General features: G+C 45.3%; 1 protein-coding gene, 1 long non-coding RNA gene and 1 pseudogene across 3 annotated transcripts; 2 read left to right on the plus strand and 1 right to left on the minus strand.

The window, feature by feature from the left end:
• Nucleotides 1-45,231: 45,231 nt before the first annotated feature.
• Nucleotides 45,232-53,226, plus strand: LOC309871147. Its single transcript, XR_014315060.1, has 3 exons — nucleotides 45,232-45,548; nucleotides 45,877-45,992; nucleotides 53,163-53,226. It is a non-coding gene; the product is annotated as an uncharacterized lncRNA (long non-coding RNA).
• A 2,491-nt stretch (nucleotides 53,227-55,717) lies between these two features.
• TGFA (transforming growth factor alpha) lies at nucleotides 55,718-163,721 on the plus strand. The gene is made up of 6 exons (XM_082746589.1): nucleotides 55,718-56,280; nucleotides 93,499-93,552; nucleotides 143,458-143,575; nucleotides 154,910-155,059; nucleotides 157,950-158,059; nucleotides 159,964-163,721. Exons 1-6 carry the CDS (start codon nucleotides 56,241-56,243, stop codon nucleotides 159,969-159,971), a joined length of 480 nt encoding a protein of 159 aa, XP_082602715.1. The 5' UTR covers nucleotides 55,718-56,240; the 3' UTR covers nucleotides 159,972-163,721.
• LOC309870704 (mortality factor 4-like protein 1 pseudogene) lies at nucleotides 66,928-68,245 on the minus strand (annotated as a pseudogene). Its single transcript has one exon. The product of its transcript is annotated as a mortality factor 4-like protein 1 pseudogene (transcript).
• Nucleotides 163,722-250,215: the final 86,494 nt, after the last annotated feature.

Raw genomic sequence — 250,215 nt, forward strand, 5'->3', positions numbered from 1 at the left:
GCTATTATTCAGGAGTGTTTGACACATAATTCGTGCTTCATCGATGTCATCCCCCCTGTTCTCCAGGAGTACTAATGATAGCTTTAAAAAAGAAGTTTTCTTCAATTTGCATTTGTTCCACTTCCTCTAGATTCTAGAGGGTGGGGTGGGGCAGAGGGAGAGAAGAGAATCTTAAGCAGGCCCCACACCCAGCACACAGCCTGACATAGGGCCCAATCTCCCAACCCTGAGATCATGACCTGAGCCAAAATCAAGAGTCAGACAGACTGAGCCACCCCAGGTACCTCTAGATTCGCTTTCATTGTTTATTTGTCGGGTCTCTTTATTCCACACCAGAGAAATTTCTCAATGTCTGACAAGCCTTGGCTGTCTACTCTTGACTAAGATTGGGCTCTAAAAAATCGACTAACTGGATGTCCTGACCATGTGCAGGCCTTGGCCGACTAGAGCTTGTCCTGGTCTAAAGGGTTGTGTGCTGGGCCCCTCCAACTCAGTCTCATTCTTCTTGGACTGGCCAGAATCCCCCAAGAAGAGCCTACACGTCCAACCTCTACCCCCGCCCCAGAAGCCTATTTTCTGGGCAGCACACAGGCCTCTGCTTCCCTCTTTGCAGAAAAGCTTTCAGTCTGATGCCGGGTGGGGAAAAGGGCAGCCACAGGGAGTATGGAGTAAGGAAGAAATCTAATTACTCCTTGACAGCTCTCCACCTCCACCCCACCCCCGGCTTCTTGTTTGAGCCCCTCCTTTACCCCTTGTTCTGAAGGTGCTCAATGTGACCCATTTCTGAGCCCTTCAGAGGTTCTGTGGAGGAGTCAGGTGTGATGCTCAGGTTCTCCGTGGACAGCTTAACATTCAGCTTCGTTGGCTCTGCTAATTCACCTCCCATTCACCCCTTGCTTTCCAGCTTCACAATTTTGTAGCTCTTGTCTCCTGTTCTTCCTATCATCATGAGTTTACGTTCTATTTTGTTTTAAAGTTTCTTTACTGGGGAGAAATGTTAGACATATATTCTATTCAGTCAAGCACCTGGACCCAGAGGGTCTCAAAGCTAATTATCCAAACCCAATGACAGCTGACATTTAGGATTTATTGTGATGCAGGCAGTCATCTAAATACTCCCATGTACTAACTCATTGAATTTTCATACCAGCTCTAAGAGATAAGTACTATCCTTATCAAATGGGGAAACGAGGCACAGAGCTGTCATGTAAGGCCTCACAGTCAGTAAGTGATGAAGCTGGGATTCAAGCCCCTATATTTGGTTCCAAATCTGTACATGGTCTCACTTGAAAATGTTACTATATTTACTCTAAGACTTAGTTACCAAAAGACAAAGCCGGATCTGCTCCAACTAGTTAAATTAGATCTTTGTTCATTCTGCCTGTTACTATCAGGCACTGTGGACCATTCTCGTGTGATTTTCACCACATTCTTATGTGGTAGGTATTTAGGGGCATGCTATCCGTAGGAGAACAGCAGGGCAGAGAGATGTTAGGCTATCTGCTGAGATCTCTTGTAGTAACTGGAAGAGACAAAGATTCCAATTCAAGATCACATGGCTTCAAAGCCAAAGAGGGCTTTGGGGCATGCTCAGAATTTTGGAAAGTATTTGTCAATACCAGAGACTAGAGCATATGCCATCACTCCCTTTCCACATGTCCAAATATTTAACAAAATACTTATGGTTCATTGCTTTGGTTTTCTTCTTCAATTACGTGCATGTTGGACCTCTTCTGTCTGCATCTCCGATCTCAATTTTCTCTATAATCCTTAACATTTTAAATGTTAGGAGGTTCCAAGGTGGGATTAAATGTACTTGCATGAGGGACAGTGAAGGAGCTGGGCAAGGTCTGGAGGGTTATCAGACCGTGACGCAGGTGGGATGCTAAGTGACGGAGAGAGGTTGAGAAGGTGGGATAGAGTGTCCTAGACAGCCACTGAGTCAAAGGAAAGGTTTGGCAGAGACACCAAAGAGTCCCCAGTCTCCCAGAAGCAGGTTCGCCTCAGTGTCTCCATTACAGTCCGTCACCGGCTGACAAATGAGTTACAGATTTGAAGCACAAAAGTGGGTCCATCTCAATTATAGTCCCCATGATTGGAGACCTGCTGGATGTCTTTTCCCCGAAACCATACCTCATTTGCTTTGGATTTCTGAAAACAGTTTATTTCAGCCTCACGCTTTTTATAAGATTTTATTTATTTATTCGAGAGAGAGAGCGAGTGAGCAAGGTGGAGGGAGAGGGAGAGAGAATCTGAAGCAGACTCCACACTGAGCACAGAGCCTGCTGGGGGCTCCCTTCCAGGCCCCTGAGATCATGAGCTGAGCGGAAACCAAGAGTTGGTCACTGAACAGACTCAGCCATCCAGGCACCCGTCAGCTTCACATTTGATTAGAATTCTAGATTCAAAATAATTTTTCCTTAGAACTTTCAAGGAATTGGATCCATTGTCTTCTAAAATTCAGTGGTTGATAAGAAGCCTGATGACAATCGGATTTCTGATTTTTTAAAAAGACTTATTTGAGAGAAAGAGTATGAGCAGGGGGAGGGGCAGAGGGTGAATCCTCAAGCAGATTCCCTGCTAAGTATGGAGCTCTACACAGGGCTTGATCTTAGGACCCTAAGATCATGACCTGAGCTGAAATCGAGTTAGCCACTCAACTAACTGAGACTCCTAGGAGCCCTTGATTTCTGATTGTTAAAGAATGTCTCTTTGCAGGGCACCTGGGTGGCTCAGTGGGTTAAAGCCTCTGCCTTCGGCTCAGGTCACCATCTCAGGGTCCTGGGATCAGGATCATCGGGCTGTCTGCTTGGCGGGGAGCCTGCTTCCTCCTCTCTCTCTGCCTGCTTCTCTGCCTACTTGTCGTCTCCATCTGTCAAACAAATAAATAAAATCTTAAAAAAAAAATGTCTCTTTGCCTCCCCCTCTCTCCGACCTGTCCCTCCCTCTCCCTTCCCACCCGCTACCCCCAATCCCCTGTCCTACTCCCTCTCTCGGCTTTAGGATATACCCTCTCTTCAGAATGTAGAAATTTGTTGAAGATGTGTGTGACAATATTATTTGAACTTTTAAAATCTGAAAATTATGTTTCTTTTGAGCCTTGGGGAAGTAAATATATTATTTTTTTGATCCACTTTCTCTGTTTTTCCTCTGGAAGGCCTATGGGTCAGGTAATTGACTTCTGGATTGACACTTTCAGGCCTTTTATCTTTTCTCTCAGGTTTCCAGATCTTGGCATTATGTTCTGGGAAATTGCTTGGATTTCATCTTCCAACTGTTCTATTAACCTTTTTCTAAATTTTCTAATAGTTTCTTTTTAATAGCACCCTGCTCTTCTTTTTATTCATATCCACACATCTCAAAAACTCTGAGGACATTAATTAGAGGGTTGCTTTTATGTTTTCTTCTCTTCTCTGCGTTAACCTGTTTCTTCTGGAGTGATTTTGTTTGTGTGTCTTTGTTGTTCCAGATTCAGGTGTCTGTCTTCTAGCTGGTGATTGTCAGTTCCCCCTTAATAATGGGAAACAGTGTTGCTTTTCTCGCAGAGTGGCTGTGGGCTTCCTTGCTTACTTGGGGGTGCGGCTGTTTTTCTGCCTGGGTCTCTGCTAGGAGTGGGTGTGCTGGCTGGACGCTTGGCGGGGTTGGCAGGGCTCAGCTGTGAGTGTGCTGTTCTTTTGGATTAGCATGTAGATCACCAGACCTAAGCTGGGGGTTCCCAGATGCCCTCATGGAGAGCTTTGCTCACCAGCACTGAGACCCCGCCTGAAGTCTTAGTTGGTCCCTGGAAGTAAATTCAGTATATTTAGAGGTCTATAGTTTCGGGCCTGAAGGAAAATGCTAGGCTTCCCAAAATTGACCTCTTGGCAAAAGGGCTAAAAAGTTTTGCTGCCTTGTGATCTCAGCTTTCTGATGGCTTCTAGAAAAACAGTGATTGCGCAATAGGTTAGGATGGGTGACAACTGTCCCCCTTCCTGTATCCTAAGCAGAAGTGGCTTTTCCACAGATAGCACTTGAAATTCATGACTGCGCTTCCTTTACTGCAGCTGGGCAGGTCCTACTCCGGTCCCCCCACCCTGGGTGTAATCATTCTGTCCTTCTCTAAAAGACTGTTTCAAACTTTTCCCTCTTCCTCCTGAAAACTCACTCTCAGCTGATGCATTTGCTTCCCATTTCACTGGTAAATTCAAAAGAAACCTTCTGCCAACTCCTACTGTGACATCTCACCTCCCAGGCTCTTCACTCTGCCTTCTCCCCTGTTAACAGGGTCAGCGGCTCAATCCCAGCAGATCACCTGGGGGTCAGGTCCCATCCTCGCTCATCTGCTGCAGGTGTCACCCCTGCCTCCTCCCTCCCTTCTCATCAATTTCCCCCCTGCCTTAAGGCCCTTTTAAACTTTTCCAGGTATACTCTATATCAGGGCCTGCATTTGTGTGTTTTACTTGCTCACAATGGTTATGTGGGACTTCACTGCCATTTTAAAAATGGAAGCAGGCCTAATAACGTTCCTTGAACTTTTCAAAGTTTCTCCATTCCTCCTCCCCAGACTCCTGGAAGTTGGCATGCAAGTCGCGGGAAATCTTCCTTGTTGCCAGCAGAGGGCACTCTCACCGCGCCCACACTCTTTCCAGGAAGTGTAGGCTGGAGTCCCGGGGAGCTTTGGTTTGGGAAACGTTTACCCAGGGTTTCTGATTATCACTGTTCCCCAACAGGCACCTGCTTGACTGGCATTTCCTGGCACAGAACCATCTTAGCATATTTCTCAGTCGGCTGAGTTTGGCTTGAAGGGAGGTTTCAGTAAATTCATTACTTCACACCGTCAGGTAAGTTCCAGTTTTCTTAGTTTGGAAACCAACCGAAGCCAAGTGATGAAAATAAACATAATCTTGAGTAACTCTACATGGATATTGCTGTTATACTAATAGGGTGTTAATTAGTAAAGAGTGCTTAACCTTTTTGCTGCCAACCTAAACAAGTGGGCTTTGTTTTTGGCTGTGGGCCCTACAAACTGCATCTCAAAGTGATTTGCAAACATTAATTAAATACTTCGGTGCACATCCAAGGAGTAGGTATCTTCGAGCCCTTTTCCAAAATGTAAAAAACAGATGCCCTAAGCCAATCTATGATTTACTTAAGGCAAGCACTGCACTGGGGCTGGATTTAGAATTCTGTAAATGGTTCCAAGACTCTCCGTACCTATTTCCCCGGAACTCTCTGGCAAGTCATCACCTTCCAGCAGATATGGCCCCTTCTTTGCCAGCAACTACAGCGTCTGCTGGATATTGCAAGGTGGTGCTGTCTTGTGCCCTGTGCACCTGTCCCGATGGATACAGTGTAACCTGTCACCTCCCTGTCTCCTAACTTCTGTTCTAGAAAATGTGATACTTGAGAGATGGTTCATACCATTTGATGGACAGACAAAATGGGCGTTTCATGGCAACTACTACACTTTAAGTCCATCCCTCACAGTCAGTGTCTGAAGAGGGAGGTTTTGTCTTTTTATCATTGTGGTCTCCAGGTTTAGGACCATAGGGTTTGGAGGACTCAAACCTGGGAAACGCTTAAGCTCTGTGAGGAGGAAGGGGCTCCCTCCCTGGTTCTTCTATTCTTTGAGACCAAGTAGCATGGGGGGGTGGGGTAAGGAGGAAAGCAAGGAGGGTCCCCCCGCATTCCATGTTGGTGAGCACAAGATGAACTATGCTCTGCCCTGTCTGAGGGGCAATGGCTCACAGGGAGGCTGGGCCAGTTTCACAGAGAAGAAGGTGGAATCCTGTCCCATGCCCAGAGGCCAGACCGACTGTTGGGAGGGAGCCCTGCAGAGTATCGGGCTCAGCACTTCCTTTCTGTCTCTCTGGGCACGAGCTGGAGTTACAAACCTGGAAGCTGTAACACAGCCCGAGCTTTCCTGCCTGGCTTCCAGAAGGGATGTCAGCCTGACCTGTCCAGCTGGGACAGGCATCTAAAAACAGGCTAATTATGCCAGTCTGCTGAGTTACTAGAATATCCCCCCAAACAAGTTTCATACCAGATGAGTAGGATGGACTCAGAATGTGGCGGGCCATATGTAGCTCATACCTGGCTCCTCCCCCAGGAGGATCCTCTTCTTTTAGTTAACTAGGGAAGTGGGGGGGTTCATGGACACCTTGACCTCCAGCTGATGCTTAGCAAGGGTGGCCTAACTGGGATAAGAGATTTCACCTGCACAGAGAGCCGAGCAGTGTAACAAGTGGATTTATTCCAGGAATGAAAGGTAAGTTCAACATACAAAAACTAATCAATGTGATACACCAGAGTAGTAGAATAAAGAGGGGGTATCTCACATGATTATCTCAGTAGATGCAGACAAAGCATTTGACAAAATCCAACACTCTCCATGATAAAACATTCAACAGTCTAGGAACAGACAGGAACTTCCTCAAGCTGGTAAAGAGCATCTTTGAAAATTCCATAGCTCACAACGTATTTAATGGAGAAAGTCTGAAAGCTTTCCCACTGAGATCAGGAAGAAGGCAAGGATGTTTGTTCTCCTCATTTCTATTCACGAGTGTTCTGGAAGCTGTAGGAAGGGCAATGAGATGAGAAAAAAAAATCGATAAAATGTATCCAGCTTGGACAGGAGGAAGTAAGACTGTATTTGCCAATGACACGGTAGTGCCCTTGAAGGGGAGGTGTGGATTGGTCCTTGGCCATCCTCCAGCCCCATGGCTCTGCTGTGGGGCACCTTGTCCATGAGTTCTCCACGTGCTCTTGCTCCCCAGCTGCATCGGCTACTGAGGTGAGGGTCTAACGACCTTTACCCTCCTTGTCCCAAGGCCTGGGCCTATTTGGGTCAGCCCTCCTGCCTACCTCCCTGCGCCACACTAGGGGCACACGCCCCCTGAGAAACTGTTCTCAGGTCCACCCACCAAGATGCCTCATGAGCCGGGGACCTAGCCCTTCTGAGATGTCATGTTGCAGATGGGTTTTCCAACCTCCCAGATTACACCTGGGGGGCCCAGGCCCCAGCTTTCTGGAGAGTGAGCTATTCAAGGCAGGAGGTGGAAAGAAGGCTCTGGGCAGAGACTGAAGACATGGGCACACAGAGTAGCGACTTACAAGGAATGAATATGCTAAGGGATTATTCCCATTATTGGAGAGGGTTGGGAAGGACATTATCTAAGTAAGGAGGGAAGAAGCAGGGAAGAAATAAGAGAGCTGCTGACAGGTGCAGGTGTAAACGTTTCCGTTGGCGGGGAGGAGGCTGGTTGAGGAACGGCCGGCTTGAGGGAGTCCCAAGCAGCCGTCAGTAACCTGGAGCCTTGGTTGGGGGGATCCCACCCAGGCTGCAGGGCACGGTCACTATGGTCTGCACAGAGAGCGTGTTGGAGACCACATGCCCCAGGGACGAGCACCAGGCCCTGGAGATGAGGGAAGGAGGTCCGGCAGCTTCATAGACACTTACTCTCTGAGAAAACGAGCCGCATTTCTGAAGAAAAGCTTACAACATGCCACCCACTCATGGTTATTAATAGAAAGTGGTTTTAGACTTCCATCTCCCTACCGCGGACGGCACAGGAAGTCCATCTGAAAAGCCGTCAGGGGCCTCCTCATGAGCCGGGGGATTGCACGGCGCCATGAAAACCGCTTCCACTCGGCCCAGATTTCTCGAGGACACCCTTATTTTCAGCACCTGCATCCGGTCAGACGTCCCAGAACTGTGATTCCTTCCATAAAAGTCATCGGTTAAATGTGCACGTGAGCAAGCTGTCCTTAGTCATTACTCCGTTGATTGGTACGTAGGTGCAAGTTAGAAACAGGCCTGGTCAGTCCTGATTTTTTTTTTTTAAGATTTGATTTATTTATTTAGATTTTAAACTAAAGACTGTAGTCAGAGATACAGAAGGACACTACATAATTCTTAAAGGGACTATCCACCAAGATGATCTAACAATTGTAAATATCTATGCCCCCAATATGGGAGCAGCCAATTACATAAGAAAACTGTTAATCAAGATAAAGAGTCATATTGATATGAATACATTAATAGTAGGAGATCTTAACACACCTCTCTCAGAAATAGATCATCGAAGCAGAAAATCAATAAAGAAACAAGAGCATTGAATGACACATTGGACCAGATGGACCTCATAGATATACACAGAACATTCCACCCTAAAACAACAGAATACTCATTCTCCTCAAGTGCACATGGAACCTTATTTATCAGAAAGTGAGAGAGCACAGGCAGAGGAATAGCAGGCAGAGGGAGAACAGCCTCCATGTTGAGCAGAGAGCCCGATGGGGGACTCCATCCCAGGACCCTGGGATCGTGACCTGAGCCAAAGGCAGATGCTTAACCCACTGAGTCACCCAGGCGCCCCTTGTGCTTACTTCAGATTCAGGAAAGCCCCCCGCTTCCCCTCCCAGCTGTATATAGGACATAGTGACTGAGGCCCCGTCTGCTGGGTCCCACCTGGGTCAGGGCAGGGACAAATGTTAAAACGGGCACTACAGGCAGTGAACACCGGAAGTTCAAAGACGACGAGCTGCGCCCAGTCCCAAACGGGCCAAAGTGGAAAACATCTCTCCCACCAGGCAAATACCCGCTTGCTCTCTGAGGCCATTCAGTCTTGAGCTGCAAATCTTTATGATGTCTAAACAGGCACGGGGAGCAGAAGGAAATACCAGAACACATTACTTTGTGGACTTTCTGTGTGTAATGGGAAGCGTATTCATAGGCTTCCTCAGATTGTGTGGCCATAGGTAATCTCTCTAACTTGCTTGTCTCCCCACTCGCCCCTCAGTAGAAGGAAGCTTGGATCCATTCCACAAGTGTTGTGAAGATTAAGGAAGGCCCGTTCGAGAACATGACCACAGCAGGTGTTAAATAAGTGCCCATTCTTATTCCTTCATTAGTGCGAGGAAGCTGCAGGACAAGCTAATTTAGGACTAATCGAGGACTGGGCGTCCTGCCAGGGGTAAAGCAGACCACCCCGGGGCTCCGTGCATTCCTGGGTTCATCGGATGACCAGTCTCGGGTTCATCTAAATAGGCTTCGGTCACCCAGCGGAGCCTCCAGCTTGAAAATGCAGTTTGTCTCCCTCTCCCTCCACCACCTCGGGCTCTCTTGGCAACCTCGTGAATAATGCATGCCCAACTCAGAAAGCTTATCTTCATGGTCCCGCCAGCCTCAGCCAATGCTGCTGCAGAAAGAGGCCCATCCATCTTCTCTGCATAGAAACTGTCCTGGCCCGGAACACAGCCTGCCTTCTCTGGGCCTGGGCCTTTCACCTCCCAGGCTGACGTCAGTCCCGTTCTCCTGGGGGCTCCGCACAGACTGAACAGGGGTTCTGCACTGCGTCCCCACCCTGGCGTTTTCAATGGCCATCGTGTGGGGAGCAAGACAGCGGATGTGTCCGTGGCACCAGCTGTCCCTGATGCCATGGCCTGAGAACCCTCGGGTCACCGAGCCAAGTGCTGAGTTGGCGGGGGTTCCTACAGCCCCAGCCGCGGGGCCTCCACGTGGCATAAAGAGGAGCATTGTCTGGGTGGCAGAAGAGATGCTGAGATGAATAAGGCTGGTAGCAAGACTGCTTATTATTACCTGACCTCAGTTGGTTCTGTGCCCAAACAGCAAAATAGACGCAATTCATGGAATTCTTTTCTTTCTTTTTACAATAATTACACAGCACAAGCCATACAAGCCTGCCACCAGTGGTATTTGCAAATAGATGTCCTACAGACCAAATTTCACATTCACGTTTTTTTTTTCCCTGCGTTGAGAGACCATCACTAAAATATCTTATTCGTTTCTTTCTTTTTTCCATGTGTCCAACCTGAGCTGAGTCTTCAGACCTAGCTGTTGACCCTTCCTCGTGTCCATGGTCCACATCTTTTCTCTTTCCAAGTCCTCAGAACTGTCTCTCCGGTCCCTGTTCCATCCGCCCCCTTGCGGTTGAGCCGGCAGAAGAGACCACTTTATCAGAATAATTGGGGGAGGGGGAGCCAGTAAACAATTTCCTTTTATCTTTTCCTACCTACAAACTTATTCATTTCCTGCCCCCTCCCCTTTCCCTCCATCCCTCCAGACTCAGAGCACCAGGTGTCTGGACTTGGACCCAAAGCCAACCTTTCCTCTATGTTCCTGACTTGTTGTTTGCTCCTTGCCTTTGGGACCTCGGTCCACTAGCCGGCTCTTCCCTTTCCCATATCTTCAGGCATCCCCTCGCTACTGACTCTTTCCCTTCATCCTGGACAAATGCTGATGGCTTTCCCACCTTACAAAGTACTAGGAGACCCCACCAGCTAGCTCCTTCCCTTTCAGAAGCACATCTACGCTTGCTGTCCCTCCTCCCCTGCTCCCTCCCCTTAATCCTCTGTATTTGAGCTCCTGCCTTGGATCTTGCTGCAGATGCTCTGGAAAGGTGATGAGCCTTCTGGAAGGCGAAATCAAGAAGCTCTGGCCTTTTCCCATTGTGCCCTTTTCAGCAGAATTTGATGCACTGATCACTTCTGTCTTCGAAGTTTCCTTCTTGTTGTTTCCAAGACAACGCTCCTCTCTCCGCCTGCCTCTAATTGCTCCCCTTCAGGGTTCCCTTCTTGGCATGCTGCTCTTCCCTCTCTGTTCTCACCACGTGATCTCCCTCTCTCATCATTTTACTACCATCTTGTGCTGAGGCCACTCAAGCAAAGAGCACGGGCCTTGGCTTCTCTGCTGTCCTTCCTCACATGGGTGGGTGTAATTGCTTGACAGGGGTCTCCACCTGGAGGATCTGTGAGCATCTCAAACCCAACACAACTAAAATCCATCTTCCATTTCCCCTTTCCCAGACCTGCTCCTCCTCCTGTGTTCCCAATCTTATAACATATTAACTTTTTTAAAAATCCCAAGCTGTCGGGATGCCTGGGTGACCCAACCCGTTAAGCATCCAACTCTTGATTTCAGCCCAGGTCATGATCTCGGCCCAGGTCATGATCTCAGGATTGTGAGATGGAGTCTTGCGGCCAGCCCCATTTCAGGCCCCCTGCTGGGAATGGAGTCTGCTTAAGATTCTCTCTTGGCATCTCTCCCTGCCCTTCCCCACCTTGTGCACCTGCTCGCTCACTCTCTCTCTCTCCCTTTCAAAAAAAAAAAAAAATCCCCAAGCTCTAAACCCAACAGTCTAGACTTCTTCCTTTCTTTCATTTCCCACTTTCCAATAATCACCTATGTTAATGTTATCTCCTGAATATTCCTAGAATTTGTTCTTTCTCTCCATCCATCCAACTACTATCTCTTTTTAATAACTTTTCAATTTATTAGATTCCATTTGGGTCTCGTTCAAATGCCTCTGCCACATACCCTCTAGAACAGTTTGCATAAAAGAAATATTGTTTTGCTTCCATGTAGGACAGGAACAAATAAATTAAAGTTTTAAAATTCCTGCCTGATTTCTGCTTCTAGGCAGATCGAGTAGATGCACTTTTCCTTATTCCTCCTGCTAAGTACAACTAAAACCCCTGAATATTATTTGGAAAGCCAATGTAAAAAAGATGCTGAAAGGTATAGAGAGATAAGCAAGCTGGGGACTTTGAACCCAGGGAACCTCCACAGTGATGTCAGAGAAAATCAGCTAAAACAGAAGATCTAAATAAGACCCAGAGTTCCCTATGGTGAGTGCTGTGATGTGTGTAAACCTGGCGATTCACAGACCTGTACCGCTGGGGCTAATAATACATCATATGTTAATTAAAAATTAAATTAAAATAAATAAATTTTTTAAAAAAGATCCAGAGTTCCAAAACACAATATAAAAATATCCAGGTTTTAACTGAAAATCACTCATCTGATTTTTCAAGAACCAGGAAGAAGATCTCAAACTGATTAAAAAAAAAAAAATTATGTCAATCTCAAGACTTCAGAGATGGTAGGATTGTTTAACAGAGATTTTAAAGCACCCATGATAAAAATGTCCCAATAAGAAATTATGAATATGCTTCAAGCATATGGAAAAAAAAAAAAAAGACGTAGCAAAGAAAGAGAAGATAGAGTCAGGTGGAAATTGTAGAACTGAAAAATATAATAACTGAAATAAAACCCCCAATGGATGGTCCTAATAGCAGAATGGAAGGACAGAGGAAAAAATTAGTGATCTGGAACATACAAGAGTAGACTCTGGCAACTCTGAATAAAAGAGAGAAAATGAACTGGAAAAAAAAAAGGCAGAATCTCAGGAAGTTGTGGAGCTACAACAAAAGGTGTATCATTCATATTATTAGAATCTTAGAAGCAGAGAAGGAAGAGGGCAGGACAGAAAAACCAGCTGAAGAAATAAAGGCTGAAAAGTCCCCAAATCTGGCGACACATAAACCCATAGGTTTGAGAAACTAAGTGAATTCTGAACAGGATAAGCCCAAAGAAATCCAGACCAAGACACATCCTAACTAAAAACCAAATGTTTTCCCACCAAGACTGGCAACAGGGCAGAGCTCTCTGTTCCACTAATGGTTAGCATGTTCTCCAAGTTCTAGTTGATGCAACAGAATTAAAAAAGGAAATAAAAGCATACAGATTGGAAAAGAGAAAATAAATGTGACCCTGTTGGCAGATGACTTGATTGTCCATATAGATAATCCCAAGGAATATTGAAAAAAAAAATGTTAAACCTCCTTAGAACTAATAAGTGAATCCAGCAAGATCATAGGGTATAAGATAAACATACAAAGATTGTATTTCTGTATACCAGCAATGAACACATGGACACTGAAATTCAAAATGCACTACAATTGAGAATCACTAAGAAGAAGAAAAGACATACTTAGATATAAATCAAACAAAACACGCACAAGGCTTCTGTGCTGAACAGTGCACCATACTGATGAAAGAAATCAAAGAAGATCTAAAATAGGAGAAGGGACATAATGTGTTTATGGAATAAAACACTCAACATAGTAAAGATGTTGATTCTTTCCAAGTTGATATACTAGCATAACAGGATTCCTATCAAAATCTCAGCAGGAGTTTTAAAAATATAGACAAGATTACTCTAAGATTTGTATGGAAAGGCAAAGGAACTAGAATAGCTCAAGCAATTTGGAAGAAAAAAAAAGAAAGTGGGAGGAATTAGTCTACCCAATTTTGAGACTTCTGTAGTTATAGTAACCAAGACAGTATTGGTACTGATGAAAGGCTAGACATGTAGATCAATGAAACAGAACAGAGAACACAGAAATAGAGCCACATGAATTCGCCCAGTCCATTTCTGACAAAGTGAAAAAAGCAATTTAAGAATAGCTTTTTAACAAATGATGCTGGAACAATTGGATATAATAAGAAAAACAAAAAGAACTTTTATCTAACTCTCACATCTTGCATAAAAAATAACTCAAAACTGGGGGTGCCTGGATGGCTCAGTGGGTTAAGCCTCTGCCTTCGGCTCAGGTCATGATCTCAGGGTCCTGGAATTGAGCCCCACATCGGGCTCTCTGCCCAGTGGGGAGCCTGCTTCCTCCTCTCTCTCTGCATGCCTCTCTGCCTACTTGTGATCTCTCTCTCTCTCTCTGTCAAATAAATAAATAAATAAAATCTTTTTTAAAAATTAACTCAAAACTGGATCATGAACTTAAATCTAAAATCTGAAACTGTAAAAAAGAGAGGAAAAAAAAAAACAGGGAAAATCTTTGAGCTCTAGGGCAAGGCAAATTCTTAGATTTGACCCCAAAAGCACAACCTATAAAAGGAAAAGTTGATAAATTTGACTTTACCAAAATTAAAAATGCTTGCTCTATGAAAGACCCTGTCAAATGGGTGAAAAGACAAGCTACAGGGTGGGAGAAAATATTTTTAAACCACGTATCTGACAAAAGGCAAGTATCTAAAATAAAAAACTCAACAGTAAGAAAAGCAAAAATTCAGTTAGAAAATGACATGGAGAAACATTTCATTGAAGAGGATGTACAAAGGGTAAATAACACATAAAGAGGGGCATCTGGGTGGCTCAGTGGATTAAAGCCTCTGCCTTCGGCTCAGGTCATGATTCCAGGGTCCTGGGATCGAGCCCCACATCGGGCTCTCTGCTCAGCGGGGAGCCTGCTTCCTCCTTTCTCTCTCTGCCTGTCTCTCTGCCTACTTGTGATCTCTGTCTGTCAAATAAATAAATAAAATCTTTAAAAAAAATTTTTAAAAGGACACATAATGTTGCTCAGTATCCTTAGCCATCCTGGAAATGCAAATTCAAACCACAATGAGATACCGCTACATACCTATCACAATGGCAGGAATTAAAAAGTAAACAAACTTCCCTTCGCCCCCCCCCAAAACGGTAACACCACCAAATGCTGGTGAAGATGCTGAGAAGCTGGACACATTGCTGATGGGAATGGAAAATGATACGGCTACTCTGGGAAAATGTTTGGCAGCTTCTTTAAAAATTAAACATGCAACTACCCTATGACCCAACAATTGCCCTTCGGGGTATTTATCCCAGAGAAATGATGACTTCTGTTCATACAAAAACTAGCACACAAATATTTATAGCTGCTTTATTTGTAATAGCCCCAAACTAGAACCCACCCAGGCAAGTTTCAAGGGTTGAATGGGTAAACAAACCTCAGCATGCCCTACTGTGGGATACTACACTCTGGTGGTGTCCCCCCAGATTCATAAAATCTTAACTCCCAAAGGGGATGGGGCCTGGGGGGGTCCTCAAATCAGAAGGGTGATGGGTTTCCTAAAAGAGGCTCCAGAGAATTAGGCTAAGTGAAAGAAACCCATCCCCAAGCATTACACACCGTGTAAGTCCATCTCTTTCACAGTCTAGAAATGACACAGAAAAAAGGGACAGATCAGTGGTGACTGGCAGCTGCAGAGAGGCCTGGCAGGGAATGGATGGGGCTCTAAAAGGTGAACAGGAAGGATCCCTGCAGCGTTGGAAATGTATCTTGACCGTATCCATCACGATATTGTGGTGATAAAATCGCTCTAGGGTCTGCCACCTCGGGGAGGACGGTTTCATCTTGTTGGCCAAGGAGGTGGATGTGATGAAACCCAGGACAGAGGGAGAGAGGAAACGAGAGAGCAAGACAGAAAGACAGACAGCTACAGATGAAGGGACAGAGAAAGGGAGGGAAACACCAGAGAGATTTAGATCTGGAGCACTTGTCTTAAGAAACTGAGGAGAACTCAAAGTTCAGGGAGTAGAAAAGTTTTTAGAAAAGATTTCAGAGGGTATTTTGTATGGCATGCTAAGTAATCTTGTCTTCCAGATCTAGAAGAAAACTTTAGTAAATACCTGCATTACTTATCAATTTGGGGGGGGGGGATTTTGTGTTTATTTGCATATAACACCCTAGCAATGGTCCAGGCAGCCTGGAATGTTCAGATCATAGCTGGTGGTTTGTCTGGGTTTTTATCCCCCTGGAACGCTGACCAGAAGAAGCTTTCACAATGACCATCCAGTAGCTATGCTCAAGGGAGCCGAGGTAGGCTGGACAGGAGCTGTGCAATCCTTGGAAAGTCCTTCAGGAAGAGGGAAATTCTGAAATCAGAATAGGAACCATGGGGGGAAGGCATGGACTTTTAGGGCCCCGACGCGTGAAATGGGGAATCACACTTAGCATGGCTTTATGTAAGCGAGGCTGAGAGGTTTGAAGGTCAGAAGGCGCAGGCTGGGAATTAGTGTATAAACACACATTTTCTGCAGATCCTGAGATCTCTCATGGATGAGGAGGTCGGGGCAGACATGACTGGACATGTTCCGAGCCCCTGTCTGGCCTCGGGAGGGCAGAAGGTCACGGAGGGACCGGGGATCAAGCCGACCACCTGCTGTACCACAGGAGGCCAGTCTGTGGTCAGCCGAGGCTCCCGGCGCCGCAGGGGAGGTGGGCCCGAGGCTGGCAGGCCGCACTGGAGGCCGAGAGGGTGTGCGAGCCCTGCCCTGATAATTACCTGTGGGCACAAAGCCACAGAGACCAGCTCCGTGGCAGAATGCCTGCCAGCCCTAGAAGGCTCTAGGGCAGAGCGGAGATGTGCCAGAATTCAGATGAGCTCCTCGCGCGGTGTGGTGCGTCCCGGGGAAAGGAAGTTGGGAATGGGGCGTGTGGTCAGGGCCCACAGCCTTCCGCGGCCACAGTTCACCCAAGGCCCCAGCTGAGCCCCCTGGGGTAAGGCAGGACCAGCTGGCTCAGATAACAGGAACAATTAATGGTCAGGCTCCTGGGTGAAGGGAGATTTCCTCAGGAAGCTGGATTTCTTGCTGTGGGGGAATCCAATTCAGGGAGAAGACAAAGCAGCCCCCCTCGGGGAAGGCGAGGAGCTGCGGGTGGGCTGGGGCCCGAAGAGGGACGCGGGCCTGGGCCCCGGCGGTGCCAGGCAGGTATGATTCAGCCTGCTGAGGTCAGGCCCTGACGGGACAGGTTTGGTGGGTGGGGAGGAACCGATGGCCCTGGTAGATTGCTTTAGGTGAGAAAACACAGAGAGGAAAAAAGATTTCTGGGGTGGTGGAAGAGGAGGAGAGACCGATTCCAAGGAGAACTTTGGGAATTACCGCAGGGTTCCACGCTGTGTAGCCACCAACTCCCTCCTCCTCGTCCTCAGTTAGCCTCCCACTGTACACTATGTCACATTGCCCTTTCCAACAGGGTAGCAGTTCTCCTATGGAAGCTCGTCAAGACTCTAGAAATTTCTTTCTTTCTTTTTTTTTTAAATACCACTTTTAATTATTGAAATAGTCTCACTCCAATACTGAAAACCCCAGGCTACAGCTGTGGCCCCAGCAGCTTGGAGCTGGGGGGTCTGGGAGGACGGTCAACTCTCCTATGCCTCCCATCAGGTCCCATGCATCAGCTCTGAGGGGAGACAAGGAAGAGGTCCCTCTAGTGGTTGCTCTGTGGATGGTGTTACTTTTCTAGGTAACACTGCCAAGTCCCTAGTGGCCTCTGAGGGTCAGATAGCCAAATGCTGTCCTCTCTTGGGCCAGTAAGACCTCCCCCATGCATTTCCCCAACTCGGGTTGTGTTCCTCAGAAAATGCCTCTGGGATTTGTCACCTAAAAGAGTGCTCAAGCCTAACCACCTCCGCGTACCTCTTCTGGTGTCTACTGAAGTGTGGGGAACCTTCTTTTTTTGCTGAGCCAAACAACAGGGGTGCAACTGTCCTGTGGCCACCCTTAGGCCATCTCTCTACCACCCCTTTCTCCAGGCTCCAGCAGAGTGAGAATGTCTGTGGGACCAAAGACTCAACAGATCCCAGAAAGAGAGAGTCACCAGGTCCCAAGTTGGTGGAGTTGGGGATGATCCATGTTCTCTTGGATCACCCCTTTTTAGTGTGAGGGGCTCCGTTGACCCCTCCAGCCTCAGCTGTATTGGCTCCAGCTTGCATTTCATGCCATTGTTATAGCAAAGGGCTTCTATTTATGTGGGGTCCCATATTTCAGGGTTCTTGTGCCTCCCACCCCCCCAGAAAATACTCTCTGCTTGAAATCAGGTCAGTCTTTAGTCCTTTCCCATGCAGAGTGGGCTAAGCATCACTTCCCGCTGCTCTGATCCCACCTGTGGACATACATGTTTCTAGCGTATCCCATGGTATTAAGATAGCGCCTCTAAGGACCTAACTCTTTACATCAGAAGATACATTTCTTGAAGGCAGAAATTGGCTGTTTGATTTCCATATATTGTGATGTATGCCATGCCTGTAACAACTTCTGATTCATGAAGGCAGTCAGTACATGTTTGGTGACAAGTCCGAGGTGAAGAGAAAGATGGACTAAATCTCTCGTCTTTCATCATGAGGGGCGTGAACAATAGACGCTTCAGTGGGGGGAATGTCAGCTTCTGACACCTTCCTAGGTTCAGGGAGAGAGAAGTGAGACCAGTCTTTCTCAACTGAGCTAGAAAAGCCAAATATTGTCCCCCTAGACCCCTGGTGACTAGAGCCCCAGTGGGTGGCCTATATTCAACTAAAAGGAAGACCCACCAGCAGAAAGGAGCCCAGAGGAAAGGAAGTCAGGACAGGGAGGCTGGTTCCCTGGGGCTCTGGTAGCAGCAGCGGTAGCTTCCCCACCCTGGGTAGGAAGTCGGACTCTGTAACCCAGTGGAGGCCACCAACCTCCACTCCTCCAGCTTCCCCTAAAGCTGCAATAAGCACCCAAGTTTCTGCCTTAACTCCCTTTCCACTCGAAAGACATGAGATGGTTTCTATGTCCTCCACAGAAATCTGAGTAATGTATATTGTTTCCAAAAGGCAGGCCTAAGATAAAGTGACCCATAAAACTGTGCTCTAAAAGGATGACAAAGATATGAACACAAAACAAACCCAAGCAAAAACTAAAGGATGGAAATATTAATGTCCATCATGTGTTGGCTCATGCATATTTATGTTCTGCATAAAATAGCATCTAAATTCTAAAAAATAAAAATCTTAGAAATCAAGAAGAAATCAATAGGACTATAATCCAAGTGGTAACATTTATCATTTCTCTTATGCACTTTGATTAATCAAGTGGACCCACAAGTGAAGGAATTAATATAATCAACAAGCTTTTCAACATTTATAGTCTACAGAAACCTAACTCATATTCCTATAAAATAGCCATTGGACATTTATAAAGTAAGGTAATTTGTTAGGTCATAAAGAAATTCCAATAAATTCCTTGATGTAAACTCTCTTTGACCATAATCCAGCAAAACAAAGAATTACCAAGAAAAATAGTAAATAATAGAATCCAAATACCAGGAAATTAAGCAATATTCTTCTAAATAACCCTTGGGTCACAAAGGAAATAAAACATGTAATTAAATAGTGTTTTGAAAAATAACCATAATAATAACACCAGGTTTCAAAACTTCTGGCTTGCGACAAAGTCATACTGAAAAAAAAAATCATTCTAGAATGCTATTATTATTTTTTAAAAAGAATAATGAAATATTCTTTTAATAATGAATAATAATGAAAATAATGAATTAACTATTTATCTAAAGAAGGAAAGTTCTGTTGTTGTTGTTGTTTGTTTCCTGTGTAATTAGAGTGGGTGGTTTCATCTCTTCATTTACCTGCCTCTATCTGACAGCCTTCACTCTATATTCCTTTTTTCCCAACTTCATTGAAGTGTAATTAACAAATAAAAATTGTATATATTCAAGATATGCAACTTGATGCTTTGATTTATGATTCTATTGTGAAATGACCACCACAATCAATCACCTCATATAGTTACCATTTGTTCTTTTCTATTCTTTGTGTGTGTGTGTGTGTATCTGTGTGTGTGTTTCAAGTGTCCTAGCAGGTTTCAAGCATGTGGTACAATATTGTTAACTATAGTGCGGTCCTTTCTTTAGCTTTGCAGAACTTATTCATCTTGCATAACTGAAACTTTGTAGCCTTTGAACTTCACCTCCCCAATTTCCTCTCCTCCCAGCCCCCATTCTACTCTTTGCTTCTGTGTTTGACTATTTTAGACTAAGAAGGAAAGTATTTTTTAATATAAAATAAATGTAAAGCTATTAAAAAGTATATAATGAAAGCAGAAATTAATTCATTGAAAAACAGAAAAGTATCATTGATAATTCAATCCAATCTGGTTTCTTTAAAACAAAAACAAATTAGACAATGTCTAAAAGGTTAGTTAAAAAAAGAAAAAGAGAGAGAGAGAGAAACTATCCTAGCTGGATTGAGGATCTTTATGAAATGGGCTGATTTTCAAAGGAGAATGTGTAAGTAACCAAAATTGACTAAATAGGAGGTAGAAAGCCTGATTACACTACTAATCCTTAGGGAAATTTAAAAGTCATAGAAGAAAACCTCGAGGCACCATGTTTGGACGATCATTTGGACACCCCTTGGGCATTACTTGGAATCCTGTAGGCCTTAGTTGTCCCAGTGTAGGATGCCACTGGGACCCTGCCTGATGAGCCAGAGTAAGAAGCAGTTCATGTCTTTTGGGTCAATGCTTGACCAAAGCTGAGGGGAGCAAGTGGTTAAATGCTTCCCCATTTCTTTTCATAGGAGCCAGGCTCTGAGCAACATGTCAGAAAGTTCAGACTGTCCATTGGGATTGAGCATCCTGGAGCAGTAAGTCAATTTGATAACATATCCTTGTTCTGACTCTCCTTCTTTTCCTGATTCATTTCCTTATACTTCCCTCACTCCTATCCCAATCCCAGGTCTACACTCCCAGATGAACAATCATGTTTGAGCCTTGGTCTCAGGCTCTGCTTTTTTTTTTTTTTTCTTTTCTTTTCCAATTTGCTTTCGATTTCATTTTCTGTTTGAAAATCTTAGTTTTTACATAGCATATTTAATTCACTTACATTTAGTGTAATTATTAATACATTTGCATTTACATCAACTTAATACATACATATTTGTTCTTTTTAAAGATTTTATACTTTTTAGAGAAATTCTAGGTTTACAATAAATTGAGAGAAAGGCACAGAGATTCCCTATATACCCCTACCCCCAGGTATACCTAGCATTCGTCTATTATTCATGTCACTCACTAGAGTGTACATTCATTACAATTGATGCCCCTATATTGACACACTATGATCTCCTAAAGCCCTTTATTCACCTTGGGGTTCATTCTACGGGTTTTGGCAAATGTATATAATGATGTGATCCCATCCTTATAACATCATACAGTGTTTTCACTACCTTGAATATGTTCTGTGCTCCATCTATTCATCTCTCTCTTATCCACCCTCCCAACTTCTGACAACTACTTAACTTTTTATAGTCTCCATAGTTTTGTCTTCTCCAGAATTTCTTAAAGTTGGAGTTATAAAATACATAGACTTTTCCAGTTGGTTTCTTTCACTTAGTAATAGGCATTTGAGTTTTCTCTGTCTTTTCATGGCCTGGCAGATCATTCATTTTTAGCACTGAATATTCCATTGTCTGGATGTTCATTCACCTGCTGAAGGACTTCTTGGTTGCTTCCAACTTTTGGCAATTATGAATTAAGCTGCTATAAATGTCTGTGTGCAGGTTGTTGTGTGGACATAGGTTTTCAGAACCTCTAAGTAAATACTAAGGAGTGTGATTGCTGGATCATATGGTAAGACTATGTTTAGTTTTATAAGACACTGCCAAACTGTCTTCTACAGTTGCTGTGCTTCATTGCATTCTCACCAGCAATATCTTAGAGTTCCTGTTGCTCCACATCCTTGCCAGCATTTGGGGTGGTCTGTGTTCCAGATATTGGTCATTCTACTAGATGTACTAGTATCTCATTGCTGTTTTGATTTTCATTTCCCTGAAGACATGCAGTGTGGAGCATCCTGCCGTATGCTTACTTGCCATCAGTATATCTTCTTGGAGGTGTCTGTTAAGGTCTTTGTCCCATTTTTAAAAATTGGGTTGCTATCTTATTCTTTTAAGTGTTAAGGGTTCTTTGTATATTTTAGATAACATTTCCTTATCAGATGTATCTTTTGCAAATACTTTCCCCAAGTCTGTAGTTTATCTTCTCATTCTCTTGACATTGTCTTTAGCAGCACAGAAGTTTTTGATTTTAATAAAATCCCTTTTGTCAACTGTTTATTTCAGGGACCAGGCCTTTGGTGTTATATCTAGAAGGTCCTCACCAGACCAAAGGTCAACCAGGTTTTCTTCCATCATCTTCTAAGAGTTTTATAGTTTTGCATTTTATGTGTAGGCCTATGATCCATTTTCAGTTAATTTTTGTGAAAGTTCTGTGTCTTGGGGGGTGCGGTTTGCATGTGGACATTCAGTTGTTCCAGCACCATTTGTTGAAGACACTATCTTTGCTCCATTGTATTGCTTTTCCTTTTTTGTCAAAGATCAGTTGGCTCTATTCATGGGAATCCATTTCTGGGCTCTCTATTCTATTCTCTTGGTCTATTTGCCTTTTCTTTTGCCAATACCACACTGTCTTGATTGCTGTAGCTGAATATTGGGTGGTGTCAGTCCTCCCACTTTATTCTTCTTCAATATTGTATTGGCTATTCTGGGTCTTTTACCTCTCCATAAAAATTTTAGAATCACTTTGTCAAAATCCACAAAATAACTTGCTGGGATTTTGATTGGGATTGCCTTGAATTTATAGATGAATTTTGGAGGAACAAACCTCTTAACAATATTGAGTCTTCATACCTATGAACATGGACTATCTCTTCATTTATCTAGTTATTCTTTGATTTCATTCATCAGAGTTTTGTAGTTTTCCTCATATAGATCATGTATGTATTTTGTTAGATTTATACCAAACCATTTAATTTGTGGTGGTGCCAATGTAAATGGCATTGTGTTTTAAATTTCACATCCCACAATTCATTACTAATATCTAGGAATGTAATTGACTTTTGTATATTATATTATGTTTGTGTTTTATATACTTGTATCCTGCAACCAGGCTATAATCACTTATCAGTTCCAGGAGGGGTTTTTTTCATCAACTCTTTTTGGATTTTCTATATACAGAGTCATGTTATCTGTGAACAAAGATAATTTTTCTTCTTCCTTCATAATATGTATACCTTTCATCTTATTTTGACTGTTGCATTAGCACGGACTTCCAGATGATGTTGAAAGGAGAAGTAAGAAGGGACATCCTTGTCTTTTTTTAATGCATAAAATTTTTTTTTTAATTTATTTGAGAGAGAGAGAGAGAGAGCACAAGCTCGGGGAGAGGCAGAGGGAGAGAGAAACAGGCTTCCCACTGAGCAGGGAGACTGATTCAGGGTTTGAACCCAGGACCCCAAGATCATGACCTGAGCCAATGGTAGATGCTTAACCAACTGAGCCACCCAGGTGTCCCGGGACATCCTTGTCTTGTATCCAATCTTCGTAGGAAAGGTTACAAACTCTTAATACACATTGACATCAAAATTACTAAGTCTCTCCCTTATGGTTGACTTGGATAAGGCACAGATGAAAAGTGAAGTGTTGGGTTTTGAGGGGCAGTGCTTGAATTATGGGAGGCAATTGCAAGGATAAGGATTTTGGAGTTGTTTAATTTTTTTTTTAATTTCATTGAAAGTCTTGAAAAAAGAAAATGATAGAATCAGGAGGGTCAATTCTCAACACACAAAGCATGCTGTATAAGCCAAACTGTTTCTATAGAAGCCTTTAGTGAGACCCCCTCCCCCACAATTCCAGCAGCTCTGGGACACACCATGTCAAAAACCTGGCCCAGGATCTAATTGTAAAGCTATCAGAATAGAAAAGGAAATAATACACATCCATAATAGGTGTCACATGTTAGAGTCAGGGTCCTGATACAAAAAAGAATCAATTTGTGAGGCAAGGCACAAGGACATTTTGATGTATGACTCTAATGATTTAAAACCCCCAGATTCCCCTGAATTGTCTGCACCAGGAGAATAGCTATCTCCCCGTTATCAAGGAGGGTAATTTCCCCTTGCCTGGAGACTCTGAAAAGACTTCAGCTGAAGCAGGTACCTTGCAATGTCGACCCTCATCACTCCTAATCATCCACAGGTTGACGACCTGCCTGTGACCAGCCTGAGGTTGTAAATACGGTTTGTGCTCTGGGAGAAATTATAGGACCTAACTCATAGGGTATTGGCAGGAACCAGGAAGCACATCTGGGAATAGGCTTTGAAGATTTGAGATGTGGGGATGTAAAAATATAAGGCTGCATAGGGAGAAATACATTTAGGAGAGACATTCACCAGTGAGTTGAATGTAATATTCCAAAAGGGCAGACTCAAACAATCTGGTAGAGTTATGTCAGGCCTTTAAGAAAAAAATACTGGGGGCACCTGGGTGGCTCAGTGGATTAAAGCCTCTGCCTTCGGCTCAGGTCATGGTCTCAGGGTCCTGGGATCGAACCCCTCATCAGGCTCTCTGCTTGGTGGGGAGCCTGCTTCCTCCCTCTCTCTCTGCCTGCTTCTCTGCCTACTTCTGATCTCTGTCAAATAAATAAATAAAATTTAAAGAAAAAAATATTGAAGGAAAAAGTTGTTGTTGTTGTTGTTTTTAACTGCTCCAGAAAGGGATGCCTGGGTAGCATAGTAGGTTAAGCATCTGCCTTTGACTCAAGTCATGATCCCGGAGTCCTGAGATGGAGCCCCATGTAGGGCTCCCTGCTCAGCAGGGAATCTGCTTCTCCCTGACCCTCTGCTCCCCTCCCCCCACTCATTCTCTCTCTCTCAAATCATAAGTAAAATCTTAAAAAATAAATGAATAAATTGCTCCAAGGAATACAAAGCTATAAAGGCTTTCTGATATAGAAACTAAACTCAACTTCTAAAATAAAGCTAACATAGCCCTAAAGGCAAAAGTGATAACAAAAATTACAAACCAATTTCCATTATCAGTACAAGAAGGGAGATTCTTAAATAAAATTTTAGCAAATCTTCTTGAACAGTATATTTTTAAAATATACCACACAGTATCCGGATAAGTGTTTATTCCGGAGTCCAGGGGAACAATCAGAAAGAGAATATATTCAGAAGGAAAATGTGTTCTTATGTGATGATACTGTACCAAACTCTGTCCGCAGGATTTGTCTGTCATCTTTTGGAATAAATTCTTGTTCTTCTTTCTATGAAAGAATATTTGAACTGAAAGGAGAGTGCTTAAATATGTTTTAAAACATATATTAAAAAGTCAATGGTTTTACTATGTATCAGTAATGACTAGCTCAAAATATCCAATGGAAAGAAAAGTTCCCAGTGACCACAGTTACAGGAACTATAAAATATCTAAAAATAAATTTCATGTGAAATAAGCAGCAAATAATTTACACTTAGACAATATAATATACAACTAAACAGTATATTACAATAAATAACATTAATTGAGATAACCATGGGACAATAAAAGCTTGATAGAAAAAAAAGATTTAGGGAAAACATTAAAAAGTCCAGAAACAGACAAAAATGTACATAACATTCTAGTCTATGGTAAAGGTGATCCTTCAAACCAATTAAATAAAGGATAAAATTTTCAATTAATGGAAAAATGGCTAACCATTTATAAAAATATGAAGTTCCTACCTCACACAATAAATCAGCATCACAACCATAGAGTAAAGATGTAAATGTAAAAAATGAAATTATAAAAACCCTTAATGAAAATAAAGAAATAGCTATATAGATTTTAGGGTTGGGAAGTACTTTCTAAGACTGAAATTATAAAAGAACTAGATCACTAAATTTTGGCAACATAAAAAAATAAAAAAATTCTTAAGATTAACAAGCAAATAACAATTTTCGTAGGAAATATTTACAATTTGTAAAGGAAGCAAAGATTCTATATCCATAATATATGTAATGCTTTTATAAATTAATAGGAAAAAATAAATGGCGAGAGAGAAAAAGGAAAAAAAAAACAGGAGCCTGAAATTCACAAAAGAAGACCAAAAAATGATACATGAAAAAAATGATCAGGGACAATAATGACCAGGAGGTGTGGGGTGCCTGGGTGACTCAGTTGGTTAAGCATCTGAGTCTTGATTTTGGCTCAGGTCACGATCTCAGGGTCGTGAGGTCAAGCCCTGCAGTAGGCTCTGTACTCAGTGCTCAATCCACTTGATATTCTCTCCCTCTCCTGCCCCTACCCCTGCTTGTGTGCATGCGCACACGCTCTCTCTCTCTCAAAAAAAAAATCTTTTTTTAAAATAGCCAGGAAATTCAAATTTTAAAAAATGATATATCGTTGTATACCTACCAATTTGATAAATATTGAATAATGAAAATAATAACTACAATTACAGAAGATGTAGGAAGTGAGTCTCCTGCTAGTTTGAGTATAATAGGGAACAAAGTTTTTGAAGGAGAATTTGGAAATGTATATCAAAACTCCAAATAATGTTTATATATTTTTGAACCAGAAATTCAACATCTGGTGTCCATTCAAAGGCATTTATATTAAAAATATGCACTTTGACTTCAAAAAAAGGCTTTGACCTCAAAAATCTCATTGCCAATAGCAAAAGCAATAGAAGCAATCTAAATCTACAATACAGAATAGATTAAATTTATTAATATATTGTTGTATGCAATCCTATGCAAGCATTAGGAATAATGTTTTACAGCCATCCTTAGTGACCTGGAAAAACTAAAATATATCATTAAATCAGAAATCAGTTTACTAAGCATGTGTACCACATTTTTGTTTTTATAAAATAAAATATAAGAAGACACACGTAAATAGTGGTTAACACTGGCTTGTGGGATTCCCATTTAATTTATATGACCTTTTGTGACTCTCTGCCTTTTCTAATGGGCAACATAGCACTTTCATAATTTTTTAATAAAACCATAAAGCCTGTAATAAACAAACATAAGAACATAAAAATGACTATAAAGTCATACCCCAGATGTGGCTTGTTAGCTGCCCAGGACAAAAGTGGCAATAGGAAATCAAAAATGGAGATATTATTCTTGCATTAATTACTATTATTATGGAGGCACAATTGCAGTCTGTCGGTTGCCGAGTTCCTGTTATTACCTGAGTCTAAGTCTTCAGGGAGTCTCTATGCCCTGCTGGTCTCTTTCATCAGCAAATCTCAGAGCGGTACACAAACATCCCCTTCCGGGTGAATGAGACATGTGGCAAAGACCATCCTGGCTTCTAGATGGACAAACAGAGCCCTGGAGGGGAAAGGGGGTTTTCTCATCACAACAGTGGAACCCCTGAGCCTCCGAGCTGGAAATTCCCCTAGGAGGCCTCTGTCAGCCCAGTGCACTGCAGAGTCCTGGTCCCCTTCCTCGGCAGAGTGCTGTGCCTGAACCCAGGCTCTGGGAGCGCACCACCTCACAAAAAATGTTCTTTCTTTTATTGGCCTTGCTAAAAGTCTGAAGGCCTTTCCTGATATCAAGGCAAAATCTGCATCCCTGGAATTTTCTTTTCTCTCCTTTCTTTTTTCTTTCTTTCTTTTTTTTTTTTTTTTTTTTTTCATCCCTGGAATTTTCACCCACTCACGATCTTGGTCAGAGAAAACAGGTTTTCTCGAGTTGTTCTATGTGGCTTTGGGCTTTGCTGGGCTTCCCAGCCATTGACCATCCTGCAGGAGAAATTACTCTTGGCATCTCTAATAGCTTTCTGTGCTCTGCTTTTTTGTTTGTTTTTTGGTTTTTTTTTTCTTTTTTTAATTTAACAGCTTTTGTGTTAAAAATCCACATGCTATAATAGAGCAATTCAGTGATTTTGGGTAAATTTACCCAGTTTTACCTATTTTACTATTACCACACTCTAATTTTAGAACATTCCCATCACCCCAAAAAGAAATCCTATACCTCTTGGCTCACTGCCCTGTGCTCTCTCCTACCTATCTGTCCCCTAGGTTTCTATTTATACAGGGACCTACACCTAGGGCATTTCTTGATTATATTTGAGACTAGCATTTGCCTCCATACCTTTTTTCTTTTTTTTAAACTATTTACCACAGTGTTCCCTGTTTTTTTCAGGTCCCATTCTAAGGAATGCGAGCTAACCCAGGTTTAGAAACTGCAGCGGGCTTAAGGTTAAAAAAAAAAAAAAAAAAAAAAAAAAAAAAGTGCCCTCGCCATGCCTAGATGCTAGTGTGCTAGGCTATCTCCACCAACGCTTGGCAGGCATCTTTTGAGGAAGATAGTGCGCTCCTGATTGAGCACTGGGTGTGACGTAGTTCAGCTGAGCTTGCGTCATCAACGCCCAGGAGAGGCCAGGCCCCACCGTCCACCTTTGAACTGTGCAGATACGATGGTTCGCAGAGCCCTTGCTTCACACTGACCTTGCAGTGGCCGGCACCGAGGATCCGAGAGTGCCGTCAGTCCTCTGAGGCGCCGAACTGGGAGGGTGCTGGACCTCCCAAGTGGAAGCCTTTTATACAGCAACTGGAGGCCAAGAAAAGCCTCCCCACGTCCGGATCCTCGGTGTTTGGGGATGCCGTGGGAGCGAAGAGACTTTTGCGAAGATGTAACTGTCCATGTGGGTTCTGCAATGGAGATGCGTGCCCCGTTGCTGAGTGCGTAAGGCAAAGCAAGGAGCCACGGAAGGAAAGACTCGGCCCTGAGGAGTTCTTTCCACGTTGACTCTAACCAGGAGTAGAAGTCTTCAACTGTGAACATACATCTGTAGTGTACTGTTCCGGCCATATGTTCCTAATTAATTCTGTCGTGCCCCCACCCCCACTTTCATGTTAATATCATCAAGCTAATCCCTTAATCAGCTCCCCACTCCGGTCTGCCCCCGCAAACAGTTTTGGGTTATGTTTCCTAATCCTCGTTCTTCAAGGGAGCCTGCAGCCATTATGTTTAAACTAAACCGAGATGTTCAAGGTCTCTTTCCCTCCCAGCTTGGAGAAATGTTTCATCCCAACTACCGACACCCAACCTATTTCTCCAAAAATGCTTCACTCCCTGAAGTCTCAAATCACTATTTCAGGGGATGTATTGAAGGTGAGTGGTGAGGAAAACCTCTAAAAAGTGGAAATAAAGCCCTGGAAAGGAGTTAAATTTCCCTGGGGTTTACATCTGAATCTAAAGTTTCACCAGCCTCTCCGGCCAGCTCTAGCCGTCCTCTTCCACCTAAGAGAAGAGAAAAAAAAATTTTAAACGTTTGTGAAGTTCACAGTCTAGAGGCCTAGGCTCACTAAAAGCCTAGGACCTAATCCCAGGATTACAGAACATTTCCCCTCCCCCAACACCTGATGACCACATTAGGAAAGGCAGGTCTTTTTACCTGGTACATTGTGTCCTGCTATCAAGAAAAAATTACAAGGCATAACAAAAGGCACAAAAACACTATTTGAAGTGATAGAGCAAACATCAGAACCGGACTGGGAGGGATGTTGGAATTATCAGGCCAACAATTTAAAACAAATAAGATTAGCATGCTAAGAACTCTAGTGGTTAAAGTAGACAGCATTCAAGAACCTAAGAATAATGTAAGCAAGAAGGTGGAAATCTTCCAAAAGAACCAAAAAGCAAAAAGAAAACTAGAAATAAAACACTGTATAGAAATGAGGGCTGCCTTTGATAGGCTTAGTGGTGAGCCCTGGATATAGCTACGGAGAGAATCTTGGAGCTGGGGACTATCTCAATAGAATCCTTCAAGACTAAGAAGCAAAGGGAAGAAAGGCTGAAGAAACAGAGCAAAACACCCAAGAACATGGCTCCATCACAGAAGGTGTAACATACATGTAATGAGACCAGAAGGAGAAGACAGAGAGGTACAGAAGGAATATTTGAAACAATAATGACAGATTTTTCTCCCCAAATTAATGGCAGATTCAGAAAGCTTGGAGAACACCAAGTAAAATAAATGCCAAAAAGATTATGCCTGGGCATATCATTTACAAATTACAGAAAAAGTGAAGTTAAAGAAAAAATCACGAAGAAGCTAGAGGTAAAAACCAAATCATCTTCTGTCTCTTCAGAAACCATGCAAGCAAAAAGAAAGTGGAGTGAAATATTTAAAGTGTTGCAGAATTCTGTACCACGTGAGATTGTCCCTCAGACATGAAGGAGAAATAAAGACTTTTTCAGACAAACTAAACTTGAGGGAATTTTTTGCCAGTAGACTTGCTTTGCAGTAAATGTTAAAAGAAGTTCTTTAGGGAGAAGGAAAAGAATAAGTCAGAAACTCAGACCTCCATAAAGAAAGGAAGAGCTTCAAAGAAGATTTAAGTGAAGATAAAAAGAATAAAACATAAGGGTTTGAGGAAGACGAGTAGGTTGGTCAGCCATCTATGATTTGCAGAAGATACATTAAGTGTGGCTCTGCTTTCTAAGAGAAGCCAATTTGTTTCAGAGTTCAGTGTTTGGAAAATGTGAACAGTGAAAGGGAGGAGCAGGGAAAGGGGAAAAGAAGAGATAGAGGGAGGAGGATGAATCCCTGCTTAATGAAAAGAGTTAGAAAATCCCCTTAGGTGCCCCCATGTAACTGCTTATTATCATTTAGAGTCTTGCCACATTGTCTACAGGACAGTATAGCCCACCTTTAGAATATCAAACCACTGAAGAGCCTGGGTGTTGCAGTTGGTTGGGCGTCCAACTATTGGTTTCTGCTCAGGTCGTGATCTCAGGGTCCTGATCTCAGCATCATGAGATCGAGCCCCACGTCAGGCTCAGCACAGAGTCTGCTTGGGTCCTCCCATTTGTGCTCTCTCTCAAATAAATAATAAAATCTTTTTTTAAATCTAACTATTTATGACTCCCCAGGGTTTCCAATACCTGGCTTGTGGCTCTGCTTTCCAAAGACAAATCTAAAGACGCACATAAACTGGGGAAGTTTTTAAGAAGCTGCAGCTCTGTCTTCTGATTTGGAGGCTGCAGATTCTCCTCTTCACCAAGAAATCTGCACCCAGCATTGCTGAATTGGCTTTGATTACAGGAAGGGACATTGTGAGGCTTAGTCTTCCCCTTGGATGGCTAGGCTTCATTTTAGAGATAAAACTATGCTGCAGGCTTTAAATATTGGCTTAAAGTTTGGCAGAAAATGTATTATTCTGTAGGCTGATTAAGAAGGGAAAATATAGGGGCACCTGGGTGGCTCAGTGGATTAAGCCTCTGCCTTCAGCTTGGGTCTGATATCAGGGTCCTGGAATCAAGCCCCGCAACGGGCTCTCTGCTCAGCAGGGAGCCTGCCTCCTCCTCTTTCTCTGCCTGCCTCTCTGCCTACTTGTCATCTCTGTCTGTCAAATAAATAAATAAAATCTTTTAAAAAAAAAGAAGGGGAAATATATATATATATTTACAAGCATATATACAGTAAGCATATATATATATTTACAAATATATATATACTATGCATATACTTTCTTTTGTTGGCATAGAAACAGAGATGGATAGTGAGAAAGTTGTGTTCAAGTGTGACATGAGGATAAAGATCAACCTTATGGAGTTGAAGTAGACCCTTTAAGCAGGAGTATAAGGTGTCCTTGAGAGGGACCCCATCACGGGACTCACTGGATGGACATTCCCTGATCCCCGCCAATGAATAAATGAATAAAATATTCAAAGGAAAGTACTAAAGGTGTATTCAGAGATCATTTATAACAGGAAAGAACACACTGAAGCTCTTATAGAGTAGACTAATTCAATCCATGGTCTACTAGCAACAAAACCAGTGGGCTATGCATATTGAGAATTGTGGTTGAAAGATGACCAGAGAGGGAGACAAACCAGACAAACCATGAGACTCTTAATCTCAGGAAACAAACTGAGGTTGCTGGAGGGGAGGGGGTGGGAGGGATGGGGCGGCTGGGTGATGGACATTGGGGAGGGCATGTGTTATGGTGAGCACTGTGAATGGTGTAAGACTGATGAATCACAGACCCATACCCCTGAAAAAAAGAATACATTATATGCTAATAAAAGAAAAGAAAAAGAAAAAGAATTGTGATTGAAAGTGACAAGATATAAAGGAGAAATAAGAATTGTCAATGAAGGGGAGCCTGGGTGGCTCAGTGGGTTAAGCCTCTGCCTTCAGCTCAGGTCATGATCTTGGGGTCCTGGGATCGAGCCCTGCATCGGGCTCTCTGCTCAGCGGGAGCCTGCTTCCTCCCCTCTCACTCTCTCTCTGCCTGCCTCTCTGCCTACTAGTGATCTCTGTCTGTCAAATAAATACAAAGAAATAAATAAAACCTTAAAAAAAAAAAAAAAAGAACTGTCAATGAGGGCACCTGGGTGGCTCCATCAGTTGGGCTTTCAACTCTTGATTTCAGCTTGGGTCACAATCTCAGGGTTGTGAGATCTGCCCAGATCAGGTTCATCAGGTTCTGCGCTCAGAGGGGAGTTGGCTTGGGATTCTCTCCTTCTCTCTCTGCTCCACTTGTGCTCTCTCTCCCTTTCTCTCTCTCAAAAAAGAAGGAACTCTCCATGAATATATTAAGAAATGATCAACCTCACTAATATATGAAGAAATGCAAATTAAGAGTTGTCAAAGGTGAAAAAAATAGTGAAAAAGTTGTTTGCAGGGTGCTGATGACAATATGGAAAGGGATTATTCATGTTTCAGGTGGAAACACAACCTCCATGGTGGCCAAATCATCATTTGGGTCATCCTTAATTACAAGTCACAGTCATACTCAGGAAATCCTAGCATTGCCCTTGGTACCCAAACCAGGCTTCCAAAGCCAGAGACAGCAAGGCTGAAACTGGATAACACCCACAGACATGCCCATTCTGACCACCACAGGCTGCTGGAGGTCCTCTGACCTTGACCTTGACCATCATGGTTTTTTCTTAAAAGGGAAGAAGTCTGAGAAAGGGAAAGAAATGTTTTAAAATAGACTAATAATACTATTTTCCCCAACTTGTTTATTTGATGAGCCCAGGTCTTATAACAAGGGTCTGTAGCCTCTATGGGTGACTTCCCAGAGGATATTTTTTAAGCTCAGATCTATTGCTCTGACCTAACTCACCAACATCACATTAGTTAAAAACTGGATACTGTTATTTTTCTAGATCACATTTCAATGTGCTACAGAGCAGTAGAGCAATTCCTGTGAATGTTGAGGTTAACACAATTGTGGTCTGAAGCATGGGTGGAGACCCAGATGGATACAATCTGTTATTTACAGCTGTGTGATTGAAACGAAACCACCAAATCCTAAAAGCTTTAATTACGGAAATGGTAATTTGCCTTTTCCTGCTTGTTTTCAGTATAAGTAGGACAAAATCTCAGCTAATAAGCAGACCTCTTGTTTCATGAAGGTTTAAAATTCATACTTTCGGCCAGACTAGTATATTCAGCCACTTATTTAACATCTTAGATATCAGCTCTTAAGCTTAGCTTGTCCAAAACTGACATTCCCCCAAGAATCATGTTCTAGTTCCTGAGCAACTAGAACAATGCCTGGTACATAATTGTCATTGTCTTCTGCATGTCAGCAAATGGCTTTTCCAAACTCCCAGTTGCCCAGGCCAAAAAGCTCTTTCTCTCACACGTTCCCCAGCTAATCTTGTCATTCCTCTCTATCATCAATATTTTTCCAAAATTCAAGCCCTTCTCACCAATTTGACGGGTATCACCCTGTTCCAAGGAAACTTCTTACACCTGCACTATTGCAAGAGCCTTCTGCCTGATTTTCCTGTGTGTACTTCTGTGCACCCAGCTTGTTCTCAACCTCACAGCCAAAGTAACCAGGTGATGGGCATGAAGAAGGACACGTGTTGGGATGAGCACTGGGTGTTACACGCAAATGACGATTCGTTGAACACTACAACCAAAACTTAGGATGTACTATATGCTGCCTAACTAAACATAATAATAATTTAAAATCCTTTTCAAATATCAATCAGGTCATGTCACCCCTCTGCCTAACACCCCCAGCAGCTCCCATCAACTCATGTAAACAATGAGCAAAGTCCTTAAAATGGCCCACAGGGACCTATACACCCCGCCCCACAATCAGTTACTTCTCTACTCCTCCCACTGCTTCCTTTTGCCTTCCTGTTGCTCCCCATAAAGGGTAACATCCTCTTGCATCAGGGCCTTTGCACTTACTTTCCCTTACCCCAGACCACTCTATCCCAAATGTCTGCAAAGCTTACTCCCTCACCTCCTCTGGACCTTTGCTCACCTCTTAGTGAAATCTTCCCTGACTACACTTTTTAAAAGGGCTACTCACCCCCCCCCCCCGTTCTCTCTCCTTCTTCCCTGTTTCATTTTAGCCCCATAGTACTTGTCACCATCACATATTTTCTATTCTATTCGTTTATCATCTATTTTCCCAATAGAATGTGAGCTACATGAGGCCAGAATTTTATGTAGGTTTTTTCTGGTGCTGTGTAGTGAACAGCAGAAGAGTGTCTGGTGTTTAAGTACTTGACACTGATGAACAAATAAATGAGTGCTAGAGATTTGTCATGTCCACGGAAGGAGGTGAGTTCAGGAGCCTCCTAGGTTGCCCTCTTGGACTGGAACTTCCACGAAAAAGCTTCTTGACATGTGGCTTAGCAATGATTTTTTGGATATGACACCAGAAGAATAGGCAACAAAAGCAAATAAAGAAGTGGGACAATATGGAAAAAAAAAAAAAACCAACTCTGCACTGCAAAGGAAATCATCAGTAAAATGAAAAGACAACCTAAAGAATGGGAGAAAATATTAGCAACTGCATCTCTGATAAGGGGTTAATATCCAAAATACACAATGAACCCTTCAACTCAATAACAAAGAAGACAAATAATCAGATTTTTTAAATGGGCAATGGATCTGAATGGGCATTTCTCCAAAGAAGACATACAAATGGTCCACAGGCACATAAAAAGGGGCTCGGCCTCCCTGATCATCGGAGAAATGGACATCAAAACCATAATGACCTAACACCTCGCTCCTGCCAGGATGCCTCTTATTAATTAAAAAAAAAAAAAAAAAAAAAGCTAAGTGTTTGTGAGGTTGTGGGGAATTGCAAAGTGGTACACAGACGTTCTGGAATACAGCATAGAGGTCCCTCAAAGAATTAAAAAATAGAGCTGCCGTATGATGTGGCAATCTCACTTCTGGGTGTTTATCCACAGGAATAGAAATCATGACCTTGAGGGGATCTCTGCCCTCCCGTGCTCCCTGCAGCAGCATTCAGAATTGCTAAGGTATGGAAACAGCCTGAAGTCTAGTGACAGATAGATAGGAAAGAAAATGTGGGAGATTCATACTGCTGTGGACGGAGTGTACCCAGCCCTCCACAAATTCATAGATTGAAATCCTAACCCCCAGGATGATGGCATCAGGACGTGCAGCCTTCCGGACATGAGCTCCCTTTTCCCTTCTGCCATGTGAGGACGCAGTGAAAATAGACCAACTATGCATCAGGAAATGGATCCTAACCGGACACTGGGTCTGTCAGTACCTTGATCTCTGACTTCCCAGCCTCCACAACGTGGAAAACAAATTTCTGTCATTTATAAACTCCCTGTCTATGCTATTTTGTTACACCTGCCTAAGCAAGCGCGCGCGCACGCACACACACACACACACGGTGGAATATTACTCCCCCATAAAAAAAGAAGCAAAGTCTGCCTTTTTTGACAGCGTGGATAGATCTGGAAGACACTGAGTGAAATGAGCCAGACACAGAAAGACGAACACAGTATGACTTCACTTACATGGACAATAGGAAAACTCATAGCAGCAGGGAGTAGAATGGCGATTTCCAGGGGCTCCGGGGAGGTCATAGTCTGAGAGCCCAAAGCTTCCCTTATGCAAGACAAATAAGAGATTTACTACACAGCATTGTACCTACGATAACGATAATATATTTTATACTTGAAATTTGCTAAGAAAGTAAGTCTTCTGTTAAGTGTTCTTACCACATACACACATCATCATCATCAATCACCATCACCATCACCAAAAAGGACATGGGAGAAAACCTTGGGAGATGGTGGACATGTCTGTGGCCCTGATGATGACGATGGTCTCTTGGTTTGTACTTATGCCAAACTCAAGCTGTATACTTTAAAGATGCACAGCTTTTTATGTGTCAATCATACCTCAATAAAATTTTTTTTAATGTAGGACATAAAACAATGATTTTATTATTTCCTTTTGCTCCTGGGAGCCAGGAACACAGGAAGGACTTCGCTCTATGCTTCTGGGATTCCATGCAGTTGTAGTTGGGTATGATGGCTGGAGCTCAGACACCTGGGACCCGGAGCCATGGAGGAGCTGAGCAGGTAGTCACCCAGTCTTTGCTTCGCATAATCGAAGGGCCTCTCTGTGTGATATCTTGACATAGGCTAGTTTGGGCCTCACACCAGGGCACCTCCTTGCCGCTGGAATGCTTACATGGCAACTGAAATCTAAAAGAGTAAGTATCCCAATAATCCAGGTCGAAGTTGCACTGCCACTTCTGATCTGCTTAGAGAGTCGTGCAGCCCACAAACCCATCTAGAGTCAAAGAAAGAGAAATTAGTCTCCATGTACTGATGGGGCAGTAGCAAAAGTCACAGTAGGAGATTGTGTAAGATTTGCTTTGGGATTGCAGTCCTATTTGGAGAGAACTGATACTTAAACACTATTGTGTGTTTTGATCGGTGAACGTGGTATATTTCTCCATTAATTTTGGTCTTTAATTTTTTTTTCTTTTCAGTATTTTGTAGTTTTCAGTGGAGAAATCTTGAAGATCTTCTGTTACACTTATTTCTATCTAAGTGTTTGATAATTATACTATTGTGCATATTAATTTTACTTCACTTTTGCAAGTGGGAGATGGTGTGGGAAAGGGCAGATGGAGAGGGAGAGAGAGAATCTTAAGCAGGCTCCACACTTGGGCTGAAGCCCAACACGGGACTTGACCTCACGACAATAAGATCATGACCTGAGCCAAAATCAAGAGTCTCACGCTTAACCAACTGAACCACCCAGGCACCCAATTTTACTTCATTTTATTTTTTTTTAATTTTACTTTATTTTTTCAGTATTCCAAGATTCATTTTAAATTATGTATTGCTAGTACCTAGAAATAAACTGATTTTTATATTGATCTTATATTCGGCATTCTTGTTGAAAGTCACTTATTAATTCTAATTGTACATTATATTGAATGTTATACATATGCAATCATGCCCTTAACAAAGAAATTTTGCTTTTTTCCAAGCTGTACACTCCACCCCTGCCCTCTAGACTTCAGAGACTATGTTGAATAGAAATGGTGACAGTGGACATCCCTGCCATGTTTTCAGTTTCACAGAGAAAACATTTGTTATTTCACCATTAGTTATAATAGAAGCTATAAGTTTTCTGGGATACACTTTAACCAGATTAAAGACATTCTCTTCTATTCTCAGTTTGCTGAGAATTTTATCATTAATCCATGTTCAATTTTACCAACTTATTTTTCTTCATCTGTCAAAACAATCGTTTTTTTCTCTTTTCTGTTAATACATGTAATTACATTGTTTTTTGCAATGCTAAATCAAACTTACATTCCTGGAATACATCCCAATTTGTCATGATGTAACGTCTTTTAAAAATGCATTTTCTGGGGGCACCTGGGTGGCTCAGTGGGTTAAGCCGCTGCCTTCAGCTCAGGTCATGATCTCAGGGTCCTGGGATCGAGTCCCACATCGGGCTCTCTGCTCAGCTGGGAGCCTGCTTCCTCCTCTCTCTCTCTGCCTGCCTCTCTGTCTACTTGTGATCTCTCTCTGTCAAATAAATAAAATCTTTAAAAAAAAAAAATAATAAATAAATAAATAAAAATAAAAATGCATTTTCTGGGTTCTGTATGCTAAAATTTTATTTAGAAGTTTTTATCTCTTTTGATGAGAGTTGCTGCCCTGTAACTGGTGTAATTATGAATAGTCCCCCACTTCCACTCTAAATAGGATAAAGTGATCACCCTAATAAATTCGACATCTTCTTGGATTTTATTGAAGTTGTAATCTTCCTGAAATTTTCTTCTGGTTCTACCAGAGATTGTTTCCAGGATCTTTAGAATTCTATCTACTTTTCCTTAATCTGTAGGATTCTTTACGTATGCCCCATTTTCAGGTATAAACAGTCGGATTTTTTTTTTCTCTCTCTCATCTTGAACCAAGACGGGCTTTCTGGACTCCATGTTGGTCATCAGTGAGCCCAAGTGTGTTGCCCTTGGCCTCACACTCAGTACACTGTGCAATGAGCATCTCCTTTTCAGACTTGGAGTACAAGCTTCTGTGCACAGTGTCCAGACCCAATTTCAGCTTCTAGCAGGCAAGCAGCTAACATGGTTCCATTCTCCTGAGGTAGCACCTTCCTCCACCTAACTCTCTATTCCTCTGGCCCAAGGAGTCATCTGCAAACTCACAGTGGATGGTGTATACTGCTATTAGTGATCTTCCTGTCCCCACCCCTGCCCTTAGTGCTTCACTTGTAAATATTGCACCTCCCAGGATATAATACAAAATTGCTGTTTCTCCTTCCTCCCACCCCTCCCCCACACACTTCCTGACCAGTTACTTCCTGGGAGGAGCTACTTCCAAATAGATGTGGTATCAGCATCTCGGAAAGCAGCCCTTCCATGGCACGTGAGTATCCACCTCATGTACTACTTGGTATAGACCTTGGATCTCTGCGTCTTTAACAAAAAGTAGGGCGATTGGTTTCCTATCGACCTCTATTGCATGAGATTTTACTTGGATAGGTTTATACTGATCCAATGTCTTCCACTTTAGAATTAATAGAAATTCTTCCTAAATCTAGTAAAGCCATTGATTGGGTCCAAGTTTCTAGTATTTTTTTGAGTTCTTGCCTTCCTCTTTGTTTTCATAAACGTCACTAAAAAAATTAAAAAGTTGAGAAAGACTCATACACTGCTAGCTAAATGACATTTAAAGCTAGAAGTCATTTCTTTGTGGCTACCTATTTTTATATGTGTGTCATCAGGGAGAGAGGCAAGTTTCCCGAAATCTGTGAAATAAGACTGTTTGGTTTTGGTTGGGCATGAATGGCGTGAAGAAATAGAGTCCAGACCTCAGAGAATGTTGTTATCATGTCACGTTTCATGAGCTGTTTTTACAGGAACGGATTTTGTCTATACACATCAGATGTCGCTGCACTGATTACAGCATGAAGAGACCCCCTCTTTCCTACCTCTCCTTCCCCGGGAGATACTTTTCTAACCACTGGACCATGGCCTTTCTCATCAGTTGAAACCTCATAGAATGGAGACCTCCATGCAGTATGTTTTCTGCAAAGTGAAAACTCCACTGTCTTCCGCTTGCTTCTCAAGTCTCCTTCTTGAGTTTATCCTTTTACAGACATTTGATCATGTGGTAGAAAGTTGGAAGAACATAATAGAAAGGGGTGGTCTGGCAGGACCCATCAGAGGTAGAAGGTGAGCCCTTGATAAACATACCGAATGCAAAGGGGCTGAGGCCCACTCTTAGTAAAATTTTCTTTATTCTTCTTACCTTAAAAAAAATATATCCAAACACCAAAAAACCTTTTTTCAATATTTGTCATTTTAGACTTGCAGGGCTGAATGTTGGGTGGTGGGAGCTTTATGATTTTGCCTTGGTAGAACTTTCCGATAAGAGCATTTGTTATTATCAGAAGAGCAAGGAATTTTTCAAAGATTAATTCATTTTTCCGTGGAGTGAATATTTGTTGAGAGTCAACCACATTGCAGACTGTGCTAGGTATATAAGTTTCCAACAGGGGAAGGGAGACATAAAACTGACAGTTTTGGAAGTTCTTCTGTAATTATAATTGAGTATGAGTATAATGGTTTTGAATTTAGATAAAAGATCCCTTTACTTTTTCGAAGTCAGATTAAATATTGCTTAGGATTCCACTTGCCCAGGTTGATGAGGTTCACTCTGGTGAGTCCCGCTACCCTAGAGCGGATGCCATCCAGGAAAACGGGGTGGGGCCCCATTGCTCGGGCTGGATGGCTTTCCCTTTGGCTGCCCCTTATCCTGATTCATGTATCCCTGCAGTGGCAGCTCATTCTTCTGGAGGTTCCACTCTACCTAAGCGTGACCACAAAAGCCCACTGAAGGACCCATGTTGACAGACTTAGTGCCTCCAGCCCCAACTCCTCATGGTTCCAATGCCCACTTTGGCTCCCACTCACATCCGGGATGGCCATGGCCTCCACAACCTTCTGGAGATGCTTCTACTTAACAACCTAGGATACTTGCAAGCCCAAGAGAACATAGTTGGGGGGGAAGGGTTAGCACAGAAGGGCATCCATTTCTGCATTCTGGGGTCAGATAAAACACCCTTGAGAAGCCTGCAGGGTATTATCAGAGTTCATGGGTGGCCCTGACCGTGTCTGAGGAATCAGAGGAGGTTGCCTGGAGGAAATGGCATTTAGGCTGAGCCAGGAAAGGGAGGAGGAGTGAACTAGGAAAGTTTTAGACTCAGTAGTTGGGAAGGGTGTGTGGGTGGGTGTGTGGGTGGGTGTGAGAGAGAAAGAGAGTGTGTGTGTGTGTGTTCTGAGAATATAGTTAAGGGTAAGAAGTTAATTATTGAATTTGAAGGATGACTTTTTGATTGTGATCATAGCTTGGTGAGTAGGACTAGTTCAACTAAACCTCATGTTTAGATATGTTTTACCTTCCTGGGACTTTTGGAGACATTCCCGAGGAAACTGGTGGTGGTTCTTACTTCCCAGCTGAATTGAGCAAGAGGCAAGGAATTCAGAGATGTCTCCCAGATTTTAGGTTGTTCAGAATGCTCTACAGAGGTAAATCATTAGACATGTTCCAGACTTTTCTTTGTTCTGGTTTTGATTTCTTTCAAATCATTCACCACCACCATACATGTGAGAACGTGTTCGGTGGTAAGATTCCTGTGTGTGAAGCTCCGCGCAGGTAGAACCCCTCCCAGAGGGAGGCATGCTCCTCATTCCTCATGCCCTTAGTCACTTGTTTCTCGAGTAGCTTCTTTGGCTCTCATGTTTTAAAAGGTTTTTTGTGATTTTTTTTTAATTGTTCCTCTCTCTCTCTCTCTTTTTTTTTTTCTTTTTACAAGTTTTTAAAAATAAAAAATGGGCAAAACCAGCTTTCTTTTTCAGAATCAAAATGCAAAACAAATGGAAAAATTGTGGCATTTAACCTTTCCCAGCTCGAGCCCCCACAAATAATTCAGCCAAGTCTCACATTTTCTTTCTTCTTTTTTCCTTTTTTCTAGTTTACACTCTGTCTTCTCTAACCGGGTTCCAAGTTTTCTCTTCCTTCCCAGTTTTGCCAATCCCATTGTTATCTAAAAAGAAAAAGCTTTTTTTTTTTTTTTTTTTTTTTTTAAAGAAAAAGCTTCCTCTGTTACCAGAAAACCGTAGAGTGGATGAAGTGAGCTATGAGAGTCGAACACAATTCGTGAGGGTCACAGGGTCCTCACGTGAATCTGGTTGCTAACATTTCTATTATTTTGTGACAGTGATGCCCAACTGTTTTATCTGTGGAAAATGGGGGAATTCCTTTCTTTTTCACGCAGGTGTTACATAAAAGGGCAGTCTCATCAGCTGAACTGGCAGGGAAAATCCAAAGAGGCCAAGAAAGTTCTGAGATCTGAAAAATTGATGTCACAAGAGGACATTGTCTTTAATTCCTCTTTGCTGAGGGTCCTGGGGCTGGTCACGCCATCTCCTGGAGAGATGGCCTTCTCAGAGAGAAGCAGTGACTTCCGTTTAGCTGATGGGAAGTGTCATGGGGGCAAATGTTTCCTGAGCCTACTCTGTGCCATGTCCTGGATTTGGAGTTCAGGGGCCAGAGCTCAGAAGCTTGCCATGTCCCTCCCTGGTTGTGTGACCCTAGACAAATCACTCAGGTCTCTCTGGGTCTCACAAGGCTATATCAGTAGTTTCACCATTTGATTTTGAGGTAACGATCAAATGAGATAATGATTCAGAAGTTCTTTGTAAGCAGTGCCATGAGAGAGAAGTGTTGGTTATCTACCTCGGTGTGATCCAACAGCAATATCATAGAACCTGTCCCTCCTAGGAGGTCCTGTCCAGGGGAATTCCAAGGTCTCATCCAACTGGAGAAGCAGGTCACTTGGCAGATCCCTGTCTGGCATGGGAAGCCTTTGATAGCCAGCAGGCCAGATCTTAGTGATACTTAAGTCAAGGATCAGGCAAGAGCACTGTAGGCAGCCATGCTCGCTTAGATCAGGATGCAGTTTCAAGACACAGAGAGAAGTAGGGTCACCGGTAGGCACCCACTTCCGCTGAGCTGTTTACTATTCTATCTGCAAACATGTGCCATCAAGTTTATATGAACGCCCACCATAAAAAAGATATCAAAAACCAGAAGTCCAATTATATGAGAGTAAGAAATAAAATGACAGCCTAGAGAATCTTTTAGACCAAGATTGAGGTCCAAAGGTGGTGGTTGTCATTGTGGTTAATGAAGAATGACGTACACACTGAAAGGGGGGAAAAAGGAAGTGGATCCCATCTGGACAAAGGCCAACTCAATGTTGATTAAAATGAATAAGTAAAATGTTAACACACTGTCCTAAAACTCAGGATGAAATCTCAAACCTTACTTGTTAGGATTAAATAAACCATCATTAGAATGCTTAGTTTCTCACGTTGCTGGTGAACAGAGAGAGACTGCAAGGGGTGGCAGAGTGAGGGAAGGAGGGAAAGGAGAGGCCGGCAGGAGGGTGGAGAGCTGGGCAGGTAAGACGCAGGCCAAGGCAGCAGGAAAGCAAGCTGAAATAGGGGAGAGGGGAGAGGAAAGAGAAAGTTCTATAGTTAGGCAGGGGACAGAGAAACTGTACTTGTCACTTTCCAGGTGGACCTCCAGATAACTTATTACTGACTTTGGCTTTCTGGTTATTTCTCAGAGCAGTCACTTCTGTTCTCAGCTACCTGTTTTAGGAAGAAATGCTTGTTTCTATTGGAATTCTGAAAAGCGTGTGATATGTGACGGAATGGCCTTAAGTATTAGGAGTTTTCTTCGTGTGATCTTAGGTAGGTCTTAAAGTCCATTATATCTTAGTTACATCTTAAATTCCTTATGCTATACCTGACAAATCTTAGTTATATCTTAAAGTTGGCTTACCTTTCTTCCATGTCCCTGCTGGGGGCCAGTCACAACTCAGTGGCTAACGAGGAGTAGATTGTGCATCTCGCCGGATCGCTAGCTCTTCCCCTGCTTCCAGTCAGGGCCTCAGGGGCTGATCTCTGGCGAGCTTCCCCCAGGAGAGCTGATTGAGGAAGTCTCTGGATCTGGAATGTGACAAGCAGCTGTCCCTTCAGATATTTGCCTCTGATGTTGGTAACTGAGCAAAGGAGGGTCACATGGATATCAGTTAGTGTCTCACCTTTCCTCTTCCCATACTGTTCATTTGCACACCACACACAACTGGTGGTATCACCTCTCGTTGCCCCTCTCCATCTCACCCCTCTGGAAGAGGACTCTGAGGGCAGGGTCACATGTGGGGTGTGCAGAAGCCCCTCAGCTTGGGTTCTCATCCACCCCCCTCGACTATTACAGATATGAAGGGAGTTACTCAAAACCAAGCCAGCATCAGGCAGAACGCCACTGTCCCTTCGGGCTGGGCTCTGCTGGGGTTCCGAGGACTCTCTGTGCTGAGTGTTGTGATTATCTTCATCTGACAGGCCAGAAAATTGACAAGTAGAGAAGTCCAGAAAGTTGTCCCATTAGTACTGGAGCTGGGATCTCAACCTAGAACCTGCGAACGTCCATGAAATTTGGACTCCATCGCCGTGGCCTTCAAAAGCCCATTCCCTGTAGTCTCAGACAGTCTTTTGATGTAGAACCACCTCGGGTTTTATGACGGAAATACTCCTTTTCCTGGTAAAACTTCCATCTTCGGTAGGTCTAATTTTCTAAGAGATGGGGATTTGAATGAGTATCTGATAGGAAAAGAGTGTTCCAGTGTGTGGGAGGTTAGGCGGAAGGGAGGGAAGACAAGGCGTGGCCATGAATATGTGGGTGCTTCCAGCCTAGAATGGGCTTCTTGCAAAAGGTCAAAGGTCACTTGTGCCAGCCAACCGAGGTACTGGGAATGCCCCATTTCCTGGGAAATGAATGGACAATTCAGGGGCCTAGTCAGTCACTACTACTTCTTAGCTTTTAAGCCATAAATCTAAAACAAACAAACAAACAAGGGAAGCTCTTTAAGACTCCCTCAGCAATCTACTCTGATTGATTTTTATTCAGGGAAGATGCCAAAAATCCCCAATCCACTACAATTTGTTTTTTTGTAAGAAACTGAAAAGAAGGAAAACTCAAATGTTTTTGCTGTCCTTCACTTGAACGTTTCTAATCCAAAGTAAACAGGGGACCTCTGTCCTTTGTGTCGGACGGTGGCAGACACAGAGCCCTTGTTCAGGGAGCAAGCGCGGTACGGGCCCATCACAGACCCAGCGCACACTGAGGCCTGTGTCCCCGAGGGAGAGATGGGGCCCCGTGCCTGCGGCTGCTGGTGCAGCAGCGCAAACAGTTGGTGTTCAGACTTCTCTCTCCCAACCCAGTGATCATCTTTACCCTGACAAGAAAAGAGAAACCCTCTCATGGCTCTTTCTCCGCCACCCTGAATCCCACCAAACTGCCCTCACTGCCTTTCTCACTGAAGGAAATCAGTTTGTTCATTGTGGGATGTTTAAATCGGTATGGAGAAGAACAGACAAAGAGTCACTCCCTTTAACCACCAGCCCTAAGGCTTAGGCATGTAGTGTCTCAAGAGCCTCTGTTTCTCTATGCACATGTATTAACATGCTTACAGGAAGGGGCGGCATTCGGAGCATACTGGACGTTAGTTAGGGATGTATTGTAAAGAGTCCCCTAAAACATGGCAATTGGATTAAAAAATTAAATGTAGAAGGTGGTGGAACAAATGTAGAGGCGTATTTATTTCAGCTGTTGTTAACCCGGGGTCCATGCGTAAGCTTCAGAGTGTCCGTAAAGGCATATAATAATATGCACAGTTTGGCATATGAATGTAGGTAGACGTGGGTGTGAATATAGTTATAAACAGGGCTGTATGGGAAGTGTGGGGAAGATGCTTTGTAGTTTCCATCAGAATCTCTGACGTCTATGTGACCCCCAAACCAAGGATTTATATTAACCTGGTTTGGGGGGAAATTGCTAATATAGGAGACTGCCTACCACACAAAGGGTGAGAGTGTTAATGTGTTAAACTTTTCTGTAGGGCAGTCTGGGTACCTGAGTGTGAGTGTGTGAGTGTGTGTGTGTTTTAAAATACACACAGCATATTATGAACCTAAAATAATGCAAAACAGTGTAAATTGGTGGACAGAGATAGACAAATTAGTAATACAGAATATAAAGCCTGGGGTGGGTAGGGCCAGGAATAGAACATTTCTGTGCAATGGTGAAGGAATTAGTGCAAACCAGTACAAAAAGAATGGGGAAAGTTAATGAGAACCCAAAACCTTAAGGTTCTTCACCACCAAATCAGACTGTATGGAGAATGTTAATTAATATCCTTTTTTGCTTCCTGCCTGCTAATAGGAATGCTTCTAAAGTTTTCAAATGAAGGATTTCATCTGTGCCCATTTGGCACAGGTATTTCTTTTTTTTTTTTTTTTTTTCTTTTTTCTTTCTTTCTTTTTTTTTTTTTTTCACGTGCACCAGCCTCACCCCTGCAGGGAGCATGGGACAGGTGCCTGCTGAAGGACTGGCCTTGCCCAGCGCCCAGGACCCTGAGGTGGCCGAGGGATGCCCACGGGCTGGCCCCATGGCAAGGCTGGCCTGGCTGAGTAAGGCTGCCTGCTCCTCCAAAACCCTCTTCCCCCAACCAGAGCCGCCACGGACTGGCCACGGGCACCGCGCTCTGGCCAGATGATGACTCTCAGGGCCTTGGGGGCCAGCCAGATGACAGGAGACAGAGGAGCTTGGGCATGGCAACTGTGCCGTTGTCACCCGTTCAGGCTTCCCAGGTCACCCGTTCAGGCTTCCCAGGTCCTTCACCCAGTGCTCGTCCCTGTCCTGGTCGTAGTTGATGACGGCGTGCTGCTTGTCCACGCTGCGGGACTGCAGCATGAACTCACACTCATCCGGCCCCACGAAGATGAGCTCTCACGGGAGCCGGTGGCGGGTGCCGCTGCTGCTCACCAGGAACCAGGATGTGACGCTCATCTTGGCACCGGCCAGGCCCCTGTGGCCCTCCGCTCCCCGCCCTGCGCTAGGCTGGGGGACCCGCCCCCGCGGGTCAAGCGGAACCTGGGGCCGGAGCAGCCCGGAGTCCCGCGGCACAGGTATTTCTTATGCTCATGAAGTAGCCTATTTCTAGTTAACGAAGAACTTCTCCCACAACTATATATTTTATCTTTGATTTTAAAATGTGAAAAATGTGTAATTGTATGTGGGATGTACATTAACTAGACTTACTGTGATCATTTTGGACTGTATGCAAATATTGTAGCATTGTATATTATATATTATATATAAATATATATTATATATTAAAATTAATATATGTCCATTATATCTCAATTTAAAATGTAATTATTTACACTGATAAAATATTACCTGAATTACCAGAACAAATGCTACTTGGTCATAATAAATTGTTTTTGTTTTTAGGTAGGCTCCAAGCCCAACCTGGAGCCCAACACAGGGCTTGAGCTCACAACCTGAGATCAAGTATCAGATGCTTAACTGACTGAGCCAACCAGGTGCTCTGGTCATAGCAAATTATTGTAAGTAATGTTTTGGTGTGTGTGTGTGTTTTTTTTTAATAGGACTTTATTTATTTATTTATTTTTTAATTTTTAATTTCTTTTCAGCATAACAGTATTCATTGTTTTTGCACCACACCCAGTGCTCCATGCAATCCATGCCCTCTCCAATACCCACCACCTGGTTCCCCCAACCTCCCACCCCACGCGCCTTCAAAACCCTCAGATTGTTTTTCAGAGTCCATAGTCTCTCATGGTAAGTAATGTTTTGGATTTGACTTGCTCGCATTTTATTTACCTTTTCTCATCTCTGCTCTCAACTCAGATCTGTCTTTAGTTTCCCCACCCCCTCTTTTTGTTTATTTTTACTACTTTTGTTAGTCTGAGGTATCAGGGTTACTTTAGTTTGGAAGACTGGTTGTGGGGGGTGCCTGGGTCGTGCAGTTGGTTAAGTGACCGGCTCTTGGTTTCAGTTCAGGTCCTGATATCAGGGTCTTTTTTTTTTTTTTAATTTTTTATAAACATATATTTTTATCCCCAGGGGTACAGGTCTGTGAATCACCAGCTTTACACACTTCACAGCACTCACCAAAGCACATACCCTCCCGGTATTTACCCTAAAGATACAAACGTAGTGATATCAGGGTCTTTAAATCAAGTCCCATGTTGGGCTCTGCAATCAGCATGGCGTCAGGTTAAGACTGTCTCTCCCTCTCCCTTGGCCCCTGTCCCCATTTCTCTCTAAAATAAATAAATTTTGGAAGGGGGAGGAAAGAAAGAAAGGGGTACCTGGGTGGATTAGTCTTTAAGTGTCTGCTTTCAGCTCAGGTCATGATCCCAGGGTCCTGGGTTTGAGTGCCACATCTGGCTCCCTGCTCAGTGAGGAGCCTGCTTCTCCCTCTCCGCCGCTCCCCCTGCTTGTGTTCTCTCTCCCTCTTAAATAAATAAATAAATAAAATCTTGAAAGAAAGAGATAGGGAGAGAGGAAGGAAAGAATGGAGGGAGGGAAGGAAGAAAGGAAGGAAGGAAGGAAGGAGGAAAGAAATAAAGACTAAATTGGGACACTTTCCATCCTCTTTTATGTTCTGGACCATTTTAAACAACAAGGACATTAAATTCCTTGAGGGCTAAAAGAAATATACTTTATAACGTGGAACAGGCACCATTCATCGAGTAATTATTTAACAACGTTTCCCTTTCTTCCCTGATTATTAGTCTTTTCAAGTTTCTACTTCTTCTTAAGCCAATTTGGCATGTAGATCTTCCTAGAAAAGTGAATCATTTAAATGAGATTTTTCAAATTCATTGAGTTATACTCTATTCTTATAATTAAGAAATCTTTTCTGCATATGTTCTATCCCATTTTTAATTCCCAACTCTTTATGACTAGTCTTACCATGCTTTTACTATTTTTTCTCAAAAATGCTTTTGCATTTTGATTTTTGTTTTTCCTAATTTATTAATTTGTACCTTAATTGTGACCCTGTATTTCTGCCTTCCTTAGGTTTTACTTTTTTTAATTTCTATTTTAGTCAAATTGTTATTTCATTTAGTTTATTTCTTAATAGTAAAAGAAAATTTATGGCTATAAATTTTTCTTTGCATAGCTTTGCCTGAATCCCAAACATTTTGATTTTGTTTCATCACTTACTTTGTAACACAATTTTAATCTTCTCTTGGATCCCAGAGCAGTTTAGGAATAAATTTCATTTCCAAGTGATTGTATGTAAAATGTCCTTTTGTTATTAACTTCTACTTTAATTGTATTACAGTTAATGATTGTAGTCTAAACAGTTTTTTCTTCTTGGAATTTATTAAGGTTTCATTTGAGGGTCAGGATACAATCAATTCTTAAATATCTTTGAAGAATAGTTGAAAGGAATGTATTTATATTTGCAGAATAGGAAATTTTGATGGATACAGTAAATTAATTTTTTGGATAAATTACTCAAATGCATCATGACCTCACCTCGTTTTTACCCTTTTGAGGTGTCACAGACAGAAAGAAATGTTCACATTTCATAATGCGTATCCGTTATCTATGGCTGCATAAAAAACCACTCCAACATTTATGGTTGAAAACAATGACATTTTATTATTTCTCCTGATTCTGTGAGTTGGCTGGTTTCCCTCTTACAGCTGAATTCAAATGGTGGACCAGATGGGGTTAGGTTAAGGAATGGTGGCTTGTTTCTCTTCCATGTGCTTTCCCATCCTCTAGTAGACTAGCTTGCCTGTCTTCTACCCATGATGGCAGAAAAATTCCAGGGAAGCAAACCCTAAGGCACCAGCATTTTAAAATCTCTGCTTGTACCATCCTCTTTACTAAAGTCCCACTGAACCAAGCTAGACACGTGGCCAAACCCGGGTTTGGTATGGAAGGGGACTACCCAAGGCCAGGAGTAACGGGAAATGTGCTTCAGTGGGGGCCATTAATATCACAGTCTGCCACACACATGAATTGTAATTTGTCTTTGTAGCTCCCGTATATTTCTAGTAGTTTTGATTAAGATAATCCTGTTTAGAGACTCTTTTTTTTTATTTTTTTGGCTGCAAATTTTCGTTTTCTTAGTATTACCTCATTGGATTTCTTTTGGTTTGCATTTACAGGCAATTGTTTTTGCTTTTTACATCACTGTTGAGTATGTTTCTTAAAAGCCTGTAGCTGGATTTTGTCTTTTAAAAGGTGAGTTAGGGATGCCTGGGTGGTTTGGCGGGTTAAAACCTCTGCCTTCGGCTCAGGTCATGATCCCAGGGTCCTGGGATTGAGCCCTGTATCGGGCTCTCTGCTCAGCAGGGAGCCTGCTTCTCCGCCTCTCTCTGCCTGCTTCTCTGCCTATTTATGATTTCTACCTGTCAAATAAATAAATAAAATCTTTAAAAAAAAAAAAGGTGAGTTAAAACTATTAGTGTTTAATGGGAACACAGACACATGTGTGCTTCCTTCTACAGAACATCTGATCATATATAAGCTTTCTGGTTTTCACATTTCTTGCTAACTCAATCTCTCTCTCTCTCTACCTCTTCTCCCGTTTTTCCTCTAGAAGTTTGGATGCTACGCATTCTATTTTTATTCTATTACTAGTTACCTTTAATTTTTTAATGAATCTGTGTATCTATCAAAGAAGAATTTTACAGTAGCTCTTCAATGAAAGAGGACAAAATAAGCACATTTTTATTTCCCCTTCTCCTATGCCACCCTGGCCTCCCAGTTTCTGTAATAACCTGGCCTTTAGATTTAGATGATTATTATGACTTAATCACAACTCCTAACCAATGCATATATGTTTTCTTTCAAGAATTATCTTTGTGTGGTACAGTTGGTTGAGCCTTGAGTCTTGATTTTGGCTTAGGTCATGATCTCAGGATCGTGAGATCGAGTCCCACAACTGGTTCAGCACAGAGTCTGCTTGAGACTCTCTATGCCCCCCACCAATAAATAAATAAATATTTTTTGAAAAGAATTATCTTCAATAGTTTTATTAAATTTCCAACCATAACTTCAACTTCACATATCAGACTCCATTCCAGTGGCTCGGACATTAAGGGCATTTAATTATATAGCACAAGAAGGAGGGATGTGGGAGACAGGTCCAGGTTGGTCCAGCAGCCCTTACATGTCAAGGTGCTGTGTGTGCATCTCTCAGATTCTCTTGACCTTCTCCTTGTGGTCACAAGATGGGTGTCATACTCCAGATACTTCATCTCTAAACAACCGTCTTCAAGGCAAGAAGAGAGGTCACCTCATTGCCTTTTTTTTTTTTTTTAGGTTTTTTTTTTTTTTTTTAAGATTTTATTTATTTGACAGACAGAGATCACAAGCAGGCAGAGAGGCAGGCAGAGAGAGAGGAGCAAGCATGCTCCCTGCTGAGCAGAAAGCCCGATGCGGGGCTTGATCCCAGGACCCTGAGATCATGACCTGAGCCGAAGGCAGAGGCTTTAGCCCACTGAGCCACCCAGGCGTCCCCTCACTGCCTTTCTTTATCAGGAAGCAATTCTCCCCCAAGAAGACTGACAGGAGACTTTCCCTGACATTTCTTTTTGGGAGCCCCCCCCCCCCAAAAAAGGAGCAGAGCGAGAAGGAGAGAGAATCTTGAGCAGGCTCCATGCCTACCACAGAGCCTGATGTGAGACTCGATCTCATGACCGAGATCATGACCTGAACCAAAATCAAGAGTCAGACACTTACTGACTGAGCCACGCAGGCACCTCATCTCTGACATATCACTGTTCAGAACTCGATCACATATCCAGCCCTAGGCCAGACATCAACAATGGACGGTGAATTGTCTTGCTTCATCCTCTGCATCTGGGCATGTTGTCAATCACACAAAATTGGGATTCTGTTAGTAGAAAGGGAAGGAAAATGGGCATCCTCCTGGTATCCAACAGTGTGTGGCACAATGTATTAAAAATCAGGCATTGGGCCCATTAAGTTCTGATTTCATCATTCACTCCTATGTCTTTTAGACTATTTCTCTTGCATTATCGAGTTTATTTGCTTTGCTGGAACACTTTCTGTGGAATCTTTTTTTTTTCCCCCTCAGTTGGGTGGCAACTGAATGGTTTATGTTTTTAAAGCTGCTTGTCTAAGATATCTTGGTAAGAAACAGAAATTTTTGTCACAGTCACTTCCTCCCCAAAATCCCATGCATATTGCTTTGTTGTCTTTGGCATTTATATAGCAAACAAAAGATTTTTTTTTCCCCCCTGAGGTAAGCTGAATTCTTCTGAGTGGCTTCACAAAGCAGAGAACACTTTACTTGTTCATTGTTGAATCCCTAGTGCCTAACTCAGTGCCTGGAACATAACAGGCTTGTCATGGAATGAATGGATGGAAGAAAACAATTAAGAGCCAGTTGTCTTTGGAGACTTTCAAAAGAGCAGTTTTGCCGTCATATTAAAGAGTTTCTTTCCCCCGGCATGTAACTACATCAAGCTAGCTGGGAGCCACTTTGGCTGGCCTCACCACTGCTCCCATGGTGATGTTCTTGTCCGTGCCAGGCATCAAATCTGAAGCCCCTCAGTGGGCCCCTTGCCCTGGGTGCACCCCCATACCTGGGCCCTTTCTGGGTGCTTCAAGAGGGAGGAGATGGCCCCTTCCAACTTTCCTGGGATTAATTTTGCACACACTCTTTGTCACAGCCAACTTTGGGAGCATTACTGGGTTCTGGTGGGAGTCTCTCCCTAGAGAGACTGTTCTCGTCTGTGAAGGAATTGAAGGTTGTCAAACCCTTCTCTCAAACTGGTTTCATCTGCATTAAGTCTCATAGAAATTCCTTGAAGTGTCTGGTATGTGGGTGTACTCCTTGTTCAGTTTTGAACAATGACAGATTTCCCCCTATCATTATTTTCCTTTGGCTGTTTCAATGGGAGTTGGGAAGAAAGGCAGGATGAGAAGTTCAATTTGAGGGTTTAAATGTCACAGAATGGCAGTCTTTCCTTGCACCTATCGTAGGCTCTTTAGACCAAGTCCCCTCCACCTTATAGACCTATGGGAGGTATACGCCCCTCCTATCATCACTAACCACTCCCATCCAGGGTTCGAGGACAGGTTCTCCTCTATCAGCTCTAAGCCTTGCTGGGCACCCTATGAAAAAGATTTTTAATATCTTGGCTTTGTCTTTCTCAGTCTCAAATCTTATCTCTCAGATCTCTTCTGTCCTTTGGCTCTGAGCTTAGGGGGAATTTCTTGAGTTTATCAGGCAGATTGAACCATCATTGAAAAATACATCACTTAGTCTCCTTTGTACAACTCTTCTTTGGATTCCTCCTTCCTCAGTTCCTTGTGTTTTCTTTTCCCTGTCTCCCTGTTGCCTCTCTGGATCATCTCCACCCAATTTCCTCCAACATTGTTAGTTTTACTTGCCTAAGGATTTCTAGGCATATGATTTCGGACTTTCCCCTCCACACTCCTAAGAATTCTGGGGACCATCTTCTCAGAAACGTATGGCTGCTGGGGGGACAGCAGCAAAGGCAAGATTGAAGGCATAGCTTTTCTGCCTCCAAGCATGTTTGATGGGATAGTTTGACATCAGCTGAGCTGAATCCTCTGGGTACCTCTACTGCTTCCTGGTCATCTAGGCAGTTCACAGGCTACATGAGAAAATGATGTCTTTAGTCACAGCCAGCCGGTAACTTCCAGTCTTAGATACTGACCAGTGCCTCGGTGTCTTGGCCCTGCGTGTACCACCCATGGAAGCATCAACCTCCAGACTTCACTAGTGGGCATTAGGGCCATGCTGTGATATTCCTTGGGGAGGAAAGAGTCAAGCTTAGTATGCAACTCAGTGTGCATTCCAAAGGTAGAGAGCTGGGGGTGGGGGGTGGGAAACATTAAGCAGAAGGTCAAACCACTCTTTGGACAACATTGGCCATGAAAATCACCCAGGTAGCTGAGGGACAAAGCCAATGCACGTCATAGATTCACACTCCGCCCATTGTGTTGATGAAAACTGTAAAAATGGATTCAGCACAAGGTTTCCTATTTTTCTTTTGACTAAAGGTAAGGAATATACTAATAGCTGAGGTCGTAGACGGGCCTGATACTCAGACAATACCTTACATTGGCTTAGATTTCTGTTCCTAAATCCCTTGACACAGTAAAATCTCTTCACTCTGTCTAAAGAATTCTCCAGAGTTCTTTATAAACACACACACTCACTCTCTCTCTCTCTCCTTCTCTCTCTCTCTCACACACACACACACACACACATACACACACCATCTGACCTTTGCTATCCTATTGGGCCAGGCACCCTTTTCTGGTTTCCCTCTGAGCACCCCATCTGCTGCTATCACTGAGGAAGGTCCCAGAGCCACCTGAAGCCAACTCTGGTCATTGCTCCGGAAGCTTGTCTGCAGGGACTGCCGTCCCATCAGTGCTGCGGCCCAGAGCTGTACTCCCTCCCTAAGAATGCCCGGGCCATTTACTCACTAATATTGTGGGCGATTGCCAAGCTCAACAGTAAGCTCAGCTGGCTTGAATCATTCAGGGAAGACTCTTGCTTGTGGGCCCACAATCTCTTCCCAGATGAATCAGGAAAGAGGGGGAGGCTGATTACAGTGAAGAAGGGGACTCTTTAAACATATGCTCTGTAATAAGTATGTAGAAGAAAGGAAAGGGAAAACTGACGGTGGGATTTTACCAGCCGCTGAGTAAAGCACAACACAGTTCTTTTGTTTGCATAGGGAGGAGAGACTGTCATTGGCTTAAGACAGAAGGGACAGTCCTTGAGCTCAAGGCCAGCTGAAGCAAGTGTGTGCAAAGGCAGCCCAGGCGTATTCCTAGTGGGACGGCCATATATTCATCAGGCAGCACATGGACACAGAATCAGGACCTTCGGCAGCCTGGTGAGACAGATGCCGTGCCTACAGGTGAAGAATGCTGGAACGTCACATGGCTCAGAGAGCGATGTATTCCATACGGCTAAAATACAAAAATATCACACCGTCTTTTAGGAAAAAATGATTTCTTGACTTTAAATCACATCCTCCCCATTGCTCTTACATCACAGGTTGAGAAACCAAATTCAGAACTCCTGAGGAACCTGTGAAGCTAACCCCATAGGAAGGCACGCTCACACATGCACACGCACCGTAGACATAAGCAAAAGAAGTGGTGTGGAAATGATAAAATATGGATCATGCTAGGAAATTGAGAGAGGGGCAGGGTGTGTCCACTGAGAGACTTTCCCTCAACAATGGCTGTAAGTTTTGATAACAAATACGGTGCTAAGCCTGCAGATATGTTCCTGTATCTAATCCTCACGTCGACCCAATGAGTTAGGTATTATCCTTATTAAAAATGTGGACACTGAGGCAGCTTGGCAGAGAAGCCAACACATGAGCTCATTTTGCTTTCAGATTTGGGCTCTGCCACTTGCAAGCTTTGTGACTCTGGGTATTTACTAAATTCTCTCGGTCTCAATTATTTTCAAATAAAGGGAAGATGGACTCTATTTCATAAGGTTGTTGTGAGGACTGGATGAGACATGGAAGATGCCCAAGGCAGAATATTCACGTTTTAGGATATTAGGTTTCCTCCCAGCTCTATAAATAAATGTTCAGAAATGATCTCAATTCAGTCTACAGAAAAATGTTTAAATGCTTTGTAAGAAAATGCTGATTATCTGTTTGACACGAATGAATTGGAAGGTTTATAAAACCGTAGATGTGGATCTTGAACATGTTGGCAGAGAATTAAGAATTTCAAAGCACTAGATGTACTTTGATTGGAGTACTCTTTAGTTTACAAGATATCGAATTATCTCTTGATTAAAAAGATTTCACAGTCCTGAAGGGGACAAGCTCATTGGTTTGATTCTACTACTACTTCCCCCCACCCACAACTCTGTGTGTGCACAGCAGGCAGAGAAGGGAAGACTGCTGAACTGACTCTTGCCAGCCTGAGCAGCTAGCTCTCCACCATTGTGAACTTGATGAGTGCCTCCCGGCAGGGAACAAGAGGATGGGTCCATTTTCCAGTCCTAGCTGGGGGTCCTAGAAAACGGGAGAAGGGCACTGAAAACTGATTCCTTCCCTACTGTGACCAAGGCAGGCTAGTCTAGGAAGGAGATCAAAGGGCCACCAGAACAGGTCAATACCAGCCTGAAGGAGGTGGGCACTGAAGGGAGTCAGGGACCACTTACTAAAGAGAATGTGTGTATTTACTGTGTGCAGGCATGGTGTGGACACAGGAAAAGATGTACTCCAGAACTTACCACACAGCCCTCACTGCAGATGATTAAGGGTTGAAAGAACAGCAAGTATCCTCTGACAAATGTATTGAAAGGAATGGTTTCCCAAAGTAAATTTAGGGTGTTTTCAAAATCCTTTTCTACACTGGTGTTTCCTGCCAAATGTTGAGGCCAGCCGCCTGATGCCTCCTTTTCCAAACTAGGCCCCTCAGCTCCTATGAAACATACTTAACAGAAGTCAACCCTGAAAGTCTGAGTTTTAGGCCAAGAAAACAGCAAGAGATTTCCCCCCACCTCAACTGCCCAGCCACCCACCCAAGGAAAGTGGGTCTAACCTAAGCAGCCAGGCGGGAGGGGTCAAGAGAAAAGATTTAGTCCCTCAGCTTGGGACATCTGGAAAATAAGATGGGTTACTGCTTCTTGAGGGCATACAGTCCTCTAAGAACCATCCTCAGGGGACTTTGGGATAGTCCCCAAGAAACCTATGGGTCTTCCATTCTCCACCCAGAAGATCTTCCCTCCATGCCCTCCACTTGTCCAAATGCCGGCACCAGGGGCCAGTTCCCAGCCACAAATCCTTAAAGAGCCGCCTAGGTGGCTCCAGCCCATACATCCCTCTCTCTGGCCCCCTTGCAGCAAGCTACCCGTTCTTGGCCCCAGCTGCCTGTGGCGGGGTGCGGGGGGGTGGGGGGTGGGGGTGGACTGGGGTGGTACTAATGGTGGATAACCAGGTACCTTTAGAGACCCATGGTCATTATTCATCCCAGGCCGGATATATGAAAGCCCGGGGATCTTAACAATGTGCCCTGGAGGCCGGCATTCCTATCATCGAGAATTCTTCATCGGGATAAGGGTGCGGGTAGGAAACCTAGCTGAACAAATTCTCTTGATTCTGGAGAGCCCTCTCCTAGGGCCAAGTCCTGGCAGGCGGCGGGCGAAGCTTGCCGGTCCCGTTCCGGGCTGCGTCCCCAGTCCCCGGCCGGGAGAGCCCCCAGCAGCCGTCCGCGCAGGTGCCGGACGTCCGCGCGGCTCCGCTCCCCCGCGCAGAGCCTGGAAGCGACCACCGCGTCCGCACTCTCGAGCTGCGCGGCGGCCGCACGGCGCGGCTACTCTGAGGCTAAGTCGGGCGCTTCCTGCCTTCCCGGCCGCCCGGGTGCCGGGCTCGCGCGGCGGGGCTCCGAGATTCCCCCGCTCGGCTCGCCCCGCCCCGCCCGCCGCCGCCCGCGCCCTGCACCGTGCGCGCGGCGTCCCCGCCCCCAGCCCCACACCCCCACCCACTGTGGCCGTAGGGGGGCACCCCCACCGGGGCGGGAGGGTGGTCCGCGGTGGCCCGGTCGCCGAGTGGCGGAGAGGTGACGGTAACCGCCTTCCCATTTCCGCCCGGCCGGCCGCTCAGCGGGGTGAGTGCGGCAGAGAGCGCTCGGTCCTGCCTCCGCCCGCCCGCGCCGGGGGCTGGCCTTGCCTCGCCGGCGCCTTTTTCCCCCGCAGCGCGGCGCCGCTTCGCCACTCGGGCACCGCAGGTAGGGCAGGAGGCTGGAGCGCCTGCTGCCCGCCGCCCGCCGCCCGTAAGATGGTCCCCTCGGCTGGACAGCTCGCCTTGTTCGCGCTGGGTACGTACGCTGCCTGCTGCGCGCCCCGAGCCACCTGCCCTCGGCGACACCCCGCTTTCCCCTGGCCCCTCCATTGCTCTTTTCCCGGGGGTTTTCTGCGTCCGCCTAGGAGAGTCGAGGGAGGCTCCTGCTTTTCAAGGGTTGGGGGCTGTGCGGGGGCAAGAGGGAGTCACGAGGGCTTCCTAAATATTTGGGGAGCCCCTTCCGAAGGGGGGGACCGTGGAGCGCCCAGGCTTTCCCTGGGGAGTGGCCGCCCGGGCCGTGCGTGAGAACGCCGGCCGGGGAAGGGGAAGCGGTGTGTGAACGGGCTTGAACTTTAATCCGCCGCGGCTGTGTGTTCTTCCACTTGCTCACACCTACCTGCATACCTGGCAGTATCCCACCAAGCCCGTCTACGCGGACGGCGGTGAGCGTAGACGCGATGGGAGCGGCGGGCGTCAGCCCCTAAGGCGGGACCCTGCCCGCTTCCCAGTCGTACCCCCTGCCTAGCCGTGAGCCCCAGTGACGGGCAGATGGTCACAATCAGCAGAGGCGCCCTCAATCTTCTAACTTGAGGAGCTCTCGAGCTTTGGGGTATGTTTTGGATTTTTGTGCGGATTAATTGTTCTTTTAATTAACTTCCCTGGGAGAAGTGGTTGAAGTGTCAGCCGAGGGCAGGAGCGAAACCCTAGACGGAGAGTTGCCAGTTTCCTTTGAGTTTGTTCTTGGAAGGGAACGAGAGATGGGGGAAGGGAGGGGACGTTTAACCCGGCGAACCTGGGTCCTGTCTGTGGAGCCCTTGAGTTTTTCCGCGGTGAAGTTCACAGGTCTGCGTGTAAGTGGTGAGGGGTGCAGCGCCGTGCGCTGGCCGGCCGGCCGGCTCTCGCCCCTCGCGGCGCCCGGCCTCTGCGGTGTTGAGACAGCCGGTTAATAGCCCAGGTGTCCAGGTTTATTGGTGCAGCTCCCTGAAATGAATTCCTCAGTCAGTGTCCTCTGAGTTTACCCCTGTAAAGCAAGTAGCTCCTACCTGGAGAATTTATTGGAGCCTGAGAAGAGCTGTGGAACCCTCCCAACCCACCTGCACCCCTAATGCCCAGCCCCACAGCCTCACCCAGTTTCAGGGGGCTTGCAGAGCCGCCTGTAATCCTGCGCCTGAAACGCTGAGAAAGAGAAAACGGGGGTGGGGGGTAGGGGGTGCGGTGGCAGTAGTGGAACCCAGTGCTCTGGGCTGTACCCTCCCTCACCTGAAACTCACCAACAGGTGGCATGATTCTGGGCGGCTCCCCCCTTCCCAAAACCCTTTTAGGTTTTTTGTATTGATGGTTGTTCTGATTTTATATATATATGTGTATATATATATATATATATATATATATATATAATTTTTTTTTGAAGCAACAAAACGTGACCAATACATCAGAAGCCTTCCGTTTGTGGGTGCCTCTGCGATGTGTTTTGCAAATTCTGGCAGTAATGGTCATAATAGCTAATGCTCTCTGAGTACTTACTCTGTGCCCGGAACTGTTCTAAATGCTTTAGATGATTTCATTAACTTTTCTCACCAACCTGATGAAGAAGGTATCATCTTCATTTTACAGAGGAGGAAAAGGAAGCACACAGGCCCACCATTAGTAAGTAGTTGGGTCAGGATTATTAGAGTGTGGAAGAATTGAGGGTTTGAAATGTCACCTGTCGTCACCATAGTCTCCTCTCCAGATCTGGGGACTTTTCATGAAGGAGAGATTATATGGAATGCCCAAGAACTTGTTAAATTGGGTTTTCTGGTGGACTCCGAGGATCTCAAGGAGGCCTTAGGTTATTAGCTGAAAATTAGAGATGGGAAATGATAAAGGTGTGCAAATTTGAGAACACCTTTGAAAGTTGCCCTGCCCCCCCATACTGCACTTGCCCATGAAGACTGCAAGCATTCATCATGTTATTTTTCCTTTTTGCCGAAGAGTTGAACCTTATCTTTGCTTCCTTCCTTGAGAAAAAGATGTATAAACCTAAAAAGGTTGATCAGTGTGTAAAAAAGCTGCTCATACAATTCCAAAATAGAAGCAGTTGAAAAAAGAAAAAAGGAAAAGGCAGGATACCCATTTTTTTGTTTTGTATTTCTTAAAAAAAAAAAAAAAAAGCCGTTCGTTCTGATCATTGACTACAACTTCTGCCTCCGACCTCATTTTCTGCTAGATTACTAAACAGCACTCATCAGTGCCACATGCATCTTTAATTTGCACATTTCCTCCAGTGCTGCTTCCCTCTCTAATTTTTCTTAAATTAGTTGAAGGCAGTTCTAGGCAAATCAGCAAATCGAAAAAACCAAGATCTCTCCCCTCCCCAGCTTTCGTAGGGACAGTCTGAAAAGGAGTGGGTTGTTTGTAGTCTCAGCTGATGTTCCTGATTACTTGAACCTGAGCGTTGATTGATGTGTTGGCAGAGAGCAGGCGGAGACTGTTGCTTAAAAGGCAACACTGGAAACGTCATCCAGGTTCCTGTGGTGGCTGCCCTCCATGTCGGACTTCCGTCACTGGCCAGGCACACCTCACAGGGGCTTGTCACCTCCAGTCCCACATCCTCCTTTGTGAGCAGGGAGCAAGATGTGTGCTCTTGGGCAAGTTACTTAGCTTTTCCGTGCCTTGTTTTCCTCATCTGTAAAATGTTGCTGTGAATAGGGTGGTTAAGTATATTTAATGAACATAGAACGGTGCCTGTCTTGTAGTAGGAGTTGAAAAAAATCTTAGGGCCATCATCCATCACCATTGTCGTTATAAAATTGGACCCCTTAGAGTTCCAGATGTCCTAGCAGGTTGTATCCATTCTGCAGCTGGGAGCTTTCAGCTCTCCACCCTTCCTAAGCCAGGAAATACCACCTAACCTAGAAACCTACTTAACGATTTTAGTGAGTCTCATTGGGCAAATACCAATTCAAGCAAGTTTAGAATCGGGGGGGGGGGGGGGGACATCATGAATTTCTAAATTTTTGATGCAAAACATTTGCCTTTCCTCCAAAGGAAAGGGAGCCCCCCTATGGCAACAGTACGTTCAGTGGTCAGTTTATTGAGGTCACCACTAAGTTTCAGTTTTCTCGGTGAGAATAATAAAACTGCACCTACCTCACAGGTTGTTACGAGAATCAGATGAGATAGTAAATACAGAAGCTGTTTATAAACTATACAAATAAAGAATGACACAGAAAATGAAATTGATTTTATAATCCAGAAATAAACATTATTATGTTTATGGTAGCTCCCAGAAATAGGACTGTGTGTAGCTTAAAAAATGGTCCTAGGACACTCAAGTGTCATTAAGGATGGGTAGAGATGAAGCCCCTTTCCCTGTGGATTTGGGGCCGAGGGACCAGTAGGGGGCAGGAGCTAAGACAATCTTCCAGAGTAGACCGCGTAGGTTTGCCCAGGACACATGTTTTCCTTATTGGGCAGCCATAATTAGGGAAAGTTCACTTAGAACATAGGCTGTTAAGGTGTATATGGAAGCCTTAGAGACTAAGTTTCCCATATTTGCTTTTCCAAAACTTGGTTTCCTAGGATAAAGAGATCTTTCTGTAAATATTCAATGTCCCCTGCAAAGGGGACCTTTCTTACAGGAGTAAATGATGCTTCCTGTTTCTATGGTAACATAGGAAAACTAGCTGACTTTTCCATTAGACCTATCTCTAAGGGCCTTTTGAAAGTGTGTTTGAACAAAGTCCTACTCTTCAGGCTGCCCACCGAAAGGGATGGGCCGTGGGAAGTGGGGCGTGGGTCAGCCAAGACAGGACGAGCCTGACACGCCCAACTGGGCATCTTGTGCTTGGTTTCACATGTAAAAACCGCTGTAGGACCTTCCACAGCAGTGTCCTAGAACCACGGCCACCTGGAGGGCTTGGTACACCAGGTTGTCCTGCAGGAGGTGGGAGGGTTTGTGTGTCTGACAGGTGTCTAGGTGTCACTTATGCCGCTGGTGGAGAGGGAAGAGAGGGACACTTGGAGGACCATCGCTCTTCAGCCAGTTGATGTTCGGGCAGCTTCTGGCTTAGCCAACTGCGTTTCATCTAGTCTGTCCTGACATTTCTGAATGCTGCTGTGGGTTTATGAGCCATTATTAAAAGGTGCTCCTGCAGCCTGTCTTGTTGACCAGAGCAGAGCAAGAACTCTTGCTGAGATCTCTTAATTGTCATTAAGTGTTCTTGACCTTTGGCCCTGGAAAACGTGATGGTCCTTTCTTATTAGGCTTAAGTAGACCAACACTAAGCATGTCACACTTTCTTTGGGGGGGGTTGCCAAAAATTGACCGTTGTTTTGCTGCCATTTCAACAATTTTTAATGACCTCAATTTAAAGTATGAATTGAATTCTGTGCTAAAGGCTAACCTGGTTAAGATTGCATCTAGGGCCACCTGGATGGCTCAGTCGGTTAAGGGTCCAACTCCTGATTTGGGTGGGCTCAGGTGGAGATCCTTGGGGTAGTGAGATGGAGCCTCCATTAAGCTCTGTGCTCAGGACAGAGCTGGCTTGAGATTCTCCCTCTCCCCCTTTTCCCACTCACTCTCTCTTGCTCTCTAAATAAATAAAATATTTTATGATTGCATCTAAATAGAGAATTCGAGTACTTTTACCGTGACTTCTGGTTTTGTTATGCTTTTTTTTTCTCCTTGTGAAATGTCAAGTATAAAAATTTTTCATGAAAATCAGGAAAGCCTAAAATCCAGGCTACCAGAACCATCTCTTAGGAGCTCTTCAAGTACAAGGCACATTCCCTTTAGATGAGCTCTAAAAATCTGGATAGTCTTGGGGGTGCCTGGTTGGCTCAGTTGGTTAAGCGACAGACTTTTGATTTTGGCTCGGGTCATGAGCTCAAGGTGCTGGGATCGAGCCCCACATAAAGACCTGGCTCTTTGCTCAGTAGGGGGGTCTGCTTTAAATCTTTTCCTTCTGCCCCTCCCTTCCCACGCCCCACTCACACGTGCTCACACTCTCTCTCATAAATAAATCTTTAAAGATATATATCTGAGTAGTCTTTTCACACATTATGAATTGGGTGTACTGAATATGACTTGAATATGGAAGTTTGTTGAAATGGAATTTTATGTCTTTATGAGTGCCTTTTGTGTTTTCCCTTTAAGTCAAAGGAAACAAATTTCACATGGAGTCTTTCCCCAGTCAAGGGAATTCTGTGCTCAGCATTTTTGCTTTTAATTTGTTGTTGTTGTTGGGAGCGGGGTTTCCTTCCCTACCTTGAAAAGCTTTCAGTTTCCCCCACCTTAGTCTTTGTATTTCTCAAGTATTTGTGGAGAGATGGTTAAGGACTTCCTCAAGAAGGGATGTACATATAAACTACTTATTTGTAACAAGCTTGTATGATGCCTTGCCTTCTTTGGCTTCAGTCTTTGAATGTGTTAGCTTTTCTGGCTGGGAACCTTAGCAGTAGAGTTCGGGTCCCTCCAAGTCCTGCCTTGGATTGATATTGGTTGGTGCTTGTCTTCTCTACTAGGTGGAGGGTTCCTTAGAGACAGAGATCCTGGGTCTTCGTCTCTTCCCTTGGCCTATTCAGAGAACGGGTAGAGCCTCAGAGGAGACCACTAAGCACTTGATGATCCCCTTGGGGTATCTGGTCCTGGATTCTCCGAACTGTAGACTCAGTTGGCAAACATTTGGCCACATAGTTAACATGCATTCTGGAAGAATCTTCATTGTGATAATCAAGGGTTGCAGGTAAATTCTAACAACACAGATGCAACTAGTCTTCAGAATAATTGTTATTTTAAAAAAAGATTAGGATTTAAGTGTTTTTAATGATCACAAAAATATTTTTTTTCCTCTAGACCATTTGGAAAATTCTAGAAAGCATAAGAGAAAAAGTGTTGCGATGACCTATAGTTCTACCACCCAATGATAACCATGATTAACATTTTGTCATACAGACTGTGGATGAATGTATAGGTAGATATTCTTTGAAAGCAGCTGTGATTTCTGATGGACTCACACCATTTAACTTATTCATTTTTGCAACTTGACAACCTTTATAATAAACATTTTTATGTTATTAAACATTCATTCTTAGTGTCATTGCATCATTCTTAGTGGCTGGCAAGTAATCTCTTGACTATATTTACTACAACCCATTTTGAAACCCTTTTGACCATATAAATTTTTCCCATTTTTCATCGTTATGAAGAATCCACACACTTTGTTGAGAATGTAAGTTGACATACCTTTTTGGGAAGTCAGTATGGCAGTAGCTATCACTTTTAAGTGTGGGCATAACTTGGGTCATTAGTTCCACTTTTTGATATAGATCCTACCTAAATACTTGCCTGTATGAGCAAAGAAAAAATGTAAAGGATGGTGATTGTTGATTTTGTTTGGAACAGTAACAAGTTGCCAGTACCTACTGTTGTAATTATTTAAGAAGATTCCTTAAATAAGTTATATATAACAATACATTGGTTTACTATGTATCTATTTAAAAGAATAAAGGTTTCATGATATCTTAAATTTGGAAAGGCATAGAACTGTATGTATTACACAGTGCTTTGGTTTGAATCTGTTAACTTTTTTATAACAAGCCTGTATTAAATTTATAATGCCTAAAGTCAAGGAAGATAAATGGTACAACAGATACTTTTGTGCATAAGTGTTTGGCACATCTTTAGGATAAATTCCTAGCAATTGGCCTTTTTTCCCACAAGCAGTATATGAATGCCATTTTCTTGATTCTTCCCTAACACTTGAAGTTAGTTTTAAGACTTTGCCAAGTTGATTGGGGGGAAAAAAGACCTCAGCATAATCCTCGTATTTAACATTTTCAGGATGATTCGATTTGTTTGTTGGCCGTGTCCTCTTCTTTGCATCTTAACTTTTGTAATTTTTTTCCTGTTTATTCTTTTCTTAGAGCTTTATCACACTTTATATAGAAAGGATATTAATATTAATATTAATATTTTTGTAAGTCTTTTACTGTTTTGTTTATGGTGTGTTTGACATCCTGCACATTTTTATTTTTATGTAGCAGAAACTAGAAAAATAAATCTTTCCCCATAAGCTTTCTACCTTCACTTATGCAGTTAGGACAGCCTTCCCCAGCCTAAGATAGGGCAAATACTTATTTTTTTTCTCCTGGTCTCCTGTATCATGTTGAACTATTCTACCCAGAACTTTTCTTGTGTATGGTATGAGGTACGACTCACATTTCATTAAAAAAAAAAAAAAAAAAAAAGATGGTTAATAGTTTCAATTGCTGTTTATGGAATAAACTGTTCTGTCTGTTGGGGCGTGAAATTCCATTTTTATCACATGCTAAATTCTTATAAGTAATTGAGACTGTAGAATTTTATTTTGGTTGTATTATTTTGTATTTTTGTGCTTATTGTGCATTTGTTCACTCATGTATCCTGCAAATATTTATTGAGCACTTACTCTGTGCAGAGACTGCTTCTAGATGCTGGGGAATCAGCCAAGAATAAGACACAGAGCTTGTGTTTTAGCGAATTCTGCATTTCCCACTGCTCTCTATACTAACTGGTTGCTGCTAGCATTTAAAGCTTTTTTAAATATACCTTTATTTTGTAACGGTTTTTGTTAATTCTAATAGTCCTTCAGTTTATTCTCTTAGGTGCACAGGTCCGTGACCATGCAATCTTGAATAATGATAGCTCTGCCTCCTTCCTTTTAATGTCTTTATCTTTTATTACATCTTCTTACCAATGACTGGAACTTCAGGAACACTTTTTTTTTTTTTTTAAAGATTTTATTTTATTTGACAGAGAGAGATCACAAGTAGGCAGAGAGGCAGGCAGAGAGAGAGAGAGGAGGAAGCAGGCTCCCCGCTGAGCAGAGAGCCCGATATGGGACTCGATCCCAGGACCCTGAGATCATGACCTGAGCCGAAGGCAGCGGCTTAACCCACTGAGCCACCCAGGCGCCCCAGGAACACTTTTTAAAAGGTGGTAGATATCCTTGTATTTTTCTTGACTTACTGATAGGGTTTGTAGCATTTAACAGTTAAGTAGGAGGATGACTTGGTCATATATACACGTGAGAATGTCTTTATCTACATATCTACAAAGATGTATATATGTGTATCTACACACATGAACTATCACGTTAATAAAAGGTACTAGTCTTCATAACTTACTAAAAGATTTGGCATTTTTGCTTTGTTTTTTGTTTTGTTTTGTTTTTTAACGCAAGGAAGATAATACAAGTTGTGGGTTTTGTTTTTTTCCAAATGTTTTCAGGACTTTGATCAAGTCAATGATGTTAATGCCATCCTTAAATTCCCAGAATGAATCCCTCATGGCTCTGTGGTATTATTCTCTGGGCACACTGCTAGACTGGATCCCTTCTGAAGTGTTTGGGGCCTTGGTTTCTTTTTTAGGATTTGATATCCGCATCATGTCTCCTTCATACAATACCTTTTAAAAGCTTCCATCTGTTTCATGCTCTTGAGTAGCTAAAATATCATGGAATTAAGTGGCTCTGTGAAGGCTTGAAAGAAATTGCTAGTGGTCAGTTTAATTAAGTTCTCCTCCTCTTGTGTCATTTTTTGGTAATTATTTTCCTCACAATCTATGCATTTCAGATTTTGAAATTTTTAGCATGGATTTTATAAATAATCTCCTTTCAACCTAAAAGCTTTTTGGTTTTGGGGGGTTAGTTTGTTTGTTTTGGTTTGGGTTTTTTTTACGCATCTATGGCCCTGGTTAATGTGACCAAACAGAGAAGTGAGTAAGCACCTGGGCCCCCAAAATAAAATACATTTTCAGGTTTGTTTTTGTTAACAATACTTTGGGGGAAAACAACAACAACAAACCCTTCTTTTTAATCTTAAGTCAAATTCAAATGAAGGCTTCATTTTAGTATTGTTCCCAGGAGCCCAGGGAAATTTCACCCACTTATTTGCCTAACTGCGTGTGATGAAGCTGCCATAGTAATACCATTTCTGGTTTGGGTGATGCATGGCAGTATAATTTCTAGCAAAGGCTACTGACTAGCTTCCTGTTGGTTCCTTAAGCTTTAAGAAGTTTAAAAACCTCCGAATACACTATTGGGTCCATTCGATGTGACAAGAGTGTTCAAAGCAAGACAACCAGTGCTCCTGTGGAAGATTTTTGCTGTTGTTGGCTCATTTGCTTTGGGGTGATTTTTTTGTTTTTGTTTTTAAGATCAGAACTTGGAGGTGGAAATATTGGATTCTTACAGAGACCGTATCTTCAGCTTGAGTTCTTTAGGGCCTTTGATCTGAGTCTGAATGAGGTCAGTAAACAATTCTCCTGGGCACGTAAAGGATAGATGCGCCTTTCCTGCTCTTTCGTCCTCTCTCGCTGGGTCAGAGGCGTTCGCCGGGTAATTGCTGTACTTCCAAGACGTGCAGATTAACTGGCTAAATGGTACACGTCATGTAGTGACACAAAAGCAGCCGAAGCTGATAAATGAGAGGTTTGCAATTACACACTCTGTTCCCCTCCCTCTGCCAGGCCTTGGGACCCAGCAGGGCAAAAACAAATGCAACATAACTTTTCATGATGGAAAGAAGCAGCATAAGGCTTGTCACTGTTACCATGGCAGGGGCGAGGAGGGACTCTAAGCTGTGGAGGGGCCTAACCTGCTCACCTCCCTAGGTCAGAGCTCAGCTGGCAACTCCGGGCTTGAACACTTCTTGCCTTGGAACAGTGTCTGGGTTATTATTTTTGCACTGGAGGAGCATACCATCGGGCCGGTTTGTATGCTGTACACACTCCCTGCCAGCACATTTAAACAATGACAGAAGTTTTTTGCACATAGCAGACCTTGGGTGTTATAATTAGTGTTTCAGGGGATGAATCATAGGCCCCTGAACTGGAATGAAAGCAAGCTTGGGGCCCAAACATTGTTTAGGGAGGTGAGGTGAACTCCTCAGGCACACAGATGGGGAATCCTTCTGGATCTGGACTCCCTCTAAACTTCAGCAGCCACTCCCCTGCCATGCACAGAAAACCCCAAAACAAACATACTTCTGGGGCAGACCACTTAGGGTTCATAGAACACAGGCACATTCTAGTCCCCACCTCCCCTCGTGGGCCATGCTAGAGACACGCCTTCTCTGCCAGCCTTGGTTAAATCCCACTCACTCCTTTTTTTTTTTTTTTTTAAGATTTTATTTATTTGCTTGACAGAGAGAGATCACAAGTAGGCAGAGAGAGAGAGGAGGAAGCAGGCTCCCTGCTGAGCAGAGAGCCCGATGTGGGACTCGATCCCAGGACCCTGAGATCATGACCTGAGCCAAAGGCAGTGGCTTAACCAACTGAGCCACCCAGGCGCCCCCACTCACTCCTTTTCCAAAGTCAAATCAAAATCAAAATTTACGAACAGAAGAATAAAAAAGCACCCCCAAGTTTGATTCCCAGAGTCAAAGTTTAACTAGCAAGTATCTGACCAGGTCTCTTTCTCTATATGAATATAGATATTATTTTTTTAATATTTTTTTTTATTTTTTATAAATATATAATGTATTATTAGCCCCAGGGGTACAGGTCTGTGAATCACCAGGTTTACACACTTCACAGCACTCACCATAACACATACCCTCCCCAATGTCCATAATCCCACCCCAATGTCCATAATCCCACCACCCTCTCCCTATACCCCTTCCCCCACAACTCTTAGTTTGTTTTGTGAGATTAAGAGTCTTTTTTTTTTTTGAGCTGTAACCCCTTTTATTTTTCTCTGTTTAAGGTCAAACAGAAAACAAACATCAACTCTGTTGTACACTAACATTTTCAAAGTGCATCATTTGTACAAGAGAAGGACTAAACAAACTGTGTTTACAGAGATCCAGACGAAGTGCGGGCCGCCGGCCTCACACGGCCTTCCGGTGGTACTCGGGGGGCGCCACTTCATAATCGCTGGCACTAAACAAGGAGGCCGAATTCTTTGCCAGGTATTTCAGGAAATCATGAAGATAATTTAGCAACAACGCAAGGCTCTTTTCATCCAGAGGAGTATAGGCCAGCATCGCTCCAATCCGCACAAATAATCTCAGTAGATGCGGTGCCCCGTACACCTGGGCCATGGGCGCGTCCGGGTGGTCGGCAAGGATCTCGGCATACTGTGGTCTCTCAAATTTGTACAGGAGCTGAGTGCCCAACATCACGTTAAAGTACTCCTTTATCCCGGCCACAGCCTCATTAACAGCATACTCCTTATTATCTGTGTTTCCTCGAGATTTCTTGTAATTCGCATAATCCTCTAGAATAGAATCCACATTCTTCTTGGCAGGAAGATAAAAGAGCTGTTTTTGTCGGGTAATTAGGTCCCAGTCATCGACAAGCCACGGTTTTAGCTCCTCGGGAATCTTCACTTTCACTTCAACTCTGTTCATGAAGGTTTCCTGGCTCTCCACGGTGGGGTCCACGCGGGCCCTCTCCTTGCGAGGTGGCGGCGGGGTCTCACTGGTGCTGCCGCCATCCCCATTTCCGGGTGCTTTCTGTTTGTTCTTTTTGGTTTTCACTTCAACATTCTTCTGTTGCAGACCAGACGTCTTCTTTCCAGGGGCAGCCCCTCTCATCTTCCCCTCTGCATACTGCTCCCTTTGGTTGGCTTTTTGGAGTTCCCGCTGTTTCTGCAGATTGGCATCCACGTATTTGAGCACTCTGCTTTCTGGAACCCATTCATCCCAATTTTTATTCCAACCACTGTAATGTATAAAGTATTTCACTTGTTTGTCCTTTATGGCAACCTTTACACACTTCGCTTCATAAAGAAGAGGCCCGCGAAAGCACAGCACTCGCTCACCCTCCTGGAATTTGGGCTTCGGGTCCTGCTTCGGCGCCATTTATAAGTGATTCGCCGCTGCCTCCTCCTTCTCCCACCACCCCCGACTACCGCCCCCTACGCTCTACCCCACCCAGCGCCGCGTCAGACGCGCCGTCAGGCTCCACCAGCTTTACATCCTGGGCCCGATTTGCCAGCGCCCGCAGACCTCACCGCGCCGCGACCGCGCAGCCGCCGCCGCAGCCAACGGCCCGAGATTAAGAGTCTCTTATGGTTTGTCTCCCTCCCAACCCCAACTTGTTTCATTTATTCTTTTCCTACCTCCAAGCCCCCCCCCCCCACATTGCATCTCCACTTCCTCGTATAAGGGAGATCATATGATAGTTGTCTTTCTCCGATTGGCTTATTTCGCTAAGCACGATACCCTCTAGTTCCATCCACATCATCACAAATGGCAGGATTTCATTTCTTTTGAGGGCTGCATAGAATTCCATTGTGTATATATACCACTTCTTCTTTATCCATTCATCTGTGGATGGACATCTAGGTTCTTTCCATAGTTTGGCTATTGTAGACATTGCTGCTATAAACATTCAGGTGCACATGGCCCTTTGGACGAGGACCACTACATTTGTATCTTCAGGGTAAATACCCAGTAGGGCAATTGCTGGGTCATAGGATAGCTCTATTTTCAACTTTTTGAGGAAACTCCATGCTGTTTTCCAGAGTGGTTTCACCAGCTTGCATTCCTACCAACAGCGTAGGAGGGTTCCCCTTTCTCCACATCCTCGCCAGCATCTGTCATAGCCTGACTTGTTAATTTTAGCCATTTTGACTGGTGTGAGGTGGTATCTCATTGTGGTTTTGATTTGTATTCCCCTGATGCCTAGTGATGTTGAGCACTTTTTCATGTGTCTTTTGGCCATCTGGATGTCTTCTTTGCAGAAATGTCTGTTCATGTCCACTGCCCATTTCTTGATTGGATCATTTGTTCTTTGGGTGTTGAGTTTGATAAGCTCTTTACAGATTTTTGGATACTAACCCTTTATCTGATATGTCATTTGCAAAGGATATAGATATTCTTATACCCACTTTTCCCTTCAAATAAAAAGGCATTTTTTTTAAGATTTTATTTATTTGACAGAGATTACAAGTAGGCATAGAGGCAGGCAGAGAGAGGAAGGGAAGCAGGCTCCGCCATTGAGCAGAGAGCCTAATGCAGAGCTCGATCCCAGGACCCTGGGATCATGACCTGAGACAAAGGCAGAGGCTTAACCCACTGAACCACCCAGGCACCCTTCCCTTTCTACTTTTATGTTGTTACTTTTCCAAGTTGAATTTCAGTTCTTGGGGAATGTATTTTGGTGTAAGATGTGAGGTAAGACTCTAACTTGCCTTTTTGCTAAATATGGGTCCAGTAGCTCCATGTGTGTTTGTTTAACAGTTTATTCTCTAATCACTGATAGCAAATCCTACTTTTGTCACTTGATACAACTTAGGAGTCCTTCAGTCTACCTGTGGAGGTTTTGTTCCACTCCATTCATTTGAGGCTCATTCTATAGCGAACCATTCTTCTGAGCTGGGAAGCATCATTGCCCCAAGAAGTGGATGCAGAAAACATTGAAACTGGGAAAGGAGACATTGGATTACAATGGATGTCCCTTCATGTTCACATCTCCCTTTCATGACAAGACTTCTACTTCTGTCCCACCTGAGCATATTGGAGGAAGAAACGTGGGTGGTGGTAGAGAGGATACTTACTGTGTTTGAATCCCGGGGAGAAAGGATGACGACCTCATTCCTCAGCTTGGCTGAAGACTGATCGACATTGGGTCTCACTGTCCTGAAAGGCATGGCGTGTGCTTGCTTCGGCAGCCCGTATACTGAAAGGCATGGCAAACCTGCCTGTGTGCTCCTATTGTTTCTGGAACTTTGCACTTTTCATGAATTGGGGGTCATGAGGCAGGCCTGCAGTCCTCCATGTGATGTTCTGGTTAACCAAAACTGTGTATTTGCATGTCTCCTTTTCAAATGGGAGTACTGTGGGATACGCAGTGATATGCTCAGAGCCTGGCGTATATGGGTACATCTCCCTGGAATAAGGAATAATTAAAGAATCAAAAAGGAATTTAACTGGCAAGTCATATTATTTTATATATTAAAACAAATTCAGCTCTACTAGTTGATAGAATGCAAGATTGAAATAACAAAATTAATTTTCAGGATAGAAAGATAAGTTGTGATTCTTTTTTCCATTTGGAATATTTCAGAGCGTGCCCCAGACTCTAGAGGAATAGGTATGAGTTTCCTTCTCTTTGCCATTTGTGCGGGGGGTCCTAGTGAAAAAGTTTGAGGAGCATTGTCTCATGGGGAGGACTGGTTTTCAGATACTTAAAGTAGGAAAAACAGTAACTAAAACTAATACATTCATTAGTCTTCTGCTTGTTTCAGGTTTAATTTGCTTTCCTATGTTTTCCCAAGATGACAACTTGGATTATTAGATGAAAATTTAGCTTTTTCTTCTTTTCTAATCTATTCATTCAACGATGTCAGCTTCCCTGTAAGCAGTGCCTTTTCCGCATCCCACAAATATTGATGAGTTGTATCACCGTTTTTATTTAGTTCAGAATGTTTTTTAACTGCCCTTGAGATCTCTTCTTTGACCCATGTGTTCTTTGGAAGTATATTGTTTAAACCAGTATTTCGGGGATTTTCCAGCTGTATTTCTGCTAATCGATTTCAAGTTTATCTCCATTCTGGTCTGAGAGCAGATGCTGTATGATTTCTAGTCTTTTAAATGTGTATTTTATGGTCCAGAATATGGTGTATCTTGGTGAATTTCATGTGAGCTTGAGAAGATAGTGTATTCTGTTGTTGGATGTAGTCTGTCTGTAGACATCAATGACCTCAGGTTGCTTGATGGTACTGTTGAGTTTAACTACGTGCTTACTGATTTTCTGCTGGTGAATCTGTCCATTTCTGATAGGGGGGCATTGAAGTCTCTGACTATTATAGTGGATTCATCTTTTTTTTCTTGTATCCTATAGCCTGACCTTCTGTTGTTAGGCACATACTCATTAGCGTTGTTAGGTCCCTTCACCATTCTTTAATGATTTAGAAGCTATTTCTGGGTCTCTAGGTGCCTGAAGGTCATGGCTAGGTCAGAGGGTCAACTCTTTAGCCCTGCATGGTACCTGATGCAAAACTTCGCATTTTACCTGTGAATGAGGTATTCACCGAATAAGGTTTTCTTCCTGACTGGGATAGCAGAACTCTGATCTATTTTAACTTATCTTATGGAGAGAAAAGAATCTATAAAAGCCATCTGTACCCCAATGTTTATAGCAGCAATGGCCATGGTTGCCAAACTGTGGAAAGAACCAAGATGCCCTTCAACGGATGAATGGGTAAGGAAGATGTGGTCCATATACACTATGGAGTATTCTGCCTCCATCAGAAGGGGCGAATACCCAACTTTTGTAGCAACATGGACGGGACTGGAAGAGATTATGCTGAGTGAAATAAGTCAAGCAGAGAGAGTCCATTATATGGTTTCTCTTATTTGTGGAGCATAACAAATAGCATGGAGGACATGGGGAGTTAGAGAGGGGAAGGGAGTTGGGGGAAATTGAAAGGGGAGGTGAACCATGAGAGACTATGGACTCTGAAAAACAATCTGAGCATTTTGAAGGGGCGGGGTGGGGGGAGGCCGGGGTACCAGGTGGTCGGTATTATAGAGGGCACGGATTGCATGGAGCACTGGGTGTGGTGCAAAAATAATGAATACTGTTATGCTGAAAATAAATAAAAAATAAATTTTAAAAAAAGTCATTAAAAAAAAGTCCTGGACTAGTGCTTTGTTAGGATCAAGATAGTGGGATCTTCTTTGACAGAGGCCATCATTTCAAGTACGTTCTAATTTTGAATCTTCTGTAGGTTGTAGAAGTTTTTGGCAAAAGGATTGGTTATGCCCCAGTGAACCACTTGAAAGTTAGAGATTTACACTTAGGAAAACAGCATCAACTCACTTTGTAATGTGAGCTTCTTTTCTTGTGAATTGCCTCTTTCCTCTACTGCGGAAGAGAGGGAAAAATAAACAAAACAGTCCTTTCAACTAAACTGGATTTTTTGGATTTCAGATTAAAGACCGGCCATTTTTCTTTTAACAGTAATGACAGAGGCATTTGGAGCATCTCAACTGTCATCCCATGTAGAATATACCCAAGTGATCAAACAGTAGTTTTAATTTTTGTGAATCAAGCCTAGTGTAACATCCGGTTCTTAATCCACCCAAACTGGCTACTTCAGTCATTTAAGGCTGTGCTATAGAGCCAATGGGATGAATTACCAAAAGAAGATCCATCAGATTGAAATGAGGGATGCTATTCATTTATTCATTCGTTTTAGGGGATTTCTTTTCTACATGGGTTGTTCATTATAGCAAACACTTCATGTGCGTGAGATCTTCTCCTGGGTTTGGTGATAATAATGCAAAGAGGGCCATGCCCTAGCTTTTGCCCCCAATCCCTGAATTCTTGGTAGAAGCAGACACTGTTTTTATTTTGTTATATTTTTTTACAATCTAACACAAGGTACATGGTGGGTACCTTGCACTTAAGACCAGGGTTTTGGGCAGGGCATGACCTGAGGAGATGATGGCTATCACTTAAAACAGCGCATGGTAGATGGTAGTTTCTTTAAGAGTTTTATGTGTCATACAAATCCCTTTAGCCCATCTAGCAGCTCTATGAGATAGGGTGATTATCCCCATTCTACAGATGGGGAAACTGAAGCACAAAAATGTTGACTTGTCCACGCTCCCACAGCCAGGAAGTAGCAGAGCAAGGATTCGAACCCAGGTGCATTGCCTACTGATCTAGTCGTCCCGCTACTCCGTGTCATTCACGGAAGCCTGTGGGTGCTGAGGTGCCTAGCTTCTTTCACGTGCGAAAGTGCCATTTTGTAGCAGACTGTAGGCCAAGTGTAATTGGACTTTTCAAACAGCCACTCCCTTAAGGTTTTTCACCATAGTGAGAGTAATTGCCATACAGGTAATTGTCATGTTAGCCAACAAGAAATGTTGCCACTTCCCACTGCTGGGAAATAGAAACAAATGTGGCCCAGGTCTTTTTTTTCTCTCCTTCAGGTCGGGAGTTAGCTGTTCAAGAGACAAATAATCACCTAAGGCATGCTACTTGCCCTATTTCATTGTGATCGGGGTACCTCTAGTAATAAATTCACTCATGGAGGCTGGTATGCATTTATGTCAACCATTTTTTTCTTTTTTAAAATTTTATTTTATTTAAATTCAATTAGCATAGAGTATATCATTGGTTTCAGGGGTAGAATTCAGTTATTCGTCAATAGCATGTGACCCCCAGTGCTCATTCCATCAGGCACCTTCCTTAATGCCCATCACCCAGTTACCCCTCCTCCCCCAACCTACCATACATTGTTTAAAAGGTATTTGTTTTAAAGGGTGATTTCTTCCATTTATGTGGCAGCCTGTCCTCCAGTGAGTGACATGCCTGTAAGTCACATGCACATGAGCTCTAGCCCCTGAGACCTCTGCTCAACTCCTGGCTTCTTCTCCTCCTCACCTCCCTCCTATGCCCCACCAGTTGACATGTCTCCCAAATAATAGCGGAAGTAGGCAGAGTCTTTACCACTTTTGCTTTAACACCTTTAGTTCTTCACAGCCCCACTAAAGATAGAATCTGTGTTAGCACGTTTGCTGGTAGCTTCACCCTTAACCTGAGCCATGATGTGGACCCACAAAACACACAGACATTTCCACTGACTTGCTAGAGCAGCAGATCAGAACAGAAATGGGCTTTCCTGCTTCACTCATATGTAGGAACTTCCTTCATTTGGCTGGCAGCATTTTTTTAATGGCCTTTGCACCTCCAAATAGATAGTTTAGTACCTGGATCCTCAGGTGTGAGCAGGGCCGCAGTGGGGACATTTTACCGAGGTTTATTAAAGGTGGGGATTTTTTCCATTAGGTAAAGGAGTCGTACCCTTTGTCCCATAGTCCACAAGTGCCCTCTTCCCCTTTATGAAAGTTCGTGTTAGGCCACTCAATTTTACAAAAGACCTACATCAGTGCCTTTTTTTTTTTTTTTTTAATTTTGCTAAGCAAAGGAAATCTAGAAGGAGAAGTCGTAGGAGTGAAAATAGCTTCCAGCACCCGTTTTGCAGCGAGCTTTTATAGAGGCACCCTGTACCCGAGGTGGCAAGAGTGGCCCCACCAAGCTCGTTCCCCCGAACTACACTCAGCCTCTGCAGCTCCAGCCGCCATGTGTTTGAACGGTGTCTGCGGGCATCTGTGCTTGATCTCTGTGCATCTGTTAGCAAGAGGTGTCCTATCAAAGTTGAGAGGCAACGTGGGTTTCTGGAGGGTAGGGAAGGGAAAAATGAAACAAGATGGGTCAGGAGGGAGACAAACCATAAGAGACTCTTAATCTCACAAAATAAACTGAGGGTTGCTGGGGGGAGGTGGTTTGGGAGAGGTGAGTGGAATTATGGACATTGGGGAGGGTATGTGCTATGGTGAGTGCTGTGAAGTGTGTAAACCTGGCAATTCACAGACCTGTACCCCTGGGGCTAAAAATACATTATATGTTTATAAAAAAATTTAAACATTTATTTTAAAAAATCACTGTCTTATTTAAAGGACCTTACTTGATAATCCTTTTCTAGAACACTGTCTCCCTAATTTGTAACTCCAGAGTATTCACATCTCTAGTTGGCTTACAGACGATGGCCTCCCCTGCAGTAGCTTCCCTGGCCCCTCTAGAAAAGGGTTGACCAGCTGGTCATTTCTGCACAAGCCCATCCTGCTGGCCCATCGGGGGAGGGAAAGTTGATGTTTTAGGTAGCCAGGAAACTCAACTATCGCCTGAGATTCAAACACCCAGATAGCACCTCCTCATAAAAATTCTGTTGTTCTCCGAGTAGAAGGCCCCCTTGTATTTTCTGAGGGCCTGTTCCTCACTGCCCTGGAGGCTCCCTTCAACTTCACTTGCAGCCCCTCCTCTCCAGCGACCCACTATCTAGCATTTCTTCCTCCAACTGATGCTCTTGCATTGTGACATTCGGCAGGAGAAAAAGATGAAAGAAAGGTTTAATCTTTTGCAGCAGAGCAGTCCGTTCTGGGTTCAGATGCCCTCATCCTTTCAGCTTGACCCGAGACCCCAAGGAACCCCAGGAGCAGGGAGCTGCTGAGCTCCTGATAACTGGGATGAGAAGGTGGCAGAATAACCCACTGTTGCCCAGCAGAGAAAAGGAGATACACGTGCTTAATCATTCGTCCGTGTGCTTCGCTTACTGATCAGGGAACAACCCTGTGTGGCTGCTTTCTCTTCCCCTGTGGGCGGCGGGGAGAGGGCTCCGCTCCAGGGGGCGACTGTTCCCGGGCCAAGCACGGAGCCGCTCTGTCTGGGAGCCACGGCCGGATAGCCCAGTCGAGCTCCCGGCCTGGAGAAGTGAACCACAGGGCCGGGATCATCCCACAAAACGGGATGATAAGGGTCTTCCCTGGAATATGCCTCATTAAATGAGCAGGTGCCAGCTGCCCTCACAAATGGGGAAGAGGGTCGGGGTGCAAAATGGTAAGACCTTCCTGGGCCTGTGGTCTTCCTCCCCACGGCTGGCCTGGCTCCGCCAAGATGCCCTCTGGGGGCCGTGATGTCATCTGACTCCGCTGTGAGCGGAGAAGTGGGCGAAGGGCCTCACTGTTTGGCCTTAAAGATAAAGTCATTAACTTTTGTGTAAAAGCATGCTTAGGCGCCCAATGAGGTCATTAGAAAGCATTAAAGACGTCTGGATTGTTCTCCACCACCTACCCATGCATGTTCTTGGTTTTCCCCCAGTTGAGCCTCTTTAGAAAAGGCTTCGTTGTTTGTACCTGGGCTGTTGATCACCTGGCGAGCTATTTTCAGAGGCTCCCTGGGCAGAAACTTTCTGAAAATCTAGGGCTTTGTTTACATAAAAACCTTCCATTTTAGGATGTAGATAAATTGGTATGAACAGCTATTGGTATTATCAGGTACTGCCTCCTTTATGCTAGGGAAGAAGAATCTACTTTCATTCTGTGGTCCTAACACTGGGGTGTCTCCGGGTGACCTCTTGCTCTGTTGACCATGAGCCTGTGTATGTGTGTGGGCGGGGGGGTGGGGAGGATTCATCTAAGGATTTCTGTTCCTACTTTTTGACGTTTTCTTTCCCCTTTCCTCTTTCCCTTATTCTCAATTTCTGCAGTGCCTTGCATGATACCTGACATTTAACAGTTGACAGATACATTTTTATTGATGATGAATAATTTACTCCCAGAGTCTCCCTCTTCTTCTCTCTCCTTTTCCTTTTCCTTTTCCTTCTTACCCCTTGCTCCCCAAATAGCATTGACATAGCAGATAGGAACGCTGACTTCTGCCTTCCTTAGAGGGAAGGACTCCTTTCCCAAGGTTATGTGGCCTGTCCTAATGCTCCAGCCCCACACCCAACTCACCATTATACCCGCATCAGCGGGGCTGCCTGTCTCTGTGTCTCTCTTCCAGGCACCGGGGGATGGGGAGATGTGAAGGACAGTAGTGAGCGAGGCTGTGCTTGCACAGGGCAGGACATTTAGGACAGAGAAATCCAGAGCAGAGAATAATCTCTTGGTCTGTACATTTGTAGCTTGTGTGCTCTGGTCCCAGGTGAGTTCACTGTTTTGTTTTGTTTTTTTTTTTCCTTGTGGGCCCTTCTCCCTCAAGCCAGGAATGCGTTAGTCCAGTCTGCAGGCAGGAGTGGGAGGGACACATGGTAGGCAGGGTCAGATACTGTGCAAGCTTCCGCAAAGCCTTGAGCCCAGCTGTCATCACCCAGAGGCTAGCTTCTCCTGGATGTTGGATGTGGGTCTCACACGTGAGCCTGCGGTTACCTTGGACAGAGATTCCTGGAACCTGCCTGGGAATAACCAGGGGTAGAAACTTCATTCCAGTTTGTAGCATTCTGGGGAATCTCAGGGATTCTGGGCAGACTCTGCAAGGGAACTGTCAGTGAAAGCTCTTTAGAAAAGTCTGAGAACATCAGGATCAAGAGAAAATTGGCTTGTGTTAAGCCTGCTAGTGGGTTTCTCTAAGCCGGTGTTCTTATTTGTTTGTTTATTCATTTCTTCTTTTAATTTTTTGAGGGAGATGAGGTCCTCCATCTGAGTTGGGCAGGAAAGATTTTTGCAGACATTGATGTTTGAACTGGGCCTTGAAGGTTGACCATGGCCTAGGAAGGTGAAGAGAAAGTGGAGGAATAGTAGAGGCAGAGACAGGGTGAAGAGTGGGGGTCCCTGCAGGAACGAGACCAAAGCACACCTCCCAAGTTCAGTGAGTCTTGTTTCTGTTCTGTTGTATACCAGAGCACTTCTTGAGGCCTCCCCTGCCACCTCTCTCACCTTTTACCAGGACTCCTGCAGGTGTCTCATCCTGCTCCTCCAATTTCCAGTCTTGCCTCCATAAGGCTTCTTCCCTTCTCAGTCTCCTTGGTGATTGTCATAACACCTACATCAGGTGCCACTGTTCCTCTGCTCAAAACCTGCCTGTGGCTGTCCAGCTTGAAAGGAAATCCAGACTCCCAGCTCTCCCCATGAGAGACATTTGCCCTGGCATTTTCCCAGCCTTGTTTCCCTTCACTGTCCTACTCCAGCCTTCTTGATCTTCCTTGAACACACTACGTTGACTCCTACCTCAGTACCTTTGCACTTGCTGTTGTTTCAGCTCTGGATGCTCCTTCCTCAGTAGATATTTGCAGGACTGTTTCCCTCATTTTATTCAAGTCCCCTCATTTATTCAAGTCAGATGTCATCAGTTCAGACCATGACAACTCTATTTATCTGCGCACACACACCTCCATGATGAAGAATACACTCCAGCGTCTGAATGATTTTTTGGAGAGCTGTCACCATAGAATAGTTCTAATGGTGTTGCCTTATACCAGAATGAAAGAACCTAGATTTTATAAAGTCCTATGAAGTGCTCCCGCTCAAATAGGAGTTCAAGTATTGTTTTTTGTGGTTCACGCTCCCTGACCGTCTCTGGAACTATCTGACAAGTTTGGCTTGAAAAGCAACTAAATTGATTCAGTGAGTGTTGTTGAGAGTGATCTCTGTCAGGCACTGTCCTCAGCACTGAGAATAGAGCCAACTGAAAAACTCCCATCTCCCCCCCCCCCCCACGTGGTCCCAAGGAGACCGAAAATAAACATGCAATAAAGTGTCAGGTTATGACCATGCAAGGGCTGGGGAATAAGCCGCTTGCTTCATCACCTTGTGTGTGGGTCTTCACAGAAGGATGATGTTGGACAGTTAAAAGGCCCCCGCCCTCTCTCATTCCTTTCCTGCCTGGATCATTAAAAAGGGCAGGAAGAGGGGGATGGAAGGCTTCTCTGTAACTGGCGCTTCGTTTTGGTATGACGAATGCTGTGCTTGACACCCGCTTGGGAACCCATTCTTAGATGGAGCGAGAGGGTCAAGGAATTGGGTTGGATCAAACCACCCTTCTAGAAACTGCTCCCTCGGTCTCAGAACCGACAGCCAGTTGACAACAGACTGAAAATTGTATTCATAACTTGTCCTCAGCTGAGTGATAGCATGTCTACAATGTGTTATCTATTTTATACTAAAAATCACCAAAGCAAGGCCAGTTGCCCTGAAACCAAGATACTGGATTTCCGCGGTTATTTTGAAGGCCTCCGATTCCTGACTGTCCCTACCAGCCTCTCCCTGGAAGAGCCCTCCCCCTCCCGCCCCTCCTCTGTCTCTGGCCTGTTTCTACAAGGAACATAATTCTCCTCTGTTTTCTCTCATCCGTCACACTCTCAGTTTGAGAGTGAGACTCAGGGTGTGTGGCAGCCCAGACCAGTCCGTGACCAGAGCTGCTCATTGCCTCTCCCCGGGAGCCGCTATCAGGAAAGGTTTATCGAGCACACCCGTACAACACACTTCACGATGTAAGAGAGCTAATTGTACTTCTTGTCCTCTGAGCTTTCAGCCAGCTGGAATTCACAGTGATGAATTCAAAGCCATACTTTAGCCAAGCTGACGGATGGGGAGGGAGGCTCAGATCCGGGGCCTCCATGGAAGGCTGAGCAGTGTCTACTCCACATTTCCAGAAAAGTCCAATTCAAGCTGCTTATGCCATGACCTTCCTAGGGTGACATTTGACTTGAACTTAGGGAAGCAGAGTGATGGGACAGTTTGGAACATAGAGTAAAATAATTCAGCTTCCTACTGTGGTAATTGTCAACAGCTGTTTTTTTAATAGACTTTTTTTTTTGTGTGTGTAGTTTCAGGTTTAATAGAAAAATTGAGTGTAAAGTACAGAGAATTCCCATAGACTTCCTCACCCCTCCCCACATAATTTCCCCTACTATTAACATCATGCCTCTGTGGTACATTTGCTACAGTTGATGAGCCAATATTAGTACATTATCATTAACAAAAGTTACTTTTTTTAAACAAAACAAATGAACAAGCAAATAGCAGAATCAGACCTATAAATATGGAGAACAAACCGATGGCTGCCAGAGGGGAGGAGGCAGGGGAGGAGGGATGGACAAAGTGGGTGAAGGGGAGCGGGAGGTGCGGGCTTCCAGTCAGGGAATGACTAAGTCACGGGATGGAAGGCACAGCGGAGGGTAAATGCCGTCAATGGTGTTGTAATAGCGCTGCGTTGTGACCGATGGGAGCTTACTTGTGGTAAGCAGAGCACACACAGCCTCTGGAGAAGCTGAATCAGGTGGACAACCTGTTGTCTACCTGAAACTCATGTAACATCGTGCACCAACCATACACAAAAATAATAATAATAATATAATCGGGAATAGCACCAAAAAGTAGCTGTAAGCTCAAAGACAGCAGCTATAGTATTAATTTAAAATCATAAATATGATGGCCAGCAGTTGGGAAAATGCTTAAGAAAGTATGGTACCACCGCAGGGCAGACCCTTGGGTTCCAGGGTATGGACAGTACTTGCGGGGATGCGGGGGATCAAGATCTAAGCCGACAAGAAAATATTCAGAGGGAGAAACCCCAAACTGCTAATAAAAGTGGTATTCTCCTCCCCCAAACAATGTTGATGCTCTTTTCAACTAAATTTAAAGTCCCTAGTTCACACTAGAGCTGATTCCTGTGTTCTACATTCTCAGAGTTTTGACAAACGTATAGAGACCTGGGTCCCCCCCCACAACACACACACAATAAGTTGTACTGCCGGAAGCCCCCTGTCTTCCCCTACTTCTCTCTGCCTCCCTCTCTTAAACCACTGGCAACTGCCAAATTTTACCTTTTCTAAAATGTCCTATAGTTGGACTCCTACAGTTTAAAACCTCTTTTGCTTGGCCTATTTGACTTAATACCATGTATTTAATATTCCTCTATCTGGGTATACCCCAGTTTATCCATTCATCTATGGAAGGACCTCCTGGTGATTTTAAAGTTTGGGCAATTATGAGGAAAGCCACTATAAACCTGTGTGCGCAGGGTTTTCTGTGGACTTGGGCTTTCCGTCACTTGTGTAAACACCAGGAAGCTCTGCTGCTGGACCATATGGTCACACGATGTTTTATTTTGCCACAAGCCCTGCAGCTGTCCCCCAGAGGAGCTGTACCTTCTCACCAGCTGGTTTTGCTTCCTAGACCACCTTCATCTAGAGAAGTCTGATTTTTTTTTTCTAGGCAATGCTTTGGAAATACACTGAATATTAAGCAAGACCCCCTTCTCACTGTGCTCCTGCCTGGGTCTGAAATGTGCAGGCTGCCACCCACGTCATTCTGACGTTCTCCTATTCTTGCCCGAGCTAAACCACCCTAGCAGAAAATGTCATCTTTTCCCTGTTCCCTCTTCCCTTTTGCTTCTCCTCTCTACTCTTTTCCCCTTGCAGAGGTTCAAAAGAGTAAACAGGGAAAGGGTCAGGAGCAGGTTGGTGTGAGAGATCCCATTCCCATTTCCCGAGAGGGCTACTATGTCTTCCCAGGTTTTTGGTCTTCCTTTAAATTGCATTAAGTTGACACAACTAAAAGGTACGTGATGTTGTCTACCCCAAAACTGTGGGGACAGGCATGCCCTATTCCTTACTGGTTTGTCTTCGCAGCAGAGCAGACTTTGCCCATACGACTAAGTGTTTTGGGGGCATTCATTGAATGGCGGTGCTCCCTGTGGCCAAAAGAATCCACATTGGTAGAGGGAAATGTGTTGGGGACCCTAAAGTTAGGCAGCGGGCCAAGAGACGAGAATATATCCTTCCTCCTATCAGTTCCTCCCCCTAGGGCTTCTGGGAGTCTCTTTGGAACCCCATGACTATACAACACTGGGAGTGGGCTCTGTTTGTGCTTGGTCAATCTCATTACTTTATAGGTAGGGTTCATATTGTGCAACCCAAGCACTCCAGGTTAATACAGAGAGACAGACAGATGGACAGAGGAATAGAGGGAACCGTGAAGGGGGAAGAGAGCATCCCAGTTAAAAGAAAGCAGGCAATGAGCAGAAACCCCCTCCACCCCCCCCCATGAGCTTCCCAGAGACCACAAGGCTCTAATGAGTGCCACCATCCATTCATGAGACTTCTGGCTTATTCCATTTCCCCCAAGTTTGGGGTACTTCTGCACATGTGCAGTTGGAGGCTGAATGCCCCGTGCTTGAAAGGACTATCCTGGTGGGTGCAGGACTTCTCAACGAGGTGTACTAGGAGCCTCTTACACAAGACAAAATCCTGTGCATTCCAATAAATTAGTGTCCCTGCTCTTACTGCCTAAATACCAGGAGTGCCCCCCAGTCATTGTGACCATCAGAAGCCACCCCCACCAGTTTTCAGACTCTCCCTAGGGAGCACGGCTGGCAGTGAGAACCCCAGGGTAAGCGTGGCCTGCCCAGGGGTCTCCCAGTACAAGGCTGGCAGTCCAGTGCCTCTTGCCCTCTTCTTGTCTGGCTCCTTCTCAGCATCCGGCACCTGCCCTTGTCCCCAAGAAACTTTCTTACCCTCATTCTTTCTTCTCCTTTCTTTCTTCTCCTCCTGGCCCTCACCTCCAAGACCCAAGGAAAAGCACTTAACATTTTTCCCAGTCAGATGAGAAATGTAGGGTTACAAGAACTTCGGTGTGTTTTCCCCTTAACTCTTAAAACTGTAGTCCCAGGAATCTGTTTCCTCTGCTTGGCCCCTGCTTCTCGATCAGTGGCCCTCATCTGATCAAGCTGAGTTCTCCTAAGGGGCATTCTGTGGCCAGCCTTGAGAACACAGCACACGATGGAAGCCTGCATAGCATTGGTGCGGGGCTGTCTGTCCCGCTCTGTCCACCACTCCCTTCCCAGGTTGATGCTACATCGATCTGAAATTCTTCCAAGTCACGCTGGTGTTTATCTTGGCCCAAGTGCTGCAATGCCTTTGGCAGGGTGGTTCTGAGGGTGTCCGGGTAGAGCAGCGGGAAGGGATGAGTCTGTCACCACCAAGCCATTCACATGGAGGAAATGGGGCAGAGTTCAAGGATTGCGTATTTTTTATCTCCTCCCGGCGCCCGGCCTGCTTCTAAGCCACTTGCTGTGAGTGGTGTGTACTGATGGCTGTGACGTAGCTGAGGGATCGGCTGGACTTTGTTGGGACTGCTGAGAGGCTAACTCAGCCAGTCGAAGGTCCTGAGCCTGAGCCACTGCTGACCCTGGGCCTGGCGGGTGGCCCTGGTGGAGCCGCAAGGCCAGGAGAAGCTGAGCCGTGGCCATGGGCCTCAGCGGAGGGGGCGGGGGGGGGGGTGTGATTATAAGGTCCCCGGGGGGCTCTTCCAGAGCTGGCATTTGATTTCTGAATTTCCTGGCAGCCAGGTCTCAGCTCATCTGTCCCGGTGCCGAGGGACCTGAACCCTGCAGGTAGGACCACTGAGTCTGCCAGTTCATCCTGGCCTGGTCTCTGGCCCATTCCCGTACTCCTTCTCTCCTCTGGGACTCTGAGGATGTCCAGTGTAGCCCTTTCCACGGACGCTCTAATGCCTCTGATCGGTGTCAGCGGGTGGCATCAGGTTTTGGGGTGCCTCAGCCTGGCACAGCGGCTTGCCACCTCAGAGCTCAGCTCTGGTCGAGCCTGTTAGTGATTCAGCAACCAGGGCTCTCCAGCAGGCTTGAGGGCTCCGTGATCCTCCCCCCGCTGCCCCGCAGTCCCTCCATGGGGCCCTCAGGCAGCCAGCACGGGAGCAGGCCTGCTGGGAAAGGAAGTTTGACTCAGTACCCAGCCCTTGGCGCAGGCCTTTGCTAAGGCTTAAACTCTGTCCAAGAGATGACTGCTTCCTCCCCACAAAAAAGGGCGTAGCATCGATCTGTGGGGGGTGGGAGTGGGCACAGGGCCATTCCTGCCCAGGGGAGATGTTTGGTGCATCCTGGCTAGCCCATTTTTTGGTAAAGATATGTTGTCCCTGAATGTGCTTTGCTTCAGCAGAGTGAGTCCTCTATACCACCAAATCAGTGATGGCATTGTTCTAGGAGGTTCTGAGGGAGGAAGGGGTGTTAGAAGAGGAAGGTGTCTGTGTGGCAGTGTGAGGTGTGACGTCACCCACCAGATCTCAGAAACGAAGATATCCCAACGGGCAGCCTCCACATCCAGCTGAGAGGGTCTCTCTGCTTTTTATTTAGTCCTTTATATTTTTGGCACACCTTTCCTGAAGTCCAAGCACACGTCACCCTTTGCCGCCGCATTCCTTCTCTCATGCCTGTGCAGGAGGCCTCAGTCCTGGGCATTAATAGAGATCTCGACTGCAAAGAGCTTAAAGCATTTTGTAAATATTCTCATTTGGCCCTTGAGGGTAGGGGAAGAAAGACCAAAATCATCCGTTCTTCTAAACCAGAGACAGTGGGAAATGAGGTCCTGGCCAAGAGAGGGAGAGCAAGGGGCTGGCCCATGTGCGTGAGTTCAGTGGGCCCCGCACAGCCCGGTACCCCCCCCCCCCCGGTGCCGAAAGGAGAGGCATGCTTGCTGGAGAGATCTGAAGGGTGCTGTGGAGGATGTAAGGGTCTAGTGGGCCCAGAAAGTTGGGTAGAAGAGGCTGGGGCAGCAGGAAAGAATGAGGAAATTTAGGACACCTGAACCAGGTAGACATATTTGGGTGGAACAAAAGGCTTGAATAGAGATCACGAGAGATGCTTGCAGAAGGTGGGTACGTGTGTTTGCTTCCGTTGTGTCTCCTCCTATAGATTGTAAACTCCTTCGGTAAGTCCTGCCTTGGCCCAAAGAGCCCCTGGGCGTGTAGCGCTCAGCAAACAGTCCTTGGGCTGGCCCTTCTGCTGCTCCAAGCCATTCACTCTGCTCTGGGCCCCTCTTGACTCTGTCTCTTCCTCCTTGGGGTCACCGGGTGCAGGTCTTCCTGTTTTCTCATAAAGTTTTCAGGAAAAGCCTATGAGTTAAGCATATGAACATAACCCTCTCTGGAGTCTGTCAGCAGGTGCCCAAACAAGTCAGGGTCATCTCAGCCTGCAGGTTCTGGAGACTCACTCCAGGCTCCAGAGAAGGATAGCACTGCCCATTCCTCTCTTCTACAGAGGCCAGTTCACGTCATTATTGAAATAGAAGACACAGGGGCGCCTGGGTGGCTCGGTTGTTAAGCCTCTGCCTTTGGCTCAGGTCATGATCCAAGGGTCCTGGGATTGAGCCCCATATCAGGCTCCCTGCTCAGTGGGGAGCCTACTTCTTCTTCCTCTGCCTGCCTCTCCCCCTGCTTGTGCTCCCTCTGTGTGTCAAATAGATACATAAGATTTAAGAAAAGAAGAAAAAGAAGTAGAAGATACATTTTAACTACCCCCCACCCCCCCCCGCCAGCAGAATGATGGTGCCTCAGATGTCTATCATGGAGTTTAGTGTGAATGGTTGCCAAGAAAGGGAAGGATTGCTTCTCACAGGAAGGATCTGTTGCAAGCCCTGTAAGACAAGGAACTTTTAGTCCTTTTCTAGGTCTGCAGCCCCTGGAATGGTGCCTGCCATATAGTGGTACTCAGCAAGTATTTCTTTTTTTTTTTTTTTTTTAAGACTTTATTTATTTATTTGACAGAGAAACAGCAAGAGAGGGAACACAAGCCAGGGAAGAGAGAGGGGGAGAAGCAGGCTTCCTGCTGAGCAGGGAGCCTGATGTGGGGCTCAATCCCAGTGTCCTGGGATCATGGCCTCAGCCGAAGACAGACACTTAACACCTGAGCCACCCAGGTGCCCCCAGTAAGTACTTCTTGAATGAATGCATACCAGGTTTCAAGAGTTGTTCATTTTGGCTGAAACCAGAATGAGAACCAAGATTTAGAGTTGTGTCTCTGGAGGGTCTACCGTGGAAGGGAGGAAGGAATTCTGAGGATCTGCTGGTTTTCCCATTCCCCATCCACGCACTCTCAACACCCACCCCTCCACTCTGTTTTCAAGCTAGTGACCTCTTAGAGGAACTCAATTCAGCATATGTGGGTCAAAGACCTAACTAGGTGTGAGACATGGTGCCCGGTGAGCGGTGCGTGGTTCCTGGCCACAGCAGAGAGGGAGACCGAGAAGATGGGAAAACTTCCAAAATGCAAGGCAGAATCAGATAAGGTCTGCTCTGAAGAAGAAATGATTATTTCTGGCATTTGGGTGGGGCTTTGAGAGGCAAATCTGACCTCCACGGGCAAGGAAGAGGAAGGGGCGTGCCAGCCTGAGTGATCAGCCGAACATTCCTGGCAGCTCTAGGTGGGACCTCCATGTGTTGCGTGTTTATTATATGCCACTGTGTGTACCCCACGTTTTCCGTGGTGCCCTCCCCCCATTTAATCTTCATCACAGCCCTGTGCAGGAAAGAGATATCTTTTTAGCTCTTTTTACAGCAAAGAAACCTAAGGCTCAGGCAGTTAAGCATCACAGAGCCAGAAGGGCTGGAATCTGGACCCTGGTAGCATGAACCTACGGCCCCGAGCTGAGTGAGGGCAGGTTGTATACAGGGAAAAGGGAACCATGACAGGCAGCTGGACTCTGTGGGTCCGGCGGGAATAGCAGGTGGAAACGGGGTTTGGGACCAGGTTCTGCATGTTGCTTCTCTGCTCAGGACTTCAGACTGGGTTATGTGGGCAGGTAGCCTGTGGGGAGTTTAGAGGAAAGAAGTGCTGTGGTCTAGCAAGTGTTTCAGGAAACTCACTCTGGCAGCAGCAGCAAAGGTAAAAAAAAAAAAAAAAAAAAAAAAAAAAAAAAAAAACACCCTGTTGGCAGGCAAACCAGTCAGGCGGCTATTGTGATAGCCCAGGAGAGATGATGAGGCCTGAACTGGGGCATTGGCAGTAGGGATGCGGGGATGGATGAGATAGATGATGTGGAGGCAGACTGCGGAGGAGGCCTGGGCTTGGATATGGGGTAAAGGGGAGGGAGGGGTAGCCGATGGCTGTGGGTTCCTCAGCCCCGCCTAGAAGCCAGGAGGAGGTGGAACAGGTCAGGGATGAGCCGAATTTATTTTTGAACACGTGGGTTGAGGTGCAGGCTACTGGAGAGTGGTCGGGGTGCTGGAGGCTTAGGAAGCAGGTTGTGGAGACCTGTGATCGGCATGACGCTTGGGCACCCCATCCTCATCTGCCTTTGCTGGCGTATGGAAGACTGTATTTTTCTCTGAGCCTGTATACTCCATTTTATTGTATTTAATCCTTGCGGAAGCCCTGTGGGGTGGTCGTCCTCCATATTTGTGAATGAGGACGCTAAGGCTCGGCAAGGTTAGCTTAACACACCCAAGGCCTTGCAGGGAAGGATGGCAGAGCTGGGACTGGAACCCAGTTCTGAGGGCAGGGCTCCCTTCTGCTCTGCCATAACAGACCCTGAGTCAGAATTAGAGAATGGTCAACCCTGCAGCTGAGACACCCTTCTGCTCATCTCCTCCTCCCTGATCCTGAAGGTTCTCCCTGAATACACTGGCTTTTTCCCATGCACAGATATATTGAGATGGTTATGGAAACTACCCATGAGCATTCAGCCAACGCTGGCTTATTTTCCATGATGTCATAGTCCTGAGGTGTTGCTTAGACCCATCAAGCTGGACTTTGCCACTTACGGCCACCCCGAGGGTCACCAGGAGGGACAGCTGAGAGTCCCAAGCTCATTCACTAACCCAAGCTCATTCCCTCGTGGACTGTGAGCTTGGAGTATATTTTCAAGATTGTGCTGAAAACGTAGAGATAGAAAGTGCTTGATTAGGATTAGAAATAGGGTCTCACCCATCTTCTGATATTTGATATAAACACCCTGGAAAATTGAAGGACAAAATTACCATAAACCAAGCTTGTTCGCACACAAAAGGCTTTACTTGGTCTGTGGGCAGGGACCCACCTACAGCATGTTGGAATGAAGCCATTGTGCCCCCCCTTCCCTGGCTGGATGGTTGAGGAAGATGTACAGTCCAGTATCTTCATAGATGCCTGGAATTTATATACTGGCAGACATTCTGGCCCAACTCTGTCCTTTAAAGAGCCTAAGATTGAGAGAGGGGAAGTGCTTTGCTAAGGGTGACCCCGTTCATAGGGAACCGTCATCTCTGGGCTCCCTGTTAACCTGTGTTCCCCGTGCTGCAGTGCGTACCTGGCTTCTCCACAAGGGAGAGGAGGTGGCGGTGGACTTTTCTAGCATGCCTGTGTTCTTTGTACCTCACGGGAGAAGCAGAAGCCAAGTGAGGCCAACTGGACCTGGTGACAGGAACTTGCAGTATAGGTCACTTACAAGCTAGGGGACCTTGGGCAGGTTACTTATCTCCTACCCCTCTACTTTCTCACCTCCAGAATTCAAGCCCTACAGTATCTACTTCTTAGCACTGGTGTGACTCTCGAGGGAGACTGCAGGGCCCGTAGTCAGGTCTCAGGCCAGTGTTGCAGCGCTGACTCGTAGCAACACTGTCAGCCGCAGGGGTCATCCCAGGACAGAATTCCGGACAGACAGAGGGGAGAGCTCGCAAGACCATCCAGACTCCAGTGGTTTTCCCGCCACCACCTGCCACTGGCGTGGAAATGTCTTCCTGCTTAACTTGTCCCGTGTGACAGCTCTGTTGGGGCCAGGGAGTCAGGACCTTAGCCTGTGTGGGTTTGTAACTAAAAGCTGCCGCCTCCCTGCACGACTGGTCTCTTCGCTGTGCATGGCCACCTCCCACCTGCCCCACAACACTAACACTTTCAGAGAGTCTCTCTGGAAGGCTCTCTCCTTGGGTAGCAGGGTCCGGCCTGTGTTTTTAAAAGTGGTGTTCCAGAGGCTGGGTTGATGGAAGAAAGAGCCCTCTGTCCCATAAGCCCATCTGCTCAGGTGATTCATTCCCATGTCACATATTTCTGAACTCTCCCTGCTACCCCCAGAGTATCCCTAATCCTGTCTGGCCAGTTCTTCCACAAATTCCTCTGTGGCTTTGCCTGCCACCCTCTGAAGCAAGTGTCCCTGATGTCTCTGTAAGCAGGGGCCAATGTGAATTGTCACCTCTTCCTTGGAGAAAACCATCGACTCTCTGAAGGCCACCCTCCCTACACGGGAGTGACGGGGGTTGCATGTGTCTGCCTCCAGCCGCAACATTTATGGGTACACTCGCCAGGAGCAAGCTCGTGTCCTGGTCCTACCACAGTTCCTCCTTGTCTGTCCCCTGCAGTGTTCTCCTTCTCTCTTCCTAACCAGTTCTGAACCTGAAACCAGACAGCATTGTCCTGTGGATCAAAACCTCTTGCATTTAAAAATACTGATAAAATCCTACAATATTACAGGTTTTGCTATGCACTTAAAATCCTGCCATGCTAGGGCACCTGGGTGGCTCAGTGGGTTAAGCCGCTGCCTTCAGCTCAGGTCATGATCTCAGGGTCCTGGGATCGAGCCCCACATTGGGCTCTCTGCTCAACAGGGAGCCTGCTTCCTCCCCCTCTCTCTGCCTGCCTCTCTGCCTACTTGTGATCGCTGCCTGTCAAATAAATAAATAAAATCTTAAAAAAAAAAAAAAAATCCTGCCATGCTTACAGGTAAACCTTAAATGTTGGGATGCTGCTCAAAAGGGAAGAGGCCGTAGAAGTCATACCAGCAGGCCCTGGGCCCTATGTGACCTGCTCACATGTGTTTTTGTGCCCACACAATTGCTCCGTGTGGGTCCCCTATAGACCTTGGGCCCACCTACTACTTCCTGAGCTCCTGGCTTTGTCCCTGATGACCCTCCAGCCCTGAGTACAGCAGGAGAGGAAAGGCAGAGTGTGTGTGGGGGGGGGGGGGTGAATCCTGGCTTCCCTCCTTCCAGCACCCATACTCTCTTCTGCCCCTCTCTGCCCCTCGCCCCTGCCTGCATTGTTTCTTCATCCTTAGACCTCTTTTCAGCACCTCCTTTAAATCCAGTGTATCCTTGATCCAGAAGGGTCTACAGCACCCTCTTGCCTTCCCCTCATCTCCCTGATACCACAACCTCTGCTTCCCTCTTTCACTCAGGCAGTCTGACTTATGGGATCTTAACATGAATGAAATGTACAACTCTTGATTTCTAGGAGGAACGGCTGATCCGAACAGTGGACTGGGTCAGAGCCGGGAAGTAAACACTAGCTGTCATAGATACCAGAGCAAGGCAAGGTCAATGCCACCAGGATTCCCAGGGAGCTGAGCATGCTTCCCCCAGATCTGGGCACCAGAGCTGAGTGTCCACAGAGGAGGAGGTCACCAGGCTGACGGGTGGGAAAGGAGAGAGGGTGTCCCAATTCCATGCATGAGTGAGGGGGCTGCACTGAGGGACCAGGGGAGGGGGGGGGTTGCTGCTCTGTGGCCCAGGGGAGATAAGGGCCCAACACCTCTCAGTAGCAGTTAGGACTGCCCCACCAGTGAACCAGTTTCATGGTGGCTTTGGTCTGTGAACTCACCAGATAAGTAAGTCGGCCTCTTTATTGATGTTTTTTCTGTTGGAAACTTTAAGTTCCAAAGAGCTGAATTAGAAGCACTACAACACTTGTCCCACCCCCACCCCCGCCAAGGGCAGGTCTGGGTTTCCACTCTTCTCTGTGTGGAGGATCAGCTTTCATAGCTTTCCCCCACCCCCACTACTAACCCTTTTTTCCTTTTTGAAGTCCATGATCCAGGGATTCCCATCTTTATAGCTATTTAAGCAGAAATGTCCTGGCAAGAGCTGCGCAGAAGGGATTCCTGCCCCAGAAGGAGGTCATGGGGTTGGGGGTGGGGAGGTTGTGGCCAGCGAAGAGAGCCTGTGCCTACAGCCTCCAGGCCCCCATCTGAACTGTGTGTGGTCTTCCTGAGACCACTGCAGGCCGCAGCCGGCCCATCCCCACACAGGTGCCCCAGGGAAGGATTTCCTGCTTTGGATGAGCCTCCAAGCCTACCAGGGCCACAGGTTTCTAGAAGGCCCTCACACGGCTTTTCCAAGCACAGCCGTGGGGCTGGCAGTATGGGCTCCTAGCTATACACAGATGAGGTGGCTGGGGGTCTGGATTGCTCACACTCTAGCCCCTCAGAAGATGTGGCTCCTAGTGGGGGAAGTTGGAGGCAGCAAGAAAGCCCCAACAAGCAACACACACCTGCAGACCAGAGAGATGAGGCCTCGAGGCTAGGCTTCTGAATCTGTCTGTTGTTCAGACTTATTTGGAGGTTGTAGCTGGTGAGACACACCTGCCAGTGTTTCGTGACAGACTGTGGTTAGAGGACCGTGAGTGGTGTGATGATGAAACGCTGTCCTGGGCATGGACTTCGCACAGCCTTGAGCTTGAACTTGACTGCAGGAGCTCAGGCAAATTCTTCACCTCTGGAAGCCTCCTGTTTCCTTGCCTGTGAAACCACGTGTTTCCAGAAGCTGGACCTGAAGGCAGGGAATCAAGACTTGATTCACCAGATGGTTACCATGGGTAATCAAGTCTGGTGAAGGCCCGAAACTGGGTGCCGGGCCCAGAACGGGTACCTGTCCAGTAAGGGGCACCCCCACACAGTGGGGATAGGGGGCAGTGAAAGAGGTCTGACCCCTGTCTTTTGACCTGGAACCCTCAGGAAAGCAGAGGCCTCTCCTCTCATCAACAGAATTTGTGCCTGAACCAAGACTGCAGGGCACTGGGTTGTTTACCGTCAGATTTTGTGGGTGTAGAAAGGAACTAGTCTCCATATTGCTCAAAAAACCCAGTGATTTTCATCTGTGGAACGTGGTGATTTTGCAAACTCCAATGAGTTCCCAGAACGCCTTTGTGAGCTCGGCAGCTGATGGCTTTATGGGTGAGGAAGAGAGCAGGCAAGGTGACCTGCCCCACAGCTCGGGGTAGGGGTGGGGAGGTGACCCCTCCATGGACGCTGGAGAGTGAGCGTCCGTCTCTGCTCTGTCCTGGCTGCAGTTGGACGGTATTTGCTTTCTTGTCCTGGCTTTGCTCAGGCAGCAGTTGATACGGTGACCAGAAATTGTATGGGCTCTGCTTTCCCTGACTGACAGGCTATGGGGCCCAGGAGGGAGGGAGCAAGATAAGTCATTGGTTCAGGGACAGTTTGTGACAGGCCAGTAGCGCTTCCTCAGAGTTACGCAAAGAATCCCCGTGTTCTTTATGTTACCACCGGTCACTGGCTGACTTGGGCCCAGAGTGCTTGGTGGCAGTCCCAGCAAAGTCAGGTCATGGCTGGTCCCCAGTGGACAATGTGGACCTGTCTCTGGCAGGAGTCCTCAGACGCTTGATGTGTGGATTCCAGACTTGGCTGTTTAAATATGGCCAGAGGAGGACACCTGGGTGGCTCAGTTGGCTAAGCGACTGCCTTTGGCTCAGGTCATGATCCTGGAGTTCCGGGATTGAGTCCCACCTTAGGCTCCTTACTCAGCAGGGAGTCTGCTTCTCCCTCTGACCCTCTCCCCTCTATGTTCTCTCTCTCTCACTCTCTTTCTCAAGTAAATAAATCTTTAAAAAAATAAATATGACCAGAGGAACCCCAAGAGCCATGCTTCCAAAATGATCGGCAAGAAGGAATTGCATGGAGAAAGGCGTTTGAATTTACTTACCCACTTTCTCTCCTCGCCCCCTGCCTCACTCTAGCCCCAGTATCTGGTTCCTGGGCTGTATAAGGGTTTAGGAAATCCATGCCAGACCTCCAGGAAAAGTGGGCCACTGTTTTGTGATTTTTTTTTATCTCAAAGGCCAAAAGGAAAGCCCTGACCATGATTGTTCTACCTGTGCCTAGTTAAGTTTCTCCCCTGAGAATCAAGGCCTTCTGTGTCTGCACCTGAGTGGAAAGGGGAAGGGGCCCTCACAACCTGCATGCAAGAGTGGGTGCTGGTGGAGCAGTACCAGCACCCACCTCTGCCTCTTTTCTGTGCTGACTTGATTCCGCTGTCTTCCAGGCTAACCTATAGGTGGCACGGCCTGTGTGTGGCCACCAGGGTATCTTTCTACATTTCAGTTTTAGGAAGTCATTTTAATTTAGTGCATCCTGATTGTGTAACTCCCAAGAGGTTCCTTCTTTATTGGAACTTTACTGCTCTTTCCAGAAACCTCCAGTACTGTAATGGGAGGGCACAGAAAGTCCTCTGCCGGTAGGGGCAGCTTCGTGGGCGTGCACCCTGTGTCTTCTGACGGAGTCCCTACCCTCACATGCTGTGCAGTTGCAGTCTTGAAATTCCTAACAGTTTTTACCCTTGAATTTGTGTTTCAAAAGTGAAGTTCAGTGGGACAGTAGAGAGTGTCCTGGGACTTGGAGCCTCGGCTCCCATAATCCTACCGACTGCCACCTCCCTGCCTCCCCTGAGTGGGTTCTCACCTCTGCCACATTCTGCCCTGGACACAAGAAAAGGTGGTGTTAGCTCCATAGCCTGTTCGGTGGGTGACTAGACAGGGACAAGGCTGTCCCCTGCCCCTGATCTAGATACCCGATGCGTCCAGACACAGACCTTGTAATACCCTTGGGGGTCAGTTGTCTGCCTCGGTTGGAGTCTCTGGGAAGAAGAAAGTCCTGTCCAGATGGCCTTGCCCTGACTGGGTCACAACACATCATCCAGCTGCTGTTGGGAAGGAAAACCAGCTGTGGGGGGTTACCTGTGCATGTACACACTTGTCCCTGGGGACTCTGGGCACCCAGGGCTCAGCCTGCCAGGATCCTTACACCTCAGAGAGAGATGACAGACACAGCGAAACCACCCTCATGACATGCACAGCAGCCTGAATTACTTAATCTTACTGAACTGTACACATAAAAATGGTGGACAACAGTAGATCTTATGTGTGTTTCATTACAATAAGAAAGAATTACACAGTGTTTAAAAAAAAAAAAAAAAACACCAGAACAGGTAGAGACCGTGGAAGGAAGGAAAAAAATAAAATATTGAGTACCTTTAAAGGCACACTTTTTTTTGCTGCTTTTTGAATAGGGGTCCAACATTCTCCTTTTGCAGTGAGCCCCCCAAGTTATGTGGCCAGGCCTGCCTTTTGGCCACTCTGTAGAACTGCCTGGTCTTTTCTTTTCAGGGGACCTTCCCTCAAGTCCTGAAAGCCTCTTACCTTTCCTCTCTTCTCCCCATGCAGGTCTCCTGTTGGCTGTGTGCCAGGCCCTGGAGAACAGCACATCGGCCCTGAGTGGTGAGTCCCGCCCCCTCTGGGGGATGGTGCGGGAGTACTGGATGGGAACAGACCTGGCTGGCAGGTGGAGCCTGCCCTCCAAGCTTCCTGTGGGCTCCTGCCCTTTCTGCTCCCGCAGGGCTGTCCCCTACCCCCTGGGTGCCCTTCACGCCAGGGGCCCGGTTGCGCTCCTCAGGGATCTTCGTTGCAGGAGTCGGGGCGCAGGAGGCCGTTCCCCTCCCCTAAGGCTTGCCATCTCCCAGCTCTGTTCAGATAGTCCTTATGGGCAGGGGTGCTGGAGAGCTCCAGACCAGCCGAGTGTTCAAGCTCACTTAGTAGTGCATCTGTAGAGGAGCCCAGATTCCTAAAGCCTGTGTCTGCTTCTGCTTGGTGATCTTTGTTTTGTTATTTTATGTCGTCTTTTATGGCATTTCTAGTAATATTTCCCTTATTTGGGAGATCCTAGATCAACATATTGGGAGGTTTGGGAAATGCAGAAGGCAGACGTCTCCTGGTCAGAGTACTGCGGATGCATCTACTCTCGAGTTGCTCTTAGCTTTGTCCGGGTGTGCTCCTATTTTTACACGGTTAGTCGTCCCGAGGAAACGATGTTGATTCTTGCTTTTTAAACTCAAGTTTTCAAGCTGTGCATTTCTCCATGTTGCTGAAAGGTCTTGAAATTTATCCTTTTAAAATGTCTTGTCCAGGACACCCAGATGGCTCAGTCAGTCAAGGATCCAACTCTTGGTTTTAGATCAGGTCAGGATCTCAGGGTTGTGAGATCAAGTCCCACTTCGGGCTCCACACTCAATGGGGAGTCTGCTCCAGATTCTCTCCCCGTCTCTCTCTGCCCTTCTTCCTCCCTCCCCCGCCAAGCTTGGGTATGCTCACTTGCTCACGCTCGTGGCCTCAAATAAATAAATAAATCTTTTTAAAAAGGTCATGATGTTCCACTAAAATGGACATGTGTGATTCAATTAAGCGTTCTCCACTGGATATTTATGTTGCCTCCAGTTTAGATTATGATGCTCCCTCTTTGTGCCTAGAAACTTTTCCCTTCCTTCAGATTCTCTCCTCAGGGTATATCTCTGGAAGCATGAATAAATATATTTATGACTCTTGTAACAAATTGCCAAATAGCTCTTCAATTGCAGTGAGCTAACTCTCATGCCAGAAGGTCATGAGTCTGCCAGTTTCACTCTTCCCTTGTTATTCTGGGCGTGTGTTCCCATCTGTTTCTGCGGCGGACCCCTGCTGTATCTCCCTAGTTCTCTCAGGCAGGAAGATGTGTATGGCGAGGAGGCGTGCGGTTCTCACATATTCATAAACCCTCTAACCAACCACACAGTGTCCCTGGTACTTTGCTCTTCTCCTCTTCCACACCTTTCGTTCCAAACCCACTGGAGGGGATGCGGCCACTCCTGCCAGCACTTCTGTGGCCCCACGCTCTCCCCCTTGGAGCGGTTATCCTTGATGCTGTTGGACCCTTAAGGTATCCAAGCCACCTGGTGGCTCATGATGCCACAGATGGAAATAACTCCCTTCCTTCGTGTTTTGCTCTGCTTAAGGGTGTGCCTGTCCCAGAGCACCGATGCTGGGGTCCGGGCTCTGCCAGAGCTGCCGCTTGTTAATTACCTCCCCCGTCACAAAGGGCTCAGATGTGAATATACTAGGGGTAAAGTGGGGGCATTGGATCATGACCCCACCACGCTGGTCCCAGAATTGTCACGTCTCCCTTCCTAGGATGCGTTTGCCCCAGGTGCATCCTTAGTCCCTCCCCCCCCCCTCAGTCTGCACTGGACGCGAAGAGCCAGGTTCTCTACTGAGTCACTAAGTTGCAGTGAGGCCAGATGCTGGCATTGCCATCCAGTGAGGGCAGATGCTGATGCAGCCTGGCGCCCTGGTCACTCTAACCTTGTCCCGATCTTCGTCCATTCATACAGACAAGAAAGGCCTGGAGGGGTGTCCTCCCTCAGTTTCTTTCGTCAGGTGTGGCTCCTGCCAGGGCCATTTGGGGTTTCCCAGTCTCTCCTGAGCAAACGTGGGAAGACCTGCTGTATTCATCCCAGAATGACTGTCCTTGCTGTGCTAGTGACCAGCTTGTGTTCCGTCTTTCTGGACTTGCTTCTATGAGAATGTCTCTGACATCAACAAGTACCTGATGTTTGTTCTTCCTCTTTATGATAGACCCTCCCAAAACTTGTCACGCCCTCCTGCATTGCACGTTACCCTGTAACAGGCTGAGGGCTGCTCTGTGGCCCAGTGTGGCAGGTGAGGGCAGGGGCAATGCCATGACATCTAGCGTGCAGGGCACCTTGAGATCCTAGAGCTGATTGGAGGTCTGTGGAGAAGGGATGTGGGCTGTCTGACTGGCCTCTGTTTGATAGGTCACTTGGCTATGGGACTTGGGACCTAGAGAAGTTGATGGAATATCTCTCTCCCATTTTTACATACTCTCTACCCTGCCCTATTGGACCCAGACAGGAGTCCAGAGAGAGCTGGGCGAGGAGGCAGGCCCACATGGCAATGATGGTGTCAGAGCCACCTCTCCAGGCGCTAGGGCTTTGCACCTGAATCAGGCTTGTTTGTCTAACTTCCTCTTCCTCTAGGGTGACCTTCCTTCTCCTCAAAGACTCCTTGGGCCCTGGGAGGCCTTGACGACCCCCACTCTGTCCCTGCCAGACATAACTGAGATCCTGCTGTGGGTGCAATACAAACTGGGGTCCACCCCACCAGCCACACTCACGACCCCCAAAGATTGCGTATTGAACTCCTGCCTAGTTCAGTAAGTGAAACCATTTGCTACTGTGGACTAAAGGGAATCTTCATACACAGAAGAGAAATACTAGCGAAATCAATCCCCATAGACCCATCACCCATTAGCATTATCTGCCATTCTTCTTCCCTCTATTCTCAAACCATTTTGATTTTCTCCCTTTGCTGGGATATTTTAAAGCAAAGTTCATTTCACTTGAATGTTACTTATAGCTCACAGATAAGGACTTCAAAAAACAAAACCATAGTCACACCAACAGAAGTAACAATAATCCTTTCTTGTTAGATCTTAAATTTGGAGGGTAGATGCTGCTGCATTCACTGTTTTGTTGTACTTCACTTAATTTGCGTTTCCTTTAACGCTTTCATCTTTTGCTTTCTACTTACATTTCCTTTTGGGTGAACACTGTTTTTGTTAAGTGAGCTCCTTTGTAGATGGAGTGACTGACGTGCACATCTGAATCCCTCCTAACTCCTTATTCTCTGGATGTGGGGGGGCTCCCTCACTAAATCCCAGAACTGTTCATTTAGGTGTAAAGTTGGGTTGTTATAGGGGCCCCTGGGTGGCTCAGTGGGTTAAAGCTTCTGCCTTCAGCTCAGGTCATAATCCCAGGGGCCTGGGATTGAGTCCCACATCAGGCTCCCTGCTCAGCAGAAATCCTGCTTCTCCCTCTGCCTTTCCCCCTGCTCATGCTCCCCCCACCTTTCTATCAAATAAATAAATAAAATCTTTAAAGAAAAAAAAAAAAGGATGGGATGTTGTAGGACAGAAGCTATACAAGGTTTTATCCATGACATGAATATGCAAGTCTTTTCGCTCTAAAGGTTGACAGGAATGAAAAACAGTAATGGATATAAGAAGGTTTTGATACATTCTTAAATTCTAGTACTAGAGCACAGGCACACTCAGGATTCAGCTCTAATGTTTTGATGGAGTAGCACAGAGGGAAAATTGTAAACTCCATGTACCAGTCAAGGGTGGCACATGAACTTAGGGAACATGGGGCTGATCCCATATGGTTTTCTTGTGCTTTTGGAGAAAAAAATTCCATGATCTTATTACTTGAAAGTTGCCTTTGGCCTTTCTTGTTGAGGTTTCATTGTTTTCTTCCAGTCTTTCCCTCTCTCAGAGCTCCAAATATGAAGAGTAAGTTATGCCAGAGGCATAGGAAACTAGCATATTGTCATCAGTAAAGGCTTTTCAGACATCCACTTTGAGTGGGACACTGGAGAGATACATGCCTTAAGCTGGAGGTCAGGAATCTGGGGATTGGGCCCAGCTGGTCTGTTTTTGCCGAGCCCCTGGGCAAGTTGTCCATCTGTCTCCTGTTTGGATCTGAGTTTCCTCATCTGCTGGACTTGAATCAGGAAGAGCCTATAAGGTTTTTCACATGACCACTCTGATAAATTGGTAGAGATTGCTTGGTAGGCTTTGTTGAGAAAGATTATAAGGCTGCCTGCAGGCTCTTAGGATATATGGCCATGACCCATGGGTGATGCCTGCCATGGACTCTAAGTAGAGAAACACTGGTGTGTTGGCCATGTGTTTCATTTTCTTGGAATCAGATGCTTTTTTACACTTAGGTTCTAAAATTCTAGTTCCTGGACTTCTTTCAAGACATGTCTCCAAAGGCAAGAGAAACAAAAACAAAAATGAACTTTTGGGACTTCATCAAGATAAAAAGCTTCTGCACAGCAAAGGAAACAGTCAACAAAACAGAGGCAACCCACTAGACGGGAGAAGATCTTTTCAAATGACACTGTAGACAAAGGGCTGACATCCAAGATCTATAAAGAACTCCTCAAACTCAACACCCAAAAAAACAGATAATCAAGTCCAAAAAATGGGCAGAAGACATGAGCAGGCACTTCTCCAAAGAAAACATACAAATGGCTAACAGACACATGCAAAAGTGTTCATCATCATTAGCCATCAGGGAAATTCAAATCAAAATCACACTGACATACACCCTTATATCAGGTAGAATGGCAAAAATCGACAAGGCGAGAAACAACAAATGTTAGAGAAGTTGTGGAGAAAGGGGAACACTCTTACACCGTTGATGGGAATGCAAGTTGGTGCAGCCACTTTGGAAAACAGTGTGGAGGTTCCTCAAAAAATTAAAAATAGAGCTACCCTATGACCCAGCAATTGTACTACTGCGTATTTACCCCAAAGATACAGATGTAGGGAAAAGAAGGGCCATATGCACCCAAGTGTTCATAGCAGCAATGTCCACAATAGCCAAAATGTGGAAAGAGTCAAGGCGCCCTTCAACAGACGAATGGATAAAGAAGATGTGGTCCATATACACAATGGAATATTACTCAGCCATCAGAAGGAATGAATACCCAACTTTTGCATCAACATGGATGGGACTGGAAGAGATTATGCTAAGTGAGATAAGTCAAGCAGAGAAAGTCAATTATCATATGGTTTCGCTTATTTGTGGAACATAAGGAATAAGATGGAAGACATTAGGAGAAGGGAAAAATGAAGGGGAAGAAATTGGAGTGGGAGAAGAACCATGAGAAACTGTGGACTCTGGGAAACAAACTGAGGGTTTCAAAGGGGAGGGGCGTGGGGGGATGGGTGAACCTGGTGATGGGTATTAAGGAGGGCATGAATCTCATGGAACACTGGGTGTTACACACAAACAATGAACTATGGAACACTACATCAAAAACTAATGACGTACTGTACAGTGACTAACGCGACACAATAAAAAAAAGTTCTAGCTGCTAGGACTGTATGAAGAAGCAGCCCTTCTCCATCCTGGTGCTCAGAAAGCCCACCACGCAGATAAAAAGGTAGCTCGGGAGCTCCTAATATGAGCCTCATGATGACCTAAGGCCGCCTCAGCTGACTGCTTGCTGGATGATTTGGGAAATAATTGCTGTGGGAGTCAAGTCAATAGTCCTGGGGTTAAGACAGAAAATTTTTATCTGGTTGGTTGTTAGTTTGTAAAACACGCAGAGAAACCTAGCTGGAGGCAGAAGGAGGGTGGCAGCACATACAGATTAGAACATCTGTCACACCCTCCCAAGGAAGGAGTTATGACCTATCTTCAAAAGGCGCCTTTTAATGCCCCTTAAAAGGGACAGAACGCAGCCGGTTAAGTTGTTGGGTGGCTCCTTGCTTAACCCTCTGAAATGTTGTACATTTCCCAGGCCGCCCATCTGGTTCTCATGTTTTCATGAGGCTCCCTGTAATGGCCGAGGGGTGTGGTGAGGCCCTTGCTCAGACACCTGGCAGCGGGCTCTGGGCTTCCCCCTGCCATCTGCCTTGCTCCATCTGCATGCCTCTTGGAACCCCTGAACTTCTCCTTCCTCTAGTCCATGCCCACTACCACCCAGCCAGAACCAGGGAGTGTTTGTGAGTGTCTGGGAGACTTTGCAGTGGCGGTGATGAAAGAACGTGGTGACGAAGTTACGTGGTGGTGGTGTTCGTGAGGAGGGTCACCGTGCTCGCTGGCTTGGGGAGATGGTGGTCAGATCTGGGTGAGGACATTGAGCTTAACTATATAGAGAGGGTGAGCTCTGGCTGGGGGTGCACAGAGGGAGGGAAATCAGATCCCAGGGAGAAGTCTTTGAAGGCGTAACTTGTTTGGGAAACAGGTAGAACGTGGGTCGGCCAGCAAGCAAGAGATCTGTTTATTGCTCATCTCACCTAACAAAAGCTTTTCAGAACTGCAAACTGCTTCCCCGTTCCATTGTCTGGAGTTTTCCCACGTGGAGCTGAAGTCATTCTAAAATTAGAAGGCTCACGTGCTCTACGCAAGTACACGGTTCACTGTTCCAAATATGTGTCGGTAGTACAGGAGATGTGAGAATGTCCTGGTCCGGGAGGCAAGAGCATACACCTGTGTGTGCCGGGACTGGCTTGTTTCCGAGGATGTTTGGAGGAACGTGGGGCCTCCGGAGAGAATGAGGGACTCTTTGCTTTCCCCTTGTCATCCACTTCCTCACTTCACCTTCTACTTTTTGCAAAGAAAGCTACGCTGGATGAGAGGAAAGGTTGCTCAGGGTAGCAGACAGGCCACAGGCTGTGGAATCCATGGTTATAATTCTGACTCACTTAGCTGTCTGACCTTACTAGAGCTCTTCAACCCTCCTGAACCTCAGTGCCCCATCAATAAAATTAAGGAGTGGAATTAGGCAGCATCTTTTGAAACCGTGAGTCACAAAATCACTCTAGGGGGTCCAAGCCAACATTTTGTAAAAATGAGATTGGATAGCTTAGGACCGAGAATTTCAGCGTACATTTTAGGAAGGAAGGTCAAGGCATGATTCATGATATTCTTGTTTTAGTTATCAGTGGACTCCTGCCAACTGGCATTCTGCATCATTTACTTGTATGATCCGTACCTGTATTGCACCCTCTGTAATTTCCAGGTCTGATTTCTTCAGTGGAAGAGCTTACAGAGCCGTAAATCTTTCTAGACCTATTCATTCCCCCTCCACATATACCTAATTTCTTATAGTTGTCTTGTTCACTGCTAATTTAAAGTAGTTCTTTGAATCTATTCCCCTTTAACAGGTCTTTCCAAAACAGTCAACTTATAATAGAAACAACAACTTGGGCACAGATATCTCATTAGTTTATGTAATATGGAATTACATCACGTAAATACGTAAGCGAGTACAACCAACACAAACAGGTTTGGGAACAAAACACATATGTCCTCCTGGTAAATAGACAGCTTAACTGGTCCAAACAGTAATGGGCTTGTAAACCAGACTAGCCAACTAGCTAACTTTTTGCATGCTGAGGGCACTGGTATTGATGTTTGTAGGAGAGGAGGGGACTGGGCAACTGAGGCACATGGTTTCTTTCGATTGAGCCCAGTTAAGAGACCACGTGCCATCTTTGAACGAAGCAAGGCCAGTGATGCAACTTGTGGATTTTTAACAAATCAAGGCCATTAGAAGCCTTACTGTTTTCCTGCTTTTTAGTTTTGGACATTTATTTAACACACATTTATTAAATACACAGTTCACACAATCTATAGTCACGTACAGAGCAGGATCAAGGGCATTACACTGGACGGCCATTGCAAGATGAGGCCTGTGTACACTGACTTTCGTGCTAGCGTCATTATTCAGGAGAACGGTTCTTTTGTAGAAATCCAGCATCTGTTGGGTGAAACCTGCATCCACAGGGTTTAGACGGGACCAAGAGAGGCTCGTTGCGTGTCTCATGCCTGGAAAGATGAGTTCATTTTTGAAGGAAACAATATTGAACTTGTGTCAAATTCACTGTTTTGATTCAGCAAGCCATAACTGTTAAAAACAAAGATAGCAGAAAATTTCTGGATGGTGTCTGGGTTTCTGAAAAAGGAACCGTTCAGCAGGCCAATGAATAAGATCTCGGTTATCCAGCTACAGAAACAGATTCTTCAGACTTAGGATATTTCAAAGATGCAGTAAAAGCCGTATATTTATTTGAGGGGGAAAAAATTGCATCTTGCTCTGCTTGGCCCATGGTGCTGGGCTGGTTTTCCACGCGATTGGTCATTCTTCTGACTCTGCCAAGCCCCCTACGTTGCAAGAATAGAACCTGACTGCGCATCAGCGTGGGTAAGAAGGGGTTGATTTTTTTTAAGGAATCGGGCCTCACGAGATCCCTGGAAATGCTGCATAGGCTGGCCCTGAGGCTGCAGGAGCCAGAGGGACTGGCAGGGGTCTCAGCTGCGGCTGTTTGTGTACCCTGTACCTACCACGAAGACAGTTCTGTACCAACTCATTCCATCTCTGTGCCTCGTCCCTCCGAAGCTCCAGAGAGAATCCTATCGGTCTGTCTTCCTAGGCCAACTGGTTACCCAGCTGCGGTGGTCAGGCTGGGAGGGGGATTATCTCTGGCAAATGGGACTATAGGGGATTTTTCATTTCCTTCATACTTTCCTTTGTTTCTGCCATATCAGCAATAAGCATATTTTAATAATCAGGGAAAAAGGGGTGGGGGCTCTCTTTTTCAAAGGAAGTAAAAGGCAGTCACTAGCGTCTGCCCGCAGGTCCGTCGGCCAGCGTGGATTGAGCACAGGCACAGGCACTCCTGTTCTGTCCAGCGACTGCAGCGGTCCCCGAGGCTCAGGTGGCTGCTGTTCCTGGAACACTGGGACCTGCCCTCCTGCCCTGCTTGAGGGCTGCCTGGTCCCTGCAGCTTGAAGCCCACACCTTGCTCCCCTGCACGCAGGCCCTCCAGGGACCTTGCTGTCTGGAGAGATGGGTCCCGATCCAACAATCCCCAGTTGACCTCCCAGCTCTGGGGATGCTTCTCCAGACTCTAATAGCCCTTTGTTTCTAGATCTGGATCTACTGTGCAGAAACCCAAAATTTGCAACACCTCTGGGTTTCCACAGAGAAGCTGGGCCTTTCTGGGCGGTGGGGCCGGTCTCTAGAAAGTGAGTATTTGGAACTAGACAGGCTAAGTTCAAATTCCACCTCTGCCACTTAACTAGCTGTGAGACCTCAAGTAAACTACTTAACCTGTCTGTATCTCAGCTTCCCTACTTATAACAGAATCTAGTAGCACCTGCTCGTGGGGTTCTTCTGAGGATGAAGAGCTTCTGCACGGAGCACTTGGAGTTGTGTGCGTATACAGTAGGCGCTCCAAGTGCAAATGCTGCTGCCTTGCTTACTAGGTTATCAGTGATCTCATAGAGCGAAGCAAGACCTCTGTCTTCATGCCACTTTGTCACCTCCATTCTGTCCTGAGGCCATGTCAGTGTGTAGAAGGGCCATCCTGAGGACTGCAAGACTCAGGTTCCTGGGCCCCGCACAGGTGTGGCCCCGAAATCTGTACTTGTAGTCCTCTGCCACCTGTGCCAAGGCCCAGGGGGAAGAAGCCGATTGCGCAGGACCCTGTGGGCTACGACACCTTCTCCTGAGGGCAAGGATGCGCCCCTTCCCTGGAACTCTTGCCCCCCTCAGCTAGACAGTGCTGGTTCTGAGTGTCCGGGCTGCATTCCTGTTCCAGAACTGACTTTCTGGATTTTTGGTGTGTTGTGGTTTTTTTTTTTTTCTGAAGATTTTATTTATTTATTTGACAGACAGATCACAAGTAGGCAGAGCGGCAGGCAGAGAGAGAGGGGGAAGCAGAAGCAATCCCAGAACCCCGAGATCACAACCTGAGCCGAAGGCAGAGGCCCAACCCACTGAGCCACCCAGGTGCCCCCAGTGTGTGTGTGTGTGTGTGTGTGTGTGTGTGTGTGTGTTTTAATTTAAATTCAGTTAACATACAGTACGTCATTAGTTCTTGATGTAGAGTTTAATAATTCATCAGTTGTATATAACACCCAGTGCTCAGCACATCACATGTTCTACTTCATGCCCATCATTCCCTGGAGAGCTTGGGAAACAACAACAACAACAACAACAAAAAAAAAAAACCCTCAGAACTCAGCCCATCACCTCAAAAGATCCTCGTTCTCATTAGCTTCGCTGTCGTGAAATTATGACCATGGCAGCTTGGGGTAAGGCGTCAGCTTTGCTTACTGAGGGCCCAAGCCCAAACTTCCAGCTTCAGAGTTTGGAAACCGCCCAGAGAGTCCGGTTATTTTCTATGGGAGGGCTCTCTCGATCTGCCAGTCCAGCCCGGCTCACACATCCTCCTGAGCAGGCTCCACGGCCGTTTGTTTTGCGGGTCCCTCTGCATCCCTCTTCTTAGCTTCCCGACTTGAAAGTTTTGGCCCTACTCCTCTAACTGAATGTGGGGTGGGAGGTGATTTCTCACACCTGGGCCCTTTTTTCCACTAGGCTGCATGAATTAAAATGTTCCCTAAATACCAAAGCACAGTAGTGCAAGCAAGGGGAAAACCGGGTAAGATTAAACAGAACACAGGCCCCGGTTCTGCTCACACGGTCTTGCCATGTAGCCCAGGGTTCAGAAGAAGGACGTTTTTCTTCCCAGCTGTCACTTGGCAGCCTGGCTGGGGATCTCTTTTCTGGGCCTTTTTCCATCCTGACAACTTTGAGGGGCTTGGGATATAATGAACATCTCTGCTCACCTTACACCATAGGTCTCAGAAGGCATTCTTGGAGTCTTGAAAGTGGAAGATGTTAGATCTGACTGTGAAATCTTGCTGGTGTTCTGAAGCGTGACAAGTGGAAACAATCGTGAATCACGCAACACTCCATGGGAGGCTCTCCCGTTAGAGAAACACAGCCCGCCACAGTGAAAGGCTGTAGAAAGGCTCTAGGTGCACATCTAACCAAACAATAACCATATTGCATTTGTCACTGCAGACAATTTCCCAGGGATTTAACTCCAGCTCAGTACTTACAAACCTCTTCCAGAATAGAGACCCACTTTGACCTTCAAAAGGCTGTGATATTGGGATGCCTGGGTGGCTCAGTTGGTTGGACGACGGCCTTCGGCTCAGGCCATGATCCCGGAATCCCGGGATCGAGTCCTGCATCAGGCTCCCAGCTCCACGGGGCATCTGCTTCACTCTCTGACCTTCTCCTCGCTCATGCTCTCTCTTTCAAATAAATAAATAAAATCTTTAAAAAAAACAAGGCTGTGATACACCACAGAGAGCTATCATCTCACACCTGTCAGAATGGCTACTATCAAAAGACTAGAAATAAGACATGCTGGTGAGGATGTGGAGAAAAGAAACTGCTGGTGGGAATGCAGACTGGTGCGGCCACAATGGAAAACAGTAGGGAGGGTCCTCAAACAATCAAACACAGCACCTCCCTATGATCTAGCAGTTCCGCTTCTGCGTATTGACCCGGGGAAAGTGGAAACACTAATTCAAAAAGCTAGATGCACCTTTGTGTTCATTGCAGTGTTACAGTAGCCAAGATATGGAAACAACCAAAGCATCCATTGATGGAAGAATGGATAAAGGAGTGTGCGTGTGTGTGTGTGTGTGTGTGTGTGTGTACACACATAATGAAATACTATATAGCCATAAAAAAGAATGAACTCTTGCCATATGCAACCACATGGAGGGACCTTGAGGGTATTGTGCTAAGTGAAAGAAGTCAGAGAAGGACAGTATTATATGATTTTGCTTATATCTGGAACCTAAAAAATCAATAAATGAAACTCATAGGTGCAGAGAACCAGATTGGTGGTGGCCTGAGGGGAGGGTGTAGGCAAAATGGGAGAAGGGATTCAAAAGGTACAAACCTCCAGCCCTACATAAGTCACAGGGATGCAATGTACAGCATGGGGAATAGGAGCCATAACACTGTATTTCATTTTATGTGACTCTGTGTGGTGACAGGACACTAGACTTGCTTGGTGAGTGTTTCACAGTGTATACAAATATTTAATCTGACAGGTGTTTCCTAAAGGAATCTTTGCAAAGATTTCTCTGAAATGACTGTTACGAGGCTTATGAAATGCAGAGAATCAAACCTGTAGACCCCAAGGTCACAAAGTCCATGTGGCTGAAAACCCAGCCCTCCCCATCTTATGTGCAGTGCTCCCCATTTGCTAGCTGCCTAGGGCGTGTCTCCAGTGGGGGGTGGTTTTTAGGTTAGAAATACTCACAGTATTCTTTGATCAGGTGCTTCCCTTGGTGACAGCCTCTCACTGGCAGGTGAGTTACGCCTTTTTCATCCACTTCAGTTTGGCTTGACAGAAAGGGGCTTAAAAATGAAGGTCAAAGGAAACTTGGGTGGCTCCGTCGGTTACGTGTCTCCTTCAGCTCAGGTCATGGTCCTGGGATTGAGCCCCACATCAGGCTCCCTGCTCAGCGGGGAGTCTGCTTCTCCCTCTCGCTCTGCCTGCTGTACCCCCTGCTTGTGTGTGTGCTCTCTTTCTCTCTCTCTGTCTCTCAAATAAATAAATTCAGTCTTTTAAAATGAGGATCAGGTGGATCTGATTGCACGCCAATGGCAGTACGGGCTAGAGCCAGACAGCCGGGGTTCACGCCTGAACTGTGCCCCTTGGCCACTGTGAGTTCGGGCGAGTTCCTTAACCACTCTTTGCCTCTGTTTCCCCACCTGTAAGGTGGAGACGACCACCGAGCCTACCTCAGAGGGTTGTGATGAGGATTCAGGGAGGTGACATATGTAATGCATTGGCGCTGTGCTAGGAGCATAGGAAATATCTGTTACCTAAATCTTTTTGTTTAGACTGACAGAGTAAGAAAGCAGTAAAGTCATGTGAGAAATGGTATCTGCAGTACCAAGATAGCCTAAGCCAACTGATGGCAGGGACGTGATTAAAGTTTGAGGGACAGGACCTCCGCCACGGCAGGGTCAGCCTCCCAACTCAGTGCTCAGGGGCGTGCCCTTGACACTGAGCGGGTCAGGAAGCCCCACCCTGCCGCCGGGAAGGGCTGTTATGAAACCTGCCACCGCAGTAGATGCCCAGAAATGCAGCTTCGCTTTCAGAACTGCAGCACTCAGTGCGGAGGGAGCGGTCTGCACCTCTGGTGCCAGGCGAGTGCGGGATGGCGTGCTCTGCTCTGAGCTGGGAGATGGAGGAGGAGGAGCAGGGCGGGAAATGGGAGAGAGCCACCCCGCAGAAAGGCCGGAGGCTCGCCAAGGCAACCCAAGGACAAAAAAGGAAGGTCGAGAAGCCAAGACGGCTTCCTTTGTGAAGGGCTCAGCCCAGGTCACAGGACCCCAGAAGTGAACACGGTGTGGTCACTCGCTTGCAGAATTCACATTCTCACTTGCTACATTCTCACAGCCCTTGGACGGTGTTGTTTGAAGGACTAACGTCTGCTCTCGCTTCACCGGCAGGGTTCAGGGAGAAGCTGATGATCACATGTGGGGACTATTTATAGTGATTTATATGAGAACAGTGCACTCCTAATTCCCCTTTTACTCGAAATGATTTAAGAATCTTAAGCGGGAGCGCAGGTTCGAGATGCATAAAGAGAGGGAAATAATTAGACAGTTAGTCTGAAAGTGTTCCTAATTGAAGAGCCAGAGCTGTTGGGATTCAGCGGCTCTTAGGATTAATGATCCAGGTGAAAACATAGAGGAAAAGCGTATCTTTTCAAAAAAGAAAAAAAATAGTTCTTTGGTACTCTTGAGAAAGGGGATATCACGCCAAAGGGATCTTTGGCCCAATTTGCGTTGAGTCCATCTTTCTGTGAGTATTATTTTTATATCCTTGTGATTGAATTTGAGGACTGACTGCAGAGGGCTATGCTGGGCAGCAGGGACAGGACACGGGACAGTCCCAGCCCTCAGGGCCCTTAAGTGTGGGGGTGAGCAGTAGACCTGCCAAGGGTTACTTGAATTAAATGACTGCCACAACCCCCCCCCCCCAAGTTGTAAATAGAACAGTGTCCTGAAATGCCAAACATGGGCTATGCTCTGCCTGAAGGGACTGAAGAAGGCCCCCTGGAGGGCATCTCTCATCAGAGCTCTACTGCCTGCGAAGTCTTCCCATTCCGGAACCATTTCAGCAATGACAGGGGCGTAAGGATGTGTGTTTAGATGATCCTGACTGGTTCAAAATCCGGGATCTCCTATCTGTGAACCATAGAAGAGTATGGCCTCCAGACCACTCATTTTTCAACAAGTTAGACTTAATTTTTTTTTTAAGATCTTATTTATTTATTTGACAGAGAGAAATCACAAGTAGGCAGAGAGGCAGGCAGAGAGAGAGAGAGAGGGAAGCAGGCTCCCTGCCGAGCAGAGAGCCCGATGCGGGACTCGATCCCAGGACCCTGAGATCATGACCTGAGCTGAAAGCAGAGGCCTTAACCCACTGAGCCACCCAGGCATCCCATAGACTTAATATTTTTTTTTAAGATTTTATTTTGAAAGAAACAGAGTGAGAGAGAGAATAAACAGTGGGGAGGAGCAAAGGGAGAGGGAGAAGCAGACCCCCCACTGAGCAGAGAGCCCGACACTGGGCTTGACCCAGCACCCCCGGGATCATGACCTGAGCCGAAGGCGGACGTTTAACAAACTGAGCACCCAGGCGCCCCAAATTTAATATTGGCGAGGGATTCTGAAATGGAAATGTGGTAAAACGTCTAGACCTCCGTGTACCCCTCCGTGCTGGCCTCCCTGAAAGAGCACTTGTGATTAGGACAGAGCAGAGGTAGCACCCGACAACCTGTTTCCACTTTGCTTGTTGGAGGGAGCTCCTCTGAGCCGGTCTTGCTCCCTGCGGGTCACTCCTCTAGTTAAAATGATCAAAGCTGGTAAAGAGTGTTGGGACCTCAGAGCTGTCCAAATACTTCCTCTTGTAAAAAGTCTTCAGAGGTGTCTTTTTGGCATTTTTACCGCAGATTGGCTTACTTTGTTGACCTCAGCTTAAGTAGTACAATTTGCGAGTAAATAGAATCCCCTGAACCAGGGTGTGGTTTGGGGGAGAGGGCTGGGACAATGACAATATTTTTAAATAGCACTGTATTTTTGTTGGTGTTCAAAAGCTTATACTGTTAAAAAAAAAAAATTCAGGCTCAAGGAGGATACTGAGTTCATGTTTTCTTTTTAGGTGAATGAGTGCCCAATGCTCAGTGTATCCTCCTTGAAACAAATGTCTTTTTTTTTTTTTTTTTTTTTTTTTTTTTTTAAGAAAGCTCCACACCCAGTGTGGGGCTTGAACTCATGGCCCTGAGACCAAGAGTGGCATCCTCCATTGACTGAGCCAGCCAGATGCCCCCGAAAAGTAGGTCTTTCGTAGCCTCTGGCAGCTGCCTAGAGCAGCACCTTCCAGTACTTCTGCCACGAGTGACTGTGGAGCCCTTGCCATGCAGCTAGTCCACACTGAGGGGTGTCACAAATATCAAAGACACACCAGACTCGGAAGACCACCTCGTCATTCTTCTTTTTAAGAACTCTCTTATTAATGTTTATATTGGTGGTTTATTGAAATGACACTATCTTGACCCTACTGAGTTAAATGTTCAAATCAATCTCACTCCCCCGCCCCCCAAGGTGACTTCCAGGAAAGTGTAGAATCACCTATCTGACTCAGATTTATTTCTGCTGGACAACACAGCTCTAGAGCCGTGTGGCACCTTGGTTCCCTCTCACTTCACTTCCCTCCATCCTGGAGCTTTCCCTGAATGCCAGCCCCTTGGGCCCTCCCGCCGTCTCCTCCCAGTATTTTGCTGCAGCCCAGCCAACTGTCTGATGCTTTCTGGTAGAGCTGTATCTGGGAAAACGCTCTGCCTGGGCAGTGTCAACCTGTCCTTGAAGATGGAGGCCACAGTCTCCCTTTTCAGAAAGCTGCCCTGCCTATCTGTAGGCAGGATTAATCTATTCCTCTTCTGTCTCCATCCCTTCCTTTTTTAAAATCTTTTGTATCCCCCCGCCCCCGGGCTGCCTTTTCTTATGGTAAGCTCCTTAAGGACAGGGAAGCTCTGTCTTCTTCATCTGTTTATAAGGTAAAAACTCAGTGCTTAACACAGGTGGGTGGGGAGCAAAAGTTGAATGAATGAATGAATCCTCTCTCTCTGAGCTCGCCAATCTCTGTATAAAGACATGAAACACGGGGTACCTGAGTGGCTCAGTTGGTTAAGCATCTGACTCTTGATTTCAGCTTAGGTCATGATCAGGGTCATGAGATGGAGCTCCAAGTTGGGCTCCAAGTTGGGCTTCATGCTCAGCAGGGAGTCTGTTCGAGAGTCTCTCTTCCTCTGCTCCTCCCCATACACACTCTCTCTCCCTTTCTCTCTCTAAAAATAAATCATTAAAAAAAAAAAAAGACATGAAACACATAGACACACAAAAGACATGAAACACATAAAGTTAACACAGCATTGGGCATACTTCTAGAAGTGGAGGCCATGGGCTGCCAACACAAGAATCACCTAGGTGCTTATGAAAATTTATATCCCCACACTTCACTCCAGACTGACACATTCAGTCAGGAAATGTTAGGTTGTGCTGTAGTGGCAAATGTCATTGCCTTAATAGCAAAAGTTTAATTCTCATTCAAAGTCCACTGTGGGCCCTGGGTCACTCTCCAAGGAAACTGATGTTTCAGATTGGGTGAGGGGGATCAGTGAGGGGGATGTAAGATCTAGTGCCCATTGTTGACGCTCTTACCCAGATATGTGTCACTTTTCAGTGTTCACATTTCATTGCCTGAAGCACTTGTATGGCCATTCTAAACTTCCAGGGGGGGGAGGAAGACCAAGAATTCTGTGTACCTTCTGTGAAGTGTGTAAACCTGGCGATTCACAGACCTGTACCCCTGGGGATAAAAATATATGTTTATAAAAAATTTTTAAAAATTAAAAAAAAAAGAATTCTGTGTGCCTTGAAGTAGAGGTATCTGTATATTGCTACAAAAGTTTAATGTGCATCTCAAAGGTGAGGTCCAGGAATCTACATTTTTAACTCCCTTGGTAATCCCTATTTATACTATAATTTGAAGACCTTTGAGAAGGACAGGAGTCCTCAACCTTAGCTGCTCATAAGAATTACCTGGAGAATTTTAAAAACATTGATGCTCTGGCCCTACTCCCCAGAGATCCTAATTCACAGGGGGTGGGGAGTCCAAGCATCAGTATTTTTTCAGTCTTCTTAAGGGATTCTAATATGTGTCCAGGGTGGAAAGCCACAGGTGTAAGAAAAAGAGTAAGGGCCTTTGAATCCTGACTGTGTTATTGACGGAGGGAGCCTCCAGTTTGCATATCTGTTAATAGTACTGAAGATCAAATAAGTGTGAAAATCTTTGTCAACTATAGTATTGAACAGATATTGGATATTATTATACACTGGGGTGTGTACATTTATATAAACAGGATTTGTACGCATGCCATTTACTACACACACACACACAGAGCCAGGAGAAGAAGGAAAGTATCCTCCACACTTCTGCATTTGCCTCCTCCTACAGTCAGTAAACAGTTGGTCCCGTCTGCCAATCTTAGTGACAAAGGTGAGAAAAGCAAAGGAAAAACTTCCTTCCCTGCCTCTGTTTTCCTCTCCCTGGCCTGTTACAAGCCCTTAGCCCTTAGGTTACAGCTTTTGTTCCACCATAGCCTTTCCCAGGCCTCTTCCATTTGCTCTCCTTTTTGATCTGAGACTTATAATCTGCTACAGCCCTATTTCCAACCTCTTCCTATAGCTCATTCCCCACTGACACCCAAATCCCATGCCAGGACAGAGAGTGAGCACCCCGGCCCTGGGGCAGCCCCTTTTCTGCTCTCTGATGAGTTCAGCAGCATAGGAAATCCGTATCCTCAGGAACTGGGTCTCCAGGGTATTGTCCTAGAGGATCACTGGGGCTGGCAGATTCAACAGCGCTCAGTGAAGTCAGTCCACTTTTGTGAGTAGGTGTAGCATTCTCACCTACTCTTTGTAGTATCTTGTTTCCTATAGTTTCATACTTAGTGTTACGTTAGATCCTGAGATCTAGCCAACTGGTTTACAGCTTCTTGAAACGCTGCTGTTCCGTAACCTGGAAATTGTCACAGAAGTCTCTTTTCTTTAGTCGTAAAAATACCACATTGGCTCTCTTCCATTGACACAGCTAAGACTTAATGCTGAAATAAGCTGTTTTTAATTATTTTTCCTCTCAGATCCAACAGTTTTCAAGGCAGAACAATGCAAGAGTTTCTTGCAGGAAATAAATGCAATGGTGCTTATAAAAATACAGATTTGTGCATTTGATATGAATTGTGGGCTTATAAAGGGATTGAAAGAATCCCTTGGCCTACACAGCTATGATATAGATCCTTTGAAATGATTCTTCATGGTATGACTAATGCCACTGAGGTCTTTGGCTGTGAAGACTGTGTGTCCAACATTAGACTATACGCCACCCCAGCCTATCCAAAATCTGGAGCTCACTTCCTACCTACCCGCTGGCCTGAGCCTTCTCCCCATGACGGGCTCTTCGTCAGAAGTTGGCAGGACTGGAATGCAATAGGCCCAAAGGGAAAGTTGCCCAAGGAGCTTAGCACCCCACTGGCAGGGACCCCCCCCCCCAGTGTAGCTTTTCTGTATGCCCAGTTCCCACGTAGGAAATGAAGTTCATGGTGGTGGTTTTTGTTTTTTTTTTTTCATTGATTTGTGCATGACATTGGATCTAGGAGCAATATTAGAGACTCACTGAATTTAACAGAAAGCTGAGCCATCTTAAAAGGAGCCTCTGTGGTATATTTTCTTACAAATGAGATAGTGAACATGTATTTGAGTTTCTGGTCTAAATGGCGACCCAATACAGTATCTCCCATATCACCATCAGTTATAAGAACAGACCCAATGCAGTATCTCCCATATCACCATCAGTTATAAGAACAGCAGCAGCAGAAGCCGTGGGTTCTCAGAACAAGGCCCAGGCACAACTTGCCCCGAGAGGCCCTGCCACACACTGCTCCTGCCTCCCTCTCCAGCCGCCGCTCACAGGTCTGTCCTTCTCCCTTGCTCTGCTCCAACTCTCTGTCCTCCTCTCCTTCTCTGTCTCTAGGCTCAGCACTTGCTGTTCCTTCTGCCTGGGATGCTCTTTGCCCCTTTTCCCCTATACCAGACTTCTCTGTGTCCTCCAGACCTCGGATCTGCTTCCCCTACTCAGAGAGTTCTTGCTGATTGGTGACCTCCCACAGCAGCTCTCGGCCACACCTCTGTCCGTGTCCTTCATAGTCCTCACTGCTGTCTGTCATGATTTCGTGATTCCATTTGTTTGTTTACTCACTATTTGCCTACCTTCCCCAGTAGACCTAAGTTCCTTGAAGGCAGTGGCCTTGTCTGTCTGGTTCATTCATGTATCCCCAGTGCCCGGCACTGTACTTGGCATGCAGGAGACACTTGATATTTGAGTGAGTGAGGGAATGAGTACCAAGCACGGCCCAGTGCTTTCCATCACGTTTTTGTAACATTCACTATTAATAAATGAGGGAACTATGGCCTAGAGGCTGTTGGTGGCTTGTCCAAGGTCAGAATTAGTAAAAAGAGCTGTGATTTGATCTCCATCTACCTGCCTGCAAGAGTGTGTGCCGGAGTCAGGTCTGAGGTTACGGTTCAGTCGTAAAGTTTTGCCTTATTTTGGACGTTGGTAGATTTTTTTTTTTTTTTAAAGATCTTATTTATTTGACAGAGATCACAGGTAGGCAGAGAAGCAGGCAGAGAGAGGAGGAAGCAGACTCCCTGCTGAGCAGAGAGCCCAATGTGAGGCTCCATCCCAGGACCCTGGGATCATGATCTGAGCCAAAGGCAGAGACTAACCCACCAAGCCACACAGGCACCCCTGAACCTTGGTAGATTTTAGTAAGAACTATTTGTGCTTATTCTTGTGGCTGAAAACTTTTTATCCATGACCTAGGAAAAGGGGTCATTTCCCACCATTTTGTGCAGAAGAACTTGCTAGTAACAAGGAAATACTCCAGTGGAAGCATATTTTGGAGAGAGTTGTAGACCTCTGCTTGAGCATGGAGGTTTTAGACGATCCTTATTTTAGAAGTATGGCATGTTTTCAAGTCTAATTTTTTGGAAAACAATAAAAATAATTATGGCAACAAATGGAGAGCCAGGTCAAGCTCCAGACAACACTGTTGACACTCTGGTAGCAACATGCCCCCAGCGGCGGGAGCTTGGGAGGTTTACACGCGTGGGTGTTGAGGCAGCTTGGCTGTGTTGCTAAGATCTGCAGAGCTGTCAGACTTTTTGGACTAGAGGACTGACAGAGGGTGCTCAGCAGACTCTTGTTGGAAAGGAAATACATTGCTGCCTTTGCAAGCTATGTAATTACATACCTGGGAAACGCAAACTACCAGAATGCCTATTAGAAATATTTGGAGTATTTTTAGGGTCCAAATAAGAAAATAAGCAATCAGTGGTTTTCCTATAAACTATCAGTAACCAATTAAAAATATACAGGGGAAGAGCGCCTTCAAAATAGTGGTGAGATACAGGGGTGCCTGGGCGGCTAAGTTGGTGAAGTGTCCGACTCTTTATTTTGGCTCAGGTCATGATCTCAGGGTCCTGGGATTGAACCCCACATCATCAGGCTCTGAGCCCAGCAAGGAGTCTGCTTGAGATTCTCTCTCCTCTCCCTCTGGCCTTCCCCCACTCAAGTTCCTGCTCACTCTCACTCTCTCGGTCTAAAATATATAAGTCTTTTGAAAAGATAGTTGTGAGATAGGGATTGTGTAGGAATAGACTTAAAAAGATGGTCAGGATCTATTTGAAGAATGGCATAAAACTTGCCCTTTTTGATAATTTGACTAAATGAAGATCAGTGGCTCGATAGGAAGGTGTAATATTATAAAATTGTCCCTTCTTCCCATTATTACTTTAGAAACTTGAGGGAGTTCTAGTCTTTTGGAATAAGTAAGAGGGAATTTGACAAAGGCTTCTAAAGTTTACTTGGATAAATTAGACACAAGAAATTGTTGCTTTGAAAGGTAGGAGGATTTGTACTATCAAATATTAAGAAATAATATAAAACTGCTCTAATTAAAACTTTGAGACACCAGAACGAGAATAGACCAATTCAAGCTGGCATGGAAAGCTCCTGAAGAAAGCCAATTACACAAAACAGTTTGATGTGCTACAGAAGGGCATTTCTTATCCCCAGGGAAACAAGGGGAAGATCTCACAAATGATTCTGGGGTCAGAGGCTAAACATAAAGAAATTAAGTTAAATAGGCAACCCTAATGATATCCTAAAATAAGTTCTAGTTTATTGAAATATCTTTTAGTGGAAGTGTAAAATTTCTCTAAAAAAAAAAAAAAGAAAACATAGGTAAATATTTATATAACTTATTCTTTAAAAAGGAAACTAATCAAAACATTGAAAACTAAAACCAGGGATACCTGGGTGGCTCAGTTGGTTAAGCGGCTGCCTTCGGCTCAGGTCATGATCCCAGTGTCCTGGGATCAAGTCCCACATCAGGCTCCTTTCTTGGCAGGGAGCCTACTTCTCCCTCTGCCTCTGCTGCCACTCTACCTGCCTGTGCTCGCTCGCTCGCTCTCTCTGACAAATAAATAAATAAAATCTTAAAAAAAAAAAAAAGAAGAAGAAGAAAAGAAAAGAAAACTGAAACCATAAAAGAAAATAGGTACTTAAAATTACAATCACCCCCCCAAAAAAACACTATAGAGAAAACCCATAGGCAATATTTGCCAGTATTTGAATCCTAAAGAGGAGTCCTTTCTTTCATAAGAAAGTGCTCTTACAAACCCATAACAAAACTTTTAACACACCAATATGAGAACAAGCAAATTATCTGAATAGTTAAGTTACAAATATGACCAACAGACATTAAAAAACATGTCTTGCCTCATTAGTCATCAAAGAAATGCAAATTAATGTGAGATACCATTTTCATTAATCAAATTAGCAAAGATAAAAATAAGTGTTGGTGAACAAAGTAGATAAGGTTGGAGACTTGTATTGTTGGGTGTATAAATTATTACAACTTGTATGAGAGCCATTTGGTAGTGCTCATCCTAAAGCTTTAAAATACCCTGCTTACCTGCTGACCCAGAAATACCACTTCTAAGAATTTATCCTAAGGAAATGAGCATGGGTAGATTTGGGTCATGTCTTAGTTCCAACGGTGTTCATTGCAGCAAGATATTAAGCAGGAAAACTCCAAGCATTGAGATGGTAAGAGGAGCTGGGGAAGGTTTAGAATTGCTTTAAGTGGATGGGCAGGGCCTGTGACCATATTACTGGATCACACCAAACATTTAGTACTCAGGTCATTGGCTGAGGGTCAAATGAGGCATACATGTAAAGTAAATGGCAGTGATGCATTTGATAGTCTTATTGTTTGGAGGTTTTTTTCTTTCCATATTTATGGATGTTTTTGAAGTTTGTATCTTTCAAGTTGCTATGAATTTGGGGCCAGATTTACAGTTTTACTATTGAACATCTGCTTAGGTTTGCATAGTATTGGTAGACGTGGTCATTTTCTCAATCTCTAGCTTGTGTTGACTCTCTGAATATACCTGTACAAACAGGACACCAGTTTCTTCTTCCTGCTGCTCTACCCAGTTTTACGTTTTAGAAGGGCCAGCAAATTTGCAAATATTCTTCTATGGACAGCAGATGACTGGGCAAACAGAAAGTATTCTTTTTGTTTGGTGTGGTAGAAGGAATAACAATCCCCCAAAGATGTCCACATCCTGAGCCCCCGATTTTGTGATCATTACTTTACTTTACATGACAAAAGTTACTTTACAGATTGATTAGGGTAAAAGACTTCGAAATGGAGAGATTATCCCAGATTATCCGGTAAATCTATTGTAATCAAAGGGCCCTTAAAAGAGAGGAGGAGAAAGGTCTGAATCAGAGTGGGAAGAAAGATACAGAAATGGAAATCGGAAATCAGAGTCGAAGAACTCTGGCTAACCCTAGAAGCAGAAAAAGGCATGGAAACGCATTCTCCCCAGAAATCTGTAGACGGAATCAGCCCTTGATGACACCTTGGTTTTGGCCCATTCAGACTCCTGCCCTCCAAAACTGTAAAAAGATATGTTTGTGCTCTTATTAAGTTGCTTAATTTGTGGTACTTTGTTACAGCAGCAAGGGAAAACTCCTATATTTGGAAAAGATGGAAAGATCAAATTTATACTTGAGCTAGAGTTATACATCAGTTGGTCCCTGGTGAGAAGTTCCAAGACCTGGATTTGAGTCACAGGCTCGTTTGATCTCGTTTTCTTCATCCTAGAGGTTGGCTTCTTGCTGCAAAGTTCCGTTCCTCCTTGAGCATTTGTTTACCACCATTAGCTACATGGCTGTTATGACACTGATAAGTATGGCTGAGGCTGGTGAGTAGGTTTTAGTTTATTTGTTTTGGAAGCTGGCTACACTGTTGTTAGCATTTTCCTTTTTGGGGTGTGTGCCTGGGTGTGTGGCATGTTCTTGTGTGGAAGATCCTGGAATATTGCAGTGAGCACCGTGGAGGACACACACACAGGTTAGAAGTCATTAGATCCACGACAAAAGCATAGCAAAGTGAACCTGACATTTAGCACACAGGCCTCACAGGTTCTCCCACGATGATCCGAGACCTCCTGAAGGATCTTCTGGAAGATCCCTCCAACTCAGACCCCTCAAAATGGTTGCAAAGTTTTACACACAGAGAATGAAAAGTTTGAGGGAATAGTGGCACAGCAGGGCCCTGCATTGGAACCCAGCAGACCCACAGGAGCCTCCCAGGAGAAAGAGTGGGCCTGGTTCAGTCTTCTCTGCTCACGCACGGTCTGCCTTCTGGCCCACGGAAGGCACCTAGTTAGCGCTGCCGGAAAAAACTTGGAAACGTTAGTGGTGAGAATTATCACTTGATACCACAGAGTGTATGTATGTTTAATTATTTGATATGTGGGCATTTGGGGGTTTTCTTACATATATTCTTTCCTCATTAGCACAGGAACCATAATCAGCACCCATTACTGTTTGAGTTGGAATATATGAAAGGTAAATCTCTATATGCACTTTTCAAACTGGTGTTTGAGCCAACAAGGGATCAGGACTACATTTAAAAATAAGAATGAATTAATCATATCACCATTGGGAACAAACTGTAGAATTCAGCATTCACACCGAAAGTAAAGCTGTTTCTATTGGGGAATGACATGAAAGGCACCATTGTGTTGCGGCGCACACTTGAAGCACGGTTGGTGATTGAGAAACGCACAGGAGGGGGTTCGTAGTTATAACTTGTTATCCCAACGTGTAGCAAGGTTGTGAAATGGATCTGGGGTTTTGAAGTGAAACATGGGAATATGGAAAACCCCTTCTTCACACAGATGCGGTTCAGTAATCAAAAGGCATATCAAGGAACATCAAGGTGAACAAGTCAACCTAGCACAGTGAAAAAGTGGGGGTGGGAATCCCCGACTTGATTAACCGGACAGGCTTGGGTCCATGGCTCTGTTATCAACCAGCAGCGTGACCTTGGGCTAGTCACTTAACCTCTTGAGCCTGTCTCCTCATCTGTAAGACAGGAAAGATAATACCTGCTTGTCGGTGGTGGTGAGAGATAGGGGTTGATGGCTGTCACCAGCAGCTACTCATCTCGTCCGTACCTGACCCCAAGGGATGCACAAGCCAGATGAGGAGATGCCAGGGCCATGCTCCACTGACCAGGACCGAAGACAGAACTCATTAACTCCTACTCCAGAATCCTCTCCGCTGGGCCCCACTTGGCCAGGTGTGGAGAAGGACGGGCACATCTGAGTACCTGCCAGGGCCTTGATAGGCTGTGGAAGGCTCCAATCAGTATGAGACATGCTCTATGGCTCTTGTTCCCCTTCTCAATCCTTTACTGTGTTGAGGCCAAGATTCTATCTACAGTCTTCCCTCCTTTCCTTTAATCCTTCTTCGTATCTCTGTTCTTCTTGATATCATGGTTTTTCTCTTTTACAGTAAGTTTTCTTGCACAGGTGATAGAACCCACTCAGTTAACATTTAGTGACAAGAAAAGTGTAGAGTGGCAGGTCTCACTTGTAAGACACTGGAGATGGACCTTTGTGCAACTCATTTCCCGAGATTTGCGAACTCTTAACCCACGCCATGTGGACTGGTGTCCTGGGAGTTCCCAAGCGATGAGGGTGGGAACCCGACAGAGTCATGGTATTCGCCACATGGCAGGGAAGCTGTATGAGAGACTTCCCATAGGGGGTCAGAGGACAGCAGAGAGAGAGATTCACTCATCAGAGCAGAGCCCTCGCGAGAAGGCAGGCGATGCCCACAGTGTTGTGCACAAGACCCTGTTACGCTGCTATTTCCAGAAAGGCCTGGCTGGCAGGGGACAGGGTGACAGGGAGACTTTTCACAGCATACACTTGTGTTCCTCCTGAATTTTCATGGAGATAAAGAGAATTAATGTCTTAAAAGCCACATGTTCACATAGACCAGTTCAGAATCCAGGGAGATGCGTGGGAGCCTAGGTGGGCTTTGGGGGAGGGCCCTGGGGCAGAGCGGAGCTCCTCTGCCCATGCCCAATGGTGTGACTTCTGGATCATGCCAAGCTGGAAGGTTTGGTTTGAGTCTGCAGGCTTGCTGTCCCCTGCAGCCTATGGAACTGAAAGGCCCTGGGCCTGGCCTACCTCCTGACACCTCACCCTCGCCTCCCTCAACGTGGGGCTGTCCCGGGCGACTCCGTTCCAACGCCATTCCTGACACCACACCCCTGGGAGCCCAACAGCCCACGAGAAGCGCCGTGCCGCAGCCCAGGTCCTGGCCCTCAGCCCCGCTCTCAGAGAACCTCCTGAGTTTGTGGCGGGGCCATGGGAGCGAACAGCGCCTCCTGTAGGAGTTCAGGGAAAGCTGGGTGGGTGGGTGGATGGGCCTATGAACTCTGCAGTGCTCCTGGGCTGGGAGTACTAAATACTGACCGTTTTTCCCGAATCCAGGCCCCACTGCATATAGTCGGGTCACGCGTAAAACCTGACATGACTGAGGAGACCCGAGCCAAGAGTCCCTTGATATTTTCTCGAGGGACTTTAACAAACAAGTCAGTTGAAAGGAAGGCGCTCACCGGTACGAGGACGCGCCTGCACGTGGTCCCGTGGGCCTGCTCCGTCACCAGATCATCGTGCGACATGCAGGGAGCCCCGGAAGCCTCCGCTTGGCTTCGGGGCCGACATCCTGCCTCGTGGCTGGAACGTTAGGGCAGATGTCTTTTCATAGCTCACCTATGAGTGTAAAGCAAAATAAGGCAGGAAGTCAGAGAGAGACCGATTCATACCCCCTTGATTATTTACTCAACATGATGCTGAAAGACATTTGTGTTTTTTGGAAGTTCTGTCCCCTGGCAGTGAAATAAAACCTCCTTTTGAGGCTAGAAAGATTGATGTCCAACTACATTAAAGGAGTAGGTGAGTAAAAGGAAAGTCTGTATTCTGCGAGGAACACAAGAACTTCCACTGTACTTATGTAACCCTAAAGCAAAGCGCATTATCAGACCCGAAATGTGCAATGCAGAAATCACATCATTCCAGGAAGAGTAAAGCCCAGAAATATTCCCCCTTGCCATAGTCTGAATGTGTCATATGAGGAGTTGCTGGTGTTGTGTTGGTTTTTTTTCTTAGTCACAAGATGGGAAGAAGATAAGAGAGAGGAAGTGCTATCTTTCAAATTCACTGGAGTATGATTCAATCTTGTTTTACTTCTTCTCTTCTTAAAGACATTTATCCGTGCTGTGTGGTAGAGACACCTCAAATCAGTGGTGACGTGTTCAGTTTTTTCTCAATGAATTTCCTTAGTTGTTTGCAAAGCTTCCTGTGGATTTCCATCTCATAGTCCAAGAAGGAATTTCTTAATTTTTTTTCTTTGAATCTGTTTATATGTGTACTAGACCAGGGGTTCTCAAATTTTGCTGCATATTCGAGTCACCCGGGGAGTCTTGTAAAAATTCCATTGTCTCAGCTGTACCCCAGAATAATTAAATTGTAATCTCTGGGGGTGGATCTAAACATGGGTACTTTTCCAAGGTGGTTCCTATGTGTAGCCAAGATTGAGAAAGGGGGAGTGGGGGGGCGGTCTGGTTAAAATGCAGATTCTGATTCAGCAGTTCTGGGGTGGGGCCTGAGATTCTGCATTTCTAACAAGTTCCTCGGGCAGGGCCAACACTGCTGGTGCGTGGGCCACACTGAGCAGCAAGGTCCTGCACTGTAGAACTTGCAGCTAGACACAGTGATTATAAAAGGCTGCGAGGGTTCTCACTTGTTCCTTGACTGCTGGCTCCTGCTTTGTAAACAAACAGCAAAGCCACCCAAGTTCTTTCTCTTCCTTTTTCTGCAAGTCCCCCACCCCCTCCGGCCCTTTTTGGTTATTTACAAACCCCAAAGGAGAAGCCCCTCTTCCTCAGACATGGCCTGATGCTTTTCTTGTGCTTGAGGACATCAGCCATCCTCGAGATGATGAGTGGGGTCCCTCACCCTGAACTGGGTGGCCGGGTCCTGCAGTCTCCAGGGTGGCAACCTATGTTCTCTGCTCTGGCGGCTCGCCCAGTTGTGGGAACATTCCCCGGGCAGCCCAGGGAGCCCTGGTCCTGGGCTTCGTCTCGTGGGGAGCTGAGATTTTAGTAAACACAGCGTGGGAAGAGGAATGAAATGGCAGAGAATGAGGTTAAGGAATGGGTGTGTGAAACGCCAGGTTGAGCGAGGCCAGGGTGCCTGGGAGCAGCATTCCAACACCCACCTGTCCCACAGCTGGTGGGAGAAGGCGCTCACCTGCCAAGGGAGGCAGGCAGTACAGAGCACCGTGGCGCTTGTGCCCCGAGGGCTGACAGCCCGGCCACTCCGGGCCAGCTCTGCACGCATGGGTCTGGGGGTGGGATAAAGGGGCTGCTCCTGCCTGAGGCTCCCAGTCCAGGTGATCCACGACAGGTCTCCGTGCCCCATCCTGTCTCCTGGGCCAGGAAAGCCCATCTTGCTCTGTTCCCCCAGGCTCTCTCAACTCCTGCAAAGGTCAGATTCAATGCCAAGACCCCTAAGTTAATATACCTGGATTCTGTGACCATCTTTGGACCAAGGAAATGTCAGAACTGGGCTGCACTTTCTGCACTGGGCACTTTCTGTGGGGAGTGGGCAGATACTGTGGAGCTGCCTCCCAAGACTGAGCTCAGAGAAACAGACTGACGAACACTGGCTTGAACTCTGTCCCCCTCCATTGTTCCTCTCTGGTCAGGAGTCTGCTGTGGTCCCTCTCTCCCATGTGTTTGATCTAATCTGCCTCACCCTACCCCCTACACACCCCCCCGCAACTCCTACTGCCTTCGTCCCGGACCTGTGCACTTACGCTCTGCATCAGGGCTCCGGCTTCCTGCTTCCTGTATCTGCTGTACCTCACAAGCTCCCCCATCTAAGCTCACCTCCTCCAACAAGCTTTCTCAGATTAAACTAGCTGCAAACAAATACCCCTCTATTCTTGGCGTGCCTCTAAGCATACCACTAATAACAGCCATCCTGTTTTAATTTCTAAGAGACTCCATCCTCTTCCAAAGGTTCTCCCATCCACCATCTCACTTTTGGTGGAATCATAACTTTAACACATAACTTTAACTTGCCTATATAGGGAAATCCATTTCACAGAGGAGGAAACTGAGACTTAGGGAAGGGAACAGTTGGGCCAGAGTCCCTCAGAGTGGGTGTCCTAGCCACCCCCAGGGCTCAGGCTGCCGACGTGGAGTGTTGTGCATTGTCCATCTTGCAGCAGCCAGGGCACACGACGATGGCAGTAGGCAGGGTGGCTGGGGGCCTTTGCAGATCCTTTCAGGGACACTTAGCGCTAAGCTGAGGGTATTACATAGAAAAAAAAATAAATCCAGCCATGGTGATTGTGTGCTGGAGCTCCATGGAACCTTCCCGCAGGATGCACAAAGGAGATTTGAGTAGACGGACAAGCCTAGCATTTGTGATTAAGAAATCTGCCTGTTTGTATGAACCAGTCCTCTCTAAGCCCATTTAAAATGTCCATCTCCAAAAGATTTGGCTATGGGAGAGGGGCCTTTTAAATGATCCAAATTTCGGGACGCCTGGGTGGCTCAGTTGGTTGGACGACTGCCTTCGGCTCCGGTCATGATTCCGGAGTCCCGGGATCAAGTCCCACATCGGGCTCCCAGCTCCATGGGGAGTCTGCTTCTCCCTCTGACCTTCTCCTCGCTCATGCTCTCTCTCACTGTCTCTCTCTCAAATAAATAAATAAAAAATCTTTAAAAAAAAATAAAATAAATGATCCAAATTTCATCAGGAAAAAAGTAAACCCGGGATTATCTGTTTTTAAAAAATGAGGGCTGGGGCAGAGAAGAATGACAAATTTGTATCACCAGCTAGTCAACCATGTTACAACGTCACAATAAAGAAAACAGTTTGGTCCCCATGCAGAAATAGCCAGAATCTCACTGGAACCAAATAGACCACAAAAGGAGTACTTGGTGTATGATTACGATAACATTTCAGATCAGTAGGGAAGTAAGGAAATGTATAAGTGGTATTGGGAAAATTAGTTGGATATTCAGAAAATAATAAAGTATACACTATACACTAAAATTATAGATGGTTTAGAATAAATGTAAACAATAAAATAGTAGAAGAGTAGATAAATATCTTTGTAATCTTAAGGGAGGGCCTCTAGTCATAATGCAAGGTGACTTCTGCATAAATAAAATGAAGACACAACCCCAAGTTATTTGCAGTATCTAAGGACACTAAGTACTTATTATTTTAAAGACCTCTTACAAATAAGTAGGAAAGGATGTATTAGTGGGAAAATGAGCAAAAGGTATAAACAACTAATTAACTAGAGTAGAAATACAAATGCCAATAATCATATGAAAAAACAATAGGCATCATAGGTAATCAAGAAAATTCAATATGAGACTCCCATCTACCTGCATGACCTCGGTCAAGAGGGAAATGGAGGATCGTATCTAGTGTTGGGAAGGGTGTGAAGAACTATTCATCTCCCCCTAAGGGGAATATAAATTGTTACAAATGTCCTGGAATGCAGCTTGACATTCTGAGAAGTCTTAGAAATAAATATTCCTCTGTCACGCCAATTCTGTACCCAAGAAAACCATCACAGATGTACATGAACAAATATCTATGTAGAAGGATATTCAGTTCTGCATTATCTACAAAACTGAGACATTGCAAAGCTATCACAGCATCCAGTGAGAAGAGACTGGCTGAAGAAAATGGATCAGTGGAAAACTTCAGCCATTGAAGGTTACTTGGTGGTGGGCACCAGAATACTTTCCTGAGTTAGGGAAATGTTAATGGTAGCACCATTTTATTCCCTCTTGGGGACAGAGTGAGAACACAGAATAAAGAAAAGACAAAGGTTATCCTTCAAAGTACTAATAGTGATTATCTATGTGAAATGGGCTTACAGCTGACTTAGGTTTTATCTTTCTTTGTGCTTTGTCTCGAGCTGTCTCGAGTTTTCTACCGTGAACACACGTGGCTTTGTCAATTTCAAAAGTACTAAAACAAGGAGGGGAAAGGAGCTGCAATAAGAATCTAGGTGTGAGGGGTTCCTGGGTGGCTCAGTCATGAAGCATCTATCTGCCTTTGGCCCAGGTCATGATCCCAGGGTCCTGGGATCGAGCCCCACATCGGGCAACTTGCTTCTCCCTCTCCCACTCCCCCTGCTTGTGTTCCCTCTCTCACTGTGTCTCTCTCTCTGTCAAATAAGTAAAATCTTTAAAAAAAAAAAAAAAAAGGATCTAGGTGGGATTTACAGATGTTTTTGAGAGACCACTGAGGTGCTTGTGATTGGGGTCTGATACAGGAGGAATGCACCCTAGAGGGAGGTACCCAAACAAAGATCAAAGGAGGTGACATATCTTGCCCTGTTCCCTGGGTCCTTCCCATAAGGATTGGTGTGGAGTAGATGTGTATGCTCATTGTTTTACCATCCAGGTCTACAGAGGGCATTTTTGCTATGTTGTCTGGAGGCAAAATATAGACTTTGCCCGTTTTGATGAAATATCTCACAGGTGGGCACATGCAGAAAAGATCCACTTCAGTGGGCAGTAGAAAGCAATGGCCTACTGACTCGGCAGGCTAGGAAAAATAAATTTAGGATGCATGAATTAAGAGACTTGCTCTGTGAGCTTCTGCCTTTCAAATACCATCACCTCGAGACATGGGAGAGTAGAAGATCCAAAGAGTCCTCAATTCCACGAGGAAACAGTATGGTTGGGAATTGTGATTTCCTATTAAAGGGTGTGGTGTTGGCCCTGATGAAGCTAATTAGCAGGTATCTGGTTTTTCTTGACCATCTGACACATGATGTGGAAAGGCCAACATAGCCACCAAAGTGGTCCTGCTGCTGATATAAACATTGTATGGAACTATGACCATAGCCTATAAAGGTACTATGAGGAGATGAACTATAGCACGTAAAGATGGGGAAAAAATACATGTTTGGTCAAAGAGCCATCCCATCTGATCTGTATGTCCCTAAACAGAAAAATTGGAGGAGAGAGAAAGACCCAAAACTATAAAACCAGATGCTATGGAGAGGGTAGCTGGTGTAGTTTGAAAATTAAGTAACACTCAGCCCTTTGAATTGATTGTCAATTTTCAGACACAATATGGAATCTACTTTTAAATTTCACAAGACATTAAAGGAGGCCATGAAGTTATGTTTATCAGATCCTGAGTTAAAAAAGAACAGTAATGATGTAGAACACAGCACTACTATAAACAATACTTAAGATTTCTGGAAACTGGTAGACTTCAAGCTCACTTTGGAGGCAGCTGATAGATTAAACTTGAAATTTTAATCCCCCTATGTCTTGTGAGTTTGTTGGGGAAATGTTTTTTGAAAATGAAAATCAGTGGATGACTCCAGTGAGTTGAGTAGGTGATTCCAAGATCCTGTGGGTCAGAGACTTGGTGGAAAGGAACAGTGGAATCAATCATTTGGAAGACTGTACCTGGTTCTGGAGCATACCAGCTGGGGTTCTTCAGTTGCCACAATCAGTTCTAACTTGAAAAAAAACAACCTTGTTGGAAGGCTGTTGGAAACTCACAAAAATCAGGAATAGAGCTGGAGAATCATAATTAAAAATGCACAAAACCAAGGTGGTTCCGGAGGGCCAGGATCTGGGAACTACAGAACCTGTCTCCAAACAAAGGTGGGGCTCAGCACACCACAGCTACATGCATGAACTCCACTTGCGTTATCTCTTTGTCTCCTCAAGATTCAAATTCTAGAGAGAAACTACATAAGGGAGGATAGGGCATCCGATTGCAGTCTTAAACCTGTGTAAAACCATGATGGAAGAGATAATTCCCCCAAAGAAAATCTGTGCCATTAGGAAGTAGGAAAATGTTTGTCAGGCAGCCCCAAAGTGTTGGGCACACACTCAACAGAGACATGTATGTTTGAGTCAAGATTAATCCATCAAGATTAAAAGGAGGGAACATCAAAAGTAATATCATCATGCATCAATTCTGTGGATGATTTATCCAAGTAATTAATACTGGCTGGATGCTGATTCCAAAATAGTCATAAGGAGAGAATGTGGTTTGACAACAAACTGCAGATTGGTACATTTCTGGAAATTTCAGTGTGCCACAAATCGAACACCTGAAAAATTCTTTACATGCCTCTTGGTTGTGGTGTTACTCAAAATACAGAGAAGACAATAGGGACACCTGCTTCTTTGAATTTGAAGGCATCTTGGCTAGAAAGGATAGCAGGTTGATGTCCATGTCATGTTAAAGTTTGTAACCACGAAAGAAGGAAACCCTGGGCATAGTTCAACTTCAGGATAGCAGAGTCTACAAAACTACAGAGAAAAGCCAGATGCAACCCCATGTTTAGGATTCTAAAAAGGAATATGGCCTGGAGAGTTTGGAAGGTTTGTAATGGCTCCAAGTTTATAGTCAGAGGGTGCATGAGAAAGACAAGGAGTCCACATTTAAAGACCCACGTGCATCTGGGGTTCTCTGATGTAGTCCTCTGGTGCACCACTTAATAAGCTGTGCAGAGAAGATCAAAAGAAAGACATGTCCCAAGAGGTATGACAAAGAACTGGACTGAATGACACTTTGTTGAGTGAACGAGGATGTTGGTGCTTCCTGGGTGGCAGGTGTTACTGTGGGTGCTGGCAGGTGTTTATGAGAATGTCAGGAGAACTGAAGGGAAAAAGAACCTGAGGATTGCACGCCCGGCTGTTGGCCACACACTAATAAGGGTATTTTAAAGTTCTCTTTGGGTACTGACAGGCGAAAAAGGGAGGAATAAGTCTGTTCTTTGGGACAGGTAGCATAAGGTTAGTGCAAAACCAGGAAAAGACTACTCCTAACTATTATTTATTTTCGTCTTTTCTGTCAAGGAGAAGGATCTTTAAACTAGAGAAGATGAAAGTAAAGAGGAAAAAAAGAATGAGCAAGGATCTTGGTAAAAGACCACCTAATGCTATAAATGAATTAATTTTCAAAGGTACAGATGAATTACACCTCAGTATACTGAGGAAAGTTGTAGCAAAGATCATACCAGCCCTGATGGTGATTTTTAAGAGACGGTAGCAACTGTGAAAACTGCTCAGAACTTAGAAAAAGGCAAATAGGTGTCTGACATTAAGTGAAAACACCTGAATAGTCTTGCAACTATGAATGATAAAACTTGATGAGTCCTGGAAGAAAACTCTAGACCAAATTATTCCAGCAGACAGAGAATGAATACTTGGGCTCCTGAATGAACCCACCAAAAAACAGAGCAGCCTAACCAACTTTCTTTTCAAGCATCATAGGACTGAAAAAAGAAATGCTGCTGCCAAGGTCATGCTGTCAAGAAAATACAATCTGATTTCAGCAAGGCACATGACAAGATGAAAGTATTCAGTAGGACAGAAGGGAGAGGTGGGAGTCAGGAGGGTGGCTTGTCGGCAAGGTGGAACAATGACAGGGACCTCCTTAAATGAGTGGATCCCCAGGTATATGATCCCTGGGTTCACCCTGGAGCTTTTAGGAAGAGTAAGAAGTTTTGAGCCAGAACAGCCCCAGAAAATGTTCCCTGATGTACTCATAATGATCTGGGATGTCTTGGGTGAGCCAGCAGGATTCATCTCCCACTCCTGGTGAGAATTTAAAGAACAAATCAAAAAAAAAAAATACCTGTAAGGCAAATTTATCACATTTAGAAATGACAGGTAGCCCACAAGTTTAGCTGGTGTTGTATGATAGAATAAAAAACAAAGGAGGAAAGCGTATTTTGCTAGAATGTTGGATCAAAGCCAGTCAGCCACGTGAACTTGAACAGTGACACATTTAGCACTATTAGGTTAAGAATGATTTAATTAGGGGTAAAAAAGAGTTATTTAATTAGGAGGGGTAGGAGGTCAAGTTTGACAGCAGATTTTGTGGAAAAAAAGCTAGGGGCCTTAGTTGACCACAAGTTTATATAACCTGATAGCATTCCAGGGCTGCTGGCAAAATTGATGGAGAATTAAGTTATGTTAGTATAGAAGGAAGGTCATGGGATATGGTATTCCTACTGTACTCTGTTCCCCATAGCCCAGAGCTGTAGAGCAGGGGCTCTGGGGTCACTCTGCCTGTTTTTAGATTTCCTCTCAGCGTCTTGGAGCTCCATGCCTTTGGACAAGGCCTTACACTTCTCTATACCTGTATTCCCCACCTGTAAAATGGGTAGAATAATAGGACTATGAAGCCACAGAGTTCTTCTAACAATGAATCTAAATGGTCCATGTAAAACTCTTAGCACGGAGGCCAGCCCCTAAAGCATCTGGTAAATGTTTTTGTTATTGGTGTTATTATTGTCATGATTACTCTGTAGTGGACTATTTTAAGATGGGTACTAAAAGTCAGAATCCATTCTGAGGTAAAATGTTTACAGATGTTTTTCGCCTGAAGAGAAGTTGTAGGAACATAGAGTGTACATTTATTTATTGCTGTATAACAAATTACTCCAAAATTTAACAGCCTGTATCAATAAACCTGTATCACATACAGGTTCTGAGAATCAGGAATTCAGAAGCAGCTTAGCTGGAGGTTCTGATTCAGGGTCTTTCCTAACACTGGGGCTTCGCTGTCATCTGGAAGCTTGACTAAAAGCCAGATAATAGCTCATCCGCGTAACTTTTGGCAGGAGGCCTCATTTTCTTGCCACAGGGACCTTCTTTGAGCGTCCTAATGACTGGCAACCAGCTTCCCCCAGAGTGAGCCAGGAGAGAGAAGGCGAGCCAGAGTGAGCATGTGCGACGAAGAAGTTCCAGTACCTTTTGTGACCTAACCTCTGAAGTCACACACCCCGAGACAGTGTGGGAGGGGACATCACAAAGCCACGGATACCAGGAGTTGGGGATCCCAGCAGCCATCTGGGAGGCTGGCCATCACAGGGAGTTTAAGCGCCACAAAGACTCAGATTTGATGGCTAAATGCTGACAAATGAAAGGCCTGTTGTTCAGAGGAAGGATACTTACTCACTATGGCTCCCAAGGACAGAATTCAAACCAACAGTCAGAGATATCTTTAGGGCTTACTCGTATTCTTTTACTTTCGATGGAAAAGAAACGTTTTGTTGAAATATAAGGTCTTTGTTCCCCAACCAGTATGGCTTGAAGAAACTATTGAGAAACTGACCTTGGTGTTTCTGGAATCATCAAGCATTTCTTCTTTTAAGAACAAAGGGAGTTGAGGGAAATTGGAAGGGGAGGTGAACCATAAGAGACTATGGACTCTGAAAAACAATCTGAGGGTTTTGAAGGGGCGGGGGGTGGGAGGTTGGGGGAGCCTGGTGGTGGGTATTAAGGAGGGCACGTATTGCATGGAGCACTGGGTGTGGTGCAAAAACAATGAATACTGTTACGCTGAAAAGAAATTAAAAAAAAAAAAAAAAAACAAAGTGCAAACATGGTTGGTTTATACTTAGCCTGTGGGGTTTAAACCAGGAATTCCCAACTTTTTATGAGGCCAAGACGTTCGATTACAGAAGGGGCAGGAACATTGGCACAGAGTTTTTCTCACTGAGAATCTGGCAGACCTTGAAGAGAAGGATGGGGATGCTGCTCTGAGGGATACTGGCCAGGTAAGGCTCGGGCATCCAGCAGGAGAAACCAGTCGACTCTTTGAGCATGCGACGGTTCTTGCCACCACTTTGCTGGGGATTCCCATAGGGAGAACAGACAATGTGCTCATTTTTTAAATAGCCTCCAGGAGAAACTTTTTAAGAAACTTTCGAACTTTTTTGATAAGGGTAGAGAGGTACTGTTATATTGAAGTGAGTGATCACTGGAACATGAAACTATCAGTACTAGAAGCTCTGAAGAACTTCTGTCACCGGATGTACAGATGGGCCCCATTCTGCCCAAATGCAACACCCACTCTTCCAGGAGGTGAGGGGGCTGTCAAGAGCAAAATCACACAACAGCCCCACCTTGGAAGGCCAGGGCCTGGGGATAAGGGCAGGCTGTGTGGCTGTGGGGTTGGGGGAGGTCAGCCTGGATCTTCCTGATGCCTGAAGAAAGGACACCAGTCAGGGGTGCACTGCGTGATGAGCTCAGTCAGCTCTCGTTTCTGGTCTGGCTTGGATGCCTGGCAAACAAGGGAAGAAAACACTAAGAATCCTCCTTGCCCAAAGATGAAAGCCCCTGTTGGGCTTGCTCAGTATCCTGCTTTTCCCCAACAGACCCCTCAGAACTTTGAAGTCAATACATTTCAACTTCCCTTTTTCCACCTTTATTTGGACCTAAAACATTGATGAGGACCACATAGTCTTTGATGCAACCAACCTTAACTCCTCATCATACTCAACAATGTAGATTTGTGTCTGTAGAGATGACAGTGAAAGAAACTACCAGCCCCATGAGAAGATTCATTATATGAGAAAAACCTTCTTGAGTTCCAGTGACTTCTGTACTCCTAAAAGATGGGAGAAGATGTCGGGTAATCTCTAATTTATGTCTCTAAGACTAAAGTTGGCATTGCATCTATGAAACCAGACCAGAGGGCTGTAAGTGAGAAACATCTGTATGCACCTCTGTGCATGGTCATTGCAAAATGGATGAAGGGGATCAAAAGGTATAAACTTCCAGTTATAAAATAAGTCACAGGGATGTAATATACAGCATGGCAGCTATAATTAATACAGTATTTCATATTTGAAAGTAGCTAAGAGAATAGATCTTAGAAGTTCTCATCCCAAAACAAAATTATAGCTATTGTGGTGAATGTTAGCTAGACTTATTGTGATCATTTTGCAGTAAATATATGTCAAATCATTATGTTGTACACCTGAAACTAATATAGCATCAATTATACGTCAATAAAAGTGTTCCCCTTACTTAGGCAAATTATACTGTGTATGAAAAGCTAAGAATGGTTGGTATAGAAGTCTAAAATATATTCAGGTTATTAGTTAAGTAAGTATTAAAAAAGGAATAACTGCAGGGACAAAAAATATGACACCAATTTCGAATATTCACAGTGGACCAATGAGTAATGGCTGGATATTACAGTAAAATCAATGACATTTTTTTTTTAATGACCTGGTAAATATCTTCCAGAACTCAGAAGAACAAAAAACAAAAATAACATAAAAAAAAAAAGAAATCCATGAAATAGAACTAGAGGATCTAATATAGAGAATAACAATTCCAAAAGAAGAAAAGAAAGCAAACTAGGGTTGACATAAGCATCAAAGGAATAATTAAAGAGAACTTTCTTGAGCCAAAAAAAGATTTGTTCTTAATGTCAAAACTATTAACGTTCAATGTAATTTAACAATTTTCATTACTAAAACAATGAAATGGTAAGAGACTTATGAAGTCTACAGTTTGTGACTCAAGTTGCCATTCATTTGCAAAGCCGCAAGCCTGATGAGAACACAGAAAAAGATTCTTAGACCCATCGTATTTCATTATGTGGACACAACCCTCAGTGGCCACCCTTTCTAGGAAAAAAAAGTGTTTGAAGATCCTCTCTGGCTAGATAAACATCTATATCAAGATAAAAAGCCCCAAAGTGGGGAAGACAGAAAAACAAGTGATAGTGTGCATCCAAGTAACTTGTCAAGATAGTTATACCAAACGCAAAATTAACTATTAAAGTAGAAGTTACATATAAAAATAATATAGGGATATAAAGGAGCGCCTGGGTGGCTCAGTGGGTTAAAGCTTCTGCCTTTGGCTCAGGTCATGATCCCAGGGTCCTGGGATCAAGCCCCGCATGGGGCTTTCTGCTCAGCAGGGAACCTGCTTCCCCCTCTCTCTTTTCCATGCCTCTCTGCCTACTTGTGTTCTGTCTGTCAAATAAATAAATAAATCTTTAAATAAATATATATAGGAATATAAAATCAAGTTATAATAATTGGTAACTGGGGACAAGAGGAAGGAGGTAAGAAAAGTACACTGAATGTCTTAGGTAATGAAACATCAGATTTCTCCCTTAAATTAATAATTATTAGAGTAAATAAGTTAAATTTTTTTTAAATGTAAAGACCACCATCAGTAGATTGAGAAGGGAATACATCTATTCTAAATCACTACAAGAGAAAAGAAGTCAAAGAAACATAGTCCCATATGCAAAGGACAAAACAAGGAAAATTACTAGAAATAATCACTTGTAAAATGTTACATAAAAGTAGTGGTTATTCCTCGATGATAAGACCGCAAGTAATTTTCTGAGGATTTTTGTGTTTTCTAAAATGTCTACAATGAACTTGTATTACTTCTTAAATAACCTATAAAAACTCTTGGCGGGGTTGTTATAAGAGTTGTTTCAGAGACGCCTGGGTGGCTCAGTTGGTTAAGCAGCTGTCTTTGGCTCAGGTCATGATCCCAGCGTCCTGGGATCAAGTCCCACATTGGGCTTTTTGCTCGGCAGCGAGCAGGCTTCTCCCTCTGTCTACCATTCTGTCTGCCTGTGCTCTCGTGCTCTCTCTCTCTCTAACAAATAATTTTTTTTTTTTAAAAAGTTGTTTTACATAGAACACAATACCAGTAACACTAAAGGGTGGATAAAAAGCCCCCAGTGATGATGAGATTTTATCAAGATATTCTGGGTCAGGTGGTCATGTATTTTTTTCCAGTTGTATTGATTTAAGATTTTGCATGATATGGCAATTTGGAGAAAGTGGAGGACATTCACCTTCTGTCTGACAAAGACTGAGGTTGTAGTACTTATGGTGCTAGCCTGCCATGGTGATTTTCATCTAAAGCACTTTGATATCCCAGGAAATTGACATCAGCTGTGTCATTTCAGTCCAAACAGCTGGGTCCTCCCTGATGTTGACTATGGCATCTCTGCCTTCTACTTTGTGGTGGTCTCAGACTTTGACTTAAGATGCAACCTTTGCTCCATCCATGCTTTATTCAGTTAAAAATGCTGATCTCCTAAACATCCCGAGCCAGAATGGGTCACTCCTAGTCCCCAAAAGACCATTATCACCTGTGGAGGTTTGCGAGCATCATCCCAACCCCTCTAGGCTGGAGAATGGACAGGACATACATTCAGCTGAGGAGCAAGTAAGGCCAAGTGGAGGCTTCCAAGCAGGGCCAAACTGACTTCAGATTCTGAGTCTAAGACATGTTGATATTTGAATGAGGTTCCCAGAAGGGAGCAATAGGAGGAAAGGAGAAAGGATATGATTTATTACAAGGATTTCTCCCGCATCAGCAACCCTCCCAGACCCTATGCAAGCTTCAGGCTGTGCGTGAGAGTACTACTGCTCCTGCTATAACAGATGAGTCCTGAGTGCTGTTTCTTTCCTCCTTACGTCAAAGTCTGGGCAGGTGTTCCCAGCCTTCCAGACTTCTTTCCATGCGGTTAGTCAAGGGCCCAGGCTACTTCCATCTTGTGGTTCCTCCCTCCTCCATGCCCTAGGAAGAACTCTCTCCATTTCACCATGAGCTAGGGAAAGAAAAAGAGAGATCTCAGAGGTTTTTATGGACCAAACCTGGGAGGAGCACACATCCCTTCTGCTCACAAAGTTTGGCCACCATCTGGTCACACGGTCATACCTGCCTACAAGAGAGCCTGGGAAATGCAGTCTCTGCCCAGCAGGGAAAGGAACATGGTTTTGGGAAAACTCATGGGAGTCTCTGCTCCGTATATTTTTCTTTCTTCCATTCCCTGCCTCCTTCATAGAATGGTTTCACTGCCATTGGCCTTTCAAGTGAAAAACAACAACAACAAAGATAGAAGAAGTATATAGGTTGGAAATGTAGTGGAATCACGTAGGCCATGTTCTTTCGGGGGTTTTTTGTTATGGTAGGGGCATTTAAGGTTTCTTTGCCTAGAGGCCAAGCCTGAACTCAACCTTTACTAGACATCCTGCATCTAAGTATCCTCCATATTTTCTAAATGTTTTGTGTCTCCTTCCACATTATCCCCTTTTAATGATAAAACATGAGACAGTAACATGATTTATCTTACGCGGATTCAAATCTAGGTTCCTTAAGGCCATTCTCCTATAGAACAACATTCCTGGGGGCATCTGGGGGGCTCGGTCGGTTGGGCATCTGCCTTTGGCTCAGGTCATGATCCTGAAGTCCTGGGATCAAGCCCCACCTCAGGCTCCCTGCTCAGTGGTAAATCTGCTTCTCCCTCCTCCCACTACTCCTCCCCTGCTTGTGCGTACTCCCTCTCACTCACTCACTCTCTCTCAAATAAACAAAATCTTTAAAAAAAAAAAAAAAACCTGAGAGCAAAACAATAAAAAAATACAAGTTGTTTATATTTTAATTACCTTTATAGTGTTGGGGGTAGGGTTTTCATTTCTTTTTAAGATTTCATTTGACAGAGAATGAGAGAGCACAAGCAGGGGAGCAGCAGGCAGAGAAGCAGGCTCCCCACTGAGTAAGGAGCCCAATGCAGGGTTCCCTTCCAGGCTCTGGGATCATGACCTGAGCTGAAGGCAGACACTTAACTGACTATGCCACCCAGATGCCCCATAGGGCTTTGATTTTAAATGTTTATTTTCAAACTCAAATGTTTATTTCATAAAATTTGGAAAATTATAAAAGAAAAAAATGATTGCCATAAATCCCACCCCTCTCTTAAAATCTAGGTGTCTTCGCCTTGGAATATAATCTTGAAGGGCTTTTATCTAAGAGAAATCACAAGTCATTGCTATAACACCCAGAGAAAATAAAGAAGAGTCACATTTTTGTCATGGGACAAATTCCCAGCCACAAATTCACATCTGTGTTTTTAAGGCTGTTGAGCTTTGCCTTTACCTCTGGATGCCTCAATTTCCTCACTTGAAATGAAGAGTATCCTTCATCTACATCTGTAGATGTACAGATGTATCTGTAGACTACATCTGTAGACTGTAAATGAAAAAGACATCTATCAAAGGTTCTGAGGGAATAGAATGTTATAGAAAAACAGTCATCCCAGTAGTGCTTACATGTACTCAGTGTGGAAGGTTTGAAGGTTTGAAGGGATTACGGTTCAAAGACTCAACAAGAGGAAGCATTTTTTTCCTAAGGGTGGATTGAGGGTTTCTTGCCAACCACTTTACCTAACAATTTTGATATTAATAAAGAGGAGAACAGAGACACACACACAGACTGTAAAGCCAGGTAGCCCTGGGCTCCAACGGGGCTGTTCCTTCAACAAAGCCAAAACAGAATTCCCCATCCAGCAGGACTCACCAGAGCTGTTCACGTTTTGTTTCAAAGCCGGTTGATGAGAGCCAAACATAGATACCCCTGTTTACTTTGTAAATGGAAATTTGAAATGAAGTTTCAAATGCTGGTTGACACCCAAGAGGATGTAATTAGAATAAGGGGCTTTCTGGTTTGAAGATACAAAAAAAAAAAAAAAAGAAAGAAAGAAAGAAATGATCTGTCTCTTTGAAATCAAATTATTAAATAATAAGAGAGAGGGGAGGTTTGGTTTTTAGTCTTCAAAGCAAAACCAGGACCTGCAATTTTCTTAATTGGTTTTTTTTTTTTTTTTAATTACTAAGGCCAAGGTAGGGAGAGAAGGACCAAGCTGGGGGCTGGAGAAACGGGGTCGTAAGGCAGAAGGCAGAAGAGGAGCTCAGTGGGAGAGAGAATCTTCTGGGTCCGATGTATCCCCTTCTAGTCCCATATTTTTTTAACCCATAATGGGTCTAGAATGCAGTGTGGGGACCCCTTGGGCATCACACATGCCTCTTCCTTCCTCATGCCCTTTCGGGGAGGAGGTAGTGTTACTTGTGGAGCTGAATGCAAGTCAGTGGCCAAGTTGAAATACGTGTGCTGGACATTGCTAGAGGAGGATGCAGATGCTGGTTTTAGCCTGTAATTCACATGACTACACTGAGATTGTATTTTAGATTCCTGAAGCCTCTTTGCTAATTAAAACCAATTTGCCTTGGGACTCTTAGCTCTTTTACTTCTAAAATGGTCCCGAGGATTGCATGTTTCATGGTAATTCCTGATTTGTTTATTCTTCAAATGGAAGAGTTGTCTTAACTGCAGAAGGTCTCTTAAGGATTTCTTAACCCTCACCTTACTCATAGTCTCTCTCTTTCTCTCTCTCTTACACACACATGCACACACACACACACACACACCCCCTCTGAAGTGACAATGTGGTGTGCATTAGAAAGAGCAAGAGCTTTAGAGAGAGCCAACCCTGAGTTCTGCCATTCCCTCCGCCATTCCCTAACCTAGCAGTCCTGAACAAGCCTCGAACCCCTCGGCTTCATTTTCCTCATCGATAAGATTGGGGTAGCAATCACTGACAGCCCAGCATTTTTGTGAGGATTAAATGGAACTCTCTGGGATACAGTGCTGGGCAATACTACTTGCCGTTAGTAGACAATTCATTAATAGTGGCTGGTATTAATAAGTCATCACCACCATGAGCATCATCCTAGTCTAACCTCAGAAAATCCACACTGGGTTAAAAGCTCTAAGCCCAGGTCCTTTAGGTGGGATATGAACCTAGCAAAGTACTTTTGTGTTCATGTTATCTATTCTCTTCTCCCTGTTGGACTAGGGAAAGGTGAGGCCTTCAGATTAAGCACAAACAGGATAAACCCCACTGGGGTCACATACCACCATGATTTTTGCTCTGAACGTGTATCTATTTTCCCATCACACACGCGCGCGCGCGCGCGCACACACACACACACACACACACACACACATTGTGTTCTTAAAACCCAGCATCTTTGTGGGAAAGTGGAAAATACGTTGTCCGGCTTCTTTATTCACACCTTTTTGTGAATTCGGAAGTTCCATCACACCTGATGTTCCCCTTGGGTTTTACCCGAAGAGAGCCATGATCAGAGGGAATTGAATTAGCTTAAATGTTCCTTTAGGGATTCGACCCCCCACCACATACACACACACACCATCTTGTTTAAAGCTACGAAAACAATTCAAGAGTCCATTTTAACTCGGCTCTGAGCCAGAAGCCCCTGGTCTTTGGGGGCCTGGGCACCACACAGCCGAGAGGCTGGGGCTCTGGTGGGAGTGTATCTTGTGAAGGACTCAGTGCCATCCGGTGAGTCAGCCCCCAGCCCGCTTCCAGCTGCTCCTCAGTTAACCGTCCATGCCATCTGTGGACGTATAGAAATCTCTTCTGCATCCCTGCTTCTCAGCCACTGCTCCCTTGTGGAAATAATAAGTTCCATATGTGGCGTTTCCCTGTTCTCCCTGAAATAAAGTGGTGCTTCCTCTTGTTTCTCCTAAAAGTGCCCCTTCCTGATTACTGGAAGCAGCCTAACAAGTGAAGCATTCTTCCTTGCTGCCCTGTGATTTGTCGACTCAGATCGTGCGCCTTCCCAGCGTTCTTCCTGGACTTGAATAGTATCCTCGTTTTCTACAGCTCTGCAGTCTCTTAAAATCAGAAAGAAGGGAGAAAATTTTATAATTCTAGTATTTTCTAAGACTTGCTAACTGTATGTCCATTGGCAGGGTTACCTGAACTAAACAGGGACGACTAATGCTTACCCCACAGAGTGGCTGGACATTTAATGAGATGATGCGGTACCCATGTCCTTCAGTGGAGTTGGAGGGGTGGGTAGGGTCTAAAAGCCAGTTTAAGGAGGCCCAATGGGGTCAAAACGAGACAGTGTTAGAAAAGCTTGCTGAAGAATTAGTAAATCTGTGTTCGGGGCTTGTGTTATAGGAAAAATATGTATATTTTACATATAGGAGTTCCTCTCAGGAAGCTGAGAATCTTGGGGGTGGGATGATAGTCACAAAAATGGCCCTGTCTTCCCCTCCCCCCCACACACACACCCCTCCTCAGGAGGAGGGAGGAACCCCAGCACTAGTGAAAGTGACTTTTTCCCTTCATTGCCTACCTACAAGAAATGTCCCTTCTCTCTCAAGTGTTGGTACGCGGAAGCCAAACTCTTTCCACATTGCTTTGTTATTTTTCAAGTTTTTGTTGTTCTTGGTTTTACTAGTGAACGAGTTGGGTGAGAACACTGATCTCTACACACCCATCTCCAGAAGAGCCAAACTATCCCCTCCCTGGTCAGGAGCCCCAGGGAGTAAGGTGTGTTCTCCTCCTCCTGGAAATGTGGCAGGGATTACTTTTCCATGCTCTGCTGATTTCCTCTGCTCGTTTCAAAGTTGCCCACCCCCCTGTTTGGCCCACTCACACAACCTTAGGAAATGCCCACGCTCATTAATCTATCTTCATGGACCATTCCTCTCTGTGGTAGAGGTCACCAGTGTCCACCCCCCCCCCCATCAATACGGACAGTGCTTTGTCCTCAGGATCACTTACAAATCTTCTACGAGTTCTTACTCTCACTCCTCAAACCCGCTAGGGCCAGAGTCTCTGCTCACCCCTCCGTATGTGGAGATGCATCTGTGTCCCACACCCCTGACTTCTCAAAGCCCTGGCTTACCATTTCTTCCCCCTGCATGCCGGCCTTTGAACCGGCCTTTCCTTCCCGCGCAGGCTAACTCCGTCAGTTCCCACATTGCCTCACATGTGCTTGGACTGCCAACCCTGTTAGATGGGCCTGAGGGTGGCCCGCACCAAGCCATCTCCATCCCAGAACTGAGCCTGACACTGGAGCTGGATGGAGGCCCCCGGCCCCAGGGAGCATCAGAGTGTGGGTCTCCCTGCGTGCCCTCCCCCGGCTTCACCAGGGGCTGCTAGCTCACTCCCGTCTTCATTAAAGTCATCTACTGCTTTTTCTCCTAGACATTCCAGAAGCATTAGTTGGTTTTGCCATTGTAGTGTCTGAAGAGAAACTATTTAGTCCCAGGTCAGAAACCTTGGCTGAAAGTTCCGGCTAAAAAGCCAGGCGTCATTATTAAATTGTCACAAAGTTAGCCATGATATTTGAGGAAGTGATGAAATGGCTGTAAATGATGTAAGCTTTGCAACGGGCAAACGTGTCCGCAACTTCTGACATCTGGAGAAGAGAGCGAGGGGCCGCTGCTGCGGCCGGCTGCCCTGACCCGCCCAGAAAGTCCAATTAGGGCCGCTCTGCAAAGGGGCGATGGCCCTTGGTGGTGTGAATGCTGCTCCTCAGGGAACTGTCCAGATGGCTGCCTCCCTGGCCCTCCTGAGCTGGAGAGAGGCCTCCTGTGATTGAATCCCCAGTTTTCATGTCCCGTGATTACAATCCCAGACCCTTTTCCCACAAGTGGAGCTGGGCTCCGGGCCCTGTTAGTGGGTCTGTGGTCTCTGGGCAAAGCTTTCACAGCTTCCCCGGAGACCGTGGTGTCTGCAAGATGTCCGTTTGCTTAACAGCGTCGGAGAGGCCTCTTGTAAATTTCAGAGCAACAGAAACTGGGCGGCTTTGAAATTCCAGCTATGGATGGGCTTGGTATGAGGTCTGTTCCGAAAATGGGAGCATTTGGTTTTCCAATCAGCCCTGAAGACTAATCAGACTTGGGTCGGGGCCTGAAGGAGAGGAGTTCAGGGTCCAGGGCCCTGGGGAGGGTAGCCAGCTGTCTGTCCCCTCTGCCTAGACTTCTGCGGGGCCCTCCTTGGAGTTACCTGTTGACCTTCACTGCCGCCTTTTCCTACATGAGAGGATTTTTCGCATTCTAAGTAGCTAGGCCTTTCCTTCCTCTGCTTGATATTTTCTTGAGTTTTCAAGAAAAGACAGACAAATTGTGAGGGGGAGAGAACGAGAGAGTAGAGGAAGGTAGACAAAGAATAGGAAGAGAGAGAGATAAGGAGGAAGGGAAAAGGAGAGACTTGTCCTCTGGGACAGTGCTGGGAATTCGGGGGTTGTCTTGTAAAGCTCATTTTGATTTAAGTTACTGAGCAAATCCTCCACGTGGCGTGACTGCCTGGCCTGCCCGCCTCAGAGATGATACTCGAACAGCACAGGGACACAGCAGACATACAGGAGGTGGGAATCCCTCCTCTCCCCCTCCTGACCTTTCCCAGACTCCCCTTCTTCCAGAACTTTGCAAAAGCTTCTTACCTGTCTGGGCTGACCATGCTGACTGAAGTGCTAGAGTTTTTTGTGCTGATTCTGGTGGGGTCTGAGGCACACATCTTTAAAAGTCCTAGAACCAGAACAGTCACTGCCCCACACCTGTGGCCTGCTTCCCACTTGGCACGGGGCTTCTGGGCACCCAAGCCTGTGAGGCCAGCAGAGCAGCTCCAGGGGCCAGCATGCCCATGGCCTCCCCTCAGTCTGTGGCCGGCTTGCCCTGAGGTGGCACAGGGTAAGCACAGGGCCACGGGGTGGCTCCCTCCTGGGACAACGGTCTAGTTCCCTCCTTCCCCTCCATTTCTCAAGGGCAGATCACGTCCCCCAAAGCTGCCAAGTGTGCCGCTGGAAACAGGACCTGACCTGCACACTGCACACCTGGAGCTTCCTGGGGTCAGGGATCAGGGTGTCACCCTGCATCGATTCTTAAGTGAAATACTTGCTTTTAAGATGTTTGTGATTATATTGGGGGTGGGGGGAGGAGAATGCAAGTAACAGAGGAAGTAGTACGTTCACATGACTGCACATGTGCAGTATGGAGAGAAGTCTCTTTGCGGGGTACTTTTATTTTTTATACTCCACGGTGCTTTTGTTTAATCTTACACTGATATTTACAAAAGGTTTCTACAGGGAAGGATCACTTTTGTGGTCAGGAACAAGGTTTTAAAAATAAACAGGGTTTTCGTGCTTATGACAGTCGACTGGCATCGAGCTCCCTGGGCACCTCGGTGCCTGGGGTTGCATCAGGCAATGGGGATTATGGAGCCCGAGTTCTACCTCAGGTACCCATGCTCATCCTGGTCTCGGACGTGCGTGAGCTGCTGTCACCATGACCATGGCAGGGACCTTCCTCGTGGCCTGGGCTTGCTGGCTTCCTAGCGAGCTGGGTGACACACAGGGTTTACACTGGCGGATGCCTCGGCTTCGTCACCAGGAAATCGAGGAGGATATTGTCCACTGTAACACGTGAGGTGCTCTTCAGAAGCAGCCCCAGAAGAAGAGTTGCTCTGTGGCCATAGACCTGGGCCACGCTGAGACTGCCCCGTGTGTGCGGAACGAGCGCACTTCCATCTAACGAGCCACGCGCATCCTTGCGTAGGCAGCACTGGGAGGCGTAGGGTTCCATTCGCCGCTCAGCTTCAGCACACAGTCTGACTGTCCCTTGTGTGTCTTCATATATGAGCTGGACACCCAACCTCTTTGCTCTTTCCCCCTCCTTATTCTTCTTTCCCTGCTCTCCCCTTCCCTTTCCCACTGCCTATCTCAGTCTCCCTCTCTTCCTGTCTCCCCGCTCCGTTCTCCTTCTCTGCCTCTGGCTCTCTCACTTGACTTTCCCACTTGTATCCCCTTTTGATGAGACCAATTTTTATAAAGACTCTTTGAGTCACTTGTGAGACGAGGCAAAATAGCCATAAATACAGACTAACTGAGAACATGGCATGGAGTCTACACCTTACCGATCCACCTTGGAGAGTGGTGTTCCCAAAGAACAGATCCTGCGAGTTTTCTTCCAAGGTGTATCTGGTGACCTGACACTAGACCACAGAGAATGTCAGCAGATTGCAGGCCTTGGGGTCACTTGGGTTTTGAAGACCTGGCAGAGGGCCAGCTCCAAAAAGGGTCCTTTGAAGACCCCTGTTGTTTGGCTTTTTTCTAAGAGGTCTTTTTTCTCTAAACAATGTGTCTTGTGTATACTGCAAGCCTGGGTCTCCACATCAGTGCACATCAGAATCACCTGGACACCCCAGGTACGCCACATCAATTCTATCTCAATAAACCTGACTTCTTTCTAAAATTAAAAAAAAAAAAAAATCACCTGAAAATCTTACCACACAGATTCTTGGGCGCCATCCCAATGATCCTAATGCGGTAGGTCCAAGGGCAGGGCCTGTGCACTTGGCTTTCTGATGAGCTCCAGGGGTGTGAAGTTGCTGGCCCACAGACATTTGAGGAGCCCAACTCTGAACCCTGACCCGGGACTCTCACAAGCCACTTGGAGGAAGTCGTGTAAGTGGCCTTTTGTGGAGTTTACCAAAAGCCTTTTTCAGGTCTAAATCAAATGAGATCCACTAGTCCCCAGCCCGTCATCTCTCTGTATTTTCTCCTCAACAAGGTAATGAAGCCAGAGAAGCCAGTTAGGTGAACTGCAGCAGACCTGTCCTGCCCCAATGCCCCAGTGTCCATGGTCAGCAAGCAAACAAGCCCATTCCTCAACCACCCAGGCCTGGGACTCGCAGGCCCACTGTTCCCCACTGAGGCTGTTGGACCGCATGTCCCGTAGGCTGCCACTGGACAGGGATTTCTCAAAGAGCAAGAGCTCTAAGAACATTTTTTCCAAAAAAAAAATATGTAAGTGGGAAAGATCCACTCCCCAAAACACAAGCATCAGAGAACCTTTTGAAAAAGCATGGGTACTACATCTGTCATGCCATCTTGAAATAACTGCCTACAGGGTCTCAAGTGTTATTTGGACGAAACAAGGCTATTGAAGTCCCTTACAATAAATTCAAAGTGATGCCCTGTGGCCTGTCAGGTCTGTTCATGTGTCATTCCATACGGTGCTCCTAATGGCTGTTTTTATTCCTGTGTGAAAGCCAAGGAATAAAAATCCAGAGAGGTTTGGTGACACCCCCAGGCTCTTGTGAGTGGTGGGAACCAGGGCTGTGAGCAGGACCCGTCTCTTTCCCTGCTGCCCTTCCCGCCCGCTCCCGGCTTTCCCGGCACCGTGTGCTGCTCCCGGATGGGCTTCTGGGCTTTAAGTCCCCTTCATGTTAAGATCACTCCTCATCCCCTGCCCCAGAGAGCCTCTTGCTACCGTTTTTTAGGTATGGCTTTCCCAGACGACTTTGTATCTGAATTTTTGTTTATTTCAGTAGAATTATATGATACAGAACAAATGGGAAATGTACCAGTTTCACTGACAATATCGCATCATGAGCATCTCTCTGTGTCATGAGCTGTTGTTCCTCAGTGTCAATTTAATGGTCATTAGTACTCCTCTCTAACCACCTTCTGGTTTCTTGGCTTTAAAACAGAGTTTTGTGAAGGCTCTCTTAAAAGAATGATCACTATCACTTTGCAAAAGTAAAATGAGGTCACATGGAGAATAGGCTTTAAATGCTCTGGTAGCTAACATCGCCCCAGTATCTCTGAATTACACTGAATCTTTGAGAGAGATGGTTTTGTTTCCGACCAAGGTAAGTACCTAACACAGCCCTGCTGGGAAGCCCGTGATGCAGGTGTCTCCGGTCCTGGACCAGCCATTAGAAAGAGAGGGCATGCTGAGGACGACAGGCAGGGAGGGACCAGAAATCCCAACCAGCAGGGCACCCCTGCTCCTCAGTCGGTGAGGAACTGCATATGTGTCTTGCTATAAGCCATGGGTCTGAGCCAAATGTCTTCTCTCTCTCCCGCAGACCCGCCTGTGGCTGCCGCTGTGGTGTCCCACTTTAATGACTGCCCAGATTCCCACAGTCAGTTCTGCTTCCATGGAACCTGCAGGTTTTTGGTGCAGGAAGACAAGCCAGCATGCGTGTAAGTGCTCCCTGGTGTCCTGAGATTCTGGGCTGGGGGCACCCCCAGCAATCAATTACAAGAACATTTACCTCCACGAGACATGCCTGATACCCCGGAAGCTGGACGTGGAGGATCAGAGCAGCAGGCTGAGGGACACCTGCTTCATACCCAGCTGGTGAAAAATCCAGGTTCCAGGGCCCCAGCCCAAAGCCACTGAGGCAGAACCCCTGAGGGTTGGAGCTTGAGGGTCCACATTTTTCACAAGTACCTCGGGTCTCTCCTGGGTTATTGCAAAGTCTGTAAAGTTCTGGATCCAAGTTTAATTCACTCATTAGAATTCCTAGAGGGCAAGGTGTTGGGTTGGATCCCTCTGAGTAGGCAGCGTCTCCAGGAAGAGGTCTCTGCCCTCCAGCATCTTTACAGCACAGCTAATAAAATAAGCTGGAAGTGCATGCAAACAGTTAGTGTACATAAACTGTAAAGAACAAAAAACGGCTTGGAAATCAAGATGTGCGCCAGCGCGTGGTGGTTTCCATGCCAGGCCGAGCACAAGCCCCCTGGGGCTGCTGCTTAATGTAGAGCTGAGCCCCACCCCACCCCACTGAATCATCATCTCCAGGAATGGGACCCAGGAGTCACATTACCTAAGATCCACTGGGGAGTGCCATGGTCAGCCATCCTGGGAAAGAAAGGCACTTGAGGAAAGCTCCCCAGAGCAGATGTTAAGGTATGCCTAGTGGGGAGAACAGAGAGGTTATTCCGGGCCTGGAGCATTGGGGGGCCTGCTATTATGGGCTACCTGTTATATCTACAGCAGGAGGAGATAAGATTGGAGACAAATTGGAGGCCAGAGCTTATTGGAAGTGAGCCTTTATTCTCTAGGCAGTGAGAGGCACGTTCATTTGGGGAAGGGAAGTTTTAAGAAAAGGAATCTGTGCATAATTGAATACTCTTAAAGGGCCCCATACACAACTTTGGTGCTATTGACATTCAGGGCTGGGTAGTCCTTTGCTGGGCAGGAGGATGTTAGCGGCAACCCTGGCCTCCACCCACCAGGTGCCAGGAGAACGAACATCTCACAGTGGTGACCATCAGAATGTCTCCAGATCGCCAAATGTCCCCTGGGGGGGGGGGGGCGGGGAAACAAAATCCGCCCTCCACCCCCAACTGAAACCTCCCATCTGTATGAAGTTGTCATTTCTATAGGTCATGACTGGTGGAAAGGTAGCAATGCCTTACAGTCCAACTTAATAATACCAGTAAGTGATACTAAAATGTTAACAAAAGCCAGCACTTATTGAATTTTGTTCGCTTCACGCTGGACACTGTCCCAGGCATGATCTGTGTGCTAACTCAGGTAATCCTCCCCACAACCCCACGAGTTAGGCACAGAGAGCTCGTGCCCAGATCGCAGGGCAGAGCTTATGGTCAGATGTCCACGGTCGAGCTCCTGAAGCTAAGTGCTTAACTGTGATGCTAAGGGTGTCAGATGCATTAGCCCGAGAGCTACTGAGGCTCTGGAGAGTCTGTGCAGAAAAGGCCGGGCGGGGGGAGGGGGGCTTTCCTCTTCCCTCCTGGGCGCAAGCCTCACCTGGTGAAGTAGGCTGTCTCCCTTCTTCCTTGTAGGAGGACTGCATGAGGCCCCCAGGTCAAGTCTACAGAACTTGAGCCCTCCCTATCCTGTAAAGGCGGAAGCCTTCTGAAAGCCAATGGGGCAGGGGCGGGCCTAGGGGAGAGGGAGAGCAGAGGTGCTGGTGCTTTCTTGTTCTCTTCACTGGGGATCCCAAGCCCCGCTCTTGGCCCGGGGAGCTAATCGTCCATCAAACTTACACACCATTGCTTTTGGAAAATCAGGATGACTGACTGTCTCTCCCCTAATTCACATTATAAATATCACTATTAATAATAAGCTTTCGATAAAAGCTATAGCTGGGTGCCAGGCCTGGCTCCCAGCACTCTCTCCATATATAGTAACTCATTGAGTCCTCACAACTCCCTTCACCAGTGGGAATTCTTGTTCTTGTTGCATAAATGAGAAAACTGAGTCAGCTCACAGAAGCAATTTGCCGAGTCCCAGAGCTAGTAAATGGCAGAGTTTAGGATTCAGTCTGATTGACTCAAACTCCCAGACTTGTGTGCTCAGCTACTGCCCCAGAGGGCATTCTGTCTTGGTCTAAAAAGTTCATCTCTGCTAAAAAAGAAACAACAGATCCAAAATGGAGTCACTTGTGCTAAGCCCAAACCAAAACATAGTACCTGACCCAATTGCAGTTTCAGCCGGCCCCAGAAACATGCTTAGTCCATCCATCTGGAATTTCCCTGGTCAGCTCTAGTGATTGATAGACCCCCTTCTGTACCCCAAAGAAAGATGAGGTCATTTACTCTTTCCCTGTCTCTGCCCCCTTCTGCTTACATAAGTCTCCCACCTTGTACTGCTCCTTGGAACTCCTTTCCACTGACTAGATGGGATACAGTCTGATTCATAAATCAATGAATAAAACCAATTTGATCTTAAAATTTACTTAGTTGAATATTGCTTTTTAACATCTCAAGTCACTAAGCTCTTTCGTTTGCAAGAAAGCTGTTGGCATCTTCCCCATGTAAAGAGAAACATCGAGGTCATTCCCAAGCTCTTTGCTCCAACCACAGACTCTTAAAGTCCTTTCTGTGGGCCGACTGCGGGATCTCCCAGAAACATCTGGGCCATCCTTGTGGTTTGGAGAAGCTGACCATTGGTGGGGATACATAGCCATGCAAGCAATTACCACCTCTTTACCTCAGTTTCCCCACCAGATCTTGGCAGCCCAGTGGGTTATATTCAGCCCACAGATGTGTTTTACGGGACAGTGGATGATGATCTGCGTTGTTCTTTGGTAGTTTTAATTTGTTGTCAGCATTTTAGAAGCCGTGTTTCACTCTCCATGTGAATGTCCAGCCCGATGGAATAAACAGAAAGATGGTAGCATCAGGTCAGGCCTGAATTCCCAAGTGTGCCATTTGGCTGGAATACAGGTGTGCCAGCCCCACCATCCGCCAAACAGGGCTTGCCCTCTCTGGTCCTCACCCCCCGCCTCTCCCCACTGCTCCCCAATGCCAAAGCAGATGTCAGCCCCTGACTGTCCTGTTGTTGCTTCCGCTCGCCTCAATCATGGCAGCCCACTTTGCTCACTCCTGCCGTGTGAGCTCTTAAGCTCGGTGAGGACAGGACCACGCCCTATACCCTTTGTAATTCCAGTACCTAGAAGAATGGCATAATTAATTAATTCCCCACTAGACCAGAAACTGTGATCTGTGCAGAGAAAGCAGAACATTCTGTTCCCACTCGTATGAACTGCCCCAGGTTTGGGTTTGCTGACACACACATTCTGGTCAATAAAACCAACATACCTTGAGGGAAGGCCATATATGTCATGGCCTTATAAAGAAAACCCACAGCAACCCAAACTGAGAGTCTAAAAAGAAGGAGCTCTTTCTAAAACACTGTCTCGTGTAAGCTTTGTTTTTTATAAGAACAATAGTCTTTAGGTTTCCAGAGAACCTAAATGACATCTCACACTAAAATATGAGATAGAGAAAAAAAGTTAAAACAAATAACTAGTCAGAAGTAGCCAAAGGTAGTGAATAAAATCATCAAACACTTACATTTCAGTTGAACCCTGGCTGGTATTTTATGTCTTCCTTTAATAAATCCCCGCTAGCGCCCAACTAACTCAGGAAACAAATAGGAAAAGGATTTCCAGAGACATTAAAGCCATAGAAAGGCAAGGTTAGGACTTGCACGCCATTTTCCCCTGAGGCAGATTCAGCGTGCTCCTGGTCTGCTGCCGGTAGAAGCCTTCAAACAAAGGAAAACAGTTGAAGGAAGACATCTAGGTGACAGTTTTTAAGAGTTCCAGTGTCCCCAGCCAGTGGCAACCAGTTTGAAGTTTCTCACCTGTTCAAAATGCTCTTCAGTGACTAAACTCCCTGACTTGACTTTCCCACAGCGAAGTGTGAAAACAAATTGCTGAGCCAAGGAAAACACTTCACATGGCCCTGGCCATAGTACATTCTAGTGGGATCTGAACAGAGTCAGACATCTGAAGAGAAGAGACTGTCATCAGTCTACCAGCAGGCCACGATGTGACTGAGGATGTACCCCAAGAGCTTAAGACAGGGAGCAGTTTGGGGCTCGAACCATTTTCTGGATGATCTTCTGTCATCCCAACAGCTGGCAGATGATGGTGTGTAGGGGTTAAATTATGACCTTGGGGCACCAGGCTGACCCAGTTGGTAGAGCATGTAACTCTAGACCTTGGGGTCATGAGTTCAAACCCCACATTGGGCATAGAGCTCACTTTATTTTTTTTTTTTTAAGATTTTATTTATTTACTTGAGAGAGAGACAGTGAGAGAGAACATGAGCGAAGAGAAGGTCAGAGAGAGAAGCAGACTCCCCGTGGAGCTGGGAGCCCGATGTGGGACTTGATCCCGGGACTCCAGGATCATGACCTGAGCAGAGGGCAGTTGTCCAACCAACTGAGCCACCCAGGCGTCCCCACTTTATTTTTTTTAAAAGATTTTTTTTTTGTGGGGCGCCTGAGTGGCTCAGTGGGTTAAGCCTCTGTCTTCAGCCCAGGTCATGATCTCAGGGTCCTGGAATTGAGCCCCGTATCAGGCTCTCTGCTCAGCAGGGAGCCTGCTTCCTCCTCTCTCTCTGCCTGCCTCTCTGCCTATTTGTGATCTCTCTCTAAAAAAATAAATAAATAAAAATTAAAAACACACACAAAAAAACTTTTAAAATAATAAATAAAATAAAAGATTTTTTTTGTTTGTTTGTCAGAGAGCACAAGTAGGAGACATGGCAGACAGAGGGAGAAGCAGGCTCCCCGCTGAGCAAGGAGCCCGATGTGGGACTCGATCCCAGGACCCTGGGATCATGATCTGAGCTGAAGGCAGATGCTTAACTGAGCCACCCAGGTGTCCCTAGAGCTTACTTTAAAAAAAAAAAAAAGCAGCAGCAGCAGCAGCTATGACATTCTTCCATGCATAAATCTGGAGAACATACATAATCTCATTCCCTCTCTCCCCACATAGGAAGCAGACACTGAATGTCCTACCCCCAGGCAGGATAACACAGCAGTGAATGGATTTGGAGGCCAGACCCGAGTCTCTCATACAAGTGGCTTAGTCCCATAAATGGGGATATTAATATTTCACAGGATCATTATGAGGACCCAGTGACCATAAGCTTGCAAAGCTGTTGCTGTCCAAGATGAGAGCCACTGGACACACAGGGCTATTTTAATTAATTCACTTCATTAAAATTTAGTTTCCAGGCCTCACCTGCCACCGTTCAAATACTCGGCCGCTCCAAGTGGCTGGTGGCTACAATATGGGACAGCGCAGATATAGACTATTTCCATCATCGTAACAGTTCTATTAGACAGCAGCAGAGAACATTCAAGCCCAGTTCCCCAGAGCAGGAGGGCTCAGTTACCAGACACTGTGACCATTGCCATGGCCGGAGGATGTTGTAAGGTCCTGCCAAAAGGAGCAGTGGAAGTCGGGAAGACCTCCAAACCCATGGCTGTCCATGAGACTCCAAGATCAGAGCTGCAGAGTGGAAGCCTGTACCCCATCCAGACCCCTCCTCCCCAGCCCTGGAAGTGAAGAGGTTATAGGGCTTGGTGAATCCACTTCTAAAGAGGCCAACAGTGGGTAAGCCCAGTATAGGTGTCCTTGGACTCAGTTTCCCCACTCCCACCACAGCCCTGTGGAATTTCTCCATGGCAGACAGATTCATGTAAATATATTTCTAAAACTATGGTCCTGGGTCCTTAATCAATTCAGTCCTCGGCCCTCATACTGAAAACCGTGTCTTGGGACCTGTGCCAAAAGACTTGGCTAAAAGAGGACTAGCCGCCTGCCAGAGAATACATCATTGTTTATAAAGACAACGTCTCTCGAGAGCCTTAAAACTGCTCCCATACTTTTATTTACATTTTTAACACTTACACAGCACTTGAGTCAGACACTTCACAAGATATTAACTCAATTCTCATAACAACTCTGTGAAGTTTTACTGTCATTTATTTTTTAAGATTTTATTTATTTATTTAACAGATGGAGATCACAAGTAGGCAGAGAGGCAGGCAGAGAGAGAGGAGGAAGCAGGCTATCCACCAAGCAGAGAGCCCGACACGGGGCTTGATCCCAGGACCCTGAGATCATGACCTGAGCCAAAGGCAGACACCCAATGACTGAGCCACCCAGGCGCCCCATACCTGGCAGTTTTCTAATGACGTAGTAACATGGGGAGGAGATGTGAAATGAAATATTGATGCAAAATTGTAAAAAAAAAAAAAAAAAGTGTATATATATATATATATATATATATATATATATACACACACACACACACACACACAACATATATATATGTGTGTGTGTTATATATATGTTAAAAACTAGATAGAAATAGTTTAAAGAGAAACATGTCTGTTTGCCATTTGGGGAGGTAGAGTTGGCAACTGTGTGCACTTTTTTTTTCCTTTCTGCTTTATTATAATTTATATACTTTCCAATTTGCTTAGAAACATTCTTTTTCCAGTTAGAGAAGTTTTTTAAGAAAGGACATTTAAGAGCATAGCCCTATATGCATGATCATATTTCTTGAAAATTGGAAAAGGGCCCTGTGAACAGGTGAAACAGGGACTTAAGGGAAAAACCAGAACAAGTCTGTGGGACTGGAGGGTCCATAAGCCCTCGGCAGAGGGGAGAGAAAGGCACATTGTGGGTCATTTCATTCTTCCTGTACAGAGTGGCCTACAGCCACAGTTTGCTCCTATGAAAAGCCCCAGAGCAATCTTGACTGAGTGACAAAAATGGAAAAGCCTCGGGGATCCACCTGGCTGGAGCACACGGCCTTCATCTCCAGCCATGACGGCTCATGTGGCCGCTCAGCGGGCCTCCTTTTGCCTTCTGTGCTACGCTCTTTCTTCCTTGTACGCTTCTTTCTTTTTGGTTCTTCTTTGGGAGAAATGGCCTGAATGGGATTCCAGAGCCTCATTTCAGAACCCTGAAGACAAAACAGCATTCCAGGACCTTCGTGTTTGGTAAAACCCACTACAGACAGACAGATGAAGTTGGTCAAACGATATAAGAACATGTTCAGTCTTAACCCATTTTCCATTCCCCCTTGTGATAAAACAACTCGGATTTTGTTCAGATTCCTTTCTGAAACAGGGGTGTGGCATCTCCCACTCCCTCTACTCCGCTACCCTCCCACCCCCACCACCCCCCACCACCCCCCAACCCCACCACCCCCCACCCCCGCCTGATAGGTGGGGAACCATTTTATAGCCACCGGCCTGAGGAAATGCCCAGAGGGAGGGGGAGGGAGCAAAGGAAGGAGAAGGAGAATGCAGGTTTCAAATTGTTGGTTCTTAAACCATGGTTCTACCTCAGTGGTTCTCAGGCCTGGATGCACATTAGAATCACCTGGGGGCCCAGACCAACTGGATGAGCATCTCTGGGGGTGGGCCCTGGCATTTTCCATATCTTCCTGGGCGATTCCACTATGCAGTCAGGTGGGAACCAGGGCCTAGCTGAGGTGAAAGAGAGAACAGCAGCTGAGTCAGGCCTGATTCATTTGCACCCAGGCGAGGTGACTCTTCCCCTCCTTATGTGACTTGTGCCTAATATAATCGGCATAATGAAGTCTAATATCAGTAGAAGCTTGGGAAGTGTTTGCTTATTTGTTTGTTTCAAGAAAAGTTATGTCACCAAATTTTTTCTTTTCCCCACCTTATAAAAAAGCAACTGGGAATCCTCCCCACTGTTACAGATGATGGGGGAGAAGAAGGGGCCTGCCTCCACCCCTAGGCCCCAAACTCTAAATTGTGGCTCTCGACTTTGGCTGCCCAGTGGAATCATCTGGGAGCTTTAGAAACACTCATAACAGGCCTTACTCCCATGGATAGTAACGTAGTTGGTCTCGAGTATGGTCTGGATGGACCTCAGGATTTTTTCAAGCTCCCCAGGCAATTCTAGTGGACAGCCAAAGTGGATGTCCCTAGGGAAACCTTCATGGTGGCTCTCAACTCTGGCTTCATCAGAATTCCTTTTGGCTTTTTTCAAAACACCTGTTTGCCGAGAGATTTTGATCTTGGGTAAGGCCCAAGGATCTGGATCATGGGTGATTCTGCCTCCTAGCTGCACCTGGGCTGCTTGGGGCAAAGATCCACTCTTCTCAGTGCTCTCCAAGGCCATGACCTGGAGTCTCGCCTGTTAGGCAGCAACCGTGTGCCTCGCTGGGCAAGTTTTTGTTCATGAGCACGTTGGGCTCCCTAATTCAGGGAGACTGAGATGTGAGTTTTTACAGCTGTGACACTGGGCGACAGAGACATTCTTGTTGACATGAAGACTTTCCCACCGGGCTAGGACCCCTGCCAGTATTGAGGCCACACTGGTTGTAAAGTGCCCAGCACACAAACGGGGAATGTTCCTCTGAAAGGAAGCATATGGAAAGTCAGCAGAAGGTAGTGACCCAGCCCAGAGGGTTTTCTTTCTCACTGAGTTAAGATGGCACTGTTTGGAGGAAACCGTGGCGACTTGCCACGCCTACAGCAAGGATACCTCTTTACAGGGCAGTGAACAATCCGTCTTTCTTCTGGCACCGAGGTTTGTGGGCTTGTCATGAAATCACTACCCCAGAGTGTCTTCCACACCGATCTGCATTACCCTAGTAATGCAGATAGTAACCAGCCTTCCTGGTTGAGATTGTTAGTTTTTAAACCCTGAGAAGCCCCCAGGCCCCCATTTCCTCATCTGTAAAGAAGGTAAACAGCCACCCTGAGCTCACATGTGCCTGTGATTGTTGGAATTAAAAGAGATCAATTCATATAGGAGTTTGGCAATAAATGGTATGTGCTGTAATTAGAGCTTGGATGCCACACTTTTGTTTAAATAGAATTTCTTGGAGTCCCCCGTGTTGATGGGTTAAGTCCATAAGATTCACAGAACCAAGTGCCTGGGGAGATGTTAGAACCCTCCTCTCCCAGGGCCTGCAGGTCAGGGTAGGAACACTTCAGAAATGTGAGTGCTTACCTTCTATAGCCTAGACCTTTCACAAACAAGCACACAGACCCTCACCGCACTGCCCAGGGAGGAAGCAGCCCGGACACTGGGCTATGCAAGAACCCAGACTCTGGGCTGAGCAGACCTGAGTGTGAATTTCTCCTTTCCCTAGCAGGGCAGCACAGGTCAATGACTTGGTTTTTTTCTGGGCAAGGATTAAAAGGCAGAACGTATGTCAAATGTACAGTAACCCTTAACAGAAAAGCAAGGGCCTGAATTCAAACTAAAAAATACCTTTAAGTAAAGCATATAACAAGGGGGCTGTGGGATAAAGAGCCCCAGTGAAAGCCTCCCACTAAACAGGGCTGAAGACAAGCCTGTGTGCTCTGGAATCCCAGGTGAAACCCGAAGCAACAATTTTTGCAGCATCTCCTGTGTGTCCTAAATCTTTTTTTTTTTTTTTTTAAGATTTTATTTATTTATTTGAGAGAGAGACAGTGAGAGAGAGCATGAGAGGCGAGAAGGTCAGAGGGAGAAGCAGACTCCCCGTGGAGCTGGGAGCCTGATGTGGGACTCGATCCGGGGTCTCCAGGACCGTGACCTGAACCGAAGGCAGTTGCTTAACCAACTGAGCCACCCAGGCGCCCCTGTGTGTCCTAAATCTTAAACAATACTGTACCTGTTCTTTTCACATTAAAATGATTAATTTTTTTTTTAAGATTTTATTTATTTATTTATTTGACAGACAGAGATCACAAGCAGAGAGGCAGGCAGAGAGAGGAGGAGGAGGAAGCAGGCTCCCTGCTGAGCAGAGAGCCCAGTGCAGGGCTCAATCCCAGGACCCCAGAATCATGACCTGAGCTGAAGGCAGAAGCTTCAACCCTCTGAACCACTCAGGCGCCCCTAAAATGATTAGATTTTTGTTAACATTGAGTGAAACCTATGCTCCAGAAAAATACACTGTGCTTATCTTGTGGTTCCAAGTTATCCCTCTGGCATCTGGGGTCTGGCAGCCCAGGAGCACAGGCTTAGGGCAACCACAAAGGTAATGCCCCTGACACAGGAGCAGGCAACAGGGGCCCTTAATCCTCTTTCCTTTCCCCTTGTTCTTCAAAGGCCTTTTAATCTAAATGTGAAGGTGACAGACTGGCTATTTCATCAAAAGGTAGACTCCTTAAAAAAAAAAAAAAGTTTATCTAATCATTGCCGTGACTTTTGGGGGGAAAAGCAAGAACTTTAAATCCAGTGTGTGATGTTTGGTGCAAGGCTGCTCTTGGGGAAGTCCCTGTGGGAAGAGAGCTTCCCCTCCGAGAAGACAGTGGTGATCAAACATTTTCTTTGCAATCACAAAGTCATCTGGGCAGTAGGACCTGTGCATAAGCAAAGTGTCTTCTGTTGAGCAAACTCATATGCTTGGAGGGGGGAGAATGCCTGCATCAGAAAATGACCGTCCCTTCCTTATGGCTGGAACCAGTCCTGGGGAACATCCTATAAGAACCACTTGTGGCGGCCCAGGATGGTGGGGGGAGGAGGGGGCTGTGAGCAGCATCAGCCTTCTGAGGGAAGAGGCTGTTAAGTGAAAGAGATTTTGGATATTAGTAATACCAGTAATATCACCTTGGTATAGGCAGTGACCTTCACAGGCCACAGGGCACGTTCAAGGGCATGACCTCTGTTGTGCCCTTACCGATCTCCAGTGGAACGAGGCCAAGTGTCACTGGAAATGAGAAGCCGACTGGTGGCTTCCCAGGTCCTGCATTTACTAGAAGGTGGCACTGGCCCCTACCTCAGGAGGAACACTGTGTGCTGCGCCCCTCCCCCCAGTAAATGCTCATAGAGCTAATTAAATTTGATGAAGATAATCAAAAAGCAGACCACAGCCTGTGTCTGGTTTGGTGTGTTTTCTTTCTCTTATCATCGAATTCTGAATACATACACTTAGTTTAAAAATAACCTGGGTTTTTATGAACTGCCAAAATGAACTTGGTGTCCTAAACACATGTGCTGCCTTCTTTGTCCCCAGCATCTGACCTAGTGCATTACAGTGAGGTGCTTCCTCACATCAGCAAGCTGATTAGTGGCCCCTTGTCCTCCTACCAAGAGGTGCCCACACGGGGAAGGAGGAGCGAGTTTTCGGACACCTTGGCCTTGAGTTGCAGAGGCTGGAGGGGCTCCTTGGGACTCTCCCTACAGCTTTGGGACCCTCTGGCCCAGCCTTCCCTGGGAGCGGGAGGAAGGTTGGGGGAATCAGAGCACTGTCAGAAGAACATGCTGACGTTCCTTTCTTCCGCAGCTGCCATTCTGGGTATGTGGGTGCGCGGTGTGAGCATGCCGACCTCCTGGCCGTGGTGGCCGCCAGCCAGAAGAAGCAGGCCATCACCGCCTTGGTGGTGGTCTCCATCGTGGCCCTGGCTGTCCTCATCATCGCATGTGTGCTGATACAGTAAGTGTTTGTCACCCCTGAAGTCCGGACTTCCTCCCCGAGCCATCAGTCCCATGGCCAGACGACACGGCCACCTGGGCATGGTTTACTGCTGGGGTGTCTGACTGGTGTCAGCAGAGCTGAGAGGAATTTCGGTCATGGCCACCCGCGGTCAAGGGCACCCATCCTGGGAGGGTCCCCAGTGGGGGCTCTATACGCTGTTGGAAGCCAGCGGGGAGGCAGAGGTTCATCTACTCTCTGCCTGCTGTTGGGTTTGGAGCCTCCAGAGTGATGATGGGCATGTGCGGGCATTCCAGAGCAAACTAGAAGTGACTCCCAGCTTCCTGTGGCAAGCGGCAGAGGAGTTTCCTCTCTGCCAAAGGCACTTTGCAAATCCCAGAGCCATGTTGGAGGTCTCAGTTGCTCTTTGGACAGGCTGATGGCAGCCCTTCCCCCTTCTCCACTCCTCTGCCCTTTCTCGTCTTCCAAAACTCATCTTGCATCTTCCAGAAAGCCTTCCTGAGCCCTAGCCCAAGGGAGACCCTTTTCTTGGGCTTATTTGCTTGCCCATATCTCCCAACTGGACTGCTCCACAGACAGAGACTTCCCTAGTGCTGTAGTCACAGCATCTGGGCAGACGTGGTCCCTAGAAATGTCTAGAGACCTCTAATTCACAGAGCAGGTCCTCTAAGAAAGTATACAGAGTCAGTGATGCATAAGGCATTCCCAGAAGAGCTAAAGGCTCCCAGTCAGCTTGATGTAGATTCACTAAGGATGGAGACAGTGGGGGATGGGCCATTCTGGTGAGGGCTGGAGGAAGCCGCTGTGTGTTAATGAAGGAGGCCAGACAGGAGCCCTCTGAGGCTGTCCGCAGTCTGGACAAAAAATTAGGAGTCTCTGTCCTGTTTGGTTATTGGTTTGCCACTGTTGAGGCAACATACACACCTCCGGCTCTGGTGACAAACTGATGTCCCATAGAGCCCCACGCTGTTGACGGGAACCGGTCCAAGCCAGCATTAAAGGGTGAGGGATGAGGTTGAACTGAGCTGGCCTTTCCTTCCTCTTCAAGCCGAACATGCTCTACTCCCACCTGTCTTGGAAAAGGTGGTGGATGAGCAGCCCGAGCTCATGCTGTAACATAGCCCAGACTCTCCTGTGCATGAGGGCAGTTCTTGTGGTCGTCAAGCTGTATGTACTCACCTGTCAAGTCCACTATCCTCTATTTCTGTGGCCAGGAGGGTCCCAGAGCCTCAGGGTGCCCCTGTGAGCTTCTCCAGAGGGATTTAAGAGCTAATTTTGATGCCTGGATGGCCTCTCTCATTCCCAGGGAGGAAGCCAGTCTCACCTCCCCTCTTTTTCTTTTTTTTTTTTTTTTTAAGATTTTTATTTATTTATTTATTTATTTGACAGACAGGCACCACAAGTAGACAGTGAGGCAGGCAGAGAGGAGGAGGAAGCAGGCACCCCACTGAATAGAGAGTCCGACGTGGGGCTCAATCCCAGGACCCTGAGATCATGACCTGAGCTGAAGGCATAGGCTTTAACCCCTGAGCCACCCAGGCGCCCCTCACTTCCCCTCTGTCTTTTGCCAGCCCATCCTTGCTAGAGACCAGTCCAGAATCCCTGAGCCAGACACTAAGCCCTTACCCCAGCCAGGCCACTGGGTGCCTGCGCCTGGGGCCCTCCTGAGTTGGAGAGTTGGTTGGGACCAGCCTATCCTGTGCCAGAGGTACTTGGAGGCCTTAGTCACACTGCCCTGGAACGCTCCTTGCTAGGAAGTGGCTGGGATAAGCCCACTGCTAGCCGACTTCAAAAGACAACCTCTAGTGATGGATGGATCTGGAATCGGGTCCTCTAGATCCCTCCAGATCTGGGACTCTGCAGCTCAGCAGGGCGCCATGCAGAGGCAGACTGCTCTGGCCACCCAGGACAGAAGTGTGTTGGGCAGGAAGTTCTCAGGCTCCTTCTTGGCTCTGCTGCTCAAAGGTTCGGGGGCCCTGGCGGCCTTCCCAGGATAGTGCCCAGAGAGAGGGGCTGGGGATCATGAAATGCCACCAGGCCCCAAGGGGGCAACACAGCAACAGGTTTGTTTTCTCTTTTGTTTCTGGGCCCATGTCTACGAGGAGACCCTGCCCATCCCCAGTGAAGATGCACGAATTAGGCACAGGTCAAGGTTAGAATGAGGAGAAACAAAGTCCTCTGTGATATCCCATGCAAAAGAGCTCTGAGTGTCTCTGCATCATCAGTGTCTTCCTCAGTGCTTTCTTCTGCCCTTGTTTTGGGTTCCCTGGTTCTCTCTTCATGTGAACTCTGCACACTGTTCACTCCTGTGCACAGAGTGGGGCAGGAGCACTCAGAAACCTGGGGCTCCAGGGCTCCGGGTAACACGCATTCACCAAGAGGTTGGGTTTGCCACAGCTAGAAAATGGTAGTCCACGGAAAGATTCAAAGCTGTGGCGATTTGCAACTCATTCTCTCATTCTTCCCACGGGTCTGTTCAGCCCATCCTTGTTCCTTGCTTTGCTGCTGGCAAGGACGTGAGGGATGCTTCCCACACACACACCCTCACAGCCCCGCCAGCCCGCAGTGGCTGCCTTGTCCCAGCACTGACCACCCTTCTGAGGGCTTCCCCACCTGCTGCATTGCCCCGAGAGCCAGGAGCAGAGCTGTGCTTGCAGAGCTGGTCTTTGAGGGCCAAACAGGTGCCTTTGTTGCCAGCCAGCATCTGTCCCAAAAGCCACCACCCTGCAGGGTGCTCAGCCCCTGGCTATGTGCAGCTGGCCCTCTGGAGGCCCTGGTGGGAAGGTCGCTGCAGAGCCCAGAGCCACCCAGTGGGCTCTTCCCATGACCGCTGCACCAGCTGGGCCCGCCTGCCCTAGGCTCCTGCCCAGCCCATGTTCTCTGTCCACAGCTGCTGCCAGGTCCGAAAACACTGTGAGTGGTGCCAGGCTCTCATCTGCCGGCATGAGAAGCCCAGTGCCCTGCTGAAGGGAAGGACTGCTTGCTGCCACTCCGAAACAGGTAAGGGGCTGTCGCGACGAGGGGCCTCTCTCCCTTGGGAGACACGAGTGGATGGAGAGGGGACCACCACCTTCTCCAGGGCAGGGCAGACGTTCTTAGAGGGTGCTGCAGGAAGAGGGAGAAAAGGAAGAGGGTGTTGGTCCACCCCAAGTCAGGTTGAGTTTATCCTAAGGTACGTTTCACTCAGAAAAAAGCTCTTTTATCTTCATTAGTCTGTGTGGCCTCTGACAAGTTGGTTGGCCTCTCTGAGCCTTCGTTTTCTTATTTAAAAGTTGTGCAAATTGGATGAGTGCTGATGTAGAGGACTGAGCAGAGTGTATCACAAACTATAGACACAACGGATGTTCGCTCTCTTTCCCTTGAGCAAGTCCCTTCCCCTTTCCCATCAGTGAAATGAGGGATTTGGCCTACAGCTCTCAGACCACTGTTTAGCTCTGGGCTCTTGTGATCTTTAAGCTTACCATTTCTTCGTGAGTATTTTCACTGACATCCACGAAGAATACTGGGCATCCGGAAGTGGGACCAAACCTGCTTCTCAGGAGTCCTCACCTGGGTATGACCAGCTCGGGGCTCATGGAGGCAAATGGCTCCTTTATCCAGACAAGCCCTGGAGAGTCACCCATCAACAAGATTTTCTGAAATGCTCTTGTGACCAGTCAAGCCCATCAAAAACCTGAAGTTCCTTTTCGGGAAGTAGTGGAACAGGAGACCGTCACCGCAGGCTAACACCAAGGGTGACCTTCTCTGGTCAGCAGCTGCCATTCCAGAAGCTCACGGTTGCAGAGAGTAGGAAGAAGGGTGGCTGGGAAGCTGGAGCACCGACATGTCCATTAAACCTCTTGGCGATCTGCCCTGGCAGGCACCGAAGGCCCAAGAGCACTTTATTTGTTCTTCAGGAGCCGTAGTAATTGTGCATGAGCAGTTCTTGTCAGCTAGGAGGCCCACAGCTCTTAAGGATGCTAATCTATTCATCCTTCTAACGGCCTTAAGAGGAGGAGGATTTGTGAGTGGTGCGGGTAAACTGAGTCTGCCAAAGGTCTGCTTGGGTCCAACCATCAGTCCACGAGGGAACTAGGATGAGAACCAGGGCCTCTGAAGGCCCCCGCACCCCTCTCTCCTGCTGCCTCCAAGGACCATCCACTGAGCTAAGGAAGTTTTTAGATTGTTGTTTGGCACCAATAGAAAAACAGTTGAAATCTTTTCAGAAAATTTATAGTAGATTTTGTGCCATTTGTGCTCACCTCAGGAGAGCTATTTAAGGTAGAGGAAGTTTCTTATTAATGTTCCTTCTCTGCCCGCATTTGGGAGGATATTATCTTTGCACCACAGAAGGGTCTGGCCTTCCAGAGATGGCCACTGAGACTGAAGGCCGCTCCTGGAGATGATGTGTACCTCTCCAGCTCCCGAGGAGCCACGGGAGGGAAAAGGGCAGGAGGATGTCCAGGCTGAGCCGGACTCTAGTAGAGCTGCCTCCCGTGCGCCATAGAGAATGCCTCAGAGCCCCACCCACTGAGGAACAAATGGGTCCAATCTTAGATGGCCTGAGGGGAAGCCCTTCTGCCACCCAGAGTCCTGGACCAGCTCACGAGCTGCCCACCAGGCCACCCCTTCCAGGGGAGCTGTCCCCAAGCTGGGCGGACTCTCCTCACAGCAAGCTGTATCCCCATTCTCTGCTACTGTGACTCACTTCACATTCAGTCAGCCTTGCCTTTGGTCCCAGAAGCACAGTTTCAGAAGCTGCTACCCCTGAGGTTGAACCAGAGGAATCTGGGCTTGGGCCTGTCTGCCCAAGAGAACCTGGTGACCTTGGCTGATGCATCTCCAAGTTTCTGTCTCGAGCTTGTTTTCCTAGCACAGCTGGGGGGCTGGCCCGCAGCACTTAACTTGTTTCTCCTTCCTTCCAGTGGTCTGAAGAGCCCAGAGGGAGTTTGGCCAGATAGACTGTGGCAGCCTGAGGAAGAAAGGACTTCTTCAGGACCAGCTGGCTTCCTACTCTGCCAGCAATCACCTGTGCAGCCTTTTTGTCTTTTGTGGGCCTTCCTTCACAACTCTGTCAAGAACTCTGTCTGCTTGGGGTTATTTGGTGTGACCTAGAGAAGAAATCAGTGGATCACGGTTTCAAGACTGGTCAAAAAAGAATTGCAAAGGGGTGGACTTCTGGTTGACGTAGCTAAGGTGTGTGCGTCTGCCGGCCTCGGAGCCCAGAGACATGTTGTGGTCTTCTGCCAGTCGCCGAGGCCAGGCTGTGTTTCTTTTCCATGGGCCCATCTCCCCACAACAGTATCCATCCTCCTCAACACCAGAGATTGCTGTCGTTGAGTTTTTTCTCATCCGTTTATTGGAGAAGAAGGTGGAAAAGGATAACTATTGGTTACGGGAAGATGCCAAATGTCAGAGGAGCCGTGTATGTCCTCTGCCCCCGAGCCCCTCGGCCAAGCCCGACATCTTCCACAGACACATGATGCCGAGGACCTTCCCAAGTCGTCAGCAGCCTCGGAGATCATTTCTTATTTATGAGATGGATGATGGTTTCATTTTTAATCTCTTAAGTCAATGTAAAAAGCATAAAACCTTTTCAGACTTCTACACGAATGATGTATGTAATGCTGGCTGAAAAGTTAGCTGACTGATTACAACCGTCTGGCCCCTTTGGGACAGCTAAGGCTTGGGAAGAGCCCCCCGGGGGTGCAGAATTGGAAACAGAGGAGGAGTTGCTGATGAGAGCGAAGACTGGGGCTCACAGGTCTTGCATTTAAGACACAAAGCAAGGAAGGGCCCCCAGATACATTCCAGTAGAAAAGCTAGCCAGTCCAGCAGCAAAGATTTGTAGCTTTGTGGGGAGAGAAGAGAGAGTGCCTGTGTGTGCCTCTCCTCGGGACGAACACAGGACTGCCCAGCTCCACAATTAGACAGATTAACTTCCTAGTGTTCCCTCCATGTTTTTAGAAATAGAGCACAAGCGGAGAGCCACAGGCCTTCCGGGCCACATCCACGAAAAGGGGACTGGTCATTTACTTTCCATGTTGCTGTTCGGTTTATTTGTGGATTTATTTTTAAAAGGAGAAATTTAACCTTCCTATTTATTTTCGAGCATTAGGAGAAATGTCCCCGTGATTTTTTTTTTTCTCTTTTTCATTCAGGATGCTGGTTTTATTAACAAAAACTCTAACAAGTCACCTCTACCAGGATGGGTCTTGCTTTCCCCTTAGAGAAGGAGAAATGTTTTCATGGGCCTCTGGGTGTGTTCTGACCTCCTGGGCTTGCCTGTGGGAAACACTGGTTCCCTCCAGCTAAACAGCAGAGAGCTCATCCCCAGACATTTTCATTAAAAACTGTACACAGAATAACAATGAAATAGTACGTGAAGTCCTTATGTAAGGGAACTCTTTATTCACTAACATTTGAAAAATGAAAGATCTCTACCTATCAGTGTGTCTGGCCCCACCCATCACGAAAGAGGCCTTTAAAATATAGCAAGTTGGCTTAAAATTTCTACCAGGTTATTTTGTCCTCCCTTAATTCTTCTTCCCCAATCTGTCCATTTCGATGAATTTACTTGTTACAACTGAGACCATTATGTGCCGCGTGTCTTAGTTCTGGCACTCGGATGGGATGACGGAATGAAGCAGTGAGGGCAGAAACGGGTTCTGCTCGCCTGCTGGCCCGCTACAGAGGCCTTTGACACAGCTTCCAGGCTGAAGCTTCCTTTCTCACGCCCGTCCTCCAGCCGCGGGTAGGCACACGGAGGCCCACTTGTCGCATCTGGCTCAGAGACCCGTCCCACTGGCACGGGATTGCAGACACCCCAATTTTCACTCTTTTCTTTCACTCCAGAAAGTCTGAGAGCCTGGTGAGAGAGACCAGTGGTGTAGTGTGTCTTTAGCTTCAGTCACATTCTGACTCTAGCACAATCTTTCCTCGGTCTTTTAGAGACTCTCTGAGGTCTGATTGCCTTTAGAGAAGAGGAACCCACGTGAGATGTTTTGTGGGGCTTTCGTCACCAGAGGGAGGGCAGGACCTGTGTTTGGTCTCCAAGAGCCCGAGAGGCTTTGCGGAGGTGTAAGAGAGGGATGAGAGCCTTCCAGGTTCCCTGCAGGGACGTCACCTCAGTGTCCGGGAAGGCTCTGGTCCTCGGCGCCCCTTTCCTCACGCCCGTGCAGTCACTTCGTGAACCGTGCGGGGAACGAGCAGCGTGCCTCCCTGTGCGTGGCTCCCGAGGCAGTTCTCGGCAAACCAGCAGGTCTGAAAAGAGTTAGCCACAGAGACTGGATGAAGGCAGGCCTGGATGGACCTTTGTCCGTGCCCAGGAGAGGAGAACCTTGCTTCTTTGTAGTTTCTCTTTAAAAATCAGATGACCAGCAAACATTGGATTCCTGGGCCATTTCTTGGTATTGGTACATTTTGAGCTAGCTGTAAAAATGTCCCCTTTTGAGGTTAAAAATGCATCTTCAAATCCATCTTTATGGGTTCCCTGTGTTTCCTTGGCCTCGAGAAACCTGAGGATATGACTAGGGATTCCTTCCTGAGGCCTTTCCTGGTCCGCAGCCGCATGCCTGGGAGTGGGAAGCAAAGCAGCTTCCGGTGTCCATCTCAGGAGAAGCGAAACGCCCCCATTAAAAAAAAGAAGAGGGGGTGCTTGCAAATATTTTATGGAGCCTAGATTCGCCCACTGCTCTACAGGCTGTGATGGGTCTAAGCATACCGGCCAGAAACCTTTTCTTCTAGATGGAAAGATAGACAACAGTCCACACTGATCTGGAAGATGGTTCCGACACACCTGAAATCAAGCAAGATCCGAGCTCGGCCGTTGTCTTCCCACAGAGGAGGCCGCACAGCCTCCCAGAGTCTATTTTCCTAAGAAGCGAGGAGGTGGGATTGGTACCTCAGCTGCCCATGCGTCGGGGATGTAGGAGGAGGTATGGTTCTAGAGCTTCCTGGGAATCTGTGCTCTGCAGGTGGAGAAGAAGGCGCCTCTTCAGCCCCATCTTCCAGGGCTGGGTTGTCTCACCGCGCGTGGAGTCTCTTCTCCAGGCAATATTGGCAGAAATGGATCAACCAGGTTCCAGCACTACTCAGGAGACCCTGCCTGCCCTCTAGGGTCTGGGCTTTGGTTTCTCCCAACCTGCTCGGCCAAGGAAGGGGGAGGATTCAAAAGCCCAGCACCCAAGGGGACATCACAGAGGAAGACGAACCCATACAGTTGTTTTCAGTGTGGGAACATGAGACCTGTCCTCTCCAGCCACTGATTTTACCAGGCTCTTGGAAAGATCTAGGGGTGAACAACACACAGTACTGAAAAGCAGCCCCTCTTCCTAGGGTAGTAACTTACTGAAGTATTCAACTTTCCATTATCTTTATGATAACAAACCTGAGGCTTTTTTTTTTTTTTTAGAACTTGTTACTCTGACTTCTGTGTATGTTGCACTGAAAAGGTTAATATTTAATGTTTTAATTTATTTTGTGTGATAAGTTAATTTTGATTTCTGTAATGTGTTAATGTGATTAGCAGTTCTTTTCCCTAATATCGGAATTATACTTATTTAAAGAGTAGTGAGCAATATAAAATGTGGTTCTGTTTGTTTCAGTCATGTGCATTATTGTCCAGTTGTACCGTACCTTGTTTGGAAGGATGAAGGAATGAACTTTTTTTTTTCCCCCTAAATCAAGACTGGAGCTTTTCTTTCATGAGAGTGGCATGTTACTGAAAAGTAAATTAAGAATCTTCTCCATGCATGCAAGTGATGAGGAAAAATTAGATGCTCTTTTGCAAAATGTGGGAATCCTCAAATTCACCAGAGTTGATCCCTGTCTGCTTGAAGAAACCAAACCCTCCACAAAGTTCCCAATATATTAGCCTTTCATCTGCTAGGTGTCTGACAATACGCCAAATGATGCAGACGAAAATATAAAACACACAGTCCCCGCCCCCGAAAGGAACTGAGATTTGGCTGAGAGACTGACCTGCAAAAACTAATTCTGGACCAGTTGCAGACAACTGGAAAGGAAGCCTGAATTATAAGGTAGAGAGCCTGAATTATAAGCCTGAATTCCCCACATTGCCCTGCCTCCTTCCTGTGGTTCTCCAGGTGTGCTCCCCAGACCAGCCGCCCCATCTCAGGAATGCAAATTTTCAGGCCCCTCCCCCAGACTATTAAAATCCAGAGGTGTCCCACGCCCCCTCCACCTTCTAGGTGCTTCCAATACATGCTCAAGTCAGAGAACCACTGTACTCTAGGACTCAGCAAAAGACACGTTAGTGAGGGCGGGGGACGCAGCTTTTAGGAAAAGCTTTATAGAGGTTTTGCAGAGGAAGTGAAACACTGCAGTTTGCCCCTTAGGTGTTCAGAGTTAATGGATATCAGAATGTACTGTCATAACTTAAGGCCTGCATTTATTTGGAATTTCTCTGCTTAACCTAGTGGAAGAGAAAAAGCAGACCTGTCCACCCCACCCCATCCCACCCCACCCTCAGTCACTCACCCTGCTCCCTGCTGCCCAGTTTCTCACTGTAGGGAACTTTCTACAGCTGTCAGCCCAGTTCTTACAAGCCTCGGTGCCCTTGAATCCCCCTGCCCTTCTAACCCATCTGCGGACCTCACGTGTGCGACCTAGGAGGAGCTCATGCAGATGCAGCAGAGAGCAAAATAGTGGCAGGACAGCATGAGCTCTTGGTTCCAGGGGATGCTCAGCTTCCAGAGCAAGGGCAAGCCCATAGAACGTGTTGTCCAAGCTGCAGAGGGCTTGGCATCTACCTGGCCTGCAGGAAAATGAAAACCTAGGCAATTCCTTGTCCCAAGTGCGCTGGCCTGGCAGCTGTCCCCCAATAGAGCCTTTCCCCACCTCCTAGGAGAAGGAGGGAGAGACCTGCTCCCCGTACTTGGTGTTCCCTCCTGCCCCTTGACCCTATTCCTTCTCCAGGGACCTCTCCAGGCCTCGTTTCTAACCCACGAGATTTTTTTCTTGTCCTGCTCCTTCTCCTCCCTGAGTTCCAAGCCCTCTGCCAGGCCCCCCTTTGCCAGAGCCAGTATCAGGTGGCCACTTCTGGATCTAGCCAGGGGCCCGGGGTGTTGCGGGCAGGACACTCCCCAGGGAAAAACGCCGATGAACTTTGAGTCAAGCCAGACCAATCTCCCTCGTTTATCCAGGGTTGCCAGCTTGATTGCATAATCTGGACAGACGGGGCTCAACCTGTTGGAGGCTGTTGGCCTGAATTTCACACCCCAGTTCTACCTGGTCCCCGCATTGCCCTGCCTCCTGCCTCTCCCCATTTTTGGGGTATGTGTGACCTCACCTTGCCTCCTGCCAACTCTGAGCTCTTTACCCAGCAGCCCCCTGGAATTCCAGCACAGCATTCCCTCCTCCATCTTCTAAAATTCCCTTTTCCACATTTTCTCTCTGCACTTGCTACTTGGGCAGACCCTGAGGTTTCCGTCCCAGCCTTCCACCTTCAAAAATAGACAGTGATGTGTCTGTGGACATGCAACCTGGGGCTAGCAACGCCTTTTCCAACAAGCCAATGTCTCCCACCCTAGATTAGTCAAACTGTAGAATCCGCCGTCGGGGTGGCGCTTGGCATCTGTTCAAAATCTCTCCTGGAGATTCTGATCCAATCCCTACTGCCTTCTAAACATATGACGCCCCAGGGAGCAGACAGCACAGGCGAGGTCTGATGTCTGGAGCTGCCAGTGCCTGGTCCCTACCCGGGGCATCCCCCACCCCCCGCCCCCAGCCATGCTTCCGTACCCCATATATCCGGAAGGTGGGAGCCCCTGGGAAGCATGGCCCCTTGGACTTCCTTTCAGCCGGGATCATCTAGGGCAGAGAAGTGAGAAAACTCCTATGGGAGTCTGTAAGGAGCACCATGTGACTAGTGCTTGCCCAAGTGGGCAGTGGCTTTTCAGGAACCAAATTTTGCAACTGAGAATGAAAACATGGTGACATTTATGCCGGAAGGGAAACAGGAGAGAGAGAAGGGAAAAGCAAAAATAAAAAAATAAAAAATAAATTAAAAAAAAAAAAAAGCAGGGGTGGTGTGGGGAGCCTCTCTCCAGGGACATTTACTCCTATGGAAGCTTCAGGCCCTGATGGGCAGCTGTACTGGTGCCTTAGGACCACAGGCTGCCCTGTGCCACGAAGTCCTCCGGTGCAAGTCCCCGTCCTGCAGGGGAGCCCCTCACAGGAGGTCAGGGGAGTGGAGTTGAGAGCGGGACAAAGGAACAGCTCCACTAGCTGGAGCTGGGCTGCCTTGCATGTTCCAGAAAGGGAATCCTCCCCTAAGGGCTGTGCTGGGAGGAGCCAGCATCATTTAAATCCTGTCCCATCAGAACAGAGGAAGTGGCATGACTCTCCCACCTGTCTTTGGTCTCAAAGGAAACCCCTGCAACAGAGCAAACCAGAGTGCAAGGGTACTGGACCCCTGTGGTGGAAGGAGGCCCTGGGAGCAAAGACCCGGGTTCGTTGCAGGCCTGCTTCTTGCTGGTTGTGAGACCCTGGGGTGTTCCTGTGCCCCCAGTGCCCATCTGTCTCGCTCCTGCCTCTCTAGCTGAGGGAGCTGTTGAGATGAAGTTTACAGATTCCCACTTGCTCAGCCCAATTTTTGGATTAAAAAAAAAATCTAGGGCACCTGGGTGGCTCAGTGGGTTGGGGCGCTGCCTTCGGCTCAGGTCATGATCTCGGGATCCTGGGATCAAGTCCCGCGTCGGGCTCTCTGCTCAGCGGGGAGCCTGCTTCCCTCTCTCTCTCTCTCTGCCTGCCTCTCCATCTACTTGTGATTTCTCTCTGTCAAATAAATAGAGAAATGGAATCTTTGAAGAAAAAAAAAATCTAGTGTGATCCTAAATGCCACTAATATATCGTCCAGTTCAAAGGGGACTCTGGTTTCTGATCCTCTGCCTCCCTTCAGTTCAAGGTAGAAGAAGGCACGGGGAGAGGGACACGTCATGAGAAATATTTCCAGAGACCCACTGGCAAATGGGGCCCCAATTATAGGGTTGTGCTCCCTGTTTACGACCTTTAGACATGGTAAAGGACCCAGAGGAGTGAGGAACCTGCCCTTGGACATAGGATGTTGTGCAGTGTGGCTTCAAGGAGCAGAGTCAGAGGCAAAAGTGTTGATTTCTGCTCAGTAGAGGGTCTTTTTTTCCAGAGCCTCCTCCTAGGCTAAGAGACTCCCTGACAACCAAAACCATTGAGCAGAGACCAGGTGACCACCAGTGCACAGAGGGTCCCCTGATGGACTAGACCTTGTGCTGCAAGACCTCTGGGGTTCAATCCACCTCCAGCACTCTAACCACAGTGTCCTGTCCAAGGGTCTGTAGGCTACAAGCACTCCAAGGCTCCACTTCCTTTAGTCTCCTTCTGGAAGAATCTGTGAGCCCAGACTTGAGCCTCCATCCTGCCCTTGTCCTGCCGTGGGTCCTGTGGCCTTCCAGGGCTTCCTGGTAATGCAGGGCCATCCTTGCCCAACCCCGTCCAACCCACCTGCTGGCGTTCAAACCTGTGGCTTCACCATCCTTAGGAGGGGCCCCATAGAGGGACCACAGCCCAAATGAGTCTCAGGAGAGGGCCTTTCCTGGCTCTCTCTATCCCTAAATGACTAGGTGTGCTGCTGACTTGCCCTCTCAGATCCACAGTCCACCCCGTGCGCCTGTGTACAGCCCACCCAGGGCCCCTCTCACCCCCACGGTTTCCGGTCTGGCCACTGGGTGGCCCCAGGGGAGAGCTGAGATGTTTCATCCGCACTCGCTCCTTGCTGCATAGTCCACACCCCAGGGCTGGGCCCTGAGCACACACTTCATTTACACCACTACCTCCCCTCGTCCCTTCTGTGCAGGGGCTGGTGATGGCTTCCCACGGACACTCTGCCTGTCTTTCCCCCTGCTCGCTCTTTAATTTCCAAGAATGCTTAACCAGAGGCAAGAATTTCAAATGCTTCCAGGAGTGATGCTGGGACTGCTTGGTGGCAGCATGAACGGCAGAGTCGGGGACCTGGGGTGGGAGGCGGCCCTTGTGAAGAGCAGGAGGGCCCAGAGCTCTGCAGAAGGGAGCGCCACGCCTCCTCTCCAGCTCCTGGACATCCAGCGCGGTGGCCAGGTTTTCTTTTTCTTTTTTTTTTTTTTTTTCCATAATATACCTCTATTTCTAAATGTGGCTCAAATGTCTAAACCATGCTGTGGCCCCACCAAACTCTGTCCGCAGGTCACCATCCGTCCGCAGCCTCCCCTCCCAAGCTGCCTGCTTGTCTCGGACTCTGCCGGGCTTTTTCAGGCTTCTCTGCCGGCGCGGTTCTCCTTGCTGGAAATGACTCTTTTCTGCTTCTCTGTCGGAGCACGCTTCTGTTCCTTCTAGAATAGAAGGCTCACACCTCACGTTCTCTCTAAGGCCTGCCCAGAGGCCCTATACAGAGCCCTCCCGTTATGCACACTTCTGTCCCATAGCCTACCGCCTCCCCTAGTTGTCTTGTGCCCTGGGTTGTGAGCTTCTCAAGGTCAAGAACCTCTGTCCTCTCTGTCTTTATACCCAAGCATTTAGCCTGATGTCTGAGACATGGAAGGTAATGCAGTAACAATTTGAGTAACAAAATCATAGGCTCTATTGATGGACCCAGGCACGTTTCCTGAGGCCCAGGATTGATGTCATATGGGACCGCTGGGTCCTGCTGGGCCAGGCAATTAAATGAAGGCACTTGGCGTTGACTGGTATAGTCAGACGCCTCACAGGTCAAAAGGTCCTTGTGACCCTTCCTGCTTCCCTCTCTACCCTGCGAAGCTTTACTTCTTGACAAAAATGCATTACACGCTCTGACCAGTGGTTAACCATGAACTTTGTCACAGCCCTGGTCGGTTTGACAGGAATATTTTGTTTTCCTCTTTTTCCTTCCACAGCTTTATTAGAGTATAATTAACATATAATATTATGTAAGTTTAAGGTGTATGGTGTGATAATTTGATACATGTATTTATTGCAAAATGATTACCACAATGAAGTTAGTTAATACCTCCATCCCCTCACATAATGACCATTCTGTGTGTGTGTATTAAGAACATTGAAGATCTCATCCATGAGTAACTTTCCAGTATACGATACCCTACTGTTAACTATGGTCACCATGTTGTCTATAGGACCCCCAGGATTTACTCCCCTTATAACTGGATGTTTGTACCTTTTGACCAACATGTCCCCATCTCTGCCACCGCCGCTCTTTGCAACCACCACTCCACTCTCTGTTGCTCGGAGTTCAGCTTTTTTAGATTTCATATAGAAGAGAACTCATATAATATTTACCTTTCCCTGTCTGACTTATTTCACTTAGCATAATTCTCTCAAGGCCCATCCACATTGTCTCAAATGTCTTTGGGCAACTTACCTGATAAGAGATCAAACCTGGCTCATTTGCCTACACAAAAATCAGTTTTCTAGTAACGAAAGTGATGATCTGAAGTTCACTCTGATTTGAGGAGGTGAAGACTGAATTCCACGAATGAGCCCTCATCCTGGAAGTTGTGAGAATGACATTACTCAGTTGTCTTTCTTAATTAACACTGATGGTGTAGATGAAGAACTATGAGGAGTTTTTAAGATATGGCACTCTAAGACATCGGAGCGCCAGAGCTCTGTAAGTCTTCCAATGATAGTCGCCCTCATTATTTTTTTTGTAACTGTGCGAACACTGTGTCTTTGTTTCAAAGTATCACAGTTGTTAACAGATACCTTTCATTATGAAAACTAAGTATCACCACCAGGTAAAAGGTTCAAAACTAAATTCTGCCATCACATCATTAGAAAGAAAATAAGACCTACCTTTGAATTCTTGGTACAGAAAGAAATAAAATTGGAATTCATGTTCTACAAAAAAGGGAGTGAGGCACTAGGAGCAAAAAAAAAAATGTATAATTTCAAAATTTTCTTCTATTCAGTTCATATAACTCAAAACCCAAAAAACATATACCCCAATTTAAAAAATGGGCATAAGACAAAAAGAACAGAGATTTCTCCCAAGAAGACATACAGATGGCTAACAGACACATGAAAGATACTCAACATCACTCACCGTCAGGGAAATGCAAATCAAAACCACAATGATATATAACCCACACCTGTCAGAATGGCTAAAATCAAAAATACAAGAAACAACAGCGTTGGTGAGGATGGGGAGGGAAAGAAACCCTCCTGCACTGTTGGTGGGAATGCAAACTGGTGCAGCCACTCTGGAAAACAATATGGAGGTTCCTCAAAAGTTTGAAACTAGAACTAACACGTGATCCAGTAATTCTACTACTTGGTATTTACCCAAAGAATATGAAAATGCTAATTTGAAAAGATATATGTGCCCCTGTGTTTATTGCAGCATTATTTACAGTAGCCAAATTATGGAAGCAACCCAAGTATCCCTTGAGTGATGAATGGATAAAGAGGCAGTCCACATATACAATGGAATAGTACTGAGCCATAAAAAGGAACGAAATCTCGCCATTTGCAACAACGTGGATGGAGCTAGAGAGTATTAGGCTAAGCAAAATAAGTCAGTCAGAGAAAGACAAATACCACGATTGCACTTATATGTGGAATTTAAGAAACAAAACAAATGAATAAAAAAAAAGAGGCAAACCCAAAAACAGACTCTTAACTCTATAGAGAACAAACCAATGGTTGTCAGAGGAGAGGTGAGGGGATGGTTGAAATAGATGATGGAGATTAAGGAGTGTACTTGTGATGAGCACTGAGTAACGTATGGAATTGTTGAATCACTATATTGTACACCTGGAATTAATATAACATTGTATGTTAACCAAACTGGAATTAAAAAAAAAAAAAAAAACTTTGAAAAAGTGTAAAAAAATAGTCTATTTATAAAAATTACTATATAATAAAATTTATGTTTTGTGTGTCTAAAATTTTTTTCTTCTATTCAGTTCTGTATTTAAAACAAAACTGCCAATACCACATATATTTATGCCACATTAGATGCTTCTCAGTTCAATAAAAATAAAATGTGATGATATTTAAGGCAGATTGGGGTGTCTGGGTATCTTAGTTGGTTGGGTGACCAACTCTGAATTTCTGCTCAGGTCATGATGTCAGGGTCGTGAGGTCCAGCCCCGGGTCAGGTTCCGTGCCTGAAACAGAATTTGCTTGAGATTCTCGCTCTCTGTCTCCCTCTCCCTCTGCCCCTCCCCCTGCTCAGGCTCATGTGCATGGAAGCAGGCACATGTGCTCTCTCTCCCTCTTTCTCTCTCCCTCTCTCTCTCATAAATAAATGAATAAAATCTTTAAAAAAATATTTAAGACAGATTCCTTTCTTCTTCCAGGCTTGATTCATTCAAATGTGTTTCTCCCCTCATTCCTGCAGTCATTTTTAATTCCTTTTTCCTATGCTTGTGTAGAAATATACAAACATTTACATATGGAGATCTTTTCCACAAATGATTTACTATAAATATTAACTATCTAATTTGCTGTTTTTACATAATAATTCATCATGAACATCCCTCAAGTTCAATAGACTTCCTTCTAAATCATTCTTTCTAATGGTTATATAACAATTTATTCTATGGATATAGTACACTTTATTTAGCCATCTGGCTACTGGTAGACATTCCATTTGTTCTCAGTTCTTTGCTTCTAAAAACAATGTTATACATAAATTATACATAAATCTCTACATACTGGTACTTTCATTTTTCTAGGATGGAGTCACATACAGAAATGGCTGAGTCAAAAGGAATGTATGCATCCAGTTAAAGGTGTATGTGGCGATCTGTAATGGAAACTGACTAGCAGAGGCTTAAACAAACAAGGGTTTGTTTTTCTCACATAACAAACGTCTGGAGGTAAGTAATAATGGATATTGGTTAAAGAACCCAAGCCCTCCTATGTTTTTCTGTTCTGTTATCCTTTTTTTAATTAAAGATTTTATTTATTTATTTGACAGAGAGATCACAAATAGGCAGAGAGGCAGGCAGAGAGAGAGGAGGAAGCAGGCTCCCTGCTGAGCAGAGAGCCTGACAACGGGGCTCCATTCCAAGACCCTGGGATCATGACCCGAGCGAGCCGAAGGCAGAGGCTTAACCTACCAAGCCACCCAGGTGCCCCTCTGTCCTGCTATCCTAATCATCTTTGCATTTTGTTCTCACATTAGCTTCTTCGTGGTTACAAAGTGGCTGCCAAACTCCAGGCATCAGGCATGTTTATATTTAAGGTAAAGGGGGAATGGTAGCAACACTCACATTTGTATTTTATATAAGTAAAGCAAGCCAAAAGCCTTCCCAGAGATTTGTCAGCAGTCTTTCCTTTACATTTTCTTGACCAGAAGTGGGTTACATGACTACTGCTAGACTGGGAAATTAAGTAACTGGGGCGGCGGGGCGGGGGGGGGGGGGGGCGGCAGGGAACAGTATTGTCCTGGTGGTTTAAATCAATTACAATTTATCACCTTGCTTCCGTAAACAAAATTATGATTCTATTGGAAAGGAAGAAAAAAGCTGTGGCTATTGGGTAGGCAACTACCAGTGTCTACCATAGTATATGATTTATTTTAATAAATATTGCCAGGACAGTTTCCAAATAAATTGTAATAATTCAAACTTCTTTCACAGAGTGAGTGTTCATTTTCTGTATCCTTATCAACCCCATATATGAAAACTTTTTGCACTTTTGCTCGTATGAGATATGAAAAAGTATATCAATGATGTTTTAATTTACATTTTCCTGACAATAAGATTGAGCATCTTGTCATATGATAATTAAAAATTTGAATAATAATTCAGAGAAGAGGAAATCCAAATGACCAATTATTTTTAATTGGCTTTTCTTTTCCTTATAACCTGTACAATTTTTTTTAAGATTTTATTTATTTATTTGAGAGAGAATGAGTGAGAGAGAGCATGAGAGAGGAGAAGGTTAGAGGGAGAAGCAGACTCCCCACGGAGCTGGGAGCCTGATGCGGGACTCGATCCTGGAAGTCCGGGATCATGACCTGAGCCGAAGGCAGTCACTCAACCAACTGAGCCACCCAGACGCCCCACAATTTTTTGTGTGATATTAACTATTTTTCTGTCATTTGTGTTACAAATACTTTCCCAAAATATTTATTGTCTTAAATTTATTTATGGTGTCTTCTGCCATGTTTAAAAAATTGTTATATATGTAGTCGATTTTGTCTACTTTTTTCTTAATTGGTTCTGGATTTCCTATCTTTTTTAAAAATATTTCCAAACTTTAAAATTTCCAAAACTCAGCTTTTCTTATGAAGTACTCTAAATTAGATATGCTTTTCTCTGTGAACATTTTGCATGCTTACAAAAAGTCTGGTCTCCTAAATAGGCACAATGAACAAATAAAATATTGATTTACAAATATTTGTACAATATTAAATATTAAAATTTAATATTATTTATATAATATTTATACAATATTAAATTTTCTTTTTTTGAGGGAACATAAGGAGAAGAAGTATTTTAGCACTTAGATATGTCAATTATTACCAAAATAGTTTAACATGCAACCACTTAGTTTTATCAAAATTAATTTTCCCTAAAATCACTGTCAATGTCATCAATATTTAACCATATTATTCTCTTTTTGTATTTTATAATTAAAGAGAGAGAAAGAGGGAGGGAGAGAAACTACTGTCATACTAACTCAAAAAGCTTTAGACTGATCTGAGAAAGTGCCCCATTCCACATGGGGACATATAAGTCAGTAAGCAATTAATATACTTGTGTTTATTATTAACAGGCTATTCAGGTATAGAACAAACACAAAACCAGTATTACTTGCATCTCAATGTGAAACATATACAGAGGATAAAATAGAATGCATAGAAGAGAGAGTTATAATAAAAGTTTTGTTCTAATAAAAGTCCTATTTAAATAAGATGTGTATTTTCTTGTAAAAAAATTTTTAACTTTATGGAAATTCAGGAGTACTTTTGTTTGATAATTTAGTGCATTATTTCATTAAATGTGGGCTTTGAACACACACACAACAAAATTAATTTTCCCTGAAGTAGGCTCTGTTCCCAGGTACAGACAGTCCTTGCCTTGTACAGTAATGTCCATAAAAATGGTCATTCAAAGTAATCTTAATAATTGATGGGGAAATTATTGTTCTGTGACCTTTAAAATCTGTCAAAATATTAAAAACTCTTACTGTCAGTTATATGTGTAAAATAAAATGAAAAATTATAAAAAGCACTAGTACACTGTAATCTAAAACATTAGAAACATGAAGAATTTGTGTTATTTCATTGCAAACAACTAATCGAGAGTAGTTGGAACGGTAATTGCCTTTTCTGTTACTTTATGACACTGAGTAAGCATCTTCTCTATACGATTGCAAATTGTCATATTCTTTTTATGTTTGGACCCGCTTCTGCTGTTTTATCAGCTATACCTTCAATATTGTAAAATCACTCTGCAATTTCCTTTACCATCATTTCATCCTTTTCATCACACCCATTTCCCCATTTACATTAGGGGTGCCTTCAGGAGGTTCCTCTAGCGGCATATTTTGGCTCAGCAGCAGCGTCAACCTTCCCACCATTGATTACTTCTACAACTCCATTTACGTTCAAGTCTCACTTCAGGAATTAATATTTTTTCATTTCTTCTCTACACTTTCATCTTTGTTGGCCAGTTCTTTTGGGGATCCATTTTTGTAAAATGTCACATGGGTGAGATGGAGACAACACACCCATGCTTTGTGGTCTGTGAATGAACTGAGTGATGGATGTGCAGTGACGAATCATTAGCAGAATTTGAGAGAAGTACCATGATTGGTCACTGATCGCGAAGCACCTCTGTTACATAATGATATGTGGACCCAACATCTAGCAGGGGTGTTTGTAGTTCGGGTAGCAACTTGCAGTATATACCATGGTAACTGACACTTCAACTCTGCTCAACTAGGACGGCCTTTACCTACTTGTTGATATTGACAGACAGGCTTAAAACTGACTGCTGAATAATAGCCTATTGAAGTTATGTCAAGTAACGAATCTTAAAACACTTAAATGCAACATTAGTACATGCAGAGTGCATGCTGAGATGGGTTTCAATTTTTCATTATTCAGCAGTCAGCTTTACAATGTACCTTAGGGGGCGCCTGGGTGGCTCAGTGGGTTAAGCCGCTGCCTTGGGCTCAGGTCATGATCTCGGGGTCCTGGGATCGAGTCCCGCATCAGGCTCTCTGCTCAGCAGGGAGCCTGCTTCCCTCTATCTCCCTCTCTGCCTGCCTCTCTGTCTGCTTGTGATGTCTCTCTGTCAAATGAATAAATAAAATCTTAAAAAAAATAATAATAAAATAAAATGTACCTTAGGATGACAGTTTTAGAAATACAGAAAGGACCTTTGAGGTACCTGGGTGACTCTGTCAGTTGGGGATCTGACTCTTGGTTTCAGCTCAGGTCGTGATCCCGATGTGGTGGGATGGAGCCCCGCATTGGGCTTATAGTCAGTGGGGAGTCTGCATGAGATTTTCTCCCTCTCCCTCTGCCCCTCTCCTCTCTAAGATAAATAAATAAAATCTTTTTTAAAAGAAATAGAGAAGATATCTTTAACGATCCCATAATTTGATACCAGAAATTACCCAACATTATGGATGATTTCTCCTCCTTGGGTTTCACTTTGCTCCTATAGTCACTTGAGGTCTCAGCAGCACTGAGAAATCCATTTGGGTGGAAGCCCAGGCAGGACAAGCAGGAGACCCTGGTGATCGCAGGCCTCGTTCTTCTCTGGTGTCACTTACCAGTCAGAACCAATTGTTGCCTTTTTTAGTGAGCCTACTTTTTTTCTCTTTTTCCAGCTTCTGAAGCAAATTCAGTTTGCTTTCATGGGTTTGAAAATTGTAATGACCACAAAGCTTTAGCACTTCTTCCAGCTGAATCAGGTTTTCTTCTCTGCTGTTCTTAGAATCAACATCCATACTGTCATTGATTATCTGTGTACATGTTGGACAAACTTTCCAGCCAAGTACAAGCTGTCTTCCAAATTTTGCACTCAGAAAAGGGGCATCATTTAAGTCAATTACACGCAAAATTTGTTGGCTGTTTTTTTGTGTACGTTGAATGAGTCACAAAGACGACTTCTGCAAATCCTCACATCTGCCAGCGTACTGGGCTTCTTGTCTTGCTCAGGAAAGTCTTCCCTTTCTCCTTTAAGCTTAGAGCCTGAAAACGTATTATAAGACAGTGATAAAGCAATATAAGCAATGTAAGTTAAACATTTGCTCTACTTTGCAGTTAATTCCTATGAGCATGCTTTCATGGTCAGGTAACTAGGCATGTGATTAAGTCCGGGTCCCACCACTCTAGACTTTGGGCAGATTACTCAACTTCCCTAGGTCTCAGTTTCCTCATTATTAGGTTTAATACCCAATGCAGGTATTATAACTGGAAACTTGTACCTCTTAATCCCCTTCACCTATTTTTGCACAAATTTTCAGTCATAAGTGACAGAGATGAAAAGTAGAGCATAGGGGATATAGTTAATAATATTGTAACAGTGGTGTAGGGAGGCAGATGGTAGCTACACTTACCTTGGTGAGGATTGCATAAGCCACAGAATGCTTCAGTCACTGTGTTTGCTCCAGAAACTAATTTAACATTGTATGTCAACATACTTCAATAATAAACTTTTTAATTTAAAAATTTGTAATTAAAAATCTCAGAATAATTTTTTAAGATGTATCTATTTGAGAGAGAGAAAGAGGAAAAATTGGGGGGGGGTAGGGATGGAAAGAGGGAGAGAGAGGAGGAGAGAGGCAGACGCCCTGCTGAGCACAGAGCCCGATGCAGGGCTCGATCTTACTACCCTGAGATTATGACCTGAGCCAAAATCAAGAGTCAGACACTTAACCTCGTGGTGCCACCCAGGCCCCCCAGAACAATTTTTTTTAAAGAGGGTATTCATTGTACCTAACTCAGGAAGGTTTTGTAAGGCTTAAATATATAAGTTAATGCATAAAAGCTTTAGCCTGAAGACCAGCGTATAGCAAATACTCAATAAATAGCTATTGTATCAATTATTATTAGCAATACAAACAGACTACGTTCCACGTGTTTGTTTTGCTGGTTTCACCCTCATTGATCCCTGGGAATCGTGCTACATACACACAAAGCAAAATCTCACTCAATACAGGTGTGGTGTGAATGCTCTCCAAGACCAGTTCCCACTACCATGTCAAGTGTCTGCTCAGGGAACACAGTAGAGAGGAGGGGAGCCAAGTGTTCACAGAGGAGCTGGGCCAGCCAGGTTTCATCATGCCAGCTGCCTGGGAAATGCATTCAGACATGTGCCCCGTGCCTCAGCAGTCATTGCACAAGACACCGGGAACACACCCTCGGGGAGACACACGTAGTCACAAAGCAGGTATAGTGTGTCTGCCGGGACCCGCCACCCCTAAAACAGAGGGCAGTGAGAGGTGACAGACACAAAGATGACACTCAGAGGGCATGTGACAACCTCATTCCTGAGGGACTCTGGCAGGACCTCTTCCCTCCAGCGGGCCCCAGGGACACCTGCCCCAGGGGGGACAGCTGGGAGGTGACACGCCTCGCAGTGCTGACTGTCAGAAATTGCTGCTCAGCCAGCACTTGGAATCGTCCTTCCAGGACCGGACATGGATTTGCCTGTAGCCTTTCTTCCGCTCCAAGCTCTGCCATCTGAGAGTGCTGTTAGCAAGAGGCAAATGTAGAAGCTTCTCACCCACTTTTAGAGCCCCCTGTGATGCCCAGGAGCACATGTGGCTTATACCCACGTGGTTTAAGTCATTAACCGTCCCTAAAGGGATTCACACTCGGGGCATGATTTAAATTTGATTTTAGTTCCACTTAAAGATCTTCGATAACTGGCTCAGCCTTGCTCCACTCCCAGCCTAGAATTCTCTGCCAGTTTGTAGCCCTCCCTACATGCCGACCGCTGCTCAAGCACGGCCCACAGACCTTCTTCTACCACTGTAGACAGCAGGTGACATTTCACCGAGCGAAAGAAGCAACCAACCAAGACTCGGGAAGGAGTTTTATTCTGACAAGATTTGAATGTGTAAAGTTACATGAGCCATTGCCCCCACGCGGCACTGAGATATCGCCTTTCAAAAGTAAGTTTGCAGAGAGAATGTGATGATAAAGGGGAAATGATCATAATCTAACATCAGGAAAGAGGATTATACGGTGGAGGGAAAAGACCGTAAGGAAAGACGTTTAAAATTAGTGCGTTGTCTGTAGTTAAGTTTATGCCTAGATATTTTATTGGTTTTGGTGCAACAATTGTAAATGGGATTTAAATTGTGTTTTAGAGAGAGAGAAAGAATGCATATGTTGAGCTGGGGAGCTAGGGGCAGAGGGAGAGAGAGAATCTCAGGCAGACTCTGCACTGAGTACAGAGCCCAACATGGGGCTTGATCCTATGACCCTGAGAGCATGACCTGAGCCAAAATCAAGAGTCCAACATGCCTTTTTTCTTGATTCATTTTTTTAAGATTTTATGCATTTATTTGAGAGTGAGAGAGAGTGCACGGGAGAGAGCACAAGCAGGGGCAGCAGCAGAGGGAAAGGGAGAAGCAGGCTCCCCGCTAAGCAAAGAGCCTGATGCGGATCTCGATCCCAGGCCCCTGGGACCACGATCTGAGCTGAAGAGAAACTGAGCCACCCAGGCATCACCAGGTTTTCTTAATTTCACTCATTTTCTTAATTTTTACATAGCAGGATTATGACTCTCATTTTCTTCTTTATGCTTTTCTGCATTTTCTGTAGTGTTCTTTTTTATCTCATTTGCCCATTTCTCACCTAGATCAGAATTCAGCTTCTGGGGGCGTCTGGGTGGCTCAGTAGGTTGAAGCCTCTGCCTTTGGTTCGGGTCATGGTCTCAGGGTCCTGGGATCGAGCACCACATCGGGTTCTCTGCTCAGCAGGGAGCCTGCTTCCTCCTCTCTCTCTCTGCCTGCTTTACTGCCTACAGTAATCTCTGTCTATCAAATAAATAAATAAAATCTTTAAAAAAAAAAAAAAAAGAATTCAGCTTCTGTCCCTCAAAAGCCCCTGCTCCTGACTCCAACTCCCTGAATCTTCACCCTACCCCGCCCTCACTCCTAACCCCAAATGTCTCTATCTCCTGACTCTTGTTCCTACTATGTGTTCCTATAGGGCACACAGGCAGGAAACAATGGGATTTTTTTTTTTAATCATGTTCCCAGCTTCTCTTGAGAAATCAGAAGACCTATCAGACTGCTCCAGGATTCCCACGGACCCCTTGGTGCCACCTACAGTCATTCCATTTCCAGTATAGCTTCTTGTCCCTACAATCGGAAGCTGAGTATTAGGTGGTTTATTTTTCAATAGAACTGCTTTTCTTTTTGCATTCCCATAAGTAAAAAGAGCAGTCAACCAAGAGGTCCATCTGCTTCGGGGAAAAATTCTAGAGAGCACCCTTCTTCGTTAAATGAAGACTATTCCTACATGTTTATTATGCAAACATGGGTCTGTTTCATTCATTTACATCACCTTCCTGACCTCCGACCTAGATGATGGTCAAGATGCCTTCCCCCAGCTTGGGTGTTCATGATTGCTGGCTTAAGAATGAAAGAGAAGCTCCCTGACCCACGCATCAGCTCCTGACCCTCATCTTCTCCCTCCAGCCAGTCTGCAGGCTCGATCTTGGAGAAATCAGAGAAACAAATGGCACCTCTTGTGACCCCATTGCAGGAAGCCGGGAAGGAGCCATCCCCCCTGCCCTGGGCTACATCCCACCTGCACCATACTTTGGGCTCCTAATAACTGAAGACCCAACTGCAAGTGACCTAAATGAAGTCAGAAACAACCTCGCTGGGCATAGAGGTGAACAAATCACACCACCACAGCAAGAAGGAATGGGGACTAACTGGTAGGTGGATGACTCATGGAATTTTCCACATTACCTGTGCACACTCCAAGGCCCACCTCAAATTCATCTGCCTGTGAAACCCCACCCCAGAAAGTCCCCCAACTCCTTTGAACCAAGATGGCTGATAGCCTGGATGTCTTCTTTGTAACTAATAACTCACAGCCTTGTGGCATTTCTTGAATGTGTTTGGCACAGAGACAAGTCAATTCTCACAGAACATCATATGAATGAATGAATGAATGAATGAATGAATGAATGATTAAATGAATGGGAGGGGGATGGGACTGGAGGAAGCTGGCAGACTGATGCATTCACTCAGGAAAGGAAGAAAGACCTTAGATTAAACCAGGGATAATAAAGATGAAGAAGATGATCACAGATCTTAGAGATTTGATAGGATCTAGCCACTGGGGGAACGTGGGGGTGAGGAGCTGGAAGAAGCCGACAGTACCTAGGTTTTCTACTTGGACTCGAAGTCTGTTCGTAGGAGAGGAAAGTCAGGGGCCCCCACAGCCTTGACAGCACCTGCCTCTTACTGCATTGTTCATTCCTGCTTTGGGCACAAGAGGATGCTCTCTCAAGAATAAGAGCCCAGTAATGAGATCAGAGTCAAGATTGTGGCAGTGAAACAGAAACAGAGAACACACACAAGAAGGGCTGATGTTTGGGTTATAACATCACTGGAAACTCCCTGAACGCAAACCACTTGCTCAGGTCCTGTGGAGAGAGGGGACCTCTCAGCTGCTGGGCTGGGCGGCTGTCATATTAACACTGGTGCCAGAGTCAACATCCAGGCAAAGGACACAGCTCCATAAATGAGCCCTGAAAAGTACGGAGGCCACAGGCCGCTGGCAAGGATGGAGGAACAGTTCTGAGCAGTACAGTACAAAGAGCCCCAAACTTTTCATTAAATGACATCAGGCTGACCTGACCACTGTGTTTTATATTTCTCTAGCTTTAAAAAAAAAAAAGAAAGAAAGAAAGAAAGAAAAAAGGAACCCAGAGGTCCTGGGAAGATCACACCCCACGATTTGAAGTGTAGGGGAGAACAGCATCAAAATCATCTCCCATTGAGTTGAAATGTCTCTGAGAATAGGAATGGAGACAAGGACTGGCCCTTATAATGAGAAAGAACTTCCTTAAACTGGAGAAAGCCCACCCTGGGAAATTCAGATTGGCCCACGTTCTGGCAGAAAGGGTACATGTTACACATCAGCCACCCTTCTCAAAGACTCACCGCTCAGAAATTTAAGGCTTTTCTCCTTCTCGCTGCCCCTTCAGGCGTCTTCTCTGGCCTAAACAATCTCTGTTCATTTTGTTCTTCTAACTCCCTCGTCTAATCAGGTTTGCTCATTTCTGTGGCTTGTTTCCTGTTTCTTTTTTTTTTTTTAACTGAATTTTATTTTTATTAAAGTACAAGTAACGTCTAGTGGCGGATTCGTTTCAGGTGTACAACATGATTCAACAGCTCCGTGTGTGTGTTAGGACTCACCACAGTAAGGACAGTCCCCGTGTGTCACCAAACAGCATTACAGTGTTATCCACGGGGTTCCCTATGCTGGACTTTTCATCGCTGTGACTTCTTTATTATGTAACTGGAACTTTGTACCTCTTAATCCCTTTTATCTATTTCACCCTCCTCCCCACCCCCAGCTCCCCTCTGACAACCACCAGTTCCCTTTAAGAGTCAGTTTTTTGGTCTCTTTTTTCCCTTGTTTTGTTTCTTAAATTCCACGTGTGAGTGAAATCGTATGGTATTTGTCTGTCTCTGACTTATTTCACTTAACATTATACCTTCTAGATCCATCCATGATGTCACAGACAGCAATATCTCATTATTTTTATGACTGAGTAATATTCCTCTGGGTGTGTGTGTGTGTGTGTGCACGCACATGTGTGTGTGTGTGTGTACGTATACCACTTCTTTTTTATCCATTCATCTCTGATGGACGCGAGATGCTCCCATATCTTGGCTGTTGTAAATAATGCTGCAATGAACATAGGGATGCAGATATCTTTTCAAATTAGTGTTTTCATTTTCTTTAGGCAAATACCTAGTAGTGGAATCGCTGGATCATATGGTAATTCTATTTTCAATTTTTTGAGGAACCTCCATACTGTTCGCACTATGGTTGTTCCAATTTGTATTCCTGCCAACAGTGAATGAGGATTCCTTTTTCTCCACATCCTCACCAATGCTTATTTCTTGTCTTTGTGACATTAGCCGTTCTGACAGGTGTGAGGTTGTCTCTCGTGGTAGTTTGGGTTTGCATTTCCCTGATGATGAGAGATGCTGAGCATCGCTCATGTGTCTATTGGCCATTTGGGTAGGTCTTCTTTGGCAAAACGACTGTTCAGGTCTTCTACTCATTTTCTAGTCGGATTATTTGGGGGTGTTTTTGGTGTTGCGTATTTGTCTCCTGTTTCTCTTCTTTTCACCTCCAAAATGCTTTAGCAAGATGTCAGGAGCCCAAGCCATGCCCAACGCAGTGAAGAAATTGCCATACATTCTTCTGCCATTCTGAATTCCCTTTCACTGAAAAATAGGCAAAGGATATAAGCAGGCATATTACAGAAAAAGAAATATAACTGGCCAATAACATATGCCCAACTTTACTAATAGAGACATGCAGGTAAAAATAACCATACGGGAGGGTTCAGTCAGTAAGCATCAGACTCTTGATTTCAGCTCAGGTCTTGATCTCAGTGTCCAGTTCAAGCCCTGCTTGGGCTCCACGCTGGGTGTAGAACTTACTTTAAAAAAATGAAATAAAATAACAATATAGTATTTTCACCTAACAATAAGAAAAGATAAAAATCATACTGAATATTTGATGTTGATGAAGGATTCTTCAACTTCTATTGGTAGAAATATAATTTAGAACAGTCAAGTAATATCTGAAGACACGTAATCACTCCCAGCCATCTATTCCACTTTTGGGAATTTATCTTTCCTCCTTGGTAGCACAAATGTGTAAAAATAGTTGAAAAGAGCTGTACTATTGTTTGTAGTAGGAAAAGAATGGAAACAATCGAAACATTCAGTAATAGAGACTAGTTAAATAAATAATGGTACGGACATACAATGGAAGTCTATGCAGCCCTTAAAAAGAATAATCTAGGGATGCCTCTGTGGCTCAGTTGGTTAAGCGTCTGCTTTTGGCTCAGGTCATGATCCCTGGGTCCTGGGATTAAGTCCCGCATCGGACTCCCTGCTCGGTGGAGAGCCTGCTTTTCCCTCTCCCTCTGCCTTCTGCTCTCCATGCTTATGCACTCTCTCTGTGTGTCAAATAAATAAATAAAATCTTTAAAAATAAATAACTAAAAAGAATGGTATAGATCCTAATCTTCGGAGTTGGAACGATGTCTAGGATGTTTTGTTAAATGAAAATGAACAAATTTCAGAAGTCCAAGTAAATAGGTTCATTTTTTTTAACATTGGCCATTAATTTTTTTTATTTCTTTTCAGCATAACAGTATTCATTGTTTTTGCACCACATCCAGTGCTCCATGCAATATGTGCCCTCCCTAAGAAGGCACATATTAGTGTTTTCATTTTCTTTAGGCAAATACCTAGTAGTGGAATCGCTGGATCATATGGTAATTCTATTTTCAATTTTTTGAGGAACCTCCATACTGTTCGCACTATGGTTGTTCCAATTTGTATTCCTGCCAACAGTGAATGAGGATTCCTTTTTCTCCACATCCTCACCAATGCTTATTTCTTGTCTTTGTGACATTAGCCGTTCTGACAGGTGTGAGGTTGTCTCTCGTGGTAGTTTGGGTTTGCATTTCCCTGATGATGAGAGATGCTGAGCATTGGCCATTTGGGTAGGTCTTCTTTGGCAAAACAACTGTTCAGGTCTTCTACTCATTTTCTAGTTGGATTATTTGGGGGTGTTTTTGGTGTTGCGTATTTGTCTCCTGTTTCTCTTCTTTTCACCTCCAAAATGCTTTAGCAAGATGTCAGGAGCCCAAGCCATGCCCAACGCAGTGAAGAAATTGCCATGCATTCTTCTGCCATTCTGAATTCCCTTTCACTGAAAAACAGGCAAAGGATATAAGCAGGCATATTACAGAAAAAGAAATATAACTGGCCAATAACATATGCCCAACTTTACTAATAGAGACATGCAGATAAAAGTAACCATACAGGAGGGTTCAGTCAGTAAGCATCAGACTCTTGATTTCAGCTCCCACCCCCCACCCCTTCAAGACCTTCAAGTTGTTTTTCAGAGCCCATAGTCTCTCATGGTTCACCTCCCCTTCCAATGTCCCTCAACTCCCTTCTCCTCTCCATCCCCCCATGTCCTCCATGTTATTTGTTATGTTCCACAAATAAGAGAAACCATATGATAATTGACTCTCTCTGCTTGACTTATTTCACTCAGGATAATCTCTTCCAGTCCCGTCCATGTTGCTACAAAAGTTGGGTATTCATACTTTTTGATAGAGGCATAATACTCCATAGTTTATATGGACCACATCTTCCTTATCCATTCATCCGTTGAAGGGCATCTTGGTTCTTGCCACAGTTTGGCGACCGTGGCCATTGCTGCTCTAAACATTGGGGTACAGATGGCCCTTCTTTTCACTACATCTGTATCTTTGGGGTAGATATCCAGTAGTGCAATTGCAGGTTCATTTTTAATAACTGTGTTTATATACATGCAGAGCTATAGGGATATGTATAGGAAAAATAAAAACACTATAAAACAGTGATTCTTAAAATGAGGTCCCTGTACCAGCAGCACCAGCATCATTAGGAAATTTATTAGAAACACCAATTCTCAGGCCCCACCCAGACCAGCTGAATGAGAATTTCTAGGGGTGAGGCCCAGCAATCCGGTTTACAAGCCTTCCAGGTTATCATGCTCCCTAAACTCTGAGAATTGCGTTCTAGTGAGAGCATTTATCTGGAGGTAGAAAGAGAAGAGACCTAGCTGACAGGGGAAGTTCTACTTGTTTATCATTTCTGTGTTGTTGAAAAAATTAATCACATTAATGAAGAATGCTTTTCTAAGATGTACACACCTTAGGAGGTTTGCTAACTTATCAGTTGAATCGACCTCACGCTTTCTTGAAGAATATCCAGCATGTAAGAATTCAGATTTGTGAAGGCAATAACGTAGGGAAATACTTCCAATACTGAATGGTTTCTGACATCACTGGAGTCAAGTAAAACACACGCATGGGGAGTTGAACTTGGCTGTGTTGTGGGAGCTCAGGCTCTCTGAGCTTCGGTGGTCTCCTCTGTCGCCGCAGATGACAACAGCTACCTTGTCCCCTCACAGGTCATGGGGAAAAGATGACACGTGGAAAGCACACTACTAATGGTCATATCTTTAGCGCTGAGGCACCTTAAAACACCAAAGTGTTCTCAGCAACCTGATCAACTCATTCCATTTTTCAGAAACATCATCACTGTATACAGCTGTCCCAAAATGACCCTTCCAGTAGCAAGACTCTGCCAGGGAGCCTTGGCACGGGCCTGCCGAGGTCACTTTTACTAGTGAAATGTGAGAAACCCTGATGAGCCAGGGAAGAGGTACAAATGATTTCTTCCCACCCATTCCCAAGCCCTCCGCCCAGGTGCCTCAAGCCTGTTTTGTGTTGTCTTTTTTATAGGCTGTGAAAGGCCTCCCTGGTTTTCTCACCTGCCTGTCCTCAGACAACAAAGCAGGCTTTTCTGTTCACACAAAGTGCTTCTTGCTCTCTTGATGCATGAGAAAACATGGAGCAGAAGAACAATAATGTGCTACTTCTTTTTGCTCCAATAAAAAAAAAAAAAGAGTTATGACACAGAAGCCTGGGGCCAAAGCAGGCTCACTGTTGTGTGTTTTGACAAAGAAATCTTTTCTGGAAGCACAGTCCAAGGGCAGATGGCAGTAAGTGAGTCCATGCAGCATAGATCATGGGGTTGGGAGGCTCCTGTCCTGCCATTAGGACTTTGGTCTCTGGACCCAGTTAGGTGCTCAGAGTAGCAGGCAGGACCCTGGCCTTCCCAGCCCCAGGGAAGAGAATAGCTGAGGGCAGCTTGCAGGTACACAGAATTGGAGGTCCTGTATCTGGCCCCCCCACTCCCCGCCCTGTCCCGCCAGCCCTTCCAGGGTCTCTGGCTACAGAGAAGATGTTGGGACAAACACAGGTGGATTCTCAGTTTTCCCCACTGAGACACTGACATGATGGGTTTTGGGAAGAGTCCAAGAATCAGCCTTTTTTTTTTTTTTTCCTTTTAACTTCTCTGGGTGTTTCTGACAAGCAGCCAAATTTAAGAACCTGTTTTAGAGCCATCTAAAACATTTTCCCTTCTGTGAAACTCTGACTGTCCTAGGCAAAACTGGTCTCACCACCCACCTTGGCCTTCTTTATTCTTCATGCAGGCCCCCTCTAAGGGAGACTGTACCAATGTGAAGCTGATTACTCCCTTACACATCTCTCTTACCTGCTAAAATGAGCAGGGGTCAGGTCAGCTTGGTCCGACTCCAAGCTTTGCTCCGACTCCAAGCTTTGCCCCTTGTGAGGATTATTTTGAAATCCCTAAATACAATCATGTTCATTGCAGTTTGTCTCAATATGCTAGAAATGAACAAATGAAAACCCAAGGATGCCACCATCAGCCTTCGGGGTGGTTGTATCCCCCATTCTGCCCTCAAGGTGGCTCACATGTCGGGCATAAAAGGGCTAGTTTCCATTAAATACAAATGTTCTTAATCTCTTTCCTACTTTTTAGACTAGAAAATAAATATAAATGGTAGTTCTAGTATGTTCTTCCTGCTCCCCAATGGGTCCTCCTTAGGCATCTCACACCCTGCTTTGGAGAGCTTTAGTTTAAAACACATAATGGATGCCTCACACATAGTAGATGCTTAGTTAATGCAAATTCTCTTCCCTGGGGGGAACATGCTTGGCAAAAGACATTTGGGATATCATCCAGTCCTTACCTCTCTGGTGAATCTTGGAAGTTTATCTCTGTAGGGAGGGGAATCAGGGAAGGGATCCCAGTGAGAGGGGCACTTGAGGACTCTTAAGTCTGGCTTGTGTGAGGCCAGATCCTGACAGCAAGGCATGAGAGTCATTGAGTCACTCTCCTGGGGTCCTCACCAAGGCCATGAGCAGAAATAGTTCACTCCAGAAAAGAAGGGAAACTGAGAAGGGAGCCCAGGTGCCCAACCAGGCAGTCTGGCCTGCCGAACAGCTGTCTTTGGCTGACACATCAGTCCCTGAAGACAGGAGCCTCCCTCAGACTCCCAGCAATACACAACATCCCTGACTCAAAAACGCAGTTCTCCTTTTTCCTAAGTGTCATCTTAACTACAAAGTAGATGGACACATTGCAGCCAAAGCCACCAGCTTCCACATCCCTAGGTGTGACCATGAATATTACATGTCTTGCCTGCTGCTTGTGGGATCTGGACAAACACCACAGGCCCCTTCCTCCTCCTTCGTCTTCCTCCCTAGGTAGGGGTTGGAAACAGACCTTGTGGCTCCTCTGAGGGGCAGCCTGACAAGGAGTCTCTATGCCCACACAGGAACAGCTCTGTGTGGCTAGCCGCTGGCCTGTGGCCTTTGATAAAGCCACACAGGGAAAAGCTCTCTCAGGCAACAGGCCTGGTGAACGGAGCGTTTACTAGCCCTTAGCAGTCCTGTGATGGCGAGTCATGGCCCCTCCCTCCAGCCCACTTCAGAAACACAACTTAAATAACGGCTTTCATGTAAAGTTCTGAAGTGAGCCAAGGTTTGGGAAGCTCCGGGCTTTTAAGATGTGGCTTTCCTCCTGCTTTGAATGGTCTCCTTTGACTAAACCTAAACCAAGCTATCAATCAACAAAAATTTATTGAGCACTTACTATATTTCATTTCACTGCAACAAAACTTTTTTAAACATGCTCTCATGTACCCAGCTATAAGCAAACTTCAAATAAAGAGAGACGAGGCAGAAAACAGAGGCACGGTCCCGGGGATGTCATAGACAACATGGTGACTGTAGTTAACAGTACTGTAGTGTGCGTTTGACAGCTGCTGAGAGAGTAGATCTTAAAAGCTTTCCTCACGTGCTCGCTTCGGCAGCACATATATTAAAAGCTTTCCTCACAAGAAGGAAAAATGTGCAACTGCGTGTGATGACGGTATTCACTGAGCTTATTCCAATAATCATCTCACAAGACACATATGTCAAATCTACATTGTACACCTAAGACTTAAACTAAATTGACGTATGGTATATGTCAACTTGATCTCAATTTTTAAAATGAAAATTTTAATAAAATAAAACATTTTTAGAAGAAAAGAGAGGCATGGGACTCCAGAGCTCAGAGAGACGATAGCTTAACTTTTGTTTTAGAGATGACAGAACAAGGACGCCTGGGTGACTCTGTCAGTGAAGCATCTGACTCTTGATTTTGGCTCAGGTCACAATCTCAGGGTTGTGAGTTCAAACCCCGAGTAGGGCGCCCTGCCCAGAGGGGAGTCTGCTTCTCTCCCTCTGCCTCTGCCCCTCCCCCCACTCACGTGTGCTCACTCACACTCTCTCTCGCTGTCTCTCTCCCCCTTAAATAAATAAATAAATCTTTTTTTTAAAATGACAATACAGAGCCACAAATAGTTCACTAACATGCTCAAAGGCTTCCAGCTGGTCCCAGTTAATAAACTGGGTGAATCATGGACCCCTAGAGCAGGGATGGACATCCTATATGTTTTATGCAGTCAGGCTCCAACTGCAATTTGCTGATTCCTAGATCCTTCCTCAAGAAATGCTGATGCAGGCAGTCTGGGAAAGGCCCAGAGATCTGCATTTCTAAGAGCCCCTCCACAAAGGCACCCTCCCTACACCCGTAGCTCATTTGGATGCAGACAGCACTCTGTGAGACACACTGGTCTAGTCCAAATTTCCAGGAAATGCAAATTGCCATTAAGCAATACACACTTGCTGAGAGGCTGGCATACTCCACTACTGGATGGCTCTCGGCATTCAAGAATGTTCCCTCCTATTACAGTGTTTCGAGGAGGGGCCTTCAGGTCCCATAAAGACACATGCTCAGGTGACTCTAGGTGATAAGACCATGTGCAGAAGGAAGAAGGGAGAACTTCCAAGACAGGACTGGGGACAGGACTGTAGGAGTCCCCCGTGCGGAGCTCAAACAAGAGCCAATTGTCCTCAGGTGCAAGAAGTGTTCCCAGGGACCCAGCAGGTGGTCTGCCCTCAGAAGTGGGCATTGGTTCTTCCCAAGAGAGAAAATTTGGGTTAACTTGTCATCCATGATCACTATGCATGTAATTTGTAAATAAGGATGCATTTACTAAAAGGACGCTGAAAATATTTTACTGATACAGATGAACAATTTTTAAAATTTTTAAGCAACAATGAAGGAAACAAATCCCTCTTTCACACGATACTTCTTAGTATTTGAAGATAATAGCCTGTCCTTCCTAAGTCATCTTTTTTTCTGAAGATGCATCTCCAGTTACTTCAGTGAGATCGGGCTAACCCTTCACCAGCCCTGGCTATGTTTGCTGTGTGCCATGAGTTGATACTTGCCTCAAGATCCAGGGCCATTCACCACTATCACAGGTTCTTAAAGAAGCTCTGCCTGGGAACATGCCAGGAATGATCATTCTCTTTAATTCAAGTATTCATTCAAAATAGGTTTATTGAGTACCTTCTATGTGCAGTCACTGCTTAAGTACGGAAAAGAAGACAGAAAAAGTCCCTGCTGTCTCCCATGAGCTCACATGCCAGTAGAGGAAACAGGCAAAAAACAACAAGTATATAATATAATGTTGTATACAATGTAAGTGCTCTGAGAAATAAAAATAAAGCAGGATCCGGGACTAAAAGTCCATGGGGATGGGTGGCCATCTTAGACCGGATGGTCAACGAAGGTCTTACTTGAAAATTAATTCTTAAGATCTGAATGCAGTGAAGGAGAGATATGACACTATATGAGGCAAGTGTATTACACATAGAAAAAGAGCCCATGCAAAGACCCTAAGGAAGGAACTAGCTTGTTTTTTTTTAAAGATTTTATTTATTTATTTGACAGATAGAGATTACAAGTAGGCAGAGAGGCAGGCAGAGAGACAGGCAGAAAGAGGAGGAAGCAGGCTCCCTGCTGAGCAGAGAGCCTGATGTGGGGCTCAATCCCAGAACCCTGAGATCATGACCTGAGCCGAAGGCAGAGGCTTAACCCACTGAGCCACCAAGGTGCCCCAGAACTGGCTTGGTTTTGAAGAGAACAATGAGGCCAGTTGGTTAGAGGGCTGAAGGGGAAGGAGAGGAGATCAGATGGACTGCTCGAAGTCACCAATAATGCTTAATGCGAGCAATAGCGGAGAGAGAGACAGTGAACCAGCCGCTAAAATCCTAGTGAAGAAGGGGGAATGACTGAAGGTGGGTCAGGGACTTTAAGAAAGAACAACAGCCTGGGAGTAGAGTCTGATGGCACATGCTTCACTGAAACTGCAGGGTTTGGGGGTAGGAAGAAGGAGAAACTGCCTGGCAGTGGCATGAGGAACGAAAGGGATCCCTACTCAGCCTCAGCATCCTGGTTGGCCTCAAGGAACGTGCGCAAAGAACACTGTCCTCGGGAGATAGTCAGGTTTTCCTGAAGCAAGGTCAAGTTCCATTCACAAGCCATTTTTCTGGTGACAGACCAAGAGTTCGAAAAGGCCTCCTAGAAGGACTGGGGGTGGAGAGAGGGAGGAGAGTGGTGGTCAGATTGGGAATATACAAAGCCTCCTTGCAGAGGTGGGTTTCCTGGGTGGTGATGCCCTGGGAGTCTCAGATTTCTGGTGGGGCCTTCATATGCTTGAGGGAAGGTGAATCTCCATCTCGAGACTGGTCTCTCATAGACATTATAGTAGTGAAACGGGGCCCCTGTGGGGAGGGTGGTCTTCCCACTTACCAGGAACACACCACTCTGTCAGCCTCTCTCAAACCACCTTGTTCAATAACACTCTTGCCCCAAGCTCCAGGGGATCTCCTGGGAAGCTGGACTGAAGTGTGTGCAGATATGAGCCTCCAGCTGTGAGCCCTAAGGCCCTGTCTTAAAACCAAATGGAAGCTGTCTCCCGGGCTGCTATTCCCAAGGCCCACACTTAAATTCAATCCTTTCCAGAGAGAAAGCGAGGGCTCAGAGGAAAGGTCAGAGTCAAACCAATCCACCTCAGGCTGTCCCAACTTCCCCGGTTGGCAGAAGCTGCTGAAACATCTTCTCACACAGGCCCCACAAGAGAAGAACAAGCTTCCTCTCTCCAAAGAGAGGCCAGGCTTCAGCAAGAAGGTCTTGTGAGTTCTTTGCCCTGTGGAGGGAGGTGGGAAGCCGAGGTGGGGGAGGGCATCTTGAGCATGCCCTAGAGTAGGAAAGAACTACCTTTGACTTGTGTACTAAAGCCCTGAAGTGAAATGCAGTGTCCCAGTGCACAGGACATGGATTATGTCATAGCTGCACTGCCACTGTCCGTTCAGCCCAAGATCATGAGCTGTGTGTATCTCTGTGGCCAAGCTTAACGGTGTAAGAAATAGCCTGTCTTGGGCACCTGGGTGGCTCAATCAGTTAAGTAGCTGCCTTCGTCTCAGGGCATGATTCTGGGGTCCTGGAACTGAGCCCCATGTCAGGCTCCCAGCTCAGTGGGGAGTCTGCTTCTCCCTCTTCCTCTGCCTCTACTCCCCTGCTCATGCTCACACACTCTCTCTCTCTCAAATAAATAAATAAAATTTAAAGAAGAAGAAGAAGAAAAAGATGAAGAAAAAGTATAGTAGTAGTAGTAGTATCCCCTCTTGATTTTTAATAACTTGGTTTCTGATTCCATGCCCCCTTTCCAACAGCATAACAGAAAATGTAACTTGGTTATCTTTGGTGTATTCTCGGTGTGTTATGTCAGAGTTCCAGGATTCCAGTGCCACGGTATCACTGGGATAGGTGTGGAGGGACCCATTGGTCATCAGCTGTCTGTCCCCACAGGTTTGCCTGCAAGGCTCACTGCCTCCTGTTCCCATGGCTCTCTGGATCCAGGGACTCCTGCTGAGACTGTGCCACAACAAGGGTAAGTGATCCTTCTTTGAGGATCCATGTGCATGGGCTCCGGCCCTTCTCTGGAGGCCAGCTGGTCTCTACCTCTTCCACTCCCATCAGTCTGGAAAAATCTCTGGCTTGGGGGAAAATACCAATCTTCCATGACTCTGCCCTGAATTACCCTCCTCCCTCTGAGCTCCTCAGATTGAGTTCTCCGAAAAGACCAGGCTTTCTGAAATCTACTTGCTTAAATGCAGAAATGGGGAAGGGGAATACACAGGGTAAAAATAATCAGTGTCTAAAAATGTTATCCAGCTGCTGTCCACTACGTTATACAGCTCACGTTCAACCTGATGTCATCACAATCCTTCATGTATTTTTCAAGTGTAGCGCCATGAAGTTATCCCCCACATCGTACTGATTGTTTCTTAATACACTGTGTGACTTAACCTCTCACCCTCTTGAACTGCCCCCAGTTAATTTCAGCCAATTATTATCAGGATGGACTTCAGATTTGATTCTGTGACCTAACATAAGTACGTGTGTAGTACATAAACCATCATTCTGTTCTTCTGCCTCCATCCAACATATGGGTTTTTCCCATTTCATTGTTGTGAAAATCTAGAGATCATCTTACTATCAATGTCAATAGAAACTTAACCAGCTACCACGCAGAGAAATAAATTAGAATGCTGCTGTTATTTGCCATGCATATGGGAAATTACCCAATGCTTTGAAGTATTTGTTCATGGGACTCTTACTTCAGTTGAACAGTTGCATTTTTAGTGTCATTCTCTCTTTTAACTTAGGTCTGTATCCCTAACTACCAATCAAAATACCTTTGAAAAACAATCACATCACAAAATGTTTGTCATATAGGACTTTTCCTGCCACATTTAAAGTAGCTCGGTTAAATAGTTCCTCAGAATAGACTAGAAGGCCCGAAGCTAGGAGAAATTGGGATGATCAGGTCATACCTGTTGGGAAGAATTACCCAGGAGATGCTGAATACCCAGGAGACATTGTTAACTTCCAATAATAAGTCAGTGATGGGGAGGGAGACCATAAGAAACTCTTAATCTCAAAAAACAAACTGAGCGTGGTTGGGTTATGGGCATTGGGGAAGGTCTGTGCTATGATGAGTGCTGTGAAGTGTGTAAACCTGGCAATTCACAGACCTGTACCCTAGGGCTAATAATACATTATATGTTAATAAAAAAATTTTTTTTAAAAATCAGTGAAACTGAGAGTTTAATTAAATGAGGCAGCTTAATAGGCAGGTCTTCTCTGCTGCCCCCCACACTTATCTTCTTCAACCTCAAGATCCAATGTGGGAGGCCTCAATAAGGCTTGAGACGAGGGCCAAACCAGGCCCTGACTTGTGCCTCCTTTAAAGTCCGAATAACCTAACCAAAGGTTTAGGAAGGGAAAAGTTGAGTAGCACTGAGAAAGGGTCTACATGACTTCCCACATGCTTGCTAAACAAATAAGAACAATTTGGTTGGGGTCAAAAGTTCATTGCTGGTCCTTGCTGCCCTCGTACAGCCCATAAATTACTTTCAGGTTTGCTATATTTGTACTGCAACAGCCATTTGGCCTCACGAGGAACTCATGGTTGTTTAACTAGACACAGGTGTATTGCTTCTCCTATTATCACTATATATATGGCCTTAGTGCTTTGAAAAAACTTAGCACTGTTGGACATCCTCCTCAGTGCTCCTCCTGCCCCCATCTCTTTGTCTCTTAAGTTCTTTTCACCATCCTCTTACCCTCATGTTCCTGGTCGATTTGTCGCGCCGGCCGCGACAATCCAAGATCTCTGTAGTGAACAACCAGCACCACAACCACCTCCAAGGTACATTCTGCTCAGCCTTAAACAATTATGGTGGCCTCCATCCCCCAACAGAGACTAGTTTCAGATGAGGCAGGTGACCCCACTCTTGCAATGAAAAGGGGGGGAAAAAAAGCATGATTCTTCTCAGAAAATTCCTCCTTCCTAAGAAAAAGACTGAGAGACAGCCCCTTTCAGTCTGGACCTTGCTGCATCTGGAGGCACTGTTGGAAATATTTCACACCCCCCCTTGCCAGCAGCCTGAAGGGGGAGCCTTGATGACATTGTTGGGGGGCTGAATCAACAAGCCCTGGAGTGTGCTTGACCTCAGAACTTCCAAATAGTAAGATAATAAATTTCCTGATTGCTTACTCAGGGGAGCACGGAGTGGGAGGGAGCCTGCCGCTGGGATTACCGTCCAAGGAGGAAAGAGACTTCAAAGAATCATTTAATTCAGAATGTAATGTACTATTTTGATTGGGTTTTCAAAAAAGTCTTGTCAAATTAATTATGTGGCATCAATCCCATTAAGATAATTTGTAAGTTTGTTTGTTTTAAAGATTTTATTTATTTATTTGACAGAGAGAGAGAGAGAAAGAGACAGTGAGAGAGGGAACACAAGCAGGGGTAAAGGGAGAGGGAGAAGCAGGCTTCCCGCTGAGCAGGGAGCCCAATTCGGGGCTTGATCCCAGAACCCTGGGATCATGACCTGATCGGAAGGCAGATGCTTAATGAATGAGCCACCCAGGTGCCCCATAAGTTTGTTTTGATACCAGTTGAAATGCACATGGAATTTTCTTGAAACTTGACCTCATGATTTAGAAGTTCAGCGGGAAGATAACAGAGATAAAATAGCAAAGAAATATTTGAAAATCCAATTCATTTAGTATTCACCTTATCAGATATTAAAATAGGCTACAAAAGTAAAAGATCGAACACCATGTGTTATGGTAGAGAAACAGACCAGCCAATCAGCCACGCAGGATAGAAAGTCCAGAAACAGGCCCCAAAACACACAAAAATTAGTCATGTGATTGTAAATCATCTCAAGTAAACGGTATGAGGCACTATAAACCTTCGGAGGAAGAGGGAAGAACTATACCCATACCTTCTACCATATGTCAACATAAATCACAGGCAAAGATTTAGATGTAGAAAATGAATTTATGAAATAGAAAGTAAAGGTACTTTATTTTGGTGAACAGTGAGGCTTTATTAACATGATATCAAGGCAAAGACCACAAAAAGAAAAAGACCAATTAAATATGACTAACATCTACAATATTTAAATGCACCTGAGTGGCTCAGTGGGTTAAGCATCTGACTCTTGATTTCTGCTCAGATCCTAATCTCTGGGATGCAGAATCAAGCCCCCTATTGGGTTCCAGATTTTCTCCCTTTCTCTCCCCCTCTACTCCTGCCTCCCACAACTCGTGTTCTCTCTCTCTCTCTCTCAAATAAATAATAAAATCTGTAAAATATTTAAAAATCTCAGGTGCCTGGGTGGCTCAGTCAGTTGAGCATCCAATTCTGTTTCAGCTTCAGTCATGATCTCGCAGCTGAGGGATCAAGCCCCACAAAGGGCTCTGTGCTCAGTGAGGAGTTGGCTTCTGATTCTCTCCCCCTCTCCCTCTCACTCGATCTCTCTCTCTCTCAAATAAGTAAATAAAATCTTCTAAAAAAAATAAAATAAAATATTTAGGGGTACATGGGTGGCTCAGATGGCTAAGCGTCTGCCTTCGGCTCAGGTCATGATCCTGGGGTCCTGGGATCGAGTCCCGCTGAGCAGGGAGCCTGCTTCTCCCTCTGCCTCTGTCTTGCTCTCTCTGTGTCTCTCCTGAATAAATAAATAAAATCTTTTAAATAAATAAATAAAATATTTAAAAATCTCTTCATGGCGAAAACACCCTTAACTAAAATTAAAAGCTACGTAACATGGGGCACCTGGGTGGCTCAGTGGGTTAAGCCTCTGCCTTCAGCTCAGGTCATGGTCCCAGGGTCCTGGGATCGAGCCCTGCATTGGGCTCTCTGCTCAGCAGGGAGCCTGCTTCCCCCTCTCTCTCTGCCTGCCTATCTGCCCACTTGTGATTTCTCTCTCTCTTTCAAATAAATAATTAAAATCTTTTTTTAAAAAAAGTTACATAACAGACTGGAGAAAATATTTTCAATATCTATGGCAATATATATGCATATATACACATATATAGCTATATATATAAAATATATATGCATATATACACACATATGTATGTGTGTATATATATACAGAGAGACTTCAAAGAATCATTAAATTCAGAATGTAATGTACTATTTTGTTTGGGTTTTCAAAAAAGTCTGTTGTCAAATTAATTATGTGGCATCAATTCCTTTAAAATAATTTATATATATATACATATATAGCTATATATATGTGTGTGTATGCATATATATGTGTATATGTGCATATATATGTATATATTTTTTATATATTTTTTTCAATATATATGGTCCCTCTATAAAATGTTTAGACCAATCAATAAGAAAAAACTAGAAGGGGAGAAAAAAATGTAATCAACAAAAGGAAAACATGCCAATGGTCAATAAACAAGAAACATTCCACTTTATAAATAATGAGAGAGACGCACTCTACAGCCGTAAGCAGGATGGATATGCAGCCGGTGTTGCTGCTAGAGCTGTACTCTCTATTGACGCAGCAAAATACCTCCAGACTGGTTAATGAGGAGCTGCTGCCCAGAGCGGCCATATTCCCCCACCCCGCTGGCTGCCCTGACGCCCTGCTTCAAACCCCCGGGGTTACCTAACTAAAGGGTAGATGTGGGACCTCCAGGTCCCTGCACCCTGCCATGGCTGACATCTGCTCACTGATATCCCACCTCTGCTTCTGACATATTGCATAATGAAATTTGTAAATATATAGTAATAATAGCAGCAGTTATACCGGATGTTGGTTGGAGTGTGGGGAAATGAGCATTCCCCTACTCCCCCTGAGGAAATGTAATTTGGCACAACCTTTTCAGAGGGCAATTTGGCACCAGAATAAAAGTCATAAAAATAGCTATTTCCTTTGACTCGGCAATTCCACTTCTAAGAATTTTCCTGAGGAAATAGTGTAGGGCGTATATGAAAATGTAACTGTAAAGTGAAGACCAACCCAAATGAAGATTAATCTCCAAAATTTGAAGAAATATATATTAATATGACCGGGAGACACAGATTTTCCACCATCAAATTGTTGATTTTAGGCAGAAGGCCACCCATGGTGCAAGAGTGGGGAGCACAGAGCCTCTTACATGAGCTGCTAATAGAAATGGAAATGGACACAAGTTGCCTGAAGAGAGTAAGACTGTTGTTTTCAATGCGTATTCAGCCATTCCTGTTCTAGAAAGTTATCCTGAGGAAATCAGGATGAATGCAGCAGAAATTTCCCCGATGAAGTTTTTCATCAAAGTGTTTCTAATAATAATAATTTAAAAAGTGTTTCTCATAAATGAAAGCTGGATACTACATCGAAAGGGAATTCATTGAAAAAATTGTAACACATGCATATTATGGCATTTTATAAAGTCATTAAAATTATGAGAGATAAGAATACTTAATGACATAGACAAAATGTGGCAGTTGAGGGCGCCTGAGTGGCTCAGAGGGTTAAGCCTCTACCTTCGGCTTAGGTCATGATCTCAGGTTCTTGGGATCGAGCCCCACATTGGGCCCTCTGCTCAGCGGGGAGCCTGCTTCCCCCTCTCTCTCTCTCTGCCAGTCTCTCTGCCTACTTGTGATCTCTGTCAAGTAAATTTTTTTTTAAATGTGGCAGTTGTTTTACTAAATGAAAAAACAGCTTATAAAGTAAAATGTACTGTATAATCTTACTTTCATACAATGAATATTTACATGTATACAGATTTTTTAAATGAGATCATCATGTAAAGGACTTAGAATAATAACTGGCCTGTGGTAAGAATTCAATGAATTCAACAAATGGTAGCCATTATTTTTTAATTCTCACATTCACCCTACAAGGGAGATAGGATTACTACACCCATTTTACAAATGCAGAAACAGAGAGGTGAAAAGATTAAGTCCTTGCTCAGGGTCACACAGCTTGGAAGTGGTGGAGAATTAACCTACGTGATGTACTGAGAAGAATGACTGGAACATATTAAGTACATCATTATTTTATAAATATTATTGGAATCCTATTAAAAAAAACACTACATATATAACTGGGTATTATCTTTTTGTGGGAATTTATGAAAATATTTTTTAACAAAAAGAACATCCCTACACTTGACTATGGAGAAACCTACCTATAATTCCTTTGTTTATTCCTTTTTTTTTTTTAAGATTTTATTTATTTATTTGACAGACAGAGATCACAAGTAGGCAAAGAGGCAGGCAGAGAGAGATGTGGGAGAAGGTTCCCCGCCGAGCAGAGAGCCCAATGCAGGGCTCAATCTCAGAACCCTGGGATCATGACCTGAGCCAAAGGCAGAGGCTTTAACCCACTGAGCCACCCAGGTGCCCCTGTTTATTCCTTTTTTTTTTTTTTAAGATTTTATTTATTTATTTGAGAAACAGAGTGAGAATGAATATGAGAGGGGGAAGGGTAGAGGGACAAGCAGACTCCTCACTGAGTGGCAAGCCCAACACGGGGCTCAGCCCTAGGCCCCTGAGATCATGACCAGAGCCAAAGTCAGATGTTGACTGAGCCACCCAGGTGCCCGTCTATTCCATTTCTTTTAAGATTGTTTGTTTGATTGATTGATTGATTGACTGAAGAGGGAGAGCATGAGTGCAAGTGAGGGGAGGGACAGAGGGAGAGGATCTCAAGCAGACTCTCCACGGAACTGAGCTGAACTTGGGGCTCCACTGAGATCATGAACTGAGCGGAAACCAAGATTCACCCAAGTGCCCCTCCTTTGTTTATTCCTGAGCCCTGTATCCTCTCTCTAAACTCTCCCTACTGCCAAGGTGACCTTTATTTTTCAGTCTTCAGAATAGAACCTCGTAAGAATCATCTTTGAGAGTCCAGAGCTGGTACTGGCTGACTCCGGCAGACGGGTCATCTTCTCGTCCAGTACCTGCTGCCTGGCCCAGAGCCCAGGCTTGCTTTCCAGGGACAGTTAACTTTTCCCACAGGACCCAAGCTAAATGAAAACCTACCCACTGGTCTTTCTTTCTCCTCGCTAATTCCTTGTTTGGAGCATTCTATGGGAATAGGATCTTAGAAGTTTCTCAGCCATCAAAAGTCTCTTTCATATTTAAAAAGCAAATATGAATGGTTTAGGGGTGGCTCAGTTGGTTGATTTCAGCTCAGATCATGATCTCGGGGCCATGAGACCAAGCCCCAAGTGGAGCTCCATGTTCAGCACATAGTCTGCTTGTCCCTCTCCCTCTGCTCCTCCCCCACCTCACTCACTCGCTCTCTCTCTCTCTTAAATACATAAATGAAATCTTAAAAAAAAAAAACAATATGGGTGGTTTAAATAGAAAGTCAGGAACACTCAAATGAAATAAACCAAATTAGAATATTTAAGGGAAGAGGCTGTTCAACACAAACAAGTCTTTAATTTTTATAATCTAGTTCTTAAAAGTTGAAGATGAGGGAGAGACAGTTGGAAACCTTGGATTTCTCAGATTGATGCTGACTTTTTCCAGGCCAGGCTTTCAAGAGCAAAACCCTGGAGTCTTCATTTGGGGTTGCGGGACGATAAGCTCAAGACACTGTGTCACCATCTCCCTCCCTGCAGCTAGAGCTGAGTGTTGCTAGCATATGGCTGCCCAGGGCCTTGCCTGAATGCAGAAAGAAATGACACCGAACTATGTGTATCAGTTACATGTTTATTTATACAGATCAGCAAATAATAAATACCCATCACATAACATACTCCCTGGATTTCAGGCCATCGCAGCTTGAGATCACAATAATGGGATGAACCATTCCTACCTGGACAACCACTTAATGTTCCTTAACTTCCTGTCTGATTGGAGGCAAGCCTGTCCTCTGCAGCACTTTCAGTAGTCACCTATCCCCCAGTGTCTCTCACTGTCCCTGAGGGGGCATCACTCCTATTCCTTTGAGTTCCTTGGTATCAACCATCCTGAGTAAAAAGGATTGTTGTCACTTTTTGATGATACCCAACTATGTGAGGGCCTGTACCTGAACCTGTTGGAGTGTTCATAGTGCCAAAATCCAGGGAAACACTCTCTTGTCCTCCAGGTCAAACTCTGGGTGACCTTGGACTCTCATCTATAGCAGCTCTAAGTAGAACACTCTTGGGTTCACTTGATCTTCCTGTTTGAGGGCTTTATTCCCAGGGGTCTAGCCTTTGACTCTCCCCTTTAGGTGAGATTCATTAGGCCTTCATGGTAGACTAGTTCTGCCAGTCTTAAAATTATACTTACCTTCAAATTCTCTGTGCCTATCAAGCGTAGGTCCTGATTTAGGAAGACTAAACAATGTCAATTAGTTTTGGGCCAGATATTGGTTTCCAGAACCTCCTGGATATGACTCATCATCCCATTTAGCTGAACCCAAGCATCAGTCTCTCTTGAGACTACTTAGGTCTGCCAGATCAAATAGATTTGTTCAGCATTTTTACCTTTGGGAATTCACTATCCCTCTATACTGCTTGCTTATTTTTTTCCAGTATTGTTATGGAGGTGACATGGAAAACTTCCTTGTCACTAGTATCTGATTTTTTATGATATTTGTTTCATTGCCGCAATGCTTAAATTGTAGAATAAGGGTGTTGGGCTTAACATGTTTAAAGGAATGCTGATGAAAGAGACATTCCTTACTGTCTTGAAGATCACAGCTTTGTAACTTAGCTTGACATCTGGAATTGTGATGCCACCAGCTCTGGTTTTCTTTTTCAACATTCCTCTAGCACAAACACAGACACATAGATAAATGGAACAGAATAGGGAACTCAGAAATGGACCCTCAACTCTATGGTCAACTAGTCTTTTTTTTTTTTTTAAAGATTTTATTTGTTTATTTGACAGAGAGAGACAGAGAGGTCACAAGTAGGCAGAGAGGCAGGCAGAGAGAGAGGGAGAAGCAGGCTCCCCACCAAGGAGAGAGCCCCATGTGGGGCTCGATCCTAGGACCTTGGGATCATGACCTGGGCCGAAGGCAGAGGCTTAACCCACTGAGCCACGCAGGCACCCCTATGGTCAACTAGTCTTCAACAAAGCAGGAAAGAATATCCAGTGGTGGGGGTAAAAAAAAGACTGTCTTGGGGCGCCTGGGTGGCTCAGTGGGTTAAAGCCTCTGCCTTTGGCTCAGGTCATGATCCCAGGTCCTGGGATCGAGCCCCACATTGGGCTCTCTGTTCAGCGGGGAGCCTGCTTCCCCCTCTCTCTCTGCCTCTCTGCCTATTTGTGATCTCTGCCTGTCAAATAAATAAATAAAATCTTTAAAAAAAAAAAAAAAAAGACAGTCTTTTCCACAAATGGTGCTGGGAAAATTGAACAGCCACATGAGAATAAAACTGGACCACTTTCTTATACCATACACAGGATAAACTCAAAATGGATGAAAGACCTAAGTGTGAGACAGGAATCCATCAAAATCGTTGAGGAGAACACAGGCAGCAACCTCTTCGACCTTGGCTGCAGCAACTTCTTTCAAGACACATCTCCAAAAGACAAGGGAAACAAAAGCAAAAATGAACTATTGGGACTTTATCAAGAAGTCCCAATGCACAGCAAAGGAAACAGTCAACAAAACTAAAAGACAACCTACTGAAAGGGAGAAGATATTTACAAATGACATATCAGATAAAGGGCTAGTATCCAAGATCTTTAAAGAACTTATCTAATTGAACACCCAGAAAACAAATAATCAGTCAAGAAATGGGTAGAAGACATGAACAGACACTTCTCCAAAGAAGATATACAAATGGCCAACAGACACATGAAAAAATGCTCAACATCATTCAGCATTAGGGAAACGCAAATCAAAACCACAATGAGATACCACCTCACACCAGTCAGAATGGCTAAATTTAACAATTCAGGAAACAAATGTTGGATGTGGAGAAATGGGAACTTTCTTACATTGTTGGGGGAATGCAAGCTGGTGCAGCCATTCTGGAAAACATTATAGAGGTCCCTCAAGAAGTTAAAAATAGAGCTACCCTACAACCTAGCAATTGCACTACTAGCTATTTACCCCAAAGATACAAATGTAGTAATCCAAAGGGGCATCTGCATCCCAATGTTTATAGCAGCAAGAGCTATGGAAAGAGCCCACATGTCATATATATATATATATATATATATATATATATATATATATACACATACACACACACACACACACACACAAAATGGAATATTACTCAGCAGTCAAACAGGATGAAATCTTACCATTTACATCAAGATGGATGGAACTGGAGGGTATTATGCTGAGCAAAATAAGTCAGTCAGAGAGAGACAATTAAATGGTTTCACTCATATGTGGAATATAAGGAACAGTGCAGAGGATCATAAGAAAAGGGAAGGAAAACTGGGAAGAGATCGGGGAGGGAAACAAACCATGAGACACTCTAAACTCTAGGAAACAAACTGAGAATTGCTGGAGGGGAGAGTTTGGGGGATGGGGTGACTTGGTGATGGGCATTAGGAAGTCACATGATGTGATGAGCCCTGCGTGTTATAGGCAACAGATGAATTACTAAACTCTACTAACAATGGACTATATGTTGGCTAATTGAATCTAAATTTTAAAAAAAAAAAAGCGAGGAGAGATTCCTTTTCCTCTTTATTCAAGACACACAGCTTTTTCTTTCTAACATCATTGTTTTGACTTGGGTGTGATCTGTTTGCATTCTGCTCTCTGCTCCCCGTGGGAAGCACGGTCAGGTTCTGCACCAACCTCCTAAAAGCACATTGAGACAGTCCCCTGCCTCAGCCACCTGCCTTACCCCTCCCTGTCTCCAGCCCCACTCTCACTGCCCCACCATTTGGCTTCCTCTACCTGGAAGCTTCCTCTTCCTCTCATCTCTGTGTGTTTCCAGTAACTGATTGGTTGCTTAGTGAGCTGAAATGAACTTCAAATGTTTGCTTAAAATGATCCGTCAATAAAACATACAGCTTAAAGAGCTTCATAAACTCTAAAAATGCCTGCACAGGTAGCATCAGACTGTTGACTCATATTTTGGCCTCTTAACAACCACTCAAATCTGTGGCAACAGCTCAAAGACAGAAGATTCCAGTCCCCAAGCACCTAGGGCTTTCTCTGGGTTTGACTTCAGCCTGAACTCTCTTGAGCTACAGAGATCTACATCCCTTTCTCTGAGGCAAGAACCTAAAGGAACTTTCTCAGTAAATTATTGTGAACCCATCCAAGCTCCACTGGGGACAAACCAGTTTGAGAGCGGGCGTTTCATTATATGGAGGCAAACTGGCAGAGGTATCAGCTGTAGGGCAGGCCTTCACCTCCTGGAATCCCCACAGCCCCATGAACCAGTTCATATCCCATCCCACATATTCTTCTTACAATGGAGTATAATCTTGACACTCTTCCATCAAGAAATGGAGTCTGAGACAAACCATAAGTGACGCTTAATCTCACAAAACAAACTGAGGGTTGCTGGGGGGAGGGGGGAAAGGAGAGGGTGGTGGGGTTATGGACATTGGGGAGGGTATGTACTATGGTGAGTGCTGTGAAGTGTGTAAACCTGGCAATTCACAGACCTGTACCCCTGGGAATAAAAATACATTATATGTTTATAAAAATAAATAAAAGAAAAGAAATGGAGTCTGTATTCCCTGGCCTTGAACTTGGGCAGATCTTTGAACTCCTTCAGCAATAGAATGGGGTGGATTGATGCTACATAATTTTGGAGGCTAGGTTGTAAAAGTCACCATGATTTCCATCTGGCTCGCTCTCTCTCCCCAGACCTATACCTTGGAGTCTTGCGCCGACGTGTAAGAAGTCCCGTTATCCTGACGCTGCCCTACTGGAGAGACCAGATAGAGAGACCATAAGGACAGAGAAGTTAAAGGAACCTCAGATCCTTGAATCTTCCCAGCAGCAACCACCAGGCATGTGAGTGGGCAAGCAAGCGATGTTTCAAATGATTCTAGCCCCAGGATAGAGGTGAGTCAGCCCCACTGTGCCCGGAGTTCCTGACTCACAAAATCTGTGATCGTAATAAATGGTAGTTTACATCACTAAGTTTTGGAGTAATTTGTTAGGCAGCCAAAGCAACAGTAATGCAACTGTATCTCAAACTGTAACGTAGAACCTGCTGTTACCAAGGTGACTGCAAATATCCAATTGATCCATTGTGTGTTGCTTTTATCAGTCCTTCTCTGAGAGTTATGGGATTCTCAGAAGATGCTGCATTCACCAACAAATCCTTAGTTACCAGGCTGGGTCAGTTCATAGTCTATATGCTCTTCAGCTGAATAGGCTTGGGGTCCCCTCATTATTATTATATGTCACTAAGACTTCAAGTAAAATAAACTGCAGATGGCTTTCCTTCCAGAGACGCTGAAAGAGGGCAACCCTTTTGGAGAGTGACTTCTATATAAAAAGCTGTTTTGCTAGATAATAATTGGATTGCATGCCTTGTAAGTGGTTCCCTTAATCAGTCAGCTAGGGACCCATTATGTACCCAGTATTGGATGCTGGGGAGAATGTATCATTCCAGACCTCTCTATGAGTTTTAATGTTTTCAGCTGTAAGAAATAGAAAAACCTGTTAAAAAGGACTTCAAACAATAGGAAAATTTAGCTTACACAACAAGGAGTCCAGCACAGGGAAGCTCCAGGGCTGATTCGTTCAGTGACACAACAATGTCATCGGAGATCCAGGTTGCTTCCACTTTTCTGCTCTATCATCCTTGGGGGGTCCTACTCAGACTAACCCCCCTCATGGTCCCAGAATAGCTGCCAGAGTTCCGGGCATCAACATGCAGGTATCAACAGGCATCCAAGACAACGACCAGAAGGAGAAAAGAGACTATTTCTTTGGTATCTATTTCTTGACTTAGGCTACTTCTGGTTTACCCTGTGGTGCTGGACATGGGGCCCCTCTGAAGACATGGAATGTGTACAGCAAAAAGTAGGACATAGGCATCTCCCAACGGTGTCTGCTGCAAACACTAAATCTGGTTAGGGAAAATAGGATTAACCAATGAGACAATGAGACTCTAGTTACTCTCTCTCTCACACAGCACTTGAAACTTCTCTCTTGTTGCTTCCTCCTTCCTGTGAGGATTCCATAAGGAAGAGTGTCTGTTCAAAGTTCTTGCTACAATGTCCTCAGATCTTCGGAGAAAATGCATGACTCAAAGAGCTAAAAACCTAAGCCTTATCTTTTCTAAAGATCACCTGCTTGAATACACTTGAGCTCCTGTTCAGGATGAAATGCATAGGTAGATAAAGTAGGACTCCTCTCTTGACTGACACTCCTAACAGGAAGAGCTGGTTTGCTGATCATTACCAATAGAGAAATGGGAAAAGCCCGGAGAGGCAAAGAGGGGAAGAGAAGAAAGTGGGAAAGCATATTGCCATTTATCAAGCTGGGAAGAATGGCTGCCTCTCATCTCTCAGAGCAGAGAACTAGAAGGCTAAATCCAGGCCACCACTTTTTTGCATATAGGTGCACATACTAAGAATGGTTTTTACATTTTTTTAATGGCTGAAAAAGAAAATGCAAAAGAAGACTATTTCATGACATGTGAAAATTGTATGAAATGCAAATTCCAGGGTCCATAAATTAAGTTTTATGGAACACAGCTGTGCTCACGCATTTACATATTGCATATGGCTGTTTTCCCACTATAATAGCAAAATTAAGTAGCTGTGACTCAGACCAAATTGCCCTAACATATTTACTGTCTGGCCCTTGGCATGAAAAGTGTCCTGACCCCTGTCCTGGAGGAAAAGTCCTGATGGGGCCTCCAGGCACCAGAGGTGCGGGGAGGGGCGGAGGTTGGGGCACCATGCCTGAAACCTCCAGAGCAGCCAGCCCTCTGCCCCTTTGCACACAAAGCTCTTCCTTCCCCTCTGAGCAAGAAAGGAACATTCCATCTAATCCATTTAGAACAGGGTTCTCAGACTGGCTACACATTGGAATCACCTCAGAGCTTTTTAAAAATACCCATGACAGTCCCAAACCAGACCAACTAAAGCAAAATCTCCAGGATGGGCCCAGGTATCCGTGTCTTTCAAAAGCTCCCAGTTGATCGCAAAGTGTGGTGAAGTTTGAGAACCACCACTTGAGGCTTGTTTGCCAAAATCAGGCCTGGTCTCTGGAGCTTTCTCCAAGCACACTCCATCACCACCCTTAGGTGGGTGTTTGGGGAACAGCACAAGAGCTCCACACGATGGTGGAGCCAGGCAGGAAGATATGGCGAAGCAAGCTGTGGTTAACCCATTTTTCCAGGTGCCCAGTCAAGTGACTTTACCTGTGTGCAGATGCATTCTACAGGTTTCCTGGCTGAGGAGCCCTTGACACCAGAGATCTCCTCATGTAACAGAGTAAACACAGCATCTCACCCTAACTGCCACTCACTCACTTACTTTCCTCCACCTCAGAGGGGACAAATGAGAGCCTGGTCTCTGCCTCACCCAGGGACAGTATGGATGAATATCCTTCTCATGACACCAGAGACCTACCTTCTCCTTGGCATGGAGTTGAAGCTGAACCACATGCCTGCTTTCCTTCATTCCCTCATTCAACAGATTATGATACTGAGCACCAACACTTACCACACACTGAGGATTTTTAAAATACAACGATGAAAAAGCACCCCGAAGGATTGCATAAATGAGGGGAAGACACAGCCAAATTAACCCAAAGTAGGAAATGTTGGAGAAGAACCAGTTTGGGGAGGAGTCCTCAGTTCTGTTCTAGAAGGGTAACATTTGTGATGGCTTATGGATATCCTGGTGAAGACGTCTCGTGTGTGTTTATACATTCAAATCGAGATCAATGAAGAAGAAGTCAAAGCTGGAGATATTAATTAGGGAGTCATCAGCATGTTGGTGACACTGGGTAAGAGACAGATGAGACCAAGGGAACAGGAAAGGGGTTCCCAGAAGTTTTAAAAGCAAACCAGAAGAGGGCACATCAGGGAACCTAAACAGGGCGGCTGTTTCCAGGAAGAGGAGGGAAGTAATCCTGTTGAATGCTGATAAACAGTCTGGTTAAGAGGACGACAGAAGAGCACGGAGGTTACCGGGGACCCAGACAGAGCTGTTTCAGTGGAACACTGAGAAGCAGAATCCAGACAGGGATGGCCTGAAGAGTGAATGTGACGTGACGGAGTGAAGGCTTGGAGTGTGGATAGCTCTCTAGAAGGTTTTCACAGACAGGGACCAAAGAACTGGGATGGCAGGAGGATGAGGGTCAAAAGTGAACGTATTCTGTTTTGTGTTAAGGTGGGAGATACTACGGCATGTTTACACGTGGAGAAATGGATTCAGGAGAGAGAAGACGGATGTGTGAAAGAAGGTGAAGTAATCACAGGAGTGAAGTTGCTGAGAAGGGGAGGAATTCTGGGCAGATTTCCCTCCGTGATGAGAAGAAGACGGAGAATGTGAATACAGGCATGGAGAGGCTGGCAGATTGGATGGCAGAAAGATATTGGGGTTTCTGTCCAAATCCTTCAGCTCTCTTTGAATTTGGGGTAATTCATCAGCAGTGGCAGGCAGGGGAAGACAAGAGTTTTAAGAGAGGAGAAGAGAGGGACGCCTGGGTGGCTCAGTGGGTTAAGCCTCTGCCTTTGGCTCAGGTCATGGTCCCAGGGTCCTTGGAATGAGCCCCATATCGGGCTCTCTGTTCCACGGGGAGCCTGCTTCCTCCTCTCTCTCTGCCTACTTGTGAGCTCTGTCTGTCAAATAAATAAAATCTTTAAAAAAAGAGAGAGAGAGAGAGAGAAGAGAGTATAAAATGGGCACTTGGATGAATTGCAAAGCAACCTCACTAGGGAAACATAATGGGGTAGCTAGGCTGTGGTGAATGCTTATTTAAGGTAAGGGGTCATGACATTTAAATGGGGGGAAAAAATAGCCCCATTGTGTGATTTTCCCCAGCTAAGGTCAGCTGCAACGACCTGAGTAGTTGGGTTCAACTGCATCTCTGATTATGCCAAGAAAATGTAACAGAGAAAAGGGGGAGTGGTTACAATCAAGCACTGATTCCAGAGTAGACAAGAAAGTGAGTGAGGCCAAAGGGTGAGAGTAATGACAGCGGTGTAGGGGCAGGGGATGGGTGGCCGGAGGGGATCAGGGAATTCTTCAGTGTAGGTGCCAAGGAAGCAGAAGAAGACCAGATCATTCTCAGAGGAGGGAATCCTTGAAACCAAATTTTAGAGATAAGAGCAGTTGCTGGCGACAGTGACCTAGGGTGTAACCAAGAGAGTAGGGTTTCTTTCGGAGACCCTACTGACCCTTTTGGAGGGTCAGATCAAGAAACAAAGAGAGCAGAGTATTGGATGGATTATGCAAAAAGATGCATTACTTTATCGTACCCCCAAAACAACTCTTGAATTGTCCCACTTGACAGATGAGGAAACAGCCCCAGAGATATGCAGCAGTTTGACCAATGTAACATGACTGTTGTAACATGACTAATAACTTCCAGATAACTTGGGCTCCCTAGTTCAGGGCCCGCTCAGCTTCCTGTGTCATTGATCCAACGTGCAGGAGAGCCAACTCCCTAATTTTCACTTTGGATGAAAATCCAACTTTAAAGGTTTGGCAGGTATCACTTTTCCTGACTCCCAGGCATTTGGCAATGGTTGGTATATGTTTCCAGAGATACTTTCTGTATGGAGGATAAAAAAGGGAACATATTTCTGTTTTACTCAGAGACATGTAATCCCGAGGACTCGACACATTTTTTTAAACTTCCATATAACAGAGATCTGTGCAAATGGGAGAGACAGGAAAGTACTGAGTTGGTTGAAAACATGAATTTTATTGCAAAGGAACCTTTTAGGATGTAAGACCTATTAACATAATTCCAGGAGGAGGGAAGAAGGATTTTCCAAGGCTCTCCCACACTGAGTGGAGCTTTGTATTTCAGAGGACCTGGGGGCCCTTATGTCTCCCAAGTGAGAAGCTTTGCCCTCGAGTCCTAAGTGTGCATAGGTAGGCACAGTGGAATCAGCCCTGGTGGTCTTGAAAGCCACATTCAAGTCTTTGTTCTGACAAAGCCTCTAACATATGCATCTGGAGGAAACCTTGTTCCCATGGCCCTTATTACTATCAGAAATGACCTTGTCAATTGCTTACATGTAGGTACATCTATGTATGTGCCCTGCGGTCAAGGACATTGATCACTGCTGGATCCCCAGCTCTTACAACAGTGTCTGGCATGCAGCAGAAGATCAGTAAATATTCTTTGCATTGATATATTTAGTTTCCAACTCAGATCTATTATGTTAGCCACCAGCAAGACAAAGCGTACTGTACTCTCAGATCATGGGGCAGGGAAAGCCAGGTAGTCAGTCTCAGTCAGCTGCCCAGTGGCCAAAGTTATTGCCATGTGGTCATAGAAGAGGTCAAGGGCATCTGTCCTATTTATATCTCTTCCCAGTGTCTTGGACATTTATTTGTTTGTTTTTAATTTTTTTTTTTAAGCGGGCTTCATGCCCAGTGTGGAGCCCCAGATGGGCTTGAACTCATGGCCCTGAGTTCAAGACCTGAGCTGAGATCAAGAGTCAGACACTTAACCGACTGAGCCACCCAGGTGACCCTATTTGTTTGTTTTTAATAATGAGTATTATAATGAACTTCTTTGCCAAATGGCCCATCTCACTGAATCCACCAAATAGCTTTCCTATCCAAATCTTCTATAAGTAATAATTACTACCACTGGCTATCATTTACCAGTTGTATCACTGTGTGCCAGGCATATATTACTCATTGAGTTCTTAAACAACTTTTAGACCTGTTATTTAGATAGGATTATTGTCCCTGTTTTACTGATGAAGAAACTGAGGCTTGGAGAAGGTAAGGAACTTGGTCTAGGGCATATAGCTCTTAAGCAAGGGACACAAGATATGAGTCAAGCAAATCCAAAGCCCATGTTCTTAACCACCATGATATACTGCCTCCCACAAGGTAATAAAATCAGTGAATTATCTTTTTTTCCTCTTATATCAAAACTTTACAAGAAAGGACATCTAGCCCAAATTCTATCAGACCCAGATTGTTCAGTTATTTACTGGCAAGCAGCAAAATGACCTTTCTGAGTTGCCTAGGCCACAAAGGTCATCTCTCTGTGGTGTGCTATCACAGTCAGACCAGAACTAAAGGAGTAACCGGTCATGCCAACCCTTAACTGCCAAAGAATAATGCAGATTGAAGCAGCATAGTAGAAGGAAATTGTGTTTTCTGTCTACTTATGGTCTTCTCTCTATATGAGTCTGACATCCCCCTCTCTCACTTGCCTTGAGAGGAGATGGGGATAGGAGAATTAATTTATAGGAATGTTCCTGCCCTCCGGGAAAGTACCATTTCCAAGGCTCCTGAAACAATGATACTAATCACCTTAAACCCTCATTAGGTCATATATCCATTCCTCCACCTAGGAAAGACTAAAGCCCACCCCAATTCTTCTTGATGATATTTTAAATAACAAAGTAACTTGTTACCAATGGCTCCCAGCATGCTCCAAGAAAGTAGTTGACCTGTCAGGGTGAAAAAGAAAATCTGTTCTCTCATGGTAGTTTTGTGTTTTCCTATAATAGCTTGGCGGGAGCCCTTGCCTCATCCAGCATCTCTCTCTCCCCTGGAGCCCTCAGACCTTCCCGTTAACTCCCACCACCATGCCATCCCTGTTCCACGGATGGAAATGGACCCGGAACTCTATCTAAAAGGGGTCAGAGTCCAGACTGATTTCAGAAAGGATGGAAGTCTCCCAGTGCCCATTTTTTAGAAAAGATTTTTTTTTTTTAATATCTTATTTATTTATTTATTTATTTATTTATTTATTTGACAGAGATCACAAGTAGGCAGAGAGGCAGGCAGAGAGAGAGAGAGAGGAGGAGGCAGACTCCCCGCCAAGCAGAGATCCCAATGCGGGGCTCGATCCCAGGACACCAGGATCATGACCTGAGCCAAAGGCAGAGGCTTTAAGCCACTGAGCCACCCAGGCGCCCCTAGAAAAGATTTTTGCAAATTCCACCCTCTCAGAAGGCCCAGCCCACCCCATTTTTGAGTGGCCAACTCAGAGAAAGCCATGCAGTAGCCCTTAGTTTTCCATCACGGCTGATAGTCCAAAATCAATTTTTCATCTGTTCCATTGGCGATGCACTCCATTTTGGGTGCCAAGAAAGTGGGACTTTAGCTGAGGGGGTTCGGGCGGAAGGGAAAAGATACATAACTGCAGCTGTGCTGAGTCATGACATCAGGGTCTGGAAAGCAAAGAAGGTATGGGATGAAGAAAGGGGAGGGGTGTTTGCTTGGAAACCATCTCACACAGTCCAAATTAAACAGGCTGTTCCTTCGAATCCACTTTCCATTGCTGGCCCTTCTCTTTACTAATTCTTACCTCTCCTAAGATCCCCCTCTCTCAACCCAACATCTCACTTCCATCAGAGTCTCAGGGATTCTTCTGATCCTCCAGAGCTTGAAATGCCCATATGAACTGGTCTCGCCCATATGAACTGGTCTCATTCCGAAAATGCCAAGAACAAATCAAGGCCCATATTTTCTCTTTCTTAAAATTGCAGCCATCTCCAGTTTTTCTCCTTTCTCACCAGTCCTGGAAGTTATGACTCAGTTCTCCATTTGAGCACTCAAGCCTCTATTCAGCCCAAAGGGGACAATAGCTATTTCCTTTCAACTGTTCTCAGATTGTTTCATGTACGCATTTTATCTTCCTGGGAAAATCGTAAGCTCCCTGGAGTCCGGTACTGGGTGGTGTAGTCCTTCTATATGTGTGTATTCTTACGGTTCTGAATACATCAGGAAGTACTTAAATTGATGAAGCTGCACTGAGCTAAACAGTGCACACAGCAAAACATGAAGCCACTGGGCACTCATTGGGAAAATGGTTAGCGGCCTCCGATTTCAGGTGAACAAATTCTAGGATGGGCTCAAGGAGTGCGCCAGAATGACACATGAGCCCATACCCAGTACAATGGGTAAGCTGACAAAGCCTTGAACAAGGCTGGATTGAGTGGCTGCAAATGGAATGGGAAAAGGAGAAAGATCCATACTCCATTTGGACCTAGACTCAACACCCAACCATAGGCTGAGCCACACTGCCAAAAGAGCAAGGCTTCCCGGGAATTGGTGCCAGTTTCACGGGACTGGCTGCTCATCAATTCATTTTTGCACCATTTTACATCTGTGTGATCACCCAGTTTTCATGGGACATTTAACCTCAACCACCGCCTATGTTGAAACAAAAAGTAATTCATTAACTTGTCTCATTGAACAAAGGAAGTCAGAGGAAGCACTGGGAATTTAACTGACAGCTCTAGAATTTCAGGTCTACTCCCAGAATTGGAACTCTGCTTCCTGGTTTTCTCACTAGCACCTGTGAGCTCTAAGAGGTTGGCCTCTTTCTTGCTGTTGGACCGCCTTACAGATATTAGCAAGAAGGAACAGCCTCGCTACTTTGCGAACGGGAAAAATTTAGCAACGTGTGAAAAGACAGAGCTCACTAGAGTGTCCAGGGAGAGGTTAATTGCGAAGTTGGGAGTATCTGTCAGAGCTGGGGAGGGGCTGCAGGGAGCTCCCATCCCACCACTGGTTTTTTTGTTTGTTTTGTTTTATTTTGTTTTAAAGATTTTATTTATTTATTTATTTGACAGACAGAGATCACAAGCAGGCAGAGAGGCAGGCAGAGAGAGGGGAGGAAGCAGGCTCCCGGCTGAGCAGAGAGCCCAACGCGGGGCTCGATCCCAGCACCCCGGGATCACGACCCTAGCCGAAGGCAGAGGCTCAACCCACTGAACCAGCCAGGCGCCCCCCACCACTGGTTTTAAAGGCCAGGAGTCTGAGGACCAGGAGATTTTGTGACCTCCCCAAGTTTACACAGCTTGATCACAATGTTCTTGGCTTCAGTCTCTTAACTTCTGGTCCCAGGTTTTCCCAGCGCACCAGGAGGAAAAGAATGCAAAGAATAAAAATGTGGGGTAAAATTCTGTGTTAAAATTCGATAGGCATTGAGGTACCTGGGTGGCTCAGGTTAAGTGTCAGACTTGGTTTCAGCTCAGGTCATGATCCCTGGGTCATGAGATTGAGCCCCTAGTTGGGCTCTGTGCTCAGGGCAGAGTCTCCCTATCTGTCCCTCTCCCTCTCTCTCTGTTCCTCCCCCTGCTCCTGTTCTCTGTCTCTCTTTCTCTCTCAAATAAATAAATTAAATCTCTTTTTAAAAAAAATTTTAGGGGTGCCTGGGTGGCTCAGTGGTTTAAAGCATCTGCCTTTGGCTCGGGTCATGATCCCGGGGTCCCGGGATCAAGCCCCGCATCAGGCTCTCTGCTCAGCGGGAAGCCTGCTTCCTCCTCTCTCTCTGCCTGCTTCTCTGTGATCTCCATCTATCAAATAAATAAATAAAATCTTTTAAAAAAATTTTTTTTGATGGGTGAGACAAGATTTCAGTTATATGTGAAATCTTAAAAAAAAAAAAAAAAGAACAAGAAATAACAAAGAAAAAAATAATTTTTTTTTAAGAGAGAGACAGCATGAGCGGCAGATGAGGGGCAGAGGGAGAAGGAGAGAAAAAAACCCAAGTAGGCTCCATGCCCAGCTCAGAGCCTGTCATGGGACTCAACCTCATGACCCTGAGACCATGACCTGAGTCCAGATCAAGAGTCGGACATTTAACCTAATGAGCCACCCAGGCGCACCCCCCCACAACAAACACAAATACAGATAACAGATGGTTGCCAGAGGGGAGGTGGGTGGGGGTGAAGTAAAGGGGAGTAGGAGGCATAAACTTCTAGTTATAAAATAAATAAATCACAGAGATGAATAACATTTAGGGAATATAGTCAGTCATATTGTAATAATGTTGTTTTGTGACAGATGGTGAGTACATATATCATGGTGAGCATTGAGTAATTTATAGAATTGTGAAATCACTATGTTGTACACCTAAAACTAATATAACATTGTATGTTGATTGTACTTCAATAATTAAGTGGGGGGTAGAAAAACTGATGGGCAGGAAGAACAACATCCTTTGAAAGCTCACTGAGAACTGCAAAAGAGAAGTCCCACAGAACACCTAGAACTGGTTGAGAAACTCATAGTTACTAGAAAAATAAGGAGCACCAGACCCAGTGTATTTGTTTCCTAGGACTGCTGTAACCAATACCACCAACTAGGTGTCTTAAACAACAGAAATTTGTTTCCTCACAGTTCTAGAGGCTAGAAGTCTGAGACTGCCCTCTATTTGGGACACCATTTACAAATGAGCCTGTCTACCTACAAGTGTGCAGGTCTCTCTAAGATGAAACTTTGGTTTCTTGATGACCCAAGACCAAATAGCCCTTTGGCCCACATGTGTCAGAAGGAGTGGATAACATTGGACGCAAAGCAAAATGCCAAAAGCCACCCAAACCTTTCGTACTCATGCTCTCTGGTAGTTTCAGTGCTTTCCTTCACAGGGTCGGTGGGGCAGGCCAGTCATAGGGGATACCCCTGGATTGGGTAAGGTGACTGCCCCACCCAGAGCCTGCTGGCCCCTTGGCTTCTCATTGATGATTCAGCATTAGCCCGTCCCTGGGGCTTCTTATGGGCCTGGCACAAAGCACTGCCCTCATGGAAAGCGTGCCATGTTCAGGGAATAGCAAATTGTTCCTCATGCCTGACACCTCAGATGTGTTTTGCTTTGTAGAACATGAATTTTTCCTCTCAAGTGTCCAGCTCCACGTGAATTCTCAGGAAGACTGGTTAACCAGGTGTGTGCTCTTTAGGAACTGGAAAACTAGAAAATCCAGAGTCTGTGTGTGGGAAACAAATCATGCAGATGGAGAATGTTGTCTTCTCATTTGTCAGTTCTCAGCAGAGGCGCAACGAAAAGTGAGTGAATGAGTGAACCTCATTGGTTTGTCCCACACCTCTCAGGAATGTCCATCGGGCCTTCATTCCCCTGCAGCTGGGTTCCCAGGGGCCACCCCACAGGCTTCCCAGGAAAGTGCAGGATGTGAACCCACCCTGTATCTTGAATGTGTGGTTTTTTCTGCTGGAAATAATTCATATCCACATTAGTTTAAAGAGAAGGGTTTGGGGTGCCTCGGTGGCTCAGTCGGTTGAGCATCTGACTCATGATTACAGCTCAGGTCATGATCTCAGGGTTGTGAGATCGAGCCCTGCATTGGGCTTCAAGCACATCAGGAGTCTGCTTATCCCTCTCCTCTGTTCTTCCCCCGCATTCACATGCGCTCTCTCTCTCTCAAATAAACTTAAAAATAATAGAAAAAAAAAACAATAGAAAGAGTTAGTCCCCCCACCATAATCACAATACAAGTTGACACCAAAATAAAGAGAATCAAAAGAGTTCCAGTATGTTAATGCAATTAGACGTCCCCATGACACTCATGGCTTTCCTAGCAACAGAATGTTAATTATTCTGCAAGAAGAGGACAAGGCAGATAAGCACTCATTTGTGGTGACCATAGAGTTTGTTTCTTTATTCACTAGGGAAAGGCTGCCACCAGCCAAACCCTGATGTCATTATCCTAATCAGGGAAAAAGTCCAGCCCTGACATACCACAGCCTTAAGGGAAGAGCAGGGCAGGATGAAATCAATCCATCTGTGAGGATAACAAGTCAAAAAAGAGATCTGGGTGTAGGAGAGGTTTAAATGTGGCCTCCAGAGCCTGGATGAGATGGGAAGTCCCAGCCCTGTCACTGGCTGGAGGCAGGTGAGGAGAATCTTCTACCAGGCCCCCACCTCCTGCAGTGCCCAATGCCAGCCCAAACCCGCAGGGCATGCCGATGAGGCAGACAGCACAGCCCTGCCCTCGCCTTGTGGAAATGACAGCCCTTCTGGGAAGAGGAGATGAATGCCCTTAGAACCCTCAGGAACGCAATCCAGACCAGGTGTGAGGTAGTGCTGGGTAGAGTCTCCAACCACACAGAAAAGGGAGGGAAGGGAGACCTGTATTAGCCAGAAAAGGTTCTCAAAGGAGAAGGACTTAAACTGGTGCTTAGGGAGACAAATGAAGGAAAGAATCTGGATTGGGGAGAGGGGAGGGGGGAAGGGGGAGAAAGAGATTTCTTTATAAAATGGAGTTACAGCTGAAGAGTTAGTGGGAGAGGTTTTTTTGTTTTTTCTTCCCCTTTAACAAAACCTTTTATTGTCTTTTACCTCCTTTTTTAAAATTATTTTTTTATTTTTTTATAAACCTACAATGTATTTTAGCCCCAGGGGTACAGGTCTGTGAATCGCCAGGTTTACACACTTCACAGCACTCACCATAGCACATACCCTCCCCAATGTCCATAACCCCACCCCCCTCTCCTGTTTCCCCTCCCCCCAGCAACCCTCAGTTTGTTTTTTGAGATTAAGAGTCACTTATGGTTTGTCTCCCTCCCAATCCCATTGTTTCATTTATTCTTTTCCTACCCCCCAAACCCCTAGTGGGAGGTTTCAATGTAATGGCTAATTAAATATGGAAAACTCTTGAAAGCCTGTTCTCTCTTTCTTTCTCTCTATCTCTCTCTCCCTTCCTCCCTCTCTCTCCCTATCTGTTCATGTGCATTTTGTCCAGTTTTGAAACCAGAGGACATCATTCTGAAATCAGCACTTTCGGGAGAGTAGAGACAGACCTCTGAGGTGGCTCAGAGTCATTTAAAAATTATCATTAATAAGTAAGGGTGACTCTCCACAAACCCCCATAGGCAGGGAGATCAGGTGGAGTGGGTTGTGATTCATTCTTCCTCACACCAGAAACCAGGCTCTCGGTGGGGTAGGACACAGCCCTGACTTCTCCAGAGCCACTGACAGAGACTTTCAGGCAGGTCGGATGAGCTAGTTCATCCTGCCGTCTTCTCAAGACCGCTGGGACTTACTGTAAAGGGCGCAGCTCAGGAAGGGAACACCTCATCAAATCTGGGAATTCAAGAAAGAGGCATCAAAGCCAGAATTCACTGCACACTTCACCCATCTTCCACAGAATTCTTTCCGTAAGCATCTCAGAGGTTCAAAACATAGGTCCCGGATGTTTGGCCACATGTTTAGGCCTCATACATCATCGACTTGTTTCACAAGCAAGGACACTTGATCACTTGATCACTGAGGAGTCGAGTGCTCTACCCAAAGTCACAGAGCTAATGCCTATCAGACTGGAGCCCCAGGCTTCCTGCTTTGAGTCAGGACTCCTTCAACTGTACTTGGTAATATTAGGAGTAGGAATCTGCAAACCCTTTTTTTTAAAAGATTTTATTTATTTATTTGACAGACAGACATCACAAGTAGGCAGAGAGAGAAGAGGAAGCAGACTCCCTGCTGGGCAGAGAGCCCAATGTGGGGCTCAATCCCAGGACCCTGGGATCATGACTCAAGCTGAAGGCAGAGGCTTTAACCCACTGAGCCACCCAGGCACCCCTGCAAATTCTTTCTATAAAGGACCAGAAACTACTTTAAGCTTTGCAGCTAGTGCAACTACTCAACTTTGCCTTTATAGCTTGAAAGGAGTCATAGACAATGTGTGAAAACATGGACGGGGCGCCAATAAAACTTTATTTATAATAACAGGAGGCTGATTGGATTTGGCCCACTATCATCAGTTTGCTGACCTCTGAACAAGAATATTGATTATTTATCAATCCCTTACAATGCTCCAGAGCCTATGCCAAGCACTTTGCAGGAATTCTCTCAATTAATTCTCAACAGTCCTATGCAATTAGTGTCATTCCCATAGTTCCACTAATGTGAAAAGTGAGGCTCAGAATGACAGATAACTAGCTGAAAGCCCAGAAACTGTAACTGGCAGAACTAAAAGGCTATCTTAGGTCTTAACCTCAAAGTCTTAACTAATCATCAATAGATGATAGTATCTCCCAGGTGCATTAAAAACTTTGGTTTCAAGTGACTCTTAATCTCACAAAACAAACTGAGGGTTGCTGGGGGGAGGGGGTTTGGGAGAAGGGGGTGGGATTATGGACATTGGGGAGGGTATGTGCTTTGGTGAGTGCTGTGAAGTGTGTAAACCTGGTGATTCACAGACCTGTACCCCTGGGGATAAAAATATATGTTTATAAAAAATAAAAAATTAATTAAAAAAAAAAAAAACTTTGGTTTCCAATGATGAATGAAACTCCTTTGAAGACTGCTCCCATCTAGAGATACTGAGAGAGTGATTAGCCATCCCAGTTTGCCTGGGACTGAGGGGTTTCACAGGATGCAGGACTTTCCGTGGTAAAACTGGGATACCCTCAAACAAATCAATATGGTTGGTCACCCAACTTCAGGCATTTTGATGGCACATTTGTGGCCTATTCAACTGAAGAAAAGAAACATTTGTGGCTACCTGAGGCAGGATTTGAACTGAGGCCCTTTCCCCTGAGTAGAGCAGAATGCCAGAGAACAAAGTCATATAAAGACCAATGGAAGAGGGTTTCTGGGAAGAGAAGGATAACAGGATGAGTAATTTCTCTCAAGAAGCCATGAGAAAGTCCTAGTTATGATTCCTGGTTGACCTCAACCATTCTTCCTATTTCTCTTTTCTTAGACTTACTCATTCTTCCAGGGTCCTTAGAGGACTTGCACCGAGAGTCTACACACTCCTATATGCACACTAATCAAATAGGGAGGGAGAAATCACTGGAGAAGTGGTCCTGGTGGAGGGCCAGTGGGGGCTTTGTGTATCTGAAACACACTTGTGTCCCTTGCCTACTTTTCAAGATGTCCCCATCCAATCTGCTTCCACTGAGAATCTTTTTCCCTTTCCCCTTTCCTATGCTCCCATATCACTCTGTACATCTCTTCAATAAACTGTAAATTATATACTCTCCTGAGTGTACAATGATCAGTTTGGCGTGTCTTTCTCCCTGATTTTTGAGATAGATGTTTGAGCTAAGTGTTGGCCACTCCTGCTCAGCACTATATCTTAGATACCTAGAAAATATGTCAAAAAGAAGGTCTCAGTAAGTCTGCACTGAAAAGGAAACATTTAGCCCAAAAGGGGAAGAATGAGAAGAACATTCCCATTAGACTTTTAGGGTACCATGAATGTTCCATATATGTTTTATTTTGTTTCCGATAAATGGATACAAACGATCACCAAGTAGGATGCTGAGCATACAGTGGGCACACTTTCAAGGTCCTCCCCAGAGACTGGTCCAGTACATTTTAGTCTTTCCGAACTCTTAAGACCATTCCTTAGGACAAAGGGTAAGAAAAAGAAAAAAGTGTCCAGACAAAAAGGAAGAAGTAAAACTATCTCTATTCACAAATGATGTGATCTTGAATATTAAAAAATCTTAAGAAATCCACTAAAAAATAGTATTAGAACTATTAAACTAGGTCAGCAAGATTGCAGGATACAAGGTCAAAATGCAAAAAATCAATTGTATTTCTACCCACTTGCAATGAATAATCAAAAGCCAAATTAAGAAAGCAAATCAGGGACAGAATAGCCAATGGCCTGCAGAGCAACATGCCTAGGTTTCATTGTGACTACTGCAACACGTACTTCACCCATGACTCTCCAGCTGTGAGAAAGATACACTGTAGTAGTAGGAAACACAAAAAGAATGTGAAAGACTGCTATCAGAAATGCATGGAAGAGCAGGCTCAGAGCCTGATCAATAAAACAACCACTGCACTGGGGCACCTGGGTGGCTCAGTGGGTTAAGCCTCTGCCTTCGGCTCAGGTCATGATCCCAGGGTCCTGGGATCGAGCCCCACATCGGGCTTTCTGCTCTGCAGGTAGCCTGCTTCCTCCTCTCTCTCTGCCTGCCTCTCTGCCTACTTGTGATTTCTGTCAGATAAATAAAGAAAAAATCTTTAAAAAAAAAAAAAAAAACCACTGCACTTCAGCAAGGATAGATAACTCCTACGGCATTCTTTGTTCCTCCTCCTCCAGAGGCAATGATCCCACCTCCCCGCCAGTCTCCAGATCCTCATTGCCTTGGTATGATGCCAACGCCCCATATGGAGGGCCCTCCCATGATGCCAGTGATGGGCCCTCCTCCTCCTGGATGATGCCACTGGCACCTGCTCCTGGAATGAGGCCACCTATGGACAGTCACATGCCAATGATGCCTGTACCCCCAGTGGATGAGACTTCTTGCTTGTCCCTTGATGGTGCCCAATCAGCTAGGAATGACTCGACCAGACAGATAAAGAAAGAGGGAGCTTCTTTATATCCATTTTATATTACTTGTTGTACTTCACCAGGAGATCATGGTCCTGTGACTCTGGGTGTTTTCTAACAAGATAACCAGGAAGACTTGCTCCCCCTTCTTATCAAAGAGAGAATAGTTTTTGCAGGGGAGTAGTGGGACCAAAAAAAAAAAGCAATTTTCATTTCTATTGTGAAATGTGAAATTAAAATTGTCATCTGTTTTAGTTAACAAAAAAAAAAGAAAAAAGAAAACAAATTTTAAAAAATGAAGGTGCATTCACAATAGTATCAAAAAGAATAAAATATTTAGGAATAAACTTAATAAAAGAAATGCAAAATTTATACTCTATTCTAAAAACTACAAAATAGTCTTTTGCTTTAAAGATTTTTATTTATTTATTTATTTATTTATTTATTTGAGAGAGAATGAGTGAGAAAGAGCATGAGAGGGGAGAAGGTAAGAGGGAGAAGCAGACTCCCTGTGGAGCTGGGAGCCCGATGCCGGACTCGATCCCAGGACTCCAGGATCATGACCTGAGCCGAAGGCAGTTGCTTAACCAACTGAGCCACCCAAGTACCCCAAAAACTAAAAAATAGTCTTGAAAGAAATTAAAGAATCTAAATGAATGGAAAAACATCCATGTTCATGGATCAGTCGACTTATCATTGATAAGATCGCAAAACTCCCCAAACTGATCTACAAATTCAACAAAAAACCTATCAGCATTCAGCTAACTTCTGTATAGAAATGGATCAGTTAAGGGAGCCTGGGTGGCTCAGTGGGTTAAGCCGCTGCCTTCGGCTCAGGTCATGGTCTCAGGGTCCTGGGATTGAGTCCCGCATCGGGCTCTCTGCTCAGCAGGGAGTCTGCTTCCTCCTCTCTCTCTCTCTGCCTGCCTCTCTGCCTACTTGTGATCTCTCTCTGTCAAATAAATAAATAAAATCTTAAAAAAAAAAAAAAAGAAAGAAATGGATCAGTTAAGTGTAAAATTCATATGGAGTTGCAAGGGACCAAAATAGTCAAAGCAATCCTGAAAAAGAATAAAGTAAGGTTCACACTTCTCAATTTCAATATTTACTACAAAACAAGAGTAAGCAAGACAGTGTGTTATGGCACAAAGATAGACATATAAACCAATGGAGTAAAAATAAGAGTCCATAAATAAACCTATACATATATGGTCAAAAAGAACAAGGGTGCCCAAAGCATTCGATGGGGAGGAACACTCTTCAACAAACGACGCTGGACAGCCACTTGCAAAAGAACAAAGTGAGAGCCTTATCCCATACCATATGCAAAAATTAGCTTAAAACTGGTCATTAAGGAAATGCAAATCAAAATTACAATGAGATACCATTTCATAACCATAAGGAGATCTACTACAGTAGTTTTTTTAAATAATAACAAGTTTTTGTGAGGATGTGGAGAAATTGAAATTCTTCTGCATTGCTGGTGAGGATATAAAATGATAAAGCCACTGTGGAAAATAGTTTGGTGGTTCCTACCTAGGAACTAGGTAGAATCTGCCTAGAGATAAACCTAGAATTAGCATGTGACCCAGCAGTTCCACTCCTAGGTATATACTCAAGAGAACTGAAAACATATGTCCACATGGAAACTTTGAAATGGATGTTTAGAGCAGAATTTATAATCACCAAAAGGTAGAAATCACCCAAATGTCCATAAACTGATGAATGTGCAAATGAAAAGCAACAGAGTCATACAATGGAATATTATTCAACCACAAAAAGGAATGAAATGTTGGCAAATTCTACAACATGGATGAAACTTGAAAACATTATGCCAAGTGAAAGCCAGTCATAAAAGACCATATATTACAGGATTCCATTCATATGAAAGTCCAGAATGGGGAAATCTATAACAGCAGAAAATACATGGTTGTTTAGGCCTGAGGTGGGGCGGGAAGCTGTGGGTGGGAGGGTTGCTGAAGGGCGCAGGGTTTCTTTTTGAAGCGATAAATGTTCTCAAATGGACTTTGGTGATAGTTGCACAAATCTTTGTGTATCCTAAGACCAGTGAATTGTACACCTTAAATGGGTAAATTGTATGGTATGGGAATTATATCTCTTTCAAGCCGTTTTTTTTTTTTTTTTTTTAAATGAAACTCTGTTCCTGCCCCTCGCTTCCATACATCCACACAAAGCCATGCTGTCTCCAGATCTATGCCTGGAACTTTTTAAAAGTGGGTCAGCTCAGTCCCTGACTTTAGGAAACTGATCCTTATTTGAGACTTCTGGGCCCTTTTGACAGTTTAAGATAATTGGCTATTTACGCACAAGGGTAAAAGAGTGCTTGGATAATTACTAAAGCCACAGTCCCGAATCACAGGAGTTTGGAGTTTGGAAAAACACATCAACCAACCCAACAGCCAGGTTTCCATGAAAGGAGGCCTCAGCTCCTGATAACTCTCAAGTGCGTTCCTAGCTCACTCCACCCTTCTCCAGCTCCTCCTTTCCCCTTTTGGCAAATTTCCCTCTCCCTCTTCCCTTCTCCCACCCCAACAAACTCTTGACTGAGGAAAAGCAAGAACATTCCTGCCATCCCCTTTCCAACCGAACTCAACCGCCTCCAGCCCCCAGCTCACAGGCTCACTCGTAAAGGCCAACTGAACTCTCTGATCTGAGTTAAAAGCTTTGTGTTGTGTGAGCTAACAAGCTGGGGGTGGGGGGTGCCTTTTCCCTCTAGCTTGGATTACCTAGTTTCCAACTGGGCCAACTCTGGGAGAAACCCTCCCAATCAATGCCTTCAGTTGAGATCTAAATGTCCATGCCTCTTACTCCAGAGGAATAAGAAACAGACCAGAGGAAAAACATGTTGCAACACAATTATTGCATTATTTCTTTATAACCAAGGTCTCCAGGTAGGGGGGTGGGGTGGGGGATGAAAGGTTTTCAGACTTAATGAATAAATGCCTTGTAGTCCACTTGGCTTTTCTTGAAAGAACTCTGGATACATCACAAATGCCCTCTCAGTCTCTATATGCCACCCCCTTCATCAAGGAGGGAGCAGGAAAAATAAAACCCATTTCACAGACCCAGAAATGAAGGCAGTTAAGTATCCTGACAATTTTACTGATCCCCAAACACATTTTTAGGCTACAACTTTCACCCTCAAATCGATTCTCCACCTTTCTTCATATGTTCCTCCTAGATTCCCACTACTTGCTTTTCCAGCAAGTAGTGCTGGTCCCCGTGAGGTCCCTACCAAAAAGCATGCTGATCCTTGCCTTTCTGGAACATGCAAACTGAAGTCACTAATTATAGAGTTATATTGTATTGCATGCTCTAGTCTTTTTCATAGGGATGGAGTGCCCTAGCAGAGTGGTGCCCTAGCAGAGATTAAATTTGGGGGGTGGGGGGATTGTTTGTTTGTTTCTTCATTTTCTTTTTCATAAAGGGAGGTTTCTCTGCTTCTTCCAGGCATTGGCCATGAGGTAAAAGAGCCTAGAAATTTTTTTTTTAAGATTTTATTTATTTATTTGACAGAGATCACAAGTAGGCAGAGAAGCAGGCAGAGAGAGAGGAAGGGAAGCAGGCTCCCCGCTGAGCAGAGAGCCCGACGTGGGGCTCGATCCCAGGACCCTGAGATCATGACCTGAGCTGAAGGCAGAGGCTTAAACCACTGAGCCACCCAGGCGCCCTGAGCCTAGAAAATTTTTATAGAAAAGAAACAAATATATAAGATTTTTAAGACACGAAAAAGGAAGAACATCTGTTGAGCGAAAACAAACTGAACTCAAACCTAATTGAATGGAAATGGAAAGAAATAACCAATATAGTGTTGGGATGGTTGGTTGGTTATTTATAAAATAAATCAATTTAGATCCATACCCTACACCGTATATCAAAATCAATTCCAGAATGATTAAAAAGCTAAATGGAAAAAACTCAAATCAGAGCTGGTGTGATGGTTAGTTTCACGTGTCTACTTGACTGGGGCACAGGATATCCAGATATTTGGTCAAACATCATTCTGGTTGTTTCCGTGAGGATGTTTTTCGATGAGATTTACGTTTAAATTGATGGACTGAGTAAAGCAGATTGCCCGTCATAACGTATCTGAGCCCCAGAAAATGACTTCTTAAATGTTCCGGTATCAAGAAAGGAAAATGAGGGACGCCTGGGTGGCTCAGCTGGTTAAACATCTGCCTTCAGCTCAGGTCATGATTCCAGGGTCCTGGGATCAGTCCTGTTTGGGGCTGCCAGCTCAGCAAGGAGCCTGCTTCTCCCTCTCCCTCTCCCTCTGCCTGCTGCTTCCCCTGCATGTGCTCTCTTTGTCAAATAAATAAATAAAATCTTTTTTTAAAAAGGCGAGGGGAGGGGTGCCTGGGTGGCTCAGTGGGTTGAGCCGCTGCCTTCAGCTCAGGTCATGATCTCAGGGTCCTGGGATGGAGTCCTGCATCGGGCTCTCTGCTCAGCGGGGAGCCTGCTTCCTCCTCTCTCTCTCTCTCTGCCTGCCTCTCTGCCTACTTGTGATCTCTCTCTGTCAAGTAAATAAATAAAATCTTTAAAAAAAAAAAAAAAGGCGGGGGGAGGAGAGAAGAAGAAAGGAAAGGAAAATGAGGCTCATTTTGATCATAGGATAAAGTACTAAAAGCCTCAGAGCCCCTCCATGAATTGACCCTGCCAACCCCACCCCCTCACTCCGGGGTTCCTCACAGACTCCAGCACTAGCCCGGCGGAGCTCCTCTCAGCTCATCCCAATGCCAAGCTCTCTCCTGTCTCCCCACCTTCATCAGTTCTTCTCTGTGCCTGGAACCATCTCTCCACCCCCAGCCTCTAATTGTTCAAAATGGACCAGAAGTAAAGACCCACGGCTACTTCTGTGGTAGAATGCAGAGAAAGTTTAAGCAGTGGTTCTTAGAAAACGGAACTTTGCCTGTCTGACTTCTACACATCTTTCAGCTCTCGGCCACTGTGAAGCTTTCTCTGTCCTCTCCCCCTTACCCCTCACAGCACCTTCTTTGAGGTATCACCCAGCAACTTCTCCTCACGCAAGGAAAGGAGCTCCTCCTACTGCACCTGGAGTTTCCTGGGGGAAGCTGCCTAGGCTCTTGTCTACCTCTCAGTTATGAATACCATGTGAGAGCCATGGAGGATGGTGGGGAAAGGCTGGGTCAGATAGAAGGAAGCATCTCACAGCTCAGTAGCTATTTGTAAATTCATTCCAGCATTTCCCCATTGTCGGTATCTATGTAGTTCTTTTCATTCCCCCTTTGAACCAATTGCAGCATCTTTCAGCATCTTATTTCACGATTGAAATAAACCCTCTGATGTGCTCATTTTACCTTTGTAAGAGAGTCATAATTTTCCCTCTAAAAATTATCCAATAATTACCTACAAGACAGAATGTCAGTCAGCCATTAAAAATTAGGTTTACAGAGTTCTTGCTTGGCTTGAATGATAAGAAAGCTGTTTAAGAAACAATGTCAGGGGAAGAGAACAGGATACAAGAGTGAAAAATACAATGTGATTCAACTACATCAAAAATGTAAAGGAAATCAAATGCAAAGAAATAAGACAAGATAGAAATAGGAATTGCCAGTAGTCAACACTTAAGTACTAGGAGCCTGAGGTGGGGGCGGGGGTGTTCCTGCTTCTTTATCTTTTCTGCACTGGGCACATTTTTATGGTGAACATGAACTGCTTTTAAAATGACACACACCCGGTCCTTGAAGAGGAAAAAATAAAACATATTCTGTACTCAAAGCAAGACCTGAGACACTGAGAAACAGGTAGAGCCGGGATTAGGAAACAAACAGCACCTGGAAGACAGTAATGACCAAGTGCTCCACAGCGGGGATAGCACTGGCCTTTGGCCAAGAACCTGAAGGGCCTCTTGCATTTCATGGGTATTTTTTATTTTCCTTTTTTACAATGGAAGTATGCATGGCTCCATGTTTGCTCCTAAGAAAACAACCTCTAGACTAATCAGTGTAAAATAAATAAAGATTTAAATTTAAATTATATGTATGGCCTGGAAAAACACCTACCCAGCCTTTAATCTCCACCAAGATGCTCATTAGGCAGGTTCGTGAATGCTTATTACCTGTCCCTCTCAGAGATAGTACCAGGGCCTTTTTTCTTTTCTTTTTTTTTTTTTTTTTTCCATGGGGAGACCTACCAGAACCACATTCTGGACCCTTCCAGAATTACATAAACCAGAAAAACATTCCAAAACTTCACGCTTCGCAGATGTCAGTCACTGGTGCAAAAAGACACCTGCCACGTAAAGATGGAAGCTTCATGCTCAAATAAGGCAATGCGTTTGTTGATACCCATTTTTATATCTTCTTTTATGATAACCGTATCTGTGTAGGTTTGTCAGGAGCTTTTCTTAGGCCAAAGCTCAGCTCCCTCCCGCTTCCCCACTCACCCTAGGTCTGGTTGGCTCACAGTTGTCACCACAGTAGAGAGAAGGAGAGAAGTCAGGGGGAACGGTGAGCCTGTGGAGTTCACTGGTAGCTCAAGCCCTCCATTCGCCCCAAGTGCCCTGCCTCTGGGAAGGGAGAGGTAGGTCAGCAATGAAATCCAGTCTCATCCATTTGCAGACGATGAAAGTCGTCCCTCCTCGCTCTTGCCTGAGTAAAAATTAATTCACAGAGCGATGGTGAGGACTCGAGGAGGGGAGTGCTGTAAGGAGGCTTGGAGAGCAAGGGATCTGCAAGAATGGAGAGCATAGGGCACTGCACCCTGGTTGCTGAGGGAAAGCGTTCATCCTGGCCACTTCTCATTTGGGGCCACCCTTAGGATATTCATGTTTATTATTTGGACCACCTGCTATGGACTAAACTGTGTGCCCCCCCCAAAATTCATATGTTGAAGCCCTCACCCCCAGTGTGACTATATGTGGAGATGGGGCCTTTAGGAGATGATGCAGATTGAATGAGGTCATATGAGTGGGGCCCTGATTCTACAGGATTGGTGTTCTTGTAGGAAAAGATACTGGAGAATGCACTTCCTCTCTCCTTGTAGTACTCAGAGAGAAGACCTTGTGAGAACAAAGCAGCCATCCCCAGCTGGGAAGAGAGGCCTCATCAGAAACCCACCGTGCGGGGTGCCTGAGTGGCTCAGTGGGTTAAGCCTCTGCCTTTGGCTCAGGTCCTGATCTCGAGGTCCTGGGATCGAGCCCCACATTGGGCTCTCTGCTCAATGGGAGGCTGCTTCCCCCTCTCTCTCTGCCTGCCTCTCTGACTACTTGTGAACTCTGTTTCTCTCTCTCTCTGCACCAGATAAACAAATAAAATCTTAAAAAAAAAAAAAAAAGGAAAGAAAGAAACACACCACGCTAGACCTTGGTCTTGGAATTCTCAACCACCAGAGCAGGGGGAAAATTAATTTCTGTTGCTGAAGTCACAGCCTCTGTGGTATTTTGTTATGGCACCCAGAGTAGACTAAGACCACCACCAACTCTCATGTTCTTAAAGAGTCGGTAACTTTTTCTTTAAAAATTGTACATCTATCCTTATTTCATTTAAAAACATTATATGGGTCCCTTAAAGAGAAAGAGTTTTGAATTATTTTATTTTATAAAATCAAATAAACTAAGACACTTTACTGAGCACTTACTATGTGCCAGATACATTATGCCAAGCTCTGGAGACGTAAAGATAAAACAGACACAGCCTTCAGCCCAGGGGACTTAACCATCTGGTGCTGGGACGACCTGTTTCCTTAAATAAGAGCTAATGCTTGAGCTGGGTCCTAGGCTGACCCAGCCAAAGTCTGGGGAACTACGGCTCAGCGAAGTGAGCCTTGATTTAGAACAGTTTGGGAACTCAGTTCCTGAGAATTAAGCTTCTAACAAAGTCACGGCTGCACCGTGAGCCTCCATTGGCAGGTTTGAGAGATGTGGAGCCCAGGAACAGAGGAGAGGGCAATCTGTGGCCATCAAAGATTTAGAAAAACCTTTCTGCTTCTTACACATCCATTGGCCCTGTGCAGATGAGCAGGCTTACCCACACCAAACCCCACAACCCACTCAGCACCTTTCCCAGGCCTCCTCCTGTCAGCCCACCTCAAGAAACCAGCTATGCCTGGAAGCACACACCTTGGGGATTTTTAAACCTAGTTTGTATTTCAAGATGAAGTTAAGCTGCCTTCCTCTATTGACTTTATATTTACCTCTTCCACTGGCTAGCACCCAGCTGTTGAAGCCCTCTGGACGATAAGCCTTTTCTCCTGGAAACAAGAAGGCTTATTGGTCTAGCCTCAAAGAGTGGTCCTTCTTGTAGCTGCCTGGAGAAGTGCCACCCAGGATTGGCTCCTGCGCTTCTTTCTGCCCCTTCCTTGGGCTGAGGGGACTGTAGGGCAGGATCAAGCAGCCTCCCAGGAAGCCGGGGATGGGACCCCGGGGTCCCTGTAGCTAGAACTGGAAGAACTCGGTCATGTTTGCGGAGGGAAGACCGTTGTCCTGGTCTCTACCACTTTTAACTAAAAATAAAATAAATGATAAAATTACTGTAATGTAATTCTAGAATGTCCGTTTCCCAAGTTGCGAGTTTTTCAAGGGTAGCAAGCAGGTCTTATCCATCTTTGAATCTCCGAGGACTTTTGAGTGCCCTGGACAATGACTGTAGGAAGTCAGGAGGGAAAGATGGAAGGAAGGGAGGAAGGAAAGATTGAGTAAGGCAAGAACCTTCCATTACCTTCACTTCTATCCATGTCTCTAAATAATTTTAAGTTATGAAAGGTTAAGAATTAAGACATTCTATCTGAACCTGACTACACAATGCTCTAGGACATACATGCAAAGTACCTTGGCTAAAGCATAGAATATTGGGGGGTGCCTGGGTGGCTCAGTCAGTTAAGGGTCTAACTCTTGATTTCCGCTCAGGTCATAATCTCAGGGTTGTGAGATGGAGCCCCATGTTGGGCTCCGTGCTCAGCAGGGAGTCTGCTTGTCCCTCTCCCTCTGTTCCTCCCTCCACCCCCGCTTGCTTGCTCTCTCTCCTCTCAAATCTTTAAAGTGCTGAATATTGGTACTCTTTCCCCAGGGGTGCCCAAGGCGAGGTTGTAGAACTGAGACAGGGAGATTCAGAGAGAGACCTCAAAGCTCTCAGTTCCCACCACTGTTAGTTTGCTCCTGGGAATCAGACTGACAGGAAAAGAGCAGTGAAGTTGGCTTTGTTTCATTAAACAGGTTGCTCCATCCAGAGAGACTATTTCACAGAAAATAATCTAATTACATTTTCAATGAACCTTCTATGACCTATTCAAGCAGCTCAATTTGCCTTCTCTCTTGGGAAGATATTGTATACGAAAACAGCTCTATCAGGTTGTAATGTTCTATAAAAATGTCAGCTAATAGGGGCTCCTGGGTGGCTCAGTGGGTTAATCCTCTGTCTTTGGCTCAGGTCATGATCCCAGGGTCCTGGGATCAAGCCCCACATCTGGCTCCCTGCTGAGCAGGGAGCCTGCTCCCCCGCCCTCTGCCTGCTTGTGACCTTTCTCACTCTCTTTGTCAAATAATTTTTTAAAATTCAGCTAATAAATTTTTCCTTGTTTTTCCTTTTTTGTGTATTTTTTTATTTTTTCTTTTACACTGTAGACAAGGCTAGAGTCCATGTGAAGTATAGAATAGTAGTTTTAAGTAACTATCTTTGGGCGCCTGGGTGGCTCAGTGGGTTAAGCCACTGCCTTCGGCTCAGGTCATGATCTCAGGGTCCTGGAATCGAGCCCCGCATCGGGCTCTCTGCTCAGCAGGGAGCCTGCTTCCTTCTCTCTCTCTCTGCCTGCCTCTCTGCCTACTTGTGATCTCTGTCTGTCAAATAAATAAATAAAATCTTTAAAAAAAAAAAAAAGTAACTATCTCTTTTTTTTAAGATTTTATTCATCATTTGACAGAGAGAGAGAGCACAACCAGGGGGAGCAGCAGGCAGAGGGAGAAGCAAGCTCCCCACTGAGCAGGGAGCCCGACATGAGACTCGGTCCCGGGACCCTGGGATAATGACCTGAGCTTGGGTTCAAATCCCAACTCTACCTTAATCATCTTGTGAACCTAGGCAACTTAATTTCTAGGCTTTAATGTCTTCTTCTGTAAAATGACCTCAGAAGTGGTGGTGAGCCTCAGATAGAACACATGTAAAGTTCCCAGCCGAACACCTGGCCCAGAGTAACTACTCAAAAGTATTAGCTACCTTTTATAATAAATAACATAGGATGCCTGAGTGGCTCAGTCAGTTAAGCATCTGCCTTCGGCTCAGGTCATGATCCCAGAGTCTTGGGATCAAGTGCCCCATCAGGTTCCCTGCTCAGTGGGGAGTGTGCTTCTCCCTCTGCCTGCTGCTCCCCCTGCTTGTGCTCTCTCTCTCTCTCTTTGACAAATAAATACATAAAATCTTTTTTTAAAAAACAATAACTATTAGCTGATACTTACCTACTTATTACATTCAGGGAAGTGAAACTCTCTTAAGGAAAATAAGATGTCTGATCCTTTCACCCAGACAAGCTGGGGTGTGGGGTGGTAAACAAAGTTGCAGCTTTGGGTCCCCGACCCACCAGGGAATCCACTGCCAGGCAGCCTCTCCAGGAGACTCAGCAACCCAAAGACACTGGACAGAGAAGAAGAGACTCTGAGTGTGAGACAGCTGAAGGGATACCATGGGAAGCGGATGAACTCAAACCTCCAAGTGGAAAGTGGAAGAAGGATATTAAAACCTGAGACGAAGGAAGGAAGGACAAAGCTTTGTTTTACTGGGTGCTGCAGTCCTCATGTTACCTACGGCCAGGAATCCATAAAGTCACCGCAAGGGCCCAGCTTGCTTCTGCATCTTTCTCCAACCCAGTGTTGTCGTGGTCCATGTTTAACAACCAGTTTGCATGGGATGCCCTTTGGTGTAAAAAGTTTACTAGTATAAGGGATGTCCAGTACATCATTTACAAGAATAATAAAATATACAGTACTCTTTTTTTTTTAAAGATTTTATTTATTTATTTGACAGACAGAGATCAGAAGTAGGCAGAGAGGCAGACAGAGAAGGCGGGGGAAGCAGGCTCCCCACTGAGCAGAGAGCTCAATGCGGGGCTCGATCCCAGGACCCTGAGATCATGACCTGAGCCGAAGGCAGAGGCTTAAACCACTGACCCACCCAGGCACCCCAATATACAGTACTCTTGATTGTAAATACCATAGATCCAACTCATCAATAAGCCAAAGGCTTTCACTGATTTTTGCCAACCTCTTCTATGGCTAGACATCCTAAGGTTGCAACTGGCAAATGAATGTGGTTTGGACATGAATGTGGGTTGGTATTTTATTTACAGTAACAAATGACTTGGTCATGATAATACTGGAAGAATATTTCCTCACTTTTGTGCTATTCCGAGTATGACAGCTACAGATAAGATACACTTGTAAATACAAACTTCATTATTAATATTTTCTCCATCCCTTTAAGTTCCAGAGCCCTTGTACTTATCTCTTCACTGAGAATGTGCTTTCCTCAGATATCCACATGGCTGGCTCCCTCACTTCCTTTACATCTTTATTCAAAAGTCACTTTTTGGGGGACCCTAGGTGGCTCAGTCAGTTAAGCATCTGCCTTTGGCTCAGGTCATGATCCTAGGGTCCTGGGATCGAGTCCCGACTCTGGCTCCCTGCTCAGTGGGAGTCTACTTCTCCCTCTCCCTCTGCCCTCCTCATGCTTTCTCTCACTCTCCCTCTCTCTCAAATAAATAAAATCTTTTTTTTTTTTTTAAAGTCACTTTTGGGGCCCTGGGTGGCTCAGTGGGTTAAAGCCGCTGCCTTCACCTCAGGTCGTGATCCCAGGGTTCTGGGATCAAGCCCCGCATCGGGCTCTCTGCTCAGTGGGGTGTCTGCTTCCTCCTCTCTCTCTGCCTGCCTCTCTGCCTACTTGTGATCTCTGTCTGTCAAATAAATAAATAAAATCTTTAAAAAAAAAAAAAGTCACTTTTTTAATATGGCCTTCAGTGCCCACCCTCCTAAGATCTCAACACCCACACTCATGCCCACACATTCGGTCCTCCTCCTACGTGGTATTGTTCTTCTTAGCATGGATCCCAGCATGGATCCCTTTCTAACATTCTGTGTATTTCACCTGCATCTATTTCTTACTCTTTCTCTCTTACTATAAGCTCCACGGGCATAAGGATTTTTGTCTCTTTTACTCGCTGTTGAATCCCCAGTGCCTTGAACAGTGCCTGGTACATAACAGGTCTCAGTAAATGTTTGCCGAGCAAATGAAGGAATGTACGCGCTCCCACATCTAATCAATCTAATGAATCATCTGGCCCACTGGTTCTACCTGCTACTCGCATTCCTATCCATCCTCTGGTCTCTCTCTCGATGCCCCCACACTCCTCCAACAGGCTAGACATGGAGATGCACCATGGACACCCCTCTCCAGGAAAGGATTTGTCCGGCTATCTGCTCCCATATTAGCTGCAGAGAGCCACCAGCCTATGGCAGCCCAAACCCTGAAGATGATCCAGACACAGGTCTCCTAGCCTCTCTGTGCTGATGAAGAACATACCTGTCAGACCCAATACTATGCACAGAGCTTCCAGGAGGGCTGGCCCTGGCTTTGTCATGCCTCTAGAGAAGAGGAAAACTTTTCCCTTCTTCCCTTCTAAGGTCTTTGGCTGGTCTAACAATCAAATTTACACAAGACAGATTAACAGAAGAAAAAAGAAATTTAATTTCCTATGTACAGGAACCCCAACAATATGAGGCTCAAAGACAGTGGAGCAGTTGAGGCTCATATGCTATCCTGAGCTAAAAAGAAGAGGGTGGGGGTCTGGAACTTCAGAACGGTGCAGAACAATTCACAGGACGATGGGAAGAACAAATGTTTGGTAAATAAATGTTTGCCATACCAGGCAGATAAATCTTTCTGATATAAAAAGTTATCTCTGGTAATAGGTCTCTTCCTGGTACAGACCCCCCTCTATCTACATTCCTTTAGACAGTTAAGGGAGAGGTTAAAAAAAATTTTTTTTTTAATTAAAAAATAACCCTTCCTGAGTCTGCTGGGCGTTGATAACCTTCAGCTCAAGACATCCATATGCCACAGTGGTGCATTTTGGGTCACATATTTCACTCCCCCTCACCTGCCTTGCAAGCTGGCTTCTCTCTCTGCCCATTCCCACATTCCCTCCACCTTTCCATAGCAAAGAATTAATGTCCTGCCCACCCAACTCCATCCCAGAGTTTGCTCCTGGGAACATAAAAGGCAACAAGCAACTACTATCTCTCCCCAGCGTTCATCCATTCATTTCCTCTCTGGTCTCCCCAGTATTAGTCTTTCCCTCCAACCTATCCCCCCAGTGCAGCCAAAGAGATCTTTCCTAAACCAAACTCAACCCCATGCTTAAAAGCTTCAGTAGTTTCCTGTTGCTCTCAGCACACAGAAACAAAACACTTGACATAAGCCAGAGGGCCTTGTGTGGCCCGGCCCCTGCCCGCCTTGTCAGCCTCGTGCCCCACCACTGCCCTAGCAGCGGGCGCTCCAGCCAGAGAAGCCATTCTCAGATGTACCCCAGCACCTCCCACTTCTGGGTTCCCCTGCCTAGACCAAGGGTTGTCAACTCTGACTACACATTAAATCTCCCAGGGATTTTTGCCTGTCTTTTAAACGTCAACACCCAGGCCACATTCAAGACCCAGCAAATCAGAATCTCTGGAAGTGGCATCCAGGCATCAGTATTTTTCAAACCTCCCAGATGATTCCAAAAAGCAGCCAAGCTTGAGAACCACTGGCATACAACCTTGCTGCTCAAAGGCCATCCGAGATCCCTGTAGAAGGTGAGTTCCATTAGCTGGAACCAGTTCCACTCTGTCCATTACTATGAGTCCAGCACCAAGAGAGATGCCTGACCCATAGTAAGTCTTTAGTAAGTATTTGTTAAATCTTGGGGCACCTGGGTGGTTCAGTCAGTCAAGTGTCTACCTACGGTTTGGGTCAGAATCTCAGGATCCTGGGATTGAGACCCATGTCAGCCTCCCTGCTCAGCGGGAGTCTGCTTCTCTGTCTCTTTCTGCCCGTCCCCCTGCTCATGTTCTCTCTCTCTCATGCTCTCTCTCTCTCAAATAAATAAATAAAATCTTAAAAAAAAAAAACACTGGGTAAAAGAGGAAAGAGATGAAGTCTAGAACAGTGGAGGATCAAGGGTGTTTAGGGACCAAAAGAAGATGCAATACTAGTAGATGTTAGACACACTGGGCAACTCCTTCTCAGTAGATTTATTTATCTCAGAATTTGATTCTCAGACACACACACACACACACATACACACACACACACACACACACCCTCTTGCACTGATAGAGTTCAGCATCCTCATCGCTCAGGATAGAGAGCTCTGGTTTTAGTAAAACCTCAGTCCAACCTCAGAAATTTCCTGTGCTGAGACAGGGAAGACCCTGTGTCATAGTGAAGAACTGTAATGGGGCATGCCACTGGTCTCAGGCACAGATGGAGGACAGAGCCCCCCAGCCTGGAGTCCCCAGCTCCTTGGATGTCAGCAAAGTGATGGGTACAAGAAGTGAGCCAAATGGGTCCCGTAGGCCATCAGTGGTGGCCTTGCAAAGGTGATAAGGGGACTCCAAATGTGCTTCCCTTCTCCAATGAGGATTATTTATATTGATTATTAGTTTGGAAAAGCAGAGGGGTTGGAAGCATAGTCCTCTATATTAATCACGGCTTCCTAAAACCATGTCCAATGATCAGTTCATCTCATTCAAACTTCTAGGGAAGAGGCTGGAATCCCACAGCGTAGTGGCCACTGACTTCACCTCCCTCTTCCCAATCACCCTCAGTTTCAAGATTCATTCATGATTCATTCACTTACTCAACAAATATTTGCTCAGTGTCTATTATGCAAACTATAGTAAACCCGGCAGTACAGTGGTGAAATAAAGGATATTCCCCCATTGTCTCAGAACTCAGTCTAAGGGAGATGGCTTTCAGATGTTACTGAGAAGAGTCATCAACCACATCATTCATGTATATATATTCATTGCTATTTATATTTATATATATATGTATATGTACACATATATATATAATTTTGGTTTGTTTTTATTTATATAGCTATGATCATATTGCCACATATACAAATATGCTTTTACACTTACTACTATTATATATTATAATATGCATATCCTCTATTATTTAAATTTTAAAAAGTTAATGAATTTAAATGAATTTAAAATTTAATGAATGTCACTTTTATGACACAATTTGCATACAATGGACATTTTGTTTAGCCATCCCCTGAGTACAAGATATTGTGTCCATTTCAATTTACCAATATTACATGTAACACTTGTAAAATACCTTTGTGCAGGGGCGCCTGGGTGGCTCAGTGGGTTAAGCCGCTGCCTTCGGCTCAGGTCATGGTCTCAGGGTCCTGGGATCGAGTCCCGCATCGGGCTCTCTGCTCAGCAGGGAGCCTGCTTCCCTCTCTCTCTCTCTGCCTGCCTCTCCGACTACTTGTGATTTCTCTCTGTCAAATAAATAAAATCTTTAAAAAAAAAAAAATACCTTTGTGCATAAAACTTCACTTAAATTTCCAAATTTGGGTTTGGAGGTCAAAGAAAGAGGTAGAAAAAAAGGAACAGTTTGGGGGAGCTCATGCTATTCTTACCTCTGCTTACATACTTTAGAACACAGTATAATTCCTCAGATTTTAGAAGACCACACCTTTGTAGGAGAAACATTCCACTCCCTGACCTGCCTCTGGAGTTTCTGGAAGAATTGCCACAACTAAGGGGCACCTGGGTGGCTGGCTCAGTTGGGTAAGCATCTACCTTCAGCTCAGGTCACGATCCCAGGATCCTGGGATCAAGCCCCACATCAGAGTCCCTGCTCAGTGGGAAGCCTGCTTCTCCCTCTCCCTTTGTCCCTCCCCCTCCCACTTGTGCCTGCACCCGTGTTCTCTCTTGAATGAATGAATGAATGAATGAATAAGAATTGCCACACCCATAGACCCTGGAAGGGGCACGTCTGTCCTCCACCTCAGGCAGACAAGTTTGATTGGATCAGGTTTGAACACATGACTCCAAATCAACCAGTCCATTGGCTAGAAACCAACCATATTTTTATCCTCATAAAAATTGAACTAGGAGACCCAGACATCATAGGCAATAGATGGTAGGTAGTTAGGGAGAAAAGACATTAAATCAAAGTGAGGATGGCCAGCCTAAGTCACATACAGATAAATGAGCAGAAGCACTTGGTCAGAATGAAAAGGGTGGGAAAAAAAAAAAGAAAAGAAAAAAGAGAGAAAGAGGGAGGGATGGAAAGAGGAAGGAAGAAAGGAAGGAAAAGAGAGAAGGAGAGAAAGAAAGAGAGGAAGAAAAGAGGGAGATGTGCCTAGGAAAACAGAGAGGATGGGAGAGAGAGTGAACTTTCTGCCAGTTTTCCAGTTATCCTATCCCAGCTCTGTTTTCCACCTTGTGTTCTGGAAAATACCCCTGCTTTCCCCCTCCACCCACAAATAAATCCTGCTTATCACTTGATCTATCTTGAGTAGGTCTCTGTTCTTTTCAACCAAAAGATCATTGATTAAGCAAACAATGTCAGTACTTCTTGCAGTCCAAGAGTATCAGAACTGGAAAGGGTCATGGCACAATGAACAAAGCCCTTCTCTACCCAGCAGTAGTCATGAGGACTGTGGGATTGACTCAGTCCCCAGCTCCAGGAGCGGTCCGGAAGCCAGTCAGGGGAGTCCCACCTACCTTCCGGCAATTGTAGGTTCTCCTGTCTCCTAACCTGGTGGGCTCAGAAACGGGCATTTGACTTCAGGCGGTCCAATCAGAGCCAAGAGTCCTCTTCTATGTGCTTGGGCCTGCTTTAATAACAACCAGAAGGAGGAGGAAGAGTAAGAGAAGAGAACTCTTTTTAGTATTACAAAAGTAGCAATGTTTCCTGAGGAAAAAATTAAACACAGGAAAGGATGAAAAAATAAATAAAAATAGCCTCGCTGGTAATCAGGGAAATGCCAAAAAAAACCAATGAGACATACTTTTCATTCATCAGACTGGCAATTTTTTCCTTATGGTCAAGTGCTGACAAAGTTGGAGGAAATGGATGCCTTAATACTGTAATGGGCATATCAATGATTCCAATCCCCATGGAAGGCAAGTGGCCGGTACCCACTGAAACTGAAAATCTTAGGACCCACTGTTCTTCTACATCTGCCTTGAGAAGACCCTTGTACCTGTGCCCAAGGAGTTGTGTTGAAGGATGTTGACCGAAGCATTGTTTGCAAAAGTGAAAAACTGTAAATGACGTACACATCCATGATAAGGGGAATAGTTAAATCAATACGATAAAGCCATACTATTGACTAGCATGCTGTAATTAAGAGAGAAGCAAATCAATGTGTCATAATACCCAGGACATGTTGTTGAGTGAGAAATGCAAGTTGAGGAAAGAACTATGCAGGCCAATGTCACTTAGGTTGTTTTTTTTTTAAACATTTTATGTTTTTTTATTTGACACAGAGAGAGAGAGAGAGTAGGAGGGGCAGAAAGAGAAGCAGACTCCCCGCCAAGCAGGGAGACCGATGAGGGGCTCGATCCCAGAACCTGGGATCATGACTTGAGCCAAAAGCAGACGCTTAACCGACTGAGCCACCCAGGCGTCCCTGTCACTTAGGTTTTTAAATAAGCCATTCACACAAAGCGATCTGATTCCCATCTGTGTGTTTCTATATATGTGTGTGAATGCATAGGGGAAAAAATCCTAAAAGGAACAATGGCCAAAGGGGACTTCCTTTCCTCCTACTGTAAAGTAGTAATTTTGTTCAAGAATGTAGTTAACATGTTAATTGTGTGATTTTACATTAATAAAATTAAGGTTTTAAAAATATATGTGCATATATACATAGACACAAAAGAAAATCTGGAAAACACACAATGAACAAAGAAGCACACAAACTCATGTTAACTGCTAACCCTCTGGAGCCCTTTTGGAAAGCCCCAGGGATCCTCTCAGGGCCACTCAAAGCATGCCCAGCAGGCCATCAGCTGCCTTCTACCCACAAGGGAGTCTGGCACCCTTCAATCCAGACCTCCTAATCCAAATAGCACCCTAGACTCTGCAAAGGTCACAGAGCCCACCCACCATTTGTGATTCAAATACACAACACTGAACAGAATTCTGAATTTTCTCATGACTACTTCAATGCTTTTTTGAAAGCAGTGTATATCAGGATCTCTCCAAACCAAGGCTCCCCCGCCTTTCTTTGTTTGGGTATATGTTTTGTCGTGCTTTGTACTGTCTTGGGGTTTTTGTGTCCCTGCTTCTCGGTGTCCTAAACCCCCACACGGTGGGCCCATTGACTCACCCCACACTGCTTCTCTCCCCAGCCCCAAGAAGGCTGTTTGCAAAGACACACCCAGGTTGCCTGCCCCCACCCCGCCCCACGTCTAGCCCTCCTGCCTCAGTCCTGCCATTGTGTCCCAGGCAAGTTGCAGAACAATGAATTCTTAGCAAATGATGATGTCGCCCTGTCTCCACGTTCTGAGCCAACCCCAGTTATGCCTGGCATCCGGGAGTCAGCGTTTTGTAGGCTTCTGTGACATTTGAGAACTCACATCCCACTTCTTCCAGCATTTGGAGAAGAAAAGGAAGGACAGAGGGCTGCTCTTGTCACCACCAATGAGCTCATCCTTCTCAGAGAGGCAATAAGAAAGCTTAATTTCACCCTATGAATCAGGAAGCTTGAACCCGGGGAAAAAAGCACACATTCCCCAGCTGCCTGACCCACCCAGCTGACCTTTCTATAAAAAGGAGCACTAGACTGAGGCCTCGACCCTAGAGTGAGGTAAATGATTAAACAAAGAAAGACAGTTTTTAGTGAAACAAGCCCTTCATGCCATCCACCTGAATCGTTTGATTTCTGGGCTCCCTCCAAACGTCCTTCTTTGGCCTGCGTGGCTCAAGTCACAGATCCCCGGGGAACACTTCCAAACTTCAACGCTGGGGGCAGTCTAACCCATGCAAGTCACCAACCCTGGGGGCTTTCAGTGTCTCAGTCTGCAACTTTGGGATTCTAGAGCAAACTGCCCCTGGGCATCACCATCTCAAAATTGTAGCTCTCCAACAAACTGCTACAGAAATGGTGCCATGGGATTGGGTTTGACCCCTCATTGATATTTACTCCGACCGAAGCCACTGAGCCAGGATGCCCAGTCTTACAGAACCAGGCCCGCTTCTCCATTCTACCACAGGCTCCCCAGAACACAGAAGTCTTGGTGATATAAGCCATCAGGTCTTTCAAACTCAGCTCACCATTACAAGCCTTCAGGTCAGCTGTCCTCCGGATCCTTTAACTATGGGACCAGTCTGCCCCTGATCTCTTTCTAAATTATTGCTTCGCATTTATTCAAGCATATTTTGGACTTCCCTTTTACTTTGCTCCATGGGAATTTTGAAGGCTTTGGCATCAGTACCCACAGATTCTTCTCTCTCCCTTGGCCAGCAGCCATGGCCCTCCCCTTTCTTCAAGGTGTCTGATTCATCTTTTGAGCCTCCAGTCTTTCCTGAGTCAGTCCTGAAGATTATACACTGATTAGGTGCTGAGTTTGATCCAGGCTGAGCGCAATAGCCTCTTTGCAGCTTTATAATAAGCGGTCAGTGTTGTTGTAAAACATGGCATTGGTACACACTAATTCTGAGCCATCCTTTGGTTCTTTTGTAGACTGGTGGGCATTTTTCTAGATCTCCTCTTTTATGGTACTAAAATCATTAATGTTTACGATATTTAGAGTATTCAGAAATCTCAGGGAATGGGAAGAAGATTCTTGGGTTCTTTGCAATTGATTCCACTGATTTAAAGCTTCTGGAAGGAAAGGCGAAACTATGGAGACAATGAAAGGATCAGGGGTTGCCTGGGGTGAATGAGGGGGCAGAGATGAACAAGCAGAGCACAGAGAATTTTCAGGGCAATGCAAATACTCTGTATGATAATATAAGGACAGATATACGTCATTGTACATTTGTCCAAGCCCATCAAATGTCCAACCCCAAGAGTGAACCTGAATGTCAACTCTGGACTTTGGGTCATAATGATGAGTCAAGGTAGACTCATCCTTGGCAAAAAATGTACTATTCTGGTGAGTGGTGTTGATAATGGGGGAGCTACGCTTGAGTGAGTGCAGATATATTTGAAATCTCTACATTCCCCTCAATTGTGATGTAAACCTAAAACTCTATGGAAAAAAAAAATAAAACTGCACTAAAAATATGTTAAAAAAATTAAATCTTTTTAAAAAGGGGGGGGCACCTGGGGACTCAGTGGGTTGGGCCTCTGCCTTTGGCTCAGGTCATGATCTCAGGGTCCTGGGATCAAGCCCCACACTGGGCTCTCTGCTCAGCAGGGAGCCTGCTTTCCCCTCTCTCTCTGCCTGCCTCTCTGCCTACTTGTGATCTCTCTCTGTCAAATAAATAAATAAAATCTTTAAAAAAAAAAAAAACTTTAAAAGAATAAAAGTTCTGGAAGGAATGTCTGTTGTCCTTGCTTAGCTAAAGGGATGTCTGTCATCCTTCCAGGAGGCTGCTCAGAAATACTCAAACTTCTTTAAGAGCCTGACCTCAGAGACATTCAGCTTCATTCTCCGCAAGGTCTTCATTTTGCTTCTTTTAATCCCCCTTTACTCTTCTTGGATCCCTTCCGCCAGTTTTCCTTCACCCGGGACCTGCTCTTCTCCTTTCTTTCTCTTTTCCTTTTTCTGTCCTTGTTTGTCATGAATGTTTTTGTCCCCAAAGAAGCTTAAATTATGTCACAGCCTTTATATTAGATTAGAATAGACCCTAAATCCAGTAACACGTATCCTCATGAGAAGAGGAGAGAACACCAGAGACACACAGAAGAGAAGGTCATGTGAAGGTGGAGGCAGACACTGGAGGGCTGCAGCCGTGAGCAAAGGATACCAAGGATGGTCAGCAGCTACCAGAAGATGGGAGAGAGATATGGGACAGATTCTTCCTTGGGAATTCCAGCGGGAAACAACCCTAGCATCACCTTGGATTTCTGACTTCTAGCCTCTCCATAAAAGAATAAATTTCTGTTGTTTTAAGCTCCCCCAAAAATCAAACAAAGTCAGCAGTGATTAATTATAGTAATGGTAATTATGGTAATGGTTGGGGCGCCTGGGTGGCTCAGTGGGTTAAAGCCTCTGCCTTCGGCTCAGGCCATGATCCCAGGGTCCTGGGATGAGCTCTCTGCTCAGCGGGGAAACTGCTTCCTCCTTTCTCTCTCTCTGCCTGCCTCTCTGCCTACTTGTGATCTCTGTCAAATATATAAATAAAATCTTTAAAAAAAATTATGGTAATGGTTACACAACTCTGTGAGCATACTAAAAAACATTGAAATGTATACTTCAAATGGGTGAATTATATGGTATGTGAATTATATCTCAATAAAGTTGGTTTGCTGTTGTTGTTTGTTTTGGGGAGATTTTTTTGCCAGTGGCCTTATTTTATTCCCACTTTCAGGACCAGCTTCAGAGGCTTCTACACACATTCATCAAAGACTTTGGGCTTCTTGCCTACGTGGATCTCGGTCTGGGGGCCTTCTTACCACACAACCACCCATCCCACCAGGGCCAGGCAGACAGAGGAAGAGAGAGAAAGAGGAAGTGAAAACTGTTCAAACAAAGGGAAAGTATAGGAAATAATATAGTATATACCTACTGAGGAATATTTAAGTGTTCTCACTTCTCCCCCCCTACAAAGGGGTGTGGCCATTCTTGTGCACTAGTAAGAGTTTCTCTAGGGGATAGACAAGAGTGGAAATGCTAGGTTGTAAAGCATATATATATTTAACTCCCCTAGACATTGATAGAGTATTCTTTTTTTTTTAAGATTTTATTTATTTATTTGACAGAGGAAGAGAGATCACAAGTAGGCAGAGACAGGCAGAGAGAGGGGAGGAAGCAGGCTCCCCACTGAGCAGAGAACCTGACGCGGGGCTCCATCTCAGAACCCTGAGATCACGACCTGAGCCTAAGGCAGTGGCTTAATCCACTGAGCCACCCAGGCACCCCCGATAGAGTATTCTTCAAAGCAGTAGAAATCACTTACATTCCTACCAGCAATATGTACGTGTTCCCATTTACCCCTATACTCACCAGCCCTATCTACTATAGATCAGACTTTTTTTTTTTCAGTATGTTGAATATAAAATGTTATCTTCTTTCAGGGGTGCCTGGCTGACTCAGTCAAGTAGAGCATGTAACTCTTGATCTCAGGACCATGAGTTCAAGCCCCATGTTGGGGATGGAGTCTACTTTAAAAAAAAAAATTTTTTTTAATGAAATGTTAGCTTGTTCTAGTGGGTATTTCTCTGATTACCAGTGGAGTTGAGCATCCATCTGTAAGTTTACAAAATTCAGGTTCTTTCTCTATGAGTCACCCATTGATATCCATTGCCAATTTTCTGCTGGGTTATTTACCTTTTAATTACTGTTTGCAAATCTATATATATCCTGGGTATTAAATATTTGTCAGCTATATGCATTGCCAACATCTTCATTCAGTCTATAGTTTGTCTTCTTAACTTTGGTTATGAAACATTGTAGTATTTGCGAGGTTTTAATCTTAATAACGTCAGATTGGCTCATGAGAGTTCTGGGATTTATTTGAGAAGTCTGTCTCTACTCTACAAAATATTCTTCAGTGTTTCTTTTTGAAGTTTTACACTTTCCTACATTTGGTCTTTAACCTATATGGGATTTACATTGTATGTGCTATGAGAGAAGGATTTAATTTTCTTTTTCTCTATGGAAAGCCATCATAGAGTCTCAGTGTATTTATTGAATAGTCCATTATTCCTTATAATTCATAATGCCTCACCATTAAATTCAAGGACCCATACGCAAATGGGGACCTCAAAAAATCATCCCTCTAGGGGCACCTGGGTGGCTCAGTGGGTTAAGCCGCTGCCTTCGGCTCAGGTCATGGTCTCAGGGTCCTGGGATCAAGTCCCACATCGGGCTCTCTGCTCCACAGGGAGCCTGCTTCCTCCTCTCTCTCTCTGCCTGCCTCTCTGCCTACTTGTGATCTCTCTCTGTCAAATAAATAAATAAAATCTTTAAAAAAAAATCATCCCTCTACAAAACTTGCAATTGTAATTTTTTTTTGAGAGAGAGAGAGCATATATGCACACGTGCAAGCAATGGCAGCGAGAGAAGGGAGAGGGGTGTCAGAGGACAGGGAGAGAGAGAACCTTAAGTCCAAAATCTGCAGGCAGGCCAGCTGGAAATTCCAGCAGGAGTTAATGTCACAGTCTTGAGTCCTAAGGCAGCCTAAGAACATAATTTCTTCCTCCACTGGGGACCTCAGTCTTCTTTCTTTTTTTTTCCCCCTTTCCTTTCTTTCTTTCCCTTTCTTTCTTTCTTTTAAAGATTTTTATTTATTTATATGAGAGAGGGAGAAAGAGAGAGCATGAGAGAGAAGAAGGTCAGAGGGAGGAGCAGACTCCCCGTGGAGCTGGGAGCCTGATGCGGGACTCTGTCCCGGGACTCCAAGATCATGACCTGAACCGAAGGCAGTGGCTTAACCATTTTTCTTTCTTTTCTTTTCTTTTTTTTAAGCAAGCTCTATACCAAATGTGGGGCTTGAACCCATGACCCTGAGATTAGGAGTTGCATGCTATGCCAACTGAACCACGCAGGCATCCCCTCAGTCTCTTCTCTTAAGGTCTTCAACTGATTCGATGAGGCCCATTCAGATTATGGAAAGTAAGCTGCCTTACTCAAAGACTACCAGTTTAAATATTACTCTCATCTTAAAAACACCTTCATGGCAATAGCTAGACTGTTGTTTGACCAAACAACAGGGTACCATAGTCTAGCTAAGTTCACACATAAAATTAACCATTCTGCTTCCTGTATTTTTAGGTCTTTTATGCTCTCCACAAAGATTTTGCAAATCTGCTTAGGACTTTTCTCTGGACTTATAATTTTTGTTACTGTTGGAAATAGCATAAATATTTTTTGAACCTTGAATTGAAGCATAGCTTTTATATGATAAAGCGCATACACCATAAATGTACAACTTGATGAATTTTCACAAACTTAATACATACGTATGGCTAGCAAACAGAAAACACAGAACTTTATCTGCATCCTAGAAGCCCCCATGTGTCCTCTCCCAGGAGCTATCCACCCTATCCCCAAGAGTAACCACTATTCTGACATTTTTTTTTTTTTTAGTTCAAGTGTAATTAACATACTATTCGTTTCAGGTATACAATATGATTCAATAATTCTATACATTACTCAGTGTGCATCACAACAATGGTACTCTTAATCCCCTTCACCCGTTTCACCCAACCACCTACCTTCCTCCGCTTTGGCAACCATCAGTGTGTTCTCTATATTTAAGAGTCTGGTTTTTTTGTCTCCTTTTTATTTTTTTCATTTTTTAAGAAGATTTTATTTATTTGACAGAGAGAGAGAGAGAGACCACAAGTAGACAGAGAGAGTGAGGGAAGCAAGCCCCCTACTGAGCAGAGAGCCCAATGAAGGGGCTCAATCCCAAGACCCTGAGATCATGACCTGAGTCAAAAGGCAGAGGCTTAACCCACTGAGCCACCCAGGTGCCCCAAATTTGTTGATTTTTTTTCATGTAAACTCTATGCCCAGCATTGGGCTTGAACTCACCACCTCAAGATCATGAGTCACATACTCTACCGAGTCACCCAGCACCCCTGTTTTGTTTTTTAAGTTCCAAATATGAGTGAAATCATATAGTGTTTGTCTTTCTTTGACTTATTTCACTTAACATTATACCCTCCAGATCTTTCCATGTTGTTACAAATGGCAAAATGTATTCTTTTTTTATGGCTGAGTCATATATATAGAGAGAGAGAGAGAGAGAGAAGATGAGGTACATATACAACAACTTCTTTATCCATTGATCTATCTGGTCCAGTGTGCTGACTTCTAACACCACAATTAGTTTTACCTGGTTTGGGGCTTTATCTAAATTATATAATATATGCTTTTTTGTAACTGGTATCTTTATCTTAACATTGTATCCTATCGTGATTCTTGTTCTGAAGGAACTTGTGCCCTCAGAACAGAGTGGAGCACCTATTCATCACCTTCTCATTCCAGAACATATCCTTGGGCTTCTTGAGGAAGACCCTCTAAAAACAAGGTTTTAGGGTTTGGAGGTGGGGGGAATAAGGGGCGATGGGGGTAATAAGGGGGCTGCATAATTGTTTACAAAACCTTATTCTTCCACTCTCATGTTCCTAGGGCCCCCAGGGAAGGACCTCAGGGAAGGAATTCTTGGAAAACCCAGTAACATCTGAGGGACCCTCCAGGACTCCTAAAGCTGATGTTTATAAAACTAAGACTGGGGCACCAAGGACTCAAAGGAAGAGTCTGAACTTAAAAGCAGGGGCACACCCAGCTGCATGAATGAGGAGAGTGCAATGAAGAGATGAGTTACGATGTGAACAGGTGTGGGAGTGCTGGCAACACTGACTCCATCTTGGGGCCTCCATCTTGTTCATGTCCGCACAATGACCTCCCTTGGCGCTACATGTTCAGGCACTGTGGAGGTTAATGTAGGCCCTGACCAGAACATGGGAAGGCTTGTTCTGATCTTCCCTAAAGTGCGCAGAAGGCTTCACTTTAGATAACCAGTAGAGATGACGGGTACACAGAGGGCCCCACTTTAGATAACTACCCCATGACCTCACCATCATGCCTCTTGCTCTATAAAAGCTGAGGATTAAAGCCCGGGCTAGGTAGAGAGTAGCTACGTACCATCTGAATTGCTCATCCCATTTCCCCTGTCAGTAAGATACCCTGAATAAAACTCTGTCAATGGTATGGAGGGGACTTGCTTCACCTTTCAGTCTTAAAGTGTCTTCTCAGCCTGGAGGATACTTTACTGAGGCTCCTCCACATTTTTGGGGGGTGGATTTTATTTCTTTATTTGACAGAGAGAGAGAGAGAGAGGGAACACAAGCAGGGGAAGCGGGAGAGGGAGAAGCAGGCTTCCTTCTGAGCAGGGAGCCCGATGCAGGGCTTGATTCCAGGACCCTGGGGATGATGACCTGAGCCAAAAGCAGACACTTAACTACTGAGCCACCCAGGTGGCTCAACAATCCTGTGCTGAACCCTACAACTAGCAATCGGGGGAGCTATTACTGTCTGTAGATCTGGTTGGGAACAGAGGGAATGGGTGCTGGAACCCAGGGAGACCCGCTGTCCAATGGGAGCCATGGCCTGCAGCAGAGAGAGGCAGCCATGGCCAGCCCATGGCCCAGCCAGTCCCATTAAACGTTTAACACCCAACTTCTTAAAGCAGAGGTCCACTGACTAGGATAAACAACGTAAAAATCGCTATGTGGCCCTCTACTTCTTTCCCCCATCCCTTGGCCCTTGGGTTGCCTAAGTACTTCTTACATCCAGAGCAACCTGCAGACTCGTGTTCGTCTGCCCACAACGCTGTTTTGGTCATTTGTCTGGAGCAAGGCAAGGAAGAGCTGGACTGGGTCTGACCCTGGCATTCCTGGGTCGGATTAGAGAGGCCTCCAAAATCTCCCCCATTGTCCCAACTCCAGTATCTCCTGCCTGGTGAGTGATATAGGTAAGGTGAGCATAGAGGGCTTTGTACTGTGATCAAGGTAAATGCAGGAGGGACAAAGAAACGCAGAACCAAACTGTCAGGACGTCTATCCAGCCTCCAGGCAGTGCGGGTGGCACAGTGGCAGAAAGTGGCAAGGAAGCCCTCCCTTCACATATGATCTACTGTGCACAGCTCACCTGAGTCCCCTCCCAGACCTGCCTTTGAGCTTGCTCCACCCCCGCCCCTCCAGACCCTGCCTGGTCCCTTCCCACCCAGCAGGGAGCCCTCTCCCTTGCAGCTGCAGCCACACTGGCCTCTGGTCCTTCCCCCAGCTCTCCCCAGTTCAAGTGGCAGAATCAGATACCAATCTCCTCACCTCCCTATTTTTATTACTCACCAGAGTGCAAGTGCCCATAATTCTCTGTTTTAAAAAATTGTTAATCATTATGGGATAAGAGGGGATGTTAAAAAGGGATAAAATATTCATCCTTTCTGATGGAGGCATAATACTCCGTAGTGTATATGGACCACATCTCCCTTATCCATTCGTCCATTGAAGGACATCTTGGTTCTTTCCATAGTTTGGCGACCGTGGCCATTGCTGCTATAAACATTGGGGTACAGATGGCCCTTCTTTTCACTACATCTGTATCTTTGGGGTTTGAAGTCGGAGGTTGGGTTACCAGGTGGTGGGTATTACAGAGGGCACGGATTGCATGGAGCATTGGGTGTGGTGAGAAAATAATGAATACTGTTATGCTGAAAATAAATAAATTTAACTTTTAAAAAAAGGATAAAATACGTATATGTTACAAATATTCTAAAGTTTTACCATGTTCTTGCAGTCCTGGTGTTGAGACAGGAGCCCCTCACTGACTTTCAGATGGTAAATGAAAAATAAATAAATAAATAAATAAATATAACAACACAGCAGCTCTGGGATGGTTTGGATTTGCAGGTACTTTGCATTCCACAAATGCATAGAGTCAGGAGAATGAACTCCTTCTGGTGGTTAGAAAAACCAGAGGCTCAGTATTCTGTGCCTTGTCTAAGAGTACAAAGCTAGGAAGAACCAAGCTGTTTGCCCTGCACCATACGTAACCTGCCTCGGGGGACCCCGTCTTGACCTAAAGGCAAACTTCACCAGCTCCTCCTCTTCCCTTTACTTAGACCCTGAACAAACTTCATGAGAATGCTTCCTTCCACACTCACAAAAGAAACAGTGTTGCTCTCTCTTGTCTCAAATGGGCAATTTGCCTCCCCAGCTGTCCCAGGACTAGATGATACCCCTTCTGTGAGCTCTTGGACTGACCTGGAATACGGCCGCCTCTTGCCATATTCTCTTCATGTGTAAGTGAAGCAACGAACTCACCAAAGCAGAGGACAAATCCTGCACATAGGGATGCTCTCTGTTTACATATTGTTGGAAGGATAAAGGCTTCTGTGAAACCTCTGAATGCAAAGTAGGTCCTAAATATGTGTGAGCTGTAACGAAACAGGCTTTTCACTTTTCTGACTGAAAATTCCTCCAAACCATCTACCCCTTCTTCACTGCTCACTCTGGAAAGAGGGGCCACTTGAACTAGCTCAGCCGACCACCCCTTCTCCCTCAACCTTGACCTCTTTCCTGTTTTATTGGTTTCTCTCTTTCTCTCTCTCTCTCTCTCTCCCTCTCAAGAAAAGGCTAACCGTCCATCTTGACCTGGAACCCCATCCCCTCTGGGCCAGATGTATCAATCACTCCTTTTTACCCAGGTTTCTCCTCCCCTGTCTCCTTCCCCCACCTATACACAAACTTTGTCTTGCCCAAGATTTAAAAAAAAAAAAAAAAAAATCTTGACCTTGTCTCCCTTTCAAGTTTCTACACTCTCCTCCTCCCTCCCATGACCACTGAACTCTGATAATGTCCTGCCCATCTGGCTTCCTGCCAATGTCATCATAAAAGTCACCAATGGCCATGTTGCCAAATCTGATGATCTCTAAGTCTTGAGTTTGCTGCCACACTTGAGCCTCAGTGCCACACCCTCTTCCTGGAAAGCCTGTCCTAGCCCCTGTCACCATGCTCTCCAGTTCTTCTCCTGCCTCTCTGACCATCTCTCACCGTCTGAGTCTCCTTCGCCACCTCCTTTTCCCTTAAAGGGAAGCAGAGGTCCACTGACTAGGATAAACAAAGTAAAAATCGCTTAAGTTGCTCAGTTTTCTCTCCATGGGCCCTTCCTCTTCTCACTGTATACAGTCCCTGGACAAGCTCACAGTATTCTTCCAAATCATCATTTCTGCTCCCTGAGTACTAGAGGCATGGAGCCAGTCATGCTTTATTGGGAATTGCGGGTTCCATGAGGGTGTTGGGTGGCACTGTCCTACCCACAGCTTGGACTTCTGCCTGGAGTTGTGCAAGCACTTTATACTCTGCTGTCAAAGCAGATCATGTGCAAGGCCTTCTGCTAGGTCCTGGGAGAAATGTGCATAGACCTAAAGCCTTGCACGCAAGGTCAGCAGCCTCCTCCTCCTTTGCTGGGTTCCTTTCCCCTAGGGTATCTACAAGGCCATAGACACCCGTCCCAGCCATCACGTGTTCTATGCAACAGAATGGTCCGTTCAAAAAGGATGAACTTTTGCCATCATGCAAATTCCGTTTTTCTCTCTTCCCAGTGTCCCACCCATCATCCCGCCCCGTCCCCGAGAAAAACGGATCCAATGTCACATGACAACAGTGCCCTCTAGAGGAGTGTTTTTCAAATTGCACTGGTGCCCAGTAAATGGGTATGGCCCCATCAGTACCTCCCATCACCCCGTTATTTCTTCCACTGTGACTATGTCACTCCACACATCGAGAGGAGGAATTCCTGCCCTCTCTCTAGCAGCTGGAGTGGGCTTGTGATGATGGAAGAAGTGATCCTGTGTGACTAAGCTACCTTTTCACTGGTTCTAAGCTTTGGAACCCTGAGTCACCTGTAATGTAATCAATTCACCAGCCCTGAGGCTGCCGTGCCATGAGGAAGCCCACACTAGTCCACGCGAAACTACAGGAGAGACAGCTAACCCAGCCCCACCCTGACCCACTCCAGTCACTGACTGACTACAGCCACTTAGAGACCTAGGTCGGAACAGCCCTGCCGAGCTCCTCCCAAACTCCTGGGCAGCAGAAAACATGAAGGCAATAAAATGATCGGTGCTCATTTAAGACACTCGGTTTTGGGGTGGTTCCTTATGCAGTAATAGACTAGAACAGTGGGTCATGTATTCAATCTAGTGTATTATAACCAGCATGTTTTTTAAAAACTAAGTAGAAGACGGGTACCTGGGTGGCTCAGTCAATTAAACTTCTGCTTTCAGCTCAGGTCATGCTCTCAGGGTTCCCTGCTCATGGGGGAGTCTGCTTGTCCCTCCCCCTCTGCCTCTCACTGCCCACCCCTCCTGGGCCCCCCGTGTGTGCTCTCTCCCTCTGCTCTCTTTCTCTCTCAAATAAAATCTTTTTTAGAAATAAATTTTAAAGTTTTTTTAAATAAAAACTAAACGGAAGAGAACAGAATGGAAAATGTAATCATAAAGGCTTAAGTACTGAGAAACTTTTAT

This window comes from Mustela nivalis, assembly GCF_964662115.1.
Source record: "Mustela nivalis genome assembly, chromosome: 8".
Taxonomy (NCBI): Eukaryota; Metazoa; Chordata; class Mammalia; order Carnivora; family Mustelidae; genus Mustela; species Mustela nivalis.

What these genes read in the sequence shown, in the direction of transcription:
- TGFA (XM_082746589.1), top strand. Translation starts at nt 56,241, where the DNA reads ATGGTCCCCTCGGCTGGACAGCTCGCCTTGTTCGCGCTGG. An exon ending in CAGCACATCGGCCCTGAGTG is followed by an intron (nt 93,553 to 143,457) that starts GTGAGTCCCGCC and finishes TCTCTCCCGCAG; the next exon opens with ACCCGCCTGTGGCTGCCGCT. An exon ending in GAAGACAAGCCAGCATGCGT is followed by an intron (nt 143,576 to 154,909) that starts GTAAGTGCTCCC and finishes TTTCTTCCGCAG; the next exon opens with CTGCCATTCTGGGTATGTGG.